The sequence below is a fragment of the Rattus norvegicus genome, chromosome 9 (genome assembly GCF_036323735.1).
Source record: "Rattus norvegicus strain BN/NHsdMcwi chromosome 9, GRCr8, whole genome shotgun sequence".
In the NCBI taxonomy this organism is placed as follows: domain Eukaryota; kingdom Metazoa; phylum Chordata; class Mammalia; order Rodentia; family Muridae; genus Rattus; species Rattus norvegicus.
The window spans coordinates 53393945-53637737 of NC_086027.1; the positions used below are offsets into that span (position 1 = coordinate 53393945).

At 40.6% G+C, this 243793-nt stretch overlaps 3 protein-coding genes, 1 non-coding gene and 1 pseudogene across 9 annotated transcripts; 3 read left to right on the forward strand and 2 right to left on the reverse strand.

Annotated features, from left to right (window-relative positions):
* The first annotated feature begins 91095 nt into the window (after positions 1–91095).
* Ecrg4 (ECRG4 augurin precursor) lies at positions 91096–110747 on the forward strand. The gene is made up of 4 exons (NM_001271051.1): positions 91096–91461; positions 97499–97546; positions 105929–106086; positions 110414–110747. Exons 1-4 carry the CDS (start codon positions 91383–91385, stop codon positions 110573–110575), a joined length of 447 nt encoding a protein of 148 aa, NP_001257980.1. The 5' UTR covers positions 91096–91382; the 3' UTR covers positions 110576–110747.
* A 14555-nt stretch (positions 110748–125302) lies between these two features.
* On the forward strand, positions 125303–144044 carry Mrpl30-ps7 (mitochondrial ribosomal protein L30, pseudogene 7; annotated as a pseudogene).
* A 799-nt stretch (positions 144045–144843) lies between these two features.
* Tpp2 (tripeptidyl peptidase 2) lies at positions 144844–226309 on the forward strand. 4 transcript variants are annotated; one of them, XM_006244852.5, is made up of 30 exons: positions 144844–145125; positions 152017–152145; positions 170588–170683; positions 172363–172467; positions 174436–174560; positions 175921–176084; positions 177577–177731; positions 178633–178709; positions 181307–181434; positions 182719–182818; positions 186180–186328; positions 187603–187718; positions 188366–188534; positions 189344–189501; positions 190148–190224; positions 192136–192242; positions 199877–200031; positions 201286–201402; positions 201601–201701; positions 202697–202793; positions 203940–204077; positions 205360–205604; positions 205824–205902; positions 207674–207712; positions 212596–212747; positions 215237–215333; positions 216287–216417; positions 221139–221346; positions 224528–224647; positions 225419–226309. In XM_006244852.5, exons 1-30 carry the CDS (start codon positions 144961–144963, stop codon positions 225506–225508), a joined length of 3789 nt encoding a protein of 1262 aa, XP_006244914.2. In that variant the 5' UTR covers positions 144844–144960; the 3' UTR covers positions 225509–226309. The 4 variants fall into 4 exon arrangements, with proteins under 4 accessions (XP_006244914.2, XP_006244915.2, XP_063123843.1 ...); NM_031137.2 differs by lacking the exon at positions 207674–207712 and having other exon boundaries at positions 144948–145125; XM_006244853.5 differs by lacking the exons at positions 224528–224647; positions 225419–226309 and having other exon boundaries at positions 216287–216428; positions 221139–221262.
* On the reverse strand, positions 158813–158919 carry LOC120094976 (U6 spliceosomal RNA). The gene has a single exon (XR_005489642.1). It is a non-coding gene; the product is annotated as a U6 spliceosomal RNA (small nuclear RNA).
* A 5219-nt stretch (positions 226310–231528) lies between the features above and the next one.
* Mettl21c (methyltransferase 21C, AARS1 lysine) lies at positions 231529–243276 on the reverse strand. Of its 3 annotated transcripts, none has more exons than XM_017596347.3 (5): positions 241042–241397; positions 240233–240323; positions 236662–236813; positions 233196–233313; positions 231529–232790 (listed from the first exon to the last, which is right to left on the reverse strand). In XM_017596347.3, exons 2-5 carry the CDS (start codon positions 240312–240314, stop codon positions 232396–232398), a joined length of 747 nt encoding a protein of 248 aa, XP_017451836.1. In that variant the 5' UTR covers positions 240315–240323; positions 241042–241397; the 3' UTR covers positions 231529–232395.
* Positions 243277–243793: the final 517 nt, after the last annotated feature.

Here is a 243793-nt window from a genome sequence, read left to right on the forward strand (position 1 = left end):
AAAACTAACAGAAGTTATGGACCAAATGAACTTAACAGATATTTATAGAACATTTCATGCTAAAACAAAAGAATACACCTTTGTCTCAGCACCTCACAGTACCTTCTTCAAAATTGACCATATAATCAATCACAAAACAAGCCTCAACAGATACAAGAAAATTGAAATAATCCCATGCATCCTATCAGATCACCATGGACTAAGGCTGGTCTTCATTAACAACAAAAACGACAGAAATCCCACATATACATGGAAGTTGAACAACGCTCTATTCAATGATAACTTGGTCAAGGAAGAAATGAAAAAAAATTAAAGACTTTTTAGAATTTAATGAAAATGAAGGCATAACATACACAAACGTATGGGACACAATGAAAGCAGTGCTAAGAGGAAAAATCATAGCTCTGAGTGCCTCCAAAAATAAACCGGAGAGAAACCTGAAAGCTCTAGATCAAAAAGAAGCAAATACACACAAGAGGAGTAGACGGCAGGAAATAATCAAACTCAGGGCTGAAATCAACCAAGTAGAAACAAAAAGGACCATGCAAAGAACAACAAAAGCAGGAGCTGGTTCTTTGAGAAAATCAACAAGATAGATAAACCCTTAGCCAGACTAACCAGAGGGCAAAGAGACAGTATCCAAATTAACCAAATCAGAAATGAAAAGGGAGACATAAAAACGGAATCTGAGGAAATTCAAAAAAAATCATGAGCTCCTACTACAAAAGCCAATATTCAACAAAACTGGGAAATATGGAACAAATGGACAATTTTTTATACAAACACCAGGTACCAAAGTTAAATCAGGAACAGATAAACCATCTAAACAACTCCATAACTCCTAAAGAATTAGAAGCAGTTATTAAAAGTCTCCCAACCAAAAAGAACCCAGGACCAGATGGGTTTAGTACAGAATTCTATCAGACCTTCATAGAAGACCTTATACCAATACTGTCCAAACTATTCCACAAAATAGAAACAGATGGAGTGTTACCGAATTCCTTCTATGAAGCCACAATTACTTATATCTAAACCACAAACAGACCCTACAAAGAAAGAGAACTTCAGACCAATTTCCCTTATGAATATTGACACAAAAATACTCAATAAAATTCTTGCAAACTGAATCCGAGAACATATCAAAATGATCATCCATCATAATCAAGTAGGCTTTATCCCAGGGATGCAGGGATGGTTCAATATACAGAAATCCATCAACGTAATCCACTATATAAACAAACTCAAAGATAAAAACCACATGATCATTTCATCAGATGTTTAGAAATGATTTGACAAATTTCAACATCCCTTCATGACAAAAGGCCTGGAAAGATCAGAAATTCAAGGCCCATACCTAAACATAGTAAGAACCATATACGGCAAACCAGTAGCTAATATTAAACTAAATGGAGAGAATCTTGAAACAAACCCACTAAAATCAGGGATTAGAAAAGGTGGCACACTGTCTCCCTACTTATTCAATATAGTACTCAAAGTCCTAGCCAGAGCAATTGGACAACAAAAGGTCAAAGAGATACAAATTGGAAAGGAAGAAGTCAAAATATCACTATTTGCAGATGATATGATAGTATACTTAAGTGACCCCAAAAGTTCCACCAGAGAACTACTAAAGCCTGATAAACAACTTCAGCAAAGTGGCTGGATATAAAATTAACTCAAACAAATCAGTAGCCTTCCTCTACTCAAAGGATAAACAGATTGAGAAAGAAATTAGGGAAATGACACCCTTCACAATAGTCCCAAATAGTATAAAATACCTCAGTATGAGTCTAACCAAGCAAGTGAAAGATCTGTATGACAAGAACTTCAAGTCTCTGAAGAAAGAAATTGAAGAAGATCTCAGAAGATGGAAAGATCTCCGTTGCTCATGGATTGACAGAATTAATTCAGTAAAAATGGCCATTTTGCCAAAAGCAATCTACAGAATCAATGCAATCCCCATAAAAATTCCAACTCAATTCTTCATAGAGTTAGAAAGAGCAATTTGCAAATTCATTTGGAATAAAAAAAAAACCCAGGATAGTGAAAACTGTCCTCAACAATAAAAGAACTTCTGGGGGAATCACTATCCCTGAACTCAAGCAGTATTACAGAGCAATAGTGATAAAAACTGCATGGTATTGGTACAGAGACAGACAGATAGATCAGTGGAATAGAACTGGAGACCCAGAAATGAACCCACACACCTATGGTCACTTGATCTTTGACAGAGAAGCTAAAACCATTCAATGGAAAAAAAAGATATCACTTTCAACAAATGGTGCTGGTTCAACTGGAGCTCAGCATGTAGAAGAATGCAAATTGATCCATTCTTATCACCCTGTCCAAGTGGATCAAGGACCTCCACATAAAATGAGATACACTCAAACTAATAGAAGAAAGAGTAGGGAAAAGTCTTGATCACATGGGCACTGGGGAAAATTTCCTGAACAAAACACCAATGGCTTATGCTCTAAAATCAAGAATTGACCAATGGGACCTCATAAAACTTCAAAGCTTCTATAAGGCAAAGGACATTGTCATTAGGACAAAACAGCAACCATCAGTTTGGAAAAAGATCTTTACCAATCCTACATCTGATAGAGGGCTAATATCCAAAGCATACAAAGAACTCAAGAAGTTAGAACTCCAGAGAGCCAAATAGCCCTGTTAAAAAAATATGGGGCACACAGCTAAACAAAGAATTCTCAGCTGAGGAATATCGAATGGCTGAGAAGTACCTAACGATATGCTCACCATCCTTAGTCATCAGGGAAATGCAAATCAAAACAACCCTGAGATTCCATCTGACATCAGTCAGAATGGCTAAGATCAAAAACTCAGGTGGCAACAGATGCTGACGAGGATGTGGAAAAAGCTTCTGTAAGGCAAAGGACACTGTCATTAGGACAAAACAGCAACCAACAGATTGGGAAAAGATCTTTAACAATCCTACCTCTGATAGAAGGCTAATATCCAAAATATACAAAGAACTCAAGAAGTTAGACTACAGAGAGCCAAATAACCCTCCATTGTTGGTGGGATTACAACCTGGTACAGCCACTCTGGACAGTCTGGAGTTCCTCAGAAAACTGGACATAGTACTTAACTACCTGAGGACCCAGCTATACCTCTCCTGGGCATATACCCAAAAGATGCCCCAACATACAACAAAGCACATGCTCCACTATGTTCATAGCAGACTTATTTATAATAGTCAGAAGCTGGAAAGAACCCAGGTGTCCCTCCACATAGGAATGGATACAGAAAATGTGGTACATCTACACAATGAAGTACTACTCAGTTATCAAAAACAATGACTTCACGACATTCATAGGCAAGCGGATTGAACTTGAAAAATCTCATCCTGAGTGAGATAACCCAACCACAGAAAAACACACATGGTATGCACTCATTGATAAGTGGATATTAGCCCAAAAGCTTGAATTACCCAAGATACCACATTAAACTCAAGAAGAAGGATAACCAAAGTGCAGATGTTTCACTCCTTCTTAAAAGAGGGAACAAAAACATTCATAGAAGGGGATATGGAGGCAAAGTTTGGAGCAGAGACGGACAGAACAGCCATTTAGAGCCTGCCCCACATGTGGCCTATATATACAGATAAGATTGATGAAGCTAAGAAGTGCATGCTGACAGGAACTGGATATAGATGTCTCCTGAGAGACACAGTCAGAACATGTCAAATACAGAAGCAAATGCTAGCAGCAAACCACTGAACTGAGAACAGGACCCCTGTCAGAGGAATTAGAGAAAGGATTGAAAGAGCTGAAGGAGCTTGCAACCCCATAAGAACAACAATGCCAACCAACCAGAGCTTCCAGGGACTAAACCACTAACCAAAGACTATACATGGACTGATACATGGCTCCAACTGCATATGTAGCAGATGATGGCCTTGTTGGGCACCAATGAAAGGAGAAGCCCTTGGTCCTGCCAAGGTTGGACCCCCCCCCCCAGTGTAAGGGAATGTTGTGGGGCGGCAGGAAGAGGGGATGGATGGGCAGGGGTCCACCATAGTAGAAAAAGGAAAAGGGGAGGGGATGGGAGCTTATGGACAGGAAACTGGGAAGGGAATAACATTTGAAATATAAATAAAATAATATCCAATAAAAAAAGAAAAAGAATAGGAAGCACATCACAGCATCTCAAAGACTTTCACAGAATGTCAGTCTATCCTCAAAAACTTAAAATTTGTTTAAAAATCCCATTTTCACCAATAGACAGATAATCTAAAGAAAAATTAAACAAACACTGGAATTAAATAAGGTCATAAATCAAATGGACCTAACAGAATATTCTGCCCAAATACTAAAATAAATATTTTCTTTTCCACAGCCCATGTAACTTTCCCCAAAACTTAAATAACATCCTACATCTAATCTGATCATCATAGATTAATGATGGGATATAGAACTTGCCAATCGAATACAAGTTTACAGAGAACAACTTGCTACTGATTGAAAATTGGATCAAGATGTTAATTAATAAGAAGAATTTAAACTTCTAAGAATTGAATGACACCTTTGGGATACAATGAAGATAGTTCTAAGAAGCAAGTTGAGAGCACTAAATGCCTACATTAAAAATGGAGAAATCTCATATCAATAACTTAATGACACACTTGAAAACTCTAGAGAAACAAAAAGAAATCATACTGCTAAAAATGGAGGAGAAGAAATAACCAAACTCAGGGCTAAAATCAAAGAAAAAGAAAAAAAACAATAAAATAATACAAAGAATCTATAAAATGAAGAGTTGGTTCTTAGAGAAAAATCAATAAGATTGACAAAACTTTATTTAAATTAACCAAAAGGGAGAGCAAATATTCAAAATAATAAAATTAGATACCAAAAGAGAATCATTACAATAGATACCAACAATGTTCCAAGACTCATAAGAATGTACTTTAAAAATCTGTATTCCACAAAACTGAAAAATCCTAAAAGAAATAAAACAATTTCTTAATATTTACAAACCACCAAAGTTAAATCAAGATGAAAAATCAGACCTATAGCCCCAAGTGTATGAAAAGCAGTGATGATGACTCTCTGAACCAAAAGAAGCCTGGAGCCAGGAGAGTTAGCACAAGATTCTGCCTGACCGCCAAATAAGAACAAATGCCTATATTCAAATTAGTCTTCAAAGTAGAAACTAAAGAAACATTTTCTAACTCTCTGTACAAAACCAGTATTACTCTGGTAACAAGACCACATAAAGACCCAAGAGCAAAAGAAAACTATAGACCAATATCTCTTATGAGCATAGATGCAGGACTCCTCTATAAAATACTTGGAAGCTGGATTCAAGGACACATCCAAAAGCTTATCCACTATAATCAGATTAGGTTCATTCTGATGTAAGGGCGGTTCAACATAAATCAATAATTGTAATCCACCACGTAAACAAACTAAAAGACAGAAATGACACGATCAGCTAATTAGATTCAGATAGAGTCTTTGATGAAGCCCAACATCCCTTACTGATAAAATTCCCTGCGAGACTAGAGGCACAAGTGGCATACTTCAACATAATAAAGGCAGTTTGCATCGAGCTCACAGCCAAAATCATCCTAAGTGGAGAGAAACTCAAAGCATTTCTTCTAAAATCAGGAAGAAAAACAAGGATGTCTGCTCTCTCCATACCAACTCAATATAGTACTTGAAGTCTTAGCTAGAGCAATAAGACCACTGAAGGAGAGCAAGAGGACATAAATAGGAAAAGAAGAAATCAAAATATCCTTATTTTCAGATTATATAATTTTATGCATAAAACTAAAGACGCCACCAGGAAACTTCTAGGCTGAGAAACACTGTGGGCAGTACTAGGACATAAAAATTAATACACAAAAGTTAGTAACTTTTTTCTATACAAACAGCAAACATGCTAAGAAAGAAATCAGGAAAACAGTACCTTTCACAATAGCCTAAAAATATCTAAGGATAACTCTAACCAAGCAGGTGAAAAACTAGTAAACATGTTAAAACATTGAAGAGAGAAATTGAAGAAACTACCCGAAGATGGAAAGATTTTCCATGTGTATAAATCAGTAAGATTAATATTGTGGAAATGACTGTTCTATCAAAGGTAAGTTACAGATTCCCTATCAGATTTCCAGCATAATTCTTCACTGGAAACAGAAACCTTTTCAATTTCATATGGAAACACAAAAAAATGCAGGATAGCTAAAACAATCCTGAATAATAAACTGTGGGAGGTAACACCATCCCAGATTTCAAGTCGTATTATATAGCTATAATAACAAAAACAGCACAGTATTGCCCAAAAGTAGGCAAGTCAATTCATTGAATCAAATTAAAGACCATGATATAGTTCTACATACCTATGGATGCCTTAATTTTTGACAAAAAATTAAGCAAACTTCAACAAATGTTCCTGGTCAGACAGGATGGCTGCATGTAAAAGAATGAAAATAGATCCATATCTATCATCCTATATAAAATTCAACTTTAAAATTGATCAAAGACTTCAACATAAGACCAGATACTCTAAATCTGATACATGAGAAAGTGGGGGAATAGGCTTGATTTTAAAAGCACTGGAAAGAACTTTCCAAACAGGATACCAAGAACACAGGCACTAAGACCAACAATTAACTAATGGGACCTCAGAAAGATAAAAAGCTTCAGAACAGAAGAGGGCACTGTCATTTGAGCAAAGTGGCACCCAACAATGGGAAACTCTTTACCAATTACACACCTGATAGAGAATTCCTATCTAGACGTGTAACATAACTGGAAGCTTCGCCCTTATTGACTAGTATTCATGTTGCTAGAAGGTACTTTGCACCCTATTGGAGGAGAAAATAGTCATCGATATCACCCACCCACAAATCCTGTAACCTACAACAAAATCTGCCTGTAACATATCATAAAGGCACAGATGTTATGGAAGTTGCCAACCACTTTTAAAAAGTTGTATTTACAGCCCACTCCACAAGACGTTGTATATACATGATACTATAAAGTGGCCAAGGACCTGAGACTAGATAGGTCAGGGGCCTTGTGGAGACCTGCTGCTATTACTCTGCTAAAGGAACATAGCAGTAAGGTGATTGTTTTATGACAGATTGCTATACCCATAAAATGGAACCTCCCTCAACTCACATCAGAGAAATCTTATAGTAGATGGGAATTAACAGAGATCGAAAACTCAGCAACGTGTAGAGAATGAGACTTTAAAGCACTCAGCTCTGCGTGGACTATCTTTATCAAATTCTTTCCTTTAAGGCTGAGCCCTATGTAGAAGAAGAGTCATAAAGACTGTAAAAGCCAGAGGTTGTTGGTGACTACAAGGAAACAGTGCCTTCCAGATACAACAGAACTGATACACATAAACTCACAAAAACAGTGTACACAACACCTGAGTAGGGTTAATAAAAACAAAATTTTTATCTTGTTTGAAGTATTTTTCAGCTTAATGATTTTCTTCCTTCTTTTGTTTCTTCTTTCTTTTTTTCATCTATTTTGATTTGTTTTTTCCAAAAAAGAAAAAAAGCATGAAGTTAGGTAGGTAGGGAGGTGTAGAAGATCTGGGAAGAGTTGGGAGAGGAAAAAGAATATGATCAAAATATATTTTATGAAATTTTTAAATAAAAAACTTTAAGACAGAAACACATGTTCTCAACCATTTTATCCCTCTAGCCATGAGAAAAACATTTCATATCATATAATTCAGCATATTTTATATTTTAACAAAGTCCTGGATCACATATATAGACTGTCACTGCCTGTGTCTTGTGAATGCTATGTTGTTAAAAGTGAAAATTGGTCCAGACACGGTGAGAGAGAGACCCAACCGCCTGGTCAGGTGGGCACTCCTGAGGCTGCAGAGCGGAAGAGACCACCAACACTGCTCACCCCTGCCCACATCCCTGGCCCAAGAGGAAACTGTATAAGGCCTCTGGGCTCCCGTGGGGGAGGGCCCAGGAGCAGCAGGACACCTGCCAGAGACACCGCCGGACCCTGAAGGAAACAGACCGGATAAACAGTTCTCTGCACCCAAATCCCGTGGGAGGGAGAGCTAAACCTTCAGAGAGGCAGACAAGCCTGGGAAACCAGAAAAGACTGCTCCCTGCACACACATCTCGGACGCCAGAGGAAAAAGCCAAAGACCATCTGGAACCCTGGTGCACTGAAGCTCCCGGAAAAGGCGGCACAGGTCTTCCTGGTTGCTGCCGCTGCAGAGAGCCCATGGGCAGCACCCCACGAGCGAACCTGAGCCTCGGGACCACAGGTAAGACCAAATTTTCTGCTGCAAGAAAGCTGCCTGGTGAACTCAAGACACAGGCCCACAGGAACAGCTGAAGACCTGTAGAGAGGAAAAACTACACGCCCGAAAGCAGAACACTCTGTCCCCATAACTGACTGAAAGAGAGGAAAACAGGTCTACAGCACTCCTGACACACAGGCTTATAGGACAGTCTAGCCACTGTCAGAAATAGCAGAACAAAGTAACACTAGAGATAATCTGATGGCGAGAGGCAAGCGCAGGAACCCAAGCAACAGAAACCAAGACTACATGGCATCATCGGAGCCCAATTCTCCCACCAAAACAAACATGGAATATCCAAACACACCAGAAAAGCAAGATCTAGTTTCAAAATCATATTTGATCATGATGCTGGAGGACTTCAAGAAAGACATGAACAAACTTAGGGAAGCACAGGAAAACATTAATAAACAAGTAAAAGCCTACAGAGAGGAATCGCAAAAATCCCTGAAAGAATTCCAGGAAAACACAATCAAACAGTTGAAGGAATTAAAAATGGAAATAGAAGCAATCAAGAAAGAACACATGGAAACAACCCTGGATATAGAAAACCAAAAGAAGAGACAAGGAGCTGTAGATACAAGCTTCACCAACAGAATACAAGAGATGGAAGAGAGAATCTCAGGAGCAGAAGATTCCATAGAAATCATTGATTCAACTGTCAAAGATAATGTAAAGCGGAAAAAGCTACTGGTCCAAAACATACAGGAAATCCAGGACTCAATGAGAAGATCAAACCTAAGGATAATAGGTATAGAAGAGAGTGAAGACTACCAGCTCAAAGGACCAGTAAATATCTTCAACAAAATCATAGAAGAAAACTTCCCTAACCTAAAAAAAGAGATACCCATAGACATACAAGAAGCCTACAGAACTCCAAACAGATTGGACCAGAAAAGAAACACCTCCCGTCACATAATTGTCAAAACACCAAACGCACAAAATAAAGAAAGAATATTAAAAGCAGTAAGGGAAAAAGGTCAAGTAACATATAAAGGGAGACCTATCAGAATCACACCAGACTTCTCGCCAGAAACTATGAAGGCCAGAAGATCCTGGACTGATGTTATACAGACCCTAAGAGAACACAAATGCCAGCCCAGGTTACTGTATCCAGCAAAACTCTCAATTAACATTGATGGAGAAACCAAGATATTCCATGACAAAACCAAATTTACACAATATCTTTCTACAAATCCAGCACTACAAAGGATAATAAATGGTAAAGCCCAACATAAGGAGGCAAGCTATACCCTAGAAGAAGCAAGAAACTAATCGTCTTGGCAACAAAACAAAGAGAATGAAAGCACACAAACATAACCTCACATCCAAATATGAATATAACGGGAAGCAATAATCACTATTCCTTAATATCTCTCAATATCAATGGCCTCAACTCCCCAATAAAAAGACATAGATTAACAAACTGGATACGCAACGAGGACCCTGCATTCTGCTGCCTACAGGAAACACACCTCAGAGACAAAGACAGACACTACCTCAGAATGAAAGGCTGGAAAACAACTTTCCAAGCAAATGGTCAGAAGAAGCAAACTGGAGTAGCCATTCTAATATCAAATAAAATCAATTTCCAACTAAAAGTCATCAAAAAAGATAAGGAAGGACACTTCATATTCATCAAAGGAAAAATCAACCAAGATGAACTCTCAATCCTAAATATCTATGCCCCAAATACAAGGGCACCTACATACGTAAAAGAAACCTTACTAAAGCTCAAAACACACATTGCACCTCACACAATAATAGTGGGAGATTTCAACACCCCACTCTCATCAATGGACAGATCATGGAAACAGAAATTAAACAGTGATGTCGACAGACTAAGAGAAGTCATGAGCCAAATGGACTTAACGGATATTTATAGAACATTCTATCCTAAAGCAAAAGGATATACCTTCTTCTCAGCTCCTCATGGTACTTTCTCCAAAATTGACCATATAATTGGTCAAAGAACGGGCCTCAACAGGTACAGAAAGATAGAAATAATCCCATGCGTGCTATCGGACCACCACGGCCTAAAACTGGTCTTCAATAACAATAAGGGAAGAATGCCCACATATACGTGGAAATTGAACAATGCTCTACTCAATGATAACCTGGTCAAGGAAGAAATAAAGAAAGACATTAAAAACTTTTTAGAATTTAATGAAAATGAAGATACAACATACCCAAACTTATGGGACACAATGAAAGCTGTGCTAAGAGGAAAACTCATAGCGCTGAGTGCCTGCAGAAAGAAACAGGAAAGAGCATATGTCAGCAGCTTGACAGCACACCTAAAAGCTCTAGAACAAAAAGAAGCAAATACACCCAGGAGGAGTAGAAGGCAGGAAATAATCAAACTCAGAGCTGAAATCAACCAAGTAGAAACAAAAAGGACCATAGAAAGAATCAACAGAACCAAAAGTTGGTTCTTTGAGAAAATCAACAAGATAGATAAACCCTTAGCCAGACTAACGAGAGGACACAGAGAGTGTGTCCAAATTAACAAAAACAGAAATGAAAATGGAGACATAACTACAGATTCGGAGGAAATTCAAAAAATCATCAGATCTTACTATAAAAACCTATATTCAACAAAATTTGAAAATCTTCAGGAAATGGACAATTTCCTAGACAGATACCAGGTATCGAAGTTAAATCAGGAACAGATAAACCAGTTAAACAACCCCATAACTCCTAAGGAAATAGAAGCAGTCATTAAAGGTCTCCCAACCAAAAAGAGCCCAGGTCCAGACGGGTTTAGTGCAGAATTCTATCAAACCTTCATAGAAGACCTCATACCAATATTATCCAAACTATTCCACAAAATTGAAACAGATGGAGCCCTACCGAATTCCTTCTACGAAGCCACAATTACTCTTATACCTAAACCACACAAAGACACAACAAAGAAAGAGAACTTCAGACCAATTTCCCTTATGAATGTCGACGCAAAAATACTCAATAAAATTCTGGCAAACCGAATTCAAGAGCACATCAAAACAATCATCCACCATGATCAAGTAGGCTTCATCCCAGGCATGCAGGGAGGGTTTAATATACGGAAAACCATCAACGTGATCCATCATATAAACAAACTGAAAGAACAGAACCACATGATCATTTCATTAGATGCTGAGAAAGCATTTGACAAAATTCAACACCCCTTCATGATAAAAGTCCTGGAAAGAATAGGAATTCAAGGCCCATACCTAAACATAGTAAAAGCCATATACAGCAAACCAGTTGCTAACATTAAACTAAATGGAGAGAAACTTGAAGCAATCCCACTAAAATCAGGTACTAGACAAGGCTGCCCACTCTCTCCCTACTTATTCAATATAGTTCTTGAAGTTCTAGCCAGAGCAATCAGACAACAAAAGGAGATCAAGGGGATACAGATCGGAAAAGAAGAGGTCAAAATATCACTATTTGCAGATGATATGATAGTATATTTAAGTGATCCCAAAAGTTCCACCAGAGAACTACTAAAGCTGATAAACAACTTCAGCAAAGTGGCTGGGTATAAAATTAACTCAAATAAATCAGTTGCCTTCCTCTATACAAAAGAGAAACAAGCCGAGAAAGAAATTAGGGAAACGACACCCTTCATAATAGACCCAAATAATATAAAGTACCTCGGTGTGACTTTAACCAAGCAAGTAAAAGATCTGTACAATAAGAACTTCAAGACACTGAGGAAAGAAATTGAAGAAGACCCCAGAAGATGGAAAGATCTCCCATGCTCATGGATTGGCAGGATTAATATAGTAAAAATGGCCATTTTACCAAAAGCAATCTACAGATTCAATGCAATCCCCATCAAAATACCAATCCAATTCTTCAAAGAGTTAGACAGAACAATTTGCAAATTCATCTGGAATAACAAAAAACCCAGGATAGCTAAAGCTATCCTCAACAATAAAAGAACTTCAGGGGGAATCACTATCCCTGAACTCAAGCAGTATTACAGAGCAATAGTGATAAAAACTGCATGGTATTGGTACAGAGACAGACAGATAGACCAATGGAATAGAATTGAAGACCCAGAAATGAACCCACACACCTATGGTCACTTGATTTTTGACAAAGGAGCCAAAACCATCCAATGGAAAAAAGATAGCATTTTCAGCAAATGGTGCTGGTTCAACTGGAGGGCAACATGTAGAAGAATGCAGATCGATCCATGCTTATCACCCTGTACAAAGCTTAAGTCCAAGTGGATCAAGGACCTCCACATCAAACCAGACACACTCAAACTAATAGAAGAAAAACTAGGGAAGCATCTGGAACACATGGGCACTGGAAAAAATTTCCTGAACAAAACACCAATGGCTCATGCTCTAAGATCAAGAATCGACAAATGGGATCTCATAAAACTGCAAAGCTTCTGTAAGGCAAAGGACACTGTGGTTAGGACAAAACGGCAACCAACAGATTGGGAAAAGATCTTTACCAATCCTACAACAGATAGAGGCCTTATATCCAAAATATACAAAGAACTCAAGAAGTTAGACCGCAGGGAAACAAATAACCCTATTAAAAAATGGGGTTCAGAGCTAAACAAAGAATTCACAGCTGAGGAATGCCGCATGGCTGAGAAACACCTAAAGAAATGTTCAACATCTTTAGTCATAAGGGAAATGCAAATCAAAACAACCCTGAGATTTCACCTCACACCAGTGCGATTGGCTAAGATCAAAAACTCAGGTGACAGCAGATGCTGGCGAGGATGTGGAGAAAGAGGAACACTCCTCCATTGTTGGTGGGATTGCAGACTGGTAAAACCATTCTGGAAATCAGTCTGGAGGTTCCTCAGAAAATTGGACATTGAACTGCCTGAGGATCCAGCTATACCTCTCTTGGGCATATACCCAAAAGATGCCTCAACATATAAAAGAGACACGTGCTCCACTATGTTCATCGCAGCCTTATTTATAATAGCCAGAAACTGGAAAGAACCCAGATGCCCTTCAACAGAGGAATGGATACAGAAAATGTGGTACATCTACACAATGGAATATTACTCAGCTATCAAAAACAACGAGTTTATGAAATTCGTAGGCAAATGGTTGGAACTGGAAAATATCATCCTGAGTGAGCTAACCCAATCACAGAAAGACATACATGGTATGCACTCATTGATAAGTGGCTATTAGCCCAAATGCTTGAATTACCCTAGATCCCTAGAACAAACGAAACTCAAGACGGATGATCAAAATGTGAATGCTTCACTCCTTCTTTAAATGAGGAAAAAGAATACCCTTGGCAGGGAAGGGAGAGGCAAAGATTAAAACAGAGACTGAAGGAACACCCATTCAGAGCCTGCCCCACATGTGGCCCATACATATACAGCCACCCAATTAGACAAGATGGATGAAGCAAAGAAGTGCAGACCGACAGGAGCCAGATGTAGATCGCTCCTGAGAGACACAGCCAGAATACAGCAAATATAGAGGCGAATGCCAGCAGCAAACCACTGAACTGAGAATAGGTCCCCTATTGAAGGAATCAGAGAAAGAACTGGAAGAGCTTGAAGGGGCTCGAGACCCCAAAAGTACAACAATGCCAAGCAACCAGAGCTTCCAGGGACTAAGCCACTACCTAAAGACTATACATGGACTGACCCTGGACTCTGACCCCATAGGTAGCAATGAATATCCTAGTAAGAGCACCAGTGGAAGGGGAAGCCCTGGGTCCTGCTAAGACTGAACCCCCAGTGAACTAGTCTATGGGGGGAGGGCGGCAATGGGGGGAGGGTTGGGAGGGGAACACCCATAAGGAAGGGGAGGGGGAGGGGGATGTTTGCCCGGAAACCGGGAAAGGGAATAACACTCGAAATATATATAAGAAATACTCAAGTTAATAAAAAAAAAAAGAAAAAAAAATTTGTGTAATGCAACTTTAGGCCCCAGTCTGTTTCCAGGAATATCTCCTGTTTCATTAAAATGAAACTTCTCATGCAACTAAAATATTGATTGGTGGTTAGAATTTTAGCTGTTGGACAATTTGAGATGACCCTGACTCATTTCATACTATTAATGGCTCACGGAATGCAATGTGCTAAAATCCAAGTTTCCTATAATTGTTAAGATCCATTTTAATGTCACCAAGTTAGGATCATTGTTGAAAACATTTTGCTAAGATCTTATTGTATATTCCTATATAGCTCTATGCTAAGAGGCCAGGGTTTGGTCAGATTAACTCAGAATAAAGTTATTCAAGATTGTTTTAGTTTATGCACACAATATGTCTTGTGGTAACAAGGGCTGAGGCAGACATAACTAAGTGGGTCATTTCATATTCGTTAGTCTCCACAACTTGATGGTAAGACCTTATTGTTGAAGACACTACATATTAATGGCATAGAACATGGAGAAATTTGTCTGGTGCTCTACTAGGAGCTTCATCCCTTCTTTTCTATATATGATACTATCAGAGAAAAGTTATCATCAATCTTATCCAGGTGCAAACCCCATGAGCTAAGATAACGACTGGCTTGTAAGATATGCTGACTGGTGCAATGCACCCAAACACATGTTATGGAAGTAATCACTTTTTGATTGGATTTGAGGCTCACTCTATGAGCTGGAACTAATACCGTTCATGAGATTAAGAAACTGATATAGACAGGACACGAGCCCTTAAGGAAAATCTCTTACTATTACTTTTACTAAAAGAGCATAGAAATAAAGTGACTCATAATGACACATTGCTATACCCATAGATCGACACATCACTTAACCCTCATCAGAGAAACTTCTTCTTGCAGTGAATGGTAATTAACATAGAGACTGGACACTGTGAAATGAATGAGAGACTTTGCATTGTTCAGCCCTAATTGGGAAGCCTTGATCATTCCCTTCTCCTTAAGGCCAGGGAATCTATTCTGAAGGAGGACAAAAAGATTGTAGGAGCCAGAAGTTGTAGAAGATTTTAAGGAATTAGAATTTTCCAGACATTATAAGGCATATGCACATATTAATTCAGAGACTGTGACAGCATGTGCAAGACCTGCACAAGCTCAAGCCAGACAAAATTCCAGGAGCGAGAAAAGAAAGTGGATGCAAACCCCTTCCTCTAGCCAAGAAGCTAATCGTAAATGACAGCTAATGGGAGAGGGGAAATCAGTTTCCTTCAATGGAATGACATTGGGTATGTCAACCACACTCCAGGACAGGCCGTAGGCTCAGGAGTATTTGATCAATGCAAATCAGACTCAATCAATGCTTTTAGTAGTTCTGTTTGTTTGTTTGCTTGCTTGCTTGTTTTTGTTTTTGTTTTTAAGGCACAGAAAGAGAATGAAGTTGGGTTGGGGAATCTGGGAGGACTTAGGGGATGGGAAAGAATGTAAGAAAAAAATCTACTTTATGGAATTCCTGAAAAAAGAAAAAAAACAAGGAAAAGTGTGGCTGCATGTCACTTCATGGAAGCTTAGGGTCAATGAAAGAACGCTCAGACTATGACTGCTGGTACCTGCGGTTGCTTGGTCTCCTTCTTAATGGCTCTTTTCCATTTGTGGGTCTTGGCTACTAGGGATCACTTAAGCACTTCCTAATATTTTCAGAGTCCAAATATCCTTAAGAAATAGTCAAAGTTAAGCCAGGGATTTTCCACATGCAGGCAGACATGCATATTTTGCCCCTTTTCATATAATTTGAAGTTTGATGTAATGAAATCTCGTAATGAGCCCTTGGAAACCAACAAGAACCTCAAACTATGAGTAACAGTTGCTTCTTATAAGTGCTGGCAAACCAGCAAGGATTCCATGATTAAAGATGGTGTCTCTCTGACAATACTGGGTTAAACACGAAGAGGTGAGAAATGTTTTCCAGGCCAATTTAGACATTTCTTTGTTGATATGTTAGGCTGGTTCTTGGAGTCACTTCTCCAGGATATTTTGAGCTTCAGAGAGCCTTCCTCCTATGGAAATTGTTCCCATGCATGTGCTATGTCAGTTTTCCCTGCTAATATCTTGCCCACCAGTTTTTGATTCCCTGGATGCAGTAGCCTCTGCCTTCTTGGAGAGACATTAGTCTGTTTTCTAATACTAGGAAAAATACCTCATAAATTATGAAGAAAATGTATTTAACTCATAGTTCAAAAGACTTAAAGCAGGTAGGCCTATACATTTTGTCCCTGGCAGTGGTCCTGTTCACAGTGTCACAATTTGGCAGAAAATTGGGAAGAGAAATGGCTGTATCCAAATGAGGACAAAGAGTAGTCTCACTTTATAACAATCTTGTTTATTGGGGTCTCATGAGAAGACATTAATCCCTTTCATGAGCAACAGGCTTATGGTGGTTTGAATATGCTTGGCCTATAAGGAATGGCACTACTGGGAGGTGTGGCCTTATTGGAAGAAATGCATCACTGTGAGGGTGGGCTTTGAGTCCCTCCTCTTAGCTGTCTGGGAGACAGTCTTCTCCCAGTTCCCTTTGGAATAAGATGTAGAGCTCTCAGTTCCTTCTCCAGTGTCATGCCTGCCTGGATGCTGCTCTTCTTCTTCCCTTGATGATAATGGACTGAATCTCTGAACCTGTGCCAGCCCCAATTAAATGTTGTCCTTTATAAGAGTTGCCTTGGTCATGGTGTCTCTTTCTAGGTTGATGCCATTATGCATCATGTGAAGGCAGGTACAAGATAGAATGAGGCCTGTCATTGAATGAGAAAGAAGGATGGGCAGGAGAAAAGTTTTAGAGAAGCAGAGGAGGTCGGAGTGAGGGGAAAGCAGTTGAGAGAACATGGCGGTAGATGTTAAAACTCTTCTCTGCGCGTAGTTACAGGTTGTTATGACTATTCTTAAGGGATGGGTGTGTAGAGGATTTTATGTTGTCTAGATGGGCAAATTATATCTTATCAATTGGATCAACAGATATTGTGTGATGTGTTCTTTCATGTGGAGACTTAATTGAGTTCAAGGGAGTGTATGGTGGCAGGACGCAATGGACTCATCACGGAGTTGGGATGTGTATGCCTGGCGTGGTGGAAACCAGCCAAGAGAGATGTGAGGGTGGGGTGATCTGACAGGGTGCTGCGTTGGAATGGCTGGTGGACAGCAGTCAGAGAGTAGATGGAGGCATTGTGGAGTCACTGAGATAAGCTAGCACTAGTTCCAATGGCCCACTAGAGACAGAACTAGTGAGAAGGTGACTGCAAGGGGAGGCTTGGGAATCAGTCACATCTCTTTTTACTGCAACATCTCTTCACATCTTCATATCTCTTCAATGGAAACTCTAAGACAATGCTAATGACTTATTCATCTCCTACCTGACAATTTATGTAATTTATGTTCCTGGTGAGATAGTGTTGACGGCTTGAGATTTCATCATGCTACTTAACAGGCAATTTAAAAACATATGATTTGTTTGTTTCTGTAATTTTTCTTTTAATATTTTCAGATGATAGTTAACCTTGGGTAACTGAAATTGCAGAAAACAAAATGGCAAAGACAGAGTAACCAGGATAAAAACACCTTACCTGCTTTCTATTTCTTCTTTAGTTGAAACCCACCATATGAAGGAGTTTGTCAGGTTTTATGTTTCTCTATCTTTAAAACTTTATATTTTACCACCATTCATTCATTTTTAGTTTTTATTCTACACTCAATGTTCTTAGCACAGGTTGATTATGTGAATAAGCCAGCCCCTGCCCTTCGGAACTTGTAGCTCTTACTTGGAAACTGTCTACCGACATGGATGTCACAGTTAGAAGACATTTTCCATTCATGGGCACAATTCACATTTAATAAAAGAAAAACCAAAAACCTCCACTAGTAAACATGCCCTCCCACACTGAAACTCTGCCCTACCTTTCCTGTTTTTACTTCTAGCTCCAGTGAATACTTCTTTCCCGTTAGCTGGGGAAAATTCCTATAAACAACTTAAGTCACATTTTGTCAGAGGTACTCAAGAATTAGTGGCTTCTGGAAATTTTTCCTTTTGGCTAAATCAATAGAAAAAGGATAATATGTGTTAGATAATTCACATCTATTATGAAGATGCCACCACGCTCTCATCAAGGGGGACAGTTGGAAAGAAACAGCACAAGAAATATCCCTCCTGCAGGAAGGGCTGGACATCTCATATGGCCCCCACCAAGAAGTGGTCTTCACTGTGCCAAACTGGACAAGTCAAGGCTCTGCAGTCTACCAAGAATGCAGGTTCTAATGTTCTGTTATCACTCTGCTCCCTTCCATTTAGAATCCAAATGGCTTCAATTCAGCAAATAAAGCTTCAGCATTCTGCCTCAACCTAGTTTACCACTCCCTCACTTCATGTTCTCCATGACTGAAAACCCAAATTTACCACTTGCTACAGCACTGAACTCTGACTAGTCTCTCTTACTTAGGTTTAGAAATAACTCATATCTCTCTCTCTCTTATATGACACCTATATTGTGATTCCCAGTTTATGTCTTCAGTCTGGACTCTCTTCCCTGAACTGCTGACTCATATTTCCAGCCTCCTGCTTGATGTCTGCACATATCATTCAGTCATCACCCCAGACCTGACTACATTTCATACTGCAGACAGCATATACTCCCTACATCCAGGAATCCAAATCCCCTTCCTATTTCCTTTCCTTCACCTCCCGTATTTCTTCCATCAGAATCTTTTCTCTATCTGTTGCTGTCCCTTCCTCCCTTCTACCACAACCCAAGCTCCCAAAAGAGGTTTGCAATCACCTCATTGATTTCTTTCCTAGTCATCCTTCCACAACTTCGTCCCCAAACACTGTCTACTATGAAGTTACTGGAACACAAGTAATATTTCATGCCTATCATAGCTAGTTTTATGTCAGCTTGATACAAGCTAGAGTTATCTGAAAGGAGTAAATCTCAATTGAGAAAATGCCTTCATAAGATTCAGCTTTAGGACATTTTCTTAATTAGTGACTGGTGAGAGGGCCCAGCCCATTGTGGGTGGTGTCATTCTTGGGCAAGTAGTCTTGGGTTCTATAAGAAAATGGGGGTGGCAGCACCTTTCAAGGCCTCTACTTTCAGGTTCCTCCTTGTTTTGAGTTCCTGTTCTGACTTCCTTTGTTGATGAACAGCAATATGGAAGTGTAAGCTAAGTAAATCCTTTCCTCCTAACTTGCTTTTTTTTTTTTTTAAGATTTATTTATTTATTATATATAAGTACACTGTAGCTGTCTTCAGATACACCAGAAGAGGGCATCAGATCTCTTTACAGATGGTTGTGAGCCACCATGTGGTTGCTGGGAATTGAACTCATGACCTCTGGAAGAGCGGTCGGACGCTCTTAACCGCTGAGCCATCTCTCCAGCCCCCTAACTTGCTTTTTGATCATGGTTTCATTGCAGCAATGCCTAAGTGACAGCCATCATCATAGTAAGCTTCCCCTGGCTTTCAGAATCAAATTTCCAGACAGCATGCCTTAGTTCCCTCATTTGAAATCTGTCTACCCTTCACCCCACTTCTTGCCCATCCATTCCCCCATTCTCCTGCCGCCTGGCCTCTCTACCCATTGGATCCCCTTCCTGCACGTTGCTCTCTGCAACAGCCCCTTTTCCCACGTGATTTGCTTGCTCTTATATTTATGGCTCAGATGAAACACTCTTCTCAGAGAAATTTCACTGGCCCTCAGTAAAAAGGACCACATCCTGTGCTTTCTCTCACACAGTTCCTCATTACACTCTGGAGAAGAAGTTGTTTGTGTATTTAGTTCCTGGTTTTCTGCCTTCACGCTCTTGAATGGAAACTCCAGGAGGAAGAACAGCCTCAGGCTCATTCATCATCGTGTCTTCTTCATCCCCAATGCCAGGAGGGGCACTTGCTCATTCACATTTTCTGAATAAACAAAAGCTCAATGGGACATTATGTCTATAGATAGTTTATGAATCACTTGCTATCTGCCAACCTTTATACTGGCCCACTATTTATACATTATCTCTTCCTATAACTCACCTCAGCATAGCTTATTAGCCTTTCTCAAGTTGCGAGAACAGGCTCGGATGTAAGCGACTTGCCTCTAGGCACACAGCTGGTGTGCAGGCTCAGCTGGCCTCGGTTCCAGGTCTGTCTGGATCCACTGTACTCACTGTCGCACGCTGAGATACTGTAGAGAAATGAAGTTGTTTTAGTTTTTCTCATCATTTGACACAGCTGATGGCTGGAGACAAGGCCCTTAGTTACCCTCTGCTCACCTCTATTTCTCTAGTGCATCATCCATCTCATTTCCACCAGTTCCAAAGGTCCTAGGGATGTCTCCAACTCACGGAAGGGCCAGTCCTTTTCTACTCAGTGTGCTATCCATTTCTGAGGAGCACTGGCTCATGGAGGACAGATGGACATCATGTCTTAGGGTCTGACTGAAACTCGAAAGCCAGTGTTCTTTCATTTTGAGTGCTGTGCATCAAAGTGCCAAATGCTTCAGTGCTTACCAGGTGGCAGGAAAGCAAACCTTGTGGACTGGAACTTTTTCATTTAGGTCAGCCTTGCTCAGCTGGATTGATGTATTTGAATGCTAAAAGAATAAAAATGGGAGAGAATGGGACCCTTTGTCTCTTTTACGAGAGCCTCTGGGCAGATTATGTGAGCTACAAATATAGACATGCCTGCCACCCTGGTAGCTCTTAGACCTAAATCAGTAGACTTCTAAAAATGCATGGCAAATACAGAGCAGAGAAAGCCCAGTCTCAGAAATTATGCTAGCCAGGCTTCTGGAATTCTTCCAAGGCCCTTCCACTACCACAAACCCCTTTCTATGGCCAAAGAACTTCCTGGTCCACTCTGCAATTCTGGGAGGCTGTCCTTGATACATGAGTGCAGCTAGCTTCTTTCCTCTGTGTGTCTCAGAGGACTGTCCTCCATGCTGCTTGAGTAGCTACAGAAAAACATCATGGTATTCCATGGTGTACATCAATTGTTAGAGTAGTTTTGATATACTTCTGCTCAGTGTCATGTTTTTAGACTCAATAGAAAAAGGTTTATTGATCTCTGCAATTATCTTTTAGTAGAGGACCCTTCCATAATCCATTTCATCCAACATATTTAGAAATTATTACTTCCTTGTACTCCAAGAATCTTTCATATAGGTGTGTTTGCTAAACAACTGAGACTGTGATCAAATTTTTACTATTGTATTAGTTTGCTTTCTGTTGCTAATAGACACTGTGACCTGGAGAGGAAAGGCTTTCAGCTTACAGGTGACAATCCACTATGAAGTGAATTCAGGGCAGGAGCTCTAGTCAGGAAGCTGGGAACAGGAACTGAAACAGAGACTGTGAAGGGATTCTGCTTACCGACATGCTCTCAGACTCGTGTTCAGCTACGTTTCTTACAACCCAGACCTATTTACCCAGAGGTTGCTGTCTTCCACTTCGATTAGCCATCAGTAAAGGACACACGGACATGCCATCAGGCCAATCTGGGGACAAGTTCTCACATGAGGCTCCCTCTTCTGAGGTGTATTGACAACTAGAGTTAGCCACCGTGACCAGTGTGTTAGCCAACTTTCTACTGTTGTAAGAAGATAACTTAATCATCTTAAATGGAGGGACGGCTTTTGGTTCATGGCCTTGGAAGTTTTATTCCATGGTGATATTGACTCTATTGAAGTTATGGAGAGACAGCATGTTATGAGAGTATGCATGTGGTGAAACATGGCTGCTTACTTCAGTATAATCGGGAAGCACAAAAAAGAAGAAACCTGTCTCAAAATCCTTTTCAAAGTCACACCTTTACAGATCTAAGACAGCCCAAAAGATCCCACCTTTTAGAGGCTCCAACACCTTCCAATAGCATTTCGGGCCTATAGGAGACATTTAAGACACAAAGTATGGGGTTGGGGATTTAGCTCAGTGGTAGAGCGCTTGCCTAGCAAGCGCAAAGCCCTGGGTTCAGTCCCCAGCTCCAAAAGAAAAAAAAAAGACACAAAGTATGCCACCATGGAGGGCTACATAAATACTATACTAAGCTCCAAGAGTTTTTATGACTGACAAAGAGTATCATGAAATGTTATCATGGATGACTCAATTCCAATGACATGGAACTAATAAGATTTGTCCTCACCAAGTGATTCTATAGATCCATAAAAAAACAGATATTACAAAAGTATCTCTTAGTATGACAACATTTTCATTAAAACAAAATAGACATGTGGAATGGAGAGACAGCTCAGCAGTTAAGAGCACTAGCTGTTCTTCCAGAGATCCTGAGTTCAATTCCAAGTACCATCTGTAATGGAATCTGATGCCCTTATGGTGTGTACAAAGACAGTATGTGTGTGTGTGTGTGTGTGTGTGTGTGTGTGTGTGTGTGTGTGTGTGTGTACATATACATAAAATAAACAAGTTTTTTAAAAAGTAGTCATGCTAGGTTGAAGGGATGGCTTTTCAGGTAAAGTACTTGCTGTACAAGCATGAGGAACTTGAGTTCAGATCCCCAGAGCCCACATAAAAGTCAGGTGTGGCAGAATATGCCTCTAACAGAAGTTCTGGGGAAGAAGGAATAGGCCTTGTTAGTCAGATGGTCTACTCCATCAAAAATGACAAACTCCAGGTTCACTAAGAGACATCAAAGAATCAAGTGGAGAATAATAGGGGAAGATATGGAGTCCACACTGGCTTCTACTTGTGAACACAAAGGCAAGTGTACTCTCCCCTACCATATATGCAAAAGAGACATCCATGGTTTCAACTAGGTCGGGGAGGCTACAGTCAAATGCATTTATAGTTAATAAACTATATGAAGGAATTTGTTATATTTCTGCACTTAAAATTTATATGGTCAGGTTAAGAAGATGGCTCAGCATCTAATGTGCTGGCCACACAAGCACGAGGGCAGGAGTTTAGGGTTTCAGAGCCCACATAAAGGCCAAGCAGATGTGGTGACTATCTGTAATTCCAGCACTCGGAAGGTAGATAGAGGATCTCCAGAACAATCTGGTTAGCTAGGTTAATCCAATTTAAGAGCTCTGAGTTTAATTAAGAGTCTGTTTCAACAAATAGGGCAAAGGAACTTGAGTAAGATACCCATCATCAACTACCGATCTCCACCTCCATGTATACACATGCACATGCATCTGCACACACATGTATGCCCACATATGGAAATGCATACATATATACATATATATATCTGTAAGTAATATATATGTAAGCAAAAAAAAATATATATATATATATTTACATTACTTACAAACTGACTGAAAGCTGTGGCCTGCTGTTTGATTTGCTCATAAGGAAGACATCTTGCCTTTACGAAGGAAGTTTTGTGTTGCCATCCATTTGGCAAAGCTGGAACAAATACAGCCCCTGCTGAAAAACAGAATAAAGAGCCTCACAGTTTGGGCTGCCAAGAAAGAGCTAAGTAGACTTAAATAGAGGCTTCAACCTGCAGGTGGTTGATGAGCACAGAAGTGTGTGTCTGAGGAGCACCTGGGAGCTGTGTCCTCCCATCCTTGAGGTGGCTCGGTTAAAGAGCCAGATCTCCAACCCCAGAAAGCAATGTCAGCAAGACTTCCCTTTGGGCAGAAGGCAACTACGCCTATGTGACATCTTGGCCCAATCAGATAACTCCAAACAATAAAATAAGCTCAGTGTTCAAGTCAAGATAACTCCCCACCCCATTGTCTTTGCTTGAAAAACTCAAATAGAATCTGGGAAGAGAAGGGATTTTAGTGGACCTTCCCCTGCCCCACTAGGGTATGCTCTGGGTCTGAGAGAAGTTTTAATTGAAGAAGTACCTTGTGTCTCCCAAAAGCTTGTAGCACTGTAGCACTGACATCACCACAGTCAGCTACCTTTCCTCACAAGGAATCAGAATGGGTACTTTAATAAAAATCACCAAGTGACACACACTAAAATCTGTAAAGGCAGTCTTCATGGTAGAATTTTGGGGTTCACAGAATTAATAGGAGAACCGTTCCATCTGGTTCCTCAAGTTTCCTTCTCCCCAGCCCAGCACACAGCTTTATTTCTAGCTTGGCTTTCACTTTGCTCATCTTAAGTGTCTTGCATTTTATCTATCTTCTTCTTGGTCCTAAATTCTACATAGAGTCACCCAATCACGCAACCACCCATTGAGCAGACTTGTTCGAGCTAATTGCCTTTAATTACTTCTAGTAAGCCATTCCAGTGACCTAAACATCTCTATCACAAGTAATTTAACAATAAATATTTTTGTGCCTAGCAATGTACATACTTAGGATTTTTCTGGAAGAAAGTAATGTTTTTTCATTACTGGAAAATATACACTTTGATTATAACTTTTTGAAATATGAGGACATACATTTTCATATGTGGTATAATTAGGTAGAACTACACATACATCAGACACATTGACAGGCATGCACTTGCACACACACATGTGCATACATGAATACACGAATACACACACACACACACACACACACACACACACACACACACACACACACACACACATGAGTAACTATAACTAAGTGCACAGATTGCTTCCGACCTCAGTCTTTTGAATGTGATGTTGCCCACATTCACCTGAAGTGTAAGCACTAGGGATGTTCCGGATTTCTCTGAACTGTCTTTCTAAGTTGCTGTGAGTTTGTAATTATTTAAAAATAAAGGGCAAAAAACATGACAGAGAGAAGAAATACAAATCACAAAAAGCCCATCCCCACTGTCCTTGGAGTGAACTGAGAAGGTGTCTAGGCCTCTCCCATTATCCCCTTACCTACCTACTCTCAACTTCCTCAGGAAAAAGAGAATAGGAGCTCCGAGGTCTCCACCAAAAGTGTTGCTGTGAATATGGGCCCAGACTACATCTATGTCAGCTCCTCGAATCTGCCTCTGACATTGCAGGCCCACAGCCCGGCTCTGCCCTGAGCCATGGTATAGAAGGAAAGTTGGGAGAACTCTTTTTCCTGGGGGGCTCTTTTTGTCTTTTTTTCATATAAAATGTCCCTAAGCTCAGCTCAGTAACTCCTGCTCCCTACCAGTAACATTGGAGTGATATCAGCCGCTCCTCAGAATCTTTGCATCAGACACATCACAAATTCTTGGTGCATGGTGGCTGCCAAACACATCCCCATTGAGCTTCTCTCCTCATTAATTCTGGTTCTAACTCAACAGGAAGATGGCCTGGTTAGTTGACGTCCACCATTTGTTTAAAAACCATCATTCCATTTCCTAACATTTTTTTTAATGTTTGAGGTTTGTTTTTTTTTTTTTTTTTAACCGTTTAGAGGAATATAGACTTATGGGAAGACAGTTGAATGTTTGGAAACTAGCTTTTGTCCTTCAAACACCTTGGAAAGTTTCAGTTACACCTGATGGCTTTTTGGGTCAGCCATTTCAAGATTTCTCTTAAAAATCTTTCAGAGTAGGAACTGCCATCTTCTGTGGAACATCAATAAGTTAATAAAAGGAGACACCAAGGCATCTGCTGGAGGCAGAAATAAGACTGACTTTTCAGGCAGGGCAGTCCCTGCCACTTAAAGCTGATTCTGGCCTTAGGTAAGTGGATTTCGTCATGATGTGGGAGGAGGCTCTCACTTCCCAACTTGCATGCAGCAGAGAAGGTTGTCTGTACAAACACCTACGTGCAAAGGCTGTTACTGAGGATAGAGGACAAGGAGACAATGTGGCTATCCAGAGCTTATGAGAGGCATGAGGCTTCTAATTGACTTCTTCACACTCTTTTGCACTTACAGAGATTGGGGATCTGTGTTGCAGTGGCTTGAGAATTACTCCCATAGGTTCATAGTTGTGAACACTTAGTCACCAGGGAGTCGCACTATTCAAAAGACTAGGAGGTGTGGCCTTATCGGAGGAAGTATGTCATTGGAGGTGGGCTTTGAGGTTTCAAAAAACCCATTCCAAGCCACAGTCTCTCTTCCTGCAGCCTGCGGAAGTGGAGGTAGGGCTCTTAGCTACTTCTCCAGCAATGTGTCTGCCCGCGTGCTAACATACTCCCTGCATGATAACGAACTAAACCTCTGAAACCATAAGCAAGCCAAACTTAGTGCTTTCCTTTACAAGCATTGCTGTGGGCATGGTGTGTCTTTATGTCAATGACTTAGAACACATGCTATAACGAACACTTCTGATTCGCAGTTTTTTTCATCTATAAAATAAAGGCAACAATAGCAATAATAATTATTATTGCCCTGGAGGTATATGTGCAAACTAGAGAGCACATCTGTGCATTGCCTGATCCTGTGTGTGGATCTTAATAGATGAGTGGCTATCGTCACTTGAAAGCCAAATAAAACAAAATGCTTTGAACAGACCAACCCCAACAAGCCTGTGCTAGGGAAGATGCCCTTTTATAGGTACACACACATGTGACCAGATTGGGAGTGCTATCTACTAACAAGACTGTGCCATCTGCACCTATCCCGCCATCTCTTTGAGTTAGTTTCCCCTGGCATTACGGTTAAGGACACTTTGGGTCATCAGTGTCCCTCATTAAGGAAGTAGACATTTGTTGGTCGTCCAGTTTGTATTCTAGTTTTCATTGATTAGACACATTGGTACAGCAGAGTAATATTGGCATGCTGTGCCCAAGCAGTAATTAATTCCCCATGTCTCAATGCAGCTACTCTGAAGCAGTCTGGGAGCTCTAGATTCCAAGATTTCTGCCACCCAAGAACAGGGGACAGAGTTGAACCCTTCCTTGAAATAACCAGCACTTTCTTAACCTTTCGTAGATGACACTGCTACTTTGTCTACATGCACTGGGCTAGGAAAATTGGAGGTGGCATGCGAATTTAGTAACCCTCATATCCAGAGATTATACTCTGGAAAAAGAGGAATTGCCCCCGCCCACACACACCTTTTTGGTAGTGATGGTGGTAGTATTTTTGTTGATGTTTATTTTGGGGTTTTTTTGCATTTTGTTTGTATTTTTTTCTTACTAAATATGCTTCCTTGTGTCTTGTGTTACTGGCAGAGACAGAAGAGGACCTACTGCTCTATGCTTGGAGGACTTCCTGGGGTTTATTGGGGTTTCCATGAACTGTGATTGTGGTTTCCAGGTAATGGAGTCTCTGGGGAAGGTACTAGCTTATCAATAGAGTATGGAAAGAACACCCAAACCCAGTTATATTTATTTTGCCTTCTGTTTTTTGATTTTGTAGGTGTGGTAGTCAATTTTACATTACTATAACACACACCTGAAGTAAATTTAAAAAAAAAATCAAAGTTCGTGGCTTCCCAGTCATGATCACCTGTCCCAATGCTCTTGTTCATGTTTGAGGCAGCCTGTCACAGCAGGAACTCCTAGTGGAACAACTGCTCACCTCATTATAGGTAGGAAGTGGAAGAGAAGAGATGGGGCAGGCAGTATCCTTCTTCACCAAGCATTCTCCATGACCTGAACACTGGCCAAAACCACTTAAGAGTCTTGTATTAGTTAGTTTTCTATTACCGTGATAAAATACCATTACCAAGGCAACTCATAGAAGAAAGGGGTCTATCTGGGCATGGTTCTAAAAGGATAAGGAGAGTCCATCATGGAAAAGTGGCAGACATGTGGCCAAAGACACAAACTGAGAGTCTTTAACCACAAGTGTGAAACAAAGTGAACTGAAAATGGCACTTGTCTTTGAAACTTCCACATTCCATCTCCAATGACATACTTCCCCAAAACAGTGCTAACAACTGGGGACTAAGTATTAATGCCCAAGATTACCACGGGGGCATTCCTCATTCAAATCCCACAATCCTATTGCCTCTTGATCACTGGGGCTTAAGCTTTTTTTTCCCGAGACTGAGTTTCTCTGTGTAGCCTTGGCTGACCTAGAACTTCCTCTGTAGACCAAGCTGTCCTTGAAGTCAGAGATCCAACTACCTGTGCCTCCCAGGTGCTGGGATTAAAGGTGTGTGCCACCATCTCCTATATCGATGGGGCTTTTCTTCATTTACTTTCTGTTGCTATGATAAATACTATGACCCACAGTGTCTTATAAAAGAAAGGGTTGCTTTTACCTTGTAACTTAGAGTTCATCATTCAGGGAAGTCAAGGCAGGTAGGTATTCAAGTCTCCTAAGAGCTTGAAGCAGAAACTATAGGGGAAAGCTGCTCCCTGTCATTCTTCCATGGCTTGTTCAGATTGTTTTCTTATATAACCTAGGGACAATTGCCCAGGGGTGGGCTGTGCCCTCTCACAGCAATTTTAATCAACAAGATGCCCCACAGACATACCCTCAAGCCAGTCTATGAAGGCAAATCTCTGATTGGGGTTCCCTCTTCCCAGGTAACTGTAATTTGTGTCAAGTTGACAAAAACTACAGGGGTCATTTCAGATTCAAACTTCAGCACTCAACTTATATATACTTTTGAAATAAATATACACAAATCTGGGGCCAGGACTTCACACTTTTTAATGATAAATTTAATTGCTAAAAATTTAATTGTTTTTTAAAAAACTAATAAATTAAACATTGAAAAAGAAACATCGACTAATTATAAATACAACTTTGGTTTCTTTCAATATTCTGAGATTTAGTATCCCATCTTCACAAGTATTTACCCAGATATTCTTGTTTGCCTGTTGTTTGAATGAGGCATTCGTGATTGGGGAATGGCTCTGTCTCCCAGTGAGCTCCTATTGTTGAACACTTGGGATAATTAACACTGACAGTTGACTTGACTTGATTTAGAATCACTGGGCAGACATTCTAAATGTATCTATAAAAGTATTTCTAGAGAGGTTTAACTGAAGAGGAAGGGTCCACCTGAGGGTGGGTGGCACAGTCCCATTAACTGGGCTCCTGGATTGAGGGGATAGGAGAAAGCAAGCAGAGTGTCAGTCCTCAGCTCTCTCTGCTTCCTGACTGAGGACAGGGTAACCTGCCACCTCACATTCCAGCCACCATGTTTACTGTGATGTGCTGTTCCCTCAATTCCTTAAGTTGCCTTTCCCATGTATATCCCAGCGATGAGAAGGTGGCTGTCACTCATGCTTCAGATTAAAAGCAGAATTTTTAAGTACCTTATTGTTTTCCACCCCACTGCAGATTTCCTCATGCTGACAAATACAGTCACGTGATTTAGTCTAGAGAAAAGAGCATGGCTGATGAGGTGGAGACCAGACACAGCCCTGGGTGTGCAAGGTGAGGCTGTTTGCATGCTAGGTAAGTTCTCTGCTACTGAGCTTTGTCCTTGTCCCTTCCTTTGTCTTTCTTTCTCTTTTGGCCACTGGACAAGAGTAGGAGTAAAAGGAAAGAGAGAGCAGTTATACTTTATACTTTCCAAGCCCCTGTTCTCTGGAAGCCTGTAGATAGAACTGTATCAAGGGTTGAATCTGTGGTCTCATAGGGTAGCTCCTTTCCCAAAAGGGAAGGTGAAAAAAAAATATATGGCCCTTTGTATCAGCACATTTCAGATAGAGTCCTGACATCGTGGTATAATAATGAAAATCACAGTGGTTTACCAGTGGTGACCTTGAAATCCAGTGAAGATTAAGAAACAGCTACTCTTAGCTGCAACAAGAATTCAAGGTCTGGTAATCATTCATCCCTAATGCTGCCTATCCAATAATCCACGTCTGCTGAGGTTGTGGCCTGTGCTTAGCCATGTAAATCATAACAAAATATAATAAGTCACCCTACTACTTAGGACTGTAGTCAGGTCTAATGAGATGAGGGATGACAGATGAATTTGGAAGGCCCAGGATCTACCACCCATGTGAAGGGTCACCAGCTATCCAGATAGCCAATCAGGCCAATTCATCAGTAAACCCACTTCCAGCTCACTATCCAGGCTGCCCAGAGACACTACTCTAATTCAAGGCATCCACAATATATAATCCTGACTGTATTTATGCAATATCTTATACCCTGCCATATCCTGTTCAGGCTCATGTCTGATCGTTGGGGATTTACTTGATGGGAGCTTCTGGAAACAGACTCTCATATTAAACCCTTTTAATTTAAGTTAATTCTAATTCTCTACACCTGAAATCTCTGGGAAGGCAGATTCTCCATACTGGAGACTTTATCCCAACCTGATCTATAAAGTGCTCCTTGCACACCAGTGCTTGGGTTCCAGAGCCTGATTTGACCCTTACCATTTCCCTCTAGATGTCCTTTAGGCATCATTAGATGGCCACCTAGTGTTGCAGTTTCTTGGGCTGTTGCCTGGCTTTCCCCTTACACAAATCCTCATGCTTGAGCAGATGCTGGCATTGCTACTAACCATGTCCCAACAAACTTGATTAAAGAAACTAAGCCTTCATCAAGCCAAGAGGCTGCTGGACTTTTTTTTAGTTCATTGGCTAATGGGGAGTTGGCAGTTGGTAGGCCTCAGACTGGAACTCAGATTGCTTGGCCCTGCTTCACATATAGTTGGTCTGAATGGCGTTATGATGCTTAATAAAAGTGGAGGGCAGAAATATTTGTAATTATAGAAAGAAGTTTGAACTAACTCATGTGATCTTCAGGGAAGAATTTGAGAAACTTCACCAAGAACTCGTGCAATTGAACGCCAGACAGATGTAGAAGCTAGACAAGATGTTAACTATACAATCTGCGGGTGGTAGAATAATGTTTCTAAATCCTTGGGTCTAAAGGGTGAAAGTGTTGGGTTACTATGCACCTCAGTGGGCCAGTTTCTCCGTGCCCCTAAAATCCTCTCTTTGAAGTTGATACCTTTGATCTAACTGTGCTTGCAGCAGTGACCTTCCTACCCTAGGCCTCAAGGTCCTGAGTCCTTCAGACAGCTCTGCTCTAGGCTTGCACTTTCTATTCTTACAGTCCTACACCTCTGGCTTCTTCCTCCCTGTCCTAGGCTTTTAATTACTGCTTCTATTTCACTAAGGGCTATTTGTCTGTTTAAATTTCCTAGATGATCTTAATTTTACTTTGGTAAGTGGTATGCATTGAGAAATTTATCCATAGATTTTTCCAGTTTGGATTATGATTCTCTGGATTTCCTCAATGTCTATACCGTTATGGCCCTATTTATATTTCTAATTTTGTTAATTTGGTGTTTTTCTGACTTTTAGCTAATTCAAAAAAGAATTTTTCAATCTTTTTTATTTTCTCAAAGAACCAAGTCTTTGTTTCATTATTTTTTTGAATATTTATTAAATTGGATATTTCTTATTTACATTTCAAATGTTATTCCCTTTCCTGGTTTCCAGGCCAACATCCCCTTAACCCCTCCCCCTCCCCTCCTATATGCGTGTTCCCCTCCCCATTCTCCCCCTATTACCACCCTCCCCCCAACAATCCCATTCACTGGGGGTCCAGTCTTGGCAGGACCAAGGACTTCCCCTTCCACTGGTGCCCTTACTAGGCTATTCATTGCTACCTATGAATTTGGAGCCCAGGGTCAGTCCATGTATAGTCTTTGAGTTGTGGCTTAGTCCCTGGAAGCTCTGGTTTGTTGGCATTGTTGTTCATATGGGGTCTCAAGCCCCTTCAAGCTCTTTCAGTCCTTTCTCTGATTCCTTCAACGGGGGTCCTGTTCTCAGTTCAGTGGTTTGCTGCTGGCATTCGCCTATGTATTTGCCATATTCTGTCTGTGTCTCTCAGGAGAGATCTACATCCGGTTCCTGTCAGCCTGCACTTCTTTGCTTTATCCATCTTATCTAGTTTGGTGGCTGCATATGTATGGGCCACATGTGGTGCAGGCTCTGAATGGGTGTTCCTTCAGCTTCTGTTCTAAACTTTGCCTCCCTATCCCCTCCCAAGGGTATGCTTGTTCCCCTTTTAAAGGAGTGAAGCATTTGCATTTTGGTCATCCTTCTTGAGTTTCATGTGTTCTGTGCATCTAGTGTAATTTGAGCATTTGGGCTAATAGCCACTTATCAATGAGTGCATACAATGTGTGTTTTTCTGTGATTGGGTTACCTCACTCAGGATGATATTTTCCAGTTCCATCCATTTGCCTATGAATTTCATAAAATCATTGCTTTTGATAGCTGAGTAGTATTCCATTGTGTAGATGTACCACATTTTCTGTATCCATTCCTCTGTTGAAGGGTATCTGGGTTCTTTCCAGCTTCTGGCTATTATAAATAAGACTGCTATGAACATAGTGGAGCTTGTGTCTTTGTTATATGTTGGAGCATCTTTTGGGTATATGCCCAAGAGAGGTATAGCTGGGTCCTCAGGTAGTGCAATGTCCAATTTTCTGAGGAACCTCCAGACTGATTTCCAGAATGGTTGTACCAGTCTGCAATCCCACCAACAATGGAGGAGTGTTCCTCTTTCTCCACATCCTTGCCAGCATCTGCTGTTGCCGGAGTTTCTGATCTTAGCCATTCTGACTGGTGTGAGGTGGAATCTCAGGGTTGTTTTGATTTGCATTTCCCTTTTGACTAAAGATGTTGAACATTTCTTTAGGTGCTTCTCAACCATTCAACATACCTCAGCTGTGAATTCTTTGTTTAACTCTGAACCCCATTTTTAATAGGGTTATTTGTCTCTCTGCAGTCTAACTTCGTGAGTTCTTTGTATATTTTGGATATAAGCCCTCTATCTGTTGTAGGATTGGTAAAGATCTTTTCCCAATCTGTTGGTTGCCATTTTGTCCCAACAACAGTGTCCTTTGCCTTACAGAAACTTCATTTATTTTTTAATATTGTTTGTTTCTATTTTGTTTATTTCAACCCTGAGTGTGATTATTTCTTACCATTTACTTCTTTGGGGTATGATTTCTTCTTTTTGTTCTAGATCTTTAAGCATGCTCTAGGTTGAGTTACTAGTATGAGATCTCTGTAATTTGTTATGTAGGCATTTAGTGCTATGAACTTTTGTCTTAGAGCCTCTGTGTTCCATAAATTTGGGTATGTTGTGTATACATTTTCACTTAAGTCTAGAAAATCTTCTTCCCTGTCCCATTTTTCATTTATTAGTGAGTTTTTCAGTTTCCATGAGTTCATACATTTGCTGTTGTTTCTGTTGTTGTTTGTATGCAGCTTTAATCCACAGTAGTCAGAAGGATGCTGGATGTTTCAATTTCTTTTATCTGTTGAGACTTGCTTTGTGGCCAAGTATGTGGTCAATGTTGGAGCAACTTCCATGAGGTGATGAGAAGAAGGAACACTATTTTGTGTTTGAGTGGAATGTTCAGTAGCTATCTGTTAGGTCCATTTGGTCTATAATGTCTGTTAGTGTTAGCTTTACTCTGTTTAGTTTCTTCTGGATGACCTGTCTATTGGCGAGAGTGTGAGGGTCAATGTATGATTTAAATAGAAGTAGTGTTTCTTTTATGAACTTGAGTGCCCTTGTCTTTGGTGCAAGAATTGCCATGTCCTCTTGATGGCTTTTTCCTTTGATGGGCAGATATAGTATCTTTCCTTAGCTCTTCTGATTAGTTTTGGTTTGAAGTCTATTTTGTCAGATATTAAAATGGCTACACCAGCTTTTTTCTTAGGTCCATTTGCTTGGTGTATCTTTTCCCATCCTTTCACCTTGAGGTGATGCCCTACTGTTGATGTTAAGGATACATTTCTCAGACACAACAGAAAGATGGATCCTGGCTTTCCATTAATTACTGAGTCTTTTATTGGGAAATTGAGACCATAATTGTTGAGAAACACCAATGGGCAGTTTTTGTTGATTCCTGCTATTTTATTGTTGTGGTGGTGGTTGTGATAGCAGTGTGTGTGTGTGTGTGTGTGTGTGTGTGTGTGTGTGTGTGTGTTCGCATGTGCTTTCTTTATTTTGATCTGCAGGGATTATTTATTCCTTGTGTAATTAACCTCTTTAGATTTTCCCTCTACTGACTTCTTTATGGCTATAAACAAAATTTTTTTAAATTTGGTTTTACCTTGGAATGTCTACATCTACTATGATTGAACATTTTGCTGGGTATAGGTTTCTAGGATAGCATCTATGGTCTTTTAGAATCTGTAGACCATATATCTAGACCCTTCTGGCTTTTTGGAGTCTTCATTGAGCAGTCAGGTACTATTCTAACTGGTGTTTCTTTATATGTTACTTGGTCCTTTTCCCATCACAGGTTTTAATAGTCTTTCTTTTTCTATATATTTAATTTTTTGATTATTATGTACCAAGAGCAATTTCTTGTCTTATTTCATAAATATATCCTGAATACAGTTTCCTGTCTATTTATTGTTTTCAATTCCTTCCCACCTCCTCTCCACTCTAGATCCATTTCCTTTCTGTCTCTCATTAGAAAAAGAACAGGCTTCTAATAGATAACAGTCAAACATAACATAATAAAATATAATAAAATAAAACAAAAACCATAGCATCAAAACCAGACAATGCAAACCAACAGAAGGGAAAAAAGACCCAAGAGTAGTTACAAGAATCAAAGACCCATTCATTCACCCTTCAAGAGTCACATAGAAATACTAAATGGAAAGCTATAATGCAAATGCAGAGGACTTATAGGCTGTGCGAGCTTGCTGCTTCAGTGTCTGTGAGTTCATTTGAGCTTTGCCCAGTTGATTTAGAGGGCCTTGTTCTCCTGGAGTCCTCTATCCCCTCTGGCTCTTACACTCATTCTGCCTCCTCTTCCATGGGGTTCTCTGAGCTCTGAGCGGAGGGATTTGATGGAGATGTCTCATTTAGAGCTGTGGGCTCCAAGGTCTTACTCTCTGCATAATGTGTGGCTGTGGGTCTCTATGCTTGTTCCTGTCTGCTGCAGGAGGAAGCGTCTCTCATGTTGGCTGAGTAATGCACTGATATGTGAGTATAGCAGAATCACTGGGAGCCATTTTATTGGTATTTTGGTTTTTATCCCATGTCTCTGGGCTATCTAGTCTCTGATTCTTAGTCACCCAAGAAGTAACAGGTATGGGTTCCACCTGGTGTAGTGGTCCTTAAGTCAAATCTGATATTGGTTGGTTATTCTCACAAGTTCTGTGCCTAAATATTTTGCAGGCAGTACCAATTGTAGATCAAAGGCTTTGTGGCTGGCCTAGTGTTTACATTTCTCTTTAGGTAGCCTGCAGAGTACCTTTCTGTAACCAAAGACACTAGGTCATAGGAGTGAAGGCTCTACATAGACACTAGCTAGCCCTTTCCATGTTCAATGAGTTGTATATTATCTTCAGCAGTAGGGCCTTGCTATCAATTTGCAGAGAGCAATCTATTGTCTTGGCAATGACCTGAGTTATTAGGGGATTTCCATGGGACCCCTTTGGCCAACAGTTCAATCGAATGTAACCCAGTCCCAGCACTGAAAGCTTCATTTGGTGACAAGAAATATCCTATCAGTGATTAAAATTTTGAGGTTTTAGTACATTTTAGACTTCAGACCCATCTATTACTTAAGCAATTCAACTTTAAAACATTTAAAAGGTTATCAAGTTAAATAAGGCTTAAATTTTTCACAGAGAATCAGGAATGAGGTTATGGTTTCTGATAGGCTACTGTCTGTAGAGCTTTGGGAATTCTGTCGTTTATCATCAGTGATCTTGTTTCTACTGTGTGAACTGACTTTCCCCAGACATGGCAGACATTCCAAGAGGAAATATTGGTCTAAGACACTAAGCATCTATTCAGACTGGGGAGACTGAGCTATCTGGTGCTCAGTCCCCTAGAATATCTGTGGTTGATGGCTTCACCTTCTCTAGGAGGAAAGACAGGGGAAATTTATTGTCATGGTACCCAGCTTTTTGTTACAGATGATGTTGTCAGACAAAAATCCACAGTTCTTCTGTGCCTATTGGTCAAGAACAGTCTCACATGGAAAGGGCATAGGTGACTGATTTAGTCCATTTTCTGGCCACTTGATCTATTGAACAGTGCATTTGCTTTTGCTTTTGCATCACACAGAACAAAGGGAACTTCTTCAAAGGACCAACCAAAAGGGCTTTATAGCTTTGTAAATGATTTATCCGTGGTTCTACGGGTGGGAAGATGCATTTTGTCTTGTTGGATAGCAAAGGAATTGAGAACTCTTTGAACCTCCAGGAGTCAGGGCGGGAGTTAGGTTATTTCATTTGTTTAAGGGAATTTGGAGCAGAGAGCATGTTTGCTCTCCCTCCATTTCTCAAGGAGTTTGACTTTTCGCACACATTCCTAATGTGACTTCTTGCCTAGCATTCTCAAGTCCTTGATCTTATGCTGCCCACTTCTCTGAAACTTCTCATCCCAGGGGATAATGAAGCTGAGGGAGTCTCCAGTTGTGGGTGAGGATGTGATAGATAGAGAGAAAACACAAGCCCTGGCCATGAGGAGCCCTTTCTCCTCCTCGTAGCTTCGTAGGTCCATCACCTTGGCCAGTTCATCCATGTTTGACGCATGATCTCATCTGCTTTCATCTTTTGCTGATACATTCTCAAATTTTGGACTATCAATCCCCATTGTTTCTAAAACAAATTTCCATTTTCCTTGGCTCCATTGTGAGTGGGGTTAGGTTGTTTTTACATCCACCATGAAACACCACAGCTGCTCATAGAAGAGTCTTCCATGGCAAACGGATGTGTGTGTGGGAGGATGGGATCACAAACAATTTAGTAACAAAAAGGGGTGTTTCACTGTTCACTAACCAAATATTAGATCAATGAAATGTATGATGAGCCTGAGGTGTTTCTGACCAATCTGGCCTGAGACACATAATACAACTTCACTGCAACCCTGATCAAGAATACCCTTCATATGCTCACTGCACTGTATATTTCAATCATATGCAATACCAATAAATGCTGTCTGAGATAATCTTGATTCAAAACTGCTGGATGCCTGAACTGAAATTATCTTCCTGTAACTTAAGTTTTCTGCCTATAATTTCTGCCTGTAAAATTATAGAAAACGACAGTGTTGGCATTTGGCTCTGGTTCTTCCTCCCGGCCCCATGCTCCCAGAAATAAGACTCAGACTCAAATATATTTACAAATACCTTGACCATATAGCTAGGCTTTTCTCTAACTAGATATAACTTAAAATATCTCATTTGTTCTAGCCTACATTCTGCCATATGGCTGGTTACTATGCTCAGGTACTGTGTGTCTGTCTGGTGGCACCTTTCTGGCAAATCTCCCTGCCTTCTTCTCTCCCAGAATTCTTTGTCCTCCAGATGTCTGCCTTCTATTTCCTGCCTAGGCTATAGGCCATCAGCTTTTTTATTGACAGGTGATACACAAGATTTTTTCTCTACACAATGGCTTTAACTGTCTTCCTACTGCCTTTCTTCAGTACATCTTAAGATTATATTATGTTAGAATGCTTGATTTAAAATACTGTTGTTTGAGTTGCTGACTTGAGTTTCAAAACTGTAATGAATTTTGGCTTAGAATTAGGATAGAATTTCCAACAATTTTTGAAATGGGCCTAATCACATTTCCAGCATTTTATACTGTATTTATATGAAACGGCATGCTCAGAATTGGCAATTATACAATTAAAATGTTGATCAGTTTTAAAAAAAATATTGGAGGTGCTTTATACCCCATCAAATAGTCCATCAACATGTACCTCTTTATATAAAAATAAACATCACATCTCTCTCATTAGTATGCAAATTTGCTTTCATCCTAAAGAAGTGATACATTTTCATGTATACCAAAGGTTAGAGGAATATTAATTCAGAACATGACTGCTCTGGCAAGAGATCACATCCAAAGTCTGTGAAATCCAACTGGAATATAGACATGTCTTTAATCACAGGAGACAGAGGCAAGCAGAACTCTGAGTTCAAGGACAGCCTGGTATAGAGCAAGTTTCAGGTAAAGAGTTTAGGTCCAGGCATGGTGGTACATGCCTTCAATTCCAGCACTCAGGAGACAGAGGCATGAGCTCTAGTCAGTTCGGTTCAGTCAGCTTGTGAAATTCAGAGGCAGTTTTACAGAGAGAGGATAAAGAGAGAACAATCTAGATACAGGTAAAGAGAGCAAGAGCCAGGGAATGAGAAGAAACCAGAAGATTAGGACAGATTACAAGCATTAGTTTGAGGCCAAGCAGGGCAATTTAATGAGAAATAGAAAGAAGCCCGTTTGAATCAATCAACATGGAGAGGAGATTTGAGCAAGAACAGCTGAATTTACCAGCCAGTCAAAGCTCAGAAAGAGCTAGAAAGGGTGAGCTTATTCCTCAGTAAGTCTCTAGAATGAAAACATTCTAAGCCTGGATAAGATTGTACAGAGTCTAGAAGCTTCCAGGATTGGCCTAAGTTAGCAGACAGAGGAATAAGCCTCGACGACAACAGTTACTACAGAAAAATAAAATTACATTTACAATAAAGGATTGTTTTAAAGTATACTTTCTATGATTTATTACTAATAAACATTTGCTTTGCATGCCTGTTTTACATGCCTGTCTACCTAGGGTATTTAATGTGAGTGGAAATATTTTGAGAAGCCTGGCTCTAGATGTTCTACGTTTCCCAATGGAATGAAAATGCCATACAAAAGTTACAATTAAACATTGTTTAGGAAAGAATGAGAGAAAGGTTGATGTTCCTTCCAACTAGAATTAGAGACAGCGTTCTGAGTCCTTGGCTTGCTGAACCTGTGAATGTTGAAAGCACAGGTTTATAAGGCCAGGCCGTTTTTGCATACCCCAGATTTAATGGTTTCTATACTAACGGTTGGTTCACCATTGCATCTGTGTGAACACAGCAAGGTGTTCACAGGATGTTCTTGTTACAAGTCTTGAAGGTCCCCTCTTTGTGGGGCTGAACACCATTGTATCAGATTCTAGACACCTTGAGGCCTCACACAGCAGGAGAGGCACCTTTGGGAGGCACAGAGCAGCTAGAGTAACTGGCAGTTGGGAGGACAAGTAGACAGGGTAATATGAGTTTCTCAGATACACATAAGGCAGCCAAGGAAAAGGGGTGGGAATGCTACATAGGAGACTCATGGTTAGTTTTGACTAATAGAGGATTCCATTTCCTAGAGAGCATTTTAAATCTCTCAAAGTGGAAGGAAGAAGGAGAAACCCTTTCCTACGTGGCTCGCCAAAGGTGTGTGTGCAGGGATTTTCACTGAAAATTTAGCCAGGGCTCTGAGAGAGAAGAGAAGGGTCCTGAGATGGATTTGATCCCCAGTTGCTATGGATTGGCAAGGGAAGAGCTGCTGGTAGACATCATTTGAGTCCCATCGTGGCCTCCACATGGGTGGTGCAAGGTCTTTTGCTGTGCATGGTAATGGCTGTGCCTTTGGTACAGCCTGGTGAGTGGCAGTGCAAGCTGGCATGGTTATGAGATCTGTAAAGGATAGCGTCAGCGTTTAGCAGTGTATCATTAGCTTGCAGAGAATGGGAGTCTGTGCCCTGCTGAGGGAAAGGTATACTTAATACAATCTGGAAAATACATAAGGGAAGCCAGTGACACTAAGCCAGGATACTCCTTGGGGCTGGAAACTTAATCCTCAGCATCTGCACACAGGCATCTGGCTGCCACAGGCTCCTGCTGGTACATAGCATTCCAGGGCCAGGAAAATGGGTTAACCAGTAGATCACATAGATAAATTTCAAAGGCAAGAGGATTCCAAACTTCAATTAGTGAAGAGAGGAAAGCAGAACAAAAACAGAAGACAAACATACAGAATTCATTTTGTTATTTTAAAAAGCCTCTAATTTCAGACTTGCCAGGGCCGAATCAACATTTGGGCAGGTGGTTTGCACTAATACAGTCTTGGCTTCTGTGTGGGGTAAGCTATCAGCTCAGTGTAGCTACAAGAACCTGGGTGAGGGGTTGGGGATTTAGCTCAGTGGTAGAGCGCTTTTGCCTAGGAAACGCAAGGCCCTGGGTTCGGTCCCCAGCTCCAAAAAAAAAAAAAAAAAAAAAAAAAAAACCCTGGATGAAATACTTCTTTGTTGTTGGGTTTTGGTTTGTTTGTTTTTGGTTTGGGGGTTTTTTGTTTGGTTCTTTTTTTTTTTTTTGGAGTTTTTTTGTTTGTTTGTTTGTTTTTGTTTTTGTTTTTGAGACAGTGATTCTCTGGGTAGCCCTGGTTATCCTGAAATTCATAATGTAGACCAAGTTGGCCTGCAACTGAGAGACCCATCTGCCTCTGCCTCCCAAATGCTGATTAAAGGCAGGTGCCATCATGCCAGAGAGGCTACATAACAAGGGCTGTTGCATGAATCTCCTTGGGAGGGGGAAATAGAAGAGATATCATGGCAGGTTCAGAGCAGATGAGGCTGGGAACAGGAGGGATTAGGTGAGGGGAGGATGAAGTACTGGGAGAGACAACTGGAATTGGGGAAGGGATAATCCCGGAGCAAGGCAGAAGGCTAGTGCAATCGAAACTCCCAGGAACTTATGAGGGGGACCCTAGCTAAGACTCCTAGTAATAGGGACTACAGAGCCTGAACCGACACTCTTCTGTTACCAGACAAGACTTAAAGTGGAGTCTCCAGCCCAGCCACAGAAGCTCTGACCTACAATTCGTCCTGTCTACAAGATGTGCTGGAGTAAAGGTGGCATAGAAACTGTGAAAGTCCAACCAACGACTGATTCAGTTTAAGACCCATGTCATGAGAGGGAGTGCATCTCTGACAATGCCTGGAGGACCAGGAACAAGAGGCTGAATAGCCTGGAGATATATAATATAACCTAATGATATTACGCTATACTTGTAGGCAGGAGCCTAGCATAATCTTCATCAGAGAGGCTTCATCAAGCAACTGATGGAAACAGATGCAGATACCCACGACCAAACATTGGACAAAAGATTGTAGGAGCCAGAAGGGTTGAGGACACCACAAGAACATGGCCCACAGAACCAACTAATTAAGACTCCTGAGAGCTCAAAGAAGAAACTGAACTGACAAACCAAGGAGCCTGCATGAGACTGACCTGGACTCTTTATATGTGTGCATATATGTGATGGTTGTGCAGCTTGGTCTTCTTGTAGGACTCCTAAAAGTGGGAAAGAAAGCCTCTTTTGCCTGCTTTTGGGACCCCTTTCTTCTACTGGATTGCCTTGTTCAGCCTTAACAGAAGGGGAGGTGGCTAGTCTCATTGCAACTTGATATGCCATGTTTGGTGGAGATCTATGGGAAGTTTGCCCTTTGTGGAGGGAAACTGAGGAGGAATGGATCTTGGGGAAAGAGGAGGTGAGGGGAAGGGACTAGGAAGAGAGAAGGGAAAACTGTGTTTGGGATGTAATATATGAGAGAATAAATTTAAAAATTAAAAATTAAATACATGTAGCACCTCTACACACTGTTTTAACTCTTCAGTCATTTTTTAATATGGTCCTAGAGTCACACAATCTTACAACCTGTTTTTGGATATTTTATTACTATATTTAAAAAAATCTATTTAGCAGTCACTCTTCATCTTGCTCCCCAGTTATCCCTTAATCGTCCTTACCCATCCCTCCTCCTGGGCTCAGTCCCAACAACCAGTCATCTGCTTTCTCTCTCCATGAGTCGTTCTGCTTCACATTAATGAAATGGTGCCATTTATAGTGTTTTCTAATGTTTTTTTCCATTTAACATGGTGTTTTCAATCTTGTCCATATTGTAGTACACAGGACTTCTTTCTATTCTTGATGCTATTCCATTGCCATTGTGTGGATCTGTCACATTCTATTTAGTAATTTGTCAGTCAATAGACATCTCACGGCTTTACTCTTTGTTTGATTATTGCCGATAACAAATTTATGCATATGCTTTGTGTGTGTGTTTGTGTGTGTGTGTGCGTGTGTGTGTGTGTGTGTGTGTGTGTGTGTGTGCATACCTGTAGTGAGAATTTTGTTTTCTTAAAAAACCCAGTTATATTATGTGAATATGTTTTGGTTTTAGGTGTGGAATTAGAGGCTGCTTCACAGCAGGTGATTATAATTGGCCTCGTGCACTGGAGGGGATGATTTTTTGCCAGCTGCAGATAGTTTAATTCATGGGACTCTGGAGCTGGTATAAATGGGCTAGCCCAGAGAGGGCCTGTGGTGGCGGCTGCTCTCCCTGCTGCTGCTGGTTCCTGATGCCGATGTCGCTGGTTCCTTCTGTTGTGTGTGTTGGTGTTCTGGTTTGCTATTGCTAGGTTGCTGGATTGCTAGACTATTAGAGTGCTGGATTGCTGGATGATTGCTGGATATTCTGACAAGGGAGATTGCCCCTAAGAACTCAACGCTCCAATCAGCAAGAAGTAGTCTCAAGTCTATGCCCCCTTTCCCTCTCACCTTCTTTCTCTCATACCTAGTGTTGGGAGGATTGGAAAGGATTAAGGTGGAATAAGGTTTGGAAGGATGGTATACATAAGAACCCAATAAAATAGCTAAGATAAAATACACCAGCACATACATTTTCATTTCTTCCTAGTACACTTAGGTGTGGAAATACAAGGTCATGTATTGAGTCTGTGCTTAGTCTATTGAGGAAGTGCCAGCCTGCTTTCCCGAGTAATTATATCATCTCCTGTTCCCCTTGGGAGCATATGAAAGTTTTCCCACTCTTTGCCAGCTAATTTTAACTGTCTTTTTAAGGGTCAATGTCCATGTAGGTATGAGGTGGTATCTGATGTGATTCTAATGTGCTATGATGCTGAGCCACCATTTTGTTTATGTAGCCCCTTGTAAATGGTCTTTGGAGGAAAATTGCCCTTTCTTCTTTAGAGAAGTCTCTGTTTATATCCCAGACCTATATTTTGAATGGACCTTCATGTCTTTTTGTTCTTTATATATTTTGGATAAGTAATCCTCTGTCACACGTATAGCAGGTGAAAGTTTCATCCCATTCTCTAGACTTCTTTACCCAGTTGATTGTTTCTTTAACCATGCAGGAGCTTCTTAGCTCTGTGAAGTCCCACTTGTCAATTGTTGGCCTTAGTTCTTGGGTAGATGGAGTCCTATAAGTCCCCTCCGACACTTATCACGTAGGGCGCTGTTTTCTTGTAGAAGCATCCGTGTTTTAGGTTTCATGTTTGCATCTTTGATCCATAGGAGCTTGTTTTCTGCAAGGAGATAGATAGAGGTCTAATTTCATTCTCCTGGATACAGACATCCAGTTTTCCCAGAACCATTTGTGGAAAATTGTTTCTGTTCTTTAGAATATATTTTGGGCATCTCTGTCATATATTAAATGGTTGGAGGTATGTGTGCTCATGTTTGGGTCTTCAGTTTTGTTCCACTGGTCTATGTGACTGTTTTTGGGGCAGTACCATATTGTCTTCTCTTAAAGATTGTATTTTTTTGTTTATATGTGCTGTTCAAACTAATAATTTGAAATATAGACTTAGTATAATGACTGAAGTTAAAATTCTCAGTTAATCTTAAAAGTTATAGCAGTATAATCAAAATTTGATGAATTGATCTGTTTCTTTATCCTCAATGGAGTTTCCTATTTACAACCTCTAAATACATAATTATAGCAATGTCTCTCAAAATCTAGTCTTAGATAAAATGGTTTTATTTGGGGGACTTCTTTATACATGTAAAACAAACACAAATTTGAGAAATTGTTTTGTGAATATCATTTTATGAAAAAAACTTGGTTCGTGTTTCTTATATTTCAGTGAATAAACAGATTTTGAATTTTGAGCTAAAGGACATGTTTATTTTATACATTACCTCAAAGCTGTTTCTTCTTTTACTCAATGTAAATATTGAGTCATGTGGCTGAAAAATTTTTAAGTATAAAAGTGTTATAAGTGAATAAATCTGTTCACTCACTAACTTAAAAAATGTATTTTTTTTATTTTTCTCTTATTCTGTGTGATGCCTTTCTACTTTCTCAGTGAGATTTACTGGATCACAAAGGCTGAGAAAACATCCAATCTATGCACTTTTTCTCTTTTCCAGTCACCCTTCTGGTGTCTTATCACAGAAAGCTTTGCCCTCAGATTCACAGTGGTTAGTCAGCATGATTTTGGGGTTTTCTTGTTTGTGTGTTTGTTTTTTGGGGGGTTTTTTGCATGAGTTTTATAGTTAACTATATTTAGGTTAATGATCCACTGTGCGTTAACTTTTGTCTATGAGGCGAAGGTCTGGTCCACATGTCTCAATGGAATCATTCTATGTAACTGTGTTGAATGCATTGTGCTTGCCTCAGTGGATTATCCTAACATCTCTGTTGTAAGTCAGAAGAACATAAGCTCAAAATGTGTCTCTAAAGACTTTTCTACTGTCCTTAGCTATGTGCCTGCTGAACACACAGAGTAAGTTACACTCGTGTTGTGACAGCTTCCACATATCTGTCACTCCTTCTCTTACATTCCTTTTCAAAACTGTTCCAGTCATAAAGGGTCAATATAGGATCACATCATCTGAAAGACAGAGTTTTACTTTCTTTCCAATCTTCTTGTAAATAATTTTAATTTTACTTTTAAATTTATGTGTATATGGCTATCTGTGAGTTTTGTACATGAGTGCAGTTTCCATAGAGGCTGAAAGAGGATATCAGAGCCCCTAGAGATTCAGGCAGATCCAATATGTGCACTGAGGATCGAACTCCATTCCATTACAAGAGCAGCAAGCATTTTTAACTGCTGAGACATCACTCTAAATCCTCTTCTTTTAATTCTTGATATCACTTGTTTTATGTATATGTATATATATGTAGCACATATATATGTATATGGGTGTGTATGTGTATCTGTTGTGCATGTGTATATATACATGTATGTGTATGCATGTAATATGTATATGTGTGCATGTATGTATACTTGTACATATATGTATATATGTACATGTGTATATTCATGTATATATATGTAAGTATGTATATATTATATGTATGTTTGTGTATGTATGTGCATATTTGGTATGTTAGTTAGGATTTCATTGTTGTGAATAGACACCATGACCAAGGCAACTTGTATCAACATTTAACTGGGGCTGGCTTATAGTTTCAGAGGTTCAGTCTATTATCATCATGATAGGAAGCATGGCAGTGTCTAGGCAGATATGGTGTTGGAGAAGAAGCTGAGAGTTCTACATCTTGATCCAAAGGCAGCAAGGAGGAGGCTCTCTTCCACCCTGGGCAGTGCTTGAGCACTGGGAGACCTCAAAACCTGCCGACATAGTGACACATTTCCTCCAAAAAGGCCACACCTATTCCAACAAGGCCATACTCCTAAGAGTGCCACTTTCCATGAGCCAAGAATATTCAAACGACCACATATAGGTATGCATGTGGTTTTGCCCAGGTTACTTGCCCTAGAGTTCCAGTACACTGTTGAATGAAAGTGGTGAGAGTTGAGATCCTTGCCTTGTCCTTTATCTCAAAGAACAAATCTATCGTTCACCATCAATATGATGTTCATTGTGGATTTTTAGAAATGCTCTTAATTTATTTTAGGTGATTCTTTTCCACTGTAGGTTTGGTGAGAGATTTTATCATAAGTGAAAGTTAGATCTTGTCAGATTTTTTTTTTGCATTTATTGTGATTTTTAGTTTATCAATTCCATTCTTTTCTAATGTTAAGCTAACTGAATTGCTGGGACAAACTCCGCTTAGTTAAGATATGTGATCCTTTCCAGATGCCGTGTGCTTAGCCACAAGGAACAAGAATGATAATTGTCCTTCCCTTTAGATTTCCATCTGGTTTTGGTCTGAGGTAATACTGACACCATAAAACAGCTGGGAAAGTTTCCCTCCTCTATCTTCTAGAAAATGTCTACTGCCCCTGGCAATTGACTCATGATGCAGGGATTACTTAAATCACAAGTACCTGGGAACAAATATGACAAGGCTCCTTTCACTGCAGACTTATTTAGGGTTTTTTTAATATGTAAATTTCTCATCTACCTTTGGAGGACATACTCTGCACTAATTCCCCGAGTTTCCGCACTAATTCTTGAACTTTCTTATGGCCTGTCACCCCATCTAGTCTCTAGCATGCCCTGCACACATTTTGCAAGAGTTCTCTTCTATTTGGTCCACAGATGTTTCATTCATGTTATTTAACTCTTCTCTTGATTACTAAGAAAGTAGTATTGTAATCTAGTTATAAATATTGAATTATTTCCTTATCCCAGTTAATTCATATTTGCAAATTATTTTTTCTTCCAATTAAGTATTTTTTATTGGATTTTTTAATTTACATTTCAAATGTTACTCCTTTTCCCGGTTTACTGTCCATTACCCTCCTATCCCATCCCCCCACACTTCTATGAGGGTGTTCCCCCACCCACTCACGCCCTCCTGCTCTGCCCCCAGACTTGATATTCCCCTACATTGGAGCATCAGCCTTGGCAGTACCAAGGGCTTCTCCTCCCATTGATGCCCAAGAAGGCCATCCCCTGCTACATATGCAGCTGGAGCCATGGGTCTGTCCGTGTGTACTCTTTGGATGGTGGTTTAGTCCCTGGGAGCTCTGGTTGGTTGGTATTATTCTTTTTTTTTTTTTCCTTGTGTTCACGGCAGCTTTTTTTCCCCTCCATCTTTATTAAATTGGGTATTTCTTATTTACATTTCAATTGTTATTACCTTTCCCAGTTTCCAGGCCAACATCCCCCTAACCTTTCTCCCTCCCCTCCTATATGGGTGTTCCCCTCCCCATCCTCCCCCCATTACCGCCCTCCCCCCAACAATCACGTTCACTGGGGGTTCAGTCTTGGCAGGACCAAGGGCTTCCCCTTCCACTGGTGCTCTTACTAGGCTATTCATTGCTCCCTGTGAGGTTGGAGCCCAGGGTCAGTCCATGTATAGTCTTTAGGTAGTGGCTTAGTCCCTGGAAGCTCTGGTTGGTTGGCATTGTTGTTCATATGGGGTCTCGAGCCCCTTCAAGCTCTTCCAGTCCTTTCTCTGATTCCTTCAACGGGGGTCCTGTTCTCAGTTCAGTGGTTTGCTGCTGGCATTCGCCTATGTATTTGCCATATTCTGTCTGTGTCTCTCAGGAGAGATCTACATCCGGTTCCTGTCAGCCTGCACTTCTTTGCTTTATCCATCTTATCTAGTTTGGTGGCTGCATATGTATGGGCCACATGTGGTGCAGGCCCTGAATGGGGTTCCTTCAGCCTCTGTTCTAAACTTTGCTTCCCTATTCCCTCCCAAGGGTATTCTTGTTCCCCTTTTAAAGAAGGAGTGAAGCATTCGCATTTTGATCATCCCTCTTGAGTTTCATGTGTTCTGTGCATCTAGGGTAATTTGAGCATTTGGGCTAACATCCACTTATCAATGAGTGCATACCATGTGTGTTTTTCTGTGATTGGGTTACCTCACTCAGGATGATATTTTCCAGTTCCATCCATTTGCCTATGAATTTCATAAAGTCATTGTTTTTGATAGCTGAGTAATATTCCATTGTGTAGATGTACCACATTTTCTGTATCCATTCCTCTGTTGAAGGGCATCTGGGTTGGTATTGTTCTTATGGGGTTGCAAACCTCTTCAGCTCCTTTGGCTGCACGAATGTCTGTGCACCATATTGTGCCTGGTTCCCAGGGAGGCCAGAAGAGGGCACCAGATCCCCTGGAACTGGAGTTACAGACACGTGTGAGCTGCCATGTGGGTATTGGGAATTGGACTGGGATCCTCTGGAAGAGCAGACAGTGACTTTAACCACTTTCCAGGACAGCCAGGACTACACAGAGAAACCCTCTTTCAAAGAAGAAGGAGGAGGAGGAGCACGAGAAGCAGGAGTGGAGGAAGAGGAGCAGGAGGAGGAGGGGAAATGTTGCATTTTGTCTATCACTCTTACTGTGTCAGGAGCGGTGTGACCCTTCTATGCCTCTTACTGAGTGTTTTCTGGAGCAAGGAGGCTCAAGATCCAGTACATAAATATTTACAGTTGTTGCAACATCTGGATAAATTAACCTTTTATTAATTTACCATGCTTTTCTTTCCCTCTTCAGATATCAGATATGAAAACTGCTACACCGTCTTATTGATAGCTTCCCTTAGCTTGATAAATCGATTTCTGCCTTTGAGTCTCCCTTTTTGAAAATATTCTTATGTAATCTTGCAAACCATGTTTCTTGGGCACAATACAAAGTTAGATCTTGTTTTGCAAGCCAGTCAACCTGTAACTTTTAGTTGATGAATTGATGTCATCATTGAGAGGGGTTTATTACTCATTACCATTTTATTGGTGGCTGTTCTGGATGGTTGGGTGATTGGTAGGTCCCCACCTGTGCTCCGCACTACTAGTATTGGGAATTTTCTGATTCACTGTGTGGATTCATGGTGGATGCCTGTTGTTTTCAACAAAATCTCAATTGTTCAATTTTACCAAAGACAACTCAGGAGCCAGATGTTAAGGTGAAAGCCTTCTAGCTCAGAGAGACAGAGAAAGCACCCAGCTGACCTTCCTCCACAGCCTATGTTCCAAAAGGAAGTTCTCATTCTAAAAAAAGAAAGAAAGAAAGAAAGAAAGAAAGAAAGAAAGAAAGAAAAAGAAAGAAAAACAGCCCTTCAAACTAAATGTCCCTCTCTTCTACTTCCTGTTCATCTCTCTCCATCCTCCTGACTCCCCTTAATCTCTATGGTTTTTTTCCTGTGTTCACTCCCTGTTAACTGGTTGCTTGCTCTGCCTCTTGACCTATGGTCGACTTTATTAATCCTGTTGACGATAAACAGAAAGCTCTTGGATTAAAGGTTGTGTGCTAGGACTGAGCCACACCACAACCAGAAACATGTTTTTCCAGTAAATAGCACAATCTCAGGGCTCACAGTGTAATATCCTATAACATTTCCCCCTTATGTCTAAATAAAAAGGAAAGATCTTAACTATAGCACAATAAAAGGGGCTGGGGATTTAGCTCAGCGGTAGAGCGCTTGCCTAGCGAGTGCAAGGCCCTGGGTTCGGTCCCCAGCTCCGAAAAAAAAAAAAAATTAAGAACTATAGCACAATAAAACTATTTACAAAAATGGAGTTACTTCTGCCAAGCTTTCTACAATGTCCAGCTTAGTTGTATTTGGAAGTTTTAAGATTAAGTATTTTTTTAATTCAGGATTCTGTACAATGTTCATGTCAGTCTCATATGAATGTAACAATTTGGATGCCCTGAGCAGTTTGTAGTCTAAAGGTGATCTTCAGGTAGTGTTTGTCAGCTTAGTGGCCATCCTGATTAAGTAGAACACAGGAGTCAACTCAAAGGTGTCCACCGTTTGGGTAGAACCTGGCAGCAGGAGAGGCATGGGGCAGTTTTACCCAGTGATTATCATTCCCACAATCCAGGTAGGCTCATAGTTGTCGACCCCCCTCATCTTCTGGGAGACCTCAAAGGTTACAATTAGCAATGACAGAAAACGTTTTAAATGCCATATTCAGCAGCTCTCAGAAAGATATGAGGACCACAATCTACTAAGCACACCCAAGGTGTACAGACTTTGTCCCTAATTACATTGCTTCAGACTCAAACCTGAAAAATATGTTCAAGAAGCTGGATGAAGCTCATTTCAATAATTAGTACTCTGTATGACTATTAGTATTATGACAGAAAGTTTATATATACATAATAATCTAATAAATTTTAAGATATTTATACCTTAAGAAAAAATTTAAAGAACCAAATAAAAACTGTGAGGGATAGGAAAAAGTGAAGGGAAAAGTGGGATGGAGAACGAGGCACCACAGGCTCCTGTGACTCCTTGAAGAGTCCTAATCTGTTGTACATGACATTGGATCTAAGATGGCTCCTGGAACACTGGTGAGACCCTTCACAAGTCTAGAGTACAATCTCCCAACCTTTCCTCTACACTTGGTACAGGGTATTGAACCCCATGGAGGTCCATCTATCTGCTGGTCTTCTGTGTTCTTCAAAAAGGTGAACAGATGTCGGGTGGTTTAGAATGTTTTCATAGGATGGCACCATCACTTAGAGAAAAAAAATCCTCCCATTTACACAACAATTAAACACCACAAATGGAAAGTAAATGGACACACCATTTTTTGCCACTCAGAGAAAACCACAGCATCTTGGCTGTAGTCTTCATTCTTCGGTGTGCTGGGAGGGCTATTATTTGAGTTGTCATTAGAGTTGGATCAGAGCCTTTGCAGCCCCAACAAGCTACGCTCTACACCTGAACTCAATAGCACAACAGACAGGTAACAGTGAAGTATGCCGAAAGGAGAGTTGCCCACGGTGGACACACTATAAAAAGTTAATAATAGGATTAGTAACCTCAAATACAACTCTGATGACCTGATGTGAAGTTTGTGTTAAACAGAGTCAAGGGGCACGCTCAGCTAAGCAGTCCTGTATATCTTAACCCATCTTTGTCTTGGCTGCAGTCCCTCTTGTGAAGTGGCCTGACAAGTTGTCAAAACTGTGTGAAATCTCTTCCAAGAAGACAGGTTTCCCCTCTGACTTTGTTTTTCCTTCTCCCATAGTGAGGTTTCTGGGGGAAATTCCAACTTCTTGAGAACCATTGTTCTTTCAATAGTCTGATAGTGAAAGGGAGGGACACAAGTGTCTTCTTAAATCATCCTCATTGTTGCCAGGTATGTGGTTTGAGAATAGACGCCCCCCCCATCATATACCTGAATGATACCTAGTTAGTGTAATAAATTGGTAAAAATTAGGAGATGTGGTTTCTCTCTCTCTCTCTCTCTCTCTCCCTCTCTTCCCTCCCTCCCTCCCTCTCTCTCTCTCTCCCTTTCTCTCTCTCCCCCCCCTCTCCCCCCTTCCAATTTGTGGGTCATGAGTAAGCTCTTGGTTATTGCTCCAGTGCCATGCCTGCTGCCATGCTCCCCACTACGATGGTTATAGATTTACCCTCTAATGTTTCTTTAATAAGTTGCCTTGGTCATGATGTCTTTCCATAGCAATAGAAAACTAACTAAGACACCAGGAAAATGGCAAGGTGTGGTTTGTTTTACTCAATTGAAACCACAAAACACACACTGTAATCTGCCACTTGTCTGACCACATTGCTGAAAACACTGCATGCAGTGTGTATGTTTACATGAAGAGGTCTCCAGCCTTAGTGCCGAGCGCTCTAGACAGGCTATTTTCATTTTCTTTGTAAAAGTTAATTCATTATTTTCAACTTTCTCAGTTTTATTGAGGAGTAGCTGAGAAATATAATTATACACATATTTGTATAAATATATGTAAACTAAACATACATGTGTACAAAATTTAGTTATACAGTGATCACTACAATAAAACTGATTAGCATAGGAATGCTCCTATGCCCTGGGAATGCTCAACTCAGCATACGTGGTACGATGTTGCTGTGTTCACCTTGCTGAGCAATGGGTTTCTGGAGCTCATTTATCTTAGAACTTCAACTTTGAACCATCTTTCCTCTCCCCCAGACTTCCTGATCCTGGTAACCACCCTTCTATTCTCTGGTGTTGGCATTTCATTTCTATAGATTCTATGCAGAAGTGAGGCCATGTGGAATTTGTCTTTCAGGGACTGGGTGGCTCACTGAGCACAACGTCCTCCAGGTTCATCCCTGTCACAACTGAAAGAATTTCCTCTGTTACAAGACTGAATAATATCACTGTGTGTGAGTCATGTCTTCTTTATCCATATGTCCATCAGCAGACACTTAGGTTGTTTCTCTGTCTTGACTGTTGTGAACAGCACTGCAATAAACACACAGAACAGATGAGGTGTGACTGAAGAACGGTGTGAGACTCTGATCTATCATCATTAGTACACTTGGTGGTCATGAGGGTAATTACTGGGACCTGGGTCAAGCACAGAATGAATACAGCTTCTGGAGAAAAAAGTGATATGATGTGTCCCGTGCCACAGACCAGCAGCCCTAACTCTGAGCTCTATCCACAGATCCCAGGAGTCTGGCTCCTGTCCTACAGGCTACTCTTGTACCAACACAATCGTGGCTGTGCATTGTAAGGAAGGGAGGGAGCTGTGGGCCCTGGTGCTGCTGCAGAAGGTGAAACAAGAGAAGGAAGGAAATTTACGCCACCATGGTTTGGCAGAGTCAACTGGGCCCTGTTTAAATGTTTCTCATAGAAAGAAGAGACTGAAATTGCTTGTGTCTGACTTTTGGTAGCTGCACCAAAGTGTCCCTTTGAATGTAATGAAGAGATGGACTAGGCCTGAGAGAAGCCCTGCATGCATCAAGTCTCCTCTACCATACTGCAGCCCTCTTTCTGGAAGGGACCAGTGCACATATCGAAGTTCAACTGCAGTGCCCTTCACACTTTTTTCTCTTTGTTAATAGCTCATAACTCTATTACCTAACTAGACTGTTAGCCTCCTCTAGGGCCTTCTTACTTCTCATGAGCACTTTCGTCTCCCATCTGGGCATGTGAGTTATCAACATAGACCAGGTGCTGTAGAACAGCCTGCCCAAAAGGCAGCATCCAATTGTTGGAAGTTAATTTCTCTTTTACATAACTGGGTTTATTGCTACTTGGGAGCCTCTGCCAACCTAAAACACATGCTCATCTCAAGTCCCAGGTGAGTTCTACAGCTGGGCTATTTTGTATATATTCAACACATGAGGGAGAAAAAGAGTCAGTCCCAGAGTACTACTTTATAACCTGTTTTCCTAACCGAAGTCATGTTAGACAAGCTCATCCCCAACACAGAATGGGAAATGCAGCCTTAGCAGTACCATCAAGTGACCAGCTGAAGTCACTCTCTGGAAGAAACAGCACACATCCTTCTCCCTTCCTACTGCACCCTCCCCACCCCTTCCTGTGATGTTCTCTCTGTCCTCTGAGTTCCCACCCAAATCATTCTAGTATCAGTCCCTTGTTCTGGATAGATCTGCTCTATTCCATACAACATGGTTTCACTCTTTAATTTTCTTTACGTGCTGAAGATGCTACCCAGGGCCTTACCCGATGCCAAAGGATACACACAGCTGAGACTGGTTTTTAACTCACAATCTTTCTGTCATCCCAATGCTGGGCTTACAGCTGTATGACATTTCACCAAGGTCACCTCGTAACTCCCATCTTGGTAATTGTGCCATGCTTTTATTTGAGTTTTTCTATGATTTAACATGTAGCCATGAGGGATTTTTTTATTTATTTTATTTTATTTTATTTTTTTGGAGCTGAGGACCGAATCCGGGGCCTTGCGCTTGCTAGGTAAGTGCTCTACCACTAAGCTAAATCCCCAACCACCACGAGGGATTTTTGTTTGTTGTTGGTTTTGGTTGCTTGCTTGCTTGCTTCTCCCTCAGTTCTCAGTGTTGGGAGACAATTGTTGCTGGCTTTAATGAATGCTATACTGTGACTGTAAGCAAAGATTTTTGAGAAACAGGCTGAGCACAAAATCAAAATGAGTGACTTTCCCTTCCCTGAGGTAACGATTCTGTCTCAGCTTCTGTTCAAGGTGTTTGCTCTACAGTTATAGCCATAACCATTTTAGTTCCAGAATTCCTTCTGGCGGCCAGACTCTCAGAGATTAATACTATTATGTTTTCAGATGTGGATATATGTACTTGCCTGAGGGATATTTGCCTCCGGTATTAGTGAGTGATTCTTCTAAATTAATTAGCTGTCAAGCAGACATTTCAACCTCAAATTTTGTATCATGGAGCCACAAGGGAATTGTTTCTAATATTCCTTTTATTCTCTGCACTGCTTTTTCAAGCCTCCAGTAGAAGCCTGCTCTGCATTTGGGCAGTTTCTCCCAAGTGCATGGTCTTTCTTTTCCACTAACCCATAGATTTGTGTATTTAACCTTAATATCTGGCAGAGGGCTATGGAAAGGGAAGCACGCATTCAGACAGATTTTTGTGCCAACCAAAATCACATCTTAAGAAGACACAGGAGTAGAATCAATGTGGATTTGGAACCAGCCAACAGCTAATCCATCATTCTAGTTATACCTCTAGCAAAATGGGAACTTGGGAAAGCCACCGAAACTCTTTGATCTCCCAGCCTTCCATAAAGTTAGCCTTTAATATCTATGAGAACATAAACAAATGGATTTGACCTTTCCAGCCACCACCCTGAATTATGAATGTGGAATGTGGGCTCCAGCTGGGTCATGACTCCATTATTAGCACCCGGAGCAGATTCTGTAATTTAGGAATTCCTCTCCTTTACAAGGTTGAAGTCAGTTCAAGGGCACACCTCAGTGTTCTGTTCCCCATTCTAAATTAGACCTGTGTCTCTAGAACTCAGGGCAGAGCAGGGTCCACTTCCCTTTTTTCTTTATGGTCTAAGAAGAGGAAGACATAGCCTGCCACTCTGGTGGGATGGATGAAGTGCTATTCTGCTCCACATACTTAACAGAGGCTTTAGCATGTCCTCCTCAGGGCCTAACGCCTGCCCAGCTCACCCTTCACTTCCTCCCCAGGTGGCATCCCATAATTCAGTTACCACAATAGAGCCCTTCCTCAATTTTCCCTGCTGTCCACACTTATTTCCTCCAATCCTGGGGCCCTGGTGTTCTTCTCAACTCTCTCTCTCTCTCTCTCTCTCTCTCTCTCTCTCTTTCTCTTTGAAATTTATCTCTCTCTATAACATAAGGGGATATCTTTCTTATGATTCAAAATTCATAGTCAATATGGAGAAATAATAATATATTTGATGATACACTTTTTTGAGAAATAAAATTTTTCCATGACAAGAAACTTATAGGTGAAGAAAAGAGAAGGGGGCAGGGTAGTAGCAAATATCAGCAGGTCAGCGTCTAGGTAAAGGATCAGAAACTCTACCAATGCTCTAGTACGTAAAATGGTCTAGTGTATGCGTATAGCCAGTTACACAATCCTTTATGTTTTAATTATTGCTACATTACTTAAAAGGCCTAATGTAAACCCTATGCAAATAGTTGTTCTACTGTACTATTCAGGGATTGATGCCAAGAAATAAAAAAAAATATTGTATTTTTGGTAAATTTTTTCCTGAATATTTTTAGACAGTTGTCCATAGTTGAAGGCACAGATGCAGAATCTCTGGACTTTGGCTGATTCTTGTGTGTTATTTGGCAAACATGACCTCTGTACACACGTATCTTCATATAATGGAAAAAGATGTGTGGAGAGTTAGAAGTCAGAAATCTTAGGCTTGGTGGTGAAGTTGCTCTCGTTCTAACCAGCCCCCAGCCATGTCTATAGGTCAGTTTTAGAATTGTGACTAGGGTTGGGGATTTAGCTCAGTGGTAGAGTGCTTGCCTAGCAAGCACAAGGCCCTGGGTTCGGTCCCCAGCTCCAAAAAAAAAAAAAAAAAAAAAAAGAATTGTGACTAAAGCCGGTGAGTTCCTCATTCTCCTGAGAACCTGGAAGAATCCTGACAGGCTTATCAAACCCTTGCCAGGATTGAAGGAACTTTCAGGTGTCAAATTTTTACATGAAATGCTGTGGGTACCAGAAGGAGGTGTGTTTGTTAGACACCTTGAGCAGGAGTTGCATGTTGATTCTACTAAAACTCTACTAAACTCTTTTAAAACTAATCTGCAAGTGGAGGACATTTTCACCAAATGAGATTTCCGGTTTGTTTGCTTGTTTGTTTGTTTGTTTTTTAATTCTGTTCTTAATTGTGTCTACTTTTTCTCCCCTTTCAAAGATCTGCGCACTCCTGAGGTTTGAGAGCCACCGGCTGGAAGATGCGGAGCCACCGTCCCTCAGCCCAGCAAGGCTTAATTGCTGCAGCAGCCTTTCAGGTTCTCCACTAAATGTGTAGCTGGAAACTTGCCTTGGGGAGTTCTGCCAGGGCCCCTGGCCAATGGAAACAGCATTCCCTGTCACAGGCACTGGAGTGTGCAAAGGAGGCAGAGAGAAAGTCAGAGGCTTTGTTTGGTTCCCAAGAGAGGCGGGGGTCCTGCACTCAACTCAGGGACTGAGTGGCTGCTGGCCAGATGCCTTTGGAAAGTAAGTGAGCCATTTCAGCATGGCCCTTTGTAATTCGGGACTGAATTACAGCGCCTGGAAACTAAAGCCATAAGTAGAGCTTCAAACCGCAGGGAGTAGGGTCGTGGGTCTGCCGGCTCCCTGGCACAGTGCCCAAATGCTTGCCGTACTTGATAAAGCTCACTAACATTTAGGCGAGGGCAATAAAACCTGAATAAGATGGAGATGAATGCGCCATAGGGGCCGGAGAAATCCATGAGCAGATGGTGTGATGAGAACCAATCTGATGCAAGGCACAGTCACCACAGTGCAGTGTGGAGTGGGCTCCTGACAATTGCCCTGTGGCTAGGGAGGAGTCTCCTGAGGGCAGAGGGAAAGTGGGAGTCTGCCACTCCTTGCCATGGTATGGGACTCCTTTAGCAGGTCTTAGGGATTCTGCTGTCAAATTTGTGCTGTTCAAAGCTCTGCTAGTCAGTCAAGATCCATTCAAAGCACTTTAAAAGCTCACTTTCTCCTTCTCCTCTTCCTCCGTCTCCTTCCTTCATCCTCCGTCTTCTTTTTATTCTCTTACTGTTTTCCTCATTCACCTTCTATAGGAGAAGAAACGGGATCACTTAAAAGGAGAAAAAAAAATAACCATATTCCACCAGTAGGTCACTTCACAGCAGGCTTCACGTCCCAGAGTGAGCACAGAATTGTGTGGCAGTGTTCAGAGCGGTTTTAAAAGATGTTTAGAAACAGAACAGCCTGAGAGCTGCACAGACCCCAATAGTAAACATGCCCTGCCAGTGATTGACTTTTAAAAAAAAAAAGATTACTTATATTAAAGAAGACCAAAAGTGGCTTTAACAAAATTCCGATGTGGAAAAGTAAGACCAAAATGTAAATTCCATAGAAAGTGGATTCTATGGTGGAAAACACTCGCAGAGAGAGAGAGAAATGGGGCTGCTATCTTTGGCCTTGAATACCTGGGTTTGGTTCCTGTCTGAGTCACAACCTTAGCAACTGCACTTATTTCTGAGCGCTTACCTTTCCCACGAAGATCTCCCCCTTTCCATACCCACACCAGCCACTTTGCCAAGGAGTCCTCGATTATTCTGATAGTGAATGACTTTTCGAATGCCCCTTGCTGTGCAGTTAAGAGTGTTTACTGTTCTTGCAGAAAAATTCAGACTCCAGAACCCACATGGGGTAGCTCACAACTGCCTGCAGCTGCGGGGGATCTGAAACCTTCCGGTGGTCTCCAAGGTCTTCACTCATAAACACACAGCCACAGCAGATACTTACAACTTAAAAAATTGTAGCGTCATTCGGAGACCGTCCATTCAAACCTGTAGAGCACTATGGCATTCTGTCTGTTTTGCTGTCACTCTGTCTTGCTGTCCCCACTTTGCACCTCCATTTTCATTCATTTGCTCTATTCTACCAAGGGCTCAAAGAATTTCAAAATCATTTTTATCAACACTGCAACAAAACTAAGACTAAGATTTATATGAATGTCTTTTGCCTCCTAGAGCTCCCTAAGTCCTCTTAAATGTGAGTTGGAGGCTTGTGCTACAGTTACTTCCCTTGATTGTTTTCTGTGTACTTGTGTAAAGACAATCTCTGTGTGAAAGCATTCGCCTGTCAATAAGATGCTGATTGGCCAGTGGGCTGAGGCAGTGATAGAAAGTGGGACGTCTAGCAGACAGAGAGGAGATTCTAGGAACAGAGTCAAGTGCAAAGAAGTTCACCCCAGCCACAGATGAAGACCGTCCATGAAACTGGGGACCAGGTAACCAGCCATGTGGCATGACTTAGAATAGAATAGTTAGTTAAACTATAAACTAGTCAGGAAACAAGCAGAGATTTTTGCCTAGGCATGTATTTATGAAATATTAAGTCTCAGAGTCATTATTTCTGGGAACAAAGTGGACAAGTGGGAGAACTCAAGGTTGCAGATGATTGTGCCTGCATATTTGTGTTGTTCATTTTATATAAAGCAGTACCATTTGATTTTAGAATCTTTTTTAAACTTTCGGGTTTCATTTTTGTTTTTGAATATGTAAATGGATTATACAATCCTGAATTAGAAGTATAAAATGTGTACCGGTCACTGACAACTATCTTCAACTGCTCTCCTAGTTCAAAGTTCCAAAGCTTTCTATGATCCTACACAAAACAACATGGTCAGGTTCCCACAGAGAAGAACCCAAACCTCTCACATTATGATTGAAGAAATTCCTTCTGTGTATCCTCTACTGGAAAGACCAAGGCAATATACAGCTGTTGCCCTTGAATATTTGACAAGACTAGCATTGTTGTGGGGTATCCACCACAGACTACTCAGACACTGGATTAAGCCAATAGAACATTTCAATTAGCTGGCCAGCCAGCAACTATACTGGCTGTTCAGGGTCACAGTGTAGCCCCTGAGCCTTTCTCAGGATGGGCTTTAAGCACAAAAACCATATACTGGGTGGACATACTTCTGTTAACAAGAATTGTTAGTCAGAAGCAAAATTACCAAAGCCAAAAAGTGAGGTTAATATGTTTAGAGACTTTCCAAGAACTATGGATTAGGTCTTTGTTTTGGTGGGTTGTACTGTCTACATGATGAGTCTTATGGCCTGAATGGTACTTGTATCATGGAGTCAATTGTGCTAAGGCTTGGTGGCCCATTACAGCATGGAGGAAAGTTTTGACTCGTTCTAAGTACTCTACAGGATAGGTTTTTGATTTTCCTATAACATGCTTCATTTGAAAGCCAAAGTTAAGCCAACTAATAGATTCATAGGACATAACAGAAAACATGAAACTTCAGAGGTAAAGGATGTGGTGGTTTGAAAACGCTTGGCCCAAGGAGTATCACAATTAGGAGGTGTGGCCTTGCTGGAGTTGGTGTGGCCTTGCTGGAGTAGGTGTGGCCTTGTTTGGAGTGGGTGTGGCCTTGTTGGAGGACGTATGTCACTGTGGGCTTGGGCTATAAGACCTTTGTTCTAGCTGCCTGGAAGCCAGTCTCCTCTTGTTTGCCTTCAGAACAAAATGTTGAACGCTTAGCTCCTCTTGCATCATGCCTGCCAGGATGCTGCCATGCTCCCACCTTGATGATAATGAGCTGAACCTCTGAACCTATAAGCCAGGCCCAATTAATGTTATCCTTATAAGAGTTGTCTTGGTCATGGTGTCTGTTCACAGCAGTAAAACCATAACTAAGACAAATGATGAAATTAAGATGAAAGAAAAAATACGTTTGAGAAATGATAATATAGACACAGATATCTCTATTATTTATCTGTAGTCAGCTTCCAACTAAAAATATAAAATAGAAAATTCCAGAAATAATATTAAAAACAACTATTATCACGGTATATTGTTAAAATTGTTATGCCCAGTTACTAGTTGTTGCTAATTTTTTTATCATGACTAATGCATAAATTTAACTTTATAATATGTATATTCATATGTAGACAAAGAACACCACACTCTACTATTCTTGGGGAACTGTTCCAGGATTCTGTGAACACCAGACTTCACAACTGCTCAGGTCTCTTAGTCCAACAGGTGATACACATGTGTCCCAGGATAGCTATGAATTCAACCCAAATTAAACCAGAAACTTATCACTAAGACATTATGGTTTGTGTGTGTGTTTGTGGTATGTGTTTATCAAGTGTGAACTTCGTAGAAGACAACATGCAACAATTTTAAAAGGTTGACCAACTCTGGATGACTATAATGTATACTACAATGTGAGCACTTGGGAAGTGGCTGCTATACAAATTGATAAGAAACCTTCATACGATCTGGACAGATAAAAGTTTCTGACCGTGTGTACAGGGTTTAGTACTATCTCTCTTTTCAGGCATCTGGGAATCATTTCAGAACACAACTTTCTGGATAGGCAAAACAGAAGTGAGAGTTGTGAATTGGGCCACAAACTGGGCATTAAATTTTAAGACTAAGAGTAATAAGCCTGACTGATGAATTACAAATAATTGGGCTTGGGCATAAAAATAAAATGTGGATCAATCTTTTGTCCAATGGCATGCTGGGTCACAGATCAATAATTTCTTACCACTAGAAGAGAGTTGAATCTGACCATGGGTTATCTGCTGCCAGCACCACTGTGAAAGACAACACCATATGGTAAGGGTTAAGAGACTGGAGAGATAAGGGCTGGGGATTTAGCTCAGTGGTAGAGCACTTACCTAGGAAGCGCAAGGCCCTGGGTTCAGTCCCCAGCTCCGGGAAAAAAAAAAAAAGAGACTGGAGAGATGAACTTTAAGCATACATAAAAGTCGTTCATTTAGAACTTGCTCCCTTTACTTTGTAATAGATTCATATGCAATGCAAGATTAGCACAGGTAGGTCATCTGCGCATCCTCTGAGGCAGGGAAAGCATTGCAGTTCTTAGATTTTCTCCCAAGAAATACCTTTCTGAGGGCTGAGCCTCAAAGCCACGCATTTTATGTTCCCTAGTAAGAGACCAGAATAACAATGCAAGGCTAAGGCTAATAACAATGCCACATACTTTAAAATGGTACCAAGTTATGCATGATTGGCAGCAAGTCTTTCTAAAGACCAGAGGCCACTAAGGATGGAGAGTCACCAGGGAGATGTGGAAATAGAAAAATGTCTTTCAAAGCTGTCCTACTCTGAACTCTTATACCATCAGGGCCTCTTTAATAGCTAATTAAAAATGCCATGTTTTATACGACAAAATGTTTTCAGTGCTTCATAGACAATGTAAAAACCACCATGGATCACTGGAAGTTACTGAGAATTTTCTTTTTCCTGCTTTTCTTCCCCCCCCATTAATGTGTGTCTTAGAGTTTTATTGCTATGAAGAGACACCATGACCATGGCAACTCTTATAAGGAAAACATTTCATTTGGACTGACTTATAGGTGAGAGGTCTCATTCAGTATTGTCATGGTGAGAAGCATGGTGTCACACAGACAGACATGGTGCTGGAGAGATAGCTGAAAGTTCTACATACAAAAGAGAGAGTGATATTGGACATGGCTTCTTAAACCCCAAACTTCCCCCCATGACACACTTCCTCCAACAAGGCTACATCCACTCCAATAAGGCCACACCTCCAAGTAGTGTTATCTACTCCCTAAAGAGCCTATGGGGGCCATTTTCATTCAAACCACCACATGTACTTTCCAAGGAAGCTGAATATGGCCCCAAACAACCTATGGATATCAGTAATTTCACACAATAAAAGAGATAGTTCAATTCCATCTCAATAAAATGGAGGTTAGGTACCTCCTTGAAGAATGCCTCAGACTTAGGCTCTTTCTCTCTTCTCAGGCAGCCATTTCACATGACCTTCAAAATGTTACACAAGAAGAAAGAGGGACTGTGTGTCCAAACTTTTGCTCACATATTATATTCGGCACTTATTTCTCCAGCCTTCTTATAGCACCAGCTGCCCTGGTGAGCCCCTAAGGGTGGTGAACTCCCCAGAGAAGGGGTAGGGAATCCAGAAGCAGAAATGCAGCTCAAGTGCCCACCTGAGACAATGAGAAAAACAGCTTTGCTTCTACAATGGAAAAAAAAAGTTCATGAAAGGAGCTAGACTAGTGGCCAGGGGGCACTTTGGGAGAGGGTGAGGATGAATGATTGAAGGAAAGTGTTCAGTTGGGACCTCTGAAGGAGTTTGGGAACATGGATGTCTCATCTTCAATTGATATTTGCTGGTCTGTATTGACTTGTTACATGTGTGATTCACCTCTTCAAATCTACAGTGATGTTTGGTTCCTAGCACCAAGACTTGGTAGCTCACAACCACCTGTAACTGCAGTTCCAGGGCATTTGACACCTTCCTCTCACTCTTTAGGTACCTGTACTCGCATGTGCACACACACCCTACATAATTAAAAAAAAAGAAAACTAGTTAGGGAAAACTATTACAAGCACAGATAAACAGGAACATGACTTATGCCTTAGGACAAGAATCCAGTCTTCCTTACTGCGACTTTTGCAATCTACATGACCACTCTGGGCTTTTGTTATGTGAAAGGCTCTTCTCTATAGAAATGCTACGTAACATTCTGTGCCTACTGTTCACAGTTTCAGCCACTTATTTTAGGGCAAAATTTTCCTATAAGTTTTTAGACAAGATTGATAGAAAATGCAAATATAAAGCATGTAGTTGTCAATATTTACAAATGAATATATGCTACTGGTGGTCAGTGTCTACAGCAGGTGTGTCCAGGTTACTCACACCTTAATCTAGGAGCTGAATAAGTGCACACGGATTGTGAAAGAGCAAGTATTAATCTAAAGCAAAGTCATAGATCAGAAATTACTGTCAAGAGGGATAGCAGGCCACATGAGTCAAAGAGTAAGTACTCAAGGGCCCAGGATTATTGTAGAGAGATTTCTTCATGGGTTCTAAAGCAAGGAAGTGACAATTACTATGGGCCAAGAGTTAGGTAGCTCTCTATTTTGACTAATAGATTTGAGTTATATAACCCTGAACTAGTTGTACATGTCCTTTCCCATAATACATCTTATTTTAGTCAGATGGATGTCCAGTTAGATATATATGTATATATTTATGTATATCCATATATGTATATATGTATATATATATATATGTATATTGATATACATAGATATATACATATATATCCATAACTATTATGCACATTAACTAGTTATGCATGGTAGAGAGACACAGTAGACAGTTTGCCTTGCTGTACATATACTCCAACCTAATCTAGGCCAGCATGGGCCCATTATTCTTGTACATGGATTTAATTGAGAAACTAATCATACTTGATGGATTTCAAAGGACAAAACACTTATTCTATTGTTTGGAATGAGTTGTGTGTGCAGCCTGAATTGGTGGGCATCTTAGGTTGCTAGGTGCATTATTAGGAGGAGGGTGTGTGTACATAGTACCTGCAGGTGGGGGTCCTAGGTTGCCAAGCACATTAATAGAAGAAAAGTATAGATATAACCCATGTCAGATGGACTCCCAGGTTACTAAGTGATTTTCTGTGCCTGCTTGCCTCAACCACACACATAACCACCAGTTTGATCATGTTCAGTTAGGAAATGTAAATATTTCCTACATCTAGAAAATTCCTTTTGTTCAACTGTTCCCAAACATGGCACCACAGTTTAACTTTGCCCAGTCTAGAACTTTGTGTGAAACAGAATCATAGTGTGTACTCTGTCACACCAGGCTTCCTTTACATACGGAGGCATTGTGACATCCATGGCTTAGCACTTATTGTTTCTGTTCTCCGTGAGCTACTACAGTACACAATTATTCAATGGGAATGATCAGAAATCATTAGTTATAAACTAAACGCTATTCTGGGTGGTTTGAGGAAAATTTCGAGATCCATCCCTCCTGGGAAATGAACCCCCCCCTTTATGCAGAATACTAATATCACCCATCAGCTACTTAGCATTTGCACTATCAAATCAATGGTGTTGCAAGACACAGCTTCAAGTAACCCCATTCTAAGTATGACCCCCAAAGGACAAAAGAAGTGGCTCTCATTATATCTGGGAGCTAGAGAGATGGCTCAGCAGTTAAGAGCACTTTTGCTATTATAGAAGATTTGGGTTTGGTTCCCAATACAAAATGATAGCTCATACCCACCCATAAGTCCAGTTCCAAGGATCTGACACCCTCTTGTGATTTCTGTGGACCCTAGATACATATGTGATATGCATAAATGAGGACACAAAAATACTCATACACATAGTAATCTTTTAAAAAATCTGTTATTGTGCTTAATTTATCAATTAACCTTATTACAAGTACATATATAATAAAAAGAGATTGTATCTACAGGATTTGGATATCTAATTTTGGGTATCCACTGTAGGGCTTGAAATGTTTTACCTATAGATTTTGGAGGAGTCTACTCTAACAAAATATTATGAGATTCATCTACATCACTTCAGGCAAATTTTTAAAAAAACTGAAATTCATAATTTTGAAACTGAAAATGTGTTGGCTTTAAAAATGAATAGATGTGGATCTTGGAGAGTAGGGGGAAATTTAGGTCAGTTGAGAGTCTGATCTTGACTGGAGCTGTGGAATGTGGTTGTATAGGTCATTAAAGACATTATTAACAGTAAGTGATGTGGGAAAGAGGAAGGATAGAAGGAAGAGGGAGGAACGGGCCAGGTAAACAGATGGGCAGAAGTATCCTGCGAGACTCAGCCCTGTGTCTCCCCTTGGTTTTCTGCTTCGTACCATTCCCTCTAGATGAAGCTTAGTTGAACAAACAGATCTGTGCTTGGAATGTAAGGGGGAGGAGAGAGCCAAGCAAGCCAGCTACTGCTGAAAAACAGGAACAGCCTGTGTCCCTGAAATAGAAGGGCAGGCCTCCCCTGTGGGAATTCTTGAGAACTCATCAGACACAGCTGCAACTCCGACACTCGGGCTGTGCACATAGGAGCCTGGCCTGGCTCTCAGCCGCTCACTTTCCTGCCACATTCTATTTGGGCCAGTCTTATCCTGGCCTAAGTCGCCTTGGAAATGAATAGGTCTATAAAACTAATGACAAAAAAGGCTGTATATAATCACTGTGTGATCATGGGCCCATGGGAGAGCAGCCAAACTCTGGGCCTGACAGAATAGGGACTCATTTCTAAGCACCATGGGGATCTAGATTTGCTTGAGGCAGTTCTTTGCCTTGTAAGCCCCACTCTGCCATGCTATGACATGTGTAGTGCCTGATCCACTCCAGCATCGAGACCCTTCTGGGTTGCATCAGGAACATCCAAATTAAGAGATATTTCAGAAGATTGGAGAGTGACTGGGTTCTCTTTGGCCATTTAGTTACAGCAAGCAGTGCTATGCAAACGGGAATCGTACCTGATCTCCTGATGGATTCCTACCAGGCACAGAGTTTTGCATTTTTGCCAGCATTTTTTATGGTAGCGATTAACATAAGTATTTTTTTTAATCTTTCTTGCTAGGGTCAAGTGGATTCTATGTTCTGTTCCTTTGTTTTATTTGTTTCACTCTATTTCTTTCCTGATGTACACTTAGGTCACCTTCAATGCAAACTGATGCTTCTATCTGCAAGCCACCAAATCTTTCAGATTCTGACACTGAGGGGCCAGGACAGCTGCTTTTCACTAAGCCTTCGGCCTCACTCAAAACCACATTTTGAAAATCAATGTAAAATCAAGAGCCAGCGATACGTCATTCCTTGCTCTAACTTGGCCACATTCCAGTAAGGACACACAGGAACATCAGTAAGATATGAACAGATAACCCACAAGAGTGGCTGGAATCCAAAAACAAGAAATCACGTTTAAAAAGGCTGTGGAGCAGCTATCTTTTACTGTTGCTGGGAATGCAGTCATTTCAGAAGACAAACACAGTTAAATACATTCTTACCAGTGTGAGGCATTTACCCAACTGACTGGAAAGCTTGTGCCTACACAAAGACACACAAGCAAATGCTCACAGTAGTTTTATTCATAATTGTCCAAACATGGGAGCGACCCAGATGCTCTTTAACATGTTTATAAATAAACACTCAGTGGTATATCCATACAATAGAACATTATACAGCAATTAAAAAGGGAAATAACACCAATCTAAACAAGAATATGAATGGATATTAAATGCATATCAGTAAAGAAAAAAGACAATATAAAAGGCTATGTATAATACTGTATTAATTAGGCTTATCTAACAGTTTGGTAAAGGAAAATAGAGGAATGTTCTTGAGGGGCTTAAGAAGAAAGAAGGCTAACCAGGAGAAACACAAAGAATCATTTTTAGGGCTGTGAAATTATTTTGTGTAACACTGTAATGGCAGAGATACACTTCAAAACCCACAGGACTTTACAGTACAAAGCAGATTTTTAAGATATGAAAGAAAGAAAGAAAGAAAGAAAGAAAGAAAGAAAGAAAGAAAGAAAGGGAGGAAAGAAAGAAAGGGAGGAAAGAAAGGGAGGAAAGAAAGGAAGAAAGAAAGGAAGAAAGAGGAAGGAAGGAAGAAGAGAGAGAGAGAGAGAGAGAGAGAGAGAGAGAGAGAGAAGATAAAACTCTCTGCAGCTTGAACTACTGGATTAGAAGGAAGATTTTAATGCAATTTGCTAATGAAGACAACACTCTGCTGAGGAAACCAAGGGAAGAATAGTGTTTGGAGGCTGATACCATTAACTTGAAATAAAGCAATTTTTTTGGAGTAGAGAATAATGAAAAGCACAAATTCATCAGGGAAATAGCTAAATACAGGATGTGTTCAGGGGCCATGTAGCATTCCGTGTTTGGAATATAATTTGTAAAAATGTATAAGGAACAATGCAAGCCCTGGCACTATAAAAAGCAACCAAATTGTTGAGACCTTTAAATAGTAGAATTTTGTAGAAATACTATTTGAATATACAAATGAAATTAATAAAACATGATTTTTGGAAGAGAGAGAGAGGGAGGGAGAGAGAGAGAGAGAGAGAGAGAGAGAGAGAGAGAGAGAGAAGAGTACATAATATACTGAGGCAGAATTCTTCCTGTTGATGTGTGGTGGCTTGATTCAGAATGTCCCCATAGAATGGGGGGAGGATGGGATGGGGAGGGGAACACCCATATAGAAGGGGAGGGGGAGGGGCTAGGGGGATGTACCGGGAAATGTAGGAACAATTGAAATGTAAATAAGAAATACCCAATTTAATAAAGATGGAGAAGAAAAAAAAAAAGAATGTCCCCATAGGCTCCTATATTTAAGTGCTTAGTCATCAGTGAGTAGAACTCTTTGAAAGGATTAGAATTAGGAGGTGTGACCTTGTTGGAGGAAGTGTGTCACTAGGGGTGAGATCAGAATGTAGTTCTTCTCATCTGCCTTCTTCCTGCCATGATGAAAATGAACTAACCCTCTGAAACTACAAATGAGCCCCCAATTAAACGCTTTCTTTTACATGAATGACCTTGGTCATGATGCCTCTTCACAGCAGTAGAACAGTGACTATAAGATAAGATATAACTGGATTACAGACATATAGCATGTTCCCACTTCAGGGGCAGAAAAGGGTGCTGACCTAAGTAACTTTATAAATCATTGAAGTTTATAAGACTAAGAACAAAAGAAATTATGTATGATCAATATATTTTGGTAGATAAATTGCTTCACACACAGTCAAAGCCAACAACTGGTACTTTTGTGCATGTATGCTTGTATTTAAAGAATGGGAGCAAGAAACCTGGGAGTTCCAGGTTTCTGACTGCTCAGATGTGAAGCTGATGCACAAGGAGGAGGGTAAGAATATCCCTGTGTGACTTCAGGAGAGTTAGCTAAAACATTGGTGCGGATTACTTTTGTTACCCTTACAGTTGGATTATTTTAATGTGTATGTGTATTTGTATGTGATGTACATGTTTAGATGTGAATGTTCAGATATATGGGTGTACATGCGTGTGTATGTGCATGGAGAAGATCAAAGATGATGTTGAAAGTCTTCCTCAATGACTTACCGCTGCATTCGTTGAGGTATGTCAGGTGACCCTAGACCTCACCAATACAGTTAATCCTAGACAGCCAGGTTGCTGCCAAGCACTAGAATTACAGACGAACTCTCCTCTTCACACTTGCTCTTTGCACAACAAATACTTTAACTGCTGATCCATCTCTCAAGCCACAGAAGAGTAATCAGAAATAATTCCAGACATGAGTACACACATATGAACACACACACACACACACACACACACACACACACACACACACACACACACAAGCTTTGTCTACTAAAAGAGTCTAAAGCGCATGAACTTACCTTCTAATTCATTCCCCCCGGAATGGGATCTGTGGTGGTTTGAATAAGATAATAAGATGTCCCCCATAGTCTGGGGCATTTGAATATTGGTCCCCAGTAGATGATGGTATTTGGAAAGGCTTAGAGGTATAGCCTTGTCAGAGGAAATACGTCAGTGGAGACAGGACTACGAAGTTTCAAAGCTTTGTGTTATTCCTCGTATGTTCTCTGCTTCTTGTGTGTCCACATGTCATCTCTCAGTTTCCAGCTCCAACCTCCATGTTCCTGCTTTGCCATAATGGACTCTTAATACCTCTGGCACCATATCTCCCCAAACATCTTTCTTCTGTAAGTTGCCTTGGTTATGATGTTTTAGCATAGCAACAGAAAATTAACTAACATGGGATCCCTGGAGAAGTGGCTGAATTGGAGGCTGAGGCAGACAATACGTGTGAGGATGAGCCCAAACCATCTTAACATGCCAGAAAATAAGAAAGAGCTCAAAAATAATGATAGAATGTGATGGTTGATATTTAATGTCATTTTGACAAGATCTACAATCATCTAGAAAGTAAACTTCTAGGCATGTCTATGAATGAGTTTCTAGATTATATTGAGCTATAAAAGATGCACTTTGGGGTTCTGGGCTGAAGAAAAAAAAGAGAAAGTGAGCTGAGCACCAAGGCATAGCAAAGAAGGAGACACCTGTGTGTGTTTGTGCTGGTAGCCAGCATACCCTGTCCATATCTGTTAGAACGAGAGATGCTGCTGCCTTGATGGTGACTCTGGGTAAGCTAATGGCTCCTCTCTGAGGAGTCTGGAATCTGTAAACAGGGGACTAGGAGAAAAAGGATGACTTCTGACTCTTCTGAAATGGAGCTGTGATCAGTTTATGGGAAAACCAAGGGCTTGTTTTATCCAGAGGTGCAGTGGCACCGAGAAGCCATCACTACTATGAAGCCAAGTCTGGAACTGTGTAGCACACGGAACAGACTGAAAGAGAGACCTGGCCTCCTTCAAGGTGATGGACAACTTCACAGTGCAGCTACAGCCTGTGCAGCCTGACTACATTTTCTGTTATTGAATTCCTGAGAACATACTTCAACCAAATCTTATTCCCTTCTCTATTTCATTTAAGCTAGTCTGAGTGATCTTTTCTTCATTGTAGAATTACTGAGGTTATCTGTCTCCCCAGGCAGAGTGAAATACTTAGGTATCACATAGTGGGCCTTTCATAGACTCCAAGACCCAAATGCTGGGAAAGATATCTAGTGAATGGCCCTCAAAGAGAGTCCACAGAGTCCTGATAAGATACACACATCTGAAACCCATAAAACCTAACTATTTCTTCTTTTAAATGACTATTCATTTATTTGTGTGTGTGTATGCATGCATATATGTGTGTTTAATGAATGTTGTATGTGTGCATATATGTATGCAGATGCATGCGACTATGAGAAAGTGTGCAGAAGCCAAAGGATGACATCAGGTATCTTTTTCTGTCATCTTTCGACTTATGTCTTTGAGACCCGCTCTCTAACTGAGCCTGGCCCTATTCAGGCCAGTGTTCATTTCTCCAGCTTCTAATTATTTTCATAATATAATTAAGTACATTATACCCAAATCATTACTAATTAAAGGGTTTAGCTAAGATGTAAGACAAGTAGACTTTAATGCGATATGAATTTAATCTTTCTTATTGTGACTAACTTTTAAGATTACAGACTCCAAGGGTGAACCTACTACTATTATTTTGCTAAACACCACCAAAGATGTACTGCCAAAGTACACTTTAGTATACCTAAACTTATAGATTAGGGCAACTCTCAGAGCTCATAAGACAAGTCTTGTTGAGCAGTAGATTGGGACTAACATAGAAACTGCTGGTCAAAGTGCAGAGGGTAATTTTCTATGGAATGCTCAGCTGCAAGAGGGACATCTACATCACACCCTTGCAAAAGCTCAGAGATCATTGCAGATGAGGAGTGGAAAGACTGTACGAGCCAGGGATCAGGAAGGACTAAAGCAAACTGTACCTCCTGCACAGGGTAGAACTACTGTCCTCAGGACCTCACACCAATTGTGCACTAGATCGATCCAGTCAACAAGCTTTGAGCAGGGAAGAACTCATGAGCCTCTACCTCAAGCAATGGAACTATAAATAGTCAATGGCTTCTGGGGGAGGGAAAGTCAGTATTCCCTAAGAGTGTATCTTCTGGTAGATCAACTCCAGTAAATGACCCCTGTGGGCTTAGATTTTTCAAAACCTACTTTAATTATGGTGCTTAAGTGCTTCAACCTCCCTTCCACCACTACCACCAGAGGTGGGGGAAAAGAAAGGAGGAGGAAACGGAGGTGGGGATGGACCTGTTTAGAAATAGTTCTGTGGGGATTCCAATCTTCATTGTCAACAGTCTAGTCCACTAGGCAAACATCAAACATGAAGCAATAGCAGTAATCCAACCCAGAAGAAACCACAAGGCTCCGCCAGTTGGCACGAGTCCGTGGAAGTCTCAAGAAGCAGCTGAAATACCACCAGAAGTTCTTTGTCTAAAGACCTTTCTCTCTGAAAAGTCATGACAATGATCAGGAAAGAAAGCAAGTTGAACCAAAGCACGAGCATCATCAGCAAAGACCAGCCTCAATGGAGCCCAATAAAGACCAGAAAAAAGATGCAAGGGGAACCAATGCAAGGGCATCATCCATTGTCTGTTGGGTTACATTTATACTCTTTCCAAACATCTCGTGCCTCTCAAGTGTCTGCTCCAGCAAAACATCACATGCCCTTCCACCAGGCAACCTCAAGAAAACCACCATCTGTCTGTCCTCAGTAAAACATCCTTTCATGTGTCTGCTTCAGCAAAATAATCATAAGACAGCTTCCAGAAAAAAAATCATGTGACACAACTGTCTCCGACAAAGCTAGAAATTCCCACTTCAAACCCCACATTATTAGTATGTAGGAAAACAAACTGGACTCCATGAGTCATTTTTGAGAGAGAGAGAGAGAGAGAGAGAGAGAGAGAGAGAGAGAGAGAGAGGAAGAAGGAGGAGGAGGAGGAGGAGGAGGAGGAGGAGGAAGAGGAGGAAGAGGAGGAAGAGGAGGAGGAGGAGGAGGAGGAGGAGGAGGAGGAAGAGGAGGAAAGAAGGGAGGAAGGAAGGAAGGAAGGGATGGAGGAAGGGAGGAAAGAAGAAAAGAAAGAAGGAAGGAACACATGAAATTGGGGAAGGGTGAAAAGTTAGAGATGAATCTGAGGGGAGTTACTAGGAAGAGTGAAGGTAAATATGACTATATGATATACAAATATCAACCTTTAATAGTGGTCAAAATACATTGTATGATGCGAATTTATCAAAGAACTAATAAAATCATACCAAGATTTGGTCCAATATTAAAAAGAATATTCACAATTATGCAAGAATGAGTTTCAAAGATTCCTGTACATGCTCCATTCACATGCTCCACCTCCCAAGCCTCCATTATTTTCACACACTTTAACCAATGCATGGAAAGAAATGGCAAGCAGAAGAGGGGAGAGCCCAGATGTCTTCAATGAAGCAAATACTTTAATAATATCTTATTTTGATTTTGATCATCTGCATATTGAGAGATATTATTTAGTTATACTGTGGTCCTTCTGGCATCTGAATGAAAGGAGCTTCCAACATTCAGAAGTTTGGGCATAGCTAATCTAGTCCAGCTACCCACAGGGCTTGGGAAAGCTCTCTTTGAAGTTCAGAGAAAGGTCATACATGTCAAGTACATCTCATTTACAGTATTCTTTAATTGCTTCTACTTTTAGCCACCAAAGTCATGTAAAAATAATGTCTTTATTAATGTGGTCACCTATTTGAATGAATCTTATTGGCCTCCCTTTTCTCAGGGAAGGGTACCCATCTCCTTCAATTCTTGCCTGTCACTGGTTCCTAAATCTTCCATTGCACATTGGCTCATGTGACCCAAGCCAGTTTTCACCCTTCTAAGATCCTTTCTTTATGTCACTTTTAAGACTAAAGGGTATATCTTAAAGGTTGATATTTGTATGATCTTGGTCTGAAAATGGCTAAGTTTCTGCAATGTTAACCATGAAAAAACAACTGGAGTGGTGTTGCCCCAGGCAAGGGAGGGCATGTTGATGGAACCAGCTTCTGCCCATGACAGGAGGAGTGTAAGGTAGCTGATTATATCACACTGATAAACAGGAAGCAGAGAGCAAGATTAGAGGGCCAGCCTGTAACCTCCAAAGCCCACTTCAAGTGCCTGCATCTGCCAACCCAGCCCCCTGCTTAACAGGTTCCACAATGTCCCAAAATGGCACCACCACCTGGGGACCTGATCAAACTCACAAGCCTAGGGTGAGAGAAAACATTACACAATCATACCATATAAAATATAAGACTCTCCTCTGTTTGTAAAGACACAATTGTGGCCTCTTCAATGTTCCCTGATCCCTTGACTTTAACCATTCTCCACAAAAGGGGGATATTTACCCATGGGTTAGGAAGACCCATGATTTTCATGGCTTCAGTTACAGGGTAAACTAGCTCAATCAGGTTTTCCTTGCTAGTAAGCCATTTGATTGTTATATCTAACTTCCTCTATTTGGCGTATATGTGACATTTTGGTACTAGTGATTGAATCGTGTGAATTTTTTTTGATCTCATAGTAAACAAAGGAAGGATAGCATACATAGGTCTTCTTCAACCTGAGACAATTTCTTTACATTTAATCTTTAACACCTACTAACTATATATGTTTTTGGGATACAATGTCATTTGATATGTGTGTGATAAGCAGTGATTTTTACAGCAGGACAATTAGCATTTCTAGTTCCTAAAGCAATTGTCATTTCTCTGTGTTGGGAATCTTTGAATTCCTCTCTTCTAGTTATTCACAAAATATGTAATAAATCCTCTTCTGTGGAGCAGGTCTCAAATCCTATCAAGAGAGTGATTGATTGGTTATGCCCATAAACAGTCTTGCCATTATTGCACCCGTAGCAGGCCACTGTTATGGTGCACAGAATCCAGCACTGGTGTAGACCATATGTATTTTTTCTCCTACAACACTGTTCATAGTTCTCCCAGCATCATTTAAGCTAACCATCGGGGATGGCTGGTCATTCAAGACTGATTTCTTCTACAACCACATATCTGGTGTCTTCAGCAACAAGTTCTTACCATCTGTTATGGTGGGCAACAACAATGACCCATGCTGTTAGATGGCCTTTGGGGCTTCCCTGACCAGTACCTAGTAGAGAGGTAACCTGTGCCCAGCACTGAGATTTTAACTAAAAATCTCTGTCTTTTAGAAGAAGTATTGTTCACTGATGTGATTGTCTCGATTATTTCTTTTTACCCTTTCTCCCCAAGATGTCATGATGTTTTATCACATCAGTAGATTAATAAATTAATAAAGAAATTGGTACTAGCAAGGGGAATATTACAGTGCTAGACATGACCATGTGTTTTGAGGAAGAGTTGGAACTTTGGGCTAGAAAGTCAGTGAGTTCAAACTCTTTAAAAAAAATACTTTCAGTAGTTTATAGACTCATGCAGTTTTGTAAGCTTCTTCATATCCCCTTAGTTTTAGTTATGTCATCCTCTTCTTTTCCTTTTACCTGCTACCCCCACCATTCCCTCCCTGATAAAGTCTTTGGTTCCCAGTATTTATCTTCTGTTATTTTGTGTCTTATGCTCCAATATACTCTCATGCTACTTTTAAATATTTGGGTTTCAATAGCGTGGGTTTTTAAATATTATCATCATGCATACTTCACGGTGATTGTGCCTTCCCCTGACCCCTTCATTTTTCCATTTTCTCCTGCTTTTTGGAGGGAGATGTGATGGGAGTTCCTGAAGGAAGTTGCAATAAGGCAGTTGAGGGGTACATATGATCAAAATGAATTGTATATATGTGTGATATTTTCAAAGAATAAGTAAATAAAATACCATGTCTATAATAAATTATAAATGATGGTGCCATACTCCAATATACTTAAAAGTAAACTAGCTGTGTATATTTCACAGATCTGTAATTCCCACATTTGGAGGGAGGCTTACTGTGAGTTTCAGGTCAGCCTGGAGCTACAGAGAGGACTTGAGACTTGTAAGGGTCTAGCCCTAACCCTAAGCCTAAAAATGTAAATGTTTGAATCAGTAAAGTTTGAGCAGATATGAACTCAGAGGATCCATATCCTCTGGCATCAGTCTCAATTTCTAGCAAATTCTTTTGGGCAGTCATTGGGAATGCCCTATGGACCTGAGAGTGGCTTAAGAATATAGATGTCATAAGAGGAGTAGTCTGGAAGAGGTGCCAGGGCTGGGGGCATCCCCTGTCTGTTGAGAACAAGACCCATACAGTGACAGACATTGGCAAATGCTGAAGCTCACATTTCCCAGCGATGCCTGGTCCTGCCCGATTACACTGTATACATGACATATACAAAATAGTGGGAGAACTAACTCAATTAATTTTAAAAAAATGTGTATTTTGTCATTTTGAGTGTTTACAACCTTTAAAGACTTTATAAAAGTAATAACAGCTTAAAATTTTAGGAGAATTTAATTAGCTAGCTATGGAATTCATTCTAAGGGATTTTAATGTTACAGTCCTCAAATTATTTGAGTGACTGACTAAATCTAAGAACACTTGATGATTAAGGAAGAACAGACTACAGATTTACTCATAAAGCTTTTAAAAAGTCAACATATTACAAGTGACTTTGACGACTATAAACATGTAAAGCATGGGTTTGAGTTCAGAGGATACCTGGGTTACTGACCAAAGTCAGATGGAATGAAAACAGGTGATAAAAGACAGGTAAAACGCTGCCGACCTGTAGCCTATAAAGAAGATTTTAAACTGAACCTACATTGGACTCAGGTCTTTTCTCCCCAGAACCCAAGGTTCCTTTTCAATTACTCTCTGCATGTTGTGCTTTTAATTTTAACTAACTTCCCAGAACCTTAGTAAACGTCATACCATTTGGTGTCAAATAAGAATAAATAGAGATGCATCTAGGGTGCTGCTCAAACTCTTAGAGACATTTGAGACTGCTCCAGGGGTATGCATCAGCCTCCCAGCATACCTTGGGAACTCCAGTGTCCATGGGAACTTGGCAAGGATGATCCACTGCAGAGATGGGAGCGGCCTGACATTTTCCTCATAGGAGAGCAATCTCAGCTTGACCTTTCCAAAGACTGTGGCTTCCCGAGGGTGAAGAACCTCCCGGGGGCTTCACAGAGATTGAAATGGAATGACTACTGCTATGTATGGTTATACATGCCTGGTAATAATTTATTAATCTCCCCATCTCTGCTCTCATTTCCTGGCATAATGTCCTTATTAGGCTTCAGGAAGGTGTCAAAAGGGTTAGTGCAATTCAGACTAGCTTCAAGAAGAATTCAAAGTCCAGAATAAATTGTTTAAAAGCACAATTCTATATGCAACAGTGGAGGAACAGGCTGGGAATGGAAGATCTGATTAATTTTATGCATTCACCTATTGTGGGGCCTAGAGCCTCTGGTCCTTGGTATGCAGACAAGTCTAATTTCCATATTCACCATAGAAAGTCAATTAAAGAATATGTTCTATCCTTTCAAAGACATTATCTACTATCGTGTATTTTGCCTAAAACCAACAGGCAAATCTCAGCATCACCTCACATCAAGTCCCCTCTTGAAAACTCTGCCAAGTATAATAAAGCCAGACCCATTTTTTGGATGGAGTCAGGGCATGGGAAGACAATAATCCCCCATAAGCTCATATATTTGGATGCTTAGTCACTAGAGAATGGTACTATTTGAAAGGATTAGAAGGATTTGGAGGTGTGGCCTTGTTGTACAAAGTGTCACTGAGGATGGGCTTTGAGGTTTCAAAGCAAGCTCCCAATTAAATGTTTTCTAGTGGGACTTAGAGTATGTTTTATAATCACAGGGCTTTACCAACAAATGTTCTTGGCACAGGACTGAACAACCTGATTCCCAGAAAACCTAATGTGGTTAGATTTGTCTTTGTACCCCTTAGTTTACCCCTTCATGAGTCTTTCCATTCTATAATTAAAGTATTTATTATTCTCCTGTCAGGAGAAGAAACAAGTGGTAGACACATTCGTACTGGACTTAGTAGCCTAAATGTTTGTCCCTGCAGGATAATTTTCTCTGCCTCCTGGCTTCCTGTCTTGAGCACTTGGTGCATAACTAGGAGGCTGTCCTTCATGCTTTCTACTTATTGTTCTTAATAATATTTTATTAATTATTTGAGAATTCCATACAAAGTATTTTGATAACATTCAGCCCCTTCTCCTGATTCCTCCTGATTCACCTCCCCCTGCTCACCCCAACTCATGCTCTCCTTCTTTCTCACCCTGGATTGTGCTGTCTCTTTCCCTCTCTTTTAAACACAAAGAGACTCATTAGTGTTGGTATGAAGCCCAGCCTTCAGTGTGGTCAATAAGCCAGGAGTCATGCCATTGGGGAAAACTGACTTTCCATCCCCTAGTAGCTATCAAATACCAATATCTTAGTGGGCTTCATGCCCACCTCCCCTCCTTCATGCTGGGATTTTTTTTTGTCTGCCTTGTGCTCACAATGGCCTCTTGAATGTTGTCATAATCTTTGCGGGTTCATATGTTCACATTTTCATGTCAGGAAAACATTGTTGACTTGAAGTCATCCACTGCTTCTGCCTCTTGTAATCTTTCCACACCTTCTGGGAAGATCCCTGAGCCCTTGAGGGGAGGGATTTGATACAGACACCCCATTTAGGGTTGAATCCTACAAAGTCACTTATTCTCTGCATGTTGACCAGTTGTGGGTCTCTGTATTAAGTACCATCTACTGCAAAAAGAAGCTTTTCTGATGAAGAGGGAGAAATGCTCTGATCTGGAGTTCCTGAGTCCATTCTGGTTTGGACTCTATGTGTTTCTGGATTTGGTTTCTACCTCTTCATCTCTTGCACTGTAATCCAAATTCCTCAGATTGCTCTTCTTTCCACAATTTCCTGTTCTGTAGGGTTTTGGTTTTTTTTTCATAATATAGTAGATTAGGGCTTTCTTGAAACCTTATTTCATTTTTTGGAAGATATAAACTTCATCTATCTAAAGCACTACTCTGTTTTGTGATCTCAGCTGCCCTATGAGAGTTTTTGTTAAGTTCATTATCTCTCCTGAAGACAATCCCTTTCAAACTTTTGATACTATTTGGTTGTAGAACAGAGTTTAACCTCTAGGGAGCCTTGCCAGATTGTTCCCTAGCAGGGAGAAGAGACAAAAAACATGACCCACATGTGTTTAGTGGAAAGAGGGAGGCAGGCAGTGGCCCTGAGCTGTGGTGACCTGTCCTGAAAGGCTTTGCCAAGTGCCAAGTGAGGTGCTTGTCTTTTAGACCTGATCACTGCACACTGGGTCAGGGCACTCTTTTTTCTGCTGCCAAGCTTCTGGCATGGGACATGGTCCCAGGGCAGGCCAGCTGACTGCTTTGGATGCAGATCCCTAGTTTATCTCTCCCCATTTTTGGGTGCTCATGGGCCAGGTGCTTCTAAGCATGTATACATTCTGTGTTTTCTAGAGTTCATCCTCCTGTATCTCCCTGCACAGCCCATGAATGCTCATTCTCTGTTTATATTTTTTTATTCTGCAAGACTCAAAATGACTTGTTCCCTATGTTGAGTCCTTAGCCCTTTCATTTTGAAGTTTCCTCCTCTGAGCATTACCTCCTCCTGTCAATGAGTGGCCTGGCCGTCCTCTGTGGGAATTGGTCTCCCCATCCCACACTCTGAAAAATGCCTCCTAAGCAGAAAGTCAGGGTTACTGCAGACCTCCCTCACATAACCTTTCTCATCTGCTTCTGGCTATTGTCTGGAAATAATTGCCTGTCCTGCTGTGTCCAGTTTTCCGGTTATTTTTGGGCCCTGCCCCTAATTCCATTTGAATGGAAACTAACCACAAAAGGAGATTTACTACAGGTTCCTAGGGAGGAGCACTTACTGTCTCTGGAGTGAGGTGTGCTTGCAGCTCCAAGTGGATGGCAATCCCAGGTGACCAAGCGCATTATTAGGAAAGGGATAGATGTGTAGCTCAAGCCAGATACAGCCTCAGATCGCTAAGTTTTCCTTCTGTCCTCCTGCTTCACCTATTTGACTTTTATTTGGTATGTGTGTCTAAAATGAAATTTTACTGTGGGTTGTAGTCGGCCCTCTGTCCTCATGAAACTGTCCAATTTCAGTTCATATTGTAGTTGACAACGGAATGACATGCATTCAGTCACATGATGATCATTTACTGATTCACAAGCTCTGTCCTACCTTCCCTTAAACTTCTACTTTGGTCTTTTATATTATTACATTTACTTACATATTTATATTAGTATATTTACTTACATATCTAACTATCTTCATAGGCATTTTTTTGGAGGGAGGGTCGCCTTTTGCAATTGAAAGATTTTGTTTCTTTCTCTAGTTTGAGGCTCACCATATTTGGGGGTGGCCGAGCTTATTTACTGACTGACTTCTCTCTGAGGCAGCCCATTTGCCATCTACTCACCACATTCGTCTTCCCCAGACTGTCTTGTTTCAGACTCTCCTGGGACCAGCTTCTAGCTTTTTCTGTTCTAAAGAGTTCAGGCCTCTGACTGGCCTAAACAATATTCTTTGCCTCAGCCCTTCTCTCCTCTTTACTGAAGCCAGACTTGTTTTCTTGTTGCAAACTGAAATACCATCCAAAAAAGCTAGACAGACTTCACAGACGGCAACAGGGACTAGGTTACCATTTACCTCTAGGCATGGAGTTGGTTGAAGAGGAAGGGTCAGTGCACAAGAAGGCTGAGAAAGTGGATCCCCAGGAGTTAGTGAGAATCCGGGAATTCTAACTAACAGTAGAGACTATTATTCCTTGGAGCTTATGTAGTCCCCTTTGTCTGGTTCATCTACACTTCCCTCCATCTTAATGTTGAATTCAGAGACCAACCAAGCCCACGAGACTTCCTAGAAAACAGGTGAGCTCCTAAGATGAGTACTGGGACTCTAACCGTGGGTTTGAATGTGTTGTCCTAGATGTGGGTTAATATTTTCACTGTTCTAAAAATCTGACCGTCTTTGCTGGACAGGAGGCTGTTTACACCAGGGAACCCACTTTGGATCTACCATATCTCCAGAAAAGGAGTTTCTCTGTGCAGTGCAGCCTGAATGGCTTCCATAACTAGAGTTCAGTCTTCCAATTATTTGCATGCAGAATGTCTGGGTGGGAATCAAAAGGCTTTGCCTAGGTGGCCATAGTAGTTGAATATGTAGTGACAAGGACTGAATGACTAATGCCTTTTATTGTGGGATTTTGGCATTTTTACTATCATGGGGAATTTTTTGGATAAGCTTTTGCTTATCCACAAAAGAAATATTTGCAACAATGATTTGTATGAACAATTAGCCTCACTCAGATATGTCAACACTATTTAGTTAGAGCCCTTTTCATCAGTTCATCTTGAGCCAGCTAAACACTTAGCTCTAAACACATGTTGGTCTTCTGTGGAACTAAAGCCAAATCTCTTACATACTGCAAGTTACAGCTCATGTATCTTTCTATGAAATTACCCTAGAGGTGTTCATCTTAAACCTCCTGCCCCCATACCAGAAGCAAGGGTGGCTTGGGAAGCTGCTGGGGGACTTAAGGAAGCATTTGTCTGCTCAAATTACCCTAGATGTACAGAACACAAGAAACACAAGAAGAATGACCAAAATGTGAATGCTTTACTCCTTCTTTAAAAGGGGAACAAGAATACCCTTGGCAGGGAATAGGGAGGCAAAGTTTAGAACAGAGGCAGAAGGAACACCCATTCAGAACCTGCCCCACGTGTGGCCCATACATATACAGCCATCCAATTAGACAAGATGGATGAAGCAAAGAAGTGCAGACCGACAGGAGCCGGATGTAGATCGCTCCTGAGAGACACAGCCAGAATACAGCAAATACAGAGGCGAATGCCAGCAGTAAACCACTGAACTGAGAACAGGACCCCCGTTTCAGCAATCGGAGAAAGAACTGGAAGAGCTTGAAGGGGCTCGAGACCCCATATGAACAACAATGCCAACCAACCAGAGCTTCCAGGGACTAAGCCACTACCCAAAGAATATACATGGACTGACCCTGGACTCTGACCTCATAGGTAGCAATGAATATCCTAGTAAGAGCACCAGTGGAAGGGGAAGACCTTGGTCCTGCCAAGACTGTACCCCCTGTGAATGGGATTGTTGGGGGTAGGGCGGTAATGGGGGGAGGATGGGGAGGGAAACACCCATATAGAAGGGGAGAGGGAGGGGTTTGGGGATATTGGCCTGGAAACCGGGAAAGGGAATAACAATTGAAATGTAAATAAGAAATACCCAAGTTAATAAAGATGGAGGGGGAAAAAAGGGAAGCATTTGTCATCATCTAGAATTGTCCTTTATTCTCATGGTCTCTGCACACTTAAGGCTTTTTATCTGTGACATGCAAAATATGACTTGCTCCATAAAACCAGTGTTTAAAATGCTTGACTCTCAGCATGAGCTATTCAAATATGAACCTCAAAGGAGACAGAACTGATGATACTATTCACATCAGACTGACCTTGACCAGACAGATATGGGTGTTTACAAGGGGTGCTGAGAACGATGCAGGGAAGAGGTCATCTTTTTGAGTGCAGAGTGGATTAATGTTAAAACTGTATGAAGACCCTTGTCATTGAATGAGCGCCTTGTTGCTCCTTATGGAAATAGATGCTCTCTGTTTTTCCCCAGCCAGATTCCAGCATTGCTGTCTGAATGCTATTCCAAATATCTGAGCCCTCCCAGATGCCAATCTCTGTGAGTGTAAGACAGGAAGTGCAAAGTAGTTTTGGCCCAAGCACAAAAATGTGAGCAGAACAGAGTGTCTTCTGTGGGATGACCTTTATTAATTTTGTGTCGTTTCAGTCTAGGTGTTGACCACAAGTGACCCGTTCCTGTGGAAGTTTTGACTGGACAATTCAGAAAAGTGACAAAGTTCACTTGTGTTTAATTGAGCAAGGACATGAAGTAATTGGAAATATGGTTGGCTACAGAAAACTCTTGGGCTCAGCCATCTCTCTAACACCCCTACCTTCATCTCCAGCATGACATTATTCTTGCCATGCTACAGGTGATTTCTCCATGCAGTGTTGAGGAGGAAACTTCCCCTTGCTCAACCTCAGTCACATTGAATCAGGTTAGAAAGAAAATCTGGTCACTATGTGTGGAACATAGGATTTGCTTGCCTATGCACTATCGGTACAACTCAAATAGATCATAATCTGTCTATGCTCTCTGATCTATGACCATTCACATATGGTCGTCAGTTAATGGTTACATTAATAGTTGTGTTAGTCAGCTTTCTGTCACTGTGACACAATATTTGAAATAAACAACTTATACAGAAGAAAGTTTTCTTGCCCTGTTTGCTTGACCTCAGATCTTTTCTGCCTGGGACAAATTATAATATCATGATGAGGAGCACATGGCAGAGAAAACTGTTCTCCTCATAAAGATCAAGAAGCAAAGGACAGAAGGGGCTGTGCTCCCTTTATCCTTTCAAAGAATGCCTCTCCATGCCCCATCCACACCAGGTTCTAACTTCTTCCAGTAGGCCAAACCTCCAATATGGTGACTGGAGTAGGGGGCTACATCCAAATCATGGCAATGGTTAAAACAAAGAAAATGGCAAGAATTATCCTAGCCCACTGTCATATTTGCTCTTCTCACTACTGTGATAAAAACATAGGGGAAGAAGAATTTGTTTGGGTTCATAATTTTTGAGCACATCAGCCCACCATGTCAGGGAATGCATGGCTGGCAGCTTTGTGGCAGCCTGAGCCCAGCTCACGACATGGCATCTTACTTCTTACACTTGCTCCTTACCCCGAATCCACAAGGTGAGCCTGGCATCCCTAAAGTTCCACAGCCTCCTAAAACATCACCACTGGCTAGGAGCCAGGAGTTCAAACATGTGGGCCTGCAAATGTTCCGACCCAACTATTGTCCACCTATGCTTTCCCTACTCTGGAAAAAAATAGAATTTTGTGGCTTTGTGATGTGTTTTCCCATAGTCTTCTAAAGTAGAGACATGGTAAAATGCATCTGAAATCTAGAATGTGCATTTGCCCAGGGCAGAACAGAAGGCTCATTTACCTTGGGTTTCCTAACAATGTTCTTCACATCTAGATACCTTACAAATTCTCAACAGAATTATGTGGGAAAAAAATGCTCTAGTGATAATGAAAACATGAAGGCAATGGTGACTGCTACAGATGCATCACTCAGAGTAGAAATGGGAACAGGTGGTTAAACCCTGGACTAAGAATGTATTGCCACAAGAAGGTAAGGATCTGGAGTCACTATGTCAAGAGACAACAGTCTTCAGTCAAACCAGAGCTCTTATATGGAGCAGCCACTACTAGACTTTCTAAGTAAATCTGGACCTGTGAGCATGGACCAAACATCAGAAGGAGTAGGGAATGTGTTTGTACTTTGAATGTTCTGCAGTTCTTGGAAATTTATTGGATTTCTTCGGTTTGAAGTTCTCATGAGATTACATTAAATGTGTCATTATCACAAAAATAACACCATGCCAAGACAAGGTGATACCTCTATGGATAGCAAGTATGACACCCAAGGTTGTGCTCTGACCTCCACACATCAAATACATGAATGAGTGCACATGTAAACACACACACACACACACACACACACACACACACACACACAAAGATAAATTTAAATCAAAACTCATATCCAGGAAGATAGTTTCCATTATCGTGAGTTGTGTAGTTTTATACATGAAGACTTCTGCTACCGTGGGATCGCAGATATAAATAATTTGCTAACATTATTTGCCTAGCACTCATAAAGCCCCAACTTACTGTCCCAGCACTACATGAAACAAGATTGGTAGTAAGTACATACCTATAAGGCAGAAGATAGAGGTAGTAGGTTCAAAGGTTTAAGGTTATCCTCAGGTACTTTGTGGATTTGAAGCTAGTCTGAGATATGTGTGATACACAGGCACAGAAAGAGAGGGGGCAGAAAGAGATTTCAGCAGTGTTCATTGGATAAAGGCATCTGCTGAGAAGTCCGATGACCCAAGAGTGATTTCCCAAAACCTATGTGGTGGGAGGAGAGAAGCAACTCCTGCAAGTTGTCCTCTGTCCTTCACACAGGTCATGGCATGCAATCACCCCATTGTCCAAAACACAAACATGAAGGAAATTTTACCAACAATACTCAAAGACCTTTTTATTCTGCTATGAATTGTCATGGTGGTTTATCTGGATGGACACTTCTGCTTGATCCATTCCTCCCTCCCATAACACTCAAGCAAGCTCAGGCCCTTTATTCATTGAGCCTCCATATTCTAATGTTGATGGGAGGCAATGTGGAACTTTAAGATATAAGGCATGGGGGTAGTAGTATTCAAGGTGATTGGAGTGTGCCCTGGGAAGGATTTCAGGACCCCATTTCCTTGTCTTACTATTTAGCAATGTGACCACTCTCTCCCACACATGCTCTGACCATTACCTTCTGCCACATGGTGACAGTTAACCCCAGCATGGCTTGTACCTGTTTGGACTTCCAGACTCCAAAACTGTAAGCTAATAAATCTATTTTCTTGCCTATTTGGGTGTTTTATTATAGTAACAAAACAAGACTGTTATACTCCCTGTTGCTTTTTCTTTCTCCTGTTTAAGTACCTTCCCTCCAACCCCCACTCATCCTCTGTGTTCTTTCTTCCTTGGACTCTGCCTCACAGATCTTCCACACATGCCCTGAACCTGCAGCACAGCCTAGTGCTTGGTGGCACCCAGCTCAGAAAAGGGTGCAGTTCAGGCTGTCTCTGGCTGTATAACAAATTATCCTGAGTAGGGACAGAAACACTGACAGCTCATCATTTTCCACAGCTTCCCTGAATTGAGCAATTCTAAGGAAAGTTTTTCCTGCTGGATTCAGCTGAGGCCTGGCTGGGTCAGAAGCCCCAACATGACCTCTTTTCCTGTGTGCCCCTCTCTGGAAGGACCGTAGGACTTCTCACATGGTAGCTGTCCTCCAAGTGAGAAGGGAATGAGCCATTGGAGCTCAGGGCCTTACTGTACCCTGTTCTCAGGGATGGCAGACTTTTTCTTATAATGACCAGACAGTACTTTAGCTTTGAGACCCATGTAGTCTCTGTCCTGCTACTCATCTGAACCAAATAGAACTGAAAACAGCCACAGGTATACAGATGGCAATAAATAAATTCATGAGCCTCGACATTCCGACCAAGCTTCCCTTACTGAAACAAGCAGTGGGCTCAGTTAGTGTGCTAGTCATGCTGTAGGTCAAAGTTGCCTGGAAGTCATTCCAGCGTTGAGAGAGGAATGGTGTAGGTGGATCATAAGGAAAGGGCCTGATCATGAGTGTGTGTAACAAGAAGCACAGGGTCTCCTGACTAGTGAAAGGCAGAGAAGCAGGCATAGTCTACTACAATGCTGGGGGCTGACAGTACTGAGGACTCACCGTGCTCCCCAAGATTGGTCCAGAAATGAGGGAGAGCTGGCTTTGGGGCATCTTTTGTATCTTAGCTCCAATAAAGGTGTAGGAGAGGCCTCATGCCCCAAAGAAGCATCGAGTGCTTCTGAGGCAGCTGTGTACCTCACTGCAGATACCCCTAATAGCAGGTACATGCTGTGGAGGGAGGCTAAGGCCTGCACTAAAGGGTTGTAAAAATGTGGTTTATGGGAGCCCCTGTGCCCCTTCTTTCCTTCTGTGTGTGGGTATTCTTGGTTTTGAAGTGCTCAGTCATCAGGCTGGGGAAGTGGGGGATTCATTGGTTTGTCTGCCCCGTGTGGCTCTCCTGGTAACTATTAATACACATTTATAAATGAATAACTGCCTCCGACATCATTATCATTAAAGAGGTTTAAAACGTATAAAAACAGGAGACCACTATGTGATCCAGCCCCACCCGCGTAGGGATTCGCTGAAGAAATGCCTCCACACATGGATATACATATTCACGGCGGCTGTAGTCATCAAGGTAACCAGACAGACAACTGATGCTTGTTCATATGGTGCTGCCACCAATTAAACTCACTAAGAAGGAAGACGTGACTGACACATGGAAAGTTTTGAGGACATTATACACAAAGACATTAAATACAAAAGAGGCTCTAGTGTGTAATCTTGTTTGATGTAGTTTCAGAAAAGACAAACTATCCAGGTAGGAAGAAGGGGGGGTGCTGCAAAGGGAATTGGGGCCCCTTAAGGGATGATGTAGGCACTTGTCTTGCTACTGTTGTGATTGCAGCTGCCAGCATTCATTGGGTCGCAGAGTTTAAGAATGCAGTTAGTCATATGTCAGTTATTCCTCAATAACATAACTGGGAAATGTAGGTGTGATTAGATAGAGGGTTCCAGCTTCCCCAGTGGAGAAAGCAAAACTGTATGTACTTCTTTTTTTTTTTTTTTTTTTTTTTTTGAGCTGGGGACTGAACCCAGGGCTTTGCGCTTCCTAGGTAAGCGCTCTACCACTGAGCTAAATCCCCAGCCCCTGTATGTACTTCTTACACAAGCAAAGGGGACTCAATGGACCTCCTCCAAGGACTAGGGTCTCCCAGACTATGTTAATGACTGATGCTCAGGCTTCATCCTGCAAGTGACAATTGTACAGGCCCTAAGGCACCTATCATTCCTGCTTGGCTGCAGGGGCTCCTCGGCTCTTTCAAATAGAGACAAGATATTAGGCCCTCAGCAGCCACCCCATAACACAGTCCTGCTGGAGTTGGTGTATCTCCTACATAGGGGGAGACTCACCCCGCCTCCATCACGCGGCAACTCTCCAAGGAGGAGAGAATAAGTAGAATATAGTGGTTTGGTTAATTCAGTGTGCGTATCCAGCCAGCAAGTCTCACAACTATGACTCGAAAAAATGACTGCCTCCCTCAGCACACACAGGGTCAAGAAACAGAACAAGACCTAGAGGCAGTTCCTGAGCCATTTAGAAGTCATGTGTCATTCTGGACTCAATGGCACTGTAACCATCATCAGGAGAGAGAATTCCTGGGTCAATATCCTGAATGAAGCTGGAGAGATAGCTCAGAGGTTAAGAGCACTGGGTGCTCTTCCAGTGATCCTGAGTTCAATTCCCAGCAACTACATGGTGGCTCATAATCATCCTATACCAATATCTGATGCCCTCTTATGGCATGCAGACAAAAAAGTGTATGCATAATAAATAAAAATTTAAAAAAGTATCCTAAATGAGATGCTTGTCAGAGTCTGAAGATTAGCAAACATGTTTCAGTCTCAGCCCAGAATCCTGTTTAAAATAATGATGTCTCTCCAAGGCGCCTCATAAGCCATCCAATGATTTTATAAATATTCGTCACTCTTGTTTAAAATGACACTAATCTTGCCTTTTGGAGTCCTTAGCAAATTCTTGAAAGATTTTCAAATAGCTTGCAAAATGTAATTATGGGTTTTTGTTTGTATGTTGATCCTCAGTAGAAGAGCAGCCTCCAATCAGACACTGGCATCATTGAGTCTGGGTCTGTGGTTAACACAAAAATACAGACTGGGTTGCTAAAGGTTTATCTAGAAGGTAGAAGTACATGGTGAATATCGGGGTCTTTAGATGCTAGGAAAACTGCTGAATGACAAAGCTTGGCCCCTGGGAGTCCCTTCCTATAAACAGGACTTTATCTTATCGACCCTGTGAGAACCAGGGGTTAAACTGGAAATCACAGTGTTGAATAAATGATTAGCTTTAGAGTTCAGGGGCAGCCAATGGTCTCTTGTGAGTTCCTGGATGATTGTGGATACACTTGATGCACTTGATGTGAGTGATGTTGCCACTGCCCACCTTCCATGAGTAGGGGAGATTGCAAACACAGGGAAGTTTCCTATGGCTTATAGATTCACCTTCTTCATCTCTGTCGCTTGTCATCAACCAAGATATAAAAACATTATCTGAAAACTTCCAGAAATAAACAATGCATGCTAATTGTACACTTATCTGATGAAATCTTGAGCCATCCTATCAAACGCAGACCAGAACATGAGTCATTTCTGTCTAGAGACATATGATACCCACATTTGTCAGTCATTTGGTAACTGTCAAGGTGAAACATTGACCATTATGACATCTCGGAGCTTATGGTTTTAGGTTTTTTTTTAACACACCCCCCTTTTTAACTTAATACAAGTTCTCAAAGTGCAAAAGTAGTGATGATAGCAAATCAGAAGAGCTAGAAGAGCCCAAAAGTTCTTCCCGTAAGTGAAAAGATGGACGTTATCCACAGGTATGCACAGTATATGCAGAGTTTCATGCTCTCTGACTTATTGGGAGAACCGCTTGGGTTTTCCACTGTGATCCTACACCTCTTGGAGGGAGGCATCCAGGGAAAACAAGACAAGGCTTCCTGGTTGGGGAGAGAACTCTGAATCTCATCTGAAAATTACACCCATCTGTTTTTAGAACTCTGCTTCAGATGTTAAAAATTGAAGTGGAGGAGACTGGAAACTAGCCCCAGAGAAGCCTTGTTATTTCACCGAAGACCCTTGCGCAAAAGAAAGCTATTTCTTCCAGAGCTCACAGGCTGTCTCCAGGTCTCCTACCTCTGGATTCTCACTCCCACTCAAGCACTAAGGGGCCCGGTCCACTAAGGTCCTGGCTACAGATACTAATAACCAAGTCTGCGAGTAGATCCTGTGCTCAGACCACTTTGGTCAATGAATTCTAGGCTTGAACATTAAAAAGTAATATCTGCCTTTAGATCCTATGCATAGATGTTCAGGGCAGGCATCTACCTGTGGGGTCCTGAACACAGACATTAAATAGGCCGGGCCTGCTTGTGGTATCCTGGCATCTCTTCACGAGAGCCTTCACAGAACCCTTCTGTCAGCCTTCTACAATAAGCACTTTGTGTGCCTCAATGTTTTTTAAGACGAAAACAAACTTTCTACCCCCACCTTTGGCTTCAGTTAGTCATTCCAAATGGCAAAAGTTAAAATTCCAGCATGGAAACTGTCTTAATCAACAGGAAGAGGTTTTGAGATCCCACCCCTAAGCAGGCAGTTTAACACCACAGTGGTTGGAGGATTGACTTAGCCAGTTGCTAGGGCATGTCTATGGCAGAGATCTTCCCTCAGTGCAGTGAGCTATGATAACCAATCCCAGATTCTTTTCTAGCATCAAAGGTATAGAAACAAAGATGCAGTCAAATCAAACAATCTTATTTATACCACACCTGGTAGTCTTGAACGGAAACATCTTAGAGAGGCTGCATTCACCCTTCAACCATCATAGTGTGGATCTGCACAGTGATTTACGAGAGAGGCTCTCTTTAATTTTTCAATCTTGAAAACAGAGCAGAATGTTTTCAAGGGACAAAGGCGAAATAAGACACATGTTGAAATCTATGTCGAGCAGAGAAAGGATAGAGAGCACAAAAGACTTTGAAGAACAGAAAAGGGAGGACACTCCAATCTGAGGGGGAAGTAGGGAAAGCCTCTTGAGGAGGCAGCACCTGAGTGTGGCTTGGAAACATGGTGAGTACGGCAGGTTTAAAGGAAGCGTAACCTCTCGATAGTCTCCCATTGACCCTTCACTAGATGCCATCGGTCCTGCGGTTCTTAGACCAAAAGAACACAATGAGATTGATTTGTGCCAGTTTTACAGATTAAGACTTACAATCATAACAGCTTGCTTTTCTTGTCCTCTGGAAGACCTATGCCTGCAATGCTCCTTCCGCTCCGTCATGCCACCAGACAGATGAGTGTAGCCTCCACCTCAGTCCCTCTGCCACCCAAACGATGTAAGAGATCTCCAGCTGCACTTCACGAAACCAGAAGTTGTGCTTGGCCAAGCCCAACTCAGACTCCTGACCCACAGGACCAAGAAGTGATAAAGAATATGGTGGCTCTAGATCACTATGCTTGGGGACATTGTGGAACAATGCCCGGGAAGTGGGGTTCTGACTAGCAGCAGTGAGGAAAGAATGTCGTGGCAGAGAGTGGTATTGGTACAGGCAGAGCTGTGGAGCTGTGAAGGTACAGAGAGGAGATTCAGTGACTGAACTGGGGTCGCGTGCAGTAGTATGTTCTGAGGCAGTGGGATGCAGTTGTACTCTCTGTGCCAGTGGAGTAGTATTAAGTTCCTACATTTTAATGAATATCTGTAAAGACATTCTGGAGAAGACTAGACTGATGCGCTGTTGTCTTACTTTCTTAGGTCTGGTATAATAACCTATTTTAAACTGAGAATCTTGTAAGCAACAGAAGTTGACAGAGGTTCTTGGTGCTGGTGCATTCCAGATCAAGGCAACAGGAGAATGAGTATCTGCTGAGAGCTCAACTTCTAGTTTGTAGGTAGCACCTTCTCAAGCTGTCTTCCCACAGTGGAAAGGGGTAGGGATCTCTCCAGAGGCTTTTATAAGGACATAACCACATCATCTTCTACAGACCCCCCTCTATTACCTTGGGGAGTAGTAGGATTTCAGTATATGACTGTTAGGGGTATACATACATGCAGATCTAGTCATATATATATATATATATATATATATATGCACATATATATATATATGATTATATGTATATATATATATATATATAATCTCACAACTGGAAGCTCATGGTGTGCATGGTTTCCTGGCAAAAGAATAATCTATTATAATTCTTTTTTAAGGTATTTTTAAAGATGCATTTTATTTTTATTTTGTGTGTATTTTTCATGTGCACACAGGCATGTGCACTGCATACACTACATATCTGCCCATGAAAGTCAAAAGAGGGCATTGGATTTCCCTGGCACTGAAGTTACAGGTGGTTACGAGTTGCTCTGTGGGTGCTAGAACTGAACTAGGGTTCCCTACAAAAGAACAAGTACCTTAACCTTAGAGTCATCTCTTTAGCCCCTTCATTAAGCATTTTAGGACAAACCTCTTATGTTGTATCCTTTTACCCATAAATCTTTCAGGCTTCTGTTGTAAGGATGAAGAGCTTCACCCCAATTCCATTTCCCACAACCTACAAAAATGGCCGTCCTGGAATGGAACCTACTCCACTGTAACGGCTCCCTTGCCATCTCCTGTGATGTGGTACTGGATCGAGGTTGGGTTAGATCGTCTCTCTGTCCTATGTGACCCATCCTGCAGAGCTTCCTTGTAGAGTGCTGGGCTAATGGCATCCCCAGAGGGTAAGGGCACATCCCCTGCTCCTCTGTGACCAAATTATCTGCAAAGCAGAAGTTAAGGCAGATGTCACTGCAGCATTCTGAAAGACAACTTGTCAGGCAGCATTTGAAAAGCCCTGGTGACGATGGCACTAAGGGTGAAGTGGCATCATTCCAGATTGATAGCTCCTGAGAGTCAGCCCTGGGCAGGAAGGGGAGAAAGACCACAGGTGGCAGGCACTGAGCACAGGACACAGAGGCCAGACAGAGTGGAGGTGATAACGATAATTACCAACATTTTTGCATGCTCACAGCATACAAGGCTCTCCACATGGACTTCTCACCTCAGTACAGCAGATGCTGTAGCCTCCACTTTAGAGACCCACACACGGAAAGACGAGTTATCTAAATATTTGTGCAGAATGTTCCTCCCCACTGCGCTCAGCCTACAAGGCAGAAAAGATTCTCCTCACCGAGGCCAAGAGAAGGGCAAGAGGACAGGGAAGTTTCAGTACCCTCTGAGCTGTGCCTCAGCATCCCTGAGAGTTTGTTAAATAAAGTTCAGATTGCTATGTCTTATCCAACACCTGATAGATCAGGAGTGACCGGCAGTATGCACCAGCAAGCTTCTAACTGTCCTACACCTATGACTCTAAAATCAGTGTTTACGTAGTTCCCTTTCTCCTTTCTCTTCCTTTGCTGGCTAAACTGATTTTCTCCTGCCTGCTGGAGAAACCCTTCTCCATGAGAAGGTGGCTCCCTGAATGGCCTGATTAAGCACCTCTCATTGATTTAAAACTGAGGGTCTCTGTGAAGAAACTGACTGGGGAAAGCCTCTAAAGCCAAGTTGCCATTCACCAGCTGAAAACAGTTTGTCTGTGCTCCATCGAGCTGCTGCTGGGGATGGAAACCAGTCCCTGCATAGTGGTCAAGACTGTACCACAAAGTACACTCCTGGCCGGTCTTCACTTTTGTTGGGCACACTGCTTTATGACCTCTTTTGGTGGTCAAGCCTGCTGCTGAGAAAATGAGTGATTTCTGCCTCCTTTTCCAATTGCTCAAATATCCCAGAATGAGAGTGTGCACAATGGACACAGCACACAGCGTGTTCACTAAAGACTTTGGGAAAACCCTCGTCTTTCCAAGGCTTTTGCACTGCAGCAGTTCGAGATGACATGTTTTTCCAGGACTGCGGCTCTGAACCGAGAATCTTTCAAAATATCATAAATAGAGACCCTGCAGGAAGAATTAAGAACATTCCAAAGGCTACTTTAAAAGGCAAGGCCTGAGCCTGAAGCCAAAGGCCTGGGATGCTAAGGGAGGGCTGTGCTGGAGAGGAATGGGGGTGCGCAGGGAAGAGGAGTGAGCCAGCATTCTCTGTCCAGCCTGGTTGGGCTGTGCCTGGCATCCGTCTTGCCCTCTCCCCTTTAGCCACGCGGCTCCTCTCAGTGATTTGCAGCAGACCCGCAGGGCAGTGTGCCTCGGTGGCATTGAATTGAAGCTTGGCCCACGGCCTGGCCTTCTGGCTAGTTGCCCGCCCGGTGGGTCCCGCCCCGAGCAAAGACACCCGAGCTCTCTCGCGCCTGCCTCTCTGAGCCTGGGTCCCCGCTCCAGTCATCCCTCCAGCCACTTTGCAGCACACTGCCGCCATGGGCACCTCCTCTGCTCGGCCTGCAGTCCTGGCCCTAGCTGGGCTCGCGCTGCTCCTTCTGCTGTGTCTGGGTCCAGGTGAGTGGAGGCTGCCTGGCCTGGGGGAGAGTACTGAGGGTGCTGGGGAAGGAGATTGGAAATGGGGTGCTTCACGCTTGCATATGATCCTGCTCTTAGCCTGTTCTGAACCAAGAAGACGTCGAGAAACCGGGTCTAGGATTTTGCACTCGCATTAAGTTTCAGTGAGTGCACTTGGGCAGGCAGTGAGGGAATCAAATTCAAAGAGAATATTGTAGACTGAGGGGCAACCTTGGGCAAAAGGAATAGGGAGCCAAAGGACCCACAGGAAGTGCTAACTTGGGGATGGTGGAGGCTTGAAGGGAGTAGCATTCAGGGGCAGGATAAGCTGCTCTCTCTCCCGAATTTCCTTCCAGGCAGTTAAGGGCAACAGAGCTGACTGAAGGTATTCAGGCTGCAAAGCAGAGCTGCTCTGATATTTCAGATAGGGCAGGCATCGGCTCTTAAGGTTGAATAATGTTTAACTTTTTCTACTCTATTCAGCTGAATCATTAGCTACTACATTTCCACTAGCTATTATATTTAAACATTAAATATATCTACGCATTAGCTAATATATTTCTACCATATTTAGCTGAATCAACTGAAAATCCCCAGTTCTTTCTCCATTAAAAGCACTTTTCCAGCACACCCTAAAGCAAGTTCAGGCCTTCATACTTTATACCCAGACCCTACCTTCTGAACCTGGAGAGTATTGTTTTGTGTGAGTCTTTAGAGGTCACAGGTGAGCTCCCGGGCATTGGAGTGCCTTTGAGGTGTATAACTCTGGGAGGCAGCAGGGTGACCCTAGATTTACTGCCAAGAGAACAGGAGCTGAAGGACATTAAACTACTTGCCTATCAGCCGAGACTGGTGTGTGTCTCAGTGCAAAGGGGTTGGCCACTGACGAGTGTAGATAGAGAAGACACTCGGTGTCTCTGTGCTTCCTTCTTGCTTTCTCGGAGCAGGTAAACCAAACTCCAGAGTGAGGGGAGGCAAGGCCATGGCAGGGGAGACCATGAAAACAACAGGGAGCTTGTTCTGGTTGGAAGGGTGACTGTTGCAAGTGACAGCAGTACCCTCTTGTGAGTTAGCCTTGTGAACACGGCTGCCGGCCATTTGTTATCAGTTCTCACATTTTACTCAGTTAATAAAGCTAAGAGGTGAGTGAGTGGAATGAGTTACAGTATCAACATCACTGAACTGAAATGTGAACTTTATAATGCAGGATGAAAATACACTGAGTCTCAAAGATGACTATTTCCTCTCCCCCCTCCCCCTTATTTTATGTGTATTGGTGTTTGGCCTACACCTGTGTCTGTGTACTTCATTCATGTATGTAATACCTGCATAGGCCAGAAGAAGGTATTGTAATTCTGGTACTGGAGTGACAGAAGGTTGAGAGCTGCCATGTAGTTTGTGGCAATCAAACCAGGGTCCTCTGGAGAGCCAATGCTCTCAGCAGAGGATCCACGTCTCCATCCCCCAAACGTGACTCTTTGTGGCATCCAGGCACATTTCACGAAGAAGATGATCACAGCCCCCTCTTGATTTCACCTTCGGAGTCAGGCATCTTGAGAGTCTGTATGTGTTCAGTCCCCCGTGTATTCTAATCCCAGGTAACCAGATTTGCTACATTCGTGACTGCTTTTCCTCACAGCCTCGAAATGACAGCTAGGGATGTTGTAGTAAGGGACCAACGGTTCTTCTTCTGTTCTTTCCTCCTTTCCTCAAGCAGATTTAGTCTGGTATCCAACTATATGTATTAATATATAGCTGGATGTACGGGGTTGGCATAGCAGCGGCATTCATAATTCATGGCATGGGACCTCCCCAAGCCTTTCAGTTGCACAGTGAAGATTTGCTGTGTTGGAGCTTTCGTTCCTTAAGTACTAACGACTCACACTTACAAGAAATTTCAGGCTTGCAGGAATAGCCCAAACCTCATGTCTCTTTCGGCATCGCACCGCATTTCATCCATTAATTGTTAAGTACATCTACAGAAGGCAAACAGATGGAGGGCAGTGCTTAATTCCCTGTGTACTGTCCCGTGGCTTGTTAGAGACTGACAAATGTTAAGAGACTCGTGAATGTTAATATTAGAACCAAGAATGTGTCTCTATGCTTTGGCAAATGTTTTCACAGATTTCTTCATTGAGTTTTAAGATTAGGAGGGGAGTATAGCAGTTAGCAGAAGCCCTGCCTTCCTGGTTAGAGAATCATTTCTGCCAGTTCTCAGCCGTGCTGATGTGTGCTCGGAGGCATTAATTCTTAATAAGGAACTTCCTGGTGGCACTTTCTCCATCTTTACGTGGCGGCCAGGCAGTGGGAATATTACTATCTTAGTTACTTTCCTATTTTTATCGCTGTGATAAACCACTATGGCCATGACAACTATAAAAGAACACATTTAGAGTCTGCAGTTCCAGAGTTAGAGCCCGTGGTGGTGGATTGAAGGTATGGCTGCAGGAACAGCTGAGATCATCTCAAACCACAAGGGGGAAATTTAGGGGAGGGGGTCCTTTCTCCAGGTTTCCTGTGACCTTCAACTGCAGAGAGGTGGCCTGATCAGGACAATGACAAAGCAGAGATGGGACAGTTATTTCTTGATAGCTGGCTACACTGAACTCTGACGTTAAAACAGCCACACCGCCATAGACAACCTGCATACAGACCACAGAAACCACCATACTCTGATGCCAGCTACGCTAACTCCTTAGCTCCCTGCCCAGCATGTACTGGCTCCCCTGAGCAAGATGTCAGGACAATAGCCACTTCTGTCACTCATTCCTTAGCACGACTCTTATAGATTCTTCTCAGGGTATTTCTATGCTATCCATTCTCTAAAATTCGGATGGCCATGTATTATCCTCCAAGCTGGGACTTCTGAGAACAAAAGGAGGTGCTGTAAATCAAGACTGTCCTAGGAGAGCCCAGAAAGTGTTGCCACTATACCCATAAGATCACCAGGGAGGCACTTGAGTAAGTTCTAGGACTTCCCTACTCCATCCAAGAGCATAGGCCAGGCTCTCCAGAGGATACTGCCACACTAGCAGCCAGCAGGCAATATATTCATGCTACAGCAGGCTGAGCGGTGTGGCTGTATGGATTGTGCTTAGTAAGAGTGATGTGGATCTAGAAACATGGTGAGCATTAGGTGCACTAACACACACACAAATATACACAGATGCACACACACATGTGCACACACACATACACACACACACACAGAGACACAGACACAGACAGAGACATTGAGTAGAACAATCAGTTGCTGGCTCTTGGCTTTGAATATTAACTATTTTTTTCTCCTTGATAACATAGTAAATCATTTATGCAAGAGTTCTTACTAAAAAATGTGTTTTTCCAGCCTTATTGGTGTATTGTTGACAGCCAGAGTACAGGTTTTTTGGTTGATGTGCTGAGGATTGATCCCAGGACTCATCATGCTAAGTGAGTATTTAGTGAGCTACACCCAGAACCCCAAATGGATACTTTGTTTTGATATTCTTTTTTAGTTTTACAATTATCATATGGAGTAATATGTTTCATTTTCCTCCATTTCTTACATATTTTGGCCCTCTTCCTCTCCTCCTTTCTTATCTCCACCCCACATCTTCCTGGTGGGCCTTTCATCATTGCTCTCTGTGGTCAACCCCTTCCTAGTTTCTTATCACAAGATATACTGTGGTAGTTTGAATGAAAATGGGCCCCATCGGCTCATATTGTTGAATGTTTGGTCCCCCTTTGGTAGAATTGTTTGGGAAGGATTTTGGGGTGTAGCTTTGTTGGAGGAGATGTGTCACTGAGGGTAGGCTTCAAGGTTTCAAAAGCCCATGCTATTTCCAGTGAGCTCTCTTTCTCTCTCTACCTCCTGTTTGTAGATTAGGAGTAAGCACTCAACTAGTTCAAGTGCCATGCTCTCCCCCATGGACTCATCCTCTGGAACTATAAGCGCCCACTAAATGATTTCTTCTTTAACTTGCCATGATCATGGTATTTTGTCACAGCAATAGAAAAGTAAAGACAAATTACCCTCCCACCTTTTAAACGGTCTCCTTTGCCTTTCATGACCCCCTTTCTAGACTTATGAACTACACTCAATATGTATACATACACATAAAAACACACACATATAAATTCTGGGTTCAGCATGAGAAAAAAGTGTGTTATTTGTCCTTTCTGTGTCCTCATTAGCATCAATTGTCAGCATGGCACAGCCTAGAATCACTAAAAATAGTCTCAGTTGAGTAACTGCCTTATTAGCTTGCTCTGTGGTCATGTCTTTTATGTGTTGTCTTGATTGTTAATCCATGTAGGAGGGCCAAGACCATCGGGAGCAGTGACATTTCCTGGGAAGGTGGTTCTGGGCTGTGTAAGAAAACTAACTGAGCACGAACCTGAATGAGCCAGCCAGAGAGTGAGCCAGCAAACAGAGTTCATTTTCTAAGGCTCTTGAGTGTCTACACTGACTTCCCTTAATCTGGAAGTGTAAGCCAAACAAACCCTCCCCTCTCCTAAGTTTCTTTTGGACATGTTTTAGCATAGCCAAAGGAGTCAAACCGGAACACTCAATCTGGCTTATCTCACTTAGTATAATGATCCCCAGTTTTATCCATTTTTTGACCATAACTTGATTTAAATTTTCTGTATGGATGGATGGATCCATCTGTGAGTGGACACATACACAGGCTGGTCCCGTTCCCTAGCTATTGTGGCTCATGGAGCAGCAAACATGAGCATTCAAGTATCTTGATGCATTTAAAAAGGTGCTCAACTTCCTTAGGCACCAGAGAACTCCCAATTAAAACTGAGGTAATCCCATCTGGTCCCAGTCAAAATGGCTGTCATGAAGAGAACAAATGACAAAGTGGGCTGGACAGGATGTAGGGAAACCGGAGCCTTTATTCATGGCTAGAGGGAGTAAACTGGCAAACGCCGCTATGGAAGTCAGTGTGGACGTTTCTCAGAAAACTAGAAATGGAGTTATTATGTGACCCTGTTATACCCCAGCTACACACTCCTGTGGGTGTATACTTGAAGCAAGTTCTCAACCATTTGGACCCCTTTTGTAGATGGAAGCACAAGTTCGTCCTTTTCTCGGAATCTGAATGAACGGAGGGGTTAAGCATCCTGATGGGAAGACAGCACTACTATTTCACTGTGGCCTTCTCCAGCCTGGGTCTTCATGGCTGTTCCAGACCCCTGTAGATGCTCTGTTTTTTATTTAGGATGCTGAGTGTCTTCTCCAGGGGCTTTGGGTCTACCTTTCATGAGGCCTTTCATGAGCCTGCGTACAACTCTCAGTACCAGTTCACTGAATGGAGGGTATATTCTTTCAGGCTGGACATGCTATTTCCTATCAAATTATCAGGCTGATTAGTTTAACTCTTTAAAAACTGAGTGTATTTAACAGCCAGTGCTCCCCTACCACCCCCAAATTAAGCTCAAATAGAAGGCAATTAGAGAAAGTTGCAAAACCATACAAATATTTTAAAGAGTCAAGCTCTCAGGCTTGCCATAGAAGCCTCTCCTCTGTCTGGCTTTTTCTCATGGGGCTGCCCAGCCTGTATTTATCTGCATCGTGGGCATAGAGCCCACCCTGAGTCCAGTGAGAACATCTTAATATCCTTAAAAAATAAGCTTACCTCTGAAATCCCCAAGAGATTATTCCTGGAGGATTATAAATTTGGGAAGAAGGCATTATAAGATCTGTTATTCCATGAAGATAATGTTTGCTGGAAGATGCTTATAATAAGCAGCTCCCACGCAGGAAGACATTAGGGCTAAAAACAACGCTTTAGCAAGGAAAGCTCAATCAGCAATGCTCTTGTCATCTATGGACTAACTCTGTCATCCATATCAGCACCAGATACCGTGCACTATTTTTCTTGTGTGGCGAGTACCCCCAAACCCATTCATTACTTTACTACAGATCCGTTAAATCAAGGCGGGGAACAGCAGTTCTTATTTATAACTCCGACTTTTGCATTGCACAAAGTGCAAACATTTTAGGAATGATGGGCTCTGAAGCTGCTTTCTGTGTTTGTTTATGCAGGTGACGTAAGTGGAAACAAACTCAAGAAGATGCTTCAGAAACGAGAAGGTAAGTTTGCCTCAAGTGGGTGAAGATGTGTTCACTCGTGACCGCAAGCAGCAGAACAGCAATGATGATTGTGTCATCGAGGGCTTGTGCTAGGGATATGAGAACGAATTCGCTCCTCAAAGGCTTGCAGATCTGGGGGGTGTGTTCTGTGGGTATGGGTGTGGCGTTCTACTAGGTAAGTATTATTACTAGTAAACATTTGCACACTCCCCCCAAAGCTGTCAGTGTGAACTCAGAAACAGTGGAACAACGTTAATTGAATATTGATTATTTTAGACTTGTGAAACACTCCTGAGCTGAGGACCCTACCTGGTGGGGTAGGTTTAGAATGGCATTGTTGGTGCTCTGTCTATCCAGTCAGCAATTAGGAGAAGGCATTCCCATGGGAAAACCTTTCCATTAGTAATTTCTACTGAAAAATATGAACAGAATGAGGACAAAGTTTCTGACTTATGCGATAGCAACAAGGAGACATAGAAGTATAATGCTCTAGAAGACAAAATGTGAGCTCTTGGTCGCGGTTATAGTTAGGTCAAATGGATCCATTGACTTGTCTGGTGAACATCCTTCCTCCTCTCTTCATCCCCGTCTCTAAAATTAGGTGTTGAAGAAATTAGAAAATGTGAGCCATGTTTCAGGTTAATCAATCCTTTACCTTCCTCCCTACTTTGTAGCAGAACCTGAAGAGGGAGTGAGGTGGGGAGGTTGGATAACAAGCAAGTGCATATAACATGCTGTGTCACGGCAGGGTGGCTACAGCTTGGAGCAATCCACTGCACATTTTATGGACAACTACAAAAGAGTTTAAAGCTTCCCAACGTGAAAAAGTGATAAGCATTTAAAAGGAGGGAAATGTCAATGAACCCACTTTGATCCTTTCATATGTATAGCATAAATATTTACAATTTCTATGTGTCAATTCAAAACACAGAGTATTTGAGCCACATTAAAATTCTAATAATAGCCTGGGGCTAGAGAAATGCTCAGTAGTTGTTAAGAGCACTGGTTGCTTTTTCAGAAATCCAGGATTTTATTCCCAGCATACACATGGTATTTCACAATTGTCTATAACTCTGGTTAGGGGATATTGCCCTCTTCTGGCCTTTACTGGTACTGCGTGTATATGGCACAGACAAGAATACGAACCTTTTAAAACATAAGATGATATTGTTTTCAAAAACTAATCCGTGGGAAAGAGACCTCACCACCTGGTCAGGTGGGCACTCCTGAGGCTGCAGAGCGGAAGAGACCACCAACACTGCTCACCCCTGCCCACATCCCTGGCCCAAGAGGAAACTGTATAAGGCCTCTGGGCTCCCGTGGGGGAGGGCCCAGGAGCGGCAGGACCCCTGCCTGAGACACCGCCGGAACCTGAAGGAAACAGACCGGATAAACAGTTCTCTGCACCCAAATCCCGTGGGAGGGAGAGCTAAACCTTCAGAGAGGCAGACAAGCCTGGGAAACCAGAAGAGACTGCTCTCTGTACATACATCTCGGACGCCAGAGGAAAACACCAAAGGCCATCTGGAACCCTGGTGCACTGAAGCTCAGGGAAGGGGCGGCACAGGTCTTCCTGGTTGCTGCTGCCACAGAGAGCCTGTGGGCAGCACCCCGCGAGCAAACTTGAGCCTCGGGACCACAGGTAAGACCAACTTGTCTGCTGCAAGAAAGCTGCCTGGTGAAATCGGGACACACAGAGGCAGAATTTCTCTAGGACCGGGCACGTCCTGTGTTTACCGGAAGTCCCACACCCTCGGATCCCGGCCCGCAGCAGCTCTCTGCTCCCAGACCCCGTGGGAAAGAGACCTCACCGCCTGTTCAGGTGGGCACTCCTGAGGCTGCAGAGCGGAAGAGACCACCAACACTGCCCACCCCTGCCCACATCCCTGGCCCAAGAGGAAACTGTATGAGGCCTCTGGGCTCCCGTGGGGGAGGGCCCAGGAGCGGCAGAACCCCTGCCTGAGACACCGCCGGAACCTGAAGGAAACAGACCGGATAAACAGTTCTCTGCACCCAAATCCTGTGGGAGGGAGAGCTAAACCTTCAGAGAGGCAGACAAGCCTGGGAAACCAGAAGAGACTGCTCTCTGTACATACATCTCGGACGCCAAAGGAAAACACCAAAGGCCATCTGGAACCCTGGTGCACTGAAGCTCCCAGAAGGGGCGGCACAGGTCTTCCTGGTTGCTGCCGCCACAGAGAGCCCATGGGCAGTACCCCGCGAGCGAAACTCGGGACCACAGGTAAGACCAACTTGTATGCTGCAAGTGACCTGCCTGGTGAACTCAGAACACAGGCCCACAGGAACAGCTGAAGACCTGTACAGAGGAAAAACTACACGCACAAAAGCAGAACACTCTGTCCCCATAACTGGCTGAAAGAAAACAGTAAAACAGGTCTACAGCACTCCTGACACACAGGCTTATAGGGACAGTCTAACCACTGTCAGAAATAGCAGAACAAAGTAACACTAGAGATAATCTGATGGCGAGAGGCAAGCACAGGAACCCAAGCAACAGAAACCAAGACTACATGGCATCATCGGAGCCCAATTCTCCCACCAAAACAAACATGGAATGTCCAAACACACCAGAAAAGCAAGATCTAGTTTCAAAATCATATTTGATCATGATGCTGGAGGACTTCAAGAAAGACGTGAAGAACTCCCTTAGAGAAACACAGGAAAACATTAATAAACAAGTAGAAGCCTACAGAGAGGAATCGAAAAAATGCCTGAAAGAATTCCAGGAAAACATAAATAAACAAGTAGAAGCCCATAGAGAGGAGACACAAAAATCCCTGAAAGAATATCAGGAAATCATAAATAAACAAGTAGAAGCCCATAGAGAGGAGTCACAAAAATCCCTGAAAGAATTCCAGGAAAACACAATCAAACAGTTGAAGGAATTAAAAATGGAAATAGAAGCAATCAAGAAAGAACACATGGAAACAACCATGGATATAGAAAACCAAAAGAAGAGACAAGGAGCTGTAGATACAAGCTTCACCAACAGAATACAAGAGATGGAAGAGAGAATCTCAGGAGCAGAAGATTCCATAGAAATCATTGACTCAACTGTCAAAGATAATGTAAAGCAGAAAAAGCTACTGGTCCAAAACATACAGGAAATCCAGGACTCAATGAGAAGATCAAACCTAAGGATAATAGGTATAGAAGAGAGTGAAGACTCCCAGCTCAAAGGACCAGTAAATATCTTCAACAAAATCATAGAAGAAAACTTCCCTAACCTAAAAAAAGAGATACCCATAGGCATACAAGAAGCCTACAGAACTCCAAATAGATTGGACCAGAAAAGAAACGCCTCCCGTCACATAATAGTCAAAACACCAAATGCACAAAATAAAGAAAGAATATTAAAAGCAGTAAGGGGAAAAGGTCAAGTAACATATAAAGGGAGACCTATCAGAATCACACCAGACTTTTCGCCAGAAAATAAGAAGGCCAGAAGATCCTGGACTGATGTCATACAGACCCTAAGAGAACACAAATGCCAGCCCAGGTTACTGTATCCTGCAAAACTCTCAATTAACATAGATGGAGAAACCAAGATATTCCATGACAAAACCAAATTTACACAATATCTTTCTACAAATCCAGCACTACAAAGGATAATAAATGGTAAAGCCCAACATAAGGAGGCAAGCTATACACTAGAAGAAGCAAGAAACTAAGCGTCTTGGCAACAAAACAAAGAGAATGAAAGCACACAAACATAACCTCACATCAAATATGAATATAACGGGAAGCAATAATCACTATTCCTTAATATCTCTCAACATCAATGGCCTCAACTCCCCAATAAAAAGACATAGATTAACAAACTGGATACGCCACGAGGACCCTGCATTCTGCTGCCTACAGGAAACACACCTCAGAGACAAAGACAGACATTACCTCAGAGTGAAAGGCTGGAAAACAATTTTCCAAACAAATGGTCAGAAGAAGCAAGCTGGAGTAGCCATTCTAATATCAAATAAAATCAATTTTCAACTAAAAGTCATCAAAAAAGATAAGGAAGGACACTTCATATTCATCAAAGGAAAAATCCACCAAGATGAACTCTCAATCCTAAATATCTATGCCCCAAATACAAGGGCACCTACATATGTAAAAGAAACCTTACTAAAGCTCAAAACACACATTGCACCTCACACAATAATAGTGGGAGATTTCAACACCCCACTCTCATCAATGGACAGATCATGGAAACAGAAATTAAACAGAGATGTCGACAGACTAAGAGAAGTCATGAGCCAAATGGACTTAACGGATATTTATAGAACATTCTATCCTAAAGCAAAAGGATATACCTTCTTCTCAGCTCCTCATGGTACTTTCTCCAAAATTGACCATATAATTGGTCAAAAAACGGGCCTCAACAGGTACAGAAAGATAGAAATAATCCCATGCGTGCTATCGGACCACCACGGCCTAAAACTGGTCTTCAATAACAATCAAGGAAGAATGCCCACATATACTTGGAAATTGAACAATGCTCTACTCAATGATAACCTGGTCAAGGAAGAAATAAAGAAAGAAATTAAAAACTTTTTAGAATTTAATGAAAATGAAGGTACAACATACCCAAACTTATGGGACACAATGAAAGCTGTGCTAAGAGGAAAACTCATAGCGCTGAGTGCCTGCAGAAAGAAACAGGAAAGAGCATATGTCAGCAGCTTGACAGCACACCTAAAAGCTCTAGAACTAAAAGAAGCAAATACACCCAGGAGGAGTAGAAGGCAGGAAATAATCAAACTCAGAGCTGAAATCAACCAAGTAGAAACAAAAAGGACCAACAGAACCAACAGAACCAAAAGTTGGTTCTTTGAGAAAATCAACAAGATAGATAAACCCTTAGCCAGACTAACCAGAGGGCAAAGAGACAGTATCCAAATTAACAAAATCAGAAATGAAAAGGGAGACATAACAACAGATTCAGAGGAAATTAAAAAAAAATCATCAGATCTTACTATAAAAACCTATATTCAACAAAACTTGAAAATCTTCAGGAAATGGACAATTTCCTAGACAGATACCAGGTACCGAAGTTAAATCAGGAACAGATAAACCAGTTAAACAACCCCATAACTCCTAAGGAAATAGAAGCAGTCATTAAAGGTCTCCCAACCAAACAGAGCCCAGGTCCAGACGGGTTTAGTGCAGAATTCTATCAAACCTTCATAGAAGACCTCATACCAATATTATCCAAACTATTCCACAAAATTGAAACATATGGATCACTACCGAATACCTTCTACGAAGCCACAATTACTCTTATACCTAAACCACACAAAGACACAACAAAGAAAGAGAACTTCAGACCAATTTCCCTTATGAATATCGACGCAAAAATAGTCAACAAAATTCTGGCAAACCGAATCCAAGAGCACATCAAAACAATCATCCACCATGACCAAGTAGGCTTCATCCCAGGCATGCAGGGATGGTTTAATATACGGAAAACCATCAACGTGATCCATTATATAAACAAACTGAAAGAACAAAACCACATGATCATTTCATTAGACGCTGAGAAAGCATTTGACAAAATTCAACACCCCTTCATGATAAAAGTCCTGGAAAGAATAGGAATTCAAGGCCCATACCTGAACATAGTAAAAGCCATATACAGCAAACCAGTTGCTAACATTAAACTAAATGGAGAGAAACTTGAAGCAATCCCACTAAAATCAGGGACTAGACAAGGCTGCCCACTCTCTCCCTACTTATTCAATATAGTTCTTGAAGTTCTAGCCAGAGCAATCAGACAACAAAAGGAGGTCAAGGGGATACAGATCGGAAAAGAAGAAGTCAAAATATCACTATTTGCAGATGATATTATAGTATATTTAAGTGATCCCAAAAGTTCCACCAGAGAACTACTAAAGCTGATAAACAACTTCAGCAAAGTGGCTGGGTATAAAATTAACTCAAATAAATCAGTTGCCTTCCTCTATAAAAAGAGAAACAAGCCGAGAAAGAAATTAGGGAAACGACACCCTTCATAATAGACCCAAATAACATAAAGTACCTCGGTGTGACTTTAACCAAGCAAGTAAAAGATCTGTACAATAAGAACTTCAAGACACTGAAGAAGGAAATTGAAGAAGACCTCAGAAGATGGAAAGATCTCCCATGCTCATGGATTAGCAGGATTAATATAGTAAAAATGGCCATTTTACCAAAAGCAATCTACAGATTCAATGCAATCCCCATCAAAATACCAATCCAATTCTTCAAAGAGTTAGACAGAACAATTTGCAAATTCATCTGGAATAACAAAAAACCCAGGATAGCTAAAGCTATCCTCAACAATAAAAGGACTTCAGGGGGAATCACTATCCCTGAACTCAAGCAGTATTACAGAGCAATAGTGATAAAAACTGCATGGTATTGGTACAGAGACAGACAGATAGACCAATGGGATAGAATTGAAGACCCAGAAATGAACCCACACACCTATGGTCACTTGATTTTTGACAAAGGAGCCAAAACCATCAAATGGAAAAAAGATAGCATTTTCAGCAAATGGTGCTGGTTCAACTGGAGGGCAACATGTAGAAGAATGCAGATCGATCCATGCTTATCACCCTGTACAAAGCTTAAGTCCAAGTGGATCAAGGACCTCCACATCAAACCAGATACACTCAAACTAATAGAAGAAAAACTAGGGAAGCATCTGGAACACATGGGCACTGGAAAAAATTTCCTAAACAAAACACCAATGGCTTACGCTCTAAGATCAAGAATCGACAAATGGGATCTCATAAAACTGCAAAGCTTCTGTAAGGCAAAGGACACTGTGGTTAGGACAAAATGGCAATCAACAGATTGGGAAAAGATCTTTACCAATCCTACAACAGATAGAGGCCTTATATCCAAAATATACAAAGAACTCAAGAAGTTAGACTGCAGGGAGACAAATAACCCTATTAAAAAATGGGGTTCAGAGCTAAACAAAGAATTCACAGCTGAGGAATGCCGAATGGCTGAGAAACACCTAAAGAAATGTTCAACATCTTTAGTCATAAGGGAAATGCAAATCAAAACAACCCTGAGATTTCACCTCACACCAGTGAGAATGGCTAAGATCAAAAACTCAGGGGACAACAGATGCTGGCGAGGATGTGGAGGAAGAGGAACACTCCTCCATTGTTGGTGGGATTGCAAACTGGTACAACCATTCTGGAAATCAGTCTGGAGGATCCTCAGAAAATTGGACATTGAACTGCCTGAGGATCCAGCTATACCTCTCTTGGGCATATACCCAAAAGATGCCCCAACATATAAAAAAGACACGTGCTCCACTATGTTCATCGCAGCCTTATTTATAATAGCCTGAAGGTGGAAAGAACCCAGATGCCCTTCAACAGAGGAATGGATACAGAAAATGTGGTACATCTACACAATGGAATACTACTCAGCTATCAAAAGCAATGATTTTATGAAATTCATAGGCAAATGGATGGAACTGGAAAATATCATCCTGAGTGAGGTAACCCAATCACAGAAAAACATACATGGTATGCACTCATTGATAAGTGGCTATTAGCCCAAATGCTTGAATTACCCTAGATGCCTAGAACAAATGAAACTCAAGACGGATGATCAAAATGTGAATGCTTCACTCCTTCTTTAAAAGGGGAACAAGAATACCCTTGGCAGGGAAGAGAGAGGCAAAGATTAAAACAGAGACTGAAGGAACTCCCATTCAGAGCCTGCCCCACATGTGGCCCATACATATACAGCCACCCAATTAGACAAGATGGATGAAGCAAAGAAGTGCAGACCGACAGGAGCCGGATGTAGATTGCTCCTGAGAGACACAGCCAGAATACAGCAAATACAGAGGCGAATGCCAGCAGCAAACCACTGAACTGAGACTAGGACCCCCGTTGAAGGAATCAGAGAAAGAACTGGAAGAGCTTGAAGGGGCTCGAGACCCCATATGTACAACAATGCCAAGCAACCAGAGCTTCCAGGGACTAAGCCACTACCTAAAGACTAAACATGGACTGACCCTGGACTCTGACCCCATAGGTAGCAATGAATATCCTAGTAAGAGCACCAGTGGAAGGGGAAGCCCTGGGTCCTGCTAAGAGTGAACCCCCAGTGAACTAGACTGGGGGAGGGAGGGCGGCAATGGGGGGAGGGTTGGGAGGGGAACACCCATAAGGAAGGGGAGGGGGGAGGGGGATGTTTGCCCGGAAACCGGGAAAGGGAATAACACTCGAAATGTATATAAGAAATACTCAAGTTAATAAAAAAAAAAAATAAAATGTAAAAAACAAAACAAAACAAAACAAAACAAAACAAAAACTAATCCATTCTTTGTCTTCCGGGAACTAATCTTTTCAGGACCTGTTCCATCAAAGACGAACGTAGCTGTTTCTGAGCACACAGCAAAGGAATTCCTAGGTGGCCTGAAGCGTGCCAAACGACAGCTGTGGGACCGTACACGACCTGAGGTACAGCAGTGGTACCAGCAGTTCCTGTACATGGGCTTCGATGAGGCGGTGAGTACGCTTTTCTGATGGGGAGCCTTGGATGCTATAGGGCAGGCTGTGTGGGGCAGAGGCCTGGCCTGAGAAAGAGAACCTGAGAGGTCAGGCTTGGCTTCTTATATTAGTCTGTTCCCTGTTGCTCTATCAGACAATCGGCATTCATGTTTAGCTTGTGGTTCTGGAGGTCTGAAGTCGCAATCCACTGGCTCTAGTGAGAACACCCTGGTAAATGGTGTCATAAGAGCAAGAGTATGTGTTAAGAAACAGTGACATAGGGGGTTGGGGATTTAGCTCAGTGGTAGAGCGCTTGCCTAGGAAGCGCAAGGCCCTGGGTTCGGTCCCCAGCTCTGAAAAAAAGAACAAAAAAAAAGAAAGAAAGAAAAGAAACAGTGACATAGAAAGCAAAAAGGAAGTCTAAATTTGCTATATTCTTATTCTTTCATATAAATCTGCTATTCTCTCTTTGTTTATTGAGACAGGGTCTCGTGTAGCCTAGCCTGGCCTCAAACTTAGTACATAGCCAAAGAAGACCTTAAACTCCCTAGTGCTGACATTATGGGTGTATGTCAGCATACCCACTGACTTTTACAACCACCAAGCCTTACAAGAACTCACCCACTCTGTAACACCACTGCATTAGTCCTTTTAGTAGGTAAAGCCTTCATGACTGAATTATTTTGCACCTTTTGAAAGTTCCAGCTCTCCAGCAATGCCAGACTGGGGACCAAACTTCTAGCTTCTATGAGCACACAAACCATAGCCAAGCCACAGGGCTATTTTTCCAAATGTACGGGCCAACTCTTCACTGCATTCTAGCCAGCCAGGTGGAGAGGAGGGATTCAGGGAATCTGTGAGCCAAAAGACTGCATCTAGATTCCTGAAGAATCTTGTTTTCCTAGAAATGCCTTCAGCCCCATTGTCCAGTTTCAACTGGGCATCCTCAAACAACTCACTAAGTCATCTTTACCCAGAATTGGCTGAAGCAACAAGATGGATTCATGAATACCATAAAAAAGAGACTTTTTAAAGAGAAGGGGTTCGTGCAGATGTCAATGCACTTAGGAGTAAAGCTGCTTTGCAGCTCATGTGCATGGGAAGCACCAGTGGGCAAAATCAGTGAGTTGACTGTTTCCTGAGACTATTTAAAGTCACATACTGTTGTCTGGGCTACAGGTACAGATAAGAAGGCAGCAAGACAGGCACCCTAGATTCCACTCACTGGAGACATCCGCAGAGTGGCCGAGGAGTCCAAGGTAGACCACATAGCCACCCTGCCTGGGAGCATCCGCAGCCGGGAAGATAAACATGTTTCCATGTTCTTGGACATGAGGCTCACAGAGGGCGTTTGACATACTATGCAGGGAGGAAAAGCCTCCTCTCATTACAACAAAGCATGTGGCTGCATCATTGCTGCCCGTCCCCGGCTTCTATACATCTGTCCCTTTGCTGCTCAGAAACATCTTCTTGTGCTGTGCGAGTAGCTACATACGTAAGCTAAACTCTGTCAGGAGTGATTTCGAGTGCTTAAATGACTTTACACTTTTGACAACTCCAATGAATCTATGCATCAATTGTTCCTTTCTTTTTTTTTTTTCTCCATCTTTATTAACTTGAGTATTTCTTATTTACATTTTGAGTGTTATTCCCCTTCCCGGTTTCCAGGCCAACATCCCCCTAATCCCTCCCCCTCCCCACCCTCCCCCCACTACCGCCCTCCCCCCAACAATCACATTCACTGGGGGTTCAGTCTTGGCAGGACCAAGGGCTTCCCCTTCCACTGGTGATCTCACTAGGCTATTCATTGCTACCTATGAGGTTGGAGCCCAGGGTCAGTCCATGTATAGTCTTTAGGTAGTGGCTTAGTCCATGAGAGCTCTGGTTGGTTGGCATTGTTGTTCATATGGGGTCTCGAGCCCCTTCAAGCTCTTTCAGTCCTCTCTCTGATTCCTTCAATGGGGGTCCCATTCTCAGTTCAGTGGTTTGCTGCTGGCACTCACCCATGTATTTGCAGTATTCTGTCTGTGTCAGTTGTTCCTTTCTTAGATCCATTTCTCCTGGGTAGAGTCACTGGGAAACAGGTGGACTCCGATGAAGGGTCCTTATGACAGTCAAGCTACACATCCCCTAGAGTCATCAGCATCTTCTGTTTGGAATATTTAAGACATATATTTATTTATTTTGTAGATGAGCATATTGTATCATCTTCTGGTAGTTTGTATCTCTTTAATGACTACCATTTAGTAGTTATTAAATTTTTAATATGGGTAAATGGCTAAAACATAATGTCTAGTAACAAAACAAAAAAATGGCAAGGATTGGGGGCTGGAGAGATGGCTCAGTGGTTAAGAGCACTGACTGCTCTTCCAGAGGTCCTGAGTTCAAATCCCAGCAACCACATGGTGGCTCACAACCATCTGTGATGAGATCTGATGCCCTCTTCTGGTGTGTCTGAACAGCTACAGTGTACTCATATACAATAAATAAATAAATCTTTAAAAAAATATGGCAAGGATTGAGGAAGACTACTATAATGGTTAAGTTTGCATAGAGACCACAGGAAGCTATGTTCAGATGCCACAAGCGGTGTTCTTTGCACTGGAATAGCACAGTTTCTCTTCATCTTTGCCCCCTGCCCATATTCAAAGTTATATTCAAACTTGAACCTATCTTATTAATACATTCATCAAATATTTTAAGTGCAGTTAAAACCCGCACTTAAACTCGAAACCTCAAACCTAATAAAATAAGATAACCCAAGCAGCAAGATCGTTTTACTCTGACCCAGAATGTGGTGTTGTAGGGAAAGTCTGGGCTAAAGATGTAGGGAGGTAAGAACGTCTGTGCCCTCCTTGCCACACAGGTTGTGGGAGGCTCTGAAGATGATGGTCTTGGGGAGCAAACAAATGAGGGATCAGAATTGGCGCCCCAGGGTGAGGGGTACTGAGGAGGTGACATACCACTAAGACAAAGTGGGCTCCAGAGCCCCATTTCATGGCCCAGCCTAGGGTTTTCAGTCTCTGGGTCCTCAGGACAGATGCCCCTCAGCCTATGGTAAGTTGGAATCACTACAGTTTAAAATGCCTCCAGTCCACCAACCTTGCCACCCCTTAGGTCAGACACATGGTCAAGGGACACCTGGGAGCCCTGCTTCCTGCAGCGTTCCTGGAGAGGCTCATCCCACACAGGACTCACCTGGGAAAAGATCCGAGTGCAGAATCCAGAGTGGTTCTCACTGAACGCACATCACCTTACATTGTTTATCCATTATCCTAACACAAAGACCAAAAAGTGCAAGTCGGAACTGGACTCCATTCAGTGTTCCCCAGCCATTCCACTAAAATGAAAATTTATTCCTGAGACCCAACCACTAGAAAATTCAATGTAAGAGGCTAGTGTGGTGCTAGAGAACCTGCAGTTTTTCTAGTCTCAGCAGGTGCAGGGGCTCACAGTCATTGCCTGAAGCCCATCGCTCTGCCTTCCGCCATCCATCCGTCTGTCTTTGTTATCTCCTCAATACTTCATCCTCGCACTAGATCAACGAGTGAAGTTGCCGCCACAATCCATCTTAGTTTTCCACCATCCGAAATAGTCTTCTCCCTTTTGAAAAGGCGATTCAGAGCCAGAGCAGTTCCGGGAGGAGGACACACACACAGCTGGTCCTTTGTGTTTCTTTGCCTTTTTATTTTTATTAGCAGTAGCTCTCTCCTTTCATAATTATCTCCAACACACGGCAAGTTTCTTGTAAGCCAGGACTCTCTTAGCTCGCTTTGGGTGTTTTCCAGTGTTTTCACGGAGCTTGACACCCACAGCCGCTTCTTGACCCAGCACAGTGAACTCTGTGCCTGTGCACACTCGAACCAAGAACACGGAAGAGGTGTCCCAGATGCACTACCCCGGAGCTGAAGGTACCTGTGGCTGACTTAGTCCCTGTGGCAGGCCAAGCAATCCCAGGAATAGGCCAGCAGGACAAGGAGGCATCTACCACAGTGATGTGGAGGTAGTGAGGGCCAGCCAGGCTTTTACTGCATTTGACAGATGCACATTTCATTTACCTCATAAGGAGAAAAGTGCTCAGATGTAGAATATACCCTGGCATGGTGGAAATTACCAAAAGCATAGGCATAGACTTTTTAGCGGGCAGGTAGTTCATACTGCTTGGTATCCTAAGGCTGGATTGACCTGTGAACAAAATATTGTAACAAGCGGCTGTTGAGATTCTGATTGTCAATCACAAAACAAAACAAAACAAACAAAAAGCCACTTAGAGAAAAGCCATAGTTTCTGTGTGTTTTTGAGGAGTGTGTGTCTTCAAAACCATTCTTTCTCTCTTTTCCTACAGAAATTTGAAGATGATGTCAACTATTGGCTAAACAGAAACCAAAATGGCCATGACTACTATGGTGACTACTACCAGCGTCACTATGATGAAGATGCGGCCATTGGTCCCCGCAGCCGGGAAGGCTTTAGGCACGGAGCCAGTGTCAACTATGATGACTATTAAAGCTCCCTGAGGTGCCACAGAGCCTGTGCCTTGCTTCAGCAGACCTTCCCCACTGTAACACGTGGACATCAGGCTAAAGGAAAGAATATCAGTGCCTTTTATATTTCATGCATGCACTTAACAATACGTCTCCCTTAAAAATAGAAATAAAAGCATTTTTTTAAAAAGAGAATTTACTTGGGAGAAAAGTGAGCCGCGACACTTCTACTTGCCTCCATTATTGAAGTTATCTCATCATTTGAGAGCCTCCATATTTCCTTCTAGGAATCCTTTCAGCATCTAGCCAGCACAGGAAGAAAAGCCAGGGGTGTCTGCTTGTTAAAATTAGTTTGTACTAAATGCAAAATATCAATTCAACAAGAGCATCCAGTTGGTGATGAATTTTAGTTTTAAACATGATCTGGAGAGTTCTAACCAGCAGTGAGGGGCTTTCTCTGCCCTGGGACGCAGGCCAGAGCAGGGCCTATTTAACAAACCATGCAGGAAAGAGAGCACAAACTGATTTGAAGGTTAGTGGAATCAGAATAACACTGCCATAAAATTTGTAATGTCCTTCAATCAACCCGCAAAGGTTTCTTAAAAACCACTTCCCATTTCCCATGAAGTTTAAACAAGCTTCACAAGAGTGAAGGAAAAAAGAAGTGTATTGGGATGGGAAAAAGAAAAAGAGGAAAGTAAGGAGTGGATATGGAAGCTGGTGAAGAGGGCTAGGTGAGCTAGCCTGTGCCACACCCAACAGCCTATAGGGATGAAAAGGCATAGACAACCTGGAAAGAGGCCTTTCAGAATGGGCATCACATTTTGGTGGATCCCTCCTAATAGTGTCACTCCTTATGGCCAAGCATCCAACCACCACACACCTGCAGTGTAGGAGTGAATAGTTTTAAGCACTATTTAATTCTAGCAGTGATTCTAGTGAAAATTTTGTTCTGCCGGACTGCCTCTGTCTAGCACAGTGGCTAGAGAGAACAGGCTTTTTGCTGGGGCAACTATTTTTTAACTGCCAGTTTATAATCCTAATTCCTGAGACAAAAAGGAAAACCCGCGGAACTTACCACTAATGTTAGCTTATTAGGGTGGTTATGAATGTAGTATGTAGCTTAAATAATAATAATAATTTTCTTGCAATTCTAAAGGATGTAAGTTCAAGATAAGGAGTAGGCAGAAACTAGGCATGGTAAAACACGCCTATAATCCCAATATTTAAGAGGAATTGAATCATGAGTGCAAGTGAGATTCTGTCTTAAGAATAATAAAAAAAATTGTCAGCAGGATATCTTCACACACACACACACACACACACACACACACACACTGACATCTATGCTTACATATGGCTGCCTTGCTGTGTTCTCACAGGGCTTTTGTAAATGCAAAGGTGTAGCATTTAACTTTCCTTTCAAAAGGATGCCAGTCAGACTAGATTAGGGTCCACTCTGAAGTCTTTATCACAACTAAACTTCATAGAACATAGGTCTAAGCTCTGCAGTCCTCGAATGGAAGGAAAATTTAGATCACGACATATTAATTTTGGACTGTGCGATACAGTCCCTAACACAGTGCATCTTTCCCCAAGGCCTGAGGTCCCTGGGCAGGCCATCATTTCTATTCACATTCAGTCTTATGTTTGTTTCATAGTCAATGTCCACAAGATTTTACTGTACCTACTGGAAGTATAAGAAGAGTATATCTACCTTGTTCTCTTAACGTTTCTTCCTGCATTTTAAACTTAATAATTGGTGTTAAGTTGGGGATTTAGCTCAGTGGTAGAGTGCTCGCGTAGCAAGCACAAGGCCCTGGGTTCGGTCCTCAGCTCCAGAAAAAAAAAAAATAATTGGTGTTAAGTCAAATATTTGGACTCTTAATCCTGGGTCTTTATATCACATTCATTTAACTTCAAACCAATAAACATAAACCAAAACTTCAGAAGCCAACAAATATCCAAGTAGATTTTTAAAAACACTGAAGTCTGTAGGAGTCTTTTGTTACTATACCAAGACACTTTTCTTTATTGACGTTTCATACTGTAAAATACTCTAGACCTGAGTACCTTTTAAAGAAAAGAGATTTACTTGGACCCATTCCAGCAGTCATATGTGGCGATGGCTTCTCCGTGCAGTGTCTTCACATGTAGAAGTCAGGGAACACACACCAGAACTCGTGCACAGGGGCTGCACTCTGATGACTGACATAACTGCACTCCCCACCCCATGACACCTCCTTAGAGCACCATTTTAGGATTAAGTTTCTACCCTCTTGGTGTCTCAGGAAATGGAGCTGAATGCTATCACGTGAACCATTGAGCTACGTTCCAGCTCCACCAACTCCACACACAGCTCAGGTTTCCTGATGAAAATCTGTATTTTTCTTGCTGCAATGTAGATGAAAATGGCACCATCCCTATCATGCTAAGTAAGATGTAAGCAAGACACATATGTGGGCTAACCTGGTGATGAAAACAGAAAAGTCTTGCTGTCTCCAGATACTGTGGTATCAAATTCTCAGAATTACAGAATTTTCTAACACCCCATCAAAGGTACCAATCAACACCAAGAAAGGCTAGGTCATCTAAGCAAATTACTTTGATAGATACACGGCAAAGTTAGCTTGCAATTCTTGTTTCTGAAGAATCACTGAAGAACCTCCAAATTCCTTACAATCTTACTAGACGAAACTTGACAGCAATACAAGACTCACCCCAGCTTCTATCAAGGTCACATGACTGAGGACTACCAGGGCCATAATCAAAAATAATGCCATAAAATTCTACCTGACTAGAAGGCTGGGCTCAGTATTCAATTCCGCAGCTGCAACCCAAGCCACTCAGATTATGGTTTGTAACTTGTTGGAGCCCAAACTGTAGCAATCTCTCCCCATAAGCAACAACAGTGACATCCCAAAGGAAACCACTTCCAAAATGCAGCCTCTGGTTGCTATTTTAAAGAAAAGTTATAGATTCAGTAGTTAATAAATAGTAGGAATTTATTGCTTATAGTTCTGAGAGCTACAAAGTCTAAGATCAAAGTGTTGACAACTTTTGGAGTTTGGTAAAGGCCTCTTTCTGGTTCACAGATGGTGCCTTCTCAGGGTAGCAGTAGAAGCCACTGGGACTCCTATAGAAAGGGTGCCTCTCTGCCTCCATCAATTTACGTAGACACATCTCTCTTAACACCACTGCACTGAAGAGTAGGTATCTCCATGTAGACCCTGCTGGACCACAGCAGCCATTCCCTATCCACCCCTCAACTTCATTTCCCTCTCTGACTAAGATACTATCTTGCTTAATTCAAACTTGAGTGTTTTCTTCACTGCTTTACTCACTTTCTTAGAGGACTCACTGTACACATCTGTCTCTCTTCTACTACTTTGAAAATATTCTATAGATACCAGAAGAGTGAATTTTATGAAAGAATTCCAGATATTAGTTTGTAATAAGCTAAGGGAATTCTGGGTCTTCAGGATTTTGGATACTCCTAATTAGACATAAAGCTCTGAACTATTTCTGTTCTCATTCTTCTTTGGTCCAAATTTAGCATTTACTAATTCCCAAGCAAGCGTCCGCTGCTCACCCCATCTCTGTAAAGGATGCATCGCTTAGTTCAGACCAAAATAATAGGGCCTAAGAGAAAGAGGCTGGGGATGTAGTTAATGACCAAGTCAGTGCTTAGCAAGTGTGTGTGTCTGTGTAGGTTGTTCTTGATTCTTCTTTCTTACATCATGTTCAATCTCTGATCCAGCTTCAGAATCTCCTGGTAAATTTATCATGACAGAGTCAGCATCTTTGGCTGAATTCTAGAGCTTTTCATTTAAAAAAACAAAACCTTTTTTTTTTAAAACCCCAACATGGTTTTGAAGACTAGACCAAGCTCAAATACCACATGAGTTCCTGTTTCCAATCACTTCTATCCCCTGGTCCACACCTTTATCTCTTGGGCATCTGTTTAGGCTGCTTTTGTGCATTGTGCTTTCCTTCCATTTATTTTTAAAGTGCAAAATAAAATCCTAGCACAAACCCTGAGAGAATTCTTAATGAAAGCGAAAACCCCTAAGGCTTTCATTTCACTCAGCTTGAATTCCACACCAGAAAAATGGAAGTTTCTCTTCCACGTGGTCTGTGCTGCTACAGGACACAAAACTTATCTTAACCCCGGCTGAGTCCCGAAAACTTCACAGCTCAGTTAATTTGGGTCCCAAGCCCCAAATCCCCAGTGCTGAAGGGACTCCGGGACTTGAGACTCCAGAACGCTTCAGCATTGGGATTTAGCATGTTCAAATTGCATAGTTCAGGAGAATGTTCCCAAGTTAAACAAAATAAACTCTGAAATCCGAAACAGTTGGTTTTTAAGCACTTCAGATAAGGACATATATGTATGAGTGCATCATATGCACAGATTCAGCCCACGTGGCACACAGATGGTCCCAACAGCCACACATCAAGTTAAATATGGTATAAACCTGGATGTTCTCTGAACTCCCTCAAACTAAGATCTCAAGTATTATTGCATTATTCTCTGCAACCCAACATCTGATGCAAAGCAGAGAAACAACCTTTGTACCCAAAGTCCATCACCGATGAGTTTCAATATTTCATTAAAATAGCATTATTTAACCCTGGTTAACCAAGAATACGTTAACATTGTCCCCCACCCCACCCCAACATGCAGCACAACACAGTAGAGTAGTGATTTCAAATATCTTTGATCAAAAGCCAACGGGGATGTTTCAAAGTCAAGTTTGCAACTGAAAACTAGACCTTCAGAAAATTCTGAATTAAAAAAGAAATCCAAAGCTTTCCAACAGAGTTCTCTCGTCTGCCCCCAAATAAACACAGGTGCACCACCATCCACCTGACAATACCTCTGGATTTTTATTCTTTATGCATAGTATAGCATCTCATTTATAAGCATCCACTTTTATAATAATTATATAATTGTATAATTTATAATTATATATTTATATATAAACTATATATTTATAAAATATTTATATATAAATTATATATTTATAATAATTATATAATTATATAATTGGCATTTTCCACCCCACTTAATGTTTCTTTTCAGCTTCACAAGGAAACCAGTAAATAAAACCGTCAGTGACAGTTACAACATACACTCTAACAGCAAGATTAAAAAAAACCCTGAAAATAGCAGAGGTGCATCTAGGCTGCTGTGCATAAAAAAGACAGATGTAAAAGGTGCAAGGCAAAGTCTGCAGATTTCGAGGGAGCTTTAGGGCACATCAGTGTCTTTAAAGCAAGCTTCAGAATAAAATTCCAGTTTGTTCTTCATGACACCTGTTTAAGTCTTTAAAAAAAAAACCCACAAAAGTCCACTTTACAAGGGTAAAATAGGGTCTCATATCCTAAGGCTAACTCAGCCGTGGTGCATCCAGCCCTTCTTCACTCTGGTTGGATGCACTGGTTGTTAGTCTGGCACTCTAGCTCCTTCTGGAAATAGTGGATGGCTTTGTTCAATCCTTCCTCCAATGGAACCTGTTGGAGAAAGTGGGAATAAGGAACAAGGTACCATTGACAGACAGACTTCCTTGAAGTTAACAGCAGAGTGACCTAGAGATGAGAGATTGCCGTCAGTTTCCTGCTTCATGAGGACATTGAAAGCGTTACTCTAGAGAGAAGTGTACCAAGGCCACTTCAGAGATGCCTAACGTCCTTTGGAGCTGCTTTCATAACACACACTGTAATTTAGCAAGTGACACCGTGGCAGTGATGTCAAGCCCTGAAGTTCCCGAGTCTCCTCTTGCAGGCATGCCTACAACAGGTAGCTGCAAAGACTGTTTCTGAAACATATATAGGTCCACTCTTGGAAGGAAACCCTTCAAAGAGGATGCTCTGAGGAGGCCTCTGCACTTGCCTCACTGGGCCTCCCCAATGACACACCGGAACTTGTACCAACAGCACAGGTAGGGAAGGTCCCAGGAAACATGACATTGAAAGCAATCTTAACCAGGAGCTGGAAAGAGGAAACAGAAGCCAATTAGCTGCTGAGTCAAAGGCTAAAGAAAAAGCATTCATGTATACGTGTAGGCAAAACACAAACAAATTAAATGAATAAAAACAGAAAACTCAGAGAACCAGGACCTCTCCTTCTGCACTTCGCTCTGTTCAGTTGGGACGACTAGATTTTAAGTCTGAGCAAACTCAGTTTTATTTCATTTACCGATTTTCTATCCTTTGCAGACCTCTCAGACTCAAGGTATCACACACCAGCACAAGAGTTGAACTAAACATCTAACATCCCAACAGATTCTGCCGTTCCTGAGTCTGCCTCTTCACATTTACTGTGTTATACATTTTTAACAGGTAAGTAGAGCTCTGGGCCGCATTCTGCCTCCTAATGAGTCCTCTAACACTCATAGAACAACAGCTCCATCTACCCAATGCTTATCCTCCCTTTAATACGTATGTCTCTGCTTCCGTAACAGCTGTTGGAATAGCTGCCATATGAGGCTATGTGCTCACTCAGAAAGACATCTCTCTCCAGAGGGGCTCGGCAAAGAGCAGCTGGACACAGTAGAGGAAAAGATGCATCTTGCTCCTGCAACTGCCTGGCCAGGGACATTTTCAACAGTGATAAACCTATAAAGGACAGACACACTTAGCCTGGGAGATGGGTGCTCGAGGACAGGGGAGGAGCTCTCCAGTCACAGATGGGGAAGGACACTGGGGTTCAGAGTATGAATGCAACCTAACAGTGAGGGAGAGAGAGTTAGGTAGATTCCAGTGTCGAGTACAGTGACTGAATGCTGTGACTCATTAATATAGTTCCTCACGTTGTGGTGACCCCCAACTCTAAAATTATTTCATTGTTACTTCATAACTGTAATTGTTCTACTATTGTATTGTGGAAGAGTAAGTACTCAAGGGCCCAAGCCCATGACACATCCCATGTCCCAACCCCATGGCTAAGCACACATGTGGCGGTACTGCTATGTCCTGTGTCCCATGTCTGAGTACATGCGTGATGGTGGCACGAACTCCTGCATCCTGTGTCACCCAATCCCATGTTCAAGCACATGTGTGACAGTGCTGCTGTGTCCTGTGTCTGTATATGAGCACATGTGTTATGGTGCCATGACATCTCCTGTCCTGTGTCTGAGCACATGCGTGACTTCACCGTGACATCCATGTCCTATGTCTGTGTCCCCTGTCACCCAACCCCATGACTGAGCACGTGCGTGACAGTGCAATCACGTCCCATGACCTGTGTCTGAGTATACACGTGACAGTGCTGCTATGTCCCATGACCTGTGTCCAGGCACATGCATGATAGTGCCATGACAACTCATGTCCTGTGTTTGAGCACACGTGTGACCGCACCATGATGTCCCATGTCCCATGTCACCAAACTCCACGTCCAAGGAAACACGTGATGGCGCTGCCATGTCCCATGTCCTGTGTACTGTGTCTGAGCACACACATGATGGTGGTGCTATGTCCTGTGCCCTACGTACGAGCACATGCATGATAGTGCCATGACATCCCATGACCATGTCCCATGTCACCCAACCCCACGTCCTAGCACATGCATGACGGTGCTGCTATGTTCTGTGTCCTGTGTCTGTGAACACACGTTATGTTGCAATGACATCCCATGTCCATGTCCAAACAAACAGGTGATGGTGCCATGACATCTGGTGTCCATGTCCTGTGTCACCCAACCAAGCACACTCGTGATGGTGTTGTGTTCTGTGTCTGTGTCCAAGCACACATGTGACAGTGCCATGAAGTCCCGTGTCCATGTCCTGTGTCACCAAATGCCACGATCAAGCACACATCTGACGGTGCCATGATGTTTCCTGTCCTGTGTCTGAGCACACACGTGACTTCACTGTGACATCCATGTCCTATGTCCATGTCCCCTGTCACCAACCCCATGACAACACATGTGATGTGGCCATGATGTCCCGTGTCCATGTCCAAGCACATGTGTGATGGTGAACATGAACTCCTGGGTCTTGTGTCACCCAATCCCACGTTCGGGCACACGGGTGACGGTGCTGCTGTGTCCCATGTCTGTGTTCAAGCAAACACGTGATGGTGCCATGACTTCGAGTGTGCTGTGTCTGAGCACATGCATGACTTCACCTTGATATCTGTGTCTTGTGTCTGTGTCCCCTGTCACCCAAACCCATGACCAAGCACATGAGTGATGTTGCCATGATGGCCTGTGTCCTGTGTCTGAGCACACCCGTGACAGTGCTGCTATGTCCCTGTGTCCCATGTCCAAACATGTGTGTTACATTGCCATGATATCCCATGTCCATGTCCTGGGTCATCCAACCGAGGACATGCATGACGGTGCTGCAATGTCCGGTGTTGGTATCCAAGCATACGCATGACAGTGCCATGGTGTGTGTCCTGTGTCACCCAACCCCACCTCCTAGCATATGCATGATGGTGCTGGCATGTCCCATGTCCCATGTCTGAGCACACACGTGACGGTGCTGCTATGCCCTATGCCCTGTGTAGGAGCACACGAGTGATGGTGCCATGATGTCCCGTGTCCGTGTCCCAGCACACGTGTAATGGTGCCATGACATCTTGTGTCCTGTGTCTAAGAACATGTGTGACTTCACCGTGACATCCGTGTCCCGTGTCCGTGTCCCCTGTAACCCAACCCCACGACCGAGCACACGAGTGACGGTGCCATGACGTCTCGTGTCTTTTGAGCACACGCGTATGGTGCTGCTATGTCCCAGGTCTGACTTTGTGAGTATGAAGATGAGAATTGGGTGCCCCCCTAATGAGGTCTCCCAGGGTGTGCAAGCCTCATGTCCTATACAGATGTGATGGGGACGTTTCCCAGATGACGTCTGCGGGGCTGGGTGGTCCTCATTGCGCAGAGGAGGCAGCGGGCCAGGCTCCCATCAGAGTCAGCCAAAGTCTGCAGCCAGAGACTGGCTGGGAATTGTTGTGGAGTGGGCGGGTCCAAGCTAATTATGCAGAGGCGGAAGGTGTGAGGGACTTTGTGAGTATGCATATGAGAAGGGGTCGTCCCCACAATGAGGTCTACGAGGGTGGGCGGGTCTCATGGCCTATGCAGATGAAGCAGCAGACCCGGCCATTGTCTCAGTCTGCAGCCAAGTCTAGCTGGGAATTGTCAGGGAGTGGGCTGGTCCCAGTCCATTACGCAGGTATGGAAGGTGGGACGGACTTTCTGAGTATGCAAATGAAGGGGGCGTCCCCAAGTTGACGTCTGCAAGAGTCATGGCATATGCAGATGAGGCAGCGGGCCGAGCCAGGGTCCCAGTCAGTATAGGTCCGCCAGAAAATTTTCGGGAAGTGGGCGGGTCCCAGATCATTATGCAAAGATGGGAAGAGGGAGAGACTTTCTTCGTATGCAGATGAAGGGACGTCCCCCGATGACAACTCCAAAAATGGGCGGGCCTCATTGCCTATGCTGATGAGGCAGCTGGCCCTGCTAGGATCCTAGTTATCCTTAGTCAACCTAAGTCTGGCTAGGAATCGTCGGGCAGTGTGGGGGTCCCAGCTCATTGTGCAAAGGCAGGAGGTGGGAGGGATTTTCTGAGTATGTAGATGAGAAGGGGGCGTCCCCAGGTGGCGTCAGCGAATGTGGACAGGTCTCAGGGCCTATGCAGATGAAGCAGCGAGCCTGGCTGGGGTCAGAGTCTGACTAAGTCATCCTGAATCTGCCTGGGATTTGTCCGGGGAGTGGGCGGATCCCAGCTTATGCAGAGGCGGGAGGTGGGACGGACTTTCTGAGTATGCGGATGAGAAGGGGGCGACCCCCGATGACTTCTGCCAGAGTGGGCACGCCTCATGTCATTTGCACATGAGGCAGCGGGGCTGGATTCGGTCCCAGTCAGCCTAAGTAACTCTCAATATTGGCTGGGAATTGTCCGGGACTGGGCGGTACCCAGGTCATTACATAGAGGCGGGATTTGGAAGGGACTTTGTAAGTATGCAAATGAGAAGGAAGTATTTCTCTGATGACGTCTGTGAGGAAGAGCTGGCCTCATGTCCTATGCAAATGAGACAGCGAGCACGGCCAGGGTCACAGTCAACCTAAGTCAGCCTGAGTCTGTCTGAGAATTGTCCGGGGGTAGTGGGCGGATCCCAGCTCATTATGCGGAGGCGGGAGGAGGGAGGGACGTTCTGAGTATGCAGATGAGAAAGGGGCATTTCCCCACCCATGAAGTCCTCAAGGGTGGGCGGTGCTCATTGCCTATGCAGATGAGGCTGCAGGCCCCGGCAGTGTTCCAGTCTGCCACCTGAGTCTGGCTAGGAATTGTTATGAAGTGGGTGGGTCCCAGCTCATTATGCAGAGGTAGGAAGCACTTTGTGAGTATGAAGATGAGAATTGGGAGTCCCCGTAATGATGTCTGCCAGGGTGTGCGGGGCTCACGTCCTATGCAGATGAGGCAGCTTGCCCATGCGTTCCCAGTCACCCTAAGTATGCCTGAATAAGGCTGGGAATTGTCGGGTAGTGGGCAGTTCCCAGCTCAATACTTAGAGGTGAGATTTGGGAGGGACTTTGTGAGTAAGCTAATGAAATGAGGCGTCCCCCATGACGTCTATTAGAGTGGGCGGGCCTTATAACCTATGCAGATGAGGCAGCGGGCCCAGCCAGTGTCCCAGTCAGCATAAATCAACCTGAGTCTGGCTGAAAATTTTCGGGGCAGGTCTTAGCTCATTATGCAGAGATAGCAGGAGGGAGGAACTTTCCTTGTATGCAGATGAAGGGGACGTCCCCAATGACATCTCCGGGGGTCTCATTGCCTATGCAGATGTGGCAGCTAGCCCTGCTGCAATCCCAGTCAGCCTTAGTCAACCTGAGTCTAGCTACAAATTGTCGGGGAGTGGGCGGGTCCCAGCTCATTGCGCAGAGGCAGGAGGTGGGAGGGACTTTCTGTGTATGCAGATGAAAGGGTCGTTTCCCCCACCCCCTGACCTCTGCGAGGGTGTGCGTGCCTCATGACCCCTACAGTGAGGCAGCAGGTCCGGTCAGTGTCCCAGTCTGCAGCTTGTATCTGGTTGGGAATTGTTATGGAGTGGGCGGGTCCCAGCTCATTATGCAGAGGCAGGAGGTGGGGGGCATTTTCTGAGGATGAAGATGAGAGTGGGCGTCGCCAGGTGACGTCAATGAAGGTGGGCGTGTCTCATGGCCTATGTAGATGAGGCAGCAGGCCCGGACGTAGTCAGGGTCAGCCTAAGACTGCAGCCTGAGGCTTCCTAGGAATTGTCAAGGAGTGGTCAGTTCCCACCTCATTATGCAGAGGAGGGTAGATGAGAGGGATTTTCTGAGTATGCAGATGAGAAAGGGCGACCCCCCAGTGATGTTGAAGAAATAAAGTTTCATAGTTTCACAGATGCAAGAAACAAAGCTGTAAGAACGAGGTTCTGTGAATACAGGAGCAAGGTCTTGGTGGTCAGAGTGACCAGGCTTAATGGAAACTAGCCAAAACAAAAACAACTGTTCCCCCTACCCCTCCCTGAGGTAGATTCCAAGAATGACCACAAGATGTCATAATGACCCTGCCGGACCACCCAGTTCCTATCCCCCTCTAAGGGACGTGCCAACTTAGCCCTTTCCCAGTAATTCTCCAAGGCCAGGTGTAGGGCTGGATGAGGAAAGTAACTGAGCCAAGAACAGCCCCTTGAGCAGGCAAGCCAATACCTGACAAGATCCTTTGTCCTGTGTACCACCAATGAGAATAGGCCAGCTAACCCTGTTGCTGAAGTCTGCCCTCTGTAAGGAAGAAAAGTTGCGTGCTTTTTGGGTTCGGGGTTGCCTCTCCCTGCCCACGTACATAGACTAAAAACCTTATACCCTCTTGCTATTGCAGCGGTCACTTTGTCAATCTGTGCTCTATGGGTTGCGCTCCCGAGGTAAGGCCACTATGGGGTCTTAGAACAATGTCTGCCAGGGTGGGCGGGCCTCATTGCCTATGCAGATGAGGCAACAGGCCCTGCTAAGGTCCCAGTCTGAGTAAATCTGCAGTCTGGCTGGGAATTGTAGGGGAGTGGGTGGGTCCCATCTCATTATGCAGAGGTGGGAGTGACTTTCTCAGCATGCAGATGAGAATGGGAATTCCGACATCCGCTCCCCCCCCCCCCCCGTGATATGTGCAAGGGTGTGTGGCACTCAGGTCCTATGCAACTGAGGCAGCGGTCCCAATAGGGGTCCCAGTCATCCTAAGTCTGCAGTTTGATTCTGGCTGGAAATTGTAGGGGAGTAGGCTGGTCCCAGCTCTTTATGCAGAGGTGGGAGGGACTTTCTGAGTGTGCAGATGAGAAGGGACCTTCTCCCGGTGAGGTCTGCAAGGGTGGGCAGGCCTCATGGTCTATACAGATGAGGCAGTGGGTCAGGCCAGGGTCCCAGTCAGCCTACGTCGACCTGAGTCTGGCTGGGAATTGTTGGGTAGTGAACTGGTCCAATCTCATTATAGAGGCGGGAGGTTGGAGGAACTTTCTGAATATGCAGATGAGGTGAGGGCGTTACTCTACCCTACCCGAAGACGAGATGTCTGTGAAGTTCCTTGGGGCTAGGGTTAGGGTCAGGCTAGGGTTAACATGGAGCTAGGGTTAGAGTGCTCAGCTCCTTCTTCTCCTCCTCCTCCTCCTCCTCCTCCTCCCCCCTCCCCGTCCCCCCTCCCCCCTCCTCCACTTCCTTGCGGGGGCGTGGCCCAGGCGATTGCACAAATAAAGTAATTCCAAAGCAGGTTTAATGTATTTTGAAAATGAAGCCCTTCCAGACAACATCATAGTTGTCTTCTGAAAAACACAGGTTTAACGCCTAGGATATGTAAATCCTACTGTATTTGGGAAACGTAAACAAAACATTCTTCCCATCACATGCAAAGAGAATAAGACAAATGCACGCGCATGTTCCGTGAACCTTGTAGTGTCTGTGTTAAAATGATTTTCTTTCACCTGTAACAAATTATATTCTACTCAGTGAAATATATCTGTGGAAAAAATACTAAAAAGTAATGGAGTACAGTGTGAGTCTACCAAAATGAAGCAATTCGAAAGCAGAGGAATGTGTTCAGTTGAAAGAATAAAAAATACAGCCAAAAAGTGAGAAGTTTAAAAATGCAACCTTACCCCTAAGAAGCCCTAAATACCTCAAATTCCAGACCCTGCCCTCTACCAGAAAGTAAGTAAAAGGTAACATTTCTTGAGCCTGCTCTCCCAGGAACTAGATAAAAGGACTTAAGATAAGGCCCTTAGATATGCGATTCCCGACCTGGTAAAGATAACAGAAAGCTTCGTCCAGGAACTAGCTGACCATGAAGTTAGATTAAAATCTTAGAGAACAACCTTGAGAAGCAAGAAGCTTCTAGGAACTAGCAGACCATAAAGTTAAGCAATCTTGAGGCAAGAAGCTTCTCCTTGTGATTTTCCAAAAACGCCATCCCTGCCCCCTTGGGTTGTGGCTTCTTCCTTTAAATACCCTTTCTCCCAGCCTCTCTGGGGTCGAACTCCACTGCCCCTGCGTGGGATATGAGTGTCGACCCCAGTGCACTGGTTCCTATCAATAAACCTCATGTGATTACAGCAAGGATGGTCTTGTGTGAGTTCTTGGGGGGTTGCGTCATCCCGAGACTTGAATGAGGGTCTCCCCGCTCCGAGGGTCTTTCACAGTAAAAAGCGTCTTATAAGAAAAGTTCTTGTTGTCTATAAAAACATATGTTTAATGCTTAAAGTTAACTGTACAAGAGACCAGTAAAATGAATACTTTTCTGGTTAATATCACAGAGAAAGACACCCAGGCAATCACACTGTAGTGTAGTTTCTGTAGCATCTATTTTAAAGTAATTTACTTTGATCTGTAACAAAGTATATTCTGCTCTGTTAAATGTTTCTTTAAAAATACAGGAAAGCAAGCATGTCCTGCCATCATTTGCAAAAAAAGTAATTCCAAAGCAGAGCTTACTTAATTCATTTAGAAAGTAGTCTTTCATGAGTAAAATGGAGGCATGTACTGTGTTTTGTGTTTCATTTGTGTTAAGGTATTTTTCACTCCGCTGTAAAAAATTTTCCGTTCTTTGAAATGTTTCTTTGAAAATACAGGAAAGAAATGACATCCTGCAATCACTGAGGTCGACTGAGCTATCGGAGCTCCCTGTCTCCATCCCTTCTCTAGCACAGTCAGCTTCTTCTCTCTGTGTCTCTGTCTCTGTCCGCCCGCCGCGGAGGGAGGGGCGGTGCTTTGGTTCCGACACCGCCGCCACCAGGGCCACTCCAGTCGCGTCTACTCACGACACAGCCGCGCATGCGCCACCGGCTTCCGGCCCGACTTCCGCCCGGTTATAGCTGCGCCATTCGCCGGCCCGCTCGCGGCTGTGGCGGTCGTGCAGCAGGCAGCGGGCTCCCGAGACCCGCGTCCGTTCCCGCGGGGTCTCACGGAGCCCGCACCCCATCTCTCTTCGTGCACGCGCACCAGCCGCTCCAGCAACCAATGCCAGGCCGGTCCCGGGCCGCGTTCCAAAATGGCCGCGACACGCCACTCAGGTCGCCACTGCCGACGTACCTGCCACGCACCTCGCCGGCTTCACGCCCGACTTCCGCCAGCAGATGCCCCGCTGTTCAAGGGCGAACTCCAAACAAGCATGCGCAGGCGTCGCTGGGTCTGAGGCTCCGATCCCCCGCCCCCACACCAGGCTGATATCATCAAGCCGATTTCCCCGCCCATCGGCAGGACGAGGAGCGGAGGAGCCGGCCGTTTCCCTAGCAACGGGATGCTGCTGCAGCTTTTCTTTCTTTGTCTTTCTCTGTCTCTCTGTCTCAGCCTCGGTCGCGGTGGCGGCTACCGCAAAAGTGGGTGTGGCCGTGGGTTTCCCAGGGCCGCGGGGGAGTCGCGCATCTCTATTCGGACTTTGTCCTATCAGTCAGTCAGTCGGTCAGTCTGTCTGTCCCATAGACTCACAGACACGCCCCGCGTGGGACCGCGCACATTGAATAACGGATGGAACCTAGAGAACTGTCTGTGTTTGCGCCTGTTTGTGTCATTTATGCAAACATGGGGCGGGGCTCATTGCATATGCAGATTAAATGGGCGGGCCTAGTCTCTGAGCCGGGCTTTAGTTAGAGTGCGGGTGCTGGGGAATGGACGAGTCCCAGCTCATTATGCGGAGGCGGGAGTTGGAAGGGACTGAGCATGCAGATGAAAAGCGGTCGTTTCCCTAATGACGTCTGTCAGGGTGGGCGGGCGTCAAGGCCTATGAAGTTGAGGAAGCGGTTCCTGCTGTGGTCTCAGTCAGCCTAAATCGGCCTGAGTCTGACTGGGAATTGTCCAGGACTGGGCCAGTCACAGCTCATTATCCAGAGGTGGGAGGTGGGATGGCCTTTCTGAGTATGCAGATGAGAAGGGGGCACCCCCCTATGATGACTGCCGGGGGGGGGGGTGCTCATTGCTTATGCAGATGAGGCAACCGGCCCTGCTAAGGTCCCACTCAGAGTTAAGTCTGCAACCAGAGTCTGCCTGAGAGTTGTAGGGAAGTGGACAGGTCCCAGCTTATTATACAGAGGCGGGAGGTGGGAGTGACTTTCTGAGTATGCCAGTATGTCACCCCACACCGCCATGACCTTTGTGAGGGTGGGCGGCACTCAGGTCCTGTGCAAATGAGGAACCACCAGTCAGGTTTACCTGAAAGTAAATGAGTGTAAAATAAATGCTTCTCAAACAACAGTTAAATATGCATACCTTAGTGTTTTTCTCAGCAATAATTAGCTTAAGAGAGAATTCCTTATTGTTCTCATATATGACTAGTTAGATATAGGCATTAAGTGTGATTTTTAAGAAGGAAACATTACAGAAGTACTGACATACAGGTTTACAGGGGGGTCAAGTCACTGTCAGAGATAGCAAGACAAGATGACATCAGAGACAACCTGATGGCAAGAGGCAAGCAAAGAAACCTAAGCAACAGAAACCAAGACTACTTAGCATCATCACAGCCCAGTTCTCCCACCAAAACAAATAGTGGATGTCCAAACACACAAGAAAAGCAGGATTTGGTTTTAAAATCATATCTCATGATATGATAGAAGACTTTAAGAAGGAAATGAATAACTACCTTAAAGAAATGCAGGAAAACAAAGGTAAACAAGTAGAGGCACTTAAAGAGGAAACAAAAAAAAAATCCCTGAAAGAATTACAGCAAAACAAAACAAAACAAAACAGGTGAAAGAATTGAACAAAACCATCCAGGATTTAAAAATTGAAATAGAAACAATAAAGAAATCACAAAGGGAAACAACCCTGGAGAAAAGAAAAAGAAAAAAAAAACTAGGAAAGAGATCAGGAGTCATAGACACAAGCATCACTAACAGAATACAAGAGATAGAAGAGAGACTCTCAGGTGCAGAAGATACCATAGAAAACATTGACACAACCATCAAAGATAATGTAAAATGCAAAACGCTCCTAACCCAAAACATCCAAGAAATCCAGGATACAATGAGAAGATCGGACATAAGGATAATAGGTACAGAAGAGAGCGAACACTCCCAAGTTAAAGGGGCAGTAAATATATTCTACAAAATTATAGAAGAAAGCTTCACTAACCTAAAGAGAAGGCCACAAATATACAAGAAGCCTACAGAACTTCAAATAGACTGGACCAGAAAAGAAATTCCTCCCATCACATAAAAGTCAAAACACCAAACATACAAAACAAAGAAATAATATTAAAAGTACTAAGAGGGAAAGGTCAAGTAACATACAAAAGCAGACCTATCAGAATTACACCAGACTTATCACCAGAGACTATAAAAGACAGAAGATCCTGTGCAAATGTAATACAGATCCTAAAAGAACACAAATGCCAGCCCAGGCTACTATATCCAGCAAAACTATCAATTACCATAGATGAAAACCAATATATTCCACGACAAAACTAAATTTTTTTTCTTTTTTTTTTTTCGGAGCTGGACAAAACTAAATTTACACATTATCTTTCTATAAATCCAGCCCTAAAAGGAAAATAATGGAAAACTCCAATACACGGAAGAAAACTACACCTTAGAAAAAGCAAGAAAGTAATCTCCTTGCAACAAAAACAAAAGAGAGACACACAAACAAAATTCCACCACTAACAACAAAAATACCAAGAAACAACAATCACTATTCCTTAATATCTCTTAAAATCAATGGACCCAATCCCCAATAAAAAAGACATAGACTAACAGACTAACTTAACTACATAAAGAGGACCCAGCATTTTTTTTTTTTATTAACTTGAGTATTTCTTATATACATTTCGAGTGTTATTCCCTTTCCCGGTTTCCGGGCAAACATCCCCCTCCCCCCTTCCCTTCCTTATAGGTGTTCCCCTCCCAACCCTCCCCCCATTGCTGCCCTCCCCACAACAGTCTAGTTCACTAGGGGTTCAGTCTTAGCAGGACCCAGGGCTTCCCCTTCCACTGGTGCTCTTACTAGGATATTCATTGCTACCTATGAGGTCAGAGTCCAGGGTCAGTCCATGTATAGTCTTTAGGTAGTGGCTTAGTCCCTGGAAGCTCTGGTTGCTTGGCATTGTTGTACATATGGGGTCTCGAGCCCCTTCAAGCTCTTCCAGTTCTTTCTCTGATTCCTTCAACGGGGGTCCTATTCTCAGTTCAGTGGTTTGCTGCTGGCATTCGCCTCTGTATTTGCTGTATTCTGGCTGTGTCTCTCAGGAGCGATCTACATCCGGCTCCTGTCGGTCTGCACTTCTTTGCTTCATCCATCTTGTCTAATTGGGTGGCTGTATATGTATGGGCCACATGTGGGGCAGGCTCTGAATGGGTGTTCCTTCAGTCTCTGTTTTAATCTTTGCCTCTCTCTTCCCTGCCAAGGGTATGCTTGTTCCCCTTTTAAAGAAGGCGTGAAGCATTCACATTTTGATCATCCGTCTTGAGTTTCATTTGTTCTAGGCATCTAGGGTAATTCAAGCATTTGGGCTAATAGCCACTTATCAATGAGTGCATACCATGTATGTCTTTCTGTGATTGGGTTAGCTCACTCAGGATGATATTTTCCAGTTCCAACCATTTGCCTACGAAAGGACCCAGCATTTTATTGCATACAGGAAACACATCTCAGTCACAAAGACAGACACTACCTCAGAGTAAAAGGCTAGAAAACAATTTTCCAAGCAAATGGTCCCAAGAAACAAGCTGGAGTAGACATTCTAATATCCAATAAAATCAGCTTTCAACCAAAACTTATCAAAAAAGATAAGGAAGGACACCTCACATCAAAGGAAAAAAATCCACACAATGAACTCTCAATCCTGAATATCTATGCTCCAAATGCAAGGGTGCCTACATTGATAAAAGAAAACTTACTAAAGCTTAAAGCACACATTGCACCTTACACAATAATAGTGGGAGACTTCAACACACCACACTCATCAATGTACAGAGCATGGAAACAAAAACTAAAAAGAGACATAGGGAAACTAACAGAAGTTATGGAACAAATGGATTTAAAAAATATAGAACATTTCATCCTAAAACAAAAGAATATACCTTTTTCTCAGCACCTCATGGTACCTCCAAAATTGACCATATAATTGGTCACAAAACAGGCATCAACAAATACAAGATGATTGAAACAATCTCATGCAACCTATCAGATCTCACGGAGAAGGCTGGTCTTCAATAACAACAATAAATACAGAATTCCCATATATACATGGGAGTTGAACGACGTTCCTCTCAATGATTACTTGGTCATGGGAGAAATAAAGAAATTAAAGATAATTTAGAATTTAATGAAAATGAAGGCCCAAAATACCAAAACTTATGGGATATAATGAAAGCAGTGCTAAGCGGAAAATTCATAGCTCCAAGTACCTCCAAAAAGAAAGAGAGAGCATACATTAGCAGCTTGACAGCACACCTGAAAGCTCTAGACCAAAAAGAAGCAAATACACCCAAGAGGAGTAGAAGACAAGAAATAATCAAACTCAGAGCTGAAATCAACCAAGTAGAAACAAAAAGGACTACACAGAAAATCAGCAAAACCTGGAGCTGATTCTTTGAGAAAATCAACAAGATATGTAAACTCTTAGCCAGACTAACCAGAAGGCATAGAGACAGTATCCAAATTAACTAAATCAGAAATGAAAGGGGAGACATAAGAACAGAATCTGAGGAAATAAAAAAAAAAACAAACCATCAGATCCTTCCACAAAAGCCTATATTCAACAAAACTGGAAATGTGGAGGAAATGGAAAATTTTTCTTGAGAGACACCAGGTACCAAAGTTAAATCTGGATCAGATAAACCAACTAAAAAGTCTCATAATTCCTAAAGAAATAGAAGCAGTTATGAAAAGTGTCCCAACCAAAAAAAAAAAAAAAAAAAAAAACCCAGGATCAGATGTGCTTAGTGCAGAATTCTATCAGACCTTCATAGAAGACCTCATACCAATACTATCCAAACTATTCCACAAAATAGAAACCAAAGGAGCACCACCCAATTCCTTCTAGGAAGGAATTGTGCTTATATGTAAACGATGCAAAGACCCAACAAAGAAAGAGAACTTCAGGCCAATTTCCCTTATGAATATTGACACAGAAAGACTGAATAAAATTCTCACAAATCAAATCCAAGAACACATCAAAATGACCATCCATCATGATCAAGTATGCTTCATCCCGGGATGTAGGGGTGGTTCAATATATGGATATCCACCAATGTAATCCACTATGTAAACAAACTCAAAGAGGAAAAAAAAACCCACATGATCATTTCATTAGATGCTGAGAAAGCATTTGACAAAATTCAACACCCCTTCGTGATAAAAGTCTTGGAAAGATCAGAAATTCAAGGCCCACATCTAAACATAGTAAAAGCCATATACAGAAAACCAGTAGCCAACATCAAACTAAATGGAGAGAAACTTGAAGCAATCAAACTAAAATTAGGGACTAGACAAGGCTGCACACTCTCTCCCTACTTATTCAATATAGTTCTTGAAGGTTCTAGCCAAAGCAATCAGACAACAAAAGGAGTTCAAAGGGATACAAATTGGAAAGGAAGAAGTCAAAAGATCACTATTTGCAGATGACATGATAATATATTTAAATTACCCCAAAAGTTCCACCAGAGAACACCTAAACCTAATAAACAACTTAAACAAAGTGGCTGGATATAAAATTAACTCAAACAAATCAGTAGCCTTCCTCTACTCAAAGGATAAACAGGCTGAGAAAGAAATTAGGGAAATGACACCCTTCACAATAGTCCCAAATAACATAAAATACCTGGGTATGACTCTAACCAAGCAAGTGAAAGATCTGTATGACAAGAACTTCAAGTCTCTGAAGAAAGAAATCGAAGAATTCAGAAGATGGAAAGATCTCCCATGCTCATGGATTGGCAGGATTAATATAGTAAAAATGGCCATTTTGCCAAAAGCAATCTACAGACTCAATGCAATCCCCATCAAAATTCCAGCTCAATTCTTCATACAGTTAGAATGAGGAATTTACAAATTCATTTGGAAGAACAAAAAAATCCAGAATAGCAAAAACTATCCTCAAAAATAAAAGAACTGGGAGAATCATCATCCCTGACCTCAAGCTGTATTACAGAGCATTAGTGATAAAAACTGTATGGTATTTGTACAGAGACAGGAAGGTAGAACAATGGAATAGAATTGAAGACCAGAAATGAACCCACACACTTATGGTTACTTGATCTTTGACAAAGAAGCTAAAACCATCCAGTGGGAAAAAGATAGCATTTTCAACAAATGGTGCCGGTTCAACTGGAGGTCAGCATGTAGAAGAATGCAGATCGATTCATGCTTATCACCCTGTACAAAGCTTAAGTCTCAGTGGATCAAGGACCTCCACATAAAACCAGATACATTCAAACTAATAGAAGAAAAAGTGGGAAAGAGCCTTGAACACATGGTCACTGAGGAAAATTTCCTGAACAAAACACCAATGGCTTATGCTCTAAGATCAAGAATTGACAAATGGGACCTCATAAAATTGAAAAGCTTCTGTAAGGCAAAGGACACTGTCATTAGGACAAAACAGCAACCAACAGATTGGGGAAAGATCTTTACCAATCCTACATCTGATAGAGGGCTAATATCCAATATATACAAAGAACTCAAGAAGTTAGACTCCAAAGAGCCAAATAAACCCATTTAAAATGGGGTACAGAGCTAAACAAAGAGTTCTCAGCTGAGGAATATCAAATGGCTGAGAAGCACCTAAAGCAATGTTCAACATCCTTAGTTATCAGGGAAATGCAAATCAAAACAACCCTGAGATTCCACCTCACACCAGTCAGAATGGCTAAGATAAAATACTCAGGTGATAACAGATGCTGGCAAGGATATGGAGAAAGAGGAACATTCCTCCATTGCTAGTGGAATTGCAAGCTGGTACAACCACTCTGGAAATCAGTCTGGAGATTCCTAAGAAAATTGGACATTGAACTACCTGAAGACCCAGCTAGATAGAGATACATACAGGGATATATGTGTATATGTGTGTATATATATATATATATTATACACAACTCCTAGGCATATACCCAAAAGATGCCCCAACATACAACAAAGACACATGCTCCACTATGTTCATAGCAGCCTTATTTATAATAGCCAGAAGCTGGAAGGAACTCAGATGCTCTTCAACAGAGGCATGGATACAGAAAATGTGATACATCAAAAACAACAACTTCATGAAATTCATAGACAAATGGATGGAACTAGAAAATATCCTGAGAAAGGTAGCCCAATCTCTCTCTCTCTCTCTCTCTCTCTCTCACACACACACACACACACACACACACACACACACACACACACACACACATACACACACACACACACCACGCACACGGTATGCACTTGCTGATAAGTGAATAGTAGCCCAAAACCTCGAATTACCCAAGATACAATCCACAGACCACATGAAGCTCAAAAAGTTGGAAGACCAAAGAGTGGCTACTTCAATCTTTCTTAAAAGGGAGAAGAAAATATTCACAGGAGGAAATACAGAGACAAAGTATGGAGAAGAGACCAAGGGAAAGGTCATCCAGAGATGGCCCCACCAGGGATCCATCCCATATACTGTCACCAAACCCAGACAATATTGTAGATGCCAAGAAGTGCATACTGACAGCAGCCTGATAGAGCTGTCTCTTGAGAGGCTCTGCCAGAGCCTGAGAAATAGGTGCTCGCAGCCACCAACTCACTCAACTGAGAATGTGGTCCCTAATGGTGGAGTTAGAGAAAGAACTGAAGGAGCGGGTTTTGCAAATCCTTAGGAAGAACAATAATATCAACCAACCAAACCCCCTGTGAGCTTCCAGAGACAACCAAAGAGTCCACATGGAAGGAACCATGGCTCCAGCCACATTTGTAGTAGAGGATGGCCTTATTTGAGCGTCAATGAGAGGAGAGGCCCTTGGCCCTGTGAAGGCTCAATGCCTCCTGTAGGGGGAAGCCAGGTCAGTGAGATTGGAGGAAGGGAGTGGGAGGATGGGGGAATACTCTCATAAAGGCAGGGGAAGGGCTGAAAGGGATAGGGGGACTCCAGACTGGAAATTGGGAAAGGGATAACATTTGAAATGTAAGTAAAGAAAATATCCATTAAAAACAGAAATAATCTTCCAATGAACATTTTGGTGCATAAATTTGTCTTTATGTGAAATTTCTTTCAAAACTCACAGAAATGTCATTACTGCTATTTTTAAGGTTCATGATGCATATTTGAGGTGTTTTAATTATAATCATTCTCAGCGCATCAGCAGAATAGCTACATGACACCCTGTCCAGGACTAGCCATTTTCACTACTTTTCTTTGTCACACACACACTTGTGGCTGGCTTAATCTCTCAATTATTTGAGGGGAAATCCCCATTTTATCTTTATGTCCTGCCCCAAACACTCTTTTACTGTGTGTACATTAGGGCTACTATAGAAAAATGTCATAGACTAGATAGCTTACAAACGACAGAAATTCCTCACAGTCTGGAAGGTGAAATTTAAAATCAAGGCACTGACATGTTGTGGACTCAGGGTTGGGGGGATGCTTTTTTGTTTTTAGTTGACGGCCTGGATCCCCTTTTATACAGATTCAAATACTATTCATGAGGCCTGTGATGTTTTAATGCCAACTTGCTACAAGTCATAATCACTTCAGTAGAGAGACAGTCGTAACTGCCTCAACTGACGTGAGCAGACACATCCCAAATGTGGGGAGCACCTTCTAGAAGCAGCCCAGATTAAAAGGCAAGGCAGAAGGAAAAGGACTTACTTTTTTGCCCCCATGGTCTTTCCTCTTGTTTTTGAGTTGATTTCTCCCATTGCTGTGGCTGATTCCTCCACTGATTCCAGAAACGGCATTTCCAGGATTCTGTTGTGTAATAAAGATCATCAACTTGTAGAAACCTTCCAGGTTCCCAGGGCTAGATTTGAACTGCTGAAGTACACGTCCTCGGGGACTGGGCAACTACAGGGTTCATGGCCGTTCTGGTGTGAGACATCCATTGTGGAATTATTATGATGGCCAAGGCACCCAGCTTTAAGACCAGAAGCAACAATTGGTTCTCAGCCACTCAAACATGAGACAACTGTTGTTACTATTTCAGAGTAAGATGATTTGATAAAATCTTTATATATATATATATATATATATATATGCTGTATACACACACACACACACACACACACACACACACACACACACATTCATCCTATCAGTCTGTTTCCTAGAACCCTGACTCATTCGATGCTATGGAGACTTATTTAAAATTCCATCCATAATACCATTGCATAAAGAGATAGGTTTCAACCTATGAATATTGGTAGGGTACGACAATTTAGATCACGATACTAATTCACTCTCTTATTCCCTCCAATCTCTACAGAAACACACACACGCACGCACGCAAGCACACGCACATTATACACACAGAGAACAAATAGCAGCAGAAATGCTGATATGGCATAGAGTATGGTTTCCAGGGTAAAGTCTGTACCTGTAACCACCACCAACATCAGCACTTAGAAACTTATTAGTGATACATATGTTCAAGTCCTTTCAGAGATCTGCCTAATCATATGCTCAGAAGAACTGATGTCGCTATCCAAAATTTAAAATACTCTGCTGATTCAGATTCACAAGCGAGTTCAGGAAGTCTGGCCAAGAGCAGGGTAAGATAAATACCATGGTCCAAATACCAAGCCTGCCCACATATTATATGTGGATGTTTTTGAACCACTGTGGTAATAGTTTTGATAAACACATTGGGTCTCATAGAACATAAACATTTACTGCATAAAATATTTGCAAGCACGTATTCTGTAGAATGGAGGCTCCTTTAGGTTACATGTTTCCTTACTATTGGAGGTGCAAAGAATATCTTGAGAATTTACACTTCGACCAGTGTGATTTGATCAAATGTCTGTGAAGTTGTAAATTCAATTAAATATATTAATGTGAGTTCTATTAATGATGAAATTTTGTAGACGATATATGTTGGCTATCCTTTTTTTCCCCAAAGCTTGCTTTATTTATTTATTTATTTATTTATTTATTTATTTATTTATTTATTTATTTATTTATTTATTTTTGGTTCTTTTTTTCGGAGCTGGGGACCGAACCCAGGGCCTTGCGCTTCCTAGGTAAGCGCTCTACCACTGAGCTAAATCCCCAGCCCCTACTTATTTATTTTATAAGAGAACACTGTCGCTGTCTTCAGCCACACCAAAAGAGGGTATCAGATCCATATTACAGATGATTGTGAGCCACCATGTGGTTGCTGGGAATTGAACTTAGGACCTCTGGAAGAGCAGTCAGTGCTCTTAACTGTTAAGTCATCTCTCCAGCCCATGTTGAATATTCTTACATACTCATTCTGTTTCAGAAACTAACATTAGATAAACTATTCTTAAAAATGAAAATAAATCACAGAGATTTTATCTAGCACTGAGACAAAATAAATCTAAAGGGTTCCACCTGCTGGTAGAAATAAAAAATTACTCTAAAATAAAATGCATTTAAGGGATTGTCTAGTTAACCCAGAATTGCTCCTGTCTAAAGAAAATACAGCAACAAAGAATGGAGCAAAGACTGAAGGAAAGACCATCCAGAGACTGCCCCAATTGGGGATCCATCCGACATGCAGCCACCAAACCCAGACATTATTGCTGATGCCAAGAAGTGCTTGCTCACAGGAGCCTGATACAACTGTCTCCTGAGAGGCTCTGCCAGAGCCTGACCAATACAGATGTGGATGCTCGAAGCCAGCCATCGGACTGATCACAGGGACCCCAATGAAGGAGTAAGGGGAAGGACTGAGGGAGCTGAAGGGGCCTTATCTGGCATCAATGGGAGGAGAGGCCCTTGGTCCTATGAACGCTTGATGCCCCAGTGTAGAGGAATGCTAGGGTGAGGCAGGAGTGGGTGGGTGGGTGGGGGAGCACCCTCATAGAAGCAGGGTAAGAGGGGATGAGATAGGGGATTTGCAGAGAGGAAACCAGGAAAGAGGATAACATTTGAAATGTAAATAAATAAAATATTCATTAAAAAATGATGTCTTTTCCAAGTTATGTCTTAGCCATCCCCAATCACTAACATGCTTAGCAGACTGCTGGCATTGCAGGTCATTCCCCATGGCTGCATGCTCACCGACAACTTCAAGAGGTAGAAATATATATTTCTCTCTCCAAGTTCCGAGACACAGTCTGAAGCAAGATACAAAAATGAGCATCTTTGCACTCAACCCTCCCTCCCTATTACGACACCCAAACCAGCTACAATAGATTTTTTTTTTGGTTCTTTTTTTCAGAGCTGGGGACCGAACTCAGGGCCTTGCGCTTCCTAGGCAAGCGCTCTACCACTGAGCTAAATCCCCAACCCCGCTACAATAGATTCTTGCAGTAACCTTTTATTTCCTTGAAGTCTTCCTAGCTCTGTATAACAAGAATCTGCCATTGGATGTTCTTCAGGAAAGCACCCAATTTTGTTGGTATTCCCCAAAATAAAACCACAAATACAAATAAAAGCTTCTGAAAAAGGGGACGGTGTGGAACAACACATTCTTAACACTGATAAGACTAGCAGGTTTTACAACAGCAGATGATGTCTGAGTTGATAAGAATCTTTCAACCAGAGATCCCCTGGAAGCTGACATTTATTTTCCTAGAGGAGGAGCAACAGTTCAATGTACTAACTTGGAGCTGGCTGTGTCTTCACAGAGCAGAGCTATGAACAACAATTATCAGCTCCCATGCTGAATTCAGATATATCAATGCTTTAGCCAATGAACTGGAAGTGAGGGGAGTGCTGTTTCATGTCCACACACAGATTCCAGAGCCACAGTATTATGTACGCTTCTTGCTTTTCCATCAAACACATAGTCAGTCACCAATATGTTAGTCTTTGGCTACTCAAAATTGTGGTTTGAGTAGGAATGGCACCTATAGACTCATGTGTTTGAATGCTTGGTCCATAGGGAAAGGCTGTACTGGAGATGTGGTCTTGTTGGAGTATGTGTAGCTTTGGACAAAGTGTGCTACTGTGTGGGTGGGCTTTAGGGTCTCCTATGTTCAAGCTATGTCCAGTGATAATCTTCTTCTGCTGCTTGCAGACCAAGATGTAGAACTCTCAGGTCCTTTTCCAGAACCATGCCTGCCTGCACTCTGCCATGGAAATAATAGACTAAATTTCTAAAACTGTAAGCCAGCAAGTCAGCCCCAATTAAATGTTTTCTTTGGTAAGAGTTAGAATGGTCATATTGTATCTTCACTTCACAGCAATGAAAAACCAAACTAAGACAAAAGTCAGGGCCTAAACAGAAAATACGGAAGTGGTGCAATGATCAATGTGGCAGAGGGAGGTAACAATTGGTGAGTCAAAGATTTGAGAGATAGTTTTCTCTACAACACAGTCTAACTTCTACAGGTACACCTTAACCAAAACCTCCTGTTGGCTTTGATATATGTTAGCAGTAGAGAGGATATACAGCGAGGTAGCCAACACAGTTTGCTGATAGAGTAAAGTAGAGTGACAGCATGAGGAGATAAGATTTGGGATCTGAGAAAAAACATGATGTTCCTAGGGACTGATAATAGGAATGATGCTGGAAGACAAAAACACGGGGGGAAACTGACAGTTCAGTTTCAGTTCTGAACGTACAAAGGTTAATATTTTCATCTGGTATCCAAGTGGAGATAACCAATAGTCAACTGACATTTTGAAGATAAGACCAAGTAGAGACGAGTTTTGGTATGTTCAGGATAGTGCTGGGAGCCATGCAGCCAAATTTCAACACCAGAGACTAAATCTCAGAGCTTGCAGGATTCAGAGGTCACAAGAAAAGGACACATTAGAAGAGGAAACTAAAGCAAGGAAGTAGGCAGACACCAGGAAACAGGGTTGTTCTGATGGCCAGTGAATGAAAGCCTTCCAGAGTAAAAGCGGGGATCAGCTTGGGTCCAGCCTGGACATGAGTCAGAGGTCATCAAGGCCTAGGGATGCCTGGTAGGGGAATAAGAAACCACAACGATTGAAGCTGACAGGCTTGTTCATGCAGGGAGAGCTTCTGAACTCGGGAGTCAGAGTTCTCCATAGATTTGATTCAGCCCAAGTCTTTTATTGAAATCATACAAGGAAGTTGGGTTACAAAATTCATAGGGGTGGATGAGTAAATGCTTCTCTACTCTTCTGTGCCTACAGTTTCTTGTGATCCAGAGTAGTACAGAACAGAAAAAAAAAGGAACTATAAAATCTCAAACATAAAGGTTTTATAGCAAGCACAATTGTTTTATATCACCAACCACAAGTCTCTGGTGAGGGTCGGGGGCAGCAGTATTTTGGTTACAAAGTCAACGTCTTTCAGACATGTGGGAGACAGTATGGTTTCATAAAAGGGCAGACATGAGATCACACTGCTAACCCTGCAGTCTTTACAGTCCCATGGCAATGTGCTCCAAGGTGATCTTAAAAATATAGCAAAGAGCACTTCCCTTTGTCAATATCCCTTCCTAGTACTGGGTTCCATCCCCTAATCTCACAAGATTTCTAATCTGGGTCAAACATCCAGGACCCAATCTACAAACACATCCTCACTTAACCTGTGTGGAGAATTCCTAGAGGAGCTGACACCATCATCCCTGAACCCAAGGAACCCATTGCTGAATTTCTGGGAAATATCTGTATATAATTCCATCCTCAGTTTTGTAGTAAAAAAAAAAATCCTGTTTTTATTATACTGACTAAGACTGGGGGACCAGCTGCAGATTTTCTCATCTCTGCCTGTGGCTCTAGGTTACTTTCATTTCCACCTCGAGCAAGTGACCCTAACATAGCCAACTTTCCCAAGATGTTTTAACTATGGCCATGTCCAATTCAACATTGGGTGCAATTTCCCCAAATTTGTAGAGCGTCCTCTAGTTAAACATCTAGTCCCTGGATATCAAGTGGGCTCCTACTAGGTCTTGCCAGGTCACCAAATACCAGTTTAATCAAGGAAGGAGGAAAGAGAAGGAACAGTAAATAGATAGGAAGAATGATATATAATAAGAATAGTTGCAGAAATGACATCTCGAGGTGCTTGCACCAAAAAAGCAGACCCTGAGGCCTCTGAGTACTCGAAAAGCCAGAAGATCCAGGGCAGATGTCATATAAACCCTAAGAGAGCAAAAATGTCAGCCCAGGCTACTACACCCAGCAAAACTCTCAATTACCATAGATGGAGAAACCAAGATATTCCATGACAAAACCAAATTTAAACACCATCTTTCCACAAATTCAGCCCTACAAAAGATAATGGATGGAAAATTACAACACAAAGAGGGAAATTACACCAAAGAAAAAGCAAGAAATAAATCTTCTTACAACGAACTCAAAAGAAGAGAGCCATACAAACATAATTCCACCTCTAACAACACAAATAACAGGAAGCAACAATGATTGGTCAACCTACAGATTGGGAACAATCTAATAGAGGGATAGAGGGCTAATAACTAATATATACAAATAACTCAAGAAGTCAGACTCCAGAGAACCAAGCAACCCCTTTAAAAATGGGGTACAGAGCTAAACAAAGAATTCTCAACTGAGGATTATTAAACAGAAAAGAGGCACCTAAAGAAATGTTCAACATCCTTAGTCATCAGGGAAATGTAAATCAAAACAACCCTGAGATTCCACCTCACACCAGTCAGAATGGCTAAGATCGAATATTCAGGTGACAGCAGATGCTGGTGAGGATGTGGAGAAAGAGGAACACTCCTCCATTGCTGGTGGGATTGTAAGCTGGTACAATCACTCTGGAAATCAGTCTGGAGGTTCCTCAAAAATTGGACATAGCAGGGTTGGGGATTTAGCTCAGTGGTAGAGCGCTTGCCTAGCAAGCGCAAGGCCCTGGGTTCGGTCCTCAGCTCAAAAAAAAAAAAAATTTGGACATAGCACTGCCTGAGGACCCAGGTATACCACTCCTGGGCATATACCCAAAAAATGCTCCAACATATAACAAAGACACGTGCTCCACTATGTTCATAGCAGCCTTATTTATAATAGCCAGAAGGTGAAAAGAACCCAGATGTCCCTCAACAGAGGAATGGATACAGAAAATGTGGTACATCTACACAATGGAGTACTACTCAGCTATTAAAAACAATGACTTCAGGGTTGGGGATTTAGCTCAGTGGTAGAGCGCTTGCCTAGCAAGCGCAAGGCCCTGGGTTCAGCCCCCAGCTCTGAAAAAAAGAAAAGAAAAACAAACAAACAAACAAACAAAAAAAACCAATGACTTCATGAAATTCACGGGCAAACGGATGGAACTAGAAAATCTCATCCTGAGTGAGGCAACCCAGTTACAAAAGAACACACATGGTGGATATTTGGGAAAAAGTTAGGAATACCCAGGATACAACTCACAGACCATATGAAGCTGAAGAAAAAAAAAAGACTAAAGTGTGGATGCTTCAGTCCTACTTAGAAGAGGGAACAAAATAATCACAGGAGGTACAGGGAGGGAGGGAGGGAGGAACCTGGGAGGGAGAGATGCGGGGGAGGTAAATGGTGATCAGGTGTTGGAAGAAACAGGGGAGATGTACAGAGGGTCAGGAAATTGAATGGAGATGTGTAGCAGTAGGGGATGGGGACCTGGGGGTAGTCACTAGAAAGTCCCAGATGCCAGAAATCAAGAGTCTCCCAGGATACAAGAGGGATGACATTAGTTGAAATACTCAACAAAGAGGCGAGAGAACCTGTAGAGACCATATCCAGAGGTTAGGCAAGGCTCCTGGTCGAGGGTCGGGGCCACACACCCATCTTGATCCTGTCTAAAAAAAATGCAGGGATAAAAAATGGAACAGAGATTGAAAAAAGGGCCATCCAGAGACTGCCCCACCTAGGGATCCATCTCATCATCAGACACCAAACTCAGACACTTGCTGATGCCAAGAAGTGCTTGCTGACAGGAGTCTGGTATGGCTGTCCCCTGAGAGGCTCTGCCAGAGTCTGCCCAATGCAGATGAGGATGCTTGCAGTCAAGCATCAGACTGAGCACAGGACCCCAATGGAAGAGTCAGGGGAAGGAGTGAAGGAGCTGAAGGGGTTTGCAACCCCATAGGAAGAACAACAAAATCAACCAACCAGATCCCCCAGAGCTCCCAGGGACTAAACCACCAACTAGAGTACACATGGTGTGACCTATGGCTCCAGCTGAATGTGTAGTAGAGGACTGCCTTATCTGACATCAAAGGAGTGAAGACACGGTCAGTGGAGGCTCCATGTCCCAGTGTAGGGGAATGCTATGGAGGTGAGCTGAGAGTGGGTGGGTGGGGATTCCCTCATAAAAGCAGGGAGTAAGGGGGATAGGATAGGGTGTTTTCAGAGAGGAAACCTGGCAGGTGCATAACTTTTAAAATATAAATAAAATAACCAATAAAAACTTCAATCAAGGATAAATTAAATTTTTTTCAGATAAAGTCTGGTTTGTATATCTCAGTGTGGCCTCCAATTCAAAATCCTTTTGCTTCTACCTTCTAGGAGCTATGATTACAGGTGCCACAGCCAGGGGCCATATCAAATAAATGTTAGGCCTTCGAAATACCTCAGGATCTTTATGTGGAGGAAGAGCCGGGGAAGGAGCAGGAAAGCGCAGCAGCATGCAGTGCTTTGTTGTGCTTTGTATTTAATTGTCGCCATATTATTAAATCCACGTGGTCTCCAATTTAGACAAAGATTATAGCAAAAGACAGCATTTATCATGAGTGGTTCAAAAGATGGGAGTAACTGTGCTTCCAGATGCTGCTCAAGTCACCTTTGAGGCAAGTCATGTAATACTTCTATATCCCACTTTTGGTCCATAAAAGGCAGCAGCTGATGGCTCTGATTTCATAAGAGACATACACATGGGGATCTTACACTTGTAAGTAGAACAGCTTGTTATGAATGGAAATATAGCTAATTCACATCAAACATCTTTGTAAAAGCTGCCTTTTCTTTCCTCCCCTCTCTCCCCTGTCCCTTCCCTTTTCATTTTAATCTTAAAATTTACTCATTGTTTCTATCAACTTTGTAATTGTAAGATAACTTAATCTAAAAGAATAATTAATATTCTGATCCCAAGAAATTCTTTCAAGTTACAACTTAATGCATTTTATTTTCTTATGTATTAATAAGAGATATTTTATATCATATAAATACAATAAGAGATGCATTTATAATGGAAGGTCACAGCTTGAAAATGTAAATCATACCAGGATCAAAGTCTGAAAGTGGTTATGGAATGAAAATACCAAATGAAAATAGATATAGAATGGTTGACTTTCAGTGTTTGGGTGTTTTATAAATAAAGAATGTTAGGCATTAAAGAATACTGTTCAACTGGCTTTATAGATATAAAGAGTGCTAGTATATAAGTATACCAGAAATAATGTTCATTTATATCTCCAAGGCTGTAATATAGTATCAGATGTCACCTACAACTGTAGAAAAGGAAACTTAATTTTTTTTTTTAAAATGTGGGAGACACCACAAGAAACTTGAAAATCATTTTTTTAATCCTGTGGCTCTGTTGTATAATAAACAGTTCTATTCTAGGCAGTCACCCCATAGGCATTCATATGCTGACAGGTGGGCACAACACAGTAGGGTAAAAAGTACTGCAGGCAAACCATGAAAAAAGAACTTAGCTTCAGCAGTGCCTTATTTTGTAACCTATGGCCATCAGAGTCATTTTCTCATTGTGAAATAAAGCGGTGGGGTCATGGTCAGGTGAAGCTGCAAATCAATGCATTCTGCCACTGCACGTTCAATACTGAACATCTCTGGAGAGTTTGCCGTTTTTTTCCTTTATTGTTGAAGTGTTTTCCAATTCTTAATGAAACAGAATTAGGTATAAAGAAATCATTAACCTTGTTCCTTTACCCCACCACCAAGAATTATACTCTTCTAACCTTAAAGAATGGAAAAGAAGAGGATCATCAGGAATTACTGCAGACACTAGAGCAAGTCAATGGGAATGAGGAGTCAATGGAAAGGCTACGGTTTGAGAAAATGGCATACAAGGGATTCTGTGAACTTGCCTCTTAAACTGGAGACCATAGAAATGCACAGTGCCTTTGACTGAATAGGAAAAAAGTTATTTTCATCCCCCAAATTTTAGGCGACCTTTGTTACTGGTTAATCTGTGTAGTTTAGATATATTCAAATGTCATTTATGATTGCTTCCCAATTTAAAAATCACATTACTTTTTTTAGACTTGATGATGGTTCTGTTATTTAAAAAAGAGAAGATATGTTATTTAAATATGTGAATGAAATACAACTGAGTTTTTATAACTATTTCAACCTGTACCTCCTGTATAATCATAAAGATTTCATCTTATGAATTTAAAAACATCGCTGTGAGAAGCCTCTTGAGTTTGTTGATGGGACAATTAAGATTACCCTGGACGCCTTCTGGCTGCTGGGACGTTGGGAGTGAACACAGGAGTTGCTTTCACTAAACAATTACCACACTTATGGCTAGGGTTCTGTGCTCAAGTGCTTCAGAGGCCTCCAGGCAGACTGCAGACTGTGAATAAAGGTGCAGAATCTCCCATTGGTACAGAGTTGATTTGTCACAAATTTATCCCACCAAGAAGTCCAGATAAAGTGTTTCAGCCTAGATCTTAAGATCATAAAAAAAAATTCAGTGGAAAACCCCAGAGCCCTCATAAACTGCACATTGTTACAAGAATAAGAAGTGCAAAGAGGTGTCCGTATTGGGGGGAAAATGCGTTCAAGATGCTTGGACTACAGAAGCACACAGCCCTCAAATTCACACGAACATACCTCAGTGAATGCAAATCTCAAAGTGGTTAAAAACTTGATACATATCCAGTCCCTGAAGCTGCCACAGGGACTTCCTACAGAACAGACCATGTCCAGCACATGTTTCAAGAGCATTGGGTAAGTACTCATGCAGTGGCATCTGAAGCCTATGTAGGAAGCAAAGTTCTGATGCCACATAGCTTCAGCTCACAAATGCAGTTACTGAGGAAACCTTTTCCATTACCCTGGGCGGTATAGGGACAGCCAGCTCATACAGAGACCACAGAAAGCATACATAGGAAGCATTGGATAGGACAAAATTATTTTCGTCCGCCACATTTTCTTAATTATGAATGTAGGCAACCTTTGTTACTGGTTAATCTGTGTAGTTTAAATTTCATTTATGGTTGAGGTCACTGTACATCCTAATGGGAAAAAACTGCAAACAGTGGCAAACAGGAACTTCACTGGAGAAAAGGCAGGTATTTTTCATAACTCCCAGATGCCAAGAGTAAGCCATGAAGACAGGAGGGGACTTTTCTTCGGGGACTCTGGAGACAAAATAGCCGACAACCCACTTCCTGTTGCCTAAACAGCACCTCACTCTGCCAGAAAGCACCGAACCGAGAGCCTCCACCGCTCGAGTAGAGACTTCCCAGCTCGACTTTACCAGCTTCCGGTCCGCAGTGGGTTAAGCCAACAACCGTGGCTTCATGAGGATCCCACGCCTCAGGCAGACCGCCTATTCCTCTCGCGACGTCTCTTGGAGAGTGACAGCTCCGAATGCAAGTCCCGGTTTCTTCGCTCCCCACAGACCCTTTAAGAACCTCCCTCCAGTGCGTTGTCATTGGCACCAGCGCAAACTCCACCCCCGCTCTGCAGCCTGGGTAACAAACATTCCTGTGTCTTGCCTCGTTGCGGCGCCGTTAGCTTACGTTGAAGTATATGATTGGCTAGACATATCTGACCGCATGCGATTGGGTACTGGTGGCCAGGCCCCGCCCCTTCCCCTCTTCCGTCCCGCGGTCGCCGGGTGTCCTCGCGCCCCTCGTCCGCGCGCTGCCTGGCAGTTTACCTCTTCCACGTCCGTCCTCCAGCTTGCGTCCATGGCCACCGCTGCGACCGAGGAGCCTTTCCCTTTCCATGGTCTTCTACCAAAGAAAGAGACTGGGGCCTCCTCCTTCCTGTGCCGCTACCCGGAGTATGACGGACGCGGGGTGCTCATCGCCGTCCTGGACACAGGGGTTGATCCCGGGGCCCCGGGCATGCAGGTGAGGCGGCGCCGAGGGCCGGTAGCTGAGAGGGCCGAGCCTGGACCAAGCCGGGGACCGGATGGACCAGGGGCGGACCGGACAGCTCTGGACGACCGCCGGGCCCGGTTCCCTCTCCGCACAAAAGCGGCGTGGTCAGCGTGGCTGTTCGGGATGGGGGTGGGGTGGGGCGGGGGGAGCTCTGCTGGTTAGCCTGAGCGTTCCAGGCCCCACACCTCTTCAGGGTTGACAAGGGAAAATTTTTACAGTTTTTAATTCTGGGGGACACCACCGATAGGGGTAACAGCCTTAAAGAACTTGGTGCTGTTTAGAAATACTGGTTTTGGCAAGACCAGCAAAGCTGGGTTCCCAGAATACGACCCAGTCCGCTTCCGGAATGGTTTCTTCTGATACTTTTGTTCTATTTTTAAGTTATCTGCTGTGTATTTGTTCAGAGTCCTTGAAATCTTCTAGGTTAGTCTTTTTTACCAAAGGCCCGGCTAATTTGTTTTGGGTGAGCTTTTCAGGCCTTATGAAAATATGCGTTCTAAAGCCTCTAAACATAAAAGGACATATTTTGATTATGGCTTCCCAAAAATGACTTCATTTTCCTTTAATCAAGTCTTTAAGTCTTAGAAGTCTTTAAGAGCGTGGACCTATTGAAAAGTGGTGTTTAAAAATGTCTGAGTAAAATGTATTCTGTTTTTAAAACTAAACTAGCCTCTTACTAAAACCCACTAATAAATTCTCTCTAAAATTTGTTGAAGATCCTCTCTGACTAATTCTACCCTTTATTTTCCTTCTTTTCTGTCCAGTTTAAGTTTATCTATCAAATAGATATATGAGATTACATTGAAACCATCTTACCCTTGCTCCTCACAAAAGTTAATTCCTCTCCTCCTAACCTTTGATTTTCCTCCAGTCTTTAGTTTTTTTCATTGTGCTGCCTAATAATTAACATGAATGGATAGGAAGATAGTTGACATAAAAGTTAGAGATTATTGGAAAGGACAGGAAAGAAGCTTGTGTGGCTACTCTTTGGGACTCTCAGGCAGTCCTGTTTCCAAATCTTTGTTACTTCTTCCCCTTTTTGGTGCACACCTGTGCCCTGAAGCACACAGTGGCAGAGTCTCTGATTAGAAGTTCAAGTATGAACTTCTGGTGCCCTTCTGTGACTACAGTTGTTATTTTATTAATAGTAATTGCCAAGGTGTTATTTTATATAATAGTAATTGCCAAGGTGTAAAACTTAGTAACAGCAGTGCCACATTGAGAATTTATTACATAATGGAAATGCTTCCCAATACATAGGAGTGTGTGTTTACTTTTTGTAGGGTGTAGGAGAACAGCTAGACCAAGTGGCTCACTGGATCTTTTTGTTAGAGGATCAGAAAATTTTGAAGATTTTAGAGTAGTACTAGGACATTTGTAGAATTTTCAGTTCTGGTTATCAGAGTACTTTGTTTCTGTATAGTAACAGTTTTTACCCCCATAGAATTACTTGATAATTGAGAGAGTCAACTAAAGGTGATTTTTACAGTCCTAAAGTAAAGTGTTAAATAAATACTATTTTTTAGGTTCAGAATAAACACTAAATGCTAGCAGAAGGAGTTCATGCTGGGTCATTGTCTGAAGGGAAAATATGCTTGACATTTACATAAACATTTAGTCAATAAAACATTGAACCAAAAGAAAACATAAGATCATTCAGTATTTATTCTCAGATTCTAAACATGATCTTTTTAAATTCAGCAAGGAACTTACACAAGTGACTTTAACTTTTTTCTTACCTGAGGAAGTTATTTTGTAGCTCTGTGTATGCATCATTAGGGTAAAAAAGCAAATAGAAATTAAAAGAAAAGAATAGAAAAGGAAGCCTACCTGACTTTCAGTTGCCCGGTGGGATTTAAGTAAAGAAAGGACTAGAGGTTACAAATCAGAACTTAGAGGAAACAGCCAGTTGTCTCCTCCTTTAACTTCCGCAGACCAAGTCCTTTTCTGTTACAGCTTCTGGGTATATGCAAAATAGAGGGCAGAGTCAGATGTGATAGTACTGTCCTGTATACAGACAGCATGAGGAGAGTAGTAATTGCATAAATAGTTAATATTCTCTAAGCAAGCATTCAAGCACCTGGTCAGTGCCTACAATTGCATTAAATAATGAAGTCCTGCAAACGTAACTGTTATAGAGATACAGAGGTGAGATGACAGGAAGACTGACTGAGATCATGAATGGGGTTCCTGACAAGATAAAATTTGGTCTAAGCTATATATAGCTATATGTGTCAATTCTCACTGCTACTAATCTCACCATTGATACGTGCTTTGCTTTTCTAAATTTACTCTCATCAAAAACAAACCAAGTAGCAACATCTTTGTTCAAAACAAAGTCAGTTTGCTTTTGCATAAAACTCTAAAATTTTGAATTTTATTATAAGGCCTTTCACCTTTTAATTCTAACCTTTGAGTTTAGCCTCAACACCACCCTATGCTTCTCTCTTGAATATTTGATTTCTGTCTTTCCCAGTCATCCAAATGTCTCAGGTCCTCATATGTGTTTGCATATGGTGTTTAATTTGCCCAACAGTTTTCTATAATCACTTGCAAACTGCTGCTTCATTCTTTAAGACCTTACTGATTAATTCAGCCTTTTGCCAGCTCTACTGTTAAGGTCTGTGGCTTCAGAGATGTAAGGTCCAGTCAGTCGCTGCTAACAAAGATTTCATTTTTTCTTCTTTTTGATTTCCTGCCAAGTTGTAAATGCCCCAAAGTGACTAATTTTTTTTCCATTTTATTACTTCCACTTACATTTTTTCTGGTTAAAATTCTTGGAAAGCATATAGCAAGGTTATTTGGTATGAAATCTGCTAGTAATATTCATTTTTTTGACATGGAAATATAATTGTCATGACAGGGAAATATAATTGTCTCTTGGAGAAAAACAGTTTGGGATAAAAGGATGCAAGTAACCCCTTAAAAGTCTATTTTAATACACTAATTTAGTAAAATATTAGTACCCAAATATTTACATCTATAACTGGTTATTTAATATTCTTATTACCTGTCCATTACCTAGGTTTAGTTTCTGTAAATTGACTTTGAGTTCTTAAGGTGTTTTGTGACTACCTCCTTACATCTTGGATCGTTATCTCTACTCATCTGTTATCCTAACTGATGATAAGCTTTCTAGAAGCAGGGATCCTTGTGAACTGATCATGTTCTTGGAATAAAAGTTACTAAGGTGTAATCTCATGTGAATTCCCTTACTTAAATGAACTTTTCAGTATCTCCCTTGAAATGTCAAGAAACTATGTATACTGACATTGTTTCTTTTGTTTAGTGAACTTTTGTTTTTGATGTTTTTGCAAGCTTACTCCCTCTTGTTCTGGTCTGTTCTAAAGATTCTTTTTTTTTTGTTTTGTTTTTTTTAGTTCTTTTTTTTTTTTTTTTTTTTTTTTTTTCGGAGCTGGGGACCGAACCCAGGGCCTTGTGCTTCCTAGGTAAGCGCTCTACCACTGAGCTAAATCCCCAGCCCCAATAATTTTGATTTAGTTTTTTTTTTTTTTTTTTTTTTTTTTGGTTCTTTTTTTCGGAGCTGGGGACCGAACCCAGGGCCTTGCGCTTCCTAGGCAAGCGCTCTACCACTGAGCTAAATCCCCAATCCTGTTCTAAAGATTCTTAATGAATAGTTTCTACCCATACCAGTTCTTGCTTCATAATAGGTATATTGGAGAAATAAGTATAAATATAAATATAAGTATAAATATAAATAAAAAGGCATTTTCTCTTTATTTACCTAGCATAGCCAGGAAGTATCTACCAGTTTCTCCCTAAGGAACAGAGGGCTTATTACTGTGGCTTTCCCATAATTCCATTTTCTAGGTTAACCAGCCCTCACCCATGGACCTCTGCTTCTTCAAAGATGGAAATCACATTTCCACCATTACCAGTTGTATCTCCTTCTTACCCCAAGCTCTACTGCAAAGTTCTCATATGCTTTTGCCTTTATGTTCTTTTCTATCCTTCAATTCTATGGTCACTCTGAAAAATCTTCACAATGTTCACTTTCGAGTGAACACGAAATTTAAATTTTCTGCATATGTATTTTGCTTGGGGTGTGTGTGTGTGTGTGTGTGTGTGTGTGTGTGTGTGTGTGTGTGTGAAGTGGGGGGCACTTATAAGTAAAACTTAGGGAAATAATATGTGATAAATAAATCCCATTTGACTTTTTTCCTCTTATTTTCTTTGCTCACATACTGATAATGAGGATTTATTTTACTAGTTTAATATTATTTTGATAATTGACTTTTTTGTTTTCTGAATTGTGATATAGGGCTTTCTGGTTATCAGCATTCTTCTAATATAAATACCTTAAAAAAAAAACCCAAAAAAACTAAAGAATTGTTGTTCATAAAAAGAATAGCTAACCCCGTTGGGCCTATGGAGCTTCATACCATCACGCTGTTGGTTTTTCAAGGCAACATGACAAGAGTTTGTGGGATCTACCAGCTGTACCTTCTTTGCCCTATCAAGAAAAAAAATTCTGCCTTGTTACCTGTAAGAGTCACTTCTTCCTTGAGTATATGTTAAATACAAAGCTTTGCATATACTATAGAGGAAATACTTGGGGTTGGAGAAAAGATTCATGGTGGTAAAAAAGATTCAGTAATAATGGCCATTAACCATGTTTTTAAAGATTTACCAATTTTCTAGGTTGAAGAAAAGTCTAAAGAGCTTATGGTTGTTAATTTTTGACATTTGATATATTTTTCTTTTTTTTTTTTCAGACTTTGTGTTTCAGTGCCTAATTCCAGCTTTTGTGTGTGTGTGTGTGTGTGTGTGTGTGTGTGTACCCACAACTACAGATTTTAACTAGTATATATCAGTTGTACAAATTATGTGTTTCTTCATGACAGTTTTATATATGTATGTCCCCCAAAAATCAAATAATAAATGGGAAAATAAATTAGCTCTCAAAAGAACAGAGCTTGTGAGTTGGCTCAGTAGATAAATACGTCAATCCTGACAACCCGAGTTGAATCCCATATGGTAGAAAAAGAACCAGCTCCTACAAGTTGTCATCTGACTTCTACTCAAACTCTGTGACATACTTGTACTCACACTGTACCCACAGATACATAATAAAATGTAATTTTAAAAATGTTTGACTATTCAATAAATACATGAAAAACTATTCAGCATCCTTAGCCATTAGAGCAACAAATGCTGTATTGAGATTTCAACTTAACCAACTCAGAATTTCTATGACTGAGAAAACAACAGATGCTGATGAATTGAGGACTGCAAAGAAGATCCTTATATATGTTGGGTGGAAATATATATTAGAACAGCCACTGTGGAAATTAGTATTAAGGTTCCTTAAGTATATGTGTTTTCCTTAAGTATATATATTGAATGCAACAACTTGCCTTTCCAAAATAACCCCCAAAGAGCCCATCAACTAATCCCTTCATGACAATACACTAGAACTGTTAACCTTAGCAATAGTATTGTGTCTCATGAAAGTTTGTGGCTGATAAAGAAACATACCTTACCAAAATTAGAGCCAATGCTATGGATTACTCAGGAGTAAAAAAAAGAGCACTGTGTGTTGTCCAGTGTATGTTGGCAAGTTGAATCGAAAGGAGAAACTGATGAGAGCCACCTAATGTGTATGCACAAGTTGGATTATGTCCTGTGAAGTGAAAAAATGTGTAGTATGACGATCAAGTTTAGAACACATTAAGTGATCATTGGAGAGGTTTTTCTGAAGGGGTGATAAACTTTTACTTGGATATTTATATGCTGAGCAATGATGGAAAATATTAAAAGTATTAGGTTTTTATAAGAGAAGAAATTTCATGCAGTAAAAATATTCCAGTCTGTAGAATACAGTAGGATCAAATCATCCTGAGATGTTTCAAATATTCAATGAACTTGGTGGTATGATAGCATGCACAGTACAAAGTATGCATGTTGGATGTTTAAAACCACGTCCACAGTGGTTATACAGTGCAGCTGGCATTAAGTGCTGCCACAAACACTTTGGAATCATTACACATGTAGTTTTGAATTAAGTTTTAGTTGTTCTATTTTAGTAACTTTTTACTGTTGTCAGGGTTTTTGTGACACCATATGAGATTAGTTAAAGGACTCACTAAGAGTGAGTTTCAACTCAGTTTAAGAAGCTGATACATGCATATGGAAGGAAGAAATGCTGTTAGTTTGGCAAGTTGACACAATGGTGATAAAAAGTAGAAAGGTGGATTTAAATTCTATGTTAGAGAAAGTACTTCCTCATAGCTGTGATGCAAGGTGTAAGCTAGCTAATCAGAAACACTTCTGCTTCTGGCTTGGACAACTGTGTGTGAGGATACCTAATTAGGAGCATTTGGAAAAAAACAAATTCAGGAGTGTGCTACCTTTGAACTTAGAACTAGGTAAATTTCAAGTACTTGTGTGACATTCAATAATGAAATAGTATTTTCTGTCCATTCCAAAGCTCACATTTTTCCAGACATTTGCTCAGATGTCACCTTCTCAGCAAGACTTTCTTCAGCCAACCAACTTAAAATAGAAAAATCCATACCACTTTTGTCTTCTTGCTTAATTTCTTTCAGTATATTACATCTTTATATAGTGTCTGCTTCCTCTGCAATATATAAAGGATTTTTGTGTACTGGCAACTGCTACATCTAACACCTAAAAGGTTGTAAATATTAAAGACATAAATGAAGCACTTGAAGAGTTGTATACTATCCCCATGACTAGTTATTTTCATTAGTGTTTATTTGTTGTACTTCAATTAAATTTTTAATATTTTAAATTTTTCTTAGAGGCAATTTTGTTTATATATATGTAGATTTCCATTACTTTCTTTAAAGACAATAATTTATTTGCCTTAATTTTTAGGTCACGACTGATGGGAAACCAAAAATCATTGATATCATTGATACAACAGGAAGTGGTGATGTGAATACTGCTACAGAAGTAGAACCAAAAGATGGCGAAATCACTGGTCTTTCTGGAAGAGTGCTTAAGGTCGGAACATTGCTCTTGTTGAGTGTGTTGGTTTTGGTTTTTTGTTTGGTTTGTTTTTCCCTCCCTCCTCTTTTTGTAATGTTGCCTCAAAACATGTTTTTTTTTGTTTTTTTTTTTAAACCTAAACAATATTGTAGTCTTTACCTGTTACTTGTAAAGTGAAGTATTTCCAAACCCCATGGTTTAAAATAAGCAGATGTTCCATTACTGCGTCCTGGGGAACCTAGGTGTGATCTTGATGGATGGATGTAGTTGCGGGTTTCTGTTGAAGTTGTAAATTGTTGCCCAAGGCTGGCTTTTATTTAAAGGCTAAGTTAGCTCAGGTACATTGACAAGTTAGCTGTTGCATGGATGTTTTGTTTTGTTTTGTATTTTGAGACAGGGTGTCTCTGTGTAGTCCTTGTCATCCTGAAATTCTAGGTAGAGCAGGCTGGCCTCAGACTCACAGAGATGTCCATCTTTGCCTCCCGAGTGCTGGGATTAAAGCTGCAACACTATGTCTCGTTCGTTCACCACATGGCTCTCTTCGTACAGCCTTTGTGTAGTAATATGGAAGCCATCTTCTCTCGGCAAGAGCTATGGGAAAGTGACGAAGGTGAAAGGCTTGGTCTTTCTGTAAGGTTAGTGACAAGTGTCAGGCCATCTCTTCATTGTTTTCTACTTCATGGGAATTGGTGGGTAATAAGCAGACACATGGAGGAGGTATCTCATAATTGCATGATGCATACAGTAAGGTGTGGACCATGAGGGCCATTTTAGAAGTTATTTGTTCAGTAAAGTACTTATAATTGGGATTGTTTTCTTTAATTGAAGTCAACAGATGGTTTTAAATTTCAGTAGAAAGACAGAAAATAACCACCTGTATAGTTTTGCCTTTGTCATTTTCTCAGTGAACCTGACCAGGAAGAAATATTTACACTTTAATATTGACCAATTTAAATGACCGGCTTTTTTTTTTTTTTTTTTTTTTTTTTTTTTAATTTCGTCCTTGGTAGAAAGGCATGGGTAAGCTAAGCATGAGACAATAGCTGTAAAACAATCATAGAACTATTCATAAATTACTGGTTAATAGATTTAGAGGGGGGCAATAAATAATAAATAGATTTAGAAGTAATTTTTAATCTTTTAAAACAGACTTAGTTTGAAATGCATTAGTTTATTCTAGGACAGTAAATCACATTTCTAGTGAGCCTTGCAGATTTAGATCTACATAATTATTCTTAATTGCTTATTTTTGGATAACTATAAAAACCTAAACTTTAATTAAACCATAGGAACTGTTGTCACTAGTGTTCAATCAAAGGTAGAAATTATGTAAAATATAGCATTGCTTACTAAATAAGATAAAACAATTAAGGCTGATAATTTTGCCTTTTTACCCACATGCAGACTGATATCCAGTGTGTTTCAGTGCTTCATTTGCTATGCACGTTGCCCAGGAAGTTGGCATCTAGACCATCTTCTGAGTCCACATGTTGGGGGGGTTATGGATAGCTTGTAAAATGGGATGGTGGAAAACTAATTGCATTTCATACAAACTTTTCTGCCAGCCTTTCTCTTCTTCATCCATGCATACAATGTACTTGCAGAGTTACTCAGATGTGTTTCAGTAATTATTAGTCACTGGTCCCATGGTTACTTGGGTCTCCTTAGCTCTTTAGGGTACCTGAAGAGTTTACTGAAAGTAGCACAGTAAGTTTCTTTGACTTAGCCATGTGTTACAGTGAAGTAAGTGTCTGTCTCTTTTTCTCCTTCCAAATACCCTGAAACAGCGAACAGAACCTCATTCTTCTGGTTTAAGACCAGGTACAAGGTAATGCTTTGAACATATTGGTAGCCATTGTCTACAGATGATAATCCTCTGTACAGTCTTTACTCTCTTCTTCCAGATCACAACCTGTTTAAACTTATGTGATAATCATTTCTTTGTTTTCTTCATTTTGCAGTTACATAAAGTACATTATTTAATTTAACCAACTTTTCATGAATGTCCTCAGTTCTTCCTATTGTTGATATTTGTAAGATTTGAGATTCTTTTTTTTAATTGGATTTTTTTTTTATTTACACTTCAAATGTTATTCCCTTTCCCGGTTTCCCATCCATAAGCCTCCTATCCCATCCCCTCTCCCCCTTCTTCTATGACGGTGTTCCCCCTCCCCAACCTTCCCCATTCCCAACTTGACATTCCCCTGCACTGGGGGTCCAGCCTTGGCAGGACCAAGGACTTGGCAGACCAAGGACTTGTCCTTCCTTTGGTGCCCAACAAGGCCTTCCTCTGCTACATATGCACCTGGAGCCATAGGTCTGTCCATGTGTACTCTTTGGGTAGTGGTTTAGTTCCTGAGAGCTCTGGTTGGTTGGTATTGTTGTTCTTATGGGGTTGCAAGCCCTTTCAGCTCCTTTAAACCTTTCTCTAACTCCTCCAACGGGGACCCAGTTCTCAGTTCAATGGTTGGCTGCTACCATTCACCTCTGTATTTGTCAGGCTCTGGCTGAGTCTCTTAGGAGACAGCTCTATCAGGCTCCTGTCAGCATGCACTTTTTTTTTTAAGGCTTCATTTTCTGAAGGAGCAGAGGAATTCAGCCTTATTGGAAAAAAGACTGACCCCGACTAGCTCGCTCCAGTTACTTTATTCAATCATTAAACACAAAATTAATTTGGGCTGGGAAAGGTTAAAACTAACAAAGTTATTTTGCCCTTACTGCCCAAGAGACCAGACAGACCACACAAATCTCAGTCCTTATTGACCATGGCTATCCATGACTATCCATAACCAAAGGTTTTCTAGGAGTGTCTTAGGACCAAAGTCTGTGTAGCTGCAAGCTCTCACATAGTACCAAGTACAGACTTTCCCAGGAGACATTTCTTCAGGGTTCAAACAGTCTCAGAACAGTTTCTCAACCTTTTCTGATTAACCCAAACATAGCGAAGGCTTTGCTGAAACATTTCACCCAAAGCCAGACACAAAGGAATATCATTACAATAAATTATCTCCATAAAATATCTTTTCTAACCATCTTTCACCCAAATAAAGAAGTGAGGGGTTGGGGATTTAGCTCAGTGGTAGAGCGCTTGCCTAGCAAACACAAGGCCTTAGGTTCGGTCCTCAGCTCCAAAAAAAAAAAAAAAAGAAAAGAAAAGAAAACTCCCCCATGTGCTCAATAAGGGATGTAATAGGGAAGAAGTTTGCTTGTTTTTTTTTTAAATTGGATATTTTTTCTATTTACATTTTAAATGTCATTCCTTTTCCTGATTTCCTGGACATAAGCCCCCTATCCCATCTCCCTCCCCTTCATCTATAAGGGTGCCCCCCCCCATCTACTACCACTTCCTCCATCTCCCCACCCCCCCACACACACATTCCCCTATACTGGGAGGGAGGGGGAGAGGTCCAACCTTGGCAGGACCAAGGGCTTCCCCTTCCATTGGTGCTCAACAAGTGCTTCCTCTGCTATAGATGCAGCAGGAGCCATGGGTCAGTCCAGGTGTAGTCTATGGGTAATGGTTTAGTTCCTGGGAGCTCTGGTTGGTTGTCATTGTTGTTCTTATGGGGTTGCAAGCCTCTTCAGCTCTTTCTATCCTTTCTCTAACTCCTCCAACGGGGTCCTGTTCTCAGTTCAATGGTTTGCTGCTAGCATTTGCCTCAGTTTTTGTCATGCTCTGGGAGAACCTCTCAGGAGACATGTATAGCTGGTCCCTGTAAGCATGCAGTTCTTAGCTCCATCAATCTTATCAAGTCATTCATGGTGGCTGTATATGTATGGGGCATGTGGGGCCAGCTCTGAATGGCCGTTCCTTCAGTCTCTGCTCCAAACTCTGCCTCCATATCTCCTCCTTCGAATATTTTTGTTCCCCCTTTTAAGAAAGAGTGAAGCATCCGCACTTTGGTCATCCTTCTTGAGCTTCATGTGGTCTGGGTATCGTATCTTGGGTAATTTGAGCTTTTGGGCTAATATTCACTTACCATCTGTGTTTTTCTGTGATATTTCCCAGTTCTATCCATTTGCCTATGAATTTCATGAAGGCATTGTTTTTGATAGCTGAGTAGTACTCCATTGTGTAGATGTATCACCTTTTCTGTGTCCATTCCTCTGTTGAAGGGCATCTGGGTTCTTTCCAGCTCCTAGCTATTATAAATAAGGCTGCTATGAACATAGTGGAACATATGTCTCTCTTATTTGTTGGAGCATCTTTTGGGTATATGCCCAGGAGAGGTGTAGCTGGGTCCTCAGGTAGTGAAATGTCCAATTTTCTGAGGAACTTCCAGACTGATTTCCAGAGTGGTTGTACCAGCTTACAATCCCACCAGCAATGGAGGAGTGTTCCTCTTTCTACACATCTTCACCAGCATCTGTTGTCACCTGAGGTTTTTATCTTAGCCATTCTGACTGGTGTGAGGTGGAATTTCAGTATTGTTTTGATTTGTGTTTCTCTGATGACTAAGGATGTTGAACATTTCTTTAGGTACTTCTCATCCATTCAGTATTCCCCAGCCGAGAATTCTTCATTTAGCTCTGTACCCCATTTTTTTTATCTTTATTAACTTGAGTATTTCTTATTTACATTTCAATTGTTATTCCCCGGGCCAACATCCGCCAACCCCTCCCCCTCCCCCTTCTCTGTGGGTGTTCCCCTCCCCAGCCTTCCCCCATTACTGCCCTCCCCCCAACAATCAGGTTTGCTGGGGGTTCAGTCTTGGCAGGACCAAGGGCTTCCCCTTCCACTGGTGCCCTTACTAGGATATTGATTGCTACCTATGCAGTTGGAGTCCAGGGTCAGTCCATGTATAGTTTTTGGGTAGTGGCTTAGTCCCTGGAAGCTCTGGTTGGTTGGCATTGTTGTTCATATGGGGTCTCAAGCCCCTTCAAGCTCTTTCAGTCCTTTCTAAGATTCCTTCAACAAGGGTCCCGTTCTCAGTTCAGTAGGTTAATGATTGTACCCCATTTTTTAATAGGGTTATTTGATTATCTGGAGTCTTAACTTTATTAGCACTCTATCCGATATAGGAGTGCTAAAGATCTTTTCCCAGTCTGTTCCTTGCCATTTTGTTCTAATGACAGCATCCTTTGCCTTACAGAAACTTTGTAGTTTTATGAGATCTCATTTGTCGATTCTTGATCTTAGAGCATAAGCCATGGTGTTTTGTTCAGAAAATTTTCCCCCAATACCCATGTGTTCAAGGCTCTTCCCCACTTTTTCTTCTATTAGTTTGACTGTATCTGATTTTATGTGTGAGGTCCTTGATCCACTTGGACTTAAGCTTTGTTCAGTTTGATAAGCATGGATTGATCTGCATTCTTCTACATGCTGACCTCCAGTTCAACCAGCACTATTTGTTAAAAATGCTATCTTTTTTCCTTTGGATGGTTTTAACTCCTTTGTCAAAGATCAAGTGACCATAGGTGTGTGGATTCATTTCTGGGTCTTAAGTTCTATTCCAATGATCTATCTGCCTGTCTCTGTACAAATACCATGCAGTTTTTATCACTATTGCTCTGTAATACTGCTTCAGGTCAGGGATGATGATTCTCCCAGTTCTTTTATTTTTGAGGATAGTTTTTGCTATCCTGGATTTTTTGTTCTTCCAAATGAATTTGTAAATTCCTCATTCTAACTGTATGAAGAATTGAGCTGGAATTTTGATGGGGATTGCATTGAATCTGTAGATTGCTTTTGGCAAAATGGTGATTCACCCAGAAGTTCTTTTATTGTTGTATATAGTTTTTGGTATCCTGCGTTTTTTGTTATTCCAAATGAATTTGCAAATTGCTCTTTCTAACTCCATAAGAATTGAGTTGGAATTTTGTTTGGGATTGCATTGAATCTGTAGATTGCTTTTGGCAAAATGGCCATTTTTACTATATTAATCCTGCCAATCCATGAGCATAGGAGATCTTTCCATCTTCTGAGATCTTCTTCAATTTCATTCTTCACAGACTTGAAGTTCTAGTCATACAGATCTTTTACATGCTTGGTTAGAGTCACACTGAGGTATTTTATGTTGTTTGTGACTATTGTGAAGGGGGTGTCATTTCCCTAATTTCTTTCTCAGCCTGTTTATCCTTTGAGTAGAAGACTACTGATTTGTTTGAGTTAATTTTATACCCAGCCACTTTGCTGAAGTTGTTTATCAGGCTTAGTAGTTCTCTGGTGGAACTTTTGGGGTCACTTAAGTATACTATCATATCATCTGCAAATAGTGATATTTTGACTTTTTCCTTTTCAATTTGTATCCCTTTGACCTCCCTTTGTTGTCTGATTGCTCTGGCTAGGATTTCAAGTACTGTATTGAATAAATAGGGAGCAAGTGGGCAGCCTTGTCTAGTCCCTGATTTTAGTGGGATTGCATCAAGTTTCTCTCCATTTAGTTTGCTGCTGGCTACTGGCTTGCTGTATATTGCTTTTACTATGTTTAGATGTGGGCCTTGAATTCCTGATCTTTCCAAGACTTTTACCATGAAGGGATGGAGGTTGAATTTAGTCAAATGCTTTCTCAGCATATAATGACTGTGGTTTTTTTTTTTCTGTGTGTGTTTATATAGTGGATTAAGTTGATGGATTTACATATATTGAACCATCCTTGCATCCCTGGGATGAAGCCTACTTGATCATGATGATCGTTTTGAAGTGTTCTTGGAATTGGTTTGCGATAATTTTATTGAGTATAAAAATATCGAACGCTTCTTGAATTTGCATGTCATTCTTGCACAGGGGCTTTGCTAATCTTCTCTGTATGGTTACAATTTTAGTATATGTGCTGCTGAACAGAGCACAAGATTTAAGATTCTTAAGACTGGCCTTTATCATTATTGTAACAATAATTTGTTTGGTTTCACTGCTGAGTACCATGCTATGATTTCTACACTATCTGCTTATTAAACTGTTTCTTACTGTTTGGAACTGTTATCTAACAGTTATTTCAAAAGCATTAGGCACAGTTCCTGTGCCTGTGTGCAGATGTTTCCAGGATGTATACCAGAAATAGAATTGCTGAGTCAGGGAGATTCAGGTTTACTAGGTCATGTGTAACAGCTTTTTCATTGAGCTGGCCTTGAACTCTTCTGATATTCCTGCCTCCACCTCCCAGCTGCTGTGATTATGGATATATTCCACCATGCCTGGCCAACTGTTAACTTCTTTTTTTAATTTTATTTTTTTTTTAAAGATTTTATTTTATTGTATGAGTACACTGTAGCTGCCTTCAGACACACCAGAAGAGGGCATTGGATCCCATTACAGATGGTTGTGAGCCACCATGTGGTTGCTGGGATTTGAACTCAGGACCTCAGGAAGAGCACTCGGTGCTCTTAACCACTGAGCCATCTCTCCAGCCCCCAACTGTTAACTTCTTATACTTTGAATTTTCAGACCTGTTTTTAATTTCTTATGTAGGAAATATCAGTGTATTGTAGGTTTGATTTGCATTTTTATAGTGAAATCAGTTATTTTTCTAACAGATTTAGGCTTTTGGGTCCTCTCATAGTGCTATTAAAGTTCTTTTACTTTTTCATTTTCTGTTTTTTTTTTTTTTTAATACTACTAAGTTGTCAATTGCTCTTTTTTTTTTTCCGGAGCTGGGGATCGAACCCAGGGCCTTGCGCTTGCTAGGCAAGCGCTCTACCGCTGAGCTAAATCTCCAACCCCTGTCAATTGCTTTTTCACTGGTGAGTTTCTTACATAATCATTTTCTATTTTACACTGAAGTTTTTTATTTTTGCATATCAATTTTACATATATACATATTTAATAAATGAAAACTTTAATTAAATTTATAACTATATTCCTAGAAAATTGTGTTTTTTCTTATTCATTCTGGAGATATTAACTGGAAGTTATTTTACGCATAGTTTGAGGTTGGTGTCCTATTTTTCCCATAAGAATACCTAATGTGCTAACATCACACATTCCCAGTAGTATTTGTATCTTTCTTTTTCCATTGCAACCTTCAAATTGTGTTAGCGGGTATGTCTAATCTGAAGCCCACAGGAGGCATTTATGTAAAACATCCAGTGACGGTTAGGAATAGGGTGGCTTCTAGGTTGTGAACTTTGTATATGACAGTGTTGTGTTAGAAATATCAAAGGTTGGACAAACTTGTATGAAGAGGAAACTTAGGGGTTCTTTGTAAAGTCGGTTGGATGGTGTTTTCCTGGGCAAGCATGTGAAGGCAAGTTTCGTTAAGGTGGACACAGATGTGAACAGCTAAGGCAGACTTGTGAAGAAACATTTCACCGAAGCAGACACAGGAGAGAGGATGTTCAATTAAAGCAAGCACGTGAAGGATTCTTTGCTAACAATATCCATGTGTAAGTCCACCTTATACTGCATAGTTGAGCTCATTTGTCAGTGTTCCTTGGCTGATTGGATACAAGTGATGTTTGGAGGATATAAATAGGACTTGATGGAGTGACAGAGTGACGGAACTTAGCTTGCTGGTACAGCTAGTTGTGCAGTGTGGGGTTCTCTTCTTTGGCACGGCCAAGAACTTCTGGTGTTTCTCCTGGTCCCTCCTGCTGACTGGAGCCAAGCCTGATGCCTGGCTGTCTTCTCTAGGTTGTGTTGCTAAGCTGACTATACCAAACTGGACTGCTGCTGTATCCATGAATGTTTGTGAGTGAATCATGCTGCTGCTGCTAACTTGTAAACTGAACTGCTGATTTCCAGACAGCATAGATGGGAGTTACTCCAAAGGACCTTTCTAAACAGGTCCACGTCCTCCCCTTACCCCCATCCTTTTTTTCCCACTGAAAGACCCCTGGAGCAGGGAGACCCTCACTCAAGTCTCAGGATGATACGACCCTCAAGAACTCACGTGAGACTGTCCTTGCTGTAATAAACATGAGGTTTATTGATAGGAACCAGTGCACTGGGGTTGAGACTCATAATATCCCACACAGGGGCACAAGAGTTCGACCCCGAGAGGCTGGGAGAAAGGGTGTTTAAAGGAAGAAGCCACAACACTAGGGGGCAGGTATGGCGTCATTGGAAAATCACAAGGAGAAGCTCCTTGTCTCAAGATTGCTTAACTTTATGGTCCTAGTTCCTAGGAGCTTCCTACTTATCGAGGTTGAATCTAACTTTATGGTCAGCTAGTTCCTGGAAGAAGCTTTCTGTTATCTTTAGTAGGTCTGGAATCGCATATCTAAGGACCTTATCTTAAGTCCTTTTATCTAGTTCCTGGGAGAGCAGGCTCTAGAATTGTGACCTTTTACTTACAGGTAGAGGGCTGGGTCTGGAATTTGAGGTATTTAGGGCTTTTTTAAACTTCTGACTTCTTAGCTGCATTTTTTATTCTTTCATTCCCCACTTCTTCTAGTGGCTAGTTCTAATCATAGAACTAAATTTTAGTATCTTTATAATATTGGCTTTCTTGTCCTCCTAAAGCATGATACTGTTGGCATAACTGTCGGCGCTAGCACCGACACGGTACAGAGAATCGGGCGAAAGCCTGCGGGATGAAAGAAAAACACACACACACACACACACACACACACACACACACACACACACACACACACACAGGTTATCGTGTCAAGCCAGGAAGAGCAGAAGAAGAGCAGGAGAGTCTCCTGTAGCTTTATTCACCACTTATATACCCAAGTCTCCAGGTAGAAAATATCTGGGAAGCACAGTGGGAAACCCTGGCTCGTGACTACCTGGCTCTGACTTCCAGTGACAAAAGACTGACTATGAATTAATTAGGGAGAAATCCGAGAAGACCAGCCTAAATCTCAAGGATAAAGGCTGAGGAAGCAAAAGGCAGAAGTAAATTGACCACCACCCAGGTGTGGTCCAGGTGTGTCAGTTCCACATGCATCAGCCGGGCTCAGCAGAGGTCATGCAGTGGAGACACGGGTGTTTACTACTTGGTCTTTTCTTCCTGTGCCGTAAATACATGGGAGAGGCTCTTAGGAGTATGTGTGGCCAAGAGTCACGTAGCCACTTTGAGCTATCCAGGCCCAAATCCAATATGGCTCACTACACATAACATCAAAATCTGAACAGTACTCACTCTTTCCCTAATGAAGGTAACTAGTTTCTTTAACACACATGGACCTATAATCAGAAGCAGAAAGCAAAACTAAAAAGGGTCCCATAAGGGAGGATATCAGAGTAGTCATCCAAGGAGATCTACTAAACCAGCTCTCGAACCATCCCTGATGCACTTCTGTCTCTCTGTCTTTTGTCTAACCTTTCTTAAGTTTATTCATGGAGTCTTTAATTACTGCTGAATGGTCTGTATAGAACATTCTTTCTTTTAGTGTAGCACACAGACCTCCTTTTTTAAAAGAAATATCAGGTCTAATCTTCTATTCTGAAGGACTACCTCTGAGAGGGAGGTTAGGGATTCTTGGAGGTCAGCTAAAAAGTCTTTTTTATTCTTTCTATATCTAAGTCAATGGCAGTTCCAAATTCACCTTGTGTTGCAGGGGAACAGCAGATGTCTTTGTATCTGCCCTTGCAACACCTAGACTTAGCCTTGAGATAGCCCTAAGTAATTCTCAACTCTCTTCTGTGTCTTACTAAGTCTTTAGCATCAGGATTCCAATCTGGACACTATCTAAACGTACACAGCAAGGTCATGACTGTCTTTTAGAACTTCTAAACTTATACAGATTGTTATCCCTGAGGCACAGTTCCAAGAAGTGTTAGGAGTACTAACACATGCAGTGTTACATCATTTGCAATAGAAATCAAGCCTATCCCCACACCTATCCCGAAGGAACCCAGGGCAAACATGAAATTCTTGTTTCTAAAGCACACTCCTCAAGTGAGCATTATAGCAACCTCCCAGTCACGTCTCTGATGTATCCACTTATCTGATGTGCAAGTCTAGGGAGCTTTTGCAAGATCTGAATGTCCCTCTAGGTCCCAGCTCTCAGCCCCAACTTCTAGTACGCGGCTGGTGAGGGCTGAGACTTGATGGCTGTCAGGGTAGTCAGCAGCACCAGGTACGGTCCTTTCCAGTGAGGCTCGAGTGTCTGGGCTCGGTGTTGTTGTATGTAGCTGAGTCTCAGACCTGGAACTGATGAGATGTCTCAGGGGTCCCCGGGGCATAGGCTGCTGCCAGCTGTGACCAGACTTCTTTCTGTATCACCTGTAGGTCTTTTAGCCTGGCGTACAAATCATTATGTTCAGTAACATCATTGGTTCAGTAACATCATCTAATACAGTCAGAGGAGCCGAGGCCCCATATAAGATCTCAAAGTGGGTAAGGCTGAATCTGGAAGGGATATTTCTTGCTCTGAAGAGAGCAAGAGGGAAGGAGTGCCACCCAGTCTGCGCAAGTCTCCATGGTCAATTTGGTCAGGGTCTCTTTTAGAGTTTTATTTATCTACTCTGCCTGTCCTGAACTTTGAGGTCTGTAAATACAATGTAATTTCTAATCAACCTCTAAATACTTGGCCACACCCTGACTTACCTTGGCAAGAAAGTAGGGCCATTGTCTGACCAGATTATCTTGGGCACTCCAGACCGGGGAGAAAATTTCTTTCAGTATCTTCTTGATGACTACCGAGGCTGTCTCTTGCTTGGTGAGGAAAACTTCTATCCCTGAAAAGGTATCTACAAGCACTAGGAGATACTTGTGATCATATTTTCTTCTTCTTTTATCTCAGTGAAGTTCACTTTGACTTTCTACTAAACTCTCTAGGTCTCTTTGCCCTGTTTGCTTGCTAAGCAATCACTTACTCATGCATACACATGGCCTCACCCAGCCATTTCAGCCCAGGAAAGCCATTTTGGAGAGCAAATTTCTCATGAGCAAGGGATGGGGCAGTCAGGGATGACCATGAACTAGTGGGTTACCCGGCCCACACAAAGGTCCACTGTACTCCGGGTAGTCCATGAGTATTGTTTGTTGCCAGTAGCCCCCTGTACCCAAGGTCTTTGATGAATACTGGTCCGCTGGGGCATAGGAGCACAGAGTGTTGGGTCCCTGTATCCACAAAACAACTGGGCGGGCTTCCCTTCTATCTTTGCGCATAGCCAGCACTCTAGGACCGAGAGGCTCTCCAGTGGCCCCTCTTGTTCTCTCTGGGGCAGTCCCTGACCCAGTGTCCTTTTTCTTTGCATTAGGCACACTGATCTTTAGCCAGGAATTCTCTTCTGTTGCCAGGTACCGTCTTCCTAGGTTCCCTAATTACCGTGGCCAGTATATGTTCCTCTCTTGTCTTTTAGCTCTCTAGCTTCCTCTTCTTTTTGTCTCTTTTCTTCCCTAGCTTTCTGCTCTTTTTGTCTTCTTTCTTTTTTTAGTCTCTCTGTCTGCATCTTCTTCTACAGCTATTAGGTGCTGTCCACTTTTTGCACAGACCCTGAACCACACATCAACCTTATTTTCTCTGCAACTTACAGTAACTCTCTCAGCGACTTAGCTTAACCCTTCAAGTTTCTGCAACTTTTTCCTCATATCTTTTCCTTACTTTAGCCAAATTGGTGGGGCATTTTTTCAGCCCCTTAGAGACCAACCATTGGAGTCTGACGGTAGAACTGGCGCTCCCTACCTTCAGGCGTATTAAAGTCAACAGGCAGAAGTGAGGGCCTTCCATCCATGTCTGGAACATTTTTTTCTGGCCTCTAGTAGGATTCTGTATTTCCTGTAACGGCTACTAACAAGCATTTCAAGTGGGATGGTGAGAAAACAAGAGTCCAGAAAATAGAGGTCCCCCGAAGAAGACAAATAGCATTCAGTCACACAGAAAGACAATCAAAAGATTAACAGACAAAAAAATAGAGGTGCGCACAAAAACAAAAAACAAGCGTCTGCAGCGAGATTACCACAAAACTGAACTGATTTAGAAGGGAGCTTCCGTGAGCTCACCAACGACAGATGAAGGAGAGCGGATTCCACATCACTCTTCCTTCTCAACCACAGACAGATGAAGGGGAGTAGATTCTACTTCACTCCTCCTTCCCAAGGGAACACCAAAGACAGATGAAGGAGAGCAGATCAAAAATAATGGTTAAGTCAAAGGTGCCTTCTGGAGGCCAGCCAATATCAAACGCCGGCCACTCCAAGGAGCAAAAGGTCTGTCACGGTACAAATTGTGTGCTCTAGCAGTCCAGTGGTCTAAAGTCAAACTCAGAGGAGTCCCATCACCAAAGTCACAAGTAACACAAAACAAAGACCTAAGACACACAGACAAAGACCACCCTGGAAAAGAAATACAGACAGCTGGGAGGACGACGGGTCTCTTCTCTAATCCAGGAGAATCACCGAATCCTCACCAGCACCTAGATGGGACGTCTCCCAGGGCAGCACAATCGGTGAGCCCCTGGCACGTCTGCCTCTCACTCTCGAGTCTCTCCTGAGACACGAGCCTTCCTTCTCACACCAAGATGGGAGCGACTGAAAAACCAGAACTCCAGAACTCACGAGCAAATACAGGCCCAGAGTTTAGCCGGCACAAAACACAAGGACACAGACAAAGACACAGATGCTATCTCACCTCCAAGTGGGTCTTCGGAGACGAGGGTGGTCACTGATCCCGGACGAGCCCCCAAATGAAAGACCCACCACTGTCACTATTTCTTTCAGGAGCTCAGGGTGATGGATCATCATTAAAAGTAAGGTTTGAAAAAAATTAAAGTTACACCTGCAAGTAGTTCTCTTTGTCCTCTGGTTTTCCAGTAGTTTCTCTACCCCATTCTAATTTTAGAAGCATTTTAAAAGGGAACACCATGCTGTTTTCACTTTACCACATTTAAGTTAAACATTTTTTAAATCATTTATATATAGTCTCAAATATTGAAAAATCTTTTAAAAAGCTAATGCAAATGTACAGAATGGTGGGGCTAGATATACTATAGCCGAAGCAGATAGCATCTGAGTATACAAGGATGTGTTTGCTATAAAAGCTGGCAAGACTGAAATCACAGGTCATGATGACACTTGATTCATTGAGAAAATCGTCCCATTTATTAGGAGCATATCTTTAAGAGTTTCAGAAATGAACTGTAATTTGTAATTAAAGGGATTATGTACTCCAGACATAGGGATTTTGAGTCCCAGGAAAAGTGGCTTTACATATGTTATAATATTCTATTTTTAAAAGAAGAGACAGAGATGGGGACCTGTGGAGATAGCTCAGGAGATGAAATGTCTGCCATGTGAGTATGAAGACCTGAGTTGAGATCCAGCTTTTATGTAATATTTAAGTGTGGCAATATATGCTTCTAATGTCAGCACTTGAAAGTAGAATTAGTAGGATCCATGGATCTCAGTGGTCAGCTAATCAGTGAGCTTCAGTTCAGTCAAACTATCTCATAAAACAAGATGGAGAGCAATAGAGGAATTCTGCATCAACTTTTAGCTTCCATATGCTCCATGTGTGCAACACTGCATATACCCACACAGACATACATTACAGACAGAAGATAGTCATTGTAATTATTGTATGTAGTTTGAACCATTATAAAGATTTCTTAAAACGGTGAAAATGTAAACCTTTGCTTCTTAAAGATATCATATGTTGCCCCCGCCAGTGGGGACCCAGTTATTCATGGGGGTCGAGGGGGACCCATACCTGCGGGAGAACGGGCGAGAAAGAGGAGCAAGACCAAGCAGTGTCCTTGTCAAGGTCTGTTTATTGAGAGGAGTGTACAGCATTTAAAGCTTTGAAGCAGGAATTGAAGCAGGGACTGAAGCATGGGGGGGGGGGGGCGCGCAGTACTAGGAAGTGCCCAAGGACGTAAGTAAGGTGAATCATTAAACCGCAAGATATTCTCCTTAGACAATGAGGCAACAGTCTTCTGGGAACCTGTTCTTTCTTTGAAAAGGTCAAGCCTTTCTCAGGAATCTGCTCAGGGCAGGGCTCTAGCTTTGCCTAGTCCGGCAGTCTGGTCCCCGACAGTATGTAACTTCAAAATGTGTACTAAATACATCAAATGACATTCCATAACTGCCTACGTTTAGATAGCATGACTTTAATTTTTTTGTATAATTTTTATAACTATCTTTAAGGAAAACATATAGTCATAAATTTTGAGATGTATGTGATTCTGGACCCTGAACTTTTTTTGTTGTTGTTTTATTTATAGTTAAATGTAAATCGGTAACTGGATTATTTTCATTGTGTCATATATATGCTAGCTAGTGTGATTAAACATGTCTAATGGCTTGAGAGTTTTTCTTTGTTAGCATTTCAGGGCCTTTTGAATATTTTGAAGTTGTCCCGAGGCAGAGCTTGCAAAGGTTCATGTACAGTGGGTATTTTTGTTGCCTGATAGTGGCAATTTGTGGCAACACTTCTTTGTTATGTCAAGAGCACTACAAGACTATCAAGAACATGTTTTCTGAAGAACATGGATGGGATTTAGACAGCCAATCGATACAGAAAATTTTAGTTAAAACATAGGCCTCTAATAATTTTCATACACCTAATTGTATGAAATTTTCACCCAAAAGTTTTCTACCTGAGAAATAATTCCTATGGAACATGGAATACTATACAAGTGAAACACGTGAGGATTCTGTATTTCTTTTTCTTTTTCTTTTTTTTTTCCCCTTGTTTTTTTTTTTTTTTTTTTTTTTTTTTTTTTTTTTTGGTTCTTTTTTTCGGAGCTGGGGATCGAACCCAGGGCCTTGCGCTTCCTAGGTAAGCGCTCTACCACTGAGCTAAATCCCCAGCCCCTTCCCCTTGTTTTTTAAAAACAGTGTCTCTGTGTACATAGCCCTGGCTGTTCTGGAACTCATGTAAATCAGGCTGGCCTCAAATTCACAGAGATCTGTCGGCGCCTGGTGCCTGCACCGACACGGCGAAAGCCTGCGGGATGAAAGAAAACACACACACACACACACACACACACACACACACACACACACACACACACACACAGAGGTTATCGTGTCAAGCCAGGAGAGGAGGAGAGGAAGAGAGTCAGAGAGAAAGAGGAAGGAGGAAGAGCAGGAGAGTCTCCTGTAGCTTTATTCACCACTTATGTACCCAAGTCTCCAGGTAGAAAATATCTGGGAAGCACAGTGGGAAACCCTGGCTCCTGACTACCTGGCTCTGACTTCGGTGACAAAAGACCGACTAAGAGACCTGAATTAATTAGGGAGAAATCCGAGAAGATCAGCCTAAATCTCAAGGATAAAGGCTGAGGAAGCAAAAGGCAGAAGTAAATTGACTACCACCCAGGTGTGGTCCAGGTGTGTCGGTTCCACATGCATCAGCCGGGCTCAGCAGAGGTCATGCAGTGGAGACAAGGGTGTTTACTACTTGGTCTTTTCTTCCTGTGCCGTAAATACATGGGAGAGGCCTCTGTCCAATAATCCCATGGCTTCTTAACTGTGGCCATACAGTTACAAAGCGGCCAGGCCCAAATCCAATGTGGCTCACTACAGAGATCCACCTACCTCTGCTTTCAAATGTGGAATTAAAAGTGTAAGCCAGCCAGGTGTGAGTTATTAGTAATTCAACCTTGTATTTAGTACATGGATAACAGGTATATATATATATATATATAATTAAAATGAATAGGAATGGATTTTGAAATTTTAAATTGGTTGGTGCTTATTGCTTTTATTCATATGAATCATAGGATTATGTCTCCTAGCTTCACTGTTTGGTAGAAGATAGATATGAGTGGTATTGCTAAACAGCCTATAAACCATGGTGAGGTTCTTTGAGCAGTCTGCCTGTCTATTGCAAATCCTAGTTTTCATGACACATTAAGCTCTAAGTAACAAACAGATGATCTTAATCCTGGAGAGGTATCAACTGACAGAGAACATGAGAACAGTCATGAACATTTGAGCCAGTCTCAAAGGGAGTTAACCAAGAAACTGTGAGTGTATGTTGGTATTTGAATTTTTATAATGCTTTATTGTGGTTAAATGACCTTGAAGCTGCTGACAGATTAGTTGTTCCCACTGTGATAGGTTGTTTTCAGTATATCAGAAACTAAGGTGCAAGGTATTTTTCTATGCATGCACTATGAAGGGCCAGCATCCTCAAAAGACCCTAGTTTCATTATTTCACTTATTTTCTGGTTTTGTGTTTCCATGATTTATCTCTTTACCCCCATGAATATTCCACCCACCTCATAAATATTTGTAGAAACTTCTCTAAGGCATATATATTAGAACTACAGTGCTGCCAACTCACTTTTTTATTTTTTATTATTATTAATCATTTTATTTGTATACATTTTAAATGATATCCCCTTTCCCAGTTACCCCTCCACAACTCCCCCATCCCAATCCCTCTCTCCACCTTCCCTTTACCTCCATGAGGGAGGGCCTCCACCCACTCCCCAACTCTCCACCTCACCACTCTAGTATCCCTCTACCATGGAGTATCAAGCCTCCACAGGACCAAGGGCCTCCCCTCTCGCTGATGCCAGATAAGGCCATCCTCTGGTATATGTATCTGGAGCTACTCTGGGTGGTCTGTTTAGTTGATACTGTTCTTCCAATGGGGTTGCAATCCCCTTCCAATTTGAGTGACCAGGCTCAGTCCTATGGTTGGCTATGAGTATCTCTATCTGTGTTGGTCAGGTGCTGGTAGAACCTCTCAGGGAACTCCTGTCAGCCCTCCCTTCTTAGCATTAGCAATAATGTCATGGTTTGCCACTTCACTTTTGAGACAGCCCAATCTCCCCTCTTCTTTGGAGTGCTTGCTTGCTTTGGTGCATCACCTTTTCTTAAACTGAGTTTTGTAGCTGTTTTTGCTTCCAAAAATATTAGACCACATACATGCACACCCCCACCCCCAAATAAAGTCATAAGGCTTGGATTATGGAATATTTTTCCCTTGTACACAGAAGGAAATAATTGTATCTCCTCTGCCCCACTAATGGTTTAGAATAATAGCCATATTTATCTGATTTAAAATCTCATATCCTTTGAACTCAATTTTTTGGTTTTCATGATGGAACTAGATTCCAATTTTTACCTTCCTATTGTTTGTATAAGTAATTTAGTTTCATCTTTCTGCTAAAACCTATTTTTAAATGCTATGAGATAATTTGAGAGTGTTGCAGATCTTATCTGAAATTAATGTGATTTTATAGTGCTTTGTCTACAAGGAGTCAAAGGGTTGTTTTATATCTGTGTATTATGTATATGTTGCTATTGTAGAAGAATGCCACTCCTACTCTTAAGTAGGAAGTCAGACTGTGGAGAAAGTCCTGAGCATCGCTCTTCCTCTTGCTATGTAATTTGCACTAGTGTGGTGAAAGGAGAAATGAGATATCAGCAATCTAAAGAACTGTGAAATAATCATTGTGGTCTAATGGCATAATACCTTTTCAAAGGACTTTATAGTCTATGAAACCATAGTGACACTTAAGTGACCACTTAGAATATTAAAAGTATTTTTCAAATAGATAAACCTGTTTACCCAGTGTGAGCCAGTAGATTAGATACGAGGTAGTTTGTTCTCACAGTGGTATGTCATTGGCATTGGAAAATGAGTGGACAATTTGTTTTACCTACAGATTCCTGCAAACTGGACAAATCCTTCAGGAAAATATCATATTGGCATTAAAAATGGTTATGACTTCTATCCAAAGGCTCTCAAGGAAAGGATACAGGTAATGACAAACCCAGTATTAACTTGCAATTGTGTATGCTTAGATTGGATTCCTAATTGAAGAAAAATGATACTCTCATGAGGTCTTGAGTCTTTGAGGGTATTGAACTTTGAAAGACTGTTCTTGAGTATGTTTTTTTCTTAAAGTGGTTATTCTTAGTCTTGGGTACATGGACTAGTTAGTTTAAGGAAGATCAAAACAACACTAAACTAAAGCTCTCAAGCTTCTGTCTTGAAGCGGGTGTGGGTGGGTAGATGATGTCACTGAGCTTTAGGGTTTTTGAAGGTCTTAAAGTATAGACCTCTATTTTTGTTTTCATATTGCCTAGTCTTTTTGCTCCAAGTTTTTCATCATTTAGTATTATTCTGTTAATCAGATCTAAAGCTGTTGAAGTATGTGTATAAGAAACACACATGCAAAAAAAAAATAAAAAAGAAAGGAACACACATGCTTGCACACAATGGAGAAATAGCCTTGCAGTTTAGAGGTCTTACTGTCTTTGCATCAAACCGTGGTTTAGTTCCCAATGTGCACATCAGATGACTCATAACCACCTGTAACTCAAGTTCCAGGGGATCTTATGCCCTCTTTTGTCTTCTATGGACACCACCATGCATATAGTGCACAAAAAATAGCACAGACACACATACATACACATAGATCAGATAAGACTTTAGTTAAAGAAGAGCTAAGTGTGGTTAGGAGTCTGCTATAAATAGTTTTAATTCAGTGGAACTTCTTTTGAAGATGTGAATGTTTGAAGTTTTAAATATCTGTTTTATTAAGGGAACTGCCATGGTGTATTGTATTGCATAGTGCCATTTCTGAACACTATGACATTAATCACTGATGTGAATTCATTACTTTAACTGTGAAACAAAGTATTATTCTTGCCAGTAATCCTGATATGTGGGTATTGTCATCTAATCACAGTGTACACTTCCTTTGATACCCATGAACCAGGACTCATTTTAATACACATAGCTTTGATTGAATATGAACACACAGATATAATGGCATTTTTAATTTGGTGTATTATACTTGGTCAGTTTTGGTAAAGAAAATATCAGCATGTGAATATGGATCATATAGTTGCAGTAGATTTTTTCTGGATAGTCCAGTTTATTAATTTAATGAAAGGATTCTTTTATCTAGCAGACTTTTGTTAGGAGATACTATGTGATGAAGAATGGAGATAATGGTTAATTAAGACCAATTTCAGAAGTTTGGAGCCCTGTCCAATGAAAGAGGATGAAGCACCATGCCCAGAAGGAATTGAGGATATCTGCCCTTCCCAGTGAAGCTGTAGCATTTCTTTAGTCATCACCTTACTTACCTATCTGCAGTTTTTCAATTTTGTATGGATCCAGGATCATTATTTGTATTTTAAGTGACAGGGAATTTAGTTTGTTTCCTGATGTGACACACTACATTTCAGAGAAGGGTGGGTATAAATTGAGGAATAACAATATGCAAATATTTTGGTATGACTTGATAAACTTGTTCTCATAACCAGCTTCAGTAATCCACTACTTTTACCTTCACTAGAAATGGTTTTGTAAGCCTTTGTTTAATAACTTTGTAGTATTTGAGTTGCTAGCAAGGCACAAACATAACCATGTAGGTTTACCTCATTATTTTGTCTGCCTAATTGTGGGGTGAATTTTTTGTCTCTGCAGAAAGAACGGAAGGAAAAAATCTGGGATCCAATTCACAGAGTTGCGCTTGCAGAAGCTTGTAGAAAACAAGAAGAATTTGATATTGCCAATAATGGCTCTTCCCAAGTTGGTGTTACTCACTTTTATTTACATTTTTTCACAGAATTATATTAGTATTCTAAAGGATTCAGTAGACTGCATTTTCATAGGGTTCATCCCTTGACAGTTTTTTTCTCTGTGGGTTAAAGTTACCAGTTCTGACATTATTATTTTTACCTCACCAATTTACATATGTATTTAGGAATGTTTTAAAACACGGTCATAAAGTCTTTTCTACTAGCTAACATAGAAATTCCTCTGTACATCTTCTTAGCCATCATCTCAGTTGTCCTCCTTGAAATAATCATGATTCTGGTTTCTAACAGTATAGAATGATTTTTCTTTTTGAAGTTTGTAAATGGAACCATACAAAGCGTTAACACAGTTTCTTTTGCCAAGAATGTTAGGATATCTTGTGTGGCCTGGGTATTACAGTTTATTTTATTTTTATAGGTATACTACAGTTTGTTCATCTTGCACATAGGTGCAGGCTTTGGCGTTTTTATTTTGACTATTGTGAATGATGTTATTTTAGAAGTTAGAGATTGCACTGCAGTTAAGAACACTTGCTGCACTTGAGGAATACCCAAAAATTAGTCTGTTAATCTATTCCTAGGAGATCCAATGTATTCTGGCCTCTACAAGCATCAGGCATGCAGGTGGTGCACATATATACATATAAAGCTATATACATAAAATCAAAATAAATCTTTTAAAAAAGAAAATATTCATTTTAAATATTGTTGGCTGTAGCTTTTCATAGACCATAATGTAGTTTTCAAAGACCATAAGCCAGTTTATATTCCCACCATAGCTATATAAATGTACCCACTAATGTTGTTTTAAAGATTTTATTTATTTTGTTTTATATGTATGAGTGTTGGCCTACACCATGTGTGCATGGTACTCTCAGGGGCCTGAAGAGGGTAGTACATCCCCTAGAAATTAAATTAGATAGCTAGGAGCTACCATGTGGATGCTGGGAAGGAAGTAAACCTAGGTCTACTTTACCCTCCACCCTCCATTAATTTTTAAAGTAGTTTATAGATGAAAGAAAATAATGTCCTTTTAGATATTTTTTTTTTTTTTTTTGGTTTTATGCTTTTTGTTTAAAAAGAAAAACCAAGATATGTTTATCTGCGACAATGTTACAATCTACAACACTGAAAAAACAAACAAGCTTCTCGGTGTTTTCAGCTTTCCAGGATTTTCTTCTGAGATTCGGGGACAGTAAATCAGTATTCTCAGGTTATTCTCATAATTTTCAAAACTATATTTTAAACAACACTAGCAGTTGTCATACTATAATTTGAATAGCTATAATTTTTTTAACAGTTAATCTTTTTTCTCTTAGTGCATATTTTCTTTATTTACATTTCAAATGTTATCCCCTTTCCTGGTTTTCCCTCCAGAAATGTATAATTCTAGAATAAAATGACCTTAAGTTTAGTATGGCATACAAAGTACTAGAAATAGTCAATGAAAACATAATTTATAATTTTGGTCTCACAGTATGATAACAGCTACTCATGATATCAGAGGTAGACACTGCTGATTTAGGGACTTTGCATTGAAAAATGTGTTAAACCTTGAGAGTGCATTCAAGGGACTTTCATGAAATATACTATATATGTGGACTCACTTATAGAAAATATTTTGTCTATATTGTGAAAATAGTGTGTTAATTGCAGCAACTTTGAACAATCCAGGCATGCAAATAAGTAACAAATAAAAAGGTTTTGAATTGTTTTTATTATGAATATATACATTTCTTAATCAAAAGTAGAATTGTAACTTAGTGGTAGAGCACTTGCCTTACATGTCCAACACCCAAGATTCAGTCTCCAACACTGCAGAAACATTTTGTTTCCTTATTTTCCCAAAGAGAAGTGATTTTTTTTTTCTATTTGTTCAACACTGTCTTTTGTCATATGTTAATACAACTTTCAGGTATTCAGAGTTTTATCTAATACTAATCTGTTTTCTGACTAATAGGCCAATAAACTAATCAAGGAAGAGTTGCAGAGTCAAGTGGAATTACTTAATTCTTTTGAGAAAAAGTATAGTGATCCAGGCCCTGTGTATGACTGCTTGGTGTGGCATGATGGTGAGACCTGGAGGTAATCTCAAGTATTCTAAAGATCTTCTTTATTAAAAATGTTTTTATCTACCCTGAAGAACTTTAAACCCTCAGAGCTATACAGAGTTCTGATTTATATAACCATATCACTTAGCAGTACTATGTGAAAGCCATATCAGTGTTTGTTAGTTGAGGAAAGGCTTTTTGAACTTAGTATTTTTCACAGTAAACATTATACTTACCTATTTTTTTCAAAAACTTGCTTCATTAGCCACCTTTTGGCAGATTGATCACTGAGATATATGTAGAAATGTTCCTTGTTAAAACTGGACAATTTGGAAAGTAACCACAAATATTACAGGACATTTACTAAAAACATGTTGAGCACGTGAAAAAGAAAATTTATTTGGACTTAGATGTTTTAAATAGAGATAGAATAGCTAAGTTAACTTGACCAAATAACACAATAATTAAATGTTAAGTTTTGAGTTAGACAAAATGATTCGTATGTGCAACCTTACTACTTGGTAGGCTAGGCAGGTGGGTAGCCACAAGTTGCTTAGTGAATATCAGTCCATTTGGGACTGTGTAGCAAAATGGTCAGTAATCACCCAAACATGCCCATACAAACGTACAAAAAGTGTTGATATTTATATAACATGTATTTCACCTGTGACTTTTAGATTCATTTAAACAGTCTGATAATGTGTTTAAGTATGTATCTTTTAATTTTTAACAGTAATAAGGGCTGGAGAGATGGCTTAGTGGTTAAGAGCACTGATTGCTCTTCCAGAGGTCCTGAGTTCAAATCCCAGCAACCACATGGTGGCTCACAGCCATCTGTAATGAGATCTGATGCCCTCTTCTGATGTGTCTGAAGACAGCTACAGTGTACTTACATATAATAAATAAATAAATTTTTAAAAAAGTAATAAAATGGGTCAAGAGCAGGGAGGAAGAAAACCATAAAATTAGGTGGAAATTTTATTTTGTTTAAAAAATGTCTTCCTACTGCTCTATGTGAGTTAAGGTTAAAGTTTTTAGTTATCTGGTGTCAGACAGCTCGAAAGGCTGCTGGATTCACAATGGCAGCACTAAAAATGGTAGCAGGAAGTAAGATCATGTTTTAATCATCCTAAAACTAGTCTACACTCCAAACCCAGCTTTAGTATTTGCCCAGATGATTTTCCATACCATCTGTGACCATCAGTGTCCTTGTGTGTGGTTTTAGCATTGACTTCTGGGAAACTTGTAACCTAAGCCTAACTGCTTACTCTGTGGAACAAAGGGATCTGTGGGAGAAGTAAGTAATGAGAAGGTGACTGAGAAACTGTATTGTGTGATCTTTAGAAAGAGGACTGGAAGGATAAATTTTAATGCCTATTTCTCCTTCTCAACAGAGCCTGTGTTGATTCGAATGAAAATGGGGACTTGGGTAAATCTACTGTATTGAGAAACTACAAAGAGGCTCAAGAATATGGTTCTTTTGGCACAGCTGAGATGCTGAATTACTCTGTTAATATTTATGATGATGGAAACCTGCTCTCCATTGTGACCAGTGGAGGTACCTGTCTCAAATTTACTAGTGAGAGATAGTCATGTAGTGGCTGAAGGATAAATTCCTGCAGCACACAGAGTGCAGCTCTAGTGAATTCATTATAGAAATTTTTATTGAAGGACCAAGCCTAGATTTTTTTTTTAAATTATACACCCTGTAGAAGTAGTTCATAAATAAAAACAAAACAACATCTGAAAATCCATGAATAAATGTGAAATGATTTTACTTGCAAATATTAATCTTTGAAAAATTCACCCCTAACTGTAGATACTTATATAAAAAGAATATCACTATAGTTGTCTATGTAAATTTTTTAAAAATTGGCTACTAGATATTTGTACTACTAGGTAACTGTCCAAGACAGATTCTGCATACTTATGATGTAAAGTGTTATGTAATCAAAAATAGTATATACAAAATGCCAAATACATGAGTTTTAGTGAAAGTATATCCATCATAAAATTTTTTATATAGTGCAAGAGCATGCTGAATAATACTGTGGGTTGGAGATAGGCTTGGGTGTTTTTATGCTCAGACCTTTAGTATTGGGCAGGTGAGGAGAAAGGAGAGTGCAGTAAGTTATGACTGTGTTAAGAAGAAAGACCAGAGATGTGGGAGGTCAAAAAAAGATAATGAGGACACAATATAATTAAAATATGGTAGACATATACAAGAATGATGAAATTTATTATTTTGTGTGCTAACATTAGAAAAACCAATAACCTTAATTTCATTCTCTAAATCTTGATTTTCATTACTACATTTTTTGGACCATATGGAGCTGTTTGTGTTGCATCACAAGTGATAAAATAGTTTCAGTTTCCACATGATTTATCCTTTTTCTAATTATATAAATGGCATAAACTTAGTTTTTATATGAGACTAACTAAAGTGAGACTGGCTAAATTCCTAAGTATGCCTCTGTTCAGACTTCTTGAACGATAACAGTACGTGGTATGTTCTGAACTATTGTCAACCTTTAACACTTTGGTTATGGTGCAAAGTACATAGATACACTTCATTGTGACAGTAATTTGTAATTCTAAGATGACGCCTGAAGCAAAACATGTTTTCATCTTTTGTATGCCTTGTGGACATCCTTTTTGTGGGATGCCTTTTTACATGTTTCACCCATTTTTCTTGGTGGACAGGGTATCTCCACTTATGTCTTACTTTATTGTATTTGAAAGAGTTTTTAATATACTTTGAATAACATGTTAACTTGTGAATTTTATGCATTACAAATACTTGCTGTCTTCTGTGGCTTATGTTTTTTTTCCTTACTACAGAGTTTTATCAGGGTAGAGGAAAAAAATAAATATGTAATTGAAATTTATTTTGTTTGACTTACATGAATATATTTGAGATAACATTAGATATATATAATCGGGTTATATTTTTATTAAATTATTTTGTCATACAAATGTTGAAATGGTTAAAATTTTCACATGTGATGGCATTTTTTGTCATCTTATTCACAAAGCATTTCTGTCTATAGGAGCTCATGGAACCCATGTAGCGAGTATAGCTGCTGGGCATTTTCCAGAAGAGCCTGAACGGAATGGAGTTGCTCCTGGTGCTCAAATTCTATCCATTAAGATTGGTGATACAAGGCTAAGCACCATGGAAACAGGCACAGGCCTCATCAGAGCTGTAAGTGTCTAGGAGTTCTTGATACAGATGAATAATTTAGGGGATTAGAAACATGTTTATAAAATGCTGCTGGTTTTTCAAGACTTTATTTAACAGTATTTTGATGTGCAGAGCTGTGTTTTTAGAAACAAACCAATGCTGATTAATTCATCGTAACATTTTTAAAGCTGCTAGGTGGTGGTGGTGCTTGTCTTAATGCCAGCACTCGGGAAGGAAAGACAGGTGGATCTCTGAGTTTGAAGCTAGTCAGATCAGCAGTGAGTTTAAGGACAGCTAAGAAAGCACTGTCTCAAAAGAGCAACAGAAAAATTTAAAGTTTGAAATCGCCGGGAAAAAGTTTCTTGATTTAAAGTCTTTATAGAAAAATACTTCATACTCATTGTACTAAATCTCTTAGCAAACTTTTTAAGATAATTTTAAAAAATATATAACTTGGGGCTGGGGATTTAGCTCAGTGGTAGAGCGCTTAACCTAGGAAGCGCAAGGCCCTGGGTTCGGTCCCCAGCTCCGAAAAAAAGAACCAAAAAAAAAAAAAAAAAAAAAAAAATATATATATATATATATATATATATATAAATAAATAAATAAAACAAACTTGACCCAATACTCTAAAAGAAAATTAAAGAAAGGCCTTAGTAAATTTAATATTCTGTATGTTTGTATGTCATATAACTTAAGTACCTTTAAAATCTAATCTGAGTCATTGTATTGCTTCTACCCATTTTCATTTATGGTTCTTCCATTCTAAAAAGAATAGTTTCACTTTTAACTGGCAGGTTACTGAATTTGTTTCCCTGCTATCTTTTGATTAGTCTAGACACTATAGGATTATAAACTTTACTTCCTGGTTAATCTGTTTCTAAAAATGTCTTCCTAAACCAGATTCTTAATCTTTTAATAGATGATAGAAGTTATAAATCATAAGTGTGATCTTGTCAACTACAGTTATGGAGAAGCAACTCATTGGCCAAATTCTGGGTAAGTTTTTTTTTGGCAGTTGTTACATCATAGACTTAATTAATGAAGATGATCAAATGATGTACGTATGTGAGCCGAAATTACAATAAAATATAACCCTGATCAGCAGAAAGTTGTGTTTTGTAGGTCAGATTCTCACTCCCATGTCATGTCTTTGATGCCAGGTCTCATCATTGCACTTTGCTAGACTATTCCAAGCACAGTCACTCCTCCATAGTGTGGTTCTGAGACTCAAAACCTTCCAGGCCCTCTGGCATTGGTCATTGTTCTACATTTTCTTTCCCTTCCAGACAAGTTGGATTTGTTGGGCCATCCATCACCAAAATAGTTCATTCACAGAGGTCCTGGGATTTCTCAGTGGTCCTTACCTGACAAATGCCCAGATATGCTCCTTGTTATCCCTTTAGTGACTTGACCTTACCTACAAACCTTTCTGTTGTGACACATGCTGGCTCCACTTGTTAAGCTGTCCTGTCTCTTCAGTCTGTGCCACTTTCTGTCCTGCATCCCCTTCTTTCTTAAAATTTTGTTGTGTGACAAAATGTTTCCTCGGAAGATGGCAAACATAAGACCAAAATTCAGACACCATCAAAGTCTACCTTTGAGTGAACCAGTGAGTTTAATTGGTGTTATTTATAGGAGTATGGGTGAGAGGGTATTTACAGGATCAGAAATGCTCAAAGACAGCTACAGCACCAAAGCCCACTCTAGCATGGGTGAAACTCAAAAAGGCTGGGAATTGGGACCATACTCCATAGTCTGCAGGCAGCTTAACAGGTTTGAAATGTCCTTTCCAGGTGCCTTGGTTGGTGTAAACCTCTTTCAGGTGCATTGGCTGGTTTCTGCTTAGCCCAAGCAGCTGTTCTGGTCTCAGAGTGTACTTTGCAGTCTAGCTTTTTTGAGTATCTTCATAGCAGTTTAACTTCATTCTTCTTAGAGAAACTCCCAGCTTTCGTTGCTGACTTTGGCAAGGAGGGGCTAGTGAATTTAGTCAGGTTTAGGAACTTCCTGAAGGAACCTTTTTGAATTGTTTACCTTCCTGCATAAGGAGGAGCTTCACTTCAGCATGAAACATTTCGACCTCAGAGGAAACTGTTGCATATGTCATCCACATCCTTTCTTCCAAGTACGGTGTTGGCCTTAACTTGATATACCTTAGCTCTTTTCCTTTATATGTATCTGAAATATTTAGAGCATTTACTTAGTGATCAGTGTCTGTATCACTCACAGCACCAAGTATGTAAAGCTATATTTAAGGTCCTATGAAAAGGGAAGCTTTAACAACCTAGAGGCTGTTGTTTATTGTTAACAAATGATTCACTTTTTTTTTTTGGTAGGTAATTGGGATTCTTTATTGCCCTTGTGATTTAGTCCCTCCCAGTTTTCACCATTTCTTTTTGTAGTGCACTTTTAACCCTTGTCAACTCTATCTTTTTCAGCTGAGTGATTTTTTTCTCCTTTGCCAGTTATACTTACATCCTCATCCTCTCTCTCTCTCTCTCTCTCTCTCTCTCTCTCTCTCTCTCTCTCCCTCTCTGTGTGTGTGTGTGTGTGTGTGTGTGTGTGTGTGTGTGTGTGTGTGTGTGTGTTTCAGTTGTGCATGGCGTCTCTGGAGCTCAGAAGAGGGAGTAAGTTCACTGGAGCTGGAGTCAAAGTCGGGTTTAGCCCACTGCTGTGTGTTGATAATTAAACTTGTACTTCTTGTTAGACGTTACACATTGGGTTTTGCAAGGCCCTTTAGAGCTGGATGATTTATAATCTCCAATTTCTTCATTCATCTAACATCTCCCTTAACAATAATGCCAGTAAACTCTCTTGTTTGTTGTCAATCTTTAACTAGATTTCTTAGATTTTAAATTTCTTAGGTTTTCTATTGGTCTCTCCCTATCCCACCTGCCATGTAACTTGTCACTAAAGATACTAGCTAGCTTTTTTAGTCAAGTAATCTAGTCAAAAGTCAAGTGCATGCAGGAGTCACTTGTTTTGTTTTCTTTTGTTCAGTTTCATTTTTCTCTCAATGTTAACACTTCACAAGCCCTGTTAATATTTTAGTGCTCTGTAGGTTTAGGGGCTTTTTGATTTGTTTGTTTGTTTTCCCACATTAGGTTTTGTTTGTTTGCTTACTTGCTTCTTTTGAGGCTGGGTCCCACTATTTACCCTGGGGTGGCCTGGTGTCTCTATGTAAACCATATCGAACTCGAATTCATAAAGCTACTTTTCTTACTGCCTTTGGAGGGCTGGAACTAAAGGTGTGCACCATCACCCAGGCTATATCTTATGTTATTCTTCCATTTAATCTGATTTTCCACTTTCATGAAGCTCAACTTGGGTATAGCAGTTGTAATAGCATTGTGTCCTACTAAGAACCTACCTGTCCATGTATAGGTAATCACATAACTGAATGTACCTGATACACATCTCCTCATATAAAGCTGTTGTCAGTTACATGGCTTGGAATCAATGTTATTTGTTTGGTTATAAATTAAATATGGAAGTTGTATTTGCTCAAAGCAATTCTCTCTTCCCTTCTCTCTCTCTCTCTCTCTTCCTCTCTCTCTCTCTCTCTCTCTCTCTCTCTCTCTCTCTCTCTTTTGCAGGAGAATTTGTGAAGTAATTAATGAAGCAGTATGGAAACATAATACAATTTATGTTTCAAGTGCTGGAAATAATGGTCCATGCCTTTCTACAGTGGGTTGTCCAGGAGGAACTACTTCCAGCGTGATAGGTTAGTAAGCTCTACAATTTCAGAAATAGATTTGTTTAAATACAAGCAAAACAAGAGACTAAAGAAGGAAAGCACAAGTTTGAGGTTAGCCCATGATACTAGAGACACCCTGTATCCAAAAGTCTATAAATCAAACAGTAAACCACTGTTAAATTGATTATTATGTCTTATCCTGTATATGAAACACTGAAGGCTCAGGTACTTTCAGTCATTGTGACAGGAAGTTTTCATCTATAGAGTCAAGTTACATAAACAAACCTTCATAATGGTTTAAGTAAGCTTACAGTTTTGTGGGCTGCGTGTGTCCTGTGAGCCACGGGTTGAACATACCTTCACATATACCTTAAATGTGTTCCTAGGAAAATCTGAAGAACTGTGTTACCCAGAATTTATTGTAATTTAGGAAGAGTGCGGTTTAATTAAAAAAGGGCACGACTGCTTCCTGCATGTCACTGCTGCATGCTGGACCCCTGGTACTCTCAGACCCAGGCAGTGGCTTCCTGGCATTAGTTCTTGCACTGTAGGGCCATATAGAACTAACCTTAATTTATCTCAGCGGTGGCTGGCTTCAGTGTGGCACCACACCACGTTAGCCTAGCTATCTTCTGGCCCCAGTGGTCTCTCCGCTCCCATTGCTAGTCACCCTGGCCAGCTGGGAACTCTGGTCCCAGATACCCGGTAATATCAGGAGTCAACAGACTGTAACCCAAAAACCAGATTTATGTGTTAAATACTCAGTGTACAGTACATCCACACGATACACTCACAACCAATTGATAAGGATATAAACCGCCCACCTAGATAAGATAGTCTGTCTGTAGACATCCATCCCAGCTACCTTGGCAATTCAGGACCACCTGGATCTGGGTTGTCCTTCTCTGTTTCCATTTTGATTCTTTCTCCTTCTCTTCCTCCCTACAAAAACTTTGTCCCTGCCTTTTACTGTCCAATCATGGCCTTGATCTAACTTGTGCTAGCCCTCACCTATATAATTACATCATCCTACAAAAGAGGTTTAACAGAATTATCTACACACTTTTTGGCAATTTTTTAATGCACATGCTAATCCTTGAAGTTATTTTTATATGTATAAAAGCAGTGTACATAGTATAACATAAACTTCCTTTGTTTCTGTAGTAAATGGTTTCTCTTAACATTTTTACAAGAGAGACAGTGCTAATGTATAAGCATTATGTTAAGCATAGTGTATTCCACTGGGAAAAAATTAGGATGCATGAGATGAATTGTGTTCCCCTTTGTTAATGGCAAAATCCATCCTAATAGGTGTTGGAGCTTATGTTTCTCCTGATATGATGGTTGCAGAGTATTCACTGAGAGAGAAACTACCTGCAAATCAATATACATGGTCTTCTAGAGGCCCAAGGTAAGCACAAGCAATTATTGGAAGTAATGCATGTACTTGATTAGACGTTACACTGTTGGGAGAGTGGCTAGTAGATAAAAAATATTGATAGCCTTGTTTTGAGCAAATTTTGATGTTTAAACTTTGGTAAAACAAATGTGCTTTCACAACTGCTCATGGTAACAGATCCTATGTTCATTTTCAAGTTGTAAACTACTTTGAGCATTTTGGGTGAGATCTATAAGCAAAAAGCTGACAAGTTTTGTTTTTGTTTTTAACATCTGCACTATTTGTGTCTGATTCTAGGAACTTTTTTTTTATTAAGAGATTATATAAGTTAATTTTAATACTACCTCATTAGGACCTCTGGGTACTGACACCTGATTAAAAAAGGAAGTCCATTTTAATTTATCTCTTTATTTCTTTGGAAATGATTTAGAAGAATTTTGATTTTGATTCAGCAACTGACATTGTCAGATGGTGGGTCAATAGGAGTAAGATCGGTTGGTTAAACCTATTCTAGAGGAGGTCACAGTTTTGAAGAATTCACTGAATGTTAAGATATATAGGAAGAAGTTCTATGTGGAGGAGTGCATGGAGTCAAAGATGAGCATGTTTGGTTTAGAACTAATTTACTACACTAAACTAATCTCTGATGTATAAGGAAAGTCTGTGTGGTACCGTCATCATAGGCTGCTCTACTCCATACATCTGATGCCAGTAACAATAGCTATAGATGAGAATCTGAAGTATGGGCTGAAGAGATGGCTCAGCAACTAAAAAGACATAGCAAGAACTCTTACAGAAGACCTGAGTTCAGTTTCCCACACCTATGTCGGTCAGCTCACAACTCGCTACAACTCATCAGAGAACCTGATACCCTGCCCGACCAACACACACACGCACGCACGCACGCACGCACGCACTTAAAAGTAATAAAAATTTTTAAATTTTTTTAAAAAGAAATCCTGTTCACAAAGCCTGTATGTTCAGTCAATACAAAAAGTTTATGTTCAGTTAATGTAAAAATTACTAAATTACATTTAAATCTGATTTCTAGATTACAAGTTTTAGGTTGAAATTTAAAATGAAATTATAGTTAAAATAAAAACAGTATTAAGAACTTATTTAAGCTAGCCTTGGCAAATGTCATTTGCTGTAGAAAATTTGAGGAGTTTCTTCATATGATAGTGCAGTTACAGACTGTATGCTTAGCAGATGTAAGGATTAATTTGATCTTCAGCATCAAAACCAAAACTAACGCACAAAGAATTATTTTAGTAAAATCTACAGCAAAGAGTGCAGGTATATGTGGGATCAGAAGGGCTCTGGATCATGTGGTGATTTTTTTTTTTAAAGGAACCCCCAGCTACATGTCATCTTAGGGTTAATTCATATCACTATGTAATGGAGCCTTTGAGGGTGTGATATTGCCCTCAGAGCACTCTTCCTTTTGTCCCAGTTTAACATAGGTTTCATTTTGAAAATGTTAATCTCTGAATTATAATTGCTGCTTTAACACCAGCTTGAATTTTATTCTGCCTTGAAATTTTCTATGCAGTTGAAGCGGGCTTTGAACTTACCCCGTCATGCTTTATAAAACAAGTATTCCAGCATGCTTCTTGGGCAAAATATTATACTAATGACCTCTTCCTAGTTCTTGGTAGAATATTTGTTCCCCTTTGAAAACTCATGAGCCAGATCTCTACAGTCTACATTTTCTCAGCAGTTTTATCTTCCAAATTCCTACAAGAAGATTCCACTAAGCTTTTCCCATAGTATTCAGTGCTTTTCTAGCCTAAATTTTTAAAATCTTACGTATTACTCAGTTCCAAAGAGGTTTACCACAGCTTTGTCACCATTACTAGTTTCTTTGTTTCCTTTTCTGTTGATGGATAAAAGACCCTTCCACTTAGGAGAGAAAGGGTTTATTTTAGTTCCCAGTTCCAAATAAGGTCCATCAGACCAGGGAAGTCATGGGTTCAGAAGCTTGGGAGAACAGAGAGGAATGCATGTTTCTTTGTAGTTCTGAGTTCACTATTTTCATTCCAGGGCTCTGCCACAGGAAATGGTGCCACCACCCATCTTTAGGCTGGGTCTTGTATACATTCCCACAGTCCAACCCAATCTAGACAGTTACTCATTACAGTTCTAGCCAAATGATTCTAGACTGTCAAATTGACAATTAAAAGTAACCACAGAAAATATTTTTCCAAATTTCCAAATTTTGTTTGTTGGTTCTTCATTAAATTCATTTTTAGATTAGCAACTTAAACAAAGGATAGTGAGAAATTAGTTTAAAACCAATAGGAAATCAGTACATTTTTGACTCTGTGTAATTGTCTTCTTCTGGTTGCTAAATAACTAGCTCTCATTGTGACTGTTGGTTGATGCTGCAGATATTATAAGCAAGGTTTTTAACTAGGGGTTTTAAAAAAAATGACTGTCTTTGGGGAAGGATCATGAAAGGAAATTCAACAATCTCTGTGGGGAAATAGCATGTCTCATATCTTTACTTGAGGTACAGAATAGAGCTGTGCTGGGTGCTATTGTGATCTTACAGCTGGTAAGATAACTGATTAAAGGTGCTCACTGCCAAGACATACCACAGAGTTTCATCCTCAGGCCCCATATAATGGAGAGAGCCAAATCCTGTAAGTTGTCTTCTGACCTACACAGGTAGACCATGACACCAGCTTATGACACCACTCCCAACAGCATATCTGTTTCTCTACCTCTCTGTCTCTCTTCTCTCTCTCCCCATCCCTCCTTCCTTTCCTCCCTCTGTGTGAACACACACACACACACACACACACACACACACACACACACACACACACACAGTATGATTTTAAAATTCTTTAATGTTTCAGGTGGTGGTGGTTTTGCATGCCTTTAATCCCAATACACAGGAAGCAGAGACAGTCAGATCTCTGTGGTCAAGACAAGTTTGGTCTACAGAATGAGTTCCGTGATAGCCAGGGCTACACAGAAAAACCCTCTGTCAAACTTTAAACTTTAGAAAATTTAAAATTAGATATAAAGGGATGTTATGTTTCTGTTAGACAAAGTGAAACTTTTCTGATATATGTAAAAGAAATACCTTCATTAAAGGGTTAGGACATTCAAATAGCTGACCCCTATGCCTTTCTTACATACACATAGATACATAGGCACAAACATTTCACTTAAAAGGAAAAAAAATGTGTTGAGAAATTAGCAATGTTTGGTCATTTTTCTTCCATTATTGCCTCATAGTAATATTTCTGCCTTCTGTCTTTTTTCTTTTATAATTACTGCAATTATAGTATCATTTAGGACCTCACTTGGGACCTTTTAAAGATTGCTCATGCCCAGCTATCTTCACCTTTTTTCTGTTTAGTGCTGATGGGGCCCTTGGTGTGAGCATCAGTGCACCAGGAGGTGCTATTGCTTCTGTGCCTAACTGGACATTGAGGGGGACTCAGCTAATGAATGGGACATCAATGTCTTCCCCCAATGCCTGTGGTGGCATTGCCCTGGTACTTTCAGGTAAGGATATTGCATACTTTTCTCTTCTGTATTGTAGGCTATGCTTTCTGAAGTTCTCATGGTGAGAGTAGAAAATGATTCATGGGATAATAATCTTTTGAGTGTATATTCAGTCATTCAGGAAATAAACTGTATTGACTACTATTAATGATTATCAAATAGTATTTTAGTTCTGGAGCTAAATCAATGGATAGAATATCAAAAGATGATGGGGAATTTATTGCAGAATGCAGACTGTAAACAAATTCAGAATGTTTATACTACATTACCAAGTGTTGAATGTTGTACAGTATTAAATAGGGTGTCACCAGGTCACTTAGAACTCAGACTTCTGCCTCAAACCTGTCCTCTTCAGGTCTTACTTTCCACCTGCCTCTTCTAGTTCCTATCCCTAGTCAGTAGTCACCTGAGGGGGAGTCAGACCTCCAGGACAAATTCTAGGCTCTACTCATTTCTACTCCTTCAAACTCACCAAATATTTTAAGGTCATATGTCTCTCTTTGCATATTCAACTTTTTTGCCTAAAAATCCTTTCTGCCATGTTTCATATTTGAAAACTCATATTCTACATAGCTCATCTACCAGTTGTTCCTAATGGACTTTCATCTTTTCTGGATTTTCCTTAGTTTGCATTTATGGGGTACTTGATTGGTTTTGTTTTTGTTTTTTTGTTTTGTTTTGTTTATGTTTTTGTGGTTTTTTGCATATTACAATATCTAAATGTAACATTTGAAGGATTTGAGGACAAAAATAGTATAGTATTCATTAACAATGAGTAATATGTTGGCAATAACCTTCTGTGTTTGAAATCTGGCTATACACTGTAATCACATGGTACATAGTCTTTGAAGATTCTGATCTGCCATGAAACATGTCCGGTGTTTTTGATTTGTTTAAGTTCCACTGGTGATTATAAAATAGAATTGAGTTGAAAATTGCTGTTGTCAACCGTAGTGCTGAATCTATGATATTTTAAAGAAAGTGCCATTAGAATGCGCTAAGATGCCTGCTTGGTATATCCATGTCGTATCTACATAGCTTGCATTGATGTGATTGGAGGTTGGCATGCAATGATTTTTTTTTTTTTCTTAAAAGTATTTGTGTGATGCAGGCAGTTTAAATCAACAGTTTAATTTTTAAGAAAACATTTGGAAGTGAATGTTAAAAGGAGACAACAGAAGATTGTACATGTTAAAATCTTGGTGAAGGGGGAGTGTTTCAACTAGTGAGTTCATTAACATTAGTTTCTTAGGTTTTTGATTGTTTGTTTTTAGGACTGAAAGCAAATAATGTTGACTATACTGTTCACTCAGTCAGAAGAGCTCTAGAAAACACTGCAATAAAAGCTGACAATATAGAAGTATTTGCCCAAGGACATGGAATTATTCAGGTACTATTGTCTGTGTACAAAATAACTAGAAAGCATTGAGATAATGTTGTAAATATTGCTCTGTAATGGTGATTCAGCATGTCTCAACTCTAGATGTGGCCATTATAGAACTATAATAAAAAAGAACACAAAGACTCTTTATAGGTAAAAGAGATTAGCTTCATTTAAGTAAAAGAAACATTGAGGGTGTATAGAGATTAGAAATTCAAAGTGGTAAAAGTAAGCATTGGTTTGGTCAGGCATAAGTTACTGAGTGACCTTAGATCACATGAGAATAACGGAATGCAGACTGAAGTAGAAGATCATCAGAATGGTATTTTCTTTATTTTTTTTCTTTTTCTATTTCTTTTTTCAGTTTTTCGAGACAGGGTTTCTTTGTTGCCCTAGCTGTCCTGGAACTAGCTCTGTAGACCAGGCTGGCTTCCAAACATAAAGATCTCCCTGTCTCTGTCTCCCACATGCTGGGATTAAAGGCATAGGCTACCACTGCCAAGCTGGTTTGCCATCTTAACTGTGGTATTGATTTAGTTTAGAGATGTGAATATAGAAACTAGCTTTGATATAGCTGAAATGTAATTGATTCATAATTTGCAATAAAATATTTTCTTCACCTAGCCATTTACATGTTACCGTTTATATTCTTTTAGGTTGACAAAGCTTATGACTACCTCATTCAGAATACATCATTTGCTAACAGATTAGGTTTTACAGTTACAGTTGGAAATAACCGTGGCATCTACCTCCGAGATCCTGTTCAGGTGGCTGCTCCTTCAGATCATGGTGTTGGCATTGAGCCTGTATTTCCAGAGAACACAGGTGAGTACTAGGGTGGCAATAAGCAGAAACATTTGTGTTTGTGCCTTAAATGAATGGTAAAAAAAAAAAGAATGCAGCTTGTCTAATGTTTTTAAAGCAATGGTTATCCACCTTCCTAATACTTTTACCCTTTAATACAATTCCTCATGTTGTGGTGACCCCCAACCATAAAATTATGACTGTCATTTTGTCAGTTATGAATTGTAATGTAAATATCTGTGTTTTCTGGTGGACTTAGGCAACCACTGTGAAGGATTTGTCATGACCACTCACTGTTCTTAGGAGAAGATACAAATTAACAAGTGATTATTTTAAAACTTAATAGATTTGGTGGAAAATATTAGAGACCCCACGACCATGGCAGTTCAATCAGCATCTTGACAATGGAGGAAAAGAGTTGACCCAGGCCTTCAGTGGCCCATATTTTTATTATGCCTGTAATAAAATTACACAGATTAATTTTCTGTCCATGTCTCATTCCTTGAAATAGAAGACAGAGCTTTAGGTGAGTGTTGGAAGTAAAACATACCTGTGGGGAGGTGAGGAATTGTCCTTCTATACCTTGCAGTTTATTTTAGTCAGCTGCTTGATCTCTATGAGCAGTGATACAAAAGATGTTTATAAAACTTAGCAGTGTTGGATAAAAATATGCGTGAATGACGAGAAGATGCTGCATTTTTGTTTGTTATAATTTGTGTGTTCTGTCTAATGAATTATACAATTGACTGAACTAAATTTTCTTAATAGAACTTCTCAGGGAAAAGAGGAAATTCTGAGTTTAATTTTGATTTTTTTTTTTTAAATGCCAGAAAACTCTGAAAAAATATCCTTCCAGCTTCATTTAGCTTTAACTTCAAATTCATCTTGGGTTCAATGTCCCAGCCATTTGGAACTCATGAATCAATGTCGGCACATAAACATACGTGTGGACCCCAGGGGCTTAAGAGAAGGGTTACATTATACAGAGGTATTGTCACATCTACTGCTTTTCTTTTCTCTTTGAAATTTTTTAAGAGGTGAAAGTGAACAATCCCTGAATTGTTATGTTTTCTCTTTCATTAAAAAAAGCAACCATATACCTTTTCACTTGCTAGATTTTCTAGCTTTTCTGTATCCATTTAAGCAGTTATATAGTGTTACATCCTTCTGTGAAGAAGGATAAGGGGAGATACAGATAGCAAAGCCTTTTTGATCAGGCCTCAGTACTTTGTTAATTGTTCAGTGTAGCTAAATTTGGTGCTGTGGTTAGCTTTATTTACTATTTCGAGGAAACATTTGTTAAATGTGGCAGTTGTAAATAAACAAAATAGTATGTAATTAATCTTTGTACAAAAGTATTTATAGTGCTAAGTTTTTGTTTGTGATAGAGAGTAATAAAATGCCTTTTTTTTTTAAACTTGATACTTTATTACCTGTTCAACTCAGTCATGATTTGCTATGTAATTTTGGGGACTTTGGGTTATTATGTGAGTTAATGTCAGTAATCTAGTATAAACTTATCTGTTCGACCTTTAAATTTTAAGATTAGATTATTTTATGCTTACATTACACCTTTTGCTTCCTGTTCTGCAACTTTTTTCATGGATGTTGAAACTTACCATTCTTTCTTCAAGGTATGTGGGTATGATATAGCATCCCCCAATGCAGGTCCTTTATTCAGAGTTCCAATCACTGCAGTTATAGCAGCAAAGTAAGTAAGATGTTTAGCTTATTATTATGTATAAATTGTTAATGCCTATATATGATATAGTATTGATTTTTGGAGGATTGCCCAGAAGTAACTAACTAGAAAGATTAGGATAGAAGCAGGCAACTAGGTTCTGCTCCTAGCTAGCATTCTAGTTGGCATATAGTTAGCAATGCTATTTCTTTTATTAGTTGAGGGCATCTGCCCACCTTCTATTGAAATGTCTTGCCCATACTACCACTGACTCCATACTGCCCAACTGCGAGACTATTTCTGCCTTTATTTCACCTCTCTTCTCACTCAGTAGTGATTCTTCATCCTCCTCTGTGGCACCCTGCTTTACCTTCCTGTGTCTGTGATCATGCTCTCCTGAAGCTTCTGATTACTTTCTACTTCCAGCCTTATTCTTTCCATCTTAAGCATTCTGGAATCAGGAAATTTAACTTTGATAATATTACTTCCTGCTTTAAACACACCAGGAGCATTCCTTAAGGATCAGGTTTACAGTCCTTAAAAAGCACTCAAGAATAACTTAAAATTACAGTCCTAGATAGTTTCCTATCACTGAGTAACTAAAGTATACATTTTTAGCCAGCTCTCTCTCCTGACACTCATGGTTTCCTTGGTATTTATGCATTTGCACTACTGGTTTCTTTGCTTCATTTGCCTGTCTGTTACATAGGCAGACTTATTTCTGGTCATTCTAGGTGAGGGGAGATCCTTCTGTATTTGAAACGTTTTGCAAACTCCCGGACAGTCTTCAGCTAATGTGTTTCAATTTTTTAAAATTTAATAAGTATCATTTGATTGCAAGTCCTCTGAGGATGTAAGATGTATTTACACAGTCTAATACCATTGGGGAGGTATTTGAGTTAAATATTAATTATGTAATAGGCCTCAGCCAATGAGGCCTATAGGATAAAATTGATAAGATTAAAATATGGCATGTACATGGGAAAATTACATCACAGTTAAATTCTCCCATATATATTTTGTGTAAGTTCAGTGGGAATTTAGACAAGACTTTCAACAATCTGCAGGCTCACTCTTAGGATGTAACCATTCTTCTGTTTTTCTCAATTTCTTTTTGGAGCTTGCTATATTAAATGTTTTTTCTCTCCCCACCAATTGTTATAGAGCAAAGAAAGGGTTATATTTTACCCATTGTAATATTTCTAGCTACAAATAACAGTACCTCATACATAGGAGGTACTCATTTCTTATTTGTAAAATAAAGACAATGTAATTGCAACCTGTGTTTTATTTCCATAACACATAGTTACCCATTTGATGTTTACATTTCTTGGATTGCTTATGGAAGTAGTTTGTCTTTGGGGCATTTTAAAACTGCAAGGGGGGACTTAATTTATTATGTATTACTCATACATCTGTAAGACTATCACTGACACAAAATATATTTCAATTTTAACATCGGAAACTCATGGTTGGGTGTGGTGGTGTATGCCTTTAATCCCAGCACTTGGGAGGCAGAAGTAGGCAGATCTCCTGTGAATTTGAGGTCAGCCTGGTTTACAAGGGAAGTCCAAGGACAGCTAGGAGATATACAAGAGAAACCTTATCTGAGAATTTTTTTTTTTATTTTTAGAAATCAGAGTTGAGAGTCTGGAATTTTGTAAAATTGCTTTAATGGGAGACAGCATGAGCTTTTTACTGTTTCTGTGTCAAGAAACATCTGTGTGCTGCTGTCAAAGGTTGTATCTACTGCTGTGTTACAGAATGAGGGAGTATTGTACCTGCAGTTGTTACTGACTTACCGCAGCTTCCTGAGGTTATTGTTAGCAAGCTGGTCTCCTGCCTGCCACTGCTGGATAACATCTAGAATTGATGACCATATTGTTTATATGTATAGTTTGATTTTTAGAATATCATGTTTAATTTTTTTTTAATTTTCAGAGTAAATGAATCATCACATTATGATCTAGCCTTTACAGATGTACATTTTAAACCTGGTCAGATTCGAAGACATTTTGTTGAGGTTCCTGAGGGGGCAACTTGGGCTGGTAAGTAAAATTTGTCTGTGATGTTTTTACTTTTTAAACCTTTTAGAGAATTTGTGAACTGCTGGTGATGTGCTATTATTATGTTGATTTCCTCCTGAGAGTTCTCAGGAGTTACTCTTTATATCTTTTATGTCTATAGTAGGCCCTTAGGAGGACTGCTTCTAGAGGGCTTTTCTGTAGAGTACCTTAGAAAATTCTAACTTGCTGAGGAAGAGGTAGAATGAAGTCGTGAGATGACCCTGCTTTGGGGGAATGAGTCTGGGCTCAGGTGTAGGCTACTATTTAACTTGGAACATCTGGTTTTATGTAGCGGCGTTTCTATCTTAACTGATACTACTTACCCTCTTCTCTAAGAGTAAACAATTATAAAGTGTTTATTTATGTTAAGGTAACCTTCATACTCGTTTTTTTTTTTTTCTTTTTAATTGGATTTTTTTAAAATTTATATTTCAAATGTTATTCCCTTTCCTGGTTTCCCATCCATAAGTTCCCTATTCCATTCCCTTTCCCCCTTTTCCTATGACGGTGTTCCCCCACCCATCCACCTACCCTTTCCCACCTCCGGGCCCTGACATTCCCCTACACAGAGGGGTCAGCCTTAGCAGGACCAAAAGCTTCTCTTCCCATTGGTGCCCAACCAGGCCATCCTCTGCTACACATGCAACAGGAGCCATGGGTCAGTCCATGTGTACATGGTAGTTTAGTCCTGGGAGCTGGTTGGTATTACTGTTCTTATGGAGTTGATTGCAAGACCTTTTACCTCCTTCAGTCGGTTCTCTTAACTCTTCCACTAGGGACCCCAATTCTCATTTCAATGATCAGCTGTGAGCATCTGCCTCTGTATTTGTCATGCTCTGGCAGAGGCTCTCCGGAGTTAGCTATATCAGGCTCCTGTCAGCAAGCACTTCTTGGCATCAGCAATATTTTCTGGGTTTGGTGGATGTATGTATATGGATTGGATCCCCAGGTGGGGCAGGCTCTGAAAGGCCATTCCTTCATTCTCTGCTTCAAGCTTTGTCTCCATTCCTCCTCCTCTATGAATATTTTTATTCCCCCTTCTAAGAAAGACTGAAGGATACACACTTTAATTGCCCTTCTTTTGAGCTTCATGTGGTCTGTGGATTGTACCATGAGTGATCTGAGCTTTAGGGCTAATATCCACTTAGAAGTGAGTGTAAACCATGTGTGGTTTTTTTGTGATTGGGTTACCTCACTCAGGGTGATATTTTCTAGTTCAATCCATTTCCCTTTGAATTTCATGAAGTCATTGTTTTTGATAGCTGAGTAGTACTCCCTTGTGTAGATGTACCACATTTTCTATATCCATGCCTCTATTGAAGGGCATCTGGGTTCTTTCCAGCTTCTGGCTATTATAAATAAGGCTGCTATGAACATAGTGGAGCATGTGTTTTTGATGTATGTTGGGGCATCTTTTGGGTATATGCCCAGGAGTGGTATAGCTGGGTCCTCAGGTAGTACTATGGCCAATTTCCTGAGGAACCACCAGACTGATTTACAGAGTGGATGTGCCAGCTTGCAGTCCCATCAACAATGGAGGAGTGTTCCTTTTTCTCCACATCCTTGCAAGCATCTGTTGTCACCTGAGTTTTTTATCTTAGCCACTCTGACTGGTGTGAGGTGTAATTTCAGGGTTGTTTTGACTATCATTTCCCTGAACACTAAGGATGTTGAACATTTCTTTATGTAATTCTCAGCCATTCAATAATCCTGAGCTGAGAATTCTTTGTTTAGCTCTGCACCCCATTTTTTAATAGGGTTATTTGATTCTCTGGAGTCTGAGTTCTTTGTATATATTAGATATTATTAGCCCTTTATCGGATGTAGGATTGGTAAAGATCTTTTCCCAATGTGTTGGTTGCCATTTTGTCCTAATGACAGTGTCCTTAGCCTTACAGAACCTTTGTAATTTTATGAAGTCCCATTTGTTGATTCTTGATCTTAGAGCATAACCCATTCGAGTTCTGTTCATGAAAATTTCCCCAGTGCCCATGTATGTGTTCGAGGCTCTTCCCCACTTTTTCCTCTATTAGTTTGAGTGTATCTGGTTTAATGTGGAGGTCTTTGATCCACTTGGACTTGACCTTTGTACAAGGTGATAAGAATGGGTTGATTTGCATTCTTCTACATGCTGACCTCTAGTTGAACCAGCACCATTTGTTGAAAATGCTGTCTTTTTTTCCATTGGATGGTTTTGGCTCCTTTGTCAAAGATCAAGTGACCATAGGGTGTGGGTTCATTTCTGGGTCTTCAATTCTATTCCATTGATCTACCTGCCTGTCTCTGTACCAATACCATACAGTTTTTTATCACTATTGCTCTGTGATACAACTTGAAGTCAGTGATGGTGATTTCCACAGAAGATCTTTTATAGTTGAGGATAGTTTTCACTATCCTGGGTGGTTTTTTTATTCCAAACGAACTTGCAGATTGTTCGTTCTAACTCTATGAAGAATCGAGTTGGAATTTTGATAGGGATTGCATTGAATCCTTGCTTTGGGCAAGATGGCCATTTTTTTCTATATGAATCCTGCCAATCTGTGAGCATGGGAGGGCTTTCCATCTTCTGAGATCATCTTTGATTTCTTTCTTCAGAGACTTGAAGTTCTTGTCATACAGATCTTTCACTTGCTTGGTTAGAGTCACACTGAGGTATTTTATGTTATTTGGAACTACTATGAAGGGTGTCATTTCCCTAATTTCTTTCTCAGCCTGTTTATCCTTTGAGTAGAAGTAGGCTACTGACTAGTTTGAGTTAATTTTATATCTAGCCACTTTGCTGAAGTTGTTTATCAGGCTTAGTAGTTTTCTGGTGGAACTTTTGAAGTCACTTAAGGATACTATCATACCATCTGCAAATTGGGATATTTTGACTTCTTCCTTTCCAATTTGTATCCCTTTGATCTCCTTTCGTTGTCTGATTGCTCTGTCTAGGACTTAGAGTACTATATTGAATAAGTAGGAAGAGAGTGGGAAGCCTTGTCTAGTCCCTAATTTTAGTGGGGTTGCTTCAAGTTTCTCCATTCAGTTTGATGTTGGCTACTGGTTTGCAGTATATTGCTTTTACTATGTTTAGATGTGGCCTTGAATTCCTAATCTTCCAAGAGTTTTATCATGAAGGAGTGTTGAATTTTGTCAAATGCTTTCTCTATCTTTTTTTTTTTTTTTTTTGGAGTTTGTTTACATAGTGCATTACGTTGATGGAGTTTCATATATTGAACCATCCCTGCATCCCTGGGATGAAGCTTACTTGCTCATGATGGATGATCATTTTGATGTGTTCTTGGATTTGTTTGCGAGAATTTTATTTAATCTTTTTGCATTGATATTTGTAAGGGAAATTGGTCTGAAGTTCTCTTTCTTTGTTGGGTCTTTTTATGGTCTAGGGATAAGTATAATTGTGGCTTCATAGAAGGAATTGGGTAGTGCTTCTTCTGTTTCTATTTTGTGGAATAGTTTGTATAGTATTAGTATGAGGTATTCTATGAAGGTCTGATAGAATTCTGCACTAAAGACATCTGGTCCAGGACTTTTTTTGGTTGAGAGATTTGTTTTTTTTTTTTTTTTTTTTCAGAGTTAGGGACCGAATCCAGGGCCTTGCGCTTGCTAGGCAAGCGCTCTACCACTGAGCTAAATCCCAACCCTGGTTGAGAGATTTTTAATAACTGATTTTCTCCAAGAACCAGCTCCTGGTTTTGTTGATTCCTTATATAGTCCTTTTTGCTTATACTTGGTTGATTTCAGCCCTGAGTTTGATTATTTCCTGCCCTCTACTCCTCTTCGGTATACTTGCTTCTTTTTGTTCTAGAGCTTTTAGGTGTGCTGTCAAGCTGCTGACATATGCTCTCTCCTGTTTCTTTTTGGAAGCACTCAGAGCTACGACTTTTCCACTTAGCACTGCTTTCCTTGTGTCCCATACGTTTGGGTATGTTGTCCCTTCATTTTCATTAAATTCCAAAAAGTCTTTAATTTCTCTATTTCTTCCTTGACCAAGTTCTCATTAAGTAGGTCATTGTTCAACTTCCATGTATATGCGGGTGTTCTGTTGTTTATTTTGTTATTGAAGAGCAGCCTTAGTCTGTGGTGGTCTGATAGGGTGCATAGAATTATTTCTATCTTCCTGTGTCTGTTGAGGCCTGTTTTGTGACCGATTATATGGTCAGTTTTGGGCAGGGTACTATGAGGCACTGAGAAGAAGGTATATCCTTTTGTTTTAGGATGGAATGTTCCATAAATATCTGTTATGTCCATTTGGTTCATAACTTCTGTTAGTTTCTCTATGTCTCTGTTTAGTTTCTGTTTCCATGATCTGTCCATTGATGAGAGTGGGGTGTTGAAACCTCCTACTATTATTGTGTGAGGTGCAATGTGTGCTTTGAGCTTTAGTAAGGTTTCTTTTCTGAATGTAGGTGCCTTTGCATTTGGAGCGTAGATACTCAGGATTGAGAGTTCGTCTTGGTGGATTTTTTTCTTCGATGAGTCTGAAGTGTGCCCTTCCTTATCCTTTCTGGTAACTTTTGGTTGAAAGTTGATTTTATTGGATATTACAGTGGCTACTCCAGCTTGTTTCTTGGGACCATTTGCTTGGAAAAATTGTTTTCCAGTGTTTTACTCTGAGGTAGTTTCTGTCTTTGTCACTGAAGTGTGTTTTCTGTATGCAGCAAAATGCTTGGTCCTCCTTACTTGTCCAGTGTGTAAGTTCTTTTTATTGGGGAGTTGAGGACATAGATATTAAGAGATATTAAGAGATAGTGATTGTTTATTGTTATTTTTGTTGTTAGAGGTAGAATTACATTTGTGTGCTCTGTTCCTTTGGTTTTACTGCAAGAAGATTACTTCTTGCTTTTTCTAGGGTGTAATTTCTCTCCTTGTGTTGGGCTTTACCATTTATTATCCTTTGTAGGACTGGATTTATGGAAAGATATTGTGTAAATTTGCTTTTGTCATGGAATATCTTGTTTTCTCCATCTATGTTAATTGAGAGTTTTGTAGGATACAGTAACCTGGGCTGGCATTTGTGTTCTCTTAGGGTCTGTATGACATCAGTCCAGGATCTTCTGGCCTTCATAGTCTTTGGTGAGAAGTCTGGTGTGATTCTGATAGGTCTGCCTTTATATGTTACTTGATGTTTTTCCCTCATTGCTTTTAATGTTCTTTGTTTTGTGCATTTTGTGTTTTGACTATCATATGACGGATGGAGTTTCTTTTCTGGTCCAGTCTATTTGGAGTTCTGTAGGCTTCTTTTATATTTATGGGCATCTCTTTCTTTATGTTAGGGGAGTTTTCTTCTATGATTTTGTTGAAGATATTTACTGGCCCTTTAAGTTGGGAGTCCTCTCTCTCTCTTCTATACCTGTTATCCTTAGGTTTGATCTTCTCATTGTGTCCTGGATTTCCTGGATGTTTTGGGTTAGAAGCTTTTTGCATTTTACATTTTTTTGATGGTTGTCTCAATGTTTTTTATGATGTCTTCTGCCCCTGAGATTTTCTCTTCTATATCTTGTATTCTATTGGTGATGCTTGGCGTCTATGACTCCTGATCTCTTTCCTAAGCTTTCTATCTACAGGGTTGTCTCCTTTTGTGCTTGCTTCATTGTTTCTATTTCCATATTTAGATCCTGGATGATTTTGTTCAATCCCTTTACTTGTTTAGTTGTGTTTTCTTGTAATTCTTTAAGGGATTTCTATGTTTCCTCTTTAAGGGATTGTGTGTGTTTACCTGTGTTGTCCTGTATTTATTTAAGGGAATTATTTATGGTTTTAAAGTGCTCTATCATCATCATGAGATGTGATTTTACGTCCAGGTCTTGTTTTTCCAGGGTTTTGGGATATTCATTATTTGCTTTGGTGAGAGAACTGGGCTCTAATGATGCCAAGAAGTCTTGGTTTCCATTGCTTTTAGGTTCCTGGGCCTGCCTCTGGCCATCTGGTTGTCTCTGGTTTTAGTTGGTCTTGCTGTCTCTTACAGTGTTTTGACCCTCTTGTAAGCCTGTTTGTCAGCACTCCTGGAGACCAGCTTTTTTCCAGTAATATCCGGGTACAGAGATAAGTGTCACAGTGTCAGTTGTGGAAGCAGGCAGAAATGAGAAGGATCCTGTCCCAGACTGCTCTTTTTTTTTTTTTTTTTTTTTTGTTCTTTTTTTTTTCCGGAGCTGGGGACCAAACCAGGGCCTTGCTCTTCCTAGGCAAGCGCTCTACCACTGAGCTAAATCCCCAACCCCCAGACTGCTCTTGTGTTCCTGTGTCCTGAGGTCTCCAGACTGGTCTCTCAGAGCAGAGCAGAATGGTGGTCTTCCCTCTGCTTTCAGGTATTTCAGAACTTCTGGAGACTGGCTTTCAAGCACTGGGTGTAGGCAGAGACCGAGACCGGAAGGATCCTGTTCCTGATTGCTCCTAGGTTCCTGTGTTCAGAGGGCCCTAGGCAAATTCTTCTTGGGCCAGGAATATGAGTAGAAGTCAACCTTCATACTTTTAACAGTTTGTACTGTTAGCAGTTTGTCGTATTTGGTGATAGAAAGATATTTACAGTAAAATTGTGAGTTGAAATTGTAGGCTATTTTATGGTCAAGTTGTGGAATTTCCTGTGCTGCTGTCTTAACATAGGTCCTCTTGGGGTTATGTAGCTCATGGCTTTGATAAAATTCATTAATTGTGGGACCAAAGAGTAAATATCACTTCACAGTGTTAGACTACAAATGTTCTGATGGCTTCTATTTCATATTATTCAAAATATTATCAAAACGTCATGTGTGTACTCGTAGCGATTAGTTAATTTCCCCTCTCTGCTCCCTGGTCTGTAAGAACCAAAAAGAACCAAACTTTATTTTGGTTCCCTTAAATTAGAGCGAGTGTTCCTTAAAAAATCTTGCCTCTTCATAATTTTGGTTTACCTCTGGCCATGCAGGACAGTAAAGCTAAGCAGGTGTGCCTCTGATGGTGATACTTCAAGGAAATAAGCAGAAGTACATAGAGTAAGCTAGGACGAAAATTTAGGCATGATAAATAGGGGGCATCTAAAATTATAATTTTATTGTGAATTAATTTGCTTTCCAATTAAAACAAGAGAAAGGAGATATTTATTCAAATTCCTAGTTGTAATTGTTTATGGATCCAGAATCAGTTTTGTTCTTTCTGGAACAAAAAGTTCCAGAAGTAACTGGAAGGATTACTATAGTAAGGTTTGTTGGTTACTTAATAATGATTTATTTCTTACAGAATATCATCTATACTTATACTCTGTTCTTTGTCTCATGAAACTTATAGCTTTCCTTGGAAAAAACAAGTTTAGGGATTAGAGAGAAGAGTGATTAAGAGCACTTGCTGCTCATTCAGAGAGATTGGGTTTGATTCAAACCACCCACACAAAGGCTACCACCCATTTATAACTCCAGTTTCAGAGTATCCAGTGAGCTCTTCAGCAGGCAGCAGATAATGTGCATGTTGTGCAGACCTACAGGAATACGAGCACCCACATATATATATAAAATATAAATAAATCTAAAACATACGATTTTTATTTTTTAAATAAACAGATTAAATTTTAATAATTTCATAATCATTTTATGAGCATCTTAATTCTTGCCAGTTTAAAATTTAATTTCTTTAATTCTTTATAGAAGTTACCGTGTGTTCGTGTTCTTCTGAGGTATCAGCAAAATTTGTTCTTCATGCAGTACAGCTTGTGAAGCAGAGAGCATATCGAAGTCATGAATTTTATAAGTTTTGTTCCCTTCCAGAAAAAGGAACACTCATTGAAGCCTTTCCTGTTCTGGTAAGTTTATCTAACAGGAAAATCCCTAGACATTATGGGTTGTACCTAGACCATGTAAGAGATTTTAGATTCTGTTCATGCCTGTCAGTAATGCAGGATGATTGGTAATTTAATGAAGAATACTAAAATCCAGTGCTGTAGAGACGGCTCAGGGCTTGAGTACTTGCTGCCCTTGTAGAATAGGCTGCCTCAGCTCGCAGCACCCACTTGGCAGCTTATAACCATCTGTAACTCCAGTTTTAAGGGATCCTGTGCCCTCTCTGATCTCCTCATGCACTGGGAAAACACCAAATGCAAGCAAAAATTTATATCCATAAACTAAAAATAAATCAATCTTTAAAGAAGAAAAACAAGAAACCCTGAAAACCAAACCAGTTTTCATAGTGCTTAACTGTAATCCTAGCATTTGGGAGACAGAAGTAGGAAGAGCTCCAAGACCAGCATGATTTACATAATGGGAATCTATGCTAATAAAACTTAAGCTGTGTTTCAGAAGTGAATTTTCCTCCTCTATTCTCCCCTTTTTAAAGTGCTATGGTGGAACTCAGGGTCTGTGCATCTAAGGCAAGGAGATGAATTGTACCCCAACCAATATTCATCTCTTTAATTATGATACCTCGCTCAAAGATAAGTTCTAATCTTGGACCTTCATTTACTTTGACATTTACTATCTTACTTAAAGTCCTACTGTTAAGAATCTCTATAAAGTAGTTTAACTTGCAGACAAAATCACCGTCCCGTCTGTCTGTACCAGTGTTAGGAATGATGAGTCTCTCCTGCATGGAAGGAGAAGGTGTGCTGTGCTTGCCATGCTGCCCCTTTGGGTCTTCATTTCCTTCGCTAACATTCTGTCTCTGTTACTTTTAAGTGGGGTGTTGTTAGCTTTATTCATCTCCTTAAATGTACTAGGACGACAGGGCTTAGGATATTCTTTTAAAATTGATCCTTATAATGATATGACTATAACTTCCTTGATACTGAAGTTGCCAGGTGGCTCTGAAACCAAAATTTACTCATGCTTATTGAGTATGCCTTATAAATTTTGTAATATTTCTTCTCATTTTGAAACTTAATTATGTTTAAATTGGGCCTAGGGTTTTTATTAATATTCTTAAATAAATATGAGTAGATAATGAGTGATAAAATATTTTATTTCCTGCTACAAATCAAAATTTTGTTTAGAAACAGGTAATTTGGTGTATGATGAAGAGTTAGAACACAGAATCATGTTTAACATTCTTATTTTACTTCCAGGGTGGGAAAGCAATTGAATTTTGTATTGCTCGTTGGTGGGCAAGTCTCAGTGATGTCAATATTGATTATACCATATCATTCCATGGCATAGTGTGTACTGCACCACAGTTAAACATTGTAAGTACTATAACATTCTCATTATTTTTACTGTCATTTTTGTTATGAAAAATAACTCCTGTGGTACATGCAAAATTTATTGGAAAGCAATCTATAAATCTGAATATTCATGGGTCTTTAAAACTTGCATTAATGAATGTATGTATAAAATATTGTCTATTAATGTTTGAGACGTTAATTTTTAAATATGTTTTGTAGCATGCATCTGAAGGAATCAATCGTTTTGATGTCCAGTCCTCTTTAAAATATGAAGATCTGGCTCCTTGCATAACTTTGAAGAGCTGGGTGCAAACACTACGGTACCTCATTGTTTTAAGAAATACAAAAGTTGATTGTTAATGGAAGAATTTTTTTATTGCTTTTTGTTTTTCTAACTTTTATCTATGTGATGCTCGCATTAAACGAATGATAAGTTTTATTGCTGTCTAGGAATGCTCCAGAGTTTCTAAAATGTGGCTCAGCAGTACTTTTTGCCCTCCTATCGTCAGTAGTGTCCCTATATGTTGACCATTTTATTTCTTGACAAAACAAATTAACAGTTCAGACTGTTCAAGTCTACCTGGATACCTGAAAAAGTTGAGGAAAAGAATTAACAATAGTGCTTACTTTCCATCCATGTGTAAGACCCTCAATTTAATGTCAGGCATTACAGCAAAGCAAATTAACAGTGTCAGATTTTTATTTTGTGAATGCACTGTTCATTGTTTGAAAATTTAGTACCAGAAAATCTCATTGACAGAAAAGAAATTTGTCTCCTAAATGTATGACATAAATTACTTCTGTGGAGGGTTGGGGATTTAGCTCAGTGGTAGAGCGCAAGGCCCTGGGTTCGGTTCCCAGCTCCGAAAAAAAGGAATGAGGATTTTCCAGTCTTAGTGTTGTGCTGCTGATACCTTGGCAGTGTCATTTCCTTAGGACAAGGACTAGCTATATCTCTGACACACGATGTGGCCCATGCCATACCTCAGCCCAGCACCAGCAAGTGTGGGTGAGTGTACACGTCAGAAATGTCCTTTAACGCTTACTGGTAATCATCACCCAAGTGTTGGGATTTGGCTGTGCTAAGAGCTCTGTGGTAACATTTTTAAGTGTTTTTGATCATGAACTTCTGTTCATGTCTTTGTAGTACTGCAGAAATTTAGTCAATATGGACTGTATATTAAATATGCAATTAAAAGATTGCACAGTTTACTATAAATGACAGTTTAAGGAGTAGTCCTCACCTGGGCATCTTTAACTGCTTTCTTTAAATGAAGTCTTGACGTAATTCAGTGATGCAGTTGCCTTGTTACAGCCCAGTAAATGCAAAAACCAGACCTTTAGGATCAAGAGATGTTTTGCCAAATAATCGCCAGCTTTATGAGATGGTCCTGACATACAGCTTTCATCAGGTATGTGTTTCCTATTAAAATAGACCTGTGTAGGAAATTCCTATTTTGTGTACTATGAAATCACAGATGGAAAGATGTGGCTTGTCTTTGAGGCCTAGTTTTTATTCAGAATTTATTGAGGTTTTTTGGTTGATAGGACTGGTAACAGAAAGAAAGAAAAACATACAGGAAGGAGTTGCTACTCTGCCACACTGTTTCAGAGGGTACTACTCTCTGGGCTCTATGTGTCTGGACTTGTAGTCTGGCAGTACACTGTACCAGAGCCCACCAGCAAAGTAGAGCAATCTCTGAGGAGGGAGCAGTGATTAAAGATAGGAAAGGCAGAAAGAAGATACAGAGACAAGAGATAGAATTGGAAGGACTACTACTGTAAATGCTTACCCACCTTGACCTTGACCTTGCCTGGGAAGTAGACTCATTCTTTCTTTTTCTTTCTCTCTGCTTCAGAGAAACAGGCAAACTTTTACTCCGCTTTCAAAAATAGGCAAATGGCTCCAGACAGTACACAGTGGTAGTATGAACCTTTAGCAGAGGCTGCTCAGCTGAATTGCAGCGTGGTCCCTGCCACCCAGCACCCTTCAGTGAGGCCCTGCCTCCTAGAATTTCAGTGATCTCCAACACAACACAGCATCCCCAGCTAGGTACCAAGTATTCAGCTTTTATGAGAGATACTACACCTCTTGACCATAACACAGTTCTCCATTTTTAAGACCTAGCCTGATGATGCTCTGGAAAGAGTCAATAGTCAAAATAATTAAGATCATTGTAAATGTTGGATCCAGGGGGTTTTTAGAGTCAATGAGATCTCAGTTCATATTATGCTTACTTTATTGAAGCATAATGTGAATTTAATTTTAATGTTACATACTGGAAGATTTTGATAAATTTTTAGATTCTAGTTTTATAAAGAAATAAGAGACTATATGTTAGAACTATATTTGTTAAAAATGTATGTGTGAGTATAGAAAGAGATCTAGGTTTGTAAATTTTAAAGTTTACAAAAGTGCATCTATTTAATGCCAAGATAGTAACTATTGTATACTTTGAAAAAAAATGTTATAGGAATGTATTTTTAATGCTTTTTTGAAACCGTGTTATTGTTATTATATATAAATCATATCAATAATTGTTTTCTTTTTTTAATAGCCCAAGAGCGGAGAAGTAACACCTAGTTGTCCACTCCTTTGTGAATTATTATATGAGTCAGAATTTGACAGTCAGTTGTGGATTATTTTTGACCAGAACAAAAGACAGATGGGCTCAGGCGATGCCTATCCACATCAGGTATATATTATAAAAAGTAATAAATCCCAAATTTCTTATTAAGTTATAACACTTAAGGTTTTTTTTAAATACCATAAAGTTACATTCAATTTTCTGACACCTATGGAAATCTTTTTTGCTTATTGTAGTTATTAAGCAACAGACTTGACAGCTTTTCTGCCACATACTAGAGGATGTTGCTTACAAATACTGACCAGCAGAGCATTTTCAGTTGAGAAGGGACTACAGCAAAGAGTGCACATGCTCAGCATGAACTCTTCCACTAGATCAGACCTCCAGTTCTAGTGTATCTGTTTGTTTGTTGCAGTGTTTCTCCCTCCTACACTCTAATCTGCTTACTTAAAGACAGACAGTGAGTGGGAGACCGTGAAGTGGTCTCAGGTCTGAGTGGAACACTGGGGTTTTAATAAGGCCTGGTGGCTTCAGTTTCTTAGTACCTTCAGATCTGAAATTGTACTGAGCATCGAACTTCATGCTGTACACTTTGTTTTTTACTGACACTAAAGGAAAAGAAGATCTCTTGACTTGTGGCTATTTAAAATTTTGTCTCTAGTTGAATTGTATTTGAAGAAATAGAAGATTTTTCCTGAAATGCTCATGATTTTTGCTGAATAAATAAAAATGGTTTATGAGCACCTTTGCCTTTAGTCATTTAAGGAATGATCCTTGTTTCCCCTGTCAAGCAAACAGCAGTCTCACCGCTGTAGTCTGGAATGTTTCTTGCGTACTTTCACAGTGGCTCAGGAGACATTGCTTCTGCAGGGCACTGACAGCATCTCTAGTCCATGAGCATGTTGTTAGCAAAGTAGGGTGGAGTAGCTTTACATTCCTTGGCTCCGTGTTTTCTCTGCTTGTTATAAAGGAATGTGACACTTCACAGTTAAGATGTAAAGTGTTAGAGAAGTCACACATGTGCATATACATGAATGTTTTAGATAATACACAAATCTAATTTTGACTTTGACTACCACTTCATGCTTCTTATGACCCATAAACGAAAGTATACTTGCTTTTCTTAATTATTTATGAACATTGATTGTGTGAATATGTAGATACCCTGTGGTGCAAAAATGAGGACATTGGGGTCAAAACTTACTTGAGTTCATGTATGACAGGCAAACCACTTGATACTTCAATTTCTTCCTGCTCACCAACACCCTAGACACTTTGAGTATAGCCGTCTCATACCTTGTACATTCTATAAATGGAACTGTCTCTTTTGTCCTTTTACTCTCATTTTACTGAACTAAATTTACTTTTTCCAAATGTTTTCTTTTTTTAGTATTCTTTGAAATTGGAGAAAGGAGATTATACGATTCGATTACAGATTCGTCATGAGCAAATCAGTGATTTGGATCGTCTCAAAGATCTTCCGTTTATTGTTTCGCATAGGTTGTCTAATACCTTGAGCTTAGATATTCATGAAAATCATAGCCTTGCACTTCTAGGAAAGAAGAAATCAAGCAGTTTGACATTACCACCCAAATATAATCAGCCATTCTTTGTTACTTCCTTACCTGATGATAAGTAAGTGGTGATGTTGATACTGAATGACATTATGGTTCATACGTTAATCTAGATTTATAATTTGCTATCATTTTAGTCTGAAGTTATTTCTCAGTTTGATTTTTGAAAATTTGGACATGGGAAATATTTCGGTTTGGAATTATTTTGATGGTTTTCCACTAAGTATTTTTGTGAAACTTTTTCTTCTGTTACTTTTTCCCTTTTTAATTCTCTCATTAGAATACCTAAGGGGGCAGGACCCGGATGCTACCTTGCAGGCTCCTTGACATTGTCAAAGACTGAGCTTGGAAAGAAAGCTGTAAGTACTAGTGTTTTACACTGAAAGTACCTGTTTAAAATTTCCCATCTCTTTGAAGATGGGCTTTAAGTCCATATTTCAGAGGGGGTAAAAGAATACCTGCAGGGAGGGAACAGTGGAGGCGGATTAATATTTGGTACCTTTTTAAATGTGTCATTAAAAAGTATTTTATGTTCTTTTCTACAAGCCTCATGTCCTAAACCTATCCCAGCTCAGTTCCTAAAGTTCTTGACATCTAGTCATAATTGGTTGAAGCAAATAGAATATGTAAAATTATAGCATGCCCTAGAATTTCAACCATATTGGAATAAGTCAGATTCTCTTCATTTGTTTCTAAAGACCAATCTGAAGATTTTATTAATGGATATTGACTCACATTTGGGAAGGCTTGTTGAGGTCTTGTATAATTATGTGGAAAATGTACAGTGTTTCTTGTGGTGTTGCTTTTTATAGTTTCAAAATGATGCTTTTTGTTTCTAGTTTAGAGATAACTGTTATTAGAAACGTAAGGGTATTTATTTCAGGTTTTTCCATCTTGTTTTTATTACAGATTTGTTGCAGAAAATGTTTTTTATGTGAATCTGTCACCCTTTATCATAGGTCATTTTGGTGTAATACAATTCTTACATCTGTGTATTTCTCATTTAGCATTAGTTCATACAAAACTATGTAAGTCTACTTAACCTAATCCTGGGATCTATAAATGCTGTTGTCAGAGTGAATTCATCTCATTTATCTTGAAATATATTTTTCTTGTCACTGTTCAACCAAGGTCATATATTCATAGCCACTGAGGAATAATTTGGGGATTTTGTGCTTAGAAAACGTTTACCTTGACATCTCTCAGGGTGCATTTCAGTGTGTACTCTTACTCATACATACTTCAGTGTCATTTGAAGTAAATCAGCACTTGATACTGGACTTTGTTCTTGAACTGATTTAAGAAATCCTCATAGATCTTTTTGTAGATTTACCTAAATAGTTGCTTGTGTGGGACTTGAACTGAGCTTTTCACCTAGATCATAGATAACTCATCTCACAAGTCCGCTGCTTATGGAAAGTATAGCAGAAAAGAAGTATTGGCAGAAGTGTTCTTACAGGAATTCACAAATAGTACTTCCTGACTATATTAGAGGCAATATTGAAATTAAAAGTGCTTAGAATTAACTGTTGCTAGCTGGTAGAAAGGTTGTTTATAAGAAAATAGCAATAATCTAAAGTTATTGAGTATAATTGCCGTTGGGTTCTTTATGTAAACTTTCCTCAACAGTTTCATACTTCCTACATTTTGGTAGGAAGGAAAGGAAATGCCATTTTACTTCACTTTACCTTTCATTGTAGCCCTGAGTGTTACTTTGGTTTTTTCTTTTTTGTTTTTTTGTTTGCTTTTTCTTTGTTTTGGTTTTTTACTTAGGCTTGTGTAATGGTTGTAACCTGTATACAATCAGACTCTGCAGACTGTCAGCTAAATTTAAATGTTTTTTTTAATGTTTTAATGATAATAGAATTTAATCACTAAATATTGAAACTAAAATGCAGGAAAGAATTTTGCCTTAAAATGGCATATTTGATTGCATTTTTATTTTTAAAAATTGGCATGGCAGTGCTGCTTTCTTTAAAAGCATGCCATTTTGGTCACAGATCTGACCCTTCTGAGTACTGTGACACATACAGATGGAATGTTAAATTGGAAGAAAGTTAGGCAGAGGTGGTATCTCCATCCTGTGTAGATTATGCATGTTTTCTTACAGAATGTCGTTCTAACTCCCAGGGGCAGTCTGCAGCAAAACGACAAGGAAAATTTAAAAAGGTACTGATTGTCAGTTCTTAAAAACGATGTCTTAAAGCCTTATTTACATAGTTATTAAACTTTTTTCTCTCACTATTATAAAGCTTTATTTTTAAAGAATCTCTCCCTTAGATTTCTTTCTTTACATTCTGCAGTATAGTTCTCTTAGTTAATACCTACAAGCAGTGTTGACATATTGCCTTTCTGTAAAAGGCTTTTTAAACTATAACCCTATGTTTTATGTTCCATATTTATGGAATATGGAAATCATTTATTAAACCATATTTTCCAATGGTATGGATGATTTTTGTTGCTTCTCATTGGTTTAGATAAGGTGTCAAGTTGAAAAGTTTGAAATTTTGCATATCCAAAGTCATAAAGAGATGAATGCATTGGAGAACAGTCATTTTTAAAATCTAGGACTGGCGAGATGATGCAGTGGGTAAAGGTACTTGTTGACAAGTCTAACATCCTGAGTCTGATCTCCAGGACTCAAGTGATGGAAAGAGAGTTGTAGTCTGACCTCTACATGTGTACTATGGCACTCACCTATACACACACTAAAATAAATAAATGAACAAGTAAACAAATAAATTATTTAAAATGTAAGAAAAATGTAAAAAAATCTTATAGTCTAAAAGCCATTTTAAATAAAATGATTTTGTTAATTAAACTGGTTTCTGCTCTTGCATCTATCCTAGTTATAGGAGGACAGATTAAAAAATATCAAATAAGAATTTCTAACTAAAAGCTGAATCTGTAATAAAAATACAGACAGATTTGATGCTATGAGTAGTTGATTCTACTTGTTTTCTGTTAGCATATGAGAGTCTGTATTGACTGCTAGACCCACATTTAACTTAAATGTCTCTACTCTGAGTACAGAGAAAGGGATACATTTGAGGAAGAGCCATTCAGTGGTCTTATTTATCCAAGAGGTATTGTAATGGAAGAAACAGTTATGTTTTGTAGTATTGAAATGTCATCCAGAATGTTCTTGTTGTGTATTGATAAGCTCTAGTACACCATAAAGAATCTTCTAGTGAAGAAACTGAAGACCAGTATTTCTCAGATGGTTGACCCATTTGGGTACAATCTTAACCCATTTAATGATTCATAACAGCATTTTAAAAATATTATCTTATGCACTGATATGTGCCTCTGAGTTTCCATGAATAGTTAGAAAAGATTTGCCCAGAAGTCAACTACAAAAGGAAGCATATTTCAATAAGGGTTTAGGCATTTCTTTTCTTCACTTGTATTTTTTAGTTGGCCTACAATTGGGCTAAGGATATACAAGGTATAATAGATAGTACTGAAGTACAAGATTATTACTGGAAGCTGAATAAAGTTGTGTGACAAACTTGCAAACTAGAATTACTTCTGTCCATCCCTTCCTATCAGTACAAATACATGGCATAGTACAGCTCTTTCATAAAAAGCAATTATAAAGTTACAAAGAAATACTTACACATATAATTTAGATTTTTTAATAAACTATAAATGGCACCAGTGATGTTAATCTTTAAAATCATCAAGCTTTCATAAAGCTTTTACTTTGATAACTCAAGAAACTGGGCCTTTTGAACCAGAACAAGAACTAAGTGATGTGTTATGCTGTCTACTGGGCAATTACTGGTTTTACAGATAACATTGTTTCTGAGAAGTATTCTTGGTTTGAATACTATTGAAATACTTAATGGATAGCTTACAAAGGTTTTTGGGTTTGGGGATTTTTGGTTTTTTTTTTTCCAATCTTAATATGAAGTTTCTTTTATTGAGAACGCTATAGATTTCTACTATGAATATTCTTAAATAGCTTTTTTAAAACAACACAGTCATTCATGTTTAAGGTACAAAATCATTACTATTAAATTAACTATATATTAGTTCCTTAAGTGAGTTGAAAAAAATGTTTATTAAAGAAAGAGTGTGATCATGGTGGTACAATATAAAACAACTGCCATTTTCCTTATGATTAGAGTTTATAAATACAGCATTTATAATTTTAATAATAGAAAATTCTTGTTGTAAAGTATTTTTTAATGTTTTACTAATATTGTACCGTTATTGATTTTTTTCTAAGATCATAAACTTTTACTCATTTTTAATGATAGTTCAATCTTGCTATAATAGGATTTTATATTTTCATAGGTGTTACCTTTATTTTGTATATTAACATATTACTCATTAAATTCTATTTTCTATTTTCCATACTAAAACAGTAATAAAATATGCCCTTATCTTTGTAATTCAGATGAGATTGCCTTCCAAAACATAAGTTTCTGTACATGGAAGTGTTTCCCACTTTCTAGCCTCTTAAATGAATAGGGACTGTCAGGCGAGTGGTGACTTACAGTCTATGTAACATGCTATGTGAAGGACTTGATTCTAAGGGTGATAAACCATATTTACAATAAATATTGAAGACTTCTATATCATGTCATGCTAAACACATGACAATGTAGCTACTTTCTTGAGAATTTGATGTTATAGGGTCAGATTTTTCAAATACATTTTTGCTTTGTCTGGGGGCAATCAGGAAAGTGATCTCCAAGCAAGAAGTGGAGAAGAAAATAAGCTGAGCATGGTGGGGCCCGCCCATAATTCCAGCACTGTCAGAGTTTGGGAGGAAGGACTCTGAGACACAAACATGAATTTAGAGTCAACATGGCTTCTATTGCGTAGAGCCGGTCTCAGGAATACAAATAGTTGTGGTGGTGAGGAAAGAAGGATGGATAGGTGGCAGGGTCCTAAGGAAGCAAGCCCAACAGTAGACCTGTTTCCTTTTCTAGTCTTGGACCTTGTGTGAGCCTTTGTTCTTGGGCTCTGGCTCCCTTACCCCAGAGAATATAACAGTGAGCTGCAGATAAATTTTTAGGGCTGTCTCATTTCTGTTTTCTGCTTTTTAAATGGGTCGTGAAGAGATGATGGCGTGATAGTAGAGAGTAGCAGTCACTCTTCATGGACCGTTGCATCATTCACTTTACCCCAGAATCCAGGATCAGATACTGTTAAAGTGCATGCGTTGTTTACACAGAAAAGTCCTATTTGGGAGACTCACGTTTTTCTGAAGTAATGTCAAAGGGGTAGTATATGTCCCTTTGGTAATATGTTTGTTCTAATGTTAGAAACTTCAATAAAATAGATGTAGATGCTAACTTAGCAGAGTTTTAATATAAACCTGAAAATAGAATTTGAAAAGCTGACTTAAATAATGACTTAATTGAGGACAATCAGTTTGTTGCCAAAAATTAAGTCTAAGCATTGTTAAATATTTCCAAAGCAATATATGTCTATAGGAAAGATACATCATAGAGAAAGTAATAAAGCTACCCTTTTCTGTCATCTTCAAAACAGAAGTTTCTCAAAGAGTTGTAGGCTTATTCCCCTGTTCTCTGTATCCTTGGTTTTTATCTCAGGATAGTACTCTTGCCAAGGGGAAAAGTAGGCTCCTTGCAGCCAAGTCTCTTCTCCATTATTCACCATCTTCCTTCTGGTTTAGCAGTTGATCACTCCATTCTTTTGTTTGTTTGAAACTCACTTATTTATTCTGTGTGAGGAGTGGAGGAGAACAAGAGGGAAGGAAGGAAGGATATCTAAGGGCAGTCAGTTTTCTCCTTCTTTTGGGTAAGGCCAGGGATCAAATCTAGGCTATCTCGTGCTCAGCAGCAAGCACCTTCACTGTCTCGACCGTCTTGCCCTCCCTACTACTTTCTGCATGGGCATCCTCAAGGTTTTCAAAACCCCTAATTCCTTTTGGTTTGTCCCTGTCTTAGAACATCTTTGGCCCAAACAATAATACCAGATCTACTCTCTTCTATTCTCTTATCTCTGTTAGTTTTATTCATGTCATGACTTTAAGCACTGTTGGCAAACATTCTTAGCTCCACTTTCAAAGGATATCTATTCATTTTCTTTTGTTTCCACAATGTATTATTTAGTTCCACACAGTGTAGAGATTACTAGGCTTGTTTGCTGGTTTGTTTTTCTACCTCTCCTTTTCTTTTCTGTAGTCTGTTCTTAAGACTTAGATCATCAAGAGTTACAAAATGTAAACCCTATTTTTAACATATATATAAAGCCAAGTCATTAAAAAGCAGTCTTTAATCACTGTCTTGCATAAAATATTTGATCGGCTTCTTCATATACTCAAAATAGGATCTATATTTTTAACCATGTCCTACCAAACTCTCCATGCCTGTAGTCCACTTTGTTGGTTTATATATAACTTTTCATATACTGGCTTCAGGTTTTTGTACTTGTTCAATTTCTACTCCTAGGCTAAACTCTTGGGGTCAGGGCTTTTCCTCTCTTCAGCTAGGTTATTCATGTTTTCATTTAGCTTCGCTGACCTTTCCATAACCTTTGTTTGTGTGGTTTTCCTATCTTACCCAACAGTCACTGTCCTTTATTGATTCATTTTTGTATGTCATATGTCACTCTCAGAAATTATTTACTTGTGTGTTTATTGTCTGACTAACTTTAGGTGGAGAATGTATTTATAAGTGCTGGAATAGTACTTGTCTACTCTGCCCTATTACTAAGAGAAAAAAATAATCTTTTTAGTGTTAACTTGTTTTCTTCTGTTCAGCTTTGAAAATACAAAGTACACTGACTGTCCTTAAGGTGCAACTGAGAATGTGAAAGACACTCAGGAGGAAAGTTCTTACCTCTTTTATTTTAATGGAACGAATAAAAACTTAAGTGATTTTAAAGTTCAGGGGGAAAACTTAATTGAAAATTGGTATTTTTTTTATGTTTTTGAGCCTTCAGATGTGGAATACAATGTAATACAACTTAGGCAGGCAAAACCCATATTACAAGACTCTGAGCTTTTGACAATGACTGTAAAAGGTGTGGAATGAAGTACTTTAACCTAGAGCTTTCTTTCGCCTTCCCAGGATGTGATCCCTGTTCATTACTATCTAATACCTCCACCAACAAAGACTAAGAATGGCAGCAAAGATAAAGAAAAGGATTCAGAAAAAGAGAAAGATTTGAAAGAAGAGTTTACTGAAGCTTTACGAGATCTTAAAATTCAGTGGATGACCAAGTAGGTCATTTTAGTGGGTGCCAATCGTGTGAGTTTTTCTCAACTAATGCATTGTGTGTGTGCATAGACTTTACTCAGAAATCTCAAAATTGTTGACTTTGATGAGAGAGTTGCAGGATTTTTAACTTCTCCTCTGTTTATACTTTGTATAAACATATACAATTTTGACAATAAAGTATGTAAAATTTTATTTTAATTTGCTCCGGAGGAGAATTTTATTGAAGGGCATAAAAAAGAAAAATAACTTTTTTTTTTTTTTTTTAAGAAATCACCATTGCTCTTATTATTTGTTCTCTCTCTGAGCATGTAGCAGTGAGAGTAATTATATACCCTACTTTTCCAATTAATTTGGTGTTGGGCACTTCCTGTGTCATTTAATAATTTAAAATTCTATTTTTAGTGACTTATACTTTGTTATTTTATAAGTACAGTATAATCTGATAACTTACTTAGAATATATGTTTATAGCTTTTCTCTGTAATTTGGTGATGACTTTCTTATACATACAGTTTTAACTTTATTTTCTTATCTGTTTGGTTTTAGTTGTTTGAGACTGTTGCTTTATCCCAGGCCATCCTCAGGTCTCTGGTTGTACAAGAATGACCTTTTGAATCCTAGTCATCCAGCCTCCCAGAGGCTGAAATAACAGTCCTGTACAAGCATACCTGGCTTAATGGACATATTTTTAAATTTTCTGTCAGATAGTATAGTCTGTTAGTTAAGTTTCTCAAACCATATCAAGGTTTTGGTATAAATATAAGATCAGTGTCTATACACAATGGGAAAGCTGTTGTTGCTGACAGTTGTGCTGTCCTGATACCTATTGTTCTCAGCCTAGCATATGCTTTGCCGTTCTTCATTAGAATGCGAGGCTTTTCTCATGCGCTTCAACTTTTTAATGTGAAAGACACTATTTGCTTATCACTACTTTCCTTCAGTTTATCCTTTGACCTTTAGCTTACCTTTTAACACAAAGCTTTATTCTAGGAAGCTGAATCACTTGCTTTTCCCATTCTTTTGTCTTATTGATAGTTTTCAGGGAGTCCTCTTTCACAGACTTTGTCTATTCATCTTTGTGTGTGGCCTGAGAGGAAAAAGAAGGAAGCTTTAATGATGGGAATAGAATTCCCAGAGATTAAACCAGTATGATGTCAGTCTGTATTCATATTTGCTGGCCTATGTAAAACTAAGGGTAGCTCACCACATTTCAAAGAACCATGTCAGTCTTTGGCTGCTACTTATGAATAGCAGACAATACAATTTAAATTTCTTCAGAGTTGGAAAGATTTGCTTCTCTTAGGAGAGCCTGAGAAGTCTCTTGATTCTGCCATCCAGTGAAACTGGTGGTGGGGAAATTTTTATATAAAGAAAAAGAACTCTCAAAATTTGGGGAAATGGTTCTAAAGGCAAACTGCAAATGGAGGAAGCTTCTAATCAGGAATATATACAACTATGGTAGGTGGTAAAGATAGCTCAGTAAAAGAGTTACTCACACGCATGAGAAAGCCTAATTCAATCTTCAGAACCCACATTAAAAAGCCAGGCATGCTGGTACTTGCTTATAATCCTACTACTGAGGTGGAAACAGATATATTCATGGGCTCACCAACAGCCAACAGAGCCTAATCAGCAAGTCCCAAAAATCAATGAAATACTTTGTCTCAAAAATTAAGGGCCAGAATACCTGAGAAATGATCCCAAGATTGAACTATGGCTCTTCACACACAATTATACAGTTTTTTTTTGTGTGGTTTTTTTTTTTTTTTTTTTTTTTTTTTTTTGTTCTTTTTTTCGGAGCTGGGGACCGAACCCAGGGCCTTGTGCTTCCTAGGTAAGCGCTCTACCACTGAGCTAAATCCCCAGCCCCTTGTTTTTTTTTTTAAGAATATTAACTACAAACTGTTGGCTTCTCCCTGCCAAATCTTGACTTAGACTGTCACCACCAAGATACTGTCTTTTGCCTTAGCTTCGTTGTACCATTCCTTACCCTGCACATACTCTTATTATTTGCTGAAGGCTTAGGTCCAGCCTAAAGACCATGTGTCCTTCCTCCATCAAAACTGCTCACCTCATGAGCTGGAAAAATAGCTCAGGAGTTAAGAGCATGCTCTGCTCTTCCAGAGGACCAAAGTTTGGATCCCAACACCCATAATAGGCAGTTCAAAACTACCTAGAACTCCAACTCCATGGATTGTTTTTGTTTTTGACACCTTCTTCTGGTCTCTGTAGACACCCAAATACAAACACACAAACACAAGAGCATTGTGAGTTCTTAACCCCTGAGCCATGTCTCCAGCCCATGTTGACGCCTACTTTCATAAAGGTTTTATAGGTTTTCCATTCTTAGTGGAAGTAATTTTCAGTAGATACTAGTCCCTCTAATAATTATAAAATATTTTAATGACTTCAACTGTAAAACAGTGTTTAAATTTATTTTTAACCAAAATTCGCTTTTAATTGAAAATTACTAATATGTGTCTTTTACACAGGCTGGATTCTACTGACATTTACAATGAATTGAAAGAAACATATCCTGCTTACCTTCCTTTGTATGTTGCACGTCTTCATCAATTAGATGCTGAAAAGGTTGGATAAACTAATTTTTTTTTACTAATTTGCTTTTTGTATAATAGTAGCTAAAGTTTGTATTTTTGAGTAAAGGTGCATTTCTTTCTGCCTTCTTTTCCTGCCTACTCAATTTTCCTGGAATCTCTTCCAATTGAATATATCATTAAGATAATTATAAGAACGGGCCACTGCTGAGTTCAGTTTTGGTAATGAAGAGCAATATTGTGTAGTAATTATGTGATGGTACTTGAATGACTAGTGAAGTCTTAATACGAGAAAAGTATAAGGTCTGATTGTTGGCCTTGATCTAAAGGATGAGTTGTTCTGGGCAGCTGGAAATCTAAACACTTTCAGTAACTACTTTGTTACCAAAGTTTTTATAATTCCAGATTGTCTAAGGTGGACCATAGGCCAGCTGTTGTTACTATTAAAGGAAGTAGGAACATGCCAAAATCATGAAGGTTTAGAGTGAACTAGAATAGTATATTTAAAAGAGGCCTCTCAAAATCAGTTTGACAAAAGAGAAAACAATTAAGTAATCGAGATAGTCTTTGTTTATTCTTATCTTTCTTATTTTAATGATTGTTTAGAAAGAATGTTTGGGAATGAGGATTTGGGGGATTTCTAATTCCTGCTCTTTCCTGTGACGTGGCATAAAGTAGACCTAGTTATCTCTAACGTCTTAATGGTGTGCTAGAAAGGAATTTTCCTTGTTTAAAAGAAGTCATGTTGGTAAACTTTATATAATTTGTTTTATTTTCAATTCAGAACTACAGACTTAAGTTAGATATTGTCACATCTGAGCCCGTTTTCCAGGAACACTGGAAATGGTAAAAGTCACATTAGAAGATAGCACAGAGCTCTAGGCCTACAAGGAAGTAACATAGTACCCATACAGTTTCATTTGTGAGACAGTAGAAATAAAAATGTTTTGATGCACTATTTTATACACTCCTTTATTTCCTACCCAGGAGCGGATGAAAAGACTTAATGAAATTGTTGATGCTGCCAATGCTGTTATTTCTCACATCGATCAGACCGCTCTCGCTGTTTACATTGCCATGAAGACTGACCCCAGGCCTGATGCAGCTACTATAAAAAAGTACCTGACCAGTAAATAATCTTTCTTGCATCTCATTTCTTAGTTATCTGTTTAATAATTAGGGACTAGTGGTGAAGATTTTTTTATTTCTTTTAAAACTTAGTTAGGTTCAACAGGTTTTTTTTTTATTTTCATCTCCCTCAGAAATTTCATAATTTTCTTCAGCTTTTTAAAACACAGCCCAAGAAAATAACCCATGCCCACTCTTGGGTTGGTGGTTTAGTCTGTGAGACTGTGACTCCAGGTTGGTTGACTCGGTAGGACTTCTTGTGGTGTCCTTGACACCTCCAACTTGCTCAACCCTATCCCCGCTCTTCTGAACTCCTTGTAAATTAGGTGTAGGTCTCTGCATCTGTTTCCGTCGACTGCTGGGTAAGCCCTCTCAGGAGACTCTGGAAGCATAGCAGAGTATCATTAATAATGTCAGGGCTAGGCTTTCTGCTATGGGATGGGTCTCAGGTTGGACCAGCCATTGGTCGGCCATTCCTTTAAACTCCGCTCCATCTTTGTCCCTGCACATCTTATAGGCAGGATACATTTGGGGTTGAAGGTTTTGTGGGTGGGTTGGTGTCCCCCTCCCTCCACTGGAAGTCTTGCCTGGATATAGGAGGTGACCACTATAGTCTCCATGTCCGCAGCTGGTAGGAGTCTCAGATGGGTTACCTGTATAGACTCCTCAGAGCCTCCTCATCCCAGATATCCAGGTGGTCCCAGAGATGTCCCCTATTCACTGATTACATTCTCTCTCCCATTCCCCAAATCTTCACAATGCTCCAGAGACCTGTTCCCCACCCCAGCCCCTCCTACCCAGTTCTTTTGCTTTTTCCACCTCCATGACCTATTTTATTTCCCCTTCTGAGTGAGATCCAGCCGTCTTCCTGTTTGGTGTCTTTGGGTGTGTGGATTGTAGCATGGTGGCTGTCCTGTACTTACAGCTAATGTCTGCTTATACGTCAGTACATACCGTGTTTGCCTTTATGGCTCTGGGTTACCGCCTCACTCAGGGTGATATTTTCTAGTTCCATCCATTTGTTTGCAAATTTCATGATGTAGTTTTTTTTTTTTTAATAGCTAAGTAGTATTCCATTGTATAAGTGTACCTTTTTTTATTTATATCCATTCTTCATTTGAGGGACATCTAGGTTGTTTCTTGCTATTCCAAGTAAAACTGCTATGGACAAAGTTGAGCAATTGTCCTTGTCATATGGTGGGGAGCATCCTTTGGGTATTGCCAAGGGGTTGGTATAACTGGCTCTAGAGGTAGAAATGTTCCCAATTTTCTGAGAAACTGCCGAATTGATTGCCGAAGTTGTGCAAGTTTTCACTCCCAACAGCAATGGTGGAATATTCCCCTTGCTTCACAGCCTCACCAGCATGTGCTGTCATGTCACTTGAGTTTTTAATCTTAGTTATTCTGACAGGTGTAAAATGATCTCAGAGTCATTTTGATTTCCATTTTCCTCATGATTAAGGACATTGAACATTTCTTTAAGTACTTTTCTTTGTTGAAAATTCTGTGTTTAGCTTTGTACTTTACTTTTTAAGTGGGCTGTTTGGATTTTTGATGTCTATTGTTTTTTAAGATTTTTATTTATTTATTTATTATATATGAGTACACTGTAGCTGTCTTCAGACACACCAGAAGAAGGCATTGGATCTTATTACAGATGATTGTAAGCCACCATGTGGTTGTTGGGATTTGAACTCAGGACCACTGGAAGAGCAGTCAAGTGCTCTTAACCGCTGAGCCATCTCTCCAGCCCTATTGATGTCTTAATTTCTTGAGTTTTTTGTGTATTTTTGGATAAGTTCTCTGTCAGAATTTTTTTCATTCTGTAAACTGCTGTAGTGTCTTATTGATGGTGTCCTTAGCCTTGCTAACCCTTTTCAGTTTCATGAGGTTAATTTAGTTAATTTTTTTTAGTGTCTGAGCCATTGGTGTCTGTTCACAAAATTTTCTCCTGTGCCAGTGAGTTCAAGGTAGTTCCCCACTTTCTCTTTGTATGCAGTTTTATGTTTAAGTCTTTGATCCATTTGGACTTGAGTTTTGTGCAGGAAAGTAAGTATGGTTCTATTTGCATTCTTCTACCTGCAGACATCCATTTACACCGGCAGCATTTGCTGAAGATGCTTCCTTTTTCACATTGTATGGTTTTGGCTTCTTTAAGTGTCTGTGGGTGTGAGTTTGTTTCTGGGTCTTCGTTCTGTCCCACTGATCACCCAGTCTGTTATTAGGCCACATGGTTCTTAGTACTGTTGCTGCGTAATGCGGGCTTAAATTAGGGATGGTGTGACCTCCAAAAACACTTTTGTTGTACAGTATTGTTTTAGCCATCCGGGGTTTTTGTTTTTTTCATATGAAGTTGAGACTACTCTTTCAAGGTCTCTAAAGAATTGAGTTGTCATTTCGATGGGAATTCAGTCTGTAGACTGCTTTTGGTAAGATGATCTTTTTTATTCTGTTAGTCCTGCAGATGTGTAAGCATGAGAAATTGTTCAATCTTCTGATATTTTCAACTTTTATCTTTAGAGACTTGAAGTTCTTCTCAAACGGGTCTTTCACTTGCTTGGTTAGAGTTTACATTGAGATGTTTTATATTATTTATGGCTATTGTAAAGGATGTTGTTTCCCTAATTTCTTTCTTGGTCTCTTTATCATTTGTATAAGGAAGGAGGGCTACTGATTTTTTTTTTTTTTTAAGTTAATATTGTATCAGGTCACTTTGCTGAAGGTGTTCATCAGCTAGGAGTTCTCTGGTAGAATTTTTGAGGTCCCATATGCATATTATCTTATCATCTGAGAATATTGGTACTTTGACTTCTTCCTTTCCAATTTGTACTCCATTGATGTCTTTTAGCTGTCTCATTGCTCTAACTAGAATGTCAAGAACAGAATGGCAACTTGTCTTATTCTCCATTTATTGGAACTGATTTTTAGGTTAATTTGATTTTTGACTACTGGCTTGCTGCATTTTCCACTTATTGTATTTACCTAAAAAATTGTGTTTACCTTGAACCTCTGATCTCTCCAAAACTTTTAACATGAAGAGGAGTTGGATTTTGTCAAAGCAGTCTGATAAGATGATCATTTATTTGGTTTTAATCTTTCAGTTTGTTTATATGGTAGATTACATAGATGGGTTTTTATATATTGAGCCACCCCTGCATCCTTAGGATAAAACATAATTGATCATGGTGAATGATAGTTTAGATGTGATCTTGGATTCAGTTTGCAAGGATTCAGTTTATTATTGTCCATAAGCAAAATTGGTCTGAAGCTTTCTTTCTTTGTTGGGTCTTCATGTGGTTTAGGTATCAAGAGTAACTGTGGCCTCATAGAATGAATTTGGTAGTGTTCCTTTCGTTTCTATTTTGTGTAATAGTTTGAAGAGTGTTAGTACTAGCTCGTCTTTGAAGGTCTGGTAGAGCTCTGCACTAGAACCATCTGTCCCTGGCCCTTTGTTGGTTGGGAGTTTTTTAATGACCTATTTTTTAGGGGTTATGCGACTGTTTAGATAAGTTTCCCTGATACTGATTTAACTTTGGTACATGGTATCTGTCCTGAAAATCATCCATTTGGTCTAGATTTTCTGGCCCTTTAAAGTGGGAACCCCTCTCTCTTCTACTCTTGTTATTCTTAGGTTTGGTCCTTTCATAGTGTCCCAAATTTCCTGGATGTTTTTGTACTAGAAACTTTTTACACTTGGCATTGTTTTGACTGATGTGTCAATTCTTCTGTGGTATCTTCTATGCCTACAATTCTCTCTTCCATCTCTTGTATTCTGTTAGTGATGCTTCTGTCTATAGTTCCTGTTGTCTTTCCTATGTTTTCCAGCTTCAGGGTTGCCTCCATTTGTGATTTCTTTATTGTTTTTTTTTCCATTTTTTTTTTTTTTTTTTAGGTCTTGTACTATTTTGTTCATTTCCTTCACCTGTTCGGTTGTATTTTCCTGTGTTTCATCAAGGAATTTGTTCCCTCTTTAATGGCTTCTAACTTTTTCCTGTATATCTTTAATGATTCCTCTTTAAAAGGCTCTGATCTTTCTAAGACTTGATTTAAGGTCATCCTTTGTGCTTACACTGTGTTGCTACCATATTCCTCTTGTTGGTTGTATTCGTAGCCTGATTGAGCCATCTGGTTGTCCTGGTGTTGCTTGGATGTTCCTGATGCCAACACAGCTCCTCTTGGAGGTAGCCAGAGTCATGGACCTGTAACTTCCTGGGTCCCTGCAGGCTCTTCAGGAAGACACATAGGGTCTTAGGCAAGACATTGGAGGTCAGGGTCCTGAGTGGAGCATACCTTTGTGGGCTGTACCCCAGGCAAACCAGGCTATCAGGGAATTGTTGGAGGGGTCTCCACTTTTTTTTTTCTTTTAAATGTAAAGACTTTAACCGGCCTTCTTAAAATTTGTGTGGCTGACGTAACAACTGGATAATCCTTCAACTCTGTTGCTATAGCATTCTGCTTTAACCAAGTACAATTGCTCCAACTGATTTCATCTGTATATATGATGAACCTTATGATACTTATGGATAACAATGTCTTTTGATGTGTAACACATTTTGTTACATATCATGGATGTTAATTTTGTTACACAATATAGTTGTACAAAATTTATGCATGGTAAGTTTTAGAGAAAAGAACATATGTACTTCAAATAAAATCATCCCTTGGAAAATGTTTAACTGATGTGTGAAAAAAAATTTTATTTGCTCTCCAGTGATATGGACAAGCAGAAATCTACCCTGGTAGATGCCCTCTGCAGGAAAGGATGTGCTCTGGCAGACCACCTTCTTCATGCACAGCCCCACGATGGGGCAGCAGCTGGAGATGCAGAAGCAAAAGAAGAGGAAGGAGAAAGTACCTTGGAATCTCTATCAGAAACCTATTGGGAAACTACAAAGTGGACAGATCTTTTTGACACTAAGGTAATTTACCCTTTTGCTATTGGTCTTGGTACAGCTCTGGGTAGTGAAATCTCAGGCCTTCTTGTGCTCTGTCTGCCAAAGAGGACGAAGATGAAGCTCCACTCTCAAGAAGATGCATCTTAACCTAAATACCTTGCATTCGTCCAACGTATTTTAAAGTGTTCAACAATGATTTTGAAAACAATTTTGTGGATATTCATAGCAGCCTTTTAAGACAGTAATATGATCTTCTAGAAAATTGTCCTTTTTTTTTTTTTTCTTTTCTTTTTTTCGGAGCTGGAAACCAAACCCAGGGCCTTGTGCTTGCTAGGCAAGCGTTCTACCACTGAGCTAAATCCCCAACCCCAAAATTGTCCTTTTTTATTTTCTGAAATTTTTATATTAATTTTAGGGTGAAATACTCTTATTTTGGATATTATTATTTATTTTCCTCAAAACTCTGTAACTTCTACATATCTCAGTTTTTAGCTACCACTTTTAAGCAAATGCTTGGAAAAGCAAAGTTGAAAATTTTTGAATTTGGATTTTTAAAAAATACAATTAAATCTCTTTTGTCTATTCTTGCATCAATGATTATATAACTTTTTATTAATCTTCCTTAAGAAGGAAAGGAAGGAAAAGTAGATGAGTTCTCCTCACAGAGAAAAGGTCACTGTTGTTGTCAATCATGGGTTCTCAGGATTAACTATGGTAATATTTAATTTAAAAAAACAAAACAACTAAAACTTGAAAAATTTCTTTCTGTATGGTTCCATTTCCCCCACAGACCAGTAGTGCGTGTGTAGATGGCATCAACAGTACTTAGGAAAGTAAAACAGGCAGAATTGTGCAGGGGTTAGAGATTAGGACCTGAAATTGAGTTTGATTCTTCCCTGTGCCATTTTTGTCACAGGCTACTGAACATTGTTGATTGTTTCTTACCTGAATGGTATCAGTAAATATTAAGTTAATGCAAAGCCCTTGGTGGTATTGCTGTTCATTGTTAACAGTTATTGAAGGTCTACCGTTTGCTAAATACTACTTCCTCCTGGAAAGAGAGATAGATAGCTTCTGTCTTTGAGAAGTGTAACAAGGTGATAAATACTTACAATCACCACAGTGAGATTGTTATACATACCTTATCTTCACAGTGACACTGCTGACAATGGGTAATGCACTACAGTACTGACCTGTGTACCCTGCTAATTGAACATTTTTTAATACATGTCTTGTCCATTAGAAAACAAATCAGCATAACAGGATATTTTTCTTTGAAGATGGTTACCACACTCCACAGTTCAGGCAAAACAAAGAAACAACGTGATAGAAAGAGTATGTTTATGTAAAATATGTCCTTTACAAATTAAATGATTGATGTTGGCTGTTTTTATTTCTATTCTTTGTTTTCTGTGATTATGTCAACTGGTTCAACTGGTTTATTTTGCACAGAATAATGGTTTAAATAATGGTTTAAAGTGGATTTTAATAGCTTATGACTTCTCTTTATTTACTTCCTATACTCTTCCTATACTCTTTTATGTAATTATTTGCCCTTAAAAGACATCTTTCTTAAAAAGTTTTTTCTTTTATTGGATTTTTTTTTTTTTTTTTTACATTTTAAATGTTATCCGATTTGCTGGTTTCTCTTTCAGAAACCTCCCCCGCATCCCATCCCCCCTCCCGCTGCTTCTATAAGGGTGCTGTCTCATCCACCCACCCTCCCACCTCCCTGCCTTGACATTCCCTACACTGGGGGCAACTAGCCTTCCCAGGACCAAGGGCCTCTCCTCCTATTGATGGGTGATAAGACCATCCTCTACTACATATGTGGCTGGAGCCATTGGTCCATCCCTGTGTCCCTGGGAGCTCTGGGGAGTTTGGTTGGTTAATATTGTTGTTCTTCACATGAAACTCAAGAAGGATGACCAAAATGCGAATGCTTCACTCCTTTAAAAGGGGAACAAGAATATACCTGGGAGGGAATAGGGAGGCAAAGTTTAGAACAGAGGCAGAAGGAACGCCCATTCAGAGCCTGCCCTACATGTGGCCCATACATATACAGCCACCAAACTAGATAAGATGGATGAAGCTAAGAAGTGCAGGCTGACAGGAACCGGATGTAGATCTCTCCTGAGAGACACAGCCAGAATACGGCAAATACATAGGTGAATGCCAGCAGCAAACAACTGAACTGAGAACGGAACCCCCGTTGAAGGAATCAGAGAAAGGACTGGAAGAGCTTGAAGGGGCTCGAGACCCCATATGAACAACAATGCCAACCAACCAGAGCTTCCAGGGACTAAGCCACTACCCAAAGACTATACATGGACTGACCCTGGGCTCCAACTGCATAGGTAGCAATGAATATCCTAGTAAGAGCACCAGTGGAAGGGGAAGAAGCCCTTGGTCCTGCCAAGACTGAACCCCCAGTGAACGTGATTGTTGGGGGGTGGGAGGTAATAGGGGGAGGGTGGGGAGGGGAACACCCATAAAGAAGGAGAGGGGGAGTGGCTAGGGGGATGTTGGCCCGGAAACTGGGAAAGGGAATAACAACGAAATGTAAATAAATACTCAAGTTAATAAAGATAAAAAAAAAAGAATGTTGTTCTTCCTATGAGGTTGCAAACCCCTTCAGCTCTTTTAGTCCTTTCTCTAATTCCTCCATTGGGGACCCTGTTCTCAGTTTAGTGGTTGGCTACAAGCATCTCCCTTGGATTTGTCATGCTCTGGAAGAGCCTCTCAGGAGACAGCTATATCAGGCTCCTGTCGGCATACACTTAAAAGACATCTTTTTAAATTTCCCTTGATACAACATACTCAACTTAAGCTATACTTTTAGAGACTGGTGAGATGTCTCATTCAGTAAATTGCCTGCCACAGAAATATGAGAACCCAAGTTCAATCTCTTGCACCAGTGTAAAAAAAAAAAACAAACAAAAAACAAGCACTAAGCACTATGACATGAACCGATAATTCCAGAACTGTGACATCAGTATTGGGATGATCTGTGGGCCCACCACTCTAGCCACATCAACCTTAATAAGCTGAAAAGCAATTAAGAAAGATACCTTATACTGACACATGTATGCCTACACACAAGAAAGGGTAAACTTCGGTGAAAGCCTTATTTCATTGTTAAAGCTATATCCCTTAAAATATGTGTATGCCATAAATAATCTTTTATTTTTATTTTATTTTGTAGGTTTTGACATTTGCATACAAGCATGCATTAGTAAATAAGATGTACGGGAGAGGCCTTAAGTTTGCAACCAAACTCGTAGAAGAAAAACCAACAAAAGAAAACTGGAAAAATTGTATTCAAGTAAGTAATTATACTGTATATTACTTCCATACTATGTAGTGACAAAAACACTGGGGAAAAAAAAAAAACCTGTGTTCATTATAAAACTTTTTTTATTGTGGCCAATTGTTACCATTACTAAAGCAGTATGAATTGTATAATAAATGCATTATTTATTTGTAGCCATCCAACTTTCTAAAACATTTTCACTGCTATTCAGAGACCCTTATTAACCTTGAATGTTTTCAGCAAGGGCAAAGATGAATTACTTTGTAGTTAGAAGACAATCTTTTCCTTTTTGAAGGAAGAAGTCATCCTTCTTAATGTATATTGCCTTGGTTTTAAACTGGTTGAATTTGTGGAGTTTTATCTGAGATGATTTTCACCTTTATTAATTTACCATATATTGCATATGCAAAGCAAAAATAGTTGGATCTTTCTCTATGAGTTAGCTTGAGATATGAAGGAAAGTATTTGAATGCCATCTTGTTTTCTGTCTATGTTCATCACTCAGTACAAATGGTAAGATAGTTTAAATCCTTTCGAGTCTTGATTAGGTTAAGGGAACTCTTTCTGGAGTTCCTGTTATTGTTTCTGTGTATTTGTGCTCCTGTGAAAAAGATTTGTGTTTTATTGGGAAGGGTTAGGAAGGATAGTCAGTTGGTAGATAGATTAATGAATAATAGAATGGTAGAAGGAAGATTTCTGTGCATTGTGACTTATTATTAAATTATTCTGAATTTTGGACTTGGGACCTGTCACGTTCTTTACTAATTCTTTCTTTTATTACAGCTAATGAAATTACTCGGATGGACCCATTGTGCGTCTTTTACTGAAAACTGGCTCCCCATCATGTATCCTCCTGATTATTGTGTATTCTAAAATGGGAACCAAAACGTTAAATTTCGAAACAGAAAATTTTATAGTGAACAAATATATGAACAAATGTGTGGCATTTCTAGTCTAACTAATGCATGTCTTCATCCACTATCGAATACTGATCATTAAAACTCTATGTATTTATCAGAGAACTCAATGGTGTGTGGCTTCATACATGTAATGTAGACAGACCTCTGACATCATGCTGCTTTCCTGCTGCCTCCCACACTTGGCTAGGGAGGGCAGAGCCTGCCTGCCAGCCCCAACCTGGGTGGGATGCAGCTGCTCACTGCAGGAGAGGTTTTCATCTCTTAATTTTTAACTGTAAAACGTCATCCAGTTTTTATTTTATAAATCAAAAAGGTTAAAACATGCTAAATTTTTCCAATTATATAGAGGCCTTAAAAATGCTACATTGGGTGTAGCTAAATTATTTATTTGACTAAAAATTACGAGAACATAATTTCCAGACTTCTAAAAATAAATTCAATTAATGGGTATGGTGGGGAGGTATAAATACATGGCAACTGGGAAAAGAAACGTGTTAATGTAATCTTCACTCCGGAGTCACAACAAGCAAGTTGTTTTTACAGCATCCTCAAGTACACAGCATCAGAATAAGTTAAAATTTCATGTGTTGGTGCCAGGCAGTTGAATCTATCTGGTTTTGTAAAGATATACACAGTATGTTTATAACATTGAAATCATGTAAAATACATGAATAAATGTGCAAAACAACAGGCACAGCACACCATATGCACTCTGATACCTGTTTTTTATAAATAAAAGTAAATATTGAAGCTATTCAAGATTGGTCTTAATTTTTCATAATGTTTGGGGTTAGAACACAGACTAGTTTATTACATCTATAGGCCAGAAAGTGAGGTAATTTATTTTATAATGTTTCCTATGGGTATATATTTCCAGTGCTTATCATGTGTTTAAGTCTTATATATGTTTAATCTTTTATCTTTATATCTAGTATTCCTAGATCTATAAAATAGATAGAAATTGACAATATTAAAAAAGCTATAGTTAATCTAATAGCTGTGTGTGTGTGTGTGTGTGTGTGTGTGTGTGAGAGAGAGAGAGAGAGAGAGAGAGATCTTTGTTCCTTGGTTTACTGCTATAAAAGATTTACCAGTGAATCTTGATTTTTATTTGATAAAAACATTAGAGCTTTATGAAAAACTACAAATAAGCTTTAAAATGTTTTGCATGCAGTTTCTACAGGATCTAGAGTCTAATATCCTTCTATGGATAGCTAGCTGAGTGTATGAGCTCTTGTATGTATTTTCACTTGGTCACATACAAGCACATAAGCTAGTTTTACCAGCCAGGTCTTGCCCCTTCATCTGAAGTACCTCAGGAAAGGTCAGTAAACTATGACCATTGAGCCATGTGTAAATAGTTGTATTGGTAAAGTTCTGTGGCTGGGAGAGTCAGGGTGCTACCATGTATCATTTCCTGTCTGATCATACTGTGTTTCTTGAGAATAGATGATCTCAGTTAAGCTCTACACTAGACCATATCCTCCAACCAAAAAAAAAGTAAGAGAAGAAGCATGGGTGAAGTGGTGACTGAAAGTCATTGTATCAGATGCCTACTACACTACTCACTGAAAACAACTGAAGAACTCAGGAAAGTAACTTCCTAAAGAAACAGAGCTGTAAAGTGTGCTTGGGATTACTCCCCGAGAACATTTCCAGTTATAAGCAGTTTGTCACGGGGTGTTGTACTCCTTCGTCATACCGGAACCTACATCCTATAATTACATATTCTTTACCTATGGAAAGGCCAGTCCTTTCAAAGGTAATACAAGACTCAAATCTTCCTTGTGGTACCATTGCCTTACTGACCAGAGATTGGATAATGTGGCACCTGCCTACCTACCCTTGCAGTCTAATCTGTAGGCACTCAAAAGCCCTTGAATTGACTACCATGTCCCATGAGAAAGTCAAAGTGCACTCAAGGCGCTCCTCATTCAGAAACTGCTTATTTGATTTCCTGCAGCTTTTGTGCCCTGTGTTCTGCTCTGCTTTCTCAGTCAGCCAGTGCCTGCGTCTTCATCCTCTGCGTGTAAGATGGGAGAAGCCAGCATGTAGGGAGGTGGGTAAGGGAGTGTGCCCAAAACCTCTTGAATGGAATTTCTTTTTGAAGAAAAGGAAAGTAATAATTAAGCTAGACTTGAGTTTAAACATATATGAATATTGCTCTACCAGGGAAGGTTAACAGACAACTCTCCCTGACAGAATTTCTGTCATCCTGGCCCTCTGAATCCAGAGGGAGAACTGCTCTTAGAAAGAAATGGCTACTCCTGGCCTACAAAGGTGCTGGTTTAATTTCTTCTAGAACCTTCGCTATTGTGAGAAGGTCTTGAGCAGCTGGTCATTATATGGATTATTCAGTAAGTCTTGTCCGTACAACAGTTAGTGTGTAATGACAGTTCTGCAGTGAGTGAAGTATATGCCTTCCCAGGCATGCACACCCAATGTATTCAGGAAGCAGACAGCCAGCTCTTAGCAAAAATCTGCACAGGATATAGAGGAGCTATGTAACTCCCTTTGTTTTCATGGATAAGTTTACAGATTGTTACATAGCACATATTGGCAGTAATTCCATAAGCTAACTGCCTCAAAATTCAGCTTCTAGGAGCAAATTTTGTGACTAGCTGTTTCCAAGTCTGAGTCATCAGAATGAATGATTTACAAGAACAAGAGCATATGGGACAGTATGTGGAAATAGACTAGAGGGAAAGAACAGACCTTTGGGAGTCTGGTGAGATACTATGGATGTTTTGTCATGGGGCAGTGAAATACACACACTGCTTTTATTACTAAATTATTTAAGAAAAAAATGTATTTTAGAGCCAGGTACTGGTGGCACACACCTTTAATTCCAGCACTCAGGAGGCAGAGACAGGAGAGTTCAAGGCCAGCATGGTCTAAAGAGCAATTTCCAGCACAGCCAAAACTAGACAGAAACCTCTCAAAAAAAGTTCACATCTCATACTTTGAGACAAACTGAACTTGCAGAAAAAGATTTTCCTGTAATTTTCTTCAGATGTATAACAGTGAAAAAGTAACGAGGTTTAGAGGGAAAAAAGGACTGAATGAGTTGAAATGCAATGGGGATGGGAGGCAGCAGGCTGTTCTGTGTCTGCTGTTACAGTGAGCTGTGGTTGCTATGTAATGAACTGTGGTCAAGAAACCAGGCAGTAGTTTTTCTGTCTATTCTATAGTCAATCCAGCCTTTCTAAAAGTATTCCGTCCATTTTCAGAATAGCATGGGATTTGAGTCCTGCCCTAGACCTAGAAATAAGATATATCTGTAAGTCCAAGAAGATATTTAGGAGACAGGAACCATTTGCTATAATTTTATTTCTCTACATTATATATTTCAAAGGTAGTTTAGTGCAGCTAAAAAGAAATCGGGCTCTATTTGGGAGACTTTTATTTTTTAACGTTTTTTTGAATGTTTTTATTTCATTACATTTGTTGATGTGGCATATGCACCCATACACATCAGTCAAAGAACAACCAGTGGGAGTTGATTCCCACCCATCTGTGGATTCTAGAGATTGAACTGAGGTTGTCAGGCTTGGAGGCAACCTTGTTTACCCCCTGAACTATGTCACAATCCACTAGCACACCCTGTTTTTGTTGTTTTAAACAAGTCATTTATCCATTTGTAGTCAATTTTCATTCTTACCTTGTCCCTAAACAAGCCGTGGCCTGCTTCTAATCTAACTACAATTTTGAGTTTTTTTCCAGTTTTGGACTGACAAAATGCAAAATCTCTCCAGTCTTCCTTAATGCAGTATTCTTGAGTTTAATGCACACTGTAGGCTGTGGTGAGTGACACACTATTAATACTAATACATAATTACATGACATAATACATAATGTACTCTTTCTGCCTATCTGCGTATGATGAGTATGTTTACTTTGGGGTAAATATTTTGAAACAAAATTACTGTTTATTGAACTTTTTTTTTGATGTGTGAAACTTTCCAATTGTCTTCCAACATGGCTAGGCTGATTTAAATCTTAGTTGCCAAGTGAGAGTCATGGGTTTTTTAGGTCTTTTGTTGTGGTGGTGCTTTTGGTTTTCATCCTTCTCAGTACCTAATGATATTACTTTTAAAACTCGGTAGTGGTTGTGTTATCTCTTTGTGGTTTTAATCTGCATTCCCACAATAAATAATGTGTTTATTAGACATGTATTGTTTCTTTGGGGAAGGCTCTTCCAAATTTTGCCCACTTTTTTTATCATGTTTCAGTTCTTCATGTATTTTGGTACACGAAGTGCTTTATTTTGTAGGGGTAAATCCAATTGCATGATTTTTATCTTATTTTAGGTACAGTCTCTCTTTAATCCTGATTGACGTGGAACTCACTATGTAGACCAGGCTATCTGGAGATTCCCCTATCTCTGCCTCCTAATAGAACCCCTAGTAGGTTTTTGTTTGTGTGTTTTTTTAAAGATTTCCAGAACTTTGTGAAGAATGTGTTGAATCCTGTACAATTGCATCTACAATTGTGAACTACCATATGGGTTCCGGGCCAAACAAATATCAGTCCTCTGAATAAGCAGTGAGTTCTCTTAACCACTGAGTTGTCATCTTAGCCCGGACACTTTTTATTATTTTTATTCTTTTAGAAGTTCATACAGTGTATTTGATCATATTATTTCTCCTCCATGAACACCTAGATCTTACCTACTTTCTCATCTTCATATTCTTTCTCACCTTAAACACTCTTGCGCGCGCATGCGCGCACGCGCGCGCGCGCACACACACACACACACACACACACACACACACACAATCCAGTTATGGAGTCTAGTGTGTGTTGGTCAGCTGTTAAACCCACTGTGACTCCATTGAAGAAGAGTGAGAAAGTGAGTTTCCCTTTCCCAGTAAGTAGCTGTCAGTTACAAATAGCTCCTTGTCTAGAGATAGGATTTTATTAGTCAGGTATTTATAAAACAAGCCTTCCCACCATAATCTTAAGGAGTATCCTGACACCTCTTAGCCTTTTCATTTTAGTGTAGTTAGAATCTACAGAACAAATTCATCTCACAGAAACATGTTGGGAATTTGGCAGTGACTTCCCATTACCCATTGATAAAACTTGGAGAAATTGATCTTTGGAATGCCTTCTAATGTAGGAACTTGCTTTGTCATCCCATTTACTTACTGTCTTTAGTTTTTCTCAATAATACTGTAAAATTGGGTAGGATTCTAGCATATCTGTTAGTAGATCATCCTAAGTATTTGGCACTGCTGTTGTAAGTGAAGTTGTAGTTCCTGAGATCTATGGCTAGAATATATAATGCACTTTGCATTCTGACATTTATCTTCTTGGCTAAACTATTAGAAATCTTAAAAGTCCTACTGCAGATGACTTACACATCTATGGGCTGTTAGGGTGCCCTGAAAGCCACATCAGCTACAGTCTGCTTTTACGAGCAAAACCACATTAATTTTTATAAATGATGGTAAAGCAAAAAAAAAAAAAAAAAGTTAGGTGCTATTGTTCTATGGAAGTAGTATGTAGAATACTAAACCAAAAGTATTATCTGATTCTGACCCAACACCATTACATCAGGCATTTATATTATGTTTTTAGTTGTGTTTAAAGTTTTCTTTGCCACAGAAGCTAAAATCTATACAGTGTGTGTGTGTGTGTGTGTGTGTGTGTGTGTGTATACATACCCACAATACATATAAGTATATACGAAATAATGGTAGTCAGAATTGAATATCTACCGTTTTGAGACACGTCTCTGAACTTGATGTTAAGTAAGATAGGCCTAGCTGTCCACCAAGCACCAGGAATTCTCCTGTCTCTACCTTCCCAGCCCTGGGATTTCATGAATGTGCTGCTGTGCTCAGCTCTGTGTGTGTGTGTGTGTGTGTGTGTGTGTGTGTGTGTGTGTGTGTGTGTGTGTGTGTGCGCGCGCATGCGCACCTGTGTGTTGTGTGTGTGTGTGTGTGTGTGTGTGTGTGTGTGTGTGTGTGTGCGCGCGCATGCGCACCTGTGATGTTCAGAATCCAGATCCCTCAGAGCTTTAAAGAGTTGTTTGCTAAACACCAACTTTTTCTGTAGGTGTTGGGATCTGAACTCTAGCCACCATGACTGCATACCGTTGAACTTATCTGCTAAACCATCTTGCCGACGCCTCAAAGGAGGTTCTTTTTTTTCTTTTTTTGAAAGATTTTATTTTATGTATATGAGTTACACCGTTGCTGTCTTCAGACACACTAGAAGAGGGCATTGGATTCTATTACAGATGGTTGTGAGCCACCATGTGGTTGCTAGGAATTGAACTCAGGACCTCTGGAAGAGCAGTCAGTGCTCTAAACCACTGAGCCATTTCTCCAGCCCCTCAAAGGGGAGGTTCTTAAGACATATGTTTTCTCATTCCATCAATTTCCACATTTTCCATCTTTAGTCAGTATTACCCTCTCCCTGCTATAATCCATATATATGCTCTAGCTACAGTGAGGCGGTCACTGTGGCACATGACCGTGATCAGGCAGGTGCATATCTATTTCAAAGCTTCCATGGGTTACACAGTGAGTCCACAATTATGACAAGCATATTGGCACATGTAAAATCCAGGTACTAGAGCACAAACAGGAACCCACTTGTTCATTTACTTCTTTGTGTAAGCTCTTATTTAATACATTTAATACACTGGGAACTCAGCAAGTCTACTTTCATGTGTCTGTTTCCTTTCTTTAGATACTTAGGTTGACCACATATTCTTACCATCTTAGAAAGTTGTATATTGAATGCATTTATTCTAGCCTTACCAGTATGGTATAGTATACCTTTTAACAGCTTCACAAGACACTGATGGTTTGAGAGGCTCTTTACATTTCAGTCCCATTTTAATATTCCTTTAAAGAGCTTGACTGATGACTCTGAATGTTCAGCCAAGAGAGTGGTATCAAAAGCTTGCTTGAACTTATCTAAAAATTCATAATCAGTACTAAATCTGAATTTGTTTGCCCAAAGCACCACAGTGCCTGGCTGGGAAAGGTACACCATGGTAGCAAGCAGCTTATCCAGGAAGTAGTGGTGGTAGACAACATCAGAAGCCAGGACATAGTCATAATAAAAGGATGACTTAGGGAATTTCTGGTCCAGGTCTTCCCCCCATACCAGTTCTTTCACTTCAGGTAGATGGGCTGTGCATTCTAGTGTGTTTTTTGAAATATTGTATTGAAGATTTCCTAGAACATCAGGCAGGTCTGTTGCTGTGACTTGAGCTCCTATGAGAAAAAGAAATGGTAATGCTGCCTCAAGATACGGGCAGCCACAGTTTACTAAGAGATAGACAAGAAACATCGCCTTACTACCCCATGGTATATAGGCTGAGAAAACTGATGCATTTTAAACTAGGCAGCTTCCTCCTATAGCACCCCAACTCATGAATGTCAGAGAGATTCAGTTTCATATCTTTAGACTCTCAATTTCCATGCATGAAAACTAGGTAAATTAAAGTACTTGAAGACTAATGTCTCCAAGACTATTTAAATAACTAATGATGCTTGTCAAGTGACATTTAAAGGCAATTCAATAAAATTGTGGCCAAGCCACACCCTGCCGGTAGTAAGAAATCAAAATTGTCACGGAAGAGATTTTTTTTTTTAAATGAGAACAAGAAAAAAACAAACCTAAAAGACTGGACACAATGGAAACAAGGCCTGGTCCAGCACCAATTTCAAGTATTTTAGCATCTTCGAGATTTAATTCTTCTGTATGGTCTTCTAAATATTGGCACAAAGCTGTAGCCTAAAAGACATTAACAACAATTTGTCTCTTTGAAGTTTGATCACTAGAAGCCAGGAGCAAACCATTGTTGCTTATAGTTGAATATCAAAGCATAACCGTACGTATTTCTAGTGTTGTAAGTGTCCTATGGGGGCCATGGGACCAGTATAACCAGATACAGTGGTCAGTATGGGGGCCATGGGACCAGTATAACCAGATACAGTGGTCAGTATGGGGGCCATGGGACGAGTATAACCAGATACAGTGGTCAGTATGGGGGCCATGGGACCAGTATAACCAGATACAGTGGTCAGTATGGGGGCCATGGGACCAGTATAACCAGATACAGTGGTCAGACCCGTAAGCACCAGGAACTTGAGTGGGCCTGAGCTACTGTGCAGTTCTTCCCCCTGGTCCAAAAACGAACAAAACAGAAAGGAAAACTTACTCTAATACCCATCTCTGCCACGAATAATTCTACCTAAAGACCTAGAGAATTAGTTCTACTCTTAAGTCAGAAATGTGCACTGAAAAATAGCAAATCCTACCAGCTTTTTCATGTTGGGTGCTTCATATAAGTTATATAAATTTGAACACCTTGCTCCCAGCTCTATGAAAGATTAATTAGGTTTGTTACATTGGACAACTGACCAGTTTGGGTTCCACCCTCACTTCCTCTCTCCCCTTCCTCCTCTTGGGTGAAAAACATTGTCAAAAAGTACTTCTCAAAGTGTTCAGAGTTTGTTAAAGGTCCAGATCCTTAGCTTTTGTGGTCTACATGTCTAGATCAGCCCTGATGAACCAATCTGTACTTCTATAATGATATATGCCATTTCATTGATTCATGGGCATAGTGGTACACACCTTTATTTCCAGCACTCGGAAAGGGAAGGGGATCCCTGGGAGTTCACAGTCAACTTCAGCTACATAGGTGAGCCCCAGGACAGCTGGGACCTTGCTGCCAAAACAGAATTTGGTGGGGGAGGGAGTTGAAGGGGACACACACATATACATGTGCAAATGAAATATCCGCAATGCCCTGGGAAATACTATAAAGTATTCACAAAAGAGTAACAAACCCACGTATACACAGACTAGGGTTCCAGTGAAGGCATGGAGATGAAAAGCAGTTGAGCTCCCTAATTTGTACTCCATTTTTTATTTGGGCTAGGCAGGAAGTTACTGGCCAGGGAATTCCTGAACTTTCACCATTGCAGGTCATAGGGTGTGGTAGTTTGTATGCTTGGCCCAGAGAGTGGCACTATTAGAAGGTGTGGCCTTGTTGGAGGGTGTGTATCACTGTGGGGTGGGCTCCGAGACCCTCCTCCTAGCTGCCTGAGGATGTTCAGTCTGTTCTGGCTTTGTTCCTGTGAAGATGTAGAACTCAGTTCTTCCTACACCATGCCTGCCTGGATGCTGTGATGCTGCCATGCTCCTTCCTTGATGATAATGGACTGAACTTCTGAACCTGTAAACCAGCCCCAATTAAATGTTGTCCTTTATAAAACTTACATTGGTCATGGTGTCTGTTCACAGCAATAAGACCCTAACTAAGACATAGGGTGGATAGCACAAAAAACCTACCCCTTTGCATCCTGTGTTCTTGTTGAAGGATATTCAAGGGCAATAGCTATGCTGTCAAGGTACTGTAGTGATGTGTAAGACATGTGAACCGGTTACAAATTACTGTGCTTTATGTAGCATAAATGAGGCATATAGGTGGGAGTGGGCAGACTAAAGGTCAGTTGGAAGTCAGTACTGCCTTCCTGATGCAGGGAGAGGTGAGCCAACTGAGTAAAGCTGCATGTGGACTGCCAGGTGAGAGTAGCAGATGTCAGACAGCACAGAGCAAGGGAGGGGGTTTTGGTTGGCAAAGAGAAAGTTCTTTGTGGGTCTTCAATATTGAGTGTCACCTACAGTGTTCCAGATAGCATACTCTGTGCAATCCTGTGAAGATGACTTAGGCCAGCCTCCCTCAGCTCTGAGAACACCCTGTCCTCCAATATTGAAGTATCATCCAGAGTATCATTTTGACATCTCAGCACCTACTCTACCCACGGACAGCTGCACCAGAAATCATACATTTTTTTTTTTTTTTGTGCAACTGTCTGAAACAAATCCTAAGACAGGCCCATTTGGTGCAGGACAATCTGAGGCCTTAATTTTTGTAATGTCTTACCATCACTGTAGTTACATGTTTACCTGGTGTAACAGGAGGTTTGGTGTTTTCAAACTTCTGGTTAGGTGAAAGACCATTGCTGGAAGGAAATCATACCTGTGTATAAATTACTAAAAGAGCTCCCAGACCTAAAGCCCTGGCTCCTTTTCTCTCATCTATTACCAGTCTGCAAGACCACCCGGAGAGTCCAATGGGACCCTCTTCATGACTATTCAGTGTTCCACAGTGCCACCATCATGGCTTTCTAGTTTAGAGTCCCTTCACCATGTATATGTATCAGACAGTTTTTAAGAAACAGTCACCTTTCCCCACCCAGTCATCAATCAAAATATTTAAATATCTTAATATCGCTCCCAAACATCTGTGAATTTCTGTTCTGGACTCTTTCTGATGTGGACAGCCTTGCATTGGAGAAATTGGTAATACTGGGCCTCAGACCACTCAAGAGTTGAGGTTTACCAAATCTAAGAACCTTACTGAGTCCTGATATTCTCAGCTGTGAGGTAGGAATAATGTTGTTCCAATCACTACAGCTATTGTGGGCCTCATTAATCTTCATAATCATGTCAGCAACTAATTGTTAGCAGTAGTTCCCATTTTAAATATGGACACAAGATAATGGACAGTGACTGTCCATGATCATACAACCTGAAAATAGAGAATTTTGTCTGTTTCAGTACCATCCTTACAATCATGGAAAGCAAGAGGTAAAGAAATGACTCCTGAATGTTTCTTCTGAAGTATGTACCATTTACCATGTGAAAGAGTCTGAAATTATTGAATGCCTGAGAATGAGGGGAGCTCAAAAGTGCCTATTGGGAATTCTAAATTAAATTTTAACTTTTCTCATATAGTAGTTGTGTCAGTTTTACATCCCATTTTCAATATACTCTACTTATATCAATTGAAATATTTCACTGAATATTGATTAGGGTAGGGGTGTGTGTGGTGGATCACTTGTCTATCATGAGAAGGAAGGAAAAGGATGGTCAAGTAGCAAGAGGAGGAAGGTAGAGGAATGGGAGAGGATTTTACTTCAAAGCCAGTGCTCAAATCCCTGGGATAACAGGCAGTTATTCATTAGTTGCAAAAGCACACAAGTAAGAGGGCACATGGCCAGTTGCAGGCAACACGGATGTACAAAAAGTTTTATCTCCAGAAAGCTGGACCACAAATGTAGCAATTCTCACCCCTGGCCACACCACTGTGCCATAGTTCTCAATGGATTCTTGAATGATGATCTTCTTGCCTGCGAAGTGATAATGCTCTTGTGTGTAGCTGGCATAGTCTGTAGGAACAAATTTCTGGATGCTATGAAGAGATGATTCTATCATGTCAGACTCTGTGAAGTAGAAAAATCATATGGGCCTCAATAAGATGATAATAGATGAAACTTTCTCTAACAGGAGGGCAACCATAAATAGCTATGACTGTACATAGAACACAAAACTGAATTACATAGGATGATAGGGACACGGAATTCACATGTGACAAAATGACAAAGTATGCCCCTGGTCTTTCCATAGGAGAGGACAGAATAGGCAAAGTTCCATCCCCACTTTCTTGCCACCAAGAGAAAGTAATGTTATCTGGTTATCTGTACAGTGGTAACAACGTGTGAGCTTTCTGAACACTGAGGAGCTAGATAAACATGCATGTGGCTATTTTTGGATCTTGGGGTGAGATGGTATTCCCACATGTTGGCAGGAACATGTTCTCTTAAATCCACAACTAACCCTCAGAAGGTATAAGCTACCCAAAGTCGAGCCAGCTTTCCAAGCACAGGGAGGCGATTAACCAAACTCCAGATATTAAATTACAACTGCTTTAAATACTCATTGAGCCCCGTAAGCTACAATAGCAGCTCTCACATGTCATAACATGGGAAGAGAGCACCTGACAGGACTGGTATCATGCAGTCACAAATCCTCATAGGTTTTCCAATATTTCAGCGGATCCCTGAGGTGAAATGTCAGGAGGAAGGGTGAGGATGCTGAGCACATAGTCTACTGTTGGCTAAGGACTAAGGGGGCACCAACAATGGGGACTCTATCTAGGAGCAGAGGGGTCATGCGTGGCCCTTGTCTTTGTATCCTGGGATATGACTAGATTTTGACAGGAGTAGAATCTGGTCTCTAGAAAAGAGATGGGAGAGCAATCAATGAACATTTGATGTCTTTCAGAACAACCACTCAAGGTGGACAGAGGAGAGTTTGTTAAGGTGGACAAAGGACAAGGTGGACAGAGGAGAGTTTGTTAAGGACTACACAGCTGCAGCGTCCTTCAGGGAGGCCTACAGGGGCTTCAGGTGACACTGACTGTTGCACTGGATTTGAAAATAAACTGGGGCTCATAGTTTACGTGTCTATATATGTTTTCATTTTTATTCCCTAAAAGTTTGTTGCATTTTAAGGTGGTATCAGGGTAGGACATATTAGGAACAGGTTTTTACCAATAGTAAGGGTGATTGAGTCATTTATAGATTAATCTATGTTCCTTTGATGGTGTGGTTATTAACAGGCAATTCTGATTTACACCACTCAAAAAAGAGAAACTCCTGTACTGATCCAACAGCTAAGTTTCAATAAGTGTGAAGGAACGTGCTCATCTAGGGCTAGCGCAGACCGTGGGCCACTCTTCACTGTAAAGCTGCAGGGCACAGACCCACAGCCTTCACAGTGACCTGACAGATAAGCCCCATCGTTATGAATGATTGATGAGGTCCTAGAACCATGAGGCTGTGAGCTGATACTGAATCTAGTTCAGCAGATAGAAAGCCAAGGAACACAGTGGAGAATGTTTTACTCCCAGGGTTCTACAAGGAAGAAGAGACACTGATTGACAAGTATTTACAAGGACCCTGTATGAACATACCCACCATGAGTAGTGTGTGTTCTAGCAACAGAGAAAATGGAAGTAACATGAAAAGCATATGTCACAGTGAGATGTGTGAGACAACTAAGGGTGAGATTTGAGTAGTTTTAAAGTGTATTTTCATGTCTGTGGGTATTTGGCCTCCAAGTGTCTGTGTGCCATGTGGGTACAGTGCTTGGTGCGGTGTCTGCAGAGGCCATAAGATATGAGATCTGGAACTGGCATTAAGATGGCTACGAGCCACCTGTGGGTACTAGGACTCAAACCTGGATCCTCTGGAAGAGTAGCCAGTGCTCTTAACCATTGAGCAGTCTGTACGGCCTAAGATTTCGAGTGGGTGTAGTTAACTTTGGTCTTTAATCTAACTGTTAGTTACATAACATCAAATGTTTCTCGGCCACAAGTAACAACCAGATCCAAAGTTCATGGAATTCATGGCCATCAGTGATTCCTACCCACGCCATCAGGTTCCTCTAACCTACCACACCCGGTGTGTATCCTTTTCTCCCAAGGACCACTGTTGTGGCAACAATTTTTCTCTCAGTGCTACAGATAAGTTGGTGGGCTGATTTTGTAAGTAGACAAGTATTAAGTTTGGCGGTTATACTATCCCTATCAGTAGTATTCACTGTTATTTATTTATTTACTTTGCGATATGTAAAACGAGTGAGTCCTGCTTTCTTGATTCCCCTTTCTTAGCCGCTCCTGTCCTGGGGACACTGGTGTGCACCACTGGCTCTTGCTTCAGTCAATCAACATTAAAAACGGATTGCTGCAAGCTTTTCTCTGAGCTCTACACACATACTGTGGCATGCACATACTTGCACACACATAGTTAAAAATGTATTAAATGAACAAGGGTCGTAGGCTCTGCGAACCAAAGCCCAAGGTTCAAACCAAGGCAGAGGCCAACGCTCCAGCTAAGGCCCAGGCTTCAGCTCCAGCGCAGGCTCCCAAAGGTGCCCAGGCCCTTGTGAAGGCCCCATAGAAAAGGCTCCTGCCAGTGTGTGTGAAGACAGATGGACGGCTGTGACACATCTACCCACACACTGTGTGCAGATGACCAGGGTCCTGTGCTGTTTTTACAAATAAACTTGAGACCAGAAAAAAAATGAAAACTGCCATTGGATGCCTGAGATAGTCCAGCAGTTGAAGGTGCCTGCTTCCAAGCCTGAGGACCTACACATATCCCAGACCCTCGTAGGAGAAGGAGAGAACTGACTCTGGCAAGTTATCTCCTGCCTTCCACATGTGTGCCAGGACATGCATAACAAATCGTAAATAAATGTAATAAGATTTTAAACACAAGCATATAAATAATTTTATGTAAGACCCTCTGAAGGACTATAAAGAGAAAATTATCTGTATTATACTTTAAATAGTTTCACTTATTAGTAGCAAATAGATCAGAATTCTAGAAAATTTCAGAATTTTATGAAAACAATATGGAAAAAATAAGTTTACATCCTCTTTGGCAGAGGTGAAACTTTGACTACTGTAAATGCTTGTTTTAAGTGGTTCTCACGTTCTCATCCTTGGTTATGTCTAATTTGCTTCGGAATCCATACCTAGACAGAATTCTAAGCTTGCACATGACTCTAAGAGGAAATACCTCCAACAGGGGACCACTGTTGGAAAAAGATGCCAGGAATATATCTGAGCAAGAAGCAAAAACAAATCTAACTTCCCTTTTGGTGGTTTTAAAAGTTGTTTCAAACGTTTAGCACTCTTAGACCTGCACGTGTGATAAAATGTCGTGGAAGTGATAACATTGAAAACTAGAAGGTAATTGGTTTTTGTTTCCTGCTATTCTCTGTTACAGTTTTAAAAAGTCCTAGAGTTTAAAAGAAACACATCTTGAGACTGAGAAATGCTGTAAGGGCTTACCTACTGAGGGTCCTGCAAAAACATCCTCCTGTGGAGTCCCCAAGCGTAGGGGCTGCTGGGCCGTGTGGAGATGCTGATCCATAGCTAGACCCTGTTGGGAGGGAAAAGGCATGGCAGACTCAGCCTGCAAGGTTCCCAGGAGTACTGCTTACCACTTCATCGTTTGCTGAGGCAAAAACAAGCAAAACCTCTGCTCATCAGAGCTTCCTTGGGGTCATTAAGGCAGGCACACAAGGAGCTGGCTTGACAGAGTAAGATGCAGCCCCTATGATCAAGAAGAATGCAGTCCAGAGAGGTACACCTGGGAGCATATGCTGCTGTTCCTTGTCACGGTCTAGGACTGTGGAGCTCACCATTAAGTTCTGGACAGTTATTTCAAGTAACTTCCGGAAGACAATTTCAGTGAAGAAAGCCTGTCCAACATTGGGTGCCACTGGGGACACTTGTGGATTGCGGTTTAATGAACCATGGATAAGAAACCCAGATCAGACTCTGAGACTGTGTTGGAACAGAGCTCTAGCTAGGACACTGATCTGGCTCCTACTTTCAGTACTTGGAGTCTCCTTAATCCCCTCACTCACAAAGAAGAAGAGTGATTTGTAACGAGAATTGGCCAGAGACCACTGATAGGCACAAAAGCCACAGAACTGTTGGACCTGAGAGATTCAGAGCACTTGGTATTTGCTGAGTATAAAAGCAGATACTGCCATATGAAGGTTAGTGAGATAAAATAGAAACAGAACCAGCAGGAGTGTGTATCCACTCGATGTCTTCAAAATCACAATAACTCCCATCACTATCCTACTTACCTAGGAGGCTCAGGCAAATAATTCAAAAGTTCAAGGGCAGCCCTGGCAATAGAAGAGGTCACGTCTCAAAATTAAAGCAGAGTGGTAGCTGAGTTGTAGACCACTTGACTTGCACCAAGCTAATGTTCAGTCAACAGTTAAGAGGAGGGCCAGGCACAGGAAGCTCAAGAAGAAGGATGACCAAAATGCGGTTGCTCCCACTCCTTAAAAGGGGAAAAAATCCATAGGAGGGGATACAGAAGCAAAGTTTAGAGCAGCGACTCAAGGAACAGCCATTCAGAGCCTGCCCCACATGTGGCCTATATATACAGCCACCAAAACTAGATAAGATTGATGAAGCTAAAAAAATGCATGCTGAAAGGGACCGGATATAGATCTCTCCTGAGAGACACATCCAGAGCATGTCCAATGCAGAGGTCAATGTTAGCAGCAAACCACTGAACTGAGAACAGGACCCCTTGGGGGGAATTAGAGGAAGTATTGAAAGAGTTGAAGGAGCTTGCAACCCCATAAAAACAACAATGCCAACAACTAGAGCTTCCAGGGACTAAACCATTATCCAAAGTCTATACATGGACTGACCCAGGACTCCAACTGCATATGTAGCAGAGAATAGCCTTGTTGGGGCACCAGTGGAAGGGGAAGCCCTTGATCCTGCCAAGGTTGGACCCCCAGGGCCGGGGAATATGGGGGGGCAGTAAGGTGAATGAGTAGGGGGAATACCTGTATGGGGAATGGGGTGGGGAAGGGGGCTTATGGACAGAAAACCTGGAAAGGGAATAACGTTTGAAATGTAAGTAAAGAAATAATATCTAATAAAAAAAAAAAGGAGGGTCAGGGAAGAGAATCCCAACTAAAGATGGTCAGTGACAGAAGCAGGAGTCGTAAGTGGACATAGAGCTGCAATGCACACTTTGCCCGGGGCTGCCTATTTCACCATTTCTTAAATGACTCCTAGTACTTAGTGTATATTAAGTTCACACTGTACATTGACAGCTTCAATCTTTCTAACAAGTTTTTGTAGATTTTGTCATCTGCGTTTACTGCCCCGTTCTGTTTCAGCTACTGAGGGCAGGCACCCCAGCCAAAAGCAGAATCTTCTCAAATCCACTCGGGCCTGTGAATGAGCAGTGAATGCCATGGACACCCCCGCCAGGAAGCGTTTGTACCTCCACCTCTGCAGAGTCCCTATGTGTGTCAAACGAGATTGCGGTGGATGTGATGTGGCTGCCACGTCCCTGGCATCCTGGTGAAGGGAGTGTCTAAGACACTGGACTGCAGTGGACGGGTGTGAATGTGTGTAGTCAGCTCAAGCCCTCAAGCCCTCAAGTAAATGCCTCAGTTCTCCAGTTTACCAAACTTCTCACGAGTGTTCCACTCATGTGCCTCACAGGAGCATCTTTCCTCCTGCAGACACTTTCTTACCTTAGCTTTTACTTTTTCAGCCTTTCAGTGACCTGGGAAGTTAATGATTCTACCTTTAAAACGCAATTATTGTGGGGTGCAGACACGATCCTTGACGAGAAGCTGGGTTAGAATGTTGGGCCTCCTAGGCAGAATCTGCCTAGAAAATGCAGTTAATTGTGACACCTATCACATGAGGATTGAGAGCTATAATCGAACAAAGCCTCCACGCATGCAGTCCCCCACTGCTCTTACCACCTCCAGGGCAACAGACTGGACATTCAGTATGACTACTTCCAGGGCCATGGAGTGGACATACTGTATAACCGCCTCCAGGGTACAGAATAAGCATGCACTATAACCCTGTAATAAAGTGCCTGTCTGACACCATGGGATGCCACTAATGTAATCTAAGACACTTTTATTTCACATGCAAGGGAGGGAGAGCATGTTTCAGATAAGGAATGGTGAGAGTTCTTGAGAAATCAAATGACCCTCCCACCACTGTTGTTGATGTAATTTTTCCCCAAAGACAACTTGTGTATTGAAAAATCAATCTAGTACAATTACTGTTATCACTTTAGAGTCTTACATTACTTTAACATATATTAGTATTTACTATTAAAGAATTAAATATTTCTTAAAGCAACTCCTGGTTATTGCCTTTAAACCCCTCAAAACCTTTTCAAACTATCAGTTTAAACATGTCTTTACCTTATGAAGCAGAGATCGAAGTTTGTGTAGCCTCAAGTCCCCAGTGTTTTTTTATATAGGTCTGCACTTGAAATGATAAGCTCTTTATGACCAAAAGCCAGCCAGTTGGAGTTCAAGTTATTTATGGTAGCATTACCCAGAGTTCTCAGACACATACTAGACTGACACCTCAATCTCAACCTCTCCCTCCCTCCCTCCCTCCCTCTCTCCCTCCCTCCCTCCCTCCCTGCTTCCCTTTCTCCCTCCCCATCTCTCCTGCCACATCCAGCACACATGGAGCACTTGCAACCTGAAATGGAATGTCCCCCAATGATCTGTAATGTCTAAATAGAGACTAGCTCTATTTACTGGTACCCTGTGGCTGGAGCCAGGGTTAAATGGAAATTTCAGTTTCAGTTCTAGAAAGAAATGGGAGGTCAGTTGGGGAGGGAATGAATGGGATCAAAGTGTAACACATACGTATGAAAAATCCCATAAAGAAACCCAGAACTTTGTAACTAACCTAAAAGAAATTTAATTAAAAATAAACAGGAAGTATAATTTGGGTGGTTGGGGATTCACACAGACCTGCAAACACTCCTGTGGTTCAAGAGGCATGCCTGCCTGGGCCACTGCCCAAGATGCTGAGCCAAGA

Bases quoted from the DNA above. Each gene is read 5' to 3' on its own strand.
- Ecrg4 (NM_001271051.1), top strand. From the start codon at position 91,383: ATGGGCACCTCCTCTGCTCGGCCTGCAGTCCTGGCCCTAGCTGGGCTC. The intron at 91,462-97,498 runs GTGAGTGGAGGC...TTGTTTATGCAG, and splicing joins TCTGCTGTGTCTGGGTCCAG to GTGACGTAAGTGGAAACAAA. The intron at 106,087-110,413 runs GTGAGTACGCTT...CTTTTCCTACAG, and splicing joins ACATGGGCTTCGATGAGGCG to AAATTTGAAGATGATGTCAA.
- Tpp2 (XM_006244852.5), top strand. From the start codon at position 144,961: ATGGCCACCGCTGCGACCGAGGAGCCTTTCCCTTTCCATGGTCTTCTA. The intron at 152,146-170,587 runs GTCGGAACATTG...TTTTACCTACAG, and splicing joins TTTCTGGAAGAGTGCTTAAG to ATTCCTGCAAACTGGACAAA. The intron at 178,710-181,306 runs GTAAGTTTTTTT...TCTCTTTTGCAG, and splicing joins ACTCATTGGCCAAATTCTGG to GAGAATTTGTGAAGTAATTA.
- Mettl21c (XM_017596347.3), bottom strand. From the start codon at position 240,314: ATGGATCAGCATCTCCACACGGCCCAGCAGCCCCTACGCTTGGGGACT. The intron at 236,814-240,232 runs GTAAGCCCTTAC...TCTACTTCACAG, and splicing joins TTTTGCAGGACCCTCAGTAG to AGTCTGACATGATAGAATCA. The intron at 232,791-233,195 runs GTTTGTTTTTTT...TTTTTCTCATAG, and splicing joins CATTGTGTCCAGTCTTTTAG to GAGCTCAAGTCACAGCAACA.